The 234350-nt window shown below is 42.8% G+C and overlaps 4 protein-coding genes across 15 annotated transcripts; 2 read left to right on the forward strand and 2 right to left on the reverse strand.

Moving 5' to 3' along the window:
- Nucleotides 1-12848: 12848 nt before the first annotated feature.
- Nucleotides 12849-22222, forward strand: SLC25A29 (solute carrier family 25 member 29). 2 transcript variants are annotated; one of them, XM_083863134.1, is made up of 5 exons: nucleotides 12864-12934; nucleotides 14564-14607; nucleotides 16588-16622; nucleotides 19152-19235; nucleotides 19860-22222. In XM_083863134.1, exon 5 carries the CDS (start codon nucleotides 19893-19895, stop codon nucleotides 20601-20603), a length of 711 nt encoding a protein of 236 aa, XP_083719260.1. In that variant the 5' UTR covers nucleotides 12864-12934; nucleotides 14564-14607; nucleotides 16588-16622; nucleotides 19152-19235; nucleotides 19860-19892; the 3' UTR covers nucleotides 20604-22222. The 2 variants fall into 2 exon arrangements, with proteins under 2 accessions (XP_083719259.1, XP_083719260.1); XM_083863133.1 differs by lacking the exon at nucleotides 16588-16622 and having other exon boundaries at nucleotides 12849-12934.
- A 7424-nt stretch (nucleotides 22223-29646) lies between these two features.
- On the reverse strand, nucleotides 29647-54100 carry YY1 (YY1 transcription factor). The gene is made up of 5 exons (XM_083863686.1): nucleotides 53162-54100; nucleotides 44068-44230; nucleotides 35605-35665; nucleotides 32941-33099; nucleotides 29647-31851 (listed from the first exon to the last, which is right to left on the reverse strand). Exons 1-5 carry the CDS (start codon nucleotides 53856-53858, stop codon nucleotides 31669-31671), a joined length of 1263 nt encoding a protein of 420 aa, XP_083719812.1. The 5' UTR covers nucleotides 53859-54100; the 3' UTR covers nucleotides 29647-31668.
- A 696-nt stretch (nucleotides 54101-54796) lies between these two features.
- Nucleotides 54797-83619, forward strand: DEGS2 (delta 4-desaturase, sphingolipid 2). 7 transcript variants are annotated; one of them, XM_083863710.1, is made up of 4 exons: nucleotides 54797-55430; nucleotides 57785-57929; nucleotides 75001-75743; nucleotides 81338-83619. In XM_083863710.1, the coding sequence occupies exons 3-4, from the start codon at nucleotides 75027-75029 to the stop codon at nucleotides 81479-81481; spliced, it is 861 nt and encodes a 286-aa protein (XP_083719836.1). In that variant the 5' UTR covers nucleotides 54797-55430; nucleotides 57785-57929; nucleotides 75001-75026; the 3' UTR covers nucleotides 81482-83619. The 7 variants fall into 7 exon arrangements, with proteins under 7 accessions (XP_083719836.1, XP_083719837.1, XP_083719838.1 ...); XM_083863711.1 differs by having other exon boundaries at nucleotides 54800-54933; XM_083863712.1 differs by having other exon boundaries at nucleotides 54800-54933; nucleotides 57793-57929.
- Nucleotides 83620-86189: 2570 nt separating this feature from the next.
- On the reverse strand, nucleotides 86190-204087 carry EVL (Enah/Vasp-like). 5 transcript variants are annotated; one of them, XM_083862594.1, is made up of 14 exons: nucleotides 204003-204087; nucleotides 154835-155003; nucleotides 147732-147909; nucleotides 105579-105642; nucleotides 102302-102363; nucleotides 98018-98244; nucleotides 97267-97388; nucleotides 94194-94254; nucleotides 92107-92173; nucleotides 90752-90818; nucleotides 90584-90646; nucleotides 88282-88348; nucleotides 87846-87903; nucleotides 86190-86788 (listed from the first exon to the last, which is right to left on the reverse strand). In XM_083862594.1, the coding sequence occupies exons 2-14, from the start codon at nucleotides 154967-154969 to the stop codon at nucleotides 86751-86753; spliced, it is 1209 nt and encodes a 402-aa protein (XP_083718720.1). In that variant the 5' UTR covers nucleotides 154970-155003; nucleotides 204003-204087; the 3' UTR covers nucleotides 86190-86750. The 5 variants fall into 5 exon arrangements, with proteins under 5 accessions (XP_083718720.1, XP_083718719.1, XP_083718721.1 ...); XM_083862593.1 differs by lacking the exon at nucleotides 204003-204087 and adding an exon at nucleotides 163563-163727; XM_083862595.1 differs by lacking the exons at nucleotides 90584-90646; nucleotides 204003-204087 and adding an exon at nucleotides 163563-163727.
- Between the last annotated feature and the right edge of the window lie 30263 nt (nucleotides 204088-234350).

Below are 234350 nucleotides of genomic sequence, written 5' to 3' on the forward strand. Positions count from 1 at the left end.
TGATCAAGGAGAACCAAGAGCTCAAGGAAATGTCATATTGCCTGGTTTTGCACAACAGTCCCGTTACCAAAGGGTGCCTCATCTGCATGAGGGAGGTTAAGCTTTGCCCAGAGAGACCCTGGAAACTAAAGTCCTGATGCAATGAAGGGCTTGCCAAGCCATGACCTGAACTGTACCCTTCTTGTAGAGGTTTTCCCGGGTGAGAGCCAAGGTACATTGGCAGCAAAGGGAAAAGAAAATTTCACGGCTGCTGCCCCTGGGTTGGCTTTGCAGGGGAGCTGAGGACCTTAGTACACAGTGCTGTTTCCTGTACATTTCTAAGAACCTATTTCTCACTGAAGGATGTGTTTTGGGGCTGCTGTGCCAGTGACATATAGCACAGCTCTGTGCGAGGGCACAGAGCTTCTGGGAATTGAAAATGAAAGGATTTTTATTTAACTTGCTTCCTGTGATTTCTTATGCATCCCTCCCTGAATGCTCTCTGTTCTGAAGAGAACAGATTATTCCAGTTTAACATCATCATGCAAGGACAGCAAAAACTTTAAACCAGAAGTAAAATATTATCTAGGGAGGTAGCAATGAGGCTGCAAAAACAGACTGGGTTATTTAGTAGCTCTTCTGTGTTATATCTGGTGTCAGTGCAGGAGTTATTTATGGTTCATCAACAGTCCATGCAGGGAAATCTGCTGTTTCCTCTTCACCCATCATCCACGTTTGCTGCTGTCTTTGCAGGACCCCTCCAGCAGCAGAACCAGGTGTGGGACCTGTTGTGTCAGGGACACACGAGGACAAGGACACATTCCCTGTGGAGGGGCAGCCTGGAAGCACATAGCAGGAGGAATTTTTCTACACATTGCAGTGATTGGTGCCATATCAGCAAGAAAATATAGGCTGGCTGGCATTTCACACTGGCTGACTAAAGCATCAGGGCTAATTAGTATTTTCCTTAAAATATCAAAAGACCAAGCAAAATTCCTACCTTCTTTAGCTGAGCTGAACAACTCAAAGGGAATCTTCCTCATGAAATCTTAGGAGATTGTAAAAGAAAAAAAAACCCAACCAACCCAACCCCCTTCCTTTTGTGAAAGAAAATTAATCCTTTGTATATTTTTTTAACCTTCATTCACACCAATGCTTCTAGCAAAATGTTACTTGCTTTATATAGCAGCAATCTGACTCCATAACCTTTTGATCATGGTTTTGGTCGCTTCAATGGCGTATACCAGGAGAGGTCAGGTTTTCCATTTGACTGGGATTGCTTTGCAAACAGAGGTCATTCAGAAAGTGTCCATATGAAAGAAGAATATTTTGGGGCTTGAACCGTTTCACCTTGCCCCATGAAGGTATCACTGGGACAGCCAGCTCTGGAGGAATGCACCCACACAGCTACTTCAGGGACATCAGCCTCAGCCAGGGCTTAGCAGAGTAACATGAGCCTCAAGCAAACACAGTCACCACTATAGTACTCTCTGCTCATGGTGCAGCCAGGACTTAGGGAAAAATAGGATCCACTGCCATGCTCAGCCTGGCCACCATGTGATGGCAGCAAGGCACGTGTGATCTGGAAGAGCAGCCCCACATGAGGGTCCAAGTGCTTGCACAAGAACAAGCACTGAGGAGGGTGTAATCCTGCCTGAAGAAAGCCCCATCTGAGGCATGAAGTCTGTGTTACTGCTGGCACACTCCAAACAGCACAGACCAACTCCCTGCTGAAGAGAGGGACCCTCAAGGCAGCAATTCAACTTCCCTTACCAGGAGTCCCCCAGAGACAGAGTCCTTGAAGTCTCACTCTTCTTCATACCTTGCTGAAGGAGCTTCCTCGTCCATCCTCTCTTCCCTAGATTTCAGAGATATCCCAGCCTCATTAATTTACCAGGTCCCCCACTGCTACAGGTCAATAGAGACAGTCCAGAAAATCCATCCCAAATAGATTATCAGGCATTACTCCAAGATGAAATATGAACCATTCCTGTCCCACTTTGGCACAGTGTCCAAGGACTGCAGATCCAGAGATCACTGCTAGTCTGGCTTGCAAATAAACACCATCGTCCACATCTCTGCAAGGAGGAAAGAAAGTGCCTGGTCCTAGCCTAGGTGGTCTTCTCTTCTAGGAAATCACATACAAAACATGTTTTGAGCCTCCAAAATGGTTAGCATACCACGGGAAATATCTCACAACTTCTTTCCTCCAGTAGCAAACTGTTCAAGAGTTATTTGTTCAAAATGAGCCAATTTCACAGGTGGTTTTGGAAAAGCGGAGCATAGGAGATGCTGTCAGATAAAACTACAGATCTGATTATATGAAGAAATCTGCAGGAAATCATGAAACTGAACGATAAAAAGTGAAGAAGGCCCCAATTTTGCCCAGTGTGTGATGGATGAAACACTCCATTTGCTTCACAGGAGGAGGCAGCTCTCTGCCCACCCAGGCAGAGAGAACTGCTCCATGGCAAAATGTCAGAGGATCTAGAGGGCTGGTACAAGTGATGGAGCAAAAGGAAAGGTGGGAAGGGAGCCTTTAGGTAGGCAATCAGTGTTAATAGCATCATGTAGGTGAGACAAAAGAGCGGGGGCCTCCTTTTACCATCTTCTTCCACAGCTCCCTCACAGGATGTTACTAACTCCATCCGTCCTGCAGTCCTCTTTCAGCAGCCACCAACTGCCAGCTCATCCAGCCACATTTGCTGAGAAAATGTTCCTTCCTCATTTCCTGCCATAACATGTTGCATTTTCTATCCCACCTGCACTGTGCAACACCACACTCACATGCACATCTATTAATTCCTGTCCAATTTATTTTGGAAAAATCCTTGACTGGAGAGACTGTTCAAACAGCTTTACCCTGCTACGTCACCGGGCTGTTTGCACATTGCAGAACAGGAAAGAGTGACACCAGCAGTGCTGAGCTGGCAGAGCCTGGCACTTGGCTCCCTGGTGGGGGTGGGATGGGGGGTGGAACCTCCTGGCTCCAGCTGTGGTATGGATTTTCAAATCAAAGCGGCTCGTTGTCCTTTATCTCAGGTACTACAGAAAAAACAATAATTCCAAGGACTCCAGAACTCACAGCAGGAATCTCCCAGCAAAACAAACAGAAGCAGTAAGGAGAGCACTCTGAGTATTGGCAACTGCATCAGGTATAAATGATATGTGATTTCACCTCTGGAAAGCTGAAACAAGGTTGTAATGTTTCTACACACATTCCCAAGGGGAGGAAAAATAGTACATTTCCCAGAAGACTGAAGACGATTGCAGTAATTTAAGAAGAAGTCACAGATTTTCTGGCTTTGGGTAAGTCATTCAATCTCCCTATGACTAATCTTCTCATCAGCATAACTGGTGTGTCCAGTGCCATGAAGACACTGCAAGGAGCCAGACACTTCTCAAAGAGCCCGAAGTCTCTGTTCAGGAGTCATTAATGGGAAAAGGTGGAAGTAACAATATTAGCACCCATCCTACACAAACACCCCTGTGAAATTATGTATGTATTGAAATTTTAAAGTGTTACATATATCTTTCCCCAAAATCATAGAATCACACACAGTCATAGAATGGTTTGAGTTGCAAGGAACTTTAAAGATCACCTGGTTCCAACCCTCCTACTGTGGACACATTACACTAGACCAGGTTGATCAGGGCTCCATCCGGCCTGGCCTTGAACACTTCCAGGGATGGGGCAGCCACAACTGTGGGCAGCCTGTGCCAGTGCCTCACCACTCTCACAGCAAAGAACTTCATCCTAATAACTAATCTAAACCTACTCTCTTTCGTTTTGAATCCAATCCCCTGTGACCTGCCACCACATGTCCTTATAAAAAAATCCCTCTCCCTCTTTCTTGCAGGGTCCTTTCAGCTCCTGGAAGGGCCTGATTACATCACCCTGAGCTGCACAGCAAGAAAAAGGAAGCTTGACAGTGCACCACTGCAACAAGCTCTCAGAAAGGATTTTATGCCAGCCTACCTTGCATTGCAGAACTCCTTGCTGTGATGGAGGGAGGGGATGTCTGGACTGTTATTGACTTTCTGACTGCTTTTTGAGCTGCTTTCCAACCTCTTGCACTTTTCTGCACTTTAATGAACAGAAGATGTAGTCAGTGACTTGGCAGCAGGGTTGGAGAGTCAGGAGCAGAGGGAGGCACTCACCTTCCTGGCCTGCTTTTCCCAACCACTAAGCAATAAAGCACTCTTTTTTTCATGATGATGTTAATGTGCAAACCTCTACCTTTTCAGCAGAGGCACCTCAGGTGTTAGACAGTAAAACACAGTTGTTGTAGTAGGAACAGTGACAAGCTCCAAATCTATTTATTGATGTTGCTGGTGCACTATCAGTGCTCTCTCCAGAGTCTGTGTCCCTGTATCTTTTTCTGCAATATTCCTGAAATGTGTCTCCTTGAGATCTCTGCTTTACACCAGTGAGAAATTCATGAGATGCTACATTATTGACCAGCCAATGGTCTTTTCCCTTTATAACTAGCTGATTTTATATGATTTGACAATCTCAGATCTACTTGGAAGTTAGAAAGAAAACTCAGGTCTAGAACTATAAAGCATTATTGTCTGGGACTTTGAGATCAGCTGCTAAAGTCACATGGGAAAGAGTTACTTAACTGGAAAACCTGGCACCAATGAGTTCAGAAAAGAGAACTTTTTCTAAATGCCAGCATTATTATGAGCTTATGTTGAGAGGGGATATATACAAAGGAATTTTAACTTGCAGAAATAGAAAACAACTGAAACTACAATGAATTAATTAAAGTCTTCAAGCAAAAGCAAAACATGTCCCTTAAAAATACTGCTACAAAGCAAGTTTAATGCTGGAGAAGAACCCCATGTTGTTTTTGGGGGGGAGGAGGCAAAGAGTCTCTGATACCCACCCTAACTTGATCAATACTAATTCAGGGATCTCTGCAATAAATCTTTGCAAGCAGTGTGCACTGTCCTAGTGCAGATATCTACCCATTTCAGCAGCAAGTGTTCAGTCCTATTCCTCCAGCACTAACCTGAGAAAATTTTTCTCTCAGCCTAGAGAAAAACTAAAATCTAAGCCAGAAGTTTCTGTAGCTTTTTCAGGAGCACTCTCAAACTTAACTTAAAGAGTACTCAGATGCCAGTACTAACAGTACCAGACTCTGGGTATCATAGGAAGTGCATAGACTCACTTATCACCTGCCATTTGTTCAGGACCCATAGGAGTGTCCACATCCCAGAGTTCATGGGAAGTTTCTGCACAATGGTCATCCTGCCAAGCCTGTTCTTTTGGTTTACAAGAAATGGGTGCCGTTACTATAAAGCTATTGCAACAACAAACATTCCACATGACAACTGGAAGCCCACAAATGACCCAGCAGGAAGCTGCCTTGAAGATAAGCCAACATATTAAAAACTTGTCCAGACACCAGCCCTAGTGGCTGTCTGTCTACTCTGTTAAATAGCCTAGCATTTAGATTTAGCTGGGCACCTGGTCTCCCAGTCATTGACTTTGCATGTGAATACAACTTGTGCCAGAGGATTTCAAATACATGATGTTGAAAGTATATTTTTATGCCTGTTGGCAGTGAAAAGCCATTAGCCTCACAGAAAGGTTCCTGTAAGAACAGGGTAACTTAAAAACAAAGCCATGAGGCAGGCAAAGGAGGTTGTCCTCCTAGTTCTGCCTCCCATTCCCCTGGGCCAAATCAGTATTACCAGTTGCCTTATCTACAAAATCGGCATAATTGCACCTTTTTACCACACAGAAACAGCCTGAGGCTTAGTTTATATTTTCTGCAAATTCAGATTGGAAGAATGCTATAAAGATTCCAGTTACTGAGCTTTTATCTTCCCTTCCTGAATGAATTCCCAACAGTTTTTGCTCACTGTCACCAATCACAAGTGTATTTGCTGAGTGACGAGTAACGTGCAGAGGGAAAGATGGGTACAGCTGCTGGGCTGATAGATAGGTATTAGCTCAGGTGACTGGACTCAGTGCCAGCACCCTTATCTCAGTGTGGCTCTTCATGGTCCCTGGCATCTTCAAACTGTGATGCTAAATAGCATTTGGGTTCTGCTGGAGACCTGCTCTCAGTATCACTGGTTGCATGTGCTTGCAAAGTCTTCTGGCTTTCTCCAAGTAAGGCCAGCAGCTAGGAAACCTGCTCCACCTGCAACAAATATAAGAGAACATAGTCCTCGTAATACTTCAGGTACTTTGGACTCAGGTCCTTGCCCAAACACACATTAAAAAAGTGATTGTAATTTCTTAGCCATCACAGTATTATCACAGGCCAGAGACAAAGATGGGACCTGTGATAAGAGAAGACAAGACTCAGCATGGGTGTGTGTAGGTCTGCCCTCTCTGAGCCTTCTTGCTGACCAGAAAAATGACAGGAAAGTGACAGAAGACTCAGCAGCTGGGTTAACAAAACCCAAAGTATGTATCATCTTTGAAAACAAAGACATTGCCAAGGAAAAGACTTTGGACTAATGCTTGTGGGCAGCTTTTTCTGATTTTCTGGTCTGTTCATTTCTCATCTGCTTCCAGGGAAGCACCCAGGGGTTTGCTACAGTTTTGTATTTTGAACAAAGCACAAGAACACTGGCTATGCACAGGTGTAGATTCCTCCTCAGAATGAACATAAATGTTGTGGACTGTTTAGTGTGAAGGTTATGCTTCTTTCTCTTCTCCAACACACCAGTAACCCAAACTAATCCACATACACGTGTAGCAGAGGCTGAGACAAACAGCAGAAGGTGCATGTCAGAACTCGGCCACTTCTGCTTAAATTGGAAAAGGGCAGCTTTCCAGAAGGTATGTGTTCCCAGTAATAATGTTTCCATTTTACCAGGATAAAGCATGGAAAGTTGGAGCTAGACCAAACTTTTCAGGGCACCTTACAACTTAGAGCATATTAAGCCACTCCTGTCCCCCAGCACTTCTGTCTCTGCTCCCCACAAGTTCAGCATTTCAGATGTTAGCCAAGACAGTTGTTTGTCTGCCATGATTTCCCTGGGAACAGAAGAGGCCTTACATGCTGGGACCCTGACCAGGACATTTTGGGGATCACAAAACCTCTACCCATCAGCAGATCTGTAAGCAAGGCAGCTCTGTTTCAGCAGCACTCAGCTCTTGTACAACTGCATCAGTAACATTTCATGCTTTGAAACACCAGCCTTATCAAGGGATTTTATCAGGTTGAGAAGTTTCAACACTTGATATACAGTACCTTTGAAGCCAGTGGGAGAATGACGTCAGAGAATACCCTAAAGGTCATGAAGTTAATGGATAATAAAGGCATCTAGTCCCCTGAGAATAATGCCTTAGCTGCTCTATCTTCAAGTACAGCTGCATCCAGAAGATCTGGAGTACCCCACTGACCTGACTCAATAACATAACATTGAGTGGGACAATGCAAACAAGTAGGCCAGCAAACACAAGACTATTTAGGAAAACAAGGAAAATGGACCTGAATCCACAAAAAGGTACCCAGTACATTCAACTGGAGAAGATTATTTTTCAGACAAAGGGGTGCTTCTATACAGCAGCTTGGTGCCTGCTTATTTCTATGTACATTGTGTCCCAATGTTTCTCTCATTTCACCATTTGGATTTATTTGTCACTGCTTCAGATGCCAGCCATTCTGTAAAGCACTCAATCCTCATCAAGCCTGGTTGTGCTGGACTGCAGTTTCTGGGAAATGCAAGGTTTGCCTTGAAACAGTTTGCTGCTATAAATACAATGTTCACATTGCACATGGTTCACATAACACAGGGCACACAGAGAGAGCTGCTGCCCCAAAGAGACTTTGAGGAGTGATTCAGGGAACCAAAGAAGAGGCTAAGAAGGAGCTTAAAATCCAGCCACAGCTTAAATTTCAGCCACAACTCAAAACAGAAAGAGAAACTGATGCATTTTTCTGGGTAACACAGTGAGAGCTGAAGTTGTGATGATGTGGCAGTTAACCTTATAAGTTAAGGAAGGGTCAGAGGGCAGAAGGCTGTATGAAGGGGAATTCCCATGCAGAGTAGTCCCAGAGCTGGCCAAACCTCGGCAAAACTCTAGGGAGTAAAGGGGAAGCTGCCCCATCCACCACCCTCCATCCACGTTGTAGTGGGATCTTTCTACTGGGACATGGCCTATTGTTGATGCCAAATTCACAAGCAAAGAGAAAGATTTTGAAACACCTGAGTTAACAATGTATTTTTTATAGTACGCTATTGCCACCTGAATTTCTATGAGTTTATCACAACCCCACATTTTGTGCCTTTCCTACTTCATTCTGCCCCAGTGCCCTTCTGCCTCATGTTAGACTTTTATTTCTGTCACACTGCTTGCTCTCTGCCTTTTTCTGTTCCATTCCTTAGTCTCCTGATAGGAGTCTAGTCTCATAGGATCCTAGTCTCTAGGATCACTCTCCTGATCCCCTTGTGCAGGTTTCACTTTGGTGTCACCTTCTCACAGATTGGCCCTGTGTGCCATTGAGGACAGCAGCCAGCCAGCAGGGTCACTTCTTGCCTCAGGAGTGAGGAGAAGCTTCCTCTGCTATCTCACCCCTCAGCATCCTCTTGCAAAGCCTCTTCCACCTAAAAGACAAAGGGACAAAGGTAAGAGGCTCTTTGAAGGGTTAGATTAAGTTATAACCTTTTCTCCCAGACACATGGCAGTGCAGCTGCTGTATATGCTGGTAGACTCTGTATGTTTGCCAAGCTGCTCTGGGCTCTTTCTTTTCTGACTTCTTTATTTGAGGGGCCCACATTTTGCCATGCAGTGGGGAAGTTCAGTGGTCCCAAAGAAGAAGAAAGCAGGAAAAGCACAACCCCTCACTCCAGCACTCCAGGGGATGCATCCCAGCAGTTCTTAGTTATGTTTGGAACAGCCTCAGCAGAATGACAAGGAAGGAGGTCACAGCTGAGCTTAATCCATGGAGCCTGAAGGGCACAAGAGTCCCCACAGGCATCTGAGTCACACTCTGAGCCAGAGGCATCACACATCAACAAAGTGGACACAAGATCTGACACAGCTTCTGAAAAATCTAGAAGAACAGCCTGAGTGAAGAGGAGAACCATTAAATCTGGGTGTCCTTCAGTGTCAGGTTAGATGTCTTCTCCAAAATCATATCTATACTGCACACATAAGGCCCTGGATGAATATTCAAAATACTTGATCTAAGAAATACTACCCAAATGTAAGAGCTCTAATACTTCCTTCCATTTATCACACAAATACAAGCATCTATAGTGACTCACTGTCCCACCCAGACACAAGATTAATAAACTATCCACATTCACACAGAGTTGCCTCACAAGTGTAACTTGAACTGAAAACAAAACAAAATCCCAAGCAAGAAAAAATGAACAAAGGACAAACTCCCCAGTGGGACTAAAGCCATGTTCATGCCTTAATGAACCACCCTGGACATCTCAGACTTTATACTAAAGAGCCCTTGATGTTCTTTGCACTAGTACATAAAGTGGCCCCCACCCCTCTAAAGTGCTCCAATGGGGTACAGTAGCATTGAATAAAATATTCTTTAATATTAAATAAAGCTTATTAGGAACAGCTCAAACATACAGGAACAAGACAGGCCTTCGGAGATTGCAGCAACAAGGGAGGGGCTGGACAAACATAAACAGCAGGATTAGAATTCAAGTGATCTTGACAAACTGGAAATACAGTCTAGAAAATGCAATTTAGCAAGAACAGGTAGGAATGACTGCAGGAAAAACATGCGAGGTCAAGGTAGGGAACATTGTGGCACACAGCTGATTTACTGGAAGGGACCTGGAGCACATCACAGGCTGCCCACAAGTGAACAATATCATATAGTGTTATGTTATGTTTGTTATGTGTTATGTGTTGTATGTTGTGTGTTATATATGTTATATGTTATGGCTCTTGTGAATATCTGATCTCACAGTCAGATAGATGAACAAGAGTGTTGTTTGCAAATACCCAGGGTAATCTCCCAGAACTCACACAGCAAGGCCTTAGGGCTTGGTTTAAGGAACTCCACATCAGATTGGATGAAAGAGGGGGTTCAGAAGAAAATTAGTAATATAATTCAGAGAAGAAAAGACTAAGACTGAAACCATCTTCAGATAATTTAGAAATGCCTACAAGGAAAGGGAAAATGTTTTCCCAGAACACTGTGGGCAAACATTAGAATTACAAAACCATTTCTGGTAGAGAAGGTAATTCCTCTGAGTCAGATTGCTTAGGAGATCAGAGGATTTGAATAACAGATTAAAAACATTTTGGGGAGGAACTTTTTAGGTGAAGCTGACCCTTCCAAGGCTTGTGCTACAAGCCAGAGGCATATAACATCGGGATTTTCACCTGCAGAACTCTGCACATGATTGTAGTTTCTCCCATGGATCCAGGGTATACAAGAGTCACAGAAAGTCACTTCCACTTATACTTGCATAAAATGCTTAAGGAAAAACAACTGATCAGGGATTCCTGTCTGATCTAAAGTACTGTCTGTAGATGTGTGAGTTCAGTAAAACCTAAGGATCCTGTTGGGAGGTGGGATAGAGCAGAAGTGGGCAGCTCTCAAAGCCATTGATGCTGTGTCAGAGGGCAGGACCAGCCCATCTATCTGCTCTCTTGTACCAACTGGTCATCCCCAGGTAGGACAAGTATGTGAATGGGGGAACTTAAAGCATCCTAGAGACACCTTGGTGCTTGATTCAATTTGATGGTTTTTAGAGATGAAAAGGAACCCAAATGAGCATTGGATTAGAAAATCTGAGTAATGTCACAGATTCATTGAATGTTTTGCATTTACATCTTGTCTACTTATTAATTGTAATGATGGTCCAAGAGCTGTTAATCTGGGACAGGTTCTCTGTTTTTTTCTCCAGTAATAGTTTCAGATCTCTTTGAAAGCATCCTTGTCTTCGTTCATTTGTTTGTGTGTTTTCTTTGCACATAAGGTGAAAGCTGGACTCATTTTTAATGTGCTTCCACTGCAAGATTGTATTGACCTTTTATGGAGCTGCTACACCTAAAAAACAACTGCCATACCATGAAAAGCAATTATTAAAAAAAAAAAAAAAAAAAAAAAAAAAAAGGAAATAAAAATCCACCCATCTGCTTTTCCATTCTACTTCTGGAATTTACCCTCTAAAAGCAATTTAGACTGCAGGCACTGAAGAAGATCATGTTACTCCAAGCAAAGCTGGAATAGGCTACTTATTGTTCTAGGGCACTGGTGTTCCCCTTTCTCAGACATTGCCTGCAGAAATAACGAGCAGCTTAAACAGGGCTCCCTTTTGCAACTGTCAACAGCTTGAGTTCCCCATTTAAAGGTTCTGGCATCAGGGCACCCTGAAGCCAGGCAATGTTAGCAGGAAAGCAGAATTAATGCAGAACAAGAAAAGCCTGCAGGGAGGGAGAGGCTCCTTGTGCAGGGTGAAGTGCAGCAGTGCTGTGTAAGGCTGCAATCCAGGGCTCTGCAAAGCGCCATGGGCAGCAGGCTATTCATTTGTGGCTTTGACCACCAAAGATAGGGTCTCTTTCCCACATTTTCCATTGTGCCCCAGGGTCAGCATTTAGCACAAAGCCCTTATCTGTTGGTGCAACCCTTCCTCCTCTCTCTGGGACAATATTTTGGGGGAAGAGTCTGGTTACAGTACCACAGAATGGTTTGGGTCAGAAGGGACCTCAAAAACCATCCTTTTCCAACCCCTCTGCCATGGGCACCTCTCACTAGGACTGGTGGCTTGAAGTGCCATTCAATTTGGCCTTTAACATTTCCAGAGATGGTGCATTCACAGTTTCTCTGGCAACATGTTCCTGAGCATTGCCAGCAGGCTGAGGGGTGTGATCCTGCCCCTTTAACTCAGCCCTGATGAGGCACATCTGGAGTGCTGTGTCCTGTTCTGGGCTCCTCAGTACAAGAGGGACATGGAGCTCCTGGAGGGAGTCAGGAGAGGGCTACAAGGTTGATCAAGGAACTGGAGCATGTCTCTTATGAGGAAAGGCTGAGGGAGCTCGGCCTCCTCAGCCTTGAGAAGAAACCAAACCCAGTCAATGTCTATGAGTATCCGAAGGGAGGGTGTCAAGAGGATGGACCCAGGCTCTTATTGGTGGTGCTGAGCAAGAGACAATGGGCAGAAATCAATGCACAGGAAGTTCTACCTGAACATGAAGAACTCCTTTATTGTGCAGTGATTGCAGACTGGAACAGATTTCCCAGAAACAGTCTGGAGTTTTGTTTTGTGATGTGTCCAACAACCATCTGGATGCAATCCTGTGCCGTGTGCTCTGGGATGACCCTGCTTAAGCAGGAAGGTTGGACAAGATGACCCACTGTGGTCCCTTCCAACCCGACTTCTGTAATGCTCTCCCTGGAGCTTTCTCTTCTCCAGGGTGAACAGCCCTGACTCTCTCAGCCTTCCCTCCTAACAGCTCTGACAGGCATTTTACCCCTGTTAAAAGGAAGCACAGTCCTCATGATATCATCTCCCCAGGCTTTCCAACCACAAGCACTCAGGGCTGCCTCTCCCAGGAAGCAAGACCCCCCAGGACAACCTCCCCAAACCACCCAAAACAACCGAGGTGCTATTGATGCTCCACAAGAGGGATGCTCTGCCCCCTCCACCCTCCAACCACCTCCTCCTGATTTATTTTTCATCTTTCCTTCTGTTTCATTACGCCGCTATTGCAGAGCAAGCAGCGCCAGGCCGGAGGCGGGGGGAGAGGCGGGTGCCGGAGCTGCCCAAGGGACACTCCCCGCGCCCGGCAGCCGCATCTCCGCACCGTCCCCGGCCGGGAGCCGCCCCCGCGGGGCCGGCAGCGTGTGGGGGCGGCCCGGGGGGAGTTGTCCCTCGGCCCCCGCCCCGGGGGCGCGGCCGGGCCCGGTGCCGCTAGAAAGGGCCGGGCGCGGGGCAGGGCAGAGCGCGGAGCGGGCCCGGGTTGCCGGCATGGCGCTGGATTTTCTGGCGGGATGCGTCGGCGGTGAGTCTGGGGTCTGCGGGGGGATAAAATAATCGTTGAAAAATGATGGGGAAGGGGGAGAGAATAAGGGAAAGGAAAGAGAGGGAGAAGGAGGTGAAAGGAAAATGATGATAATAATAATAGAGAAAGCAAGCGGAATAAAAAAGCTGATAAAGGAAAAGGGGAGCAAGAGGAGAAATATGAAAAGGTAGGAAATAGAGAAGAGGGGTAGAAGGGGATGTGTTTGAAATGCGGAAGGAAGGCAGGCAGGCAGGTCGGCGGGAGGGCCGGGCGCGGCGCTGTGTTTGGGAGCGGGGGAAGGTGCCGGGGGCGGTGAGGGAGAGCGGCCCCGCTGCGGCAGGGCCCGGCCCGGCCCGGGGACCCTCCCGGGGCTGAGCACAGGCCCCTCCGCTGCTGGGGGCTGCCCCAGGGGGCTGGAAGGAGCGGGGGATGGGGCCGGGGGTCTGGGGGGAGCTCAGGGGCAGTGGCAAGGTGGGAACCCCGACCTGAGCACGGCGGCCCCCGGCAGCTTTCAGATGGAGAGAAGGCGCGTCCTGCGCTCCCCGCGCCTCCGCGGCCGGCCTGCGCCCGCTATGTTTAGCGCTTATTAAATTGTGTCCAGGAGGCTTATTCTCGCGTCTTTTCGGCTTATTTTGCGCTTGCCGTTTTTCTTGCCAACCTGGCAAACGTATTTTAAATTCATTTTTTTCAGCGTCTCTCTGGTTTCACCCCGGCGCTCCTTGCCTTGCCCGGGTTCCCTCAGGGTCAGCCGTGGCTGTGGCCTTGCCCTGCCGAGCACGGGGCCCGCTGCTGCTTTTCTATCTTGGGCTGTGTTGCCGCCGTGCTGGCCTTAAACAACCTGTACTGCGCCATCCTGGGGCTGTGCTGCTGCCACAGCTTTCCTGGGAGAGGGAGGGCAGGGATCCTGCCACAGCTTTCCCGGGAGAGGGAGGGCAGGGATCCTGCCCCAGAGGTGGGAAGGAATGGGCGCTCGGGGCTGTCGCTGTTGTCAGCGGTCACTGAGGATTGCCGGGTCACCCCAGTGCAGGGCCACAGAGAGGGGTCATTGCTTCGGCCTCAGTGTGCAAAGTGCCTGTGTTCACACCGGTGTAGCTAATAGCCCTGCGTGTGACTGCTAAAAGTCCTTTGATGCCAGAATAGAGCAAAGGGGGTTAGTATTGCGTGGTCCCTCTCTGCAGGTGCTGCTGTCATGTCTGGAAAGGCTGTAGGCAGAGAGCAGGAATGTTCTGCTGCCTTTAGAGGTGTTTTCGTGTTTTCTGTGCCTGCACAGAGTGATATGTATATGAAATACTGTGCTTTAGAGGAAACCTGCATTTTCTGCCCGCTGGACTTGCCTCGAGCCGAGGCCAGGAGTCAGGGCTGCACATTCCATATGGTGTGACACAGTCACACAGCCCAACCCCTGCCTGGGGCTCAGAGGCTTCGGGAGAGGCATAAAGGCACCTGGTACTGGCCTGAAGGACTGAACTGTAGATCTCTTATCTCCTGACTTGGTAGGATGCTCTTTAACTGGTGTCCCAGCCATGTTGTGCACTCACACCTCAGGCTGGTGGTCCTGCCTGGGCTGCTGTAGCCCCAGACAGAGGGAGAAACTTCAGAGTAATAACCATGGCATTTGTTTTGTTTCAGGTGCTGCTGGTGTGCTGGTGGGACACCCCTTTGACACTGTTAAGGTGGGTTGATTATGAAATGTATTTGCCTCTAAGTAGAAAACTTAGTTTCTCCAAAGAGTGGGTGAGGAAAAAAAAACATCCCCAGGAGTGTTGGAGTGTAAATCCAACATCCAACACATGTTGTAAATCTGCGTGGGAAAGCCTGGAGCAAGCCTCCACAACTACTGTTTTAGATTCCTCAATCTCCAGCTCTCCAGAAGTGAAAAACTGAGTAACATAAACCTTGGCCTTAAACTGCAAGTTCAGTGCAGTAACAATGTGGTATTTGGAAATACAACTCTGCATTGAACTAAATTTTGTTCTAAGCTTGCTTCTGTGCAGCTGTTCAACACTAACTGCTAAAACTGCCTCTCCCTGCATTTGTAACTCAAGCCCACTTTTTTAGTAGGTTGAAAGATTGGTTTTGTTTTCCCCTCAAGCTCTGCTATTAGTCCTTCATTCGTAGCACTAGGTGGAAGTCAATAAAAATCCACAGTATGGAGCTTGTCCAGGGGCTGTTTCCTCCAAGCGTTATTATATATTTTTATAACTTTCCAAGTTAAAATTGGGTTTCTGATGGTTAGTTGAGTGTGTTAAACATACTTCAGCTACTATAAATACAAGATTTGGGATTTCCTGGGGTGTCCCTCAGCCAGGGCTCTCAGGAGTCCAAGCCCATCTTTCAGAACAGAATGACAATTTGAGTCACCTTTTGGCAGCCTTATCCAAAGTCTTGCACTGAAGAATAGAAGGGATATCAGTGCTAAAGTAATATGTCAGGTCACTTGACTGCAGCAGACAGCATGCCACGTAGTAGATCTATATTTGGAATACCTTTACCTTGCTGAATTTAGATATGCAAAGGCTGTGGGCTGATAGTGTTACTGAGGACCCCACAATATTCTGTATTCCAGCACATGGTTAATTCAATACAGAATTCCCAAGTTAGTGGGTATTGATCCTCCCTGCAAGCTGCTCAAACAGTAAAATCTGTCTTTGTATTGTTCAGAATATGGCAAATTTGACAGTTAAATAATTCAGCTGAATTCTAGAATATATTTTCAGGAATGGCATCAGCCAGACTTGCACAATTTTTTATTATGGTGGTTCAGGGCCAGCTGTCTTTTTCTCTCCCATCCTGCCAAGTTTTACATGCTTAACTGAAGGTGATCAGTCATTTCATTGAATCCAGTAGAAGTGCTAAAATTCTATGCTCAGACTAAAGGTAACCATGTGTAGGTTTTTAAGTTGATTTTTTTTTAAAGTGGTGCAGCTTCTATTGCATGACACTAAACATTTAACTGTAAAAACTGGGGCTCCCATGCTGGTTCCCCCAGATGTATCATTGAAAAATAGATGTATCAGCTTTGGAAAAAAAGCATTTTGCTTTACAATAGAGCAAATAATTTGTTTCTAATTTTTTTATGAAATCCAGTGTAACACATGATATTTTCATATTCTTTAGAAGGTATTGTAGGTGTTTATTTTGTTAGAGCAAATACTAATGTTTGTGTTATTAGCGGGCATAGTCACCACTGTATGTGGAAAAACTAACCACCCTTTAAGGAAAAAAAAAGACATTGCATAACTGGTGTGTGTATATGTGTTAAGAATTAACTTTTTATTGTTCTGCAGTGTTTAAAGGGCTAGTCACCCTGGTGGTCACCTTAGACTGCGTATTTTTATTATAACTGAACAATGGGAAAGCTGCTTAGATAAGCTGAAGTTTTACTTCTGTCTTGGCATACAAGCTCTTCTTTTTTTTTTGGCTGGTGCTCATGTTTCACAGAGTGGGGAGGGGGATGGTGGGCCACACAGGGAGGCTTTGAGCCCCTGAAGTCACCCTGCAAAACCTGCAACTGAGCTGATCTCAAAACTGGCAAAATCTTTATCCCTGGTTTGTTGATGTAATGTATAAAATTGCTTTTTTGCTTTTAACTGCCTTTACTTTCTGAGCTAGGGGCTGTCTTCATTAACAGCAAAAGTGTTACTTTGTTGTAGATGACAGATAAGCCTCATCACGGGAGAGTTACCTAGTAAGTATAGCCCAGGTGAACACTTCTGTTTCTCTCAGTCTTAATTTATTCCCAAATGTATTAGTTCAAGTAAAGAACTGAAAGACTTATGAAGCTTTTTCCCTTTTTAATTTTAAACTGATGTGTCCCTCTTCTACAGCTATGGCATGGAGGGAGCGGGGTTTAAATATCCCTTTTTTTTTTTTTTTTTAATGTAGTTTTATTCTGAACCTTCTTTCTGCTATGCATTTCTGGCTGTAAACACTCCCACACATGGTGCCTCTCAAAATGAATCTCAGGCACACTGCTCTTGACGTCTTATCCACTACATATTCTTGGATGATGTTTTCATTGCTCAAATACTTCTGAAGTCACTTGATTTCCCATGTTATTGAATGCTTGGACTGTTTTGAGGATGTAGTGGTTTAGGTTTTTTATTTAGTCTTGAGTGCCTTTATGCAAGTGTTTAGTGATGTGAAATTACTAGGTGTTATTATTGGACCTAAAACCTTAGTAACAGTGTTTTCCACTAAGAAGGAAGCTAGAATATTAGGCAACGAATGGAACAGGTGGATAAGCTTGGCACAAGATTCATCTTTCCTGTAGTTGTACACACTAAGGAGCTTGTTGAACATGGCAGTAACATGCATGAAAATGCAAGTTTGATGTGCACTCATTGCCATACATGGCAGTTTGCTAATTTGGGTACCCTTATGTGACCAGCACTGTGCTCAAGAGAGAGAGGTTTTTCATTCTTAGACAGTCAGTACTCTAAGTATTCTACCCTACAGCAAGGCTTAATTGGTTAATATTTCACAAATTATTTAGACAAGAATAGAAGGAGCTGTATGCCACTAGGTAATTCAGCCCATAGATATGACTAATTCTAAACTACTAAACACAAGCAGAAAAGATAAAGTAAGAAGGTTTCTAAGCTGCAAGTTCCCCAAAGCCCATACATGTGGAAGTCACAGACAAGGTTTGAAACAGTAACAGTAAATTTTAAATAGAGTAAAACATTTTTTGTGCAATTGTTAAGATTTGCCTTTGTTTGTGGATCTGCTTCTTTAACAGTTTTGACAGTCTGTCTACTCCCCAAAAGTCACTTGAAGTGACAAAGGATTTGTTTTCTTTGAATCCTACTGTAAGCCTGCTTTTAGTGCTGAGATGTTGCAAGGCCCAAGGCGATCTCAGCCTCCCACTATGGCTAGCATACACTAATGTGTATACTAAAATGACACTGAAAACTAAAATTTTGATTTACAAGGCATAAAATAACAAGTTGTAGGAAAAATACTAAAACTGTCAGTTTCTTCTTGCTTTGAAGAAAGCTAACCTTAATATAGGATTCTGACAAACCACCTCCATAAATCGTTTTCTAGACACACACATTACAGATCTTTCATTGCTCTGGTGGTGGTTTTTATTACTTTAGGCAACCATGAAAAAAATAAGTTCAAGAATCTTTCATGTAGATGTAAAGTTTTTTTCTTTTGCTCAGAATAAGAGACTGAAGTTTTTGCCCTGGAGTTGCAGCAGCAGCATTACATGATTGATAAACATCTTTTCTGAAGAACATTGCAGCCCTCCATGTGGGAGATCAAACACAGATTTATAACTTTATCAATCCAGTGAAATCAACTTACTGAGTTCATTGCTGAGTATAGAGCTTTGCTTGAGCTGGGTAGAACTGAGGCTATTTTAAAGTGTGCTAAGGGCAAAAAAGCATGAAAAAAAACAGAATTGGAGTTTTCCATTATAGGTTTAAAAGCATCCAGAAAAGGCATCTCCTAAGACCACCACTTTCAGTGGCATTTATTTCTCCAGCAGAACATACTGTTTCAGTTTTGGAAAAATTAATTGATTGCTAACATTTAAAGGTTTGAAGCAGCTACACCCTCACCAATTGCTTGCATTCAGCAGGCTGAAAAAACCAAAACAGACTAAAATTTAAAAGGACAAATGGCTTTTTTAAAAGATCCTTCCCTTATGCAAAGACAGACCTCTTAAGAGTCATTGCCCAGCTACCCTCTGAGGAAAAAAAAAATCAGATTTCAATGAATGGGCCCAAGTCTGGCATTTAGAAACACTATGGGTTGAAAGTTTGTTGAAAGTTTCCATCCCTTTAAAATTATCCTAATCTCATTCTTGACTTGCAAATATTTTTTTTTATTAAATTGTCTCAGGTTTGCACAGGTATTCCTTAGTGTGAACAGAAGTATTCTTGGCAGCTAAAGAAAGTCCTTATTGTAGCCTGTACTGGAAAGCATCTGTTTGAAATTCTAGATATCAATGTACCCTTCCACTTGCTGGTTTGCTAACAGTCACAAGAAGTTAATGATCCTCTTCCCCTCGTGTTTCCACCCCCAAACTTAATTTAAAACACTTACAAGATTTTTCAAATTGTTGTGCCACATATGGCATTCCAGTGTCCAGCCCATGCTCTTGCATATGCATTGCTGTAGCAAATCTCCACATAGGTACAAGACAGTAGTTACCCTTTAGGCTGTTCCTGATGTGCAAATTGGTATCTCACACAACTTTTTATAGGTTCGTCTGCAAGTTCAAAATGTAGAGAAACCTCTCTACCGTGGGACTTTCCATTGCTTTCAGTCCATCATAAAGCAAGAATCTGTAAGTACAAAATTATTGCTTTGTTTTTTATAAAACTTTGTGTATTTTGGCTCAGGAGTGTGGGAAAACTGTTTAAAAGCTGACAAGTGTTGGAGATCAAGAGATAAGGCATGCTCTGAACCTCGCCTGACTGTAGGACAGATACTGCAGTCAGAATTTCCCAAAAACTTTGTGAAGATCATGAAGTCAGAAGATGGTATTTTGAGGTTAACTTTTTAAATAAAAGAAGTTATTTAAATAACTAGTTTTCTGACCATCTAAACAATGAGTGAAGAGATGAGGTGTTTTTGCTGCTGAAACTCTAGGACCATTGTTAAAAAGTTGGCTTCAGGCTTTAAGTAAGCTATTTAAAAAGAAAAATTACAAAATTTGCCAGAAAACTTTTCTCTGGGTGGAGTAAGATCACTTTCTGGATGTGTTCAGCTATATTTTTGTACCGCTAAATTGCTTAGATGTTTTTGTCCTAGGCAGAAAGGAAATTCTCATTACAAAACAAGGTGTTCCTGATGTGGCCACTGTTAAAAAGCTGGGGTACGAGGGAGAGCCTGAAAGGTTGTGTTCTGCAGTTTGGGGAGGTTATCCACACCACTGTTAAAAAGGGTTTTTCCTCCCTTCTTCCATTAGGCTTTTGGACTCTATAAAGGTATTGGGTCACCAATGATGGGACTCACGTTCATTAACGCGCTGGTGTTCGGTGTGCAAGGAAACACCCTCCGTGCCCTGGGCAAAGACACTCCTCTGAACCAGTTCCTTGCAGGGTCAGCAGCAGGGGCCATCCAGTGTGTCATCTGCTGTCCCATGGAGCTGGCAAAGACAAGGATGCAGCTTCAAGGAACAGGAGAGTATAAACTAAAAACGAGGAACTACAAAAATTCTCTGGACTGTTTGATCAAGATCTATCAAAAGGAAGGGCTGAGGGGTATCAACAGGGGCATGGTCTCTACCTTCATAAGAGAAACTCCAAGCTTTGGCTTTTACTTCCTGACCTATGACTGCATGACTCGGTACCTAGGCTGTGAAGCTGAAGACAGTTACGTTATTCCCAAGCTGCTGTTTTCCGGAGGGATGTCGGGAATTGTGTCGTGGCTCTCCACCTATCCCATGGACGTGATCAAGTCCCGGCTCCAGGCCGATGGAGTGGGAGGTGTCACACAGTACAACGGCATCCTGGACTGCATCCGGAAGAGTTACCACGAGGAGGGCTGGAGGGTGTTCACCAGAGGTCTCACTTCCACACTTCTCCGGGCTTTTCCCGTCAATGCAGCCACCTTTGCTACTGTCACTGTGTTCTTAATGTACATGAAGTCAGAGGACAACCTTCCTGAATGTGAACCAGGTCCAGTAATCCATCAGCCTTCCAGTTTGTGAACCTTCTCTCTTTGTTCTCCTTGTCCAAAGCCCGGCTGGTTGGGTTTTGTGAAAGATGAGCACTTGACCCACACAAGTAGTGTAGATTTATGCTATTGGTATAAAGAATTCCTAAATGAGTCAAGTTAGGATTTCACCTCACTACTTGTATGAACAGCATCTTGCCTTATTCAGGACTCCGTATCTAGTAGTATTCAAGTAAGAAGGGGACCTCCCTTAAGAAAGTTGCTGTTGTGGCTCCAGAAGAAACTCTGGAGAGTGTTCTAGCACCAGAAATTGAGATTTCTTTCACTCAGGTTCTGAATGACTGAGTTGAGTTGAATGCAGAAATGTTCCCATGAAAGAAATACTCATTTTGTATGTGACAGGAGTAAGTGTACTCCTCTAAGGTGAATAAGGGGGAAGAAGTTTCATGGTGGAGGTGTTCTGCAGGTAAACCATGAACTGTAAAGCCATGAACTAGCATTCAGCTAGTCCTGTGTTTTACTTTTCCTTTGCTTTTGTATGTCAATGGTTTTAGAAGCAACTTTGTTCATACAGATTTGTAAAAATAAGAAAAAAAATTTGTACCGAAGTTATTCCCTGACCTTTCAGCTTTGAATAAATATCTTAAGCACAATGTTAGCATCTGCACTTAAATGCACTTGTTCCTTTAAATCTCAAGGCTTGTAAGGATTTAGGGAAACTCAAATCTTGTAGAACTGGTGTTGTTTGCCCTCACCTGTTTCTCCTTTGGTGGGTGCACAGACTGCATTGAGTAGTTGAGCCCAGTGGACTTTGTTCTCTAAAGTTAATACAGCTTTGCACCACTTCTCCCAACATGCCCCATAGCAGCCAGTGATGTACAGAAGTCAAAGTCCTGCCTGTGGTATTGCACAAAATGTTTGTGGGTGCAATGTTAGCTTAGCAGCTTGAAGTATCTTAGAAATACATATTTAGGATTGGAGGTTTCATACCTTTCCAGAAAATAGGGTGTAAGTGTCTGAAATGGTTGCTGTTCAATACACTTGTGTTATGAATTTAAACAATACTGATTTTTATGTATTTAGTTACAGTGCTACTGGAAAGAAGACTGAAAAGGGTTTTAGAGAATTTTCTTGTTACATTAATCTGCTGTAATTTTTTTTTTTTTTTTTACCAGTCTGTTCAGGAAGAATTGAACTCGCCAAAGAGCTACAAAAAGTTATTTAACATTTGAGCGAAAAGCTACACATATTTGGCACAAATAGCCAGGAGGAAGGATTGTATGTGTGTGAGCAATGTTTTAAAACATATCAAACTAGTTCAATAAGTACAACTTGTTACAATTTTGGTTGGGACAAGTGCAATATGTGTTTAATTTATATGGATTTTCTAAAGAAGCGTTACTTCATAGCATTTTGCACTGTAACAAAATATGCTGGAGAAACCTTTAAAATTCGTATGTCTTTTTATACCTTGAAGGTATGGTGGATGTTTTAGTGCCTACTTGCACTGAGATTCAAATTGAATGTTAAATCTGTCTACTAAGCTGCATATGCACAACAAATCACAGCAAAGACCATTTACACCTTTGTACAGGAGTATGTTAAATCTTGTATATATATATAGAGGGAATAAATTTTTTTAAAAAAAATTTGCCTTTGATTCTTTGAAGTGGTTTTTTTTTTTTTTTTTTTAATGTTTTACGCAGATGCTCCTTTGTGTTAAATTGAACTTGGATGAGGATGGGGTTTCTGGTTTTTGCCAGGGGAAACTTGCTCCATACCTGCCCTCTGTGCACCACTGGGAAGGGCAGGGTCCTGCTCTGGCTTAGGGCCCATCAATGGAGCAAAGAAAGGAAGTTGCCTGACCTCAGTTCTTCAAACTGACCTTTCCTCCACTGAAAGAACAATCCTGCTTCTAGAGCCAAAGAGCTACCCCTATGCTTAGATACTTCCTATTCTGCATTTATCTGATTTAATCTGTGCTGATCAGCACCAAGGCTACAAAGACAAGTCTTCGGTCCCTACAGGGTCACAGCAGAATCAATCCATAACCTCTCTGGGCAACGTGTTCCAGCACCTCACTGCCCTCACAGTGTGAGAATTTCTCCCTAATGCCTAATCTTGACCTACTCTCTTTTTTAAAACTGTTGCCCCTTGTAACTCCATGCCCTTGTAAAAAGTCCTTCTCCACATTCCCAGTAAATACCCTTCAGGTACTGGAAGGTGTCCCCAGAGCCTTCTCCAGGATGACCAGCCCAAATTCTCTCAGCCTGTCTTCAAAGGAGTGGTGCTCCAACCCTCTGATCATCTTTGTGTCCCTCCTCTGGACTCCACGAGGTCCATGTCCTCCTCTTCAGAGGTTATTTCAGGCACTAATTCATCTTCTTAAAGGGTACATACACATGGCTGACACAAACCCTGTCAAGCATCAGTTTCCTGGATCAGAAAGCAGCAAGGCCACCACCTCTCCACATGACCAGGGTCAATTCCAGTCAAGTACCTTTTGTGCTCTCAGCAGGAACAACACCTATGTTCAACATTGAACTATGGAACGGAAACAAATAACTGGAATAAGCAAATAGTGTCTCCTTAGAAGACTAATATCATTAAAACAGAAAAGGGCTATACAATGTTTTACTTGCAGTGCTTACTGAAGCATTCTGTCCAGAAATTCATCCATCTGGAACTTAAATAATCAGTAGCAGAGACTGGATGTTACTCAACAAGGCTGCGAAGAGGCTAAAGCCAGCTTTCAGCCTAGTCTGATGTCATTTGCTTGAAATCCTTGTGAGTTCTAACTAATAAATCAAGTTAGACAATAGCCTCAGCCTATTAAATCATGATACAGTTCTTTCCTGATAGATTTTTGAGATGTGAGCCAATTCCAACAGAACTATGTCCTGCCTTCCCAGGTCCTCGTTTCCACACCATTAGCAAGAGATTCCCAAATAACAAGGAATGAAGAAGGTAAAAATCATTGAAACTATCAAGTCCCTCTGTCCTATTTTTTGTTAAACTAGATGAGTCACATCTGTTTTAAAAGTTACAGCCACAAATTAGGACAAGAGGGGGGGAAAAAGGTACCCATGTATATTACATCTTGACTAAGTTACTATAGTAGAACAACTAGTGTGGAATTCATTTGTCAGGTCTGTAACATGAAAAGTTTTCTGTCTTCTCTGCCTTGTCTTTCTCTGCATATCTGCAGTGACAGGACAAGGGGTAATGGCCTTTAGAAAGAGGACAGGTTGAGATTGGATATTAGGAAGAAATTCTTCACTTTGAGGGTGCTGAGGCACAGGTTGCCCAGAAAAGCTGTGGGTGCCCCACCCCTGGGAGTGTCCAAGGCCAGGCAGGATGGGGCTCTGAATAACCTGGCCTAGTGAAAAATGTCCCTGACTGTGACAGGGGATGTTGTAATTAAATGATCCCTAAAGCTCCTTCCAACCCAAACCAATCTAGGATTCTGAGATAAAGCTTTTTACACGGTTCAGGTAAAAGGGTAGGACATTCAAGGGATGAAAAGCTGTCAATTGTAGGTGCAGCACTGACAGCATACTGGGAAAAAGATACAAAATATAAACGTTGACCTTGCACAGAAAAGAGGTGTTTGTTCTTTGAAATTAAATATATTTATTATGATGATGGAAAACAAGTATTAACAGTTTCATTAATGTTAGCTGCTGTTAGCCCAAATTTTAATCCGTGGATAGTTAAAGAACCATTTAAAACACAGTAGAGTGCCATACAGCATTAGATGAGCAGAATGTGCAGTTAAGCCCCTCTTCTGCCAGAAAAACAGGCAGAGAAAATAGAAGCTTACCCAAGCCAACATGCCCTATCAAACACTACAGCCACGGAGACAAATGAAGCATCTGAGGGAGTCTGTGACTCTGGGAGGCACAACAAGAGATCAGGGAAGCAGAGAACTTGGTGGGCCAAACCTAAGGGAGACAGCCTTTGATACCAAAAGAAAGCAAACTGTTGCTTTCCATGTTCAGGAATTTATGTGTGTCCATGGGCAGTAGGGGAGACAAGCAGAGGAAAATAAGCCATTTTCATCTTCCCCGTGCAATTGTTTTGCAAATTTTGTATTAGTGTTGTCCTCACTAATTGCGAAAGTGGCTATCACCAACAGAAAAAAAGTGATATAATATGAACAATAATACTTAGGATATACAGTAAAAGCTTTTCTACTTATAGTTTATTACTAGTTTTAACTGAGTTGACCTAGAAAGTGATTTTGAGCCATACAGGTTCATCAATAAATAAACTGAAATCAAGGCAAGGTCTGCAGTGAACACTAATGCTCTATAGATTAATATAAATGGAAGAATATCAAGTTCTTATGTTCACAAAATATTCTTAGGGTCTCTAAAATGCAACAACTAACACAGTCAAATTGCTTAGTTATCATTCACTATTATAATTTATTATGACTTTTTCTTACTGAAAGAAGCACACTGCATTTTTTATTGACAGTAAAATAGACTTGTACCGTTTTAGCCACATCTGTGTGTAAATCAATAAAATACAAAAATCATAATGGAGCCTGACCTCAATGGTCTGCACTGTTTCCTATAGATATCAGAATAGAAAGAAATGTTGCTCAAGTCATTTGACTTGGCCAGATTAAAGTTGGTGTGAAGTAAAATGAATATTCTTTTTCTAGCATCTGATCTATTCTCTTAAGCAGAGATTTATTGTAGACCAGGAATACTTCAGGGTTGCAATCAGCCAGGCCATACACCTTTTTCCTTGTGCACTGAGGTATTTTCACTTAGGAAGAATCTGTAAGAGGTGCTTTTCAAACAGGCCAGTAATAAAGTTCAAACTTTTTAACTGCAGTTAAAGGAGGTAAATGTAAAAATTACTTCTACCTTTAAATTAATCCAGGCAGTTACCTGCTTCCCTGCCAGTTCGTAACTGAGAAACTGGACACATTTTCATTTCACACTCTGGAAAAAATTGAGATGAAATCCCCGGTCCCTAACCTGTGCAGGAGGAAAAAATAAAAACACGCAAACCAACCAACCTCACAAGAGGAAAACCTAAAGACCTCCCATAAGTATTATTCTTTACAATCCGTTTTCAAACCATAAACATTTGTATGCCCCTTTGAAGCTATAGGAGTCACTGGGTTCATATAAATCCACTGGAGGTTCAGTCAAAGCATCAGTTAAGTCTGAAAAGTGCAGGGTTCTATATCAAAAGGCCAAATTTTCTGTTTTGCTGAGAATTAAGTCAAAGCATAAACTGCATGATGCCCCATGTGTGAGGCAGTCAAAATCTTTGTAAGCCAAAACTGGCACTGACAAGGTCAGTGAGGTCCTTGGCAAGTCCATCCTGGGGCTCTGAAGGACACTTGACTTTGTGAGCCCTTAAATCAAAATACTAACCAACAAGGCAGTTTTCCACAGATTTGTCTTGCAACCAGTTCCTGGGATGAACTTTAGGACATTAGGACCTATCTGGTCACCAAGATCTTTTGTGTATGGATTTTCCACTATTTAACAAGCAGTACATACTATGCCACAGTCTTCGCATGCTTTATCATTTATCTCAATGTATTTGTTATTCACATACACCTTTTCTGTGGGCCTGCTCCAGGGAGGAAATCAGGTTGCTTGAGATCTCTGACCCCCTAAAGAGCAGCAATGCAGGACTCCGACGCAACATCTGTCCTGTTCTGCAGGATCTGTGACAGCCTTGCACACATTATGAGCAGCAACAGACTGAAGCAAAGACCCTAATTGCCTCAGAAGAGCTTGGACTTCTTAGACACCACTGCTGGAGAGAAACAGTGGTGTTTTACAGGTCCAGCAGTTAACCAAAATAGCCACTCACAGCTGGAGGCACATCCATTAACACCACTGATCACTGGATTTCCATATTACTCTCTATTTAAAATTAATATTTGATGGCTGTATATATATATATGACCCATGTCACACTCAACAATTTTTATTAACATTCTTTTATTTTCATTGCCTTGCTGGTGCTTTTAATGAATGCACAAGTACACTCAGGACTCTCAGAAATCAGCATACAATTGTACTTCTGATTCTTCTGAGCGGTGTGTGGGCAATTTGCTCTTTGACACTGGTATGCTCAAAGTCTGTCAAGGTCCACTGAACGCCTCAGGCCACCCTGCACACACTTGACCTTACAGGGGCACCCTGACACTGCCATTCTGTCTGCTGGTCACACTGTGCAAACAGGTCATTCACTGCCATCTCCTGGCAAACTGCGACCCCAGAGTTTCTGAACTGACTGAAACAAAGCACTGATAAAGATGCCACCTGACACCAGACTGATAAGAGAAGAATCATACTTAAACCTACAACATCACTTAAAAAGTGATGGCAAAAGCAGCACTCCTAAGTCTTGCAAGGATGCCACAGACTCTCCATCCCTTTTTCCCTCTCCCAAAATTCACCAACATTTGGACAGAACTTCAGGCTTTCTCCTGAGGAGAGCCGCCAGCAGACACAGGAACTTGGTGAGAACAGCAGCTCACAAGAGGGTATCATGTCCACACCATAACACACAACAGAAGCTGTGGCACCCAACCAGCACCCAGGCTTAGAGCTTTTCTCTTAGAAAAAGTAACAGAAGACCTGGAAAATCCTAAAACGGGAGTTGTCTAAAACCCAGTTGCTATAAGGAATCTTATTCATTTACCTACAACAAAACAGTGTTTTCCTGCTACTTTACACGAAGCCAGGACCTGAAAAATTCACATTAACTTTTATACAGAATTTGATGTTCTTGTCCCAAAGGAAATTCAATACTTTCCAGACAATTTCCAGAGAAAAGGACTGAAAAAAATTCTAAGCTAAAATGCCTTAATAATATAGGAACATTGAGAGTACACATGAAAGCTGGTTTGCTTTAGGCAAAGAGAATGAAGTTGAAAAAATGACCACTGATTCAATTACATTACAAAATTAAACCAGTAGCCATCCAGGTGGCATTTAAGCATTGCTGTAAATGCCATCACCACGGTCTTGCAGCTTGACACTAGACCAATTCATATTATCAAAGTGAATATTGTAATACAAGCAGATACAATCCTGCTCTGCTTCATGCCTACCTTTACAGATCACTGTGCAGATGTTTCTGCTCCTTGTGTTCAGCAGCAGGGTTGCACTCCCTCTGCTCTACTTCCCCATTCTTCTGCCCTGGGACTGTTCCCAAGGAAATGCTACTTTTTTAAAGTATTCCATTTACACAGCCAGGAACAAAAATACTGAACTCCAACTCTTATTTATATTCCTGCCTGCAAAATTCACACCCAATATTCGGTTTTGAAATCCACCCCAAGCTCCCCTTAGTAGCTTTAAGTGCGCCAGGAAGATTAGTGCAGCTAAATGCTCAATGCTGACACAGACATGTTTTACTCCTCTCCTCACAGCACCATTACATAGCAGAGGGTGCTGTACAGATGAAAGACTTCTTAAACTTATTCCGAAGTGCCATCATTATAGATGGCACATTATAGACAGACATTATAGACCAACCAATGCCAGTAGCAGCTTGGACTGATTAAGACTTCCCAGACAGATTTGTCTAGCAGCCCTGATGAAAATTCCAGTTTTTCTCAATTTCTTCAAGGTATTGATGAAAATTCGTTTTTCTCAATTTCTTCAAGGTATTAAGGCAACACTTAGAAGAATGATATTCAGCAGAAACTGTCCTCAAGTTTATGCATCTTAATTGAGTAGAAAAATCAACCAGCCCCAGTTTTTCCAAGGCATACTGACAAAATATCCTGTGAGCTACATGATCAGCATGTGGAAACAACTGTTATTACCACTGCCATGCCTCTTTATCTAGCACTTTGAAAGGATTCACTTTCTTCAAACATTTTAAAGCCTCAATACTTTCACCATTTCTGGTAATTGTTGCATCTTCTCCTTTTTACCTACTGTGGAATTAGCAGAGAGAAACGATCTCCTCCTACCCTTAAAACTACATTATTGCTGACAAGGTGTTGTCAGGATGTGTTTAGTATTTGGCTTTGTTGATTGACAACTTGCAGCCATTACAGGGGGAAGTCAAAATGCACTACCTCAATTCCACAGTGAGACTCTTCGAACAGAAGATAACTAAAATTCAGTGCAGGTTCAGCTGAGGTCCTGGCATTCTGTTTCACTAAGGATTTATTCTCTTAGCATTTCAAATCTCAACCTGCAGTCCTCCAACAACCTTTTCAAGAAACACTCTCCACAAGTAATTAGTATTTAAGTTTAGTTTGTTTTGCATTTACTGACAGACCATAGAGAGAAGTTTAGTCAGTTCTACCTTTAAAGTTGGTCTGAGTTTGCCTCCTTTCATTTTGACAGCAGAACCAAACAAGGTATATGTAAGATCAAATGAGCAGTAGAATGTGTAATGAGCAAGCATGGAAATTTTGTGCCAGTTTTAAACCCACATTTCTACCACCCCTCAGATTCTCCTCCCCTTACCTGAACTTGCTCACAAATTGGTGGTGTAATGCAGGAACTCGACAGCATGCTAGGAATGGTGGTTTCAAAGTCAACTCTGTTGCTATTCTCAAATCCTGTAACTTCTTCACTGAAAAACCTTGAGGAAAACTCTGGAATCAATTAAGCAGGATGTTTTAAGAGCAAGGTGTGCCAATTATACTTTAAAAGCTTAAACAAGTTACAGCAGCTGCTCAGTGCTAGTATTTATTCATACTCAATATGAAATTAAGTACTTACAAAGCAAGACCTTTCAAGCTACTGAGTATTGCTACTTACACTCAGGAGTATATTGAGTGCTACTGATTTGAGGCCTAGATGGAAATGACTCTCCATAATCAGATGCAAAATAACCAGAGGCAATAACAGTTACAGTTCCCAGTTGGTCCTCAAATCAATATTTAACATAGCTTAGTCTCAAATGTATGTTCAAGGTAACATAGTTCAGTCCCTAATGTATGTTCAAGGATGAAATACTGACACCTTGAAATTCAATAAATGACTTTATGACACGGGAAAGCAAACTTCTGTGTAAGCCTAACAACAACACAGATACTGCTTAAGAAAAAATATAAGGTCAATTAGAACTAGACTGAATTAATTTTATTTCCTTCCAAAAAGAATAGACACTAATTTAACTGTATACAGAATTTAATTTAACTATAACTATACAAGTTTCAGTATATTGTCCTGTTCAAAAACTGCTTATATATAAAAGAAAAAATACTGCCAAAATTCTAACGCTTACTTTACAATTAAATGTCCCAACTTTCTTTCTACCCCTAATAACCTCAGACTAGAATTGCAGTGTTCAGATTAACTTATGTATGGATGAAAATTCCCTTGGTCTTAAGTGCAGTTTCTTTATTACCCATGTTTTTGCCACTACCACCAACACTGGACTCAAAATAAAGTTTTACAGTATTAGCAATGAAAACTTTGATGAACCTTTTAAGAACAGAATTCAGAAAAAGATTAACAACACTTTTTACTGCATTAAAATATGTTACATGCCTCTAAAAAATAACTTATGCATTTCTCTGCATTTTCTTCTGTTTATTAATCTGTCACATTTTACTATAGTATTTGCTAAGTTTTCTTTGAACACTTGAACAAATGAGAAGTAACCACTCTCAGTTAGACCATCAAAACTCAACTCCATCGAGTTCTCTTAGAACTTCAAGTTCTTGTTTTGAAACATAAGGTGTCCAATAAGGTTCCAAGAATTTTTATCATTACACTCAAACAAGTTAGCCAACAGAAGAAACAGGTTTTTTTTTTTCCTGGTATGATCACCCAAACCCTACACCATTCCTCCACTTTCTACTGTTACTGCATTTAAACCGCCAACATGCCTTACCTTGACTAAGCAAAGGTTTCCATTTAGTTATTTCCTGTACTGTTTTACCTAGTTGCTGTCCAGGCACACAGAACACTCCCCACTACACTGCCAAGTCTCCAAATCCAGCGTTTCAGTTAATGGAATTCTAGGTCACTCAAAACCAGAATTACAGTCAGCAATTCTGTTTAGATACACCACCTGATGTGGCATTAACTGCATCACAAATCACTGTAATTGAATACAAAGTAAAGGAAACTTGAGTTTATTTAGCTTCCAATTTCTGGGAGGTCAAGAGGAACTAGAACTGCTCTGGACAACAAAAGAAAATTGACTGCGCTTACAGATCATTTTCTGCCAGATTCTTTCTTTAGGACCACTGTTTTATTGTTGTCCTTTCTATTACATGGGGGATGTACATATTATCAGGTGTTAATAAACGGTCAGTGCCTGTACAATACATTCTACAACTGAGCACCACTTTCCGTAACTGAACAGGCAAAGAAATTACACTGAACATCAGCATCTGGCAGTATTTCTCCAAAAAAAGTGACTAAAATGGGTTTAAATTGATTAACACTATTAAATCACATCTAATATTTGATACTACATGATTTCATTACAGCTATACGATACAATTATACAAAATGTGTTAACATCAAAGAATACAACCAAAATTAAGATAGCAAACAAAACCTATATAACTTTTTTTATCTTTACAGGAAAATACTTTTGAAGTATGCATGTAACTGCCCATTCTTTTAAAGAAAATCTACCGCAAGCAAGTTATCAACCTCCAGAAAATCACACATAGCATTACTACGCATATCCCCAAAAAGTGTACAATATGCACACTTGGAATACAAAATTAAAAAAAATTGTAAGCAACAGGTGAGCTTCATATTTATAAGAATGTGAAAAGAAGTCCAATTTTAGCACTGTTGTATAAAGAATTGTCTTTTCTGATGCAAGTTCAGATGAGCTGACCCGTCCGGTTGGGGCCACACTTTACAAAACACCGTGTTCTTGAAACAGGGTTACAGACCAAGGTGGAGCATCTGAACAATGTCAGCTTAAAGTTTTCTGTTGCGGTTGGTTGCTTTTTTTTTTTTTGCTTTTTATTCACTACTTATCAAAACACGTCCTTTAGGTTTGTAGGGTTCTTTTTTTAAAATTCTTTCCTAGAAACAATATACAAAGGGGAGGCGTATTTCTTTCCAATTGATTTTCCTGTAAGATGCTTTTGAGTTCAAGAACGTTCTCCTCAACCTTCACTGGTTGTTTTTGGCCTTAGCGTGTGTTAAGATGTGAGATTTCAGGTTGGTTGATTGCGCAAACTTCTTATTGCAGCCGTCAAACGGGCAAACGTAGGGCCGGTCGCCAGTGTGAATTCGCACGTGTGTGCGTAAATTGAAGTCCAGTGAAAAACGCTTTCCACATCCTTCAAACGTACACTGTGGGAAGGAAAAGAAACACTCTGTCAGCCAGTGGAACTCGCCTCCATCACTGATCAGAAAAACAGTCTTCTTTAAGTCACTAGACTGCATGAACATGAAGCCAGAGGCTGAAGATTGTTATGGGTGAAGATGGGGGATCCCCTGTGAACTGCACTGAAAACTGCAATACTTCAGTATACAGTATATATACAATACTGTATCTATTTTCAAAGAGGGAAATAAATGATCTCCACTTACACCAAAAACAGCTTCTCTGCATGTGAAACAGTACCTACACTGTATGACAAAACACAAACAGGATTTCACATCAGAACTTCCCCCTTTGGGCAATGATTTGCAAAGATTTTCTCATTTTACCTGCTTTACTTTTAAGATATAAAAGGCTTGATATAAAAAGGGCAGCACATTTAGTGTTCAATACTTATATTTACTACACAGAATGTTCAGTGTATGCATCCAAGAGAATGCATACTGCAAATCAAGTTTCTGAAATAATTTATTTTAGATAATAATCAACAACAAAACCCCTACATATCTTAAGTGTGTTCTGGGCAACACATATATGCTCAAGACTAAGAATAACTTTCAAGATTTATAGGGAGTATCACATGAAGAGGGCAGGGGACCTCTGGTGGCAGAAGCCCATGTGACTCCATATAAATGGAAGGAGATTCAGTGACACCATCATTTTATTGAAAACTGATTAATAACCCCTACTGAAAATTAGCACCCTGAGGTATCTGAGCAAACAGCCCCAAGTCTCAGTTGTCCACAAGTGCTAAGCTGAAAAGATGCTGAGGAGAAAGAGACATTTTCTTACTTCTCAAGTAACTGCAGGCTTCATTTTTGAAGAGGGCAACTTTACATCATATTTTGATATCTCTCATGAACATCCAATTTGCCAATTTCTAAGAGAAGTCCATGTAAGTAATTAAATGATAGCCTAATTAACTTAAGGGGACTCCCAGTTTTTCAGGTGCCTCGTCTGATTTTAGAAAAGCCCTAGTATGCCCCAGTCCTGTGGAAGGCAGGTTACAGCTACAGTGTCCAGTGTTCCCAGACTCAGTGGTGGCAGGTGAGCAGTACCTGAAAGGGTTTCTCTCCGGTGTGAACCAGCTGATGCCGCTTTAGCTTTGAGCTCTCCACAAAGGCCTTGCCACACTCTGCACACACGTGTACTCGAGGGCCGTGGGTGTGCAGATGCTTCCTCATGGCAGAGTTGTCCCTGAACATCTTTGTGCAGCCCTTTAAAAGAACAGTGAAGCTCAATTAGTAGATAAGCTAGTTCTCATAAAGAGGGTTTTATCTGCTACAGTGCAAGCATTTAAAATGCTTTTATATGCTGAATAGTTTCTTAAAGAGTTGGCCCTGAAAAGAACATCCCTTACATTTATCTTTAAAAAAGCAATAGAAGAAAACTAATATTTTGAAAAGCTGACAAAAAAAAAAAAAGGCAAAAGAACAAACCCTAAACCGAATCCCAAACAAAAAAATCCCAAACCCTTTCCTCACTCAGTATTAGGAGCCATGTGCAGTCAAATGAATAATAGGACAGTCTCATGGAGAAGATGCAGCTCTGACAGAAGCAAATGAATGAACCAAACAAAAGCACTTAGCAGGTTTCAGAGGAAAAAACAAACAAAAAACAAAAATCCAACCAAAAAAACAGAAGACAGATGGAGAGCTCATGGATACCTATGGTATACTCTTCAAAGTGCTATATTCTGAGAACTACAGTACTACAGTATACTGTATAATCTCTAATATACAGATTATTCCCTAATATGCACAACTGATATGTGCACCATCGCCCAATGTTCTGTCCTCTTCCTTCTGTCCTCCTGATTTCTGACAACAAATGGGGCAAGAGGGTTTCCAGCACGTAACAACTTACAGGAACTACCTTGTCCCACTTGGCAGCAGCAGACTGATCACTACCACCTTGAGACAGAGAGTGCCACTGCTGCTGCAGTTAAAACTACAGAGTGATACTGAGCAGTGGAATAAGATGGGACTACCGCCTGAGTTAGTTCCAACTCAATCCAAAAGCAGAAGATAAATTAACTCAAGTACAGCATCTAAAGTCTTAACCTAGGGGTCAACCCTGCATTGACAGAAGAATACCACTTTTGAATCCAGAGTATGCTTAAGCCAGCAGTGACCCGGGACTCTATGCACCTATCTTTCTACATTTTTTTCACTTCTTAGTGACAATCAGTGGATATCTATCATCTGTTTTATAAATGTCTTCCTTAAGGTTCAAAATCCCTCATAAAATTCTATCAATAATCATAAATCCTGTTTGTCCCACAAGTGATGCTGTTTAAATTTATATAAAACTAGTCTGCCAACATCATAGTGTTATGAGGCATGAAATTTAACAACAGGACCTAAAGGACCATTAAATCTTAAATTCTGCAGCCTTTTTTTTTTTTTTTTTTTCCTAAACAAATACATTTAAATAAGCTTTCTTTCTTACAAAAAGGGTGAAATGTCACTCTCAGGAGTTCTCTCTTCAGACACTAGAACCTCTTTGAGTACTTTTGAAGTATTGTGCCACGATTCATATTGGCTACATGTGAAGTATTGTGGCACATAGCAGAACTGGGTGGGGCAAAGCAGCGCCAAAGTAAATAGACCATCAACTTTTTTTTTGCATATTTTTCAAAGTCCCTTCTTGCCTCTGAGAGCAGCAGGTACAGCTACAGTATTTTTGTTAAACTGAATTCCTAAATGCAAAAAGCCTATAAACACTACAAGATAGAAAATGGAAGGATAGAATGTTCTTTCCCGTCCCCCCATTTAGATGAAGTTGAGGCTATGAAAAAGTAAATCAAAGAAATGGAGGTAACATTCCTTGGTACAGTAAAAAGTAACTGTTCCTGTATCTCTGCATACTGTATTACAAAAAAATGACACTTTTAGATGTGGAGAATTGGAAATCAATATAAGCACAAAGAGGAATTCAAAAAATTCCTTACACCATGGCTGTCAGAAAGTAGCCTTCTATTCATGCTCTCTAATAGATAACTCTAATCTGCCCTGATTATTTGCTTATGCTCACACTTATCTAGACCAGAAGTCAGCAAGATTGTTTTTGTCTTTTTTTGTTACAGACTAAGTCAGCTAAAAGAAGTACTACAAAAGCTGGATAATGCAGTAAAGCCACAGGCTACCAATCCAGGTGACTGGCAACATTTATTGAAAACAGAAGCTTCCTTACTACCAAAGGATCAGAATCATATCTCCAAGATGCCTGCCTCTGTCTTGCATGATGATGCACTTTCCAGCTCTGTGGAATGTAATTCAGAGTCTTCCAATAAAGCTGACTTTGGCATCTGCACCATAAATTGCTGATTCCTGATCTAGACTCCAAATCTGTCATAGTTTCCAAGCAGAGGATATATAGATCTTAGGAACGTACTTTGAACAGCTTTCAGAACATTCTTTCAAGTATGTATTCTTGGGTGTCGGGAAATCACAACAGTAAAACCAGCATGTTAGGGACTGTGCATCATGGTTACCAGAAGATTAGGGATGCACTAACCTTAAGACAAGGAATGGGAATAATATATTATTCAGTGAAAGGTTTTAAAGGAAGCCTCTAGAGAATGACAACTAAAATACATTTAACTGAGTGTTCTCTATTAACAGTAAGGTATTTTAGTTGTTTATTCTCAAGAGAAAACATCAATACAAAATTCTGATCTACAAATTACTATCTACTCAGACGCTGAGCACTTCACTTACTTTGTGAGGACAAGCTATCGTTCGTGGAGCATCATCTTCTTTAATTTTTCTTGGTTTCATTCTTGAAGATAAAAAAATACAACAAAATATTAGTAGAAACACATTAGTAGACAGCTCTTCTCCCCTAAGTGCCTACATAATGAGCACATTTTATCCCTCAATATTACATGTGTCAGTGGTACTCACTTTAACATTTTCAAAACCTTCATAAAAATATTAACAGTATAAATTTAGCATTTGGAATGCTCTGCTTTTCCAGAAGGACCTCTCAAATACAGAAGAAGACATTTAATACTATATTCTTAATCCTCTGAATATGTGGAAATTGAGATAATTTTTTTCCCCCTGACATATGCTAATTGTAATTAGGAGGTTTTGTTTGAGAACTCCATTTTTGTTGTGCCAGTACCCATGTGGCCTATTTAGCTTCACTTCCTCTCCATCCATGCAGCAGGACATGAAGGAGTATAGGTTCAATCATTCTGCAGTATTTTCATCACACAAGAGTTCTAAAGAAAACTCTACAGAAGTAGGGAAAGCAAAAACAGGCAAGTTGTGGAATCTACACAGACAATACAGACGTCCATTTCAACCACAGCAAACATTTGCAAACGGAGTCCAGACTTCTCTGGTACTGTCACACTCCTATGGCTGAAATCTGCTTTCACCTGTTTCCTTCACATGGACTTCTGAGAGAAGAGGGTGAATTAAGGCAAGAGCAGTGAAAAAGCTACCTCTGAAGTCCTGAAGAGCCAGGAAAATCATCTTACAACTGCCAGTGGAGTGATATGTGATGGACAAGTCTCCTATGGCTGTCAGCTATCACTGGTCCCTCACTCTGAGTCCTTTCACTAGTGCAGGTGTAGCACAGTTCAAGCAATCTACAAGTATCTATCAAGTATCTACAGACTAAAGCACTTGACAGCCACTTCACAGACAACACTAAACCCCAAGGATTTAGAAGTTGCTTTTCTTCTTTTCTCTGAGTGGGCATTTGGAAAACTCCTGCTTGCCTCAGCATCTCCAGACTACACTTAGGTACAGAGCTAACCTGAAGAACACTTGAGTCTCCTGTAGGGTTACAAAGACACTTACAGATATTAACAGTGACTTGGGAATGGTGTAAAGTATTTGAGCAGTTGAGTAAACTCCTCTTGTGCATCACAACCAAGATTTCATCGACTTAAGGGCAGAAACATTCTGAACACAGCAAACATCTTTTCCTGTACAGAAATGTCCTCATTATCTTAATTTTCACTGCAGCTATTTTTTTTCAAGACTGCAGACCAACTCAGTTGACTTTATTGATTAGACTTAATTTATATAATCCAATTGGATACAGAATGGTTGTGCTGTTTTTAGTTTACATAACCTCTTTGAGTAAAGTATTAAAATACCTGGCCCCAAACGGGTGATTGGCATTAAATGACTGCACTCTCCAGTGAGGTACCAGACTCATTAGTACTACAGGTACTGAGGCTGTAGGAAAACACACACACACACACACACACACAAATTGTATTTACAGTACCCCTACAGAAAGCTTTCAATTACCTTTAGCATGAGATACTCTTTGTTATATCTATGTGATTTTAAAAAACAGGAAAAGGGACAGAAATGAGCATCTGTAATTGTTAAAATGGTCACAGAAGAATGACTTGACAAGATGGGACATGAGAGAATAGAGTGTTGTGATTTAATTCCATTGGAGAACAAACATCCTTAGGAGACAAAGCTGGTGCCAAAAACACCTCCTTCTAATTCAATCAACCTGTTCAATGTTGGCTGAGTCATCCTCCCAGCCTCAAAAAAATAAGCAAAAAAATTTTCCTAGGTCTGATATCTGTGTCCCTGACATGATCAGATGAGTAAAAACCACTATTGTTCCAAAGTCTTAATTGGCCACCTGTAAATGGAGTGACTAGACCAAGAGAACTGCTAACAAGAGATGTGACAAGTAGCTTTAGTGGTCGGTTGTCTGCATTTTCAGCTTTGTGTAAAATCCTCTTCCTGACTCTTGTATCTCACTTTTGGTATTAAATCACTCTTTGAGAAAGAAATGCAACAGTGTCATCTCCAACAGGCTGTTGAGGTAGAGAAGGAAAACGCTCTGGGCCAGTGCAGTAAGGGAACCTGAGGAACCAATTGCAGGTGAACTGGATGGTCGGACATGGGACAGGCTGCAGCATCAACATACAGCTTACATTTTTCAGTGCAGTGTCTGATCAGGCACAGAATATGAATGTCCATCCAGGACTTTTTAATGTTCAGGCTTTGTTTCTAAATTAAGCAGCATCAGCCCAGTACTACACTTGAACATTTGGACACAAATGACAAAAAAGTTCCGTTAAAAAATGAGCAATTTTACGTCTTTTCGTTTTTCATGGAAGCACAGCAAGTTAAGCCTAAAATGTGGAACAAGACTGTGCTTATGCACAGGGTTCCACAGATAACCAGGCTTATCAACAAAACAGCTGCAGAAATGCAAAAGAAGAGATGGCAAATGGTGTCCAGGTTGTATCTCAGTGCCACAGGCAGGAGGAAGCTGCTGGGCCCTTTGTACACCTGGATTAAAGTCATGAGGGCATGAACACCACAGGCACAGCTACAGGACCACTGTGTCAAAAAATGTCATCTTGCTCACAAATCTGCAGAAGCCATATGGACAATCCCTCGAAGGAGAATTTAAAGACTTACATATTCAATGCATTAGAAAAAAAGATTTTGGTCTTACTTTAAAATTAACTTTCTGCAAAAGGAGACCAGACTAGAATCTGTGCTGTTGATCTTAATTACACAGGTGCAGGTAGCTCTTGCTGGTGGTGGTTAGACTTTTGGCTCCCACCCAGTAGAGCATCTCTACCAGCTCCATCCAAGTTTTCTTAGCCTGAAACATTAATCAAAAACAGAACTCTAACAAATATATATCACTATTTAGCACAGCTACAGACACATGCATTAATACTGGGATGGAACCTCAGTTGCCTTTGCAGAAAGTCAATTAAATGGCAAGACCAAAGTTTTCACTTCTGCAGTAAGTTTACATGCAGTTCCACCTAGCAGAGGCAACTGCAAACCAATTAACTGTGCAAATCAGGAAGAGTACCTTTGGATCAAGTCACTGGGACACTGCAATTAAAGGCCACGTCTTAACTTGCACAGGGGGAGTGGTGGGAGGGAATGGGTGACAGCAGAGGAAGGAGGAATGTGTGCAACCCAATAGCTTTACAGAGTGAGCTGCATATAAGCAAGCTCCCTTACCCATGCATAAGGAAGACTGAGGGAAATCACAGCTATTAAACCACTCAGTTTCTCAAAGTAAAGAAAGCAATATTGTCACTGTGTGGTACTGAAAGTTAAATCTAACTACCTCCTTTCATCTACACAGCTGAACTGAGAGTACTTCAACCTAAGAGAACCTTAATCCCCCCCCTCAAATGCCTGTCAAACTCCACAACCTACAGACTTGTAAATTGATCCAATTTTAACAGCCATAGAAACCATATTAAAGCTGGGAAGAAAGGAAATAGAATTCAAATAACAGTATAGCATTTCCCCCTTGCTCCACAATCTCCCCTTTTTTTGCCAGTGCTAAAGAGTTCTGTATTCTCAGCTCCTTTCTGCTCCCTCTGTACAAAAAGTTAACCTTAACAGCTTTACTCTCTCTCTCAGGCAGCTCCTTTAACACACCCTAGAGGTCTCTGATGACCAGCAATGACATTCACCTGTGCTGATGGCCATCCCCCTCTGCCTCCCCAGGAACACTCAGAGGTAGAAGAAATTATTCTCTCTGTTCAGTGTTATTGGCACTGCTGGTGTGTTCCCCCCATTCTGCCATTCTCCTTGCACTGCCCTGCTGAGCAGAACCAACTTGAGCATCACTACTGCAGGAGTTTATTCATGCTGAACAACTCCTGGAACTGGCTAGACTGGCTTTTGGATAAACAAGATGAAAGGGGAGTGGCACAAGGTGTCCTAGGAATCTATCTACATAAAACCCAAGAACAGCCAGTGTCTGACCTGCTTCAGTCACAGTTAGGAACAAAAGTGACATAAGAAGTTCTTTCACTCCACAATCCTGGCAAAAATTATGACTATGTTTGTTCCAGTGATGAGGAATATGCTATGTGTAAACAGGGACAGTGACCTGTGCAGTGTGGCACAGAGCAGATCTCCCTCCTCGAGAAGAATACTGGGCAAAGCAATTGTCACTTTATTGCCCTTTAAGCTTCTCTGTAACAAGAACAAAACCAATACAAAAGCAAACACCTTATAAAGAGGCCTAAGTCATAAATCTGGATGACCAGAAGGCTTTGTCACTTTTAAGAAGGGTGTCCAATTTCAAACTCTAATGCAGTTTCCTCTCCTTTGTTTCCTATAGGTTTGGGAAGTGGGTAGAAAGGAAGGCCAGTCCTCACAATGGCTCTCCTTCAGAAAAGATACCAAGATCGGCAGAAAATAAAACCACAAAGAATAAAGTTTTTACCACCAGGACCCATTACTGTGCCAATTTCCCAGCTACAGGATATTCCCTTTTATTTGTTTTACCAATGTCTGTGTTCTGCTGTCCTCAGCCAGTTCAGTCATGCATTTGGAGGACAAGAGGAAGGGAAGGAGTAACCAGAGATATCCTTTTTAGTGCTTGCTTTGAGGGAATTTGCCATATACATGTCCTAGAAATATCCCTACTACCTTCCTAAGTTTTCACTATCAAGCAGCTATGATTTCTTCATAGCTAAACTACTGAGCTGTCATCAATTTAGATTTGGATGCAGCATTTTACTTCATTTGAAGGGATTTCCAGTTTTCCAGTCAAAGGTATCAAATGAAAACATGGTAATTTATTAGGCTTTGTCCTTCTGAGCAGATCATTCACAATTAACATCTCACATTCTGATACAATTGCCCAAGAGAATTCCACCCTTTTCTTTTTTATTGCATTTTTAAAGCATGCTAGAGAAAATTCAAGATTCCTGAAAAAGAATAAAGTAATCTGTAAAAAGTGATAAATTGCCAGGCAGGTGTAACTTATGGTCATTTGTTTATGCATTACTGAACATGTCCATGTTCTGACACAGCCTATTTATTCACAATGTTTTCAATGGAATCATAGAATGCATAAAAGCTTTTCCAGGAAAAACTGTCAGAGTTCCAGTTAAAGGATTCAGATTCCTGCTACATGACTCAATGACATATGCTCCAAACCAGGCAGTGAAAGACAACTGTATCACAAGACACCACAACCACTCACTCTGTGAAAGCTGCCGAGCTCTGAGCACTGGTGGTCACTGCAGATGCTCAATTACTACAGTTGTGAATAATTTTTTTAAGGGCTACAGAGCTACAAATAACTTCAAACATCAGGTTTGTCCCTGCATTACTTTTCACTAACTAGATCATGATCAGAATACCAGAATCCTGCTCAAAATCTACTACCACTAGAATTCAAGCTTTGTCTGTTAAGCTTAACCTCAGAAATTTGTTCCTAGTAATCAATCCAAGTATTTCAAATCAATTTATTCTTAATCCAAATAAGCTGTATATGTTATAAACACTGCATCTAGCCTGATTCAGAGGAGGTAATTTCTACAAATGTATGGTAAGATTCCTTCCTACTTTAATGAAAACCAAATAGCAACTCTACATAACTTTCTTTCAACTACACACAATACACTTAGCATACAATTTTACTAACCAGTTCACACTTCCTTGTATGTGGACTGTCACAATTCTTTTTTTAAATAATCTAAATACAAATTTGTAATTCAAAACCCTACAGCACGTGAAGCTCCTTAAGTTTAGAAGCAATATTCAACTTCATGTGCTGCTAAAAGTCTTCAAAATTCAGCTACTGAGAATTTTGACCTTCTGAATTTTAAAGCAATGACCAATGTTTGACAATTTCAGAGAACTTTATACTAAACAAACATTCTTCTAGCATGAAAAAACTGCTCCTTGGACCTCCAAAGCCAATTCCAGCCATGTAAACCCATTTTTTCTTCCGGCTTGCCATGCAAAGTTCCTAGGGATACTGCACACAGCAAAGTCAACAAGACAATTGAACAGCAGCCTGCAGATAACAGTACTTGAATCTGTCTTATTAGCTAAGGAGTCCCTTCAACACACTTCACTGCAAGAGGACAAGACCTTAACAAGAAATATTCAAATTCTAACACACTCATACTCTTCAATCTCCGAATAATCAAACACAATAATTTAAGACATAACATACAACTGTAAGGTGAGAGTAAAAGTTTGACAGCCATCAATTCTGACCAAGAAATCAAATAACCTTTCTTAGAAAATGCATTAAATTTTTATGTATCTACAATTAAGATGTGAGAACAGTTTTTCCCAGGTTTTGAGCAACTTGGGGATATTACTAAAGATGATATCCACACAAGGTGCTTCCTCTACCATCATGCATTCATCTTCTGACTGAAAGAGATTACATTCTATCTGCTGTAAAAAAAAAGAGAAGAGAAAAAAGGCTGCACACATAAAACTGAATCTTTCCACTATTGCTACAAATTCCAGCTCTGGAACTTCCTAGAACATTCTACTATAAATATATGAAAGTAATAATTCTAAAATACTGCCAGCAGCCACTATTTTCTCAATAGAAACCTAACTAAAACATTTTACAATATTCAGAAATATGCAGACACATCAGAAGCAGCCTGGTCATTTCAAGAAGCCCAAATCCTGAAAACCATTTCAACTATTCAACTCAATCTGAAGAAAAAAACAAAATCAGTATTTGCATGGAGAATACCTTGTGAGAAACTATTTCTGCTTCCTAACAAAAGACAGCTATTCAGTACTTCAGTGTCTAATAGAACCAGAGGGTTTAGCATGTTTTAAAGTAATGGAGATCACCACTCTTAACACACAATGAATAGAAAGAAATATAAAAGTAACCGTTTAGAATTGGAACACTATGTACACTCAAGGGTATCACTTAAACATTTGCTTTCACAAAAAATTGTATGAATTCCTCAGCAAATCCCAGAGAAAATTACAGTAACTTTGATAAATGATAGCAAAACACAAAAGAAGATTATCAATAGCTAGAAACACCCATCACTTCAGTCAGAACCCTTTTTCAGATGTTTGTGATGTGCTTTTAGATGTTTCCAGGTAAGACAGACTGAAGCATGAAGCAAATCCTGCAGAACTATTTTACTAGAAGTCTTCAAAATTCACAGTTCGATGGCTTTAGTGAAAGTAACTGTGGGATGAGGCTGTGCTGTTATTCTTCCTGCATAAACACACTACAGAGTAACAGGACAAAACTTGTAAAAAGCAACAAGATCAAAAAGGTGAAACAAGGGTGAATGCAAAAATTGAAGACCAAGATCCAGCTAACCAAGAAGCCAGACCAGAACTGGTGTCAACAGTCCCTGCCATCTAGTAACAACCTGGAAAAAGGTACACACACTCTCTACTAGGTAGTAAGGATAACAACATCTGAGTGTCAGAACTGTGCACCTGAGCCCTGAAGAATAGCCAGCTGCTAAAAAAATAAAAATGAATGTGGCTTTTCCCATGTTTTGCTTTCGGGTTGGGAAAATCTGGCAGCAGCAGGCAGAGCGAGCCATCAGCTGTGCCCTGGAGACACTGCACTCAGCACTCAGGCTGTCCCTGAGGAAGGGGACAAGGGGACAAGGGGCGGCACCTCGGCGCTCCCGGGCCGGCCTCGCGGTTGCCCTCTGGCGGCCACGGGCTGCCCGAGCACCGGGCCGGGCCCAGCGGACACTTTCACTGCCCCCGCCCCGCCCCGAGCCACTCCGCCAACCCTGAAAGCAAAAGTCACCTTGTCACTCAGGTCAGCCCATTGATATGTAAACGAGCGACAGTTCTGACTCACCAGAGAAAACCCAGGCCGTATAGTTACCAACTGTGAAACTGCAATTATCGGCGCACTTGAAAGCGCAGGACACATGATTTAAGATCTTGAGCTTAAGAAGAAGCAGGTGAAAAAGAACGGGAAGTGGTGTTGCCAACCAAATCCTGTAGCTTTGCTATTTTGTACTGAACAACCTGAACGCAGCATTTCACTTACTGGATCCTTTGGCTCCCAGGAATTTAAGGCTACTCATATCAAAGAAATATTCTGTCATGTAAAATCACAGAGTTGTTTGGCTCGGAAGGGACCTCTAGAGACCATCTAGTCCAACCCCAAGGCAGGGCTACCTAGAGCAATGCAGTCTATATCAATGTATTTAGGTCCTGTCTAACCTAATAAAACTAAAGACTGAATGCACTGAAGAATTCACTGCTGAATATAAAATCTTGTTATTTTAGTTCAGAATAGAGTAGCTGATGCTGTGTTAAGTCCCTTGTTTTAGAAGGTAATTAAATGGAATAATAAGCCATACTAAATATACCATTTTGCCTGACAGTTTCATAATTAAACCAGTGAAAAAAAAGTATTTCTGAAGTTCCTTTTTTCCTACTTACCTAGCAAATTCAGCCAGTTGCTTGGGGTCTGAGAGGTCAATGCCAGGTATTCCACCAGGAGGAAGTTTCTTCCCTGTCATGTACTCTGAGTAATCTGGAGGAGAATTCTCTCCAATGATCTGCTCTTCCACCACTGTTTCATGGTCAATATCCTTTTTATCATCTGAAATACACAAAATACCGCGTTCAATACATATTAAAGATCAAAAACAGCATACAACTTATTAGACTACATCTTAATACAAATTCACTATTGCTGTACATTTAAAAGAATACACTACACTTCCACATTTCCACACTAATTGTGAAAAGACACCCGTATAGTTACAGCCTGAAGAACACAAAAAGAATACAGTGAGTGAGGAAAAAAAAGCAGAAATTGCATATCTACTACTTTAAACACAAACAAATACAGAAATCAGTAGAACAATTCTATGAATATTGGCTGCACTTGAAAGATAATGTACTTTTCCTGAAACAATGCCTAAATATTTAATTCCCTTAACATTTTCAGGACTAATCTTCACTATATCCGTGCTGACACTCAGCAGCAGCCCCTAACTTTGCAGGCCTATCAGAAGAGCAGCACACACTTACCCTATGATGTCAGGACTACTGAGCTACACTTCACAGTCTTCAGACTTCCCTGACCTCCAAGAGAAGTGTCACAGAGACAAGAAATTTAAAAATAACCGCTGATGGGCTTCAGCACCTGCCTGTAAAATTGAGTTTTTCTAACACTTGCAGACAGATCTCAAAGAAAGCAAGTAACTCAATCGTGCATCTCTCTCCCAAGGGGGCTTCTTCCTTCTGTGGCAAAGGCCAGCCTAAGCTCTTTCCCACTCCACTATGTCAACAGCAGACTGGGATTATTCAAAGCTTTGATCTGCAAGCCAGTTAAGATACTCTTCTCTGCTCTAGAGCTCCTCCTATGAATTTGTGCTCAAGGACTGCAGTGAAATCAGGTGGAAGACCTGCTGTTGCTGTCTACTCACATTCATACCTTAGAAAACATTGTACCATGCATTCTATCTCCTCATGCTATTTTATAACAGAAACTGAGAGACACAAAAAGGAGAGAGAACAGAAACATCCATCTATGTTCCTCACTATGGTGTTCACAGCAGCAGAAAGGAAGACACAGCAGCTACCCTGTTTTCCACCCCCAAATACACCTGGGACAACAGATGTATATATGGCTGTAACTACTCAACTCAATGTAATAGAGCATGACAGTACTTCTCCTACTATGTGTATGGGGAGCAGACTCTGGAAATTGTTTTATACACAAGAGGCTGTACAAAAATAACAGGAAGTTTTATTTTACAGATATTGTTTAAACAGTGGAAACGCAAGGTGGCAGGACAGAAATAGTCTTTCCCCAATTAAAAAAAGATAGGAAAGCATAACGTAGAAAAAAATGTTCTGGGGTTTTTCCCCTAAACAGAAAAACAGGAAATAACATTAGTCATTACTTAGGCTAGGAAAGAGAGAACAAGACAAGCAAATAAAAGAAATTTGTGTGTGGTATATTTCTATTCAATTTGTAATGCCTGCTTTTAATGTTTGCCACTGAGCTATTTCTAGAAATGTTACTGCTAGTTTGAGGTTTAATCTGATCTACCAGATCAAATAGCAGTTCATGTATATTCCATGGTGAAAGAGGAAAACAGACTCCAATGCTGCAAAGACAGAAGTGTAAATAAGAAAATACTATCTGCAGCACTAAACTCAAAATAAACTACAAAACTTACTATTGACCTTTTTAGTTGTCCACTCACCACACTACCCTTTCAGTCTCTACCAGTGCTTTCAAAAAGTAACTGGATTTACCTTAACTGAGGATTACACCTTAAGTTTTACAGCAGCTGAAGGGGTTACAAATTCAAGTCAGTAAGCCTCTAGTTTGGCAACAATTTGTTCTTTCTAACAGAAGCTTGAAAAAGGATTAGGTAGGGGAGAAAAGACTCGGAGCTCAGAATGGCACTGAATTTCTGCAAAGCTAAAAGTGACACCTTCCCTGTGCTGTAGACTAGAATGAGATCAGCTGCCCTCCACGTGACCGTTTCAGCAGCTGCCCAGAACGTGCAGTTTGACTGTTTGATGACATTCGTAACACTGACAAGTTTTCATTTCCTGCCTCACATCAGGTGCGTGAGTCAACTGGGAAGTTCTGTATGTGTTCTTAAAGATCTTCTTTTCTTCCCTAGTGTCAAGGTTTGCTAGTCTACATTGCTTGAGGACCAAACTGAAAGCGAGCCTTCAGTGGCTTTACTTCCCAAAAGCCTGCCAACAGAAGTTAATTGCACAGCTATTTAATTCCACAGACTACTGGACAAAACCACAAAATATTATAAACATATTGCTTGGGTAGAGTAAAACATAAGAGAAATGATTGTTTAGTATATTACATTTATATGAAAATAAAAAACCACCACATTTCCCTGTAACAAACAACTGCATCTCTACAGTTCCTCCACTTCTAAAAACAAATTTAAAGCAAATCAACAAAATACAAAACAGTTACCTTGAAGTGTTAGATTAGGCTAATATTTCTGGAAAAGTAGCAGCAGACTTCAGTAGCTCTTTAGTATTGTGACTATCCTGTAACATTATCAGGACATTGGGAAAACAAAACAAAAATACAGAAAAAAACACCCCACTCTTTTTGAGGAAGTTTAGAAATGGAAAAACTTTATCAATGTCCTCTATGCACAAATTTAGTTTATTTGTGATGGCCTACCAACCTGGACTAGGCAGCTCAAAGTCTGGAGGGTAAAGTGCAAGCAAACTTTTACTCAGGCTGAACTGATCATTCTTGCTGCAAACTGGGCAAGTTAACTCTTTGCTGGTTTTTTGCCTTTAAGCAAGTCCTAATGCCCATTATAGGCAAATTACTTCCCCCTTTTCCTCTCATGAAGCATCAGAGAATCAAACACACTGCATCCAAAGCAAAACACAGACACAACCCTGAAATTACCCTGACACCTCTGGATGCCACTCCCTGCAAGTTAAATATGGACAACAGAACCATGGAGCCGTCAGGAAAAGGAAATTAACTACTACATATACTGTCTGATCTACTTTGTTTTGTCCCTTAAAACCTCCTAAGAGTATAGCAGACTCAAATATAAGGCATTCGGCTGAAGAACTATTCTTATAGATCCAATGCAGCTTTCTCTAATGAACTTGGAACACAATTTTCATGGCCTCCCCCTACATCCTTCTATGCCAACTTATATTAAGGTAGATACTTTGTCTAAACTGTGTTGTTCTATGCACCTTTCTAGGACATACCCGAACACATCTTCATGTTCAATATCCTTCCAGCTGCATGTCTCTCACTGCCCCCTAAATAGGGGCAATACACATATTGAACTGGATCTACTTAGGCCCTTCAAAGCAAGTATGTCAAACATTCTTCTACTAAGATAAGTGAAAGTTCGGTGTTTTAGACAGTTGTGTCTTTTGACTACCAGTGAAACAACATGAAGTTTTAAGAGAGCCAAGCCCAAGCACTGAAGTAGGAGGAAGCAAAATAAAGGGGATAAAACTAGTAACTCCATGCAACAAATCAATAACAAAACATGGTAGAATCTGCTTCTCAAGACTTTATTAATCACATTTTGCTCCTATTACACTTTCTCCATCTATTACAGACCCCTCTGTTACATTGAAAAATCCATCTCTTGCCCCAGAATCCCATTATTTTGTGCATTTCTTGAGTAGCAGCTGACAACTCTGGAACTCACCAGCTTACTAAGATGATCCTCTTAACTCTCAACCCTAGAAGCTCTGTCATCATTTTTTCCTCAGTTATTCTTGATTTTATTGTATCCCACTTTAATTTTTTTTTAATCTCTGAGCCATCCTCCTCCTTTATTATTGAGCAAGGAGAAGACATTGTTGTTCAATCAGTTTTCATCTGAGCAAAACAGCGTGCAAAATGGAACTCAAGAGATACACCTGGTAGCAAAGCAATGACACCTGATCCTACAGCTTCCACCTCAAGGCACCAAATTAAAAGACGTTCTACTTAGCCACTAAAAGGATGAACAACATTTAAGCTTAAAATATGATCACACGGTTAAACACATTTGCTTTTAGGAACAGCTGAAAAGCAATTACAGGATAAAGGATGTATTCGGCAGCTGTGCACTACCAAGGCGCTGTGGTAACAGCTTGGTTATTGCTACCACATTGCAATCTCCTCAGGCAAATTAGTTCATTGGTCATGTTTGGAAGCAAAGAACTGTAATTAGCTTGTTAAATAATACAGTTATTTAGCAGACACTTCTGAATGTTAAAATTCCATTTTGCACAGTATGTCATTTTTTAACCTAAACGGCTGCTAGGTTACTTTCCCTCTGACGTGCCTTGCACACAGATGGAGAAGAGGTTCTTCTTTCCCTGTGTCACCCATCTCTTATTTCACACCACTGAGACATGAACTGACAAAACCAGTGCATATATCAATAGTCATCATCTGACTTCAGCGTTTACGAGACTGTGCCGAAGCACTGTGACCTTCTGAATGGTCAGCATAGGAGAGACTTGAGCGCCCAGGGAAGGATCCAACAGCAAGTTAGAGGATTGTAGTCTGAAGGTGGGCTAAGAAGCAAATTAACTGAGTTATTTTAGATGATGAACCACAATAATGTATTTCACCTTCAAAACTGAAAATATATTTTAAATAAATGCAGAGAAGTCTACCTTATCACTGAAAAAAATGTCTGGGCAGATTCAATACTCAGAGCAGAAGCCTGTATCATTGCTGTAATCGGAGTCAGAAATGGATTGTCATCTTGGTATTTTAAACCAGAGAACCACTTTCTGCCTCCACTATAACAAACTTTATAAGAAGATCGTTACCTAGCTGTCATTACAAAGCATTTTGGCCATCCTTGATATAGGCCCACAAGTGAACTAAGTGACTCATCTATCATTTATACTACAGAAGACAACTGGTCAGACAGCAGATGGTTATTTTCCTCACCCCTACAACCTGATGAAGTAAACTGAAAACCCTTCTATTTTTTGAGACATTGAAAGTTTAAGAAAATTTGAAGAACCTTCTAGAAACCAAACATGAACTCCCCAAGCTTCCAAATAAGGTTCTGCAGCACAGGCTTCCTGTATTATCAAAAATAATTTCCAAACCATACATGTAACTTCTGCATCTTTGTCCTTTCCCATCTAGGGATGGGACACTTGAGCAGTTTAACATCTGTGGGCAATGTCTGGTTGTGCTCCTTCAGCCCTTAGCTTGCAGATTATGCTAACAGTAACAGTTTAAGCCAACACCTATTTCAGGTTTAAAAGCCTGACAGTCATTATCTAAAAGGAGATGCAGTTACATCCATTTTTTTTGCCTTCGAACTTAAGCCCCAATTGCCTGAAATTTCCAGCATTTGGTGCAACCAGCATTTAAGCACCACCTTCCCAAATGTTCCTGCATGCAAGAATCAGTTTTGCAAGCACCATCTGACAAAGTGATTTCTCATGATTCTTCCCCTCCCCCTTCACTATTGTGCGTCCAACCTGGAAAAATTCACTAAAGACAATGATTCAAGCTGAATGCAGAAAAGGTACAAATAAATTCCACTTGATAAGAACAATTGTTCTAGTACAAACTGGAGTATCTCACTTGGAGAGCTCCATTAACTATATGCAATTTTCTGATATATACATTTTATATAAAGTAAACACACTATAGGAACATGATTGAACTATTCACCATATACCCTCTTCAACTCTTTCAGAAATACACCTTCATTCATGAATACATGAAGAAAGACAAATAATTGTATTCTCAAGAACTGAAAAGGTGATCTGAACTAGAACAAGGCACTCCTGCTTCAAACTAAACACTTTAATCATGGGTCACAAGTTTGATATCACCATAGATTCCAAGGTGATAAGAAGTTATGGTAAGTCTAAATTGTTGCCAACAACAGTACTGCAATTTCTAAGTAACCACATAACAAGACAAGGATTAAGTAGTCCCCTTTAGTCACATTGCTATATATTTCACAGATTATTTCTACACACTTCAAGAGGTGCTACAAGACATATTATACTCATTTATGGAAAAAGATTTATGATTGGTTAAATTTGGTACCACCCCTGTACAAGCCAGTATAGTAGCACCATCAAACAGTAACAAAGAATTAATTCATGTTGTCTTCCCACACTGTGGTGAGCAAAGTGTCCTTCTTCCCAATTCAAAATCCTATGCACAGCAATATAGGGCCCATTGTTTTATCTTGATGCATGGCCTTATTTGTGACTTGTCTTTTGATTAACTTTTCATTTAGCTTTTAAAACAGTCAATTGAATCAGTGTGCAAGCAAATCTTCAATTATGTCAAAATACAGATTCAAACCTACCATATTTCTTCAAAAGAAAGTAGTTTGATTCTTTAGGTAAACTTTACAAATACCCTTTTGCAAGCCAGTGATTCTGGATTTTCTTGGTGTTGATTTAGTTTGAGGGTTTTTTGGGGGGTTTTTTGGGGTTTGGGTGTCTGCCTCAAGTTTTGCTTCTTTCTCAATTTCTCTGGCAACAATTCAGTCTCTTAAGTCTCAGGGAAAAAAATTAAAAAAAAAAAAAAAAAAAAAAAAAAAAAAAAAAAAAAAAGGAAAAAAAAATTCCCCGCATTTGACCACATCAGACCACTTCCATAACATTAAATATACTGCATACGAGGTGTAAGACCCTGTCCAATATTCTCAGTAAAACTTCACAACACTCTCAACTGAGCAGGTTATTACCAAGGCTCTTTTAAGCTGGGGGGTGCTGTCTGCATGTGCAAAGGGAGGGGAGATCAAACTTTTTCCCTATGTCTTTGATTTTGCTTTTGGAAGTGCGTTTTTTGGCAAGCCAGACTAGGTATTCTTTCTTCTTCTGCATCATGGATATAATTGAGTTAAATGTAGCAATGCAATTCAATATTCTGTAAATTATAAGTGGGTATCATTCCTACTGAGCTTGCATGGTCATGCTCCTAAACAAGAAAACCACCAAAATCAATAAGGCTACCCCTGATATAAAAGCTGTGTATGTGGAAAGAGAAGCAAATTTATTGATTATATACATGCTTCACTTGGGCCAAGTAATAATCAGCATGCAGTCCTAAGGAAGCATCCTATCAGGCACTCAGAATTTCCAAGTGCAAATGCATGCTAGAAATTGTCAATTGATCTCAGCGAGGTCCTGCATCCTGCCAGCTCATGAGTCATACAGCCACTTGCATTCAGCTACCTCCAGCAGCTTCCACAAGCCAGTAGACTGTATCAGTTTCTATTATCTTTTATCTTTCTTGGATGGTCAGGTCTAAGAAAACTACTAGCAAGGGAATTTATTCCGTTTCATACAGTGATACAGAAGCACAAAGAACACCATACTACTAAATAGTATTTAGGAAACTCTTCATCACGAAATAAAGAACTTCAATCAAATTCATTGGGCTGTCAACTCACACGCCAATAGTGCCAGATACTCTGTGAAACTTGCTAAAGTAGGCATCTGTATTTAGAAAGAGAGTAAAAATCCATACCACTGTGTTTTCCATCTTTTCTGGCAGGATAACTCAGTTGTCCAATATACCTTCCCTTCTACACTGCCCTTTCTAATAACTTCTGGTCATTTGCAAACACAATAGAGTGCAAACATTTTCGACTACATCAAAAGCTTCAAGAGTCTCTATCTTAGACCCTTTCTAAAATATTCGAAAGAGCACAGAAATTATGATATGCGACACCGATTACCAACTTACTATTCAAAAAGCACCCACCAATTTCAATGTTACATGAACTGTACTATTTGACCTCTTTTTTTCCACATTTACGTAACTTATGGACAGAACTCTGATTACAGAGCAATGCTGCCGGCAAGACATTTTTGTAAAAAAATATTTAAAACTAAAGTGGGTAGGGCAGATGTACATCAGCTTTACTCCAAGTCCCACATACTAAACACCTTCACAAGATTTTATTGCCTTTAAAAGACACTCCCACACACACACCCAAAAAAAAAAAAAAAATTTAAAAAAAAAAATCTTTAAGAAACAAAATCTCCCACGACACGGTCTCCCTGTGCTTACTTAAAACGCTTATTTAAAGCTTCAGACCGAGTCGAGGAAAAGCCCGACGGTTTCCGAGCGCCAGGCAGGAATCGCCCCTTTCCTCCCCGCGGCTCGCAGGGCCGGAGGTCAGCGCCGGAGCCGCCCCTCCCGGCCGTCACCCCCGGCGCCCCCCGGGCTCCGCAGGGCCGGTGGTTTGCGGCCGCCCCTCCGAGCCGGCGGGAGGCGCGGGCAGCCCCGCGGGGGCGAAGAGCCGCTTCCCCTCGCCGGCACCGCGGGCTCCGGGCGGGGACGCCCCACCCACCGCAGCGGGCCGGGGCTGGGGCCGGGGCCGGGCGGCACCCGGGCGAGCCGTACACGGTATTTCGGGGTTCGCCGTCCCCGGGCCGGGGAGCCGCGGGGTCGGGGCGGGCGGGTCTCCGCCCGCACATCGCGGTCGCGGCCCGGCGCACACGCCTCACTGGCGGCCGCGGGCGGGACGGACGGGAGAGGAACGGCAGGCAGGCAGCCGGGGAGGGGCGGCGGGACGGGACACGGGGGAGAAGGAGGACAGAGGGCGGCGGCGGCGGCAGCCGGGGGAGGGGAAGGCGGGCGAGGGGCAGGCGCGGAGCGGGCCCCGCGGGGAGCGGCGGCGGGGCGGGGACGGGGGGAGCGCGGGGAGGTTCGCCCCGCACCCCGCCTCCCCCTGCTGCAGAAACTACGCCATTGCGGCCTGGCCCGGGAGCCGGCGGCGCTGCCGCCCGCCCGCGCACCCCCCGCCGCCGCCATCTTGGCGGCTGCCGCCATGTTTGCCTCCTTCCCCCCGCCGCGGCCGGGCAGGAGCGGCGGCGGCAGCGCAGACCCCGCCATCTTTTCGGGGAGCCGCCATACTTGCCCTGGCGATGAACATGGCGGCGCCCATCGCACACATCAAAACATGGCCTCCCTTCAAAACAAAACTGTCCCGGCCGCACCGCGCGGCCGCCGGCGGGGCCCGCGGCCCAGGGAGGGAGGGGTCCGGCGTGCACTTACCCGAGGCCCACATGGTGACCGAGAACTCCCCCTCCAGGGTCTTGATCTGCACCTGCTTCTGCTCCCATTTCCTGCCGCCGCCGCCCTCGGCCCCGCCGCCGCCTCCCCCGCTCAGGTAACTCTTCTTGCTGCTCTTCTTGCCGCTGCCGCCCTTCTTAACGCGGCCTCCTCCACCGGCCGAGGAGGAGCCGCCGCCTCCGCTCTTGCTGCCAGCGGCGGCCACAGTGACCAGGGTCTGCTCGATGTACTCGTCCTCCCCGGCGGGGGCCGGCACCGGGATGAGGATCTGGTCCTCGAACCCGTCGTCGGCCCGCAGTCCGTCCGAGTCGTCTCCCCCCACCACCTCCTCGCGGGTCTGCACCAGGATCACCTCCTGGTGGTGGTGGTGCAGGTGGAGCTGCCCCCCGCCGCCGCCGGCCGCGCCGCCGCCCGCTCCGCTGGGGTCCCCGTCCGACACCAGCGGCTGCAGCGCGATCATGGGCTGGTGGTGGTGGTAGTGATGGGGCGGGTGGTGCGGGCCGCACTCCTCGCAGCACTCGTCCTCCTCCTCCTCTTCCTCGTCCTCCTCGCCGCCCACCACGGTGGTCTCGATGGTCTCCACCGGGATGGTCTCCACCTCGATCTCGTGCAGCTCCACGATCTCGGCCGGCATCTCCGAGCCGTCCGTGGCGATGTACAGGGTGTCTCCCGAGGCCATGGCGGGGCGAGGGGGGGAACGGAGAGCTCCGGGGGCGGCGAGGGGGCTCCGGTCCGCTCCCCTCGACGGATGGTGGGGCTCGGGCTCCTTTCGCCTGCCCTCCTTCTCCTCCTCCTCCCCCTTCCACACAAACACCAGCGCCTCGCAGCCAGCGACAGGCAGGGAGGGAGGAGGGAGGGAGGGAGGCAGCACCGCCAAATCCCGGCCGCGCTCCCTCGCGAGACTTCCGCCGCTGCCGCCGAGACGGACCCCAGCCCCGGAGGCCGCTGCCGCCGGACTCGCCCCCCCGCCGCCGGGCGGCCAATGGCAGCGCCCGCCGCGCCCAGGCGAGAGAAGCGGCCAACGGGGGCGCGCCGTGCCGCAACGCCCCGCCCCCTCTGGCCCTCGTCGTCCTATCACGGAACGCTGCGAGCGCGGGGCGCACCTCCCGGCGCGGAGCAGCCAATTGGCTCGCGGCGCCGTCTCTGCCCCGCCCCTCCCGCACGGAAGCGCCGCGCGGGCCCCGCCGCTCCGTGCGCGCTCGGCGGGGGCGGGCGGGTGCGCGCCGCCAGGGGGCGCTGTGGCCGCGCGGCCGTTAACGGGCGGGGCGCGGCTCCGCCGGCGGGCGCGCGCCGAGTCCCGGGGAGGAACCCGCGGGAGCGCGCGCCGGCAGCCGCCATGGCGGGGCCCGCGGCCGAGGACCGAGCTGCCGGCCCGGGGTCCTGCCTGCGGGACGGACGGACGGGCGAGCGCCGGGACGTGGGCAAGGTCGGCGCGTTTGAGTTTTACAGTTGAGCTGTTATTGGCACGTGGGAATTTCTCTCTCTCCTCCCTTTATTCCTTTTCTTTCCCTTTGGAGGGCGGTGTGTTCCCCAGGGCCCGTGGCGCGGCGCTTTCCCGCAGCCTGCCCTGGAGACGCGCCCGGTCACGGCGGGGGCTCTCTCTGGGCCTGAAGGCTCGGCCGGCGGGCGAGCGGCGGCCCAGAGCATGGACCAGCCCACCCAGATACAGCGTTTGGAATAAATGAAGCCTTGCAGTTCAATCACTGCACAAAGTTCCAGTACATGAAGTGATCTCCTCTTTTAGACTATCAAGCGTAGGTATTTGCCTTAATTATTAACACACCTCTCTGTCCCTGCCCTCCGTTGCTCCCCAGAACCTTTCCAACAGCAGCACAACAGTTCGTGCCTTGCAAATGCAGCAGCTCCGCGCTCCAGTCACACTCCACTTCCTTCCCCTTCTGCCAACTGCTGCAGGACATCCCTTCCTTTCCCATCACGGAAACTACCGTCTCCGTTGGTTATTAGCTTTGTAAGGGATCAGGCCTGTAGGCCTATAAATCAGGAGCAGAATTTGCAAAGGAGCAGCTGCCTGTCTTGATGTGAACAAGCAGATGCAGAAGAGTTATCAGTAGGAGATGTGGAGCCATGGACTGAGTAATTGTAAATTGTTCTCTACAGGCAGCCAGAAATCCTTCAAAAGGACTGTGTTATCATCAGTCAGACATTATTCTGCTGGTGGCTCTACAAGTATGAACGTCTTAAAAAAAAAAGGAAGTCTTGAATTATACAAAGTAAATCAGTACCACCAAAGGTGAGGACTTTAAAACAAGTCTCACAGGCCTTCTGTACTCAGGGCAAGATCATCTCCTCTTCCTCACTCCTTATTTTTTCCAGCCATTACATCACCTTTCCTTCTCCTTTTGTGTTAACTACAAGTGCAGATTTGCCTCGTAAGTATTTCCAAGGCTGCTTCAAGTATACATTCCATTTTAACCTTCACTTCTTAGTACACCATTGCTTTGTTTGCTCATATCTCAAATTGCCACGATATAAAAACTAATAAAAGGTTCCTGCTAATAAATACTTCCTTCTACCTCATCATCAAGTCTTCTCCAAGTTAGTCTAGTCCAAGTCTCAAGACACCAGTACTGAGCTTTGCCCTAATGATGAGATTAGGAAATATTTTCCTATGAGCTATTAGAAATAGCAACAAATTTACTTGTGGAGATCTGGAATTTCCTTCTCTCCAGTCATACTCAGCACTCCCATTTTTAACAAACTACAAGATGTAGTTTATCATGGCAAAATTCTCACAAACTGAAAGGCTGTTTTTAGATCCTGTAAAGAGATTTCCGGAACTCTACGCATAAATTTTGCCCCTCTGTTTATAGCTGGAAGGACAAGTGTACCAACGTGGGAAAAATGCTTCTGTAGCTTCTAAGAACAAGATTTCAAAATTAGAATGAAGTCTCCCTAGTCCCTCACTAAAAGTTACATGTAATAAAAAAAAATGGTGAGTCATTATGGTGTACTTCTTTTTTTTTTTTTTTTCAGGAGAAATACGCCACTCAGTTGTACTTCATATTCTGAGCTTGCATAGAGAAAATATTAATGTCACCTACACGTTAGACACACACTCAGTCCTGCTCTTGAATTCCCATCAGAGCTGACATTGCCATCAGAGCAAGTGGCACTGTGCCTGAGTGGATTATTTTGAGTGAAGGGGGTTTTTTTAGTGTTAGTTTGTCAAATACAAGAACAAAGTCACAAGTCTCTTGTTTATTGAGATAAAATTTTTGGCTCAGGTCAGTGATAATAGTTAAATAATCTTGCACAATCTTGTTTCATTTTTGTGGTTTTCTTATTTTTTATTTTTTTTTTTACTGCAAGCAATTATATAATTTCAGACAGAAAGACACTTTCAAGTTTGTAAGTATCACAATCACCTAATTTTCAATTGTGTTCTCTTTATCCTGAATGAGATGATTTGCTTAACTTACATTATTTTCCGTTAACAGCTTGACAAAAAAATACAAGGAAAAATAAAGACGTGAAAGCTGCCCAGTGGAAAGGTGTTTAAAAGAAAACTTTGTCCCCTATCCAAATAATCTATTATCTTCTTGCCCTATGCACCCCATTTTGCTCCCCATGCTCAGAACTCCAATTTGTTTCTTAGACACATTTAAAAAGCAAGGAGTAAAAAGGTTTAATTAAAAAAATAGAAACCATCCGTTGGAAATAAAAGTTATTTTTAAGTATCTTTTACAAGTGTTTAGGAATATATAGTCTCTGTAAACTCTAGATGCCTCAGATTTAGCTGTTTTATTGGGAGGGGGGAGAGGGTGGAGGTGTTCTTCCCTGGTTTCTTAAAATCTGCTGCAGGAAATTGTAGTCCACCATCAGTCTACAGAAACCAGATTTCTACTTTTCACATGCACACACCCACCAGCATTGTTTTATCTCCACTCTCCGTTCTTGCCACTGCAAAATTCCTGGTAGTAGTTTCAGGTGCCAAGCACACCTGACTGAAAGAACAAAATGTCATGGGTTTTCTCCTGACAAAACCAGCTTCTGCTGTCCTCAAAGCCTTCCCTTCTTTTGGATTGAACTGACTCACATATCTGCTTTTCTTAGCACTGGAATGTGCAGGGAAAACCTCAGGATTCAAAGAGATGGCAACTTCAAAGCCAGCACAAACAGTGTAGTAGTTCTGTACAGAAATCATTTGGACAGGTTAGAAAGCTACAGTTACTGAGAACTCACCTCTTTTCTTTTTGGTGTGTAGTGTTCTAAAAAAGCTAGTGCTATTCACATTTACCTGAGCCCCCAGTACCATGCACAGGAGAAGGAAGGCAGGAAAATAAAGGAGAGGAAGGAAAAAGAAGATAAGATGCATGCTCTAAAAGACATTTCTTATGCTTCTGAATTTCCTTTGGCTTTTAGCTTTTACATATACTTGGCGTGAAGTACTACAGAGGAAGGTACATGCTGGGTTCTTGTTTTAGGGTGAAGAGATACATAAGTATAAATAGCAGAAAGTTCTGCAGGCAGGTTACTGCCACCATGTGCATTGATGGCGTACAAAGAGAATTTGAAAAATCATGTTTTGTTTCAATTAATCTAATACTAAATACTAAACTGAATGAGAGACATTGACCTTCTCAGTTTCACAGTATCACAGAGGAGCAGAGCCGAGATTGCAAGGGATCTCTAGATAAATTCCAGTTCAAGCCCCAGCTCAAAAGTGGGGTCAGATAAAGCAAATTGTTTTGGGTTGTGTTCAACCAAGCTTCGAGTATCTTCAGTAGTGGTGAGTCCACAGCCTTTCTGGGCAACTTGTTCCCGTGAAAGAAGTTCTTCCCTTATGTTGAATGAGAACTTTGTGTATTTCAAGTTGTGCCTGTAGCCTTGTGTCCTTTCACTGGCACTGCTAGAAGAACATGGCTATATTTTAAAAAAAAAAAAAAAAAAAAAAAAAAAAAAAAAAAAAAAAAAAGTGATTTTATTTTGCAGTTCCTGGAATACTTAAAGCATTTGTTAAGTGCAGGCTACCTGCAGAGAAATCTTCAGTGCTACTCATAGCACAAGAAGATAAAGGGTGCTTGAGGCACTGGAGTATCCTGGTTTGGGAAAACTCTTACAACCTATCTCTCAGATATGCTCAATATAAATTATCTCCATACATATATTTATATATACCCACATATATGTGTATGTATGTATTATACAGCATATATGTGATCACCAGATAATGATCAGTACTCAACATCATTATCCACATAATCAATATTATGCTTTTATTGTGCATTTTTTTTTCTAGTTGTGAACTAGAAGTTCACAGCTTCCAGAACCACAGTTTTGTCACTGTTGTACTAGTCCAACGTTGTATATAGTATCTGGCAGTGTGATATTCATGTGAAGAGCTGTTTCTTGTTTCATAGTACAGAACTAATTGTCCTGACCCTTATCTCAGCTGCACCTAGTGCATACTAGGTAGTGCTGTTCTTCTGGAAATAATTACTTGGCAAATACAAAGTCTGATGTATTTTAAGAAAAGAAAAGCCACACAAAACAGGGTAATATTTCACAAAGTACCAGTGAATTAACAAAATAATCAATATTGGGGTGATTTTTTTAAAAAGTCTTATTCCTGCCTTCTTCATTTTACATCAAAACAAAGGGAAGATATTTGAAGTGTGAAACTTGTGAGATAAGTGAGATTTTCACAGCCAGCATCTACAGCCTTCTCTCTTGCCTCTAGCAGGGTTAACACACCCTTTTCCTGGTTTGTTTCACCCAGCCTTTCAAATTCACTGTTTTGGAAAATCCTGATACCCTATTTTTCCTTACCTTTCTCACACAAACTACTCGTCTAATGTTTAAGAAAGAAAGATTAACCTTCCCATTGTAAACCAACATCGATCAGTAAATAGATAATACTTACATTTCTAGTTAAATATGAGACACGGATAGCTCTTAAGATATTTTTTGCTCTGGTATAAAAAAGACCAGATAGAAAGTCACTTACTGGAGGAAACGAAAATCAATAATTAACGACAAAGGGTACTCTTGTTAACAGCAGTTAATGACTTATCTAGGACTAATGAATAAGTTCTGCCAAATCAAGATAGCAGGTTTTCTTTGTTATCTTCATCTAGAATGGCCTATTAATCAATTAAAAAGGAGAAGTTTTGAAGAGGAAAAACAAAAAACAACCAAAACTTAGCTCGGGAAGAAATTTAAACTGGGATTTACAATGCCATTAAAGTAATTCACTAAGTAAAATGTTAATTAGCTATACCATCTTCCCAGAGTCCTTGTCCTAGCTCTTTGCAGCTCTGCAGGAAATGTGATTTTAACTTTACCTTTACAGTCCTTCATAATTTAGCCTCCTTCATAATTTAGCTTCTTCATCTCCAGCTGATCTAATATACCTGCCACCATGCCTGGCTTTATGGCCCACTACATTCTGCTACAAATGTCGCTGTCCTCTCTCCTCAGATTGCTAATTAAACATGAGGGAAGTCCCTGATCCCAATTTGTGTATGGACTCCTACATAACGCATTTGAAGCTTCATTATAAGCATAAGGTTCTGCTTGCTGCCCTGACTGGAAACAAACAGTGAACTCTGTGTATGCCTCTTTTCTGTTTCCCTTTCTGATACTTTTAATAACCATTGTTTTCCTTGCTGTTTCACATCCTAGTAGAGATTCTGCTCTTAGTAGCAAGCCAAGCAGCTAACAAAGTTACACTAATTAGTTTACTGAGATTTATAGTGCTCTCCTACATTTGTCATCTTGTGTTTTTGAGGCTGAGCACGGTGAGGAAGGATTTTCTCTCATCAGTCATCTTGCAAAGTGACGGAGAGAGAGGGTTTGGAATGCCACCAGTCCAAACTAATTTCTAAGTTATGGTCATTAATCACCCGTTTCATTAACAGGTTTTTTGTTGTAAGGATAAGATCATATAATTAGTTTTTCTTACCATATGAAAGGATACATGAATCAGTGGGACTAATCCTCACTCCAGAAACGTTTAGCCCTTTAATTATGAATGGAAAATACAAATAATTATTATTGAGTTTTAAACCTGATGATCATAAATGAAGTCTTTGTTCTCCATTCCTGCTTTTATGGCTGAGAGTATGAAACTACCCTTCCAAAAAGCCTCAGTCTTCATGAAGGAGTCATATTACACCAACACAGGACGTGTGTGGACATTTGAATAGTCCGTATCTTGCAAATTGTATACAACACAAAAAGCAGAAATTTCTGGGGAGATAATACCTATTAGTTGAGCCAGCATGGTACGATTTCACACCTGCCAGCACACGCAATGTATGTGAATGCGTGTCCTAACTGCTCCCACTGCTCCCTGGGGCCAGGGAGCAAATCTGCAGCTCCTATTCATGCTGATTGTCCTGCAAATAGCTGGGCTTCCTTATCTCTTCTCCCGCATATGCATTCCCTTGGGTTACAGACCTGATGCTGGAAAGTGCTCAGCTCTCGGCTTCTATTGAAGTCATCAGATAGATCCCAGTAGCATTAAGGAAGATGTAGTCCTAGAGTTAATAATTCATTTTAAACGAAAAATAGATTGATATGAACAATGCTAAATAAAAATGAATAAATAAGGTATAAAATGCTGCAATATCAAGGGAAGCCCAAGAGCAGTTGTGTTTGGTGGGTTTTTTATTATTATTATTATTTTAATTAAACCAACTTAGCTAGGTTTCCATGAAGAAATAGATATTGTGACTCCACCGACAGTTTGCTGAACTATGAGCAAAACCTTATACTCTTTAGATATGGGCAAAGCTGATCAATGGGTTTTCTACTGTGCTTATACTAGAAGGATTTGTAACTCATCAGAAGAAGGACTGTAATTTCACTTCGTGAATTTATAGTCAAGCCCTAGTCCATCTTGGAGGGTCTATATATGTTGCCACGATATAAATACTAACTAAAAATATTTCTTAAAAATAAAAATAGACTGTATGACATAATCTTTGGAATTCAGTACAGTTTGTTATCAAAGTTGTTCTCCCACTGTTTCCTGCAGAAGCAATTCTTCCTACACATCCACACTACATCCACACACAGCGAGACATTTTCAAGTGGCTTTTTTCTTCCTCTACTCAAAGTTTAGTCTCTGACTTCAAGAGGCTGAACAAGTACCCCTCTTAACCCCGTGTCACTCCTATTGTCAGAAGTGAGCTCAGCAGAGCTCAAATGAAAGGTTTTAAGTGCATCGGGTTGAAACCTGAGTATCGGGAAATATGTTTGGGAAAGCAGATCAGCGAGGGTGAGCTGCAGTCCGGAGGGCACTGCCACACAGAGCAGCGGTGTACAGTAGGGACGTACAGTACACTCTTCAGCTTTCAGAGAAGAGTGGCATCGATGGCTAGAGGGAAAGAAGAGAAGTTTTCTTCACCGGACCCACGTTCTCTCATAATTCTGATAATTCGTTCACAGTGACCCCCTTAGGTTCTCGTATTTGGATAGGAGGTGACAAACGTTATTGCTACTTCTTGTGTTTTAAATTTTCGCTGTGGAATAGAAGTCTAGTTCTCACGCTCCACTCAGGAGTTTGTTTTAGGATGCTAGTAAAGCTTCCTGGCATGCCCAGAAATGCAGGGATGGTGGCATAAGCTGTCCATGGGGGAAGTACTTATGGTAACAGCAAATATGTCTTGTGAGAGAAAGCAATTGCAAATCCTCTGGACAACATAAACCACTCCGTGGAATAAATTACTTTATAGAAAGATTGTGATTCTTTAGAAAAGAAAATAAATGTGTCACGAGGAACAAAAATATTTATCTAGAAGAGGAAATTGTTTCCATGTGAATTCTGCAGGAGCGATCTGTCTAAATACATTATGCGTTGGATCACAGTGGTATCGTTAGTTACAGCAGCCCCGCATTTGCCAGCCTCCAGACAAAACATTTTTAAATTCCTTAAGGACGTATTTCTGTAGGAAGCGAGACCCACTAAACCAACTCCGTCGTCCTCGCGAAGTGAGCCCTTCCTCAGGCACCCTTCGGTGGTCGCCGTTCCCTTCGGGGGGCGGGGGACCTTTGGGATGACAGAAATGGTGTGTCTGTCTGGGGGCACAGCGGGGACGGGGCGGGGCGCGGTGGCGGCGCGGCGGCGGCAGGGGGCGCGCTGTGCCCGCCGGGGCGGCCGAGGAACGGGGCACCGGGGTTATCCCGGCTCCGATCCCGGCTCCGCTCCCGGCTCCGCTCCCAGCCCGCATGAGCGGCCGGCACGGCGCGGGACGGGCCAGCCCAGCCCCGGCTGCAGCGGAGCTCTTCTGGGAGCCCTTCGGCCGCCCCCAGCCCCGGCCCCTGCGGCATCCGCGCCCCTCTCCGTGCGAGTGCCGGTGCAGCCCGCGCTGCCTCCCGTGCGCTTCCCGCTGCTCCCGGGCTGCGACAGGAGCGTCCCCACGGCTGGAGCTCTGCGCAGGGCCGGCTGCGGAAGGCGGGGGGTGATGCGGCCCCGCGCCGGTCGGGTGCCGGGAGACTGGGCAGGGGAGGAGCGCTGAACGTGGGCAGCAGCAGCGAGCCCGTTCTCCTGGAGAGCTGTGTGCTCCTCGGATCCTCGCGTCTCCTTTGGGCAGCGCTCCGGCGGGGACACCGTGACCGGGCAGCATCCCCCAGGGGTCCCGAGTGCTGGGCACACGGGGCTCTTGGGAACCGCTCACACATAATACAGCCGAGTGTATCCAACAGTGTAACAGCGCCAAAAGGAACACGCCTTTCTCCTCCTCGCGCTCCTGCACCAGCTCCTCAGCACCTTTGTTTGGTCAGTTCCACTCACAGCTCTAGCACAGAACTAACCCAGTGGAAAGAGAAATCCAGGATGACCGCGGGAAGGGTCAGCGCAGGTGAGAGGAGAAAACAAACGAGCTCCTCTTGGCAATTTGTTTCTCCTGAGCTTACTTCGGTGTGGGTGTGTCTTGACATGGTTCATCTACAAACTATGCTGTCTGTGAAAATCTGACCTTTTTCAATAAAGTACCTCACGTGGCAAATGTTGGCAGTAGTTGCATCAAGTCAGAGAGTGATACCCAATTTAAAACGACAGCAAAATCTTCAATAGAAAAGCAAATATTATAGCTATTTTCTTCTGGTAATGAAAGAAGGTCCAGTTTATACAGACAGAGAAGAAAGTAGGTAATGCAGTAACTGAAAATACAAGTCTATCATGGGATGTGGAGCTCTTCCTTTAGAGGAAAAACATTTTATCAAGAGATAAAATTCCTAGACAACTTTATTTTAGTTCCAGAACAACAACTTTAACAAAGATTAGTTGTTGGCAACCACAAGAAGAGGAGTTAAGACCTGCACACCAGGGCAGAATTAATACACCTCAAACTCCCAAGGCTGGCAGTAGGCACTAGGAGACGTGTGCAGGTGTTCCTGCTGTATTTACTCTGTCACCTGTCCTTTCCATGAACAGAAAAAAAGAAGTAACTGGGTTCTGTAGCAGAAATACGCTCATGCTGGGAAGCCAGCTGATGGATAAGCACCTTTGGGTGAGGAAGGGTGAGTCTGTCTGGTTGTATGGAAGTGTGGACCAGTATGTCTTGCTTCAGAGCTGTATATTATAGGCCACGTCCTCAGTGGAGAAAAGGATTTTTTGTCTATTTTTCCCTAGGATGCTGGAGATTAGTGTGATGTGTACTTAAAACTATGTAAATGAGATATTTTGATGGTACCTTGCACAGAGTCAGCAGCTGTGCTCTTCCTCCTGAGTGTGCTAGGAATTTCCCTCAGCTAGGCTTCCCAATAGTTCCCAGAAATCCCAAACAACTATGGGAAATTAAATAAGAACGGGAGGCTACTGTTGAGACAACCTGACCATTTGAAGCACATTTGAACTGTGTAAAGTGTAGTGACTTTGTGAATCTGTAGAGTTCACAGTCATTACAGTATTCATTAAAAGGGCTATTATTCCTAGATGCCATTAACACCCCTCCTTCCCTTTTCCATTGTGAATGATTTTACTAGGATGCTGTAAAACTAAGGATGCCAAATAGTCAGAACTGGGTAATACTTTTGCTAATCCTAGAAGACGATGTAAAGCTGGTGTTTCTTGTTTGTCTGGCATTCACAATTACTCTTGAATTAGTATTATTTGTTTGGCTTATTACAGAAATATAAAGCATGAAATTCTGTTCTCAAAACCAGATGCCAACTCACTGGAGACAGAAAAGTTTTCTGTTCTTCTTATGTGGTCAGGTTGAGTCTCGAGTAATGAGCTACATGAAGGAGATGCTGTTTGCCTACAAAGGAGATACTTAAGTTTCCATGTGCAGCTTACCACATGTAATAGCACTGTCCTATTGGACGAGCTTTGGGGTGAAGTCATATTTGTTTTCTTTGTAACTGCACGGACTGCCCCACTAATTTCTTCTTTAGTCACCTTCAGCACACCTGAGCAGGAAGTGACTGAAGGATGTCATCACATTTAGTGTCTTAGGTTTCTCCACCAATACTGTCAACACACCAAAACGTTTGAGCTAATTAAGGGTTTAGGCTGAGATACTGATGGATCTGCTCTCTGAACAATCCATTTCTTCTAGAAACACATAATAACTTTAACTTGGATTAACAGTCCCTTGTCTGGGTTGGACACTGCAATTTCATGGGCAAACACCAACCTTGTGCTGGAGCAATAGTGAAAAAACTATTGTACTCCAGAGAGAGCTGAGCTGTAACAGCAAAGTGGTTAAACTCCTGCTCCTGCTGTGGGCAAAACTGTTTCCCTTTACACCATATTCCTTCCACTCTACCTGCTTTGCACCATTCATCATTCAAGGGTTTACATTTTAAGCTAGAAGAGAGCATCCAAAGGAGGGCAACAAAGATGGTGAAGGGCCCTGAGGGGAAGCTGTATGAGGAGCAGCTGAGGTCACTTGGTCTGTTCAGCCTGGAGGAGACTGAGGGGAGACCTCACTGCGGTTACAACTTCCTCATAAGGGAAAGAGGAGGGGCAGGCACTGGTCTCTTCTCTGCAGTGACCAGTGACAGGACTCAAGGGAATGACCTGAAGTTGTGTCAGGGAAGGTTTAGGTTGGATATTAGAAAAAGGTTCTTCACCCAGAGTGTGGTTGGGCTGGAACAGGCTCCCCAGGGAAGTGGTCAAAGCACCAGCCTGATAGAGTTCAAGAAGTGTTTGGACAATACTCCTAAGTGCATTGTTTGTGGATGGTCCTGTGTAAGGCCAGGAGTTGGACTCCTTGTGCATCCCTTCCAACTCAGCTGATTCTATGATTTAGACAGGGAAAAATCTCCAACTCTTAAAAAAGTCTTCTAAATCTTTCTAGCAGTCAAGCATCAGGGTTTTGGGTTTGTGGGTTGTTTCATTGTTGTTTTTTAGCCCTTAGTGTAACTGTTCTACCAAGAGATCTTAAATAGTTCCACTAGGGTAATATAAGAGGTGATAGTGTTGTCAGTGTTTGTAGGCAAAAATTCTTGCTGAAAAATATTCACATCTCATATTTTCAAGGTTGCTTTTTTTTTGTCCCTTTTAACTTCCATCCCTAATAGGCATTTTTTAGGGTAGGGCAGAAGTAAGGGTGCTAGAGAATTTCGTACTGAAACAGAATTAAATAAATTTGGAGTTGATCCACATGTGATGAAGTCGTTGGAAGGACTAATGATAGGGATAATGAGTGAAGATGGACAGGAGGTCAGGTATGGGCTTGCAAAAGAATGTAGTGGGAACAAGGACAGCACTTTAATTTTGGGTAATGTGTGTAGAAACATCACAGTGTAACTGTGAATCAGAGAGGCTAGAGAGGTACATGAGGTTACCCTAGTTTTAAGGTTAGCAAATCCCTTGCCTGGTTTTGTTACCAAGGTAGCAGTGTGATTTCCTGCTGCTCCAGCGGGGACAGTACTGGGAAATGGGCCGCAGACTACCTGGAGTGGAGTGTGACGCAGCCAAGGGCAGCTCGCGAAGGTTGTCGGAGCGCCAAGGAAATGTATGTCAGCAGTTGGTTGCCTTTGTACTGTTCTAGGTCTTCCACCCCTGGGAGGAGCTCACACAACTGGGCTTTGCCCTGATCTACGGTTCTGTTAGGGCTTTGTCTCTGGATTTATGGCGTTTGGATTACTGTGTCTGGGAAGTGCCCGGGCACCTGCAGCGCTGGAGTTCCCTTTGTGCTCTGGAGCCGCCCCAGGCGGGGATGGATGTGGCGCTGGTGCTGGCAGAGCACGGCGGGGATCCATTTATAACAATCCCTACTGACTGCCCTGCAGACACACCCACCTCACACACCCCACACACCTCACACACCTCTCCCTGCTGTCTCAGAGCTCCCTACAGCACAGCGAGCCTCGGCCGCCGGTTCCTTGTCCCCTGAAGTCTTCCCCGGGGCACCCTCATCCCGCTGGACGGCCCCTGACATCCCGGAGGGGTTCTGCCGGCTCCTGCCACCCGGAGCTGTCCCGGGGCCCGCCCGCGGCGGCCGGGGCGGGGGCGGGCGGAGGAGCCGCCCCTCCGCGGGCGCGGAGCTATAAGGGCAGCGCGGCGCGGCGCGGGGCGCAGCCGGAGCCATGGGGAACCGTGTCACCCGCGACGACTTCCAGTGGGTCTACACGGAGCAGCCCCACACGCAGCGCAGGAAGGAGATCCTGGGTACGACGGGGAGCCCGGGAGCGGCCGCGGCGGCTCGGGCAGCCGGGCTGGGCTGCGCTACGGGACGGGACGGGACGGGCGGGGGGTCCCCGCCGGGACCGCCGGTGTCGGGGCGGCTCGGGCCGGTCCAGGCTGCGGAGGGCGAGTGCCGCAGCCCGGTGGGCTGGTGGGTGTTTCCCCCTAGGAGCGTAGCGCTCCCGACTCTCTGCCTTCTGGCGGCAGCGGCAGGGATGCTGTGGGCGCCCAGTCGGGTCACCGGGTGGCAGCGGGGTGACACGGGCCGTGCCCAGCGCCCGCCCGTCCGCACCGCGCCCCGGGAGCGGCCGCGGCCGTCGGGGGGTCCTGGCCGGGTGTGCCCCGGGCACGGGCTGGAGCCCTCCCGCGGGCACGTGTTCCGGGGCCTCGGCAGGGCAGGAGAGAACGGGCGGGCGGCTCGGGGCTGCCCGAGAGCAACAGCGAGTCCCCGCTCCTGTCGGGGACAAGGTACACTCACTCCTGGATTGTGTTGTACTCACAGCGCTAAACTGCGCACAGGAGTGCGGAGTGAGGAGGGTTATTTTGGCGGGAGACGGGGGTTTGGGCTATTCTGAAGATTGTTTTTGAGAATAACTGATAATTCAGAGTTCTCACATAGTATTGCTGTGTATCTCCTGAAGATACATTTTCAACTTCTTATTAATAAAAAAGATTTTTATTTCCTCCCCTCTTTTTATTTCAGTGGGTTGGCCGTTTTGTTTTCTTCTCTCTAAAGATTTGGATAAAGTTTCTTAAGAACTTATATAAAAAAGGCGGTGGAGCTTCTGAATGAGTTGCTGCACAAGGTATATGCTAATTAGGTGCAGTTCTTTAACTCCCCCACAATCTTACAGATTAATCCAGGATTAATCTAAATTACAAAAACATTTCCGGTGTAGTTGCAGTGGTGGAATATCCACGTCCAGGTTTGAATTACATCCAGGAGAATAATAATTATTTTACTATGTAATCATGATAGTCAAATTACATTAGTATAGCAAGTGATGCTTCTTGGTGTTGTGCTCCTCATCCCTTCAGCCAAGGGGAGTACATTTTGGTGAGCCAGGGATAGGAGAGTGGGGTCTGCCTTTGCTGCTCTCTTGCCTTTGGGTTGTGCTGTAGAATGGGGCGTGCAAACCACAATGAGGCTGCTGGGAGGTGCTTTGACTCCCTTGTTCCAGCAAACTCTTCTCAGGACTCTTCAGTGGCACACTTGCAGACCGTTTGCCCAGCCCCTCTTTAAGAACAAGCAGTTGGAATCAAGGTCCATCTCCTTCTTTACAGCTTCCCTGCCCCAGCTGTGGGAGTAGAAGGAAGGGCACAGAGAAATACAACGTGGAAAGCGACACATGAATGATCTGTGTCTGATAACGCAGAATGGATTATAAAACTAATGTCACAAATACCAAAACGTTACCAAAAGTTACTGAAACTATCATAGTATCCCACATAATGTTTGTATAATGATCCTCACTCCATTATTCAGAGCCTAGAGGTCACCTAGTATTCAGACTATGTAGTTACCAAAGTGTTTAGTGTCTACTAAGCTGGAGTACACAGTAAGAATCTTAAATACATAGAAACAAATATCTATAAAAATCCATGTATTTTACATTTTCACGTACAGCAATGCCTTGGGGACAGCATTCCATGCTGGTAAAGGAAGTATTTCCTTCCCAATGGGTTAATGATTTAGTTGCTAAGCACTGAAACTTGATTGTTCTCTGGGCTGCAGCTTTTTAAAATGTTGGTCTCTCTCAGGCATGGCTACTTGGATTTAAATACAAATGGAAATTATTTGTTAGGGGAAAAAAAATGGGCAAACTGACAACCACATAAGGCAGTTTTTTTCTACATAAGTGGTGTTTCCTGGGCTGTTGCTCTAATCTGTTCCTGTAGAGCATCTGACAGGTAAAAAACGTCCATCACAAAGTTGTTTGTCCTGGCTTAAGAGTTAATAGCCCAGGTGTCTGTAAGACTTTTGTAGTCGGTGACTGTGTCTGAATGAGAACTCCCTGAATCCAGTCTCCCTACCTTGGGCAGGGACATCCTTTGTTAGCTCAGGTTGCTCAGAGCCCCATCCAACCTGCCCTTGAATGTTTCCAGGGATGGGCCATCCACAGTTTCTCTGAGCAATCGGTTCCAGTTGAGCTGCAGAGCTATGAGCAGTGTTTATCAACTGGGCTGGCTGGAAATTGGCTTTGTGGCAGGACAGTGTTTCACTAGATGAGAGTTGTGATTTATAAAGGCTATAATTATTCCAGCAAATAGACCAACATTTTGCCCAAGAGAGAGGAGCTACTTCCTCTCTTATCACTTTGTAGTATCTAGGTATTAAAATGTAGCTTTGTGCTTTAGTACTGTCTGGGTGCAACTGCTTCTGACTTAGAGTGGAGATCTCTTGCCAAGCTGGCACTTCGACCCCGATCACGTTATACATGTTTCTGAACACGTTATTCACGCTTTTCAGTTTATGGAATGGAATTGTTTCATTGCTATTCTCTCCCTGTCTTGTTTATGAAAAGCCTGTTACTGCCTTGTGTCAGGGCTGGGATTTGTGTAATGCTGCAGTAAGCTCTGTTAGGGAAAGATCTGGTTAAACCTTCCTGATGGAAAAGTTTTTTATCTAGATCTCTTAGCCTTTCTGTACAGTTACAAAAATGCTATTAGGAGGAAATAAAACATCTACATAGAGGGCATCTAGTAGAAATAGGATTTCTACTTTTTGTCAGTAAGGATTTCTTGGACCAAAAGACTTGGAGAAACTATGCTCTTGCTCAGTGGGAAGTGCTGATGGCTTTTCACTCTTGAGAGATGAAAAATATCATTGCTTAAATGCAGGTAACACCATAATCATACAATATATGGTCATTTCACCTCCAAACAATTTCCCAAATGCAAGCAATGAGCAGTATGTTGTGACATGGGAAGAGTGAGGTCATATTTGTGCCATGGGCTGAATCTAACTTTATAAAATTACTGTAAGTTGGTCAGAAAATGTCTTGCTTCACAGGATCCTTAGGCAAGCACTTGTTTGCTGCTGAGGATGAGAGTGGAATCTGTTGCTCAGGATAGACCAGGAACATCTGAATATGATCTAACATCCAAGAATGCTTAATAGTTGTGTAATTAGTTCTTTAGCAAGTTATTTTGGAGTGGAGATGGTGCAAGTGTTTTATATGTACTTTACCCTGTAGGAAGTCTGAGATGTTAGCCCATGGGGAGGGGTAGAACAAAAAAATCCCAAAAAACAGACAAACAACAACAACAAAAAGCGCCAAAATTAATTTTATTTTAGCATTTAGCTAATCTGAGTATAGCTTCCAGCCCTGCTCTCTTATTTAGAGATTAATCTGCTATTTCTTCTGGCTGTCTCTTTTGTTGCCTTTTTAACCCTCCCATTTATGAAAATTCTGATAAGTTGTATCTACTTGAAATATGCAATATGTTATATCCTTAGCTTAAATCAAAGCTCTGAACTACATGTGCTTCTGGTGACGAAACTGTTTGCCCTTTATGCTGCAGTGTGTGGGCACAGTGCTACCCCTGATTGTGCACATCCTCTGATGAGTGCACCCAGAAGAGCTGCTGTCCCAGTGCTCGTGCCAATTTCCTGTGGGCATCACCTTTGAAATAAATCACATGGGCAGAAAGTGATTTAGGCATTTGTGGTCTTCTGTGGGAAATGTATTAAGTGCAACCCAAGGCTTCAGCCTAGTCTGTATTGCAGATTTTTGTTTCAGAAGGAGCTGGAAGCCCTCTTTCTAGTATTTCTGCATCCCTTTACTCTGAACTAGCTAATAAACAAATGTAAGCAAACAGGTGCTGACATAGTGATGTGCTGACATCATCCACCTCTGTTGACACCGGCAGAGTGGCACCACTGTGGTACTTTCCCTCTGGTGGCCACTTCTGGGTGACCCACTGCTCTTGGACCAGCTAGCATTAAGCTGTTTAGAAGCTTGTGGGTGACAAATACAGGATTAAGACACTTGTCCTTGCATGTTGGACATATAAAACTTCAGTGTAATTAGCTGGGCCAAAAACGTTTCTTATTATTTTGCGTACTGGAGGGGCTTTTTCACAGGAGGCTGTGAAAAACCAGAAGGTGTTGTCATGCATACTGTCTTCTGTGTATCCTATCTGTGTCTTGACATTGCTTGAATTAATCCTAGAATTAATCATAGAATCATAGGATAGTTTGAGTACCAAGTTGTTCAGAACCTCAACCAACCTGTCCTTGAATGTTTCTAGGGATGGGGTGTCTACAGCCTCTCTGGGTGACCTGTGATAGTGTTTCACCACCTTAATTGTAAAAAAATTCTTCCTTATGTCTAAATTAATTGTCTCCTCTTTTAGCCTGGAACCATTACCCCTTGGACCTATCACAACAAGCCTTACTAAACAGTCAGTCCCCATCATTCCTATAAACCTCTTTTAGATGTTGAAAGGCAATAAGGCCTTCCTAAAGACTTTTCCTCTCCAGGCTGAACAGCCTCCATTCTCAACTCTCTCAGCCTTTCCCTATTGGAGAGATGCTTGAGCCCTCTGACAATTTTCATAGCCTTCCTCTGGACTTGCTCCAACTTGTCCATGTTGTTCACTGAGGACTTGGGTGTGCTGTGCTTTTATAAGCATGTTTTTGAGCTGAGCTGCTACAAGGCAAAACACTATAATGTTAGTAAACTGTCTTCTTCTGGTTTTTTTAAAAATTTATTTGGTACAAATACCAGCTCCAGCATAGGACATGGAGTAGTAAAGCTTATATCCTGTGCCTGGTGTCTCTTTTATCTGTTTTGGCAGGGACTCATAATCAATGGAATGTAGTCCAGGACAGCAGTATCACATATTTTTTTTCTTCCTTACCTTTAACGAACCTTCAAAATGACTTGTACTGAGGAGTGTGTCCACTTTGACTGTATCAGTATGCTGCACTTGGGGTGAAAAGAAAGAAAAATTAGGAAATAAGTTTCTTCTCTTTACTGCTAGTTTCTCATGAGTGTGGACAAGGCTGCTGCTCCTTTAAACCTCTATCACCACTGTCTCTATGGACAGGTCCTGCTCTTGCTCCCTTTCAAATCTCATGTGTACCAAAATGTGCAAGTGTGAAGTATCTGGTGTCACATAAATGAGAAATTGTGTCTGGTGCCATCACTGGGACTTGCCTGAGTTATCTCAGGGACAGGGTCAGTAGGACAGAGGATGTGTGAGAGCTCAGAACAAGGCATTTTCTGTCCCCTGAGGGAGCTGGAACAGCAGGACATGGCAACCAATGGCCTGTCCAGGAGCAATTGCTCCAGCCCTAACTGAGGATCACTGTAGGGCTATGGTGAGTGCTCTTGGATTTCCAGAGTGACACATCAACAGAACAAAATACAGTCAGACTAATTTGTCAGTTTAGGCACTTGGGTGAGTGGGACCTGCCTCTCGAATAGAACAGCAGAGTGGTCTCTGTGAGAAGTTAATTCAGTAAATTAATTCAATTTTTTTTCAGAATTGTGAACCCTTCTGAAAATATACTTGCAGCATTTGTTCTCTCTTGACTTGTGAGAGTGGGGAATGCTGTCTGTTATCATCGTGGAGCAGAGAGACTGTGGAGCTGTCTGGGCAGAGTTGGTGACTATATTTGCCTACTGTACTAAAGTGCCTGTGCTGCTTTGGCAGTGTCCTGATCTTGGAGACAGAAAAGTCATCCTCGTGCACTGTTGCACATCTACACCAGCACCAGCACCACCCCCCTGCCCAAGCCATGGTTTCTCCATGAGAAGAAACCTGAAATTTTTCCATGCCATGGAAACAGGATGGCTTTATCAGTATTAATGATAAACAGCCACAGTATTGTGGTTTGACTAGTATGCAAAAATTTACTGTTGGAGTTAATCATGTATTGAATTTAATATTAAACCCTGGCAAGTTACTTAATAGCTGTCACCTGTGATAAGTGCAACCCGCCTGCATTGCTGCTTGCACACACTGTTGCTGCCATTTGGCAGCAACTGCTCTGGAACATTTTAAATGGAATCTACAGTCCTTGTTGGCTGCCACAGAAAGAAATAAGTCAAAAACTTCCATTATTTCCAAATGACAGTATGAAGCATTTATAAGCAATTTTCCCATCCCATTAAAATTTTTTTTTTTTTTTTTTTTTTTTTTTTTTTTTTTTGGGGGGGGGAGGGGGGGAAGGGTCAATGTGGCCTCAATTTGACCAGGCTGAGGAACAGATTTGGTTGTTTTACATTTCGTCTCTTCTGGTGACTGCAGTAACTTATCTCTACCAGCAGCATGATGTGACAACATTTGGGGTGGCTTGACTTATTAAAGAGTTTTCTGGCTTTTGGACAGATGCCCCTAAGGAAGAGATTAAGCTACATTAAACTGCATGTCTGTAACAGTCTTTCTGACCAGGTCATTATATTGTTATACTTTAGAGTGAGCTTTGCATAAGCAGGACTTTGTGTAAAATTTTAGTACCTATTCAGGTACTAGAGAACAACTTTTTGGCACGTTAACTTTATTGGTGTGAAAAATATAATTTCAAGAATGGTGAAAACAGCTACAGAAAAGCAAAACATCAAAACAAAAAAAAAAAACCCACTGGATTTTCTGCAGATTTTTGTCATGATAATTTGACTGACTTTAGAAAGATGTGAACTTTCACTACAGCTTTCCCAGCACTTAGAAAATCTCTCTCTTGCCTGAATACACATCTTGGCCTCCTTGTCCTCACAAGATTTGAGTATATCTCCTTTGTCTTCATCTTCCACAGCACTTTTCTAATCTTTGTAATCTCTAATTTCTGTCAAGATGGGCTGAAGTTGGCCAAGAGGCTTAAGGGTTGTTGGAATGGTTGCAGAGCATGACCACATTCACTTGCTTCTTTAAGTAGCACTTCATGTCTTTGAATTTCTGTAAACTTCTCAGGGTTCACTTCTACAAAAACCTTCTCTGCATCCAGCACTGAGTATCTGCCACTGCTTTCAAGGTCATATAAATTACATGTATGATCTCCAGCCTTTGTTTATAGTAGACACAGCTGCATAGATGCAGATCGTTGTAACCTGATTTTATTGTATAGGTATTATACTGTGACAGTCAGATGATGTTTACTTTTCTATTCATAAAATGGGCCCATGAAACTCACAGGGACACTGTGTAACCTCAGGGTTCAGAATGAATGACTTCTCTATGCACTTATCTGTGTAAGCTGCAATTACTGAGAAATGCAAAGTATTAGTTAAAGGAGGGAGGTCAGTATATGGGTAAAAGCCATAAGGCAGCAGAAAGAATCATTGCAAGTTAATACTGGAAGTGAGAAGTGTGGATTTGCAAAGAGGAGATGTAAATCAGTGAACAGCACCTAGAGGATGGGTTGTACTCTGTATTTTATTTTCTTTTTAAAGGTCAAATGAATGTCTGGTGGGATTGCAGATCAGTAAGCTGGTCCTGGGCTGACATGAGTCAGACTTGGAAACCTAGCCCATGTCTCTCTGACACTGTACTGCAGTATTTGTGAGGCCTCATGAAGCTGTTGTATGATAATCTATGTGGCTTTTATGCCTGCTTTTGGTATGTGACATGGGAACAGAAAAATTTTCCATGCCTTACAAAATCCTAATAATATTACTGACTTTATTGTGCTGTTACCATGTGTGAAGAGTTGTACCTGTTGTGAACACTGGTAAACACTCAAGTAATTAGGAATTTTTTTTTTAAATGATGTGTTTGTCATCTAACCACAAAGCAAAACCTGGTGAGCCTGTTGCTCAGCTCTCTCCTCTGCTTGTGTGTTTGAAACAACAGTCTGAAAAGGGCTACAAAGAATGAAGTAGTATCCCTTTAGTGGAAAATAACATCTGAACAAAATACAAAAGGACATTAAAAACTTAAAAACATGACAGAAGGTGTTTCTTAGAGCTTAAATCCTGTGGGATTTGGCATACTTCTACTCATCATTGTGAAGCAGTATGTGGGGAAGGCACATGATGCCACAGAGAGACCATCAGGGTATTTTTTTATATGTCTATATATATGTCAATACCAATCACAATTGGACATGATGCTGGAGTTAATAAAACTTTCACCATAGTGGCAACCCTACTTTGGAATTAGCCTTTTTTAAAACCAGGGCCTCAAAAGTGTGATGAAAACAGAGTCACAGTGGTGATTGTGTTTACCTAATTATGATCTAAGCAAGTTTTTCTCTGCATTTTCCCTTTAGCAAAGTATCCAGAGATCAAGGCTCTGATGGGACCAGATCCACATTTAAAGTGGATTGTATCTGGAATGGTTTTCACGCAGCTGCTGGCATGCTACCTGGTGAAAGACTTATCTTGGAAATGGATTTTCTTCTGGGCTTATGCATTTGGGGGTTGCATCAACCATTCCCTGACCCTCGCCATCCATGATATTTCCCACAACGTGGCCTTTGGGAACAAGCAGGCCAAGTGGAACCGGTGGTTTGCAGTCTTTGCCAACTTGCCCATTGGCATCCCCTATTCTGCCTCCTTCAAGAAGTACCACATTGACCATCACCGGTACCTGGGAGGGGACGGCTTGGACGTGGACATTCCCACAGACTTTGAGGGCTGGTTTTTCTGCACTCCGCTTCGGAAACTGCTTTGGCTGATCCTCCAACCTCTGTTCTACAGCCTGAGACCACTGTATGTGAACCCCAAAGCAATTACACAGATGGAAATCCTTAATGCTCTCGTCCAGTTTTCTATAGACCTCATCATTTACTACCTCTGGGGGCTCAAACCTGTTATTTACTTAATAGCAGGTACAATTCTTTGCTTGGGTTTTCATCCCATTTCTGGGCACTTTATAGCAGAACACTACATGTTCCTAAAAGGGTATGAGACATACTCTTATTACGGACCTCTGAACTGGCTCACCTTCAATGTAGGCTACCACATGGAGCATCATGACTTCCCCAGCATCCCTGGATGCAGATTGCCCATGGTAAGTGCAGGAGCAGGAGTGAGTTGGATTTTTATGAAAGCTTCTAAACTGTCTCAAAGCAAAAACTCCAAACCATAGCAATTGATGAATTTATGGGGAAAAAAAAGGGGAAAAGAAGAGAACAGCTTTTTGGATTTGTTTCTAATTAATTTTAAGCCAGAGATTGAGAGAAATGGCTGTCAGACTGCTGTAATACTTAGTTTGTTTGATGCAAACTAGAACATCCCATCTCAGGAGGGCTTGAGGAATACCTTTTCCATGATGAAATTCGCCAACAAGGCTTTGAATGTCTCGATTTACATCCCTCAGCCACTAAGTTTCAACTCTTTAAAAGCTTGAAGACCCATCTAAAGGGAGGCAGGTGGCAATTGCTACTTGAAATTTGTCTGATGATCAATCTGCTAATTATATTGCCTGATTAACATCAAAGAAAAGTTTTCTGTTTTTGAGATGACATAATTTTGGGGGCATGTTCCAGCCTGACACAGATAGCACTGGAAAATAAAGCTGCACTCTCTGTGGCTCCTTTTAGCTCTCCTCCCCCACCCACAGAAACTGAGGAGGCCTGGTCCGTTGTTGGGAAAGCAGTGTGGCTTTCCTCCTTTGAAAGGCAAACCCCTTTTTGTTTATGTTTTATCAGTTGTGGGAATCAAATTTGCAAAGCCCAGGTGTCTAGGAATGGTTTTCAATCTCCCTCCAGGTGTTTTAATACAAGGGTTCCCCAGCAGGTGCTCCCAGTGTTAGAGGTACGTGACTTCGAAGGATTAACTCCTACATACAAGTTCTCTGACGTAACAGGAAGGAAACATCATTCTGTGGGCTGAAGCAAAGTTGGGAACTGCTACTGCAATATCCATATGAAATGGAGGTAGGGCTGAGGAGCCTGAGTGACATCCCCACTGCTGATACCACGTGCAACTTCCGTGATGGTGTACCCGGGCAAACCCTGCTCTGGGTTCGTGTTCTCCATCACAGAAACACTCCCTGAGAGGAGACTCAAATCAAGGGGAGATCTTGTGTAGAAGAGTGTGGGAAGCCTCTATACAGCCTGCAGATGTGTTTCATTCACTCCTTTGCTGCTGGAGGTGTGTCCTGGAGACCCTGCCTGTTCCTGGTGAGGCCCAGAGGAGCTGGTACAGCAGCCCACACTCGGATGTGAAGTTCTCCTGTGAGGCACTGCCATCACTGATACACCTGATAGCTCAGCAGGGAAGTGCATGTGCTTAGCTTTAGTTTCAAATGTTCAAACATGTTACACGGGCTTAGTTACTTAGATTAGCCAAATAAAAATAGGAGAGAAGGAGGTTAGCTCAGTATCCTGCACAGGGGAGGTAAGTGACTAATTGAACTTGCTGGGACTGTTGCTCCAGCCCTGACTGAGACCTCAAAAGCTCTTCTCCACCCACACCACAAATAGTTCAGCCTAGTTCCTTGAGGCAGTGCAGCAGCTGGAAGTGTCTGCCCTCCTGTGTAAAGAGGATGGAGCTATTAGCTGAATTTCATGGGCTTGTGTTCATGTCTGTTTTGCTCTTTGGCAACTGAGACTTGCCCTGCTGGTGTTGGAGAGAGAAGGCTTGTCCATCACTCTTGCCTGACAGAACTATATGGAAGACTTGGAGTCTGACAAGTGATCAATTACAAGTAAAAATTCTGTTAAAAAGAATTCTATTTAAACAATTCCTATTTTCTTTGGCAAAACAGTTCCTGTAGAAAATCCGTTGACCATTAAAATGAGTTGGTTATTCTTTTCTGCAAAATGAGAAAAAAATCTCTGCCCCTCTAATGGAAAGAGATAAGAAAACAGATCCTCTCTAATTAACTTTAAATCTTGAACTTCATAGCAGCCAAGAAACCTCACTTGCTCTACTTAGCTTAACCTCCTAGCAAATTCTTCACTCAGCAAAGATGGTTTTTTTTTCAGATTTAGTCTCTTAGACACTTAACGTCTAATAGTTGCATTGTGTAATATAGATGACCTCTCAGTAAGACTATTTTTATTTTTAATTATTGGCAAGTAGAAAGTGGAATAAAGATCTCTATTTTTAAAGATCTATCCTGCATAATTGCAATCAGGGGAGAAATAGGATTTGAGAAAACTGGATCTTAATCTTGGAAAGTAACTTTTCAGCTTGCTTATCAGGAAAGTAAATTCAGCTTTTTCCTTTGTTACAGGTGTGTCATTCAGAATGTTCTGAGTAATGTGTTTGCTACTGGAAAGACCTTTACCCTAGGACTGTGACAGATTTGAAAGAGGAAGAATTAGGTTGTGCTCATAAGCTTATGGATATTAAAGATGAGTGACATGGGTGTGCAGTAAGAACTTGCCCCAGTAGTATAATGAGAGATTACACAAGAGACCATAAAATTTAACATTGCAATAAAGGACCTGCTCTAAGAAAAACCCCTGTAGATTTAAGACTGGATTAGTCGTTGAGTGTAGTCTTATAACTATAAAATATTGCACTGTTTATCAAATGAGTAAAGAGATCCATTCTTCATTGTCTGAAGGGCTGACTATACTTATGGAAAGAGGAGATTGGAGAAGGAGGAACTCTACTCCCAGAAGCTGCAATAAAAGCAGCAGTGTTACCAGAGGCAAACTAGTTACTCATTAAGCCTGTGGGAAAAGGAAAAGACATGGTATGAAACCAGATTTATTAGACAGACAAGACTGGAAAACATGGTAGATGTGCTGGTTTTGAATTGCAGATTTCATTAACCCTATGATGGCCAGAAGGGCTAGCTTGAGTGCTCAGCATCCTGTGGTAGGGATGTAGGACTATAGAGGGAACTTCTTGTAATACGCCTTTGAGCATTCTAAATGTAATTTTGCAGCTTTGTGTTTCTGTATAGCCCCGGGACAAAGAGTGTGTAACAGCCATGCTGAAATACTAGGCTGCATTTAACTTCTGTGCCTATCAGATATGAAGAGTAGGAGTACAGTCCTGTCACTGCTCTACAAGCACAGAACCAGAACAAAAGTTTCAGTCCAGGATGTGATTTCTTGCCCTGCCACCTTGACCTACTTGAGGAAAAGCCTCAATATTCCAGGTGCCAAGTAATTGTACTGCAGACTTTGCAATCTCTTGTTATCCTTCCATGATAACAGAATCACAGAATGGGTGAGGTTCAGCTTCCCTGCTCAAACAGGGCCATCCTAGAGCACATGGCACAGGATTGTGTCCAGATGGTTCTTGAATATCCTCACTGAGGGAGATTCTGCACCTTCGCTGGGCAATCTCTTTGTGTGCTTGGTGACTGCACAGTAAAGAAGTTCTTCCTCATGTTCAGGTGGAACTTTCTGGGCCCATTGTATCTTGTCCTATTACTTGGCACCACTGAGAAGAGCCTGGATCCATTCTCTTGACACCATCCTCCAGATACTTATAGATATTCATGAGGTTCTCTCTCATTTGTCTTTTCTTGAGACTGAAGAGGTCCACCTCCATCAGCCTTTTCTCATAAGAGAGATGCTCCAGTCCCTCAATCAACTTTGTCACTCTTCACTAGAGTTGCTCCAGGAGCTCCATGTCCCTCTTGTACTGAAGAGCCCAGAACTGGACACAGCACTACAGATGTGCCTCACCAGGGCTGAGTAGAGGGTTAGGGTCACCTCCCTTCACGTGCTTGCAATGCTCTCCCTAAAGTACCCCAGGATTCCATTGTCCTTGGCCCGAAGGGCACACTGCAGGTTCATGGACAGCTTGTTGTCCACCAGGACCCCCAGGTCCTTCTCCTCAGAGCACCAGGTTGCCCCCAGCCTGTGCTGGTGCTTGGGGTTATTCCTGCCCGGGTGCAGGAGGTTGGAAGGAAAGTCAAAGCAACTGTGTGCTAGGTAATGACCATGTCAGAGCTAGAGTGAAGCTTTCAAAGCTGAGTATCTTAGCCTCCCTTTGTGTTTGCATCAGGCCTCATGAATAGCCTTCATTTAAGGGAGCTTACTGTTGAAATAGCTCTCCCTCTCATCCTCTGGCTATTTCAATTACCCCGCTGGGAAAAGGGAGGATACAATACCCAGATTAAATTATTTCTGACCAGGGTTACAGAAGGAGTATGGAGAACTAAATCTGCACCTCCAGAGATCTTGGAAACCTGGAAATCACCTCTCTTCCAGTCATTAACAAATTTCTCTTAGGATAAATTCTGATGTTGTCTGAATCCCATTGAAAATTATCTAATTTGAAGTATAGACCAATGCTTTAAAGCAGGATAGAGAAAATTATTATGAAGTTGGAGGTATTCAGTGAAAGACAGAATACAGCCAGATCTGAACTGAATCTTCCATATCCAGCACACCACTACCACGCCAGGAGCACATGGAGTGTGTAAGGGACAGAGGTACAGAGGTAAAAGATCTTAATGACTCTTGTACATTATCCAAACTTACTTCACAGAGAAGTGTCTGCTAGGAAGCTGAATTAATGAGGTAATTACCAGGGAGCCATACTAGCTTATAATTTAACTTTCACTGGAATTCTTGCCTTTTCACAAACAGTCAAATGCTGTGTTAAGGTTCCACCATTATACCTTGGGTGGTGATGAGACCCTCTTCCTGCATGACGATTTCTCTCTTCACTGCACTGTGCTCAGTGTAGCTGGCTTTAAAATTCTGCAGGGTTTTTAAAGAGAGAAGTCAAGCTGTCCAGCAAGACAAACTACTCTATTCTAGAGCTTTGTTTGTCTAGGAGGTGGAGCTGCAATAAAACCATACTCAAGCAGTTATGTGGAAGTGTACTATAGTTAACAGATTCTGCTGCTTCATAAATGTGTTCAGAAAGCAAGGCATTCTTATTGCAGCAGGAATAATAACTGATAAAATTCCTAGTTGGAGCAGGAATTATAACTGATAACTTGGGAATCCTCACAGTCCCCTGAACCTGCTGGCTTTGAAACCTTTGCCCTCTGGTTCTGGCCTAACTTCCACTACAAGCACCACCCCAAGGATGCCTCTCTGATGGCAACAGTCTTAAGACTTGGGGAATTATAGCAAGGATAAAATTTTATTAGACTTGTGACCTAATAATGAGTCTTACAGTATTTTTAATATCAGACTGAGGAGAACAGACCACCCCTGCAATTTTCTTTGTCTGCTGGAGGAACTCATCTCTTGGATTTGCATCATGGTAGTAGAATGCAGGGTAAAAAAAAAAAAAAAAAAAAGTGTGTAGTCAAGGCTGTCTGTCACTTTCTCAGTTGTTAATGATCTCTTACGCAGGACCCTCAACAGAAGACTATTACAAGGGGCAAACAGGGCTTTAAATATAGGGTGCTAGAGTCTTGGCAATTGATAAGGGGAATAATGTACTTCATTGTGGAGATCCCATCACCTCTGAAATGAGACAAAATAGTTCTGACTGAAGGCAGCAATCCATTGTCTGTCAAATTATGTCACTGTGAGACAACACTTACATCAAAAATCTGCTAAGAAGTATCTAAATGCATTGAAGTACATCTCATTTGGCTGAGCTTCAGAAGCTCACAAGCAATAACAAGTAATTTCAGGTAATGGCTGTGCTATCAGATCTGCCTGTGAAGGTTGAAACACCCCTGACTCTGTGCAGCCAAACAGCTCATTCTCTCTCTTCTTCTTCCAGGTGAAGAAGATTGCAGCAGAATACTATGATAACCTCCCACATCACCAGTCCTGGATTCGAGTTCTGTGGGACTTTGTTTTTGATGACACTCTTGGTCCGTACTCAAGGGTTAAGAGACTGTGCAAGCTGGCAAAGGAAAGCTAACAGGGTAGCTCTGCCTGCTGCAGTGGTGTGTGTTTGTTCATTCCCATGACTTCAGTTTTCTGTGGAAATAGAAGGATCTTTGTGTGTGCTGAATTAAAGGTTGTGCATGCTGCTTATGCCAAGAGGATGGGTGTGAAAATGAAGCAATTTTTGACAACTGATACCTTTTATCAAAGGATATTTGTATATGAAACCCTCAGAACCTAGATTAGAGTGAAATATGATGAGGTGAACATTTGGTTTAGGCTTAGAATTAACTTCCTGGGACACAGATGCCTAAGCCTAAGTTTTAGCTTTGTCTGTGGGGGAGAATGTTTGCTGTGTGTTACGTGTGAGTGTGTGTGTGTAGTTCAGGACTCGTTTCTCTTGATGCCAGATTGGAAGTGGATACTCTGTGTGCACAGGACTGTGGAAGCAGGGAAGACTGGCATGCAGAAGTAAATGATACTCCCTGGAGAACACAAGGGTGCTTTTAGCTCAATGTCTTGTCTAATCTAGTATCTTCTGATAATTGCTAATAGCAGAAATTTTATATATGCAATGGAATATGTTTATATTTTTGTATGTCTGTAACATCATTTCAGTAGCTGCTGTTTGATCTTTATTGCAGGGCTTTGTCTAAACCTTTTCTGAATGAATTTCCATTCTTAGGATCTAATACTATTGCTAACTGACAGATCTGAACTGTGGCAAGGAAAAATCCTTTCTTTAGTCTTCCACCTACTTCCTGATCAGCAGCATAAACATGCCTCTGGAGGGACTGGGTGGTCCTCTCTCATTCATCTTTTCAACACTATTCATAACTTCATGTATCTCACCCTTTTCCCTACTGTGAGTCCTCCTGGGAAAGGAGAGGTTCTAGTTTTAACTTTTTCTTGCCAAGACTATTAACATTCCTGGTCACCTTTCTTGGTCTCCTCTATATTACACCATTTCTGCACATGGGAGTTAGGAGTATGTGTTAGTAAAGACATGGAGATGTCTTCATCTTCATGGTGGTATTTGTTCCTAACTACTTTCAGAATAATGGCAATTTTTTCCCTCTGTCATTCAAGGGACATGACATTTGGGAAGCACATGATACTCCAGCTGTATAAAATTGCTGCTGGTGGTGTTAAGGGGATGTACCTGGAACATGGAGATGGTATCATTTCTCTCTATCTCTTACTTCGTGCTATTGACATTAACCTTCATCTCTCATTTCCACCCACTGGCATACTAAAATTTTCCTGCCTGTCCTCTCCAATTATAAACTTCTGGCTACCTTCAATAATTCTCTATCATCAAAAACCTTAATCAACACAACCTTTTTCCAAGCCGAACAGTATCTTGGGAGTCAGGAATTCAGATGTCATCTAATAAATTCCGTCTACCATAGAAAGCTAGCAAAATATTTCTTACAAAGTGGTTAAAAGAGAGAAATTACATATATATATATATATATATATATATATATATTTGCCTTGTAACCCTCCAACAGTTTGGGGTTTTTCTTCTGGAAATACATGGCTGTAGCAGAGAAGAAGATTGTTGTGCAGCCTCATTGGTCCCTTAGAGTATGTGATTAGACCTGGGAAGCCTGATTCCCTCACTAAACACAATTTTGTTCCTTCCTTCAGCAGCACTGGATCCAGTGAGCCAGTCTGTCTGTTCACTAGGCAGCTGAGATAACCTTCATTTCTCATTCCTTCCTTCATTTCTCCATTTTTCTCACCCATGTGATTTTGGGAGTTGGGTAAATAAATACCCAGGCTTGCTCTGTAGATCAAGATCATTTGTAATACAGGGGCTGAACACCAGTTTATTCACCAATACTGTTTTGTGCTTTTGGAGAAGAAGAGCAAGAATGGGGCTTCCTCCAGCACTTCAGCCTTTTCTGGTTCTTCAGTGATGAACATACTTAAGACATTATATCTTAATTATTAAAGCTACTTTTCTCCCAAAAGAAGAGGCGCTGGTGTAGGAACTTCCATTACCTTTGCATCAGTGCTCATGTCAGGGAATTTCAGTTTTTTATTAATTTACTTCAGATTTGCTGGCACTCTGATCATGTATTCAACTTCCCATATCTTTAGCAGCTGCTCCTCAACTCTCTTGACTAACTTAGTAAGTTAATATAAAAACCACAATAAAGATTATGCTATCTTCCTCGATTTGACTGTTGTCCTTATCCTCTTTGATGAGTGCCTTTATGCTGTAGTTCCCTTACTCAGCTGTTTCATGATCCAGTCCCCCATCTGCTGTGGACTACTAACCTAACCTGACACAGAGGCTCTGGTGTGAATGAGCCAACCAAAATTGTCAGCTGCTCCTTCATCTGCCTCCCATCAGTATTTCCATCCTGGTCCCAACTTGCTCAGCCTGGGCAGCCCCACAGCCCTCCTGTTCAGCACTGTCTACCTCAGCAGGAACTGGACGTGGGTGGGAGCCTGCAGTGCCTGCAGGTGGGCAATGTGAGCTGAGTTCCAGTGAGTGGGGTGCTGCAGGGGAAGGCTGTGCTGCTGTTCTCTCCATGGGCACTTGTCTTTGCTGCTACCAGTAATGTTGGCAGGAGGGGTTTTTCATAACCACAGGGCACGTGGGTCTGGCTTAAAAATGTGTAGAGCTATGTATAGTTTTATTCCCTTCACTTAAAAATTGATTCAGACCTCCTTCATTGTTTGGGCACACTAAGGCTCTGGCAAATAGCTGTATGATAGGAAGGATTAGAGAGTGATGTCCCCTTAGATTTCTGCTATGTAAGATGCCTGTGGCCTGCCCTGTTGCAGTGGCTCAACAAGCCCAGTATGAAAGGACAGAGGCAGCTGACAAACTGAATTACTGTGTGGGAGGAGAGAATCTTCTGGTAGTGCCACTGCTGGAAATAAGCCACTTTGCATATCCCTGTCACTGGAGCCAAAGACTGGGAACTGGCACAGTGCTGTTGATACCAGGACTGCCCTCCTGCCCCTGTTAGCCAAGCTGCACCTTCCACCCCACACCCTTTGCTCCCACTGTTAAGTGGGGCTGTGCAAACTTCAGCTTACTATGTCGTAATTATATGAGGCCTGCAAAGGTAATTGAAGAAAGTAAGAAAACCCCATTTACAGCAGCTGGCTGTTGTTAACACAGGACCACACCATATCCAGGCTGTATAACATGCTTATTACTGACCTTAGGCAGAATGCCACATTCCAAGGGAAAACGTGAACCACACCAAGCACCAACTTCCAGAACCTTAATTAGGATTATGGGAGAGTTTCACAAAACAGATGTGATCGTGAGCAGCAGCAGTTTTGAAGTGAACTTGCCATTACCAGGTATGCCATTAAATGGGTTTATAATTAGGAAATGCATGAGCTACTGCAAGAGATTTACTCAAGAGAACATTCTAATCTCTGCTGTTACTGAAGCTTGTCTGGGTTGTTCATATTGGGATGGCTGCTTCTTGTGGTCCTGGGGTTGTGGCAATGTGGTGCACATCAGTGTCTGCCTGCTTTAGTTCCCATGTGGAAATCTTTATCCTGCTCTTTAACCTCTTTCTTGCCTTCTGTTTGCATTAAACAGCTAACAAACATCAGTATCAGTCCGGAGCTCACGGTTGCATTAAACTCAGATTTCTCCCATATTTAATCTACAGTAAAACCAGACTGTGAAAGAGACTCATTATTAAAAGACAATTGGGTTGCTTTGAAGATGCTGAGGAACACCCCAAAACCAAACAGGTAACATTTTACAGCTGACTGCCTAGTAGGACCTATCCTGCCTCCTCTCTGGAGTCTCCTGTAGCAGGCTGGCTGTCCCTCCTGCCTGCTGCCTGCTCCAAGAGCAAGGGGACAGTCACAGGCTCTCCTGGGCTACTGCATCAGCCTCTGCTCCCAAAACCAATCCTCAGGGCCTGGCTTTTAAAAGAAAATCTTTATGGAAGCCTGAAGAATCAGTTTGCACACACAGAAGATCAGTTTGAAGATCAGAAATGAAGGGAGCTTGGAAAATAATTGGCAGATTTCAATAGTTGAACTCCAATCCTTTTTGCACGAGATTACCAGAAGATGGTATCTAGATGACTGCCACGCTAAGCTTGCACCAGACTAAGTCAAGTGGAAATTCCCAAGATTGCTCTGGTGGAAAGAATGGCTGTAAAGGAGACAACTGCATAGCTTGGATGATATGACTGGCTATTCACTGTTAAGTGTTCAGTGTCCTGTATCAGTAAAGTTCAAGAACTGAACACCATTAAAAAATTACTCCCCTTAAGTCCCTAGTCAGCAGTGCTGTGCCTGGGATTTCAGTTTGCATCCACCTAATACTTTGGTAGCCTTGTTCTACATAAACACCTGCCTTTAATTACTGCAAATCTGCAGGAGTGCAGATGATGGGACCTGTGTTTTTATCAGTGACAGCAGGAGATGTGGTGGGACCGAGAAGAGCCTTAAGCCACTGTCCTTCAGTTGCTTTGGTAAAAAGCTCCTGAGGTTGTGGCAGCCTGTGCAGGACATGGTGCTCAGCCAGACATGTGAGAGAGCTGGCAGGTGAGGGCCACACCTGCCTGAGAGAAGGCAGGGCTGCTGCCATTGCACCACTCAGGCTCTTCCCTCGTGCTCTGCAGTGCAGGAGGCAGAGCTGCCACTCCATAGTGAGCGAGTCACCTTCCTCTTACCACCAAGTGACACAGAAGTACAGGAGCTCAAGGGACAAATGAAACAAAGAAAGGCAGGGCCGTGTGGACAATAAACAGTTTATTACCATTATGAACACAGATACTGTGATGCACTGACGTACCATTTTTTTAATATTGTGATAACTCTGAGACAAAGAACTTGTTGGCTGACAACTAAACATGTCTCTTTCTTCTGGTGATGCCTCAATACATTTCTGTTGGCAAAGGATCTTCATTTACATTGCAGACTACTAGTAAAATTACTTTGAAGTCATCTATCAAAAGCAAATGGTTCACGTGTGTTCTTATCTACTACTAAAAAGAAAGGTAATACATTTAAATAAGCAAATACAAAATACAAAAAAGGCTGACAAATCCAATGTGCAGTGTCATATGAGATCTAAAAAATCCAGAAATTTAAAATTTAATAATCTTTAGATTAAGACTTGTAAAATGAAGCGAATCCAAGGCAGCAGCAAGCTTCAAAGTGGGTTGAGTCTGCTAATAAAAAGGGTGTAAGAACAAAGACAGTGCCGGCGTCCTCTCTCACCATCTTGCATGACCTTGGTACACTTAGAAATGATCCAATCTTCCTAGCATTCTTAGTACCGTCCCAATGCTTTGCAATCATTATGTTGTACTGATTCTACTCAACTCCTGCCGTATGGCTAGAAAACCAAACCAGAAAGTTAGTGCATAAAGGTATATCCAGTGTGATGGAAAAGGCTAAGTACAGAGGCTGCAGAAAAGTACACGCTGGTAAAAGGATGAGTGGAGGGTAAAAGGATGAGTAAGGGTAAGCAGTCAGCTGCTGGCTTGCAAACTGCAGTACTACTGTAAGAAGTTGCATCTGTGGTGTATGTGAATGCCTTATTTTGCACTGGAATGAACTAGGGAGGCTCTGAGGGCCAAGCTGCTGGGACAGTAGCATATGGACAAGGGTGTCTCCAACTGCAAACTGCCTCGAGGTTTTGTGAGCACACAGATCTAGGGCAAGGGCACAGGGAATGGATTTTAGCTGTTTTACAGTCTCCTCTTTTTCCCCTTCCCTGTGAATCTAAGGTGGGGAGCGCAGGGTGTGGACACACATCTTTGTATGCCCTAATATGGCCTTCAAGTGGGAATTTTGCTGTGCATTTTAATAATGGCCCTGAAAAATACCTTCAGTTGTAAACTGCAGAGCAATTTATTAAAAAGTACTGATACGTTTTGTACAGCTGCTGTACTTTTCAATGAATTAGAAAAATATGTGGCTATTTGGAAAGCTGTAATCGAGTGAAGGTCTGAAATAACTCTTCAAGCATAGGAAACCTACAGAAGATTTTTGGGAAGGATTTTCAGTTAGCTTCCTTTGTCCCCTCCTCATCCCGGACCTGTGTGGCCGGCAAGTTACAAGTGATTTCACGCTTGCTGATTGTGATAAATTGATGTGCCATGGGCTACAGGCAGGCCCTTTCTCACCCTCCCACCTGTGAGAAACACCAGCCAGTGAATTTCTCATAGGCTGGTGGTAAAAATGCTCATCAACAGCATAATAAAGGATGTAAATGCAGTGTTATGGTCAGAGCTCAGATAAGGTAGATGCTTGTTCTTCAAATGTGTGTATACAGCAGAGCTGTTCAGAGAAGTCTGAAAACACCAGGGAACTCTCTGCAGTTCCTATCATCTTATCTATGGAAAATTAGTCATAAAGATGAGAAAAATAATAATTTTTCTCTTTCTTACCATCAATTATCTCCTCTTTCACTTTGTGTAACTCTCTTACAACTTCCTCCAATATTTCCTGATGAGACAAAACACAAGTCAGCTGCTCAGAATTTCCTTCTAACTGGTGGAAGAAAATGCAAGTTTAACACGGTTGTGCTTGTCCCCCACCTCCACTGCTGGTCAGAGCCTAGCACCACTAACAGCTAAGTCTGCACTCCCAGGCACGGATGCAGAAGATGCTGGCATATTTACTTGCACATTTCTGTGCAGACATAATGATGAAATAGCAGTGAGATTGTGCTCTCTTGCTGCTCACCAGCTAGCCCTTTCTCTAGGCACCTAGTTGCAGAGGAAATCAGAAGACTGAACAGCCGTTTTGCTTGTACAGCGCATGCATGGGGGAAAATGGGTAGCTTGCCAAATCTCCAAAAGTGCTGATGACACTTTCACTCACCTGTTTCATTCGATCAAAATCTAAGGCATCCATAGCCACATCGTTGCTGCTGCTCACTGGCTTCATCCTTGAGAAATGGAAGAAAAGCATAAAAAAGCCAGTCAGTTCCCTGCAATGTGTGCTGAGCTGCACCCACCTGATGGTGTGGATGAAATCCACCCCAGAGTGGGAGCACCTGTGTTCAAGTGCTGGACAGGAGGCTCCCTATTGGGCTGCTCAGGAATATTTGGCAGCCAGAGAGCAGCACTGCTCCTGTATGCAGTACCTGACCCTCAAAGATGCTGTGAGCTTTTGTTTTTCTTTAATTTTTGTGTGTGTGTGTATGTGTGTTGGGAATCTCAACGATTTCAGATTAGAAAATGCTGAGGGGATAAAGCCTGTTAAACACTGTGTTTTGTTACAGCATTTGCAATTTGCAAACTACATATCTGGTTTTCTCTCGCAATCCCTTTTCTGTACAGCAGCCCTGCTCTGACAACCTAGGCTTTTACTGGGTGCTAAAGTAATAGTAGATTACAGCTTAGAAAAATATTATTGGGAAAATAATAACCCACTAATCCTCTCCTTGGAAGACTTGAATGAGTCAAGTGTGGCTTGTTGATAGTGTTATGTATCACAGTCATTTTTTATTGACTCAGAAACAAAACCTGTCTGGCCTTAATGGCTAGTGCACCTGAATGTTATCAGTCTTTCTGCACAGTATTAGTCAGTGGGCTGAACCTTGATGACATCTGATAAAATAAATTAAGGAACCAGAAATTATTTGCCTTTCTCTTTTAATCAGTAACTCTAAAACATTTAAAAAAACTGCTATACATTTAACCATGCTATACAAAGGCTTCAAATAACTTTGCCATTGTCTTTGAGCCCTAACTGGGGGCTGGTGGAGATGCTGCTGCCTCAGGAGGGTTGCTTGGTCTTGCAAGCCTTCCTTGGGAAATCCTCACACTTGTCCTACCATCCCACAGCTAATGGAGTTAAGAAAGATCCAAATGCCATCAAACTGATCAGGAATGGAAATGGTTCATCACTGAGAGCTTTAGAAACCTGCCCTGCTTCCCTCACAGAAGTCTTTCAAACATGCACTACTACTACTGAGCACTACTCCAGATGCTAAACTAGGAAAGCATTTTTTCCCCACTGAACTCCTCCTCCCAGGATGCAATGCCATTATAAAAGATAGCTACTGAAATGTGATGGCTGCTTTAAATAGCCCATGTTTCATTCCCATTTGAAAGGAGGAAGAATGTTCTTCCTTCTATTTGAAGCTCATGTATTTCCTTGAACCAACATGTTTCACTGGTTTTAGGAGAGCTGGCAAAACTATATTTTGCTATAGTAACACTGATGCATCTCTCTGAATGTTTGGGCAGAACATGTTACAGCATTTTTAACAAAGCAGCAAGTATGTGCAGATAGTTGCCATTGGCAACTTCTCTCTCTCCATACTATCAGCACTGTCATATACCTAAAAATGTAAAATAAGGGGCATCTCTTTGCAGTAAATACTAAGCATTTGTAAGCCTGTGTTCTACCTCCTTATTCAGCTTATCCATCCATCTTAGTGTCCAGTAACACCGGGTGGTCCTGGACCAGCATGGGAAGCAAACCTCTCTAGCTGTCCAACATCAAACTTTATCTAAATCTCTGCGTTTGAAAACATGGGTGCTGATCCTGAAGCTTGGCTATTCTGACTGACATGACTTCTGGAGTCCTACTTTAGGTTTCTTGGCTTTTGACACCTGCTAGTTTTTGTTCCCCATGTGTCTGAAAGATCTGTCTGAAATGGGTCCTTTTTACATCTTGATTTTATTACCAAGTTTCACTCTCCTTTCTTATGCACCCACTGCAGTTGCATGGGTAGAAGAATAACTTCCCTTATCCCAGCTGCAAGCTCTTCAGATGATTTCTGCTTTTGCTTTTTAATTTCTGCCGAGGTTAGGCAATGAAAGCTTCACCTGTTGGCAGTGTCACCATGAACCTGCTGTAGAAAGATGGTCCAAAACATGATTTCCACATGGTACAGCACTGCCAGATCCATGTCTCTGACTCACACACACACACAGATGGTTTAAGTGCTGGTTCCAGCATGATTAACATCTGTAATGCCCAAGTGAGCAGGGGACTGTTTCCATGGAACAAACCTCTGACACGACACCTTCACACTTTGTGCAGCGACAGACAAAGCAGATTGCAAGAGAATGAGTAAAAGACGCGGCAGGAGACGAACACTAGTGCTGAATGATGGGATGAGCCAAAGGACAAGCCAAGACAGTTAAGAAGCCAGGCAGTTAGCCAGTACCTAGAAGACACGTGGGATTGTGTGGGGCTCTTAGCTTCACAGCTCTTCACCACGGATGGATTTCTACAGCAATGGAATGAAACGAGACATGAGTCGTGCGCGTGCCACAGGGACAGCCATGACCATCCCGCCTGCTGGCCAGCCGCAGGGACACCCCGTGCAGCTCACCTAGAAAGTAATGAAGATACAGGCTTTTCAACAGAATTGCTCCTTTCCCATGGCTTCTTCCCAGAGTCTGAAAAACAAACATGAAGAGTTACTTTATTATTTTTGCTCTAAAAATAAAAATATTCCGACGTTGATTGTCTTTTACAGCTGCTTTCATTCAGTGAGGATGAGTGACTTAGGAAAAGAACCAGGAAAATGAGATTGCTGAATGAGTGCATTTGCCTACATTATTGGGAAAGCATTGGCAGAATTCTGCTTAGTGATCCCTTTAATTAGGGACCACACAATTAAACAATTTCTAAAAAGAAACTAAACTGGAACAGCAGGAAGAAAAGCATAAATAATTTCTATTAGGAAATACAGGCTAATTGCTACAAGGCTTACTTTATTAAGTACAGTATTTATTTCTATTTTAAGTTAAATAGTCTTAGGTTTTTTGTCTGCATACTTGGCAGAAAGTGTGGGTGTATGAAAAAAAGGGCAGTGAGACCCCACTATGCAAATCTCCACAGCGAATTTATTTAATGTTGTTTACATCTAACTCATAGAACATTCCCAAAAACTATACTACATAACTCTTGTTGCTGAAAGTGCTTCCTATCATCCTAGTCTCCTCCTAAAATTAACTCTTGCAGAGATTTGACAACTTTATATACAAGGATTTGCTCCTCCGTGAGGTCCCAAAAAGCCTTTTAAAATAATTACAGGCACTCCCAGGAAATCTCTAGATCTCATTTACATACAACTTTCTCCTGGCTTTCTCCCCTTCCCTTGCAAAGCCCACAAGTCATGGCTTTATTCCAAAAGGAAATGGTTAAATAATCATTCCCTTGGGAGAGATTTCTCTCAGCATGCGTGAAAGTCGACTGATGCAGGGATGAATGTGAGTGCTTGCAGCTCATCTGATCAGATAGAGTTATTTCAATTACTTGTAGGAAAAAGAATTTCATCTAGGAACTCAGGATCAGTCTTATTGCAACAGACTATTAGATTAAGGAAGAATAGCAGTTTGATATCTGAACCCCAACTGTATAGCTCAGGACAGCTACATTACAAAAAGTAAAATAATACAGCTTTTTTCTCTTAAAAGATTTAGGTGTGTAATGTTGAAGACACAGATTCTCAGCTACATGTTTAACTGAACCATCTGTCTTGCAATTTTCTTGACTGTGAAGCATATAAAAGTCATATTTTCTTGCTGAGTACAGTTTTTAAAACAAAGGTATTTGGGAATTTTTCTGTTAGTTACTGCTGCTGCACTCAGAAGTAGGACAATGAATCCAGAGTCTATAGGTGGTGGAGAAGACTAGATTAAGAAGACAACTACCATGCCGGCAGTTCAACTTAATTAATACCTGATGAATTTTGCTGCTGCTGGGCAGAGCCTCGCGTACTGGTTGAAGGAGAGGTGCTAGCATCATCCTATAAAGAGAAAAACAGGACATTACTGAGTTTGGGGATGAAGTGCAGAGTCTTCTACTCTGGAGACAGCTGCAGCACATGTGCTACAAAAGCAAGTTTCCTCCCTGTCTAACAGGCACTGCTGCCAAAGTATGGGCTCAAGGCCATTTAAACTTTAACTTTTCTCACAAAAAATGGATGGCAAAATACATCCTTTTTATTTAGTTAATGTGGACACCTTTTCATGGTTACACTCAATCACTTTTATCTCTATATACCAAATCAGGTGAAGACCACTCTAAAGTGCTGTCTGCTGTTGCCTAAATACAAACCATCCATTTCCCAAATTTAGAAACTGTCTGAGATATGGAAACCAAGCCACCTAAAGGAACAGTTGCTCATGTCCCAGTCTTTCACCCCAGGACAGCCACCAGTACCAGAGAGAGGAGTTCAGGTAGTAGCAGAATGTAACTAAATCAATCAGGACTCCTCTTTAGTAGAAGACTAAATACTTCATCAGAGATTTGGACTCTTTTATCTCAGATGTATGTGTGACAGATCATAAACCCTTCATCCATGTATTTGCCATGACAATATTATCTAGCTACCTTCAAAACATAGTCAGGCAAAGCATCAGCTCTTCATTATCAAATGGAATTGCACCCAGTTTGAAAGAAGATACTCTGAACATGAAAGGTACTCAAGACACAAATTAAACAGATGCTCTCTAAAAGACTTCTCTAAAAAGATTGGTGCTATTGAAAAGTTTGATTTGGGATATATATTAATGTAGAGTTTTAAGGAGAGAGAATAAGGGACAGAAAGCAGAGGCTGGCAAGTTAGAAGCTAAATGGTGCCTTTCATCTCCAAGTGTATGGTTCAAAACCAGTTTTGGGCAAAGATTAAGAGCAATGGTTGCATAGCGGGTTCAACAGGCAAATTCCACACTTGAAGCATGCCTCAGGGGACATGCAAAAAATAGCTGCTTTTCTCCCTAAACAGTGAAAAGTGCTTATTCCTGCTCTTCCTACAAACCTTTTTTGCTTGGGGCAAGACCTAGATTGTTTTAATGGATTTCCTACTGAACAGATTTGTCTTTGGAAACAACATCTCTACGCAAGCAATACGAGGCACACCAGATGCTTTATGACCTTGCAGCTGTGGCAGAAAGCCTTCATGAGAGCACTGGTTAGCGACAGGAAAATTGAATGAGCAGCAGCCTGGAAAAGCACCACACTGGGAAGGACACAGTGCAAATCCTGTCCTCTCCTAAAACAGGGAAGATCTTCCACCCTCTATCAGTTTAACAGGTAAAAAAGTGTTCTTGTCTGCAGGTTGAACTCAAAATTGTTGCATCAAGTTCAGTCTACAGACTGAGTCAAATAAAACCACTTGTGTAATTGCTTTTGTGGAAGAGAAATTAATCAAAGTTCCCCAAAGCTGTCCAAATTCTAGCTCACTTTAGCATAGCTACTGTGGTCACATATTTTGACTTCTGCATGATCTAATGGCTAATACACTGTTTTTCCTTCTTCCACCAGGCACGATCTCTGTCCACTCTGGGGTCTGAAGTGAGCAGATTCTTGCTTTGCATGGAATAATCCAAAGTTACACTGTAGGGCTGATAGTCCACTTCAGCTTAGCTCAAGCCTCAAATACAAAATAAGAAACATGAACTTCATCTCAAGTTAACTTGCCAGAAAGTTCAATGCACCTTCTTACAAGGCAAGAATCCCCTGTTTCCTACAACACTGGGATTAGACCATGAAATAGAACTCATTAACCCCTGGTTTAGACAATAAAGCAGCTATGAATAAAGCAGATGTTCTTGTTTATAGGGTGCTGTTCCCAGGAAAGGTGGGAGCAGTTACATTCGACTTTGGATGGAATGTGCACATCTATTCCTGGATCAGCACTGCTTGCCAGACACAGTGCTTGCCACTTATTGCCTGCCAGACACAGTGAATGAGCACAGGACTTTGACTTACAAGGAATCTGCAAGAGCAAAACGTGAGGACACAGGGAGGAGTGTTTCACTTACGTTTTGGCTTTCCTCTTCCTTTTTGTCAGCCGGCTTGTCTGACTGCGACGCTGCTTTCCTCCTTTGCAAAGGAACAGGAGATAGGACACAGTCAACTCTCTAGAAACAATCCTCATGGGAAGACTGATTCAGGCTTTGGTGGGAGTTAATATTTATTTAGCTCATCCCAGAGAATGTAACAGTGGCTGGATGTGTTTGGTTGTGTAGGACTGGGGTGGAGGTGAAGAATCCAGATCCCAGTGACACAACTCAGGGAAAGAGACAATATTATGAGGTGGTGTTTAACAGAGGAAGGCAGAGTGCAGAGCATGAGGAAATGTGATGGAATAGAGAGAGGAAGCAGAGCTGGGTTTGAAACTAGGTGAAAAAAGGATGGCTTCTCTCCAGGGTTCAGGAAGTCCTGACTCCTGGGTCCTACACAGGAGGAACAACTCACCCCCCATCAGGGGTTTCTGAGGACCAACCCTGCCCATAGCAGGTGGCTCAGGTGGGCACTGCAGTGATGACACTGCTCTCAGCCAGCTCCAGTGTCAGTTGGTCACCTGTCCTGTATCCCACATCCCAGATCCTGCACAGAGAAAAGGTTGTAGCAGTGCTCCCAACATGATGGGAAAATTGTCAAAAAGCCCTTCAAGGCAGGTCCACCCTCACTGGGAGAGACTGGGCACCATTTCTGCTCAGCCAAGACCCCTTCTTTGCTCCAGGGTGGGAGAGCTCTGTCTGGAGACCAGGAATCAGAAGACCAGCCACCTGCCCGGTTTTCAGGTGTCCTTGGTGAACAACAGGGGATTATTTTGTCTCAAAACCACTTCAAAGGCAGCAGAGCTCCTGAGCCCTGTAGTCCCAGGAGCAGCAGTGTTGGTGCTGTCCACTGAAGCTGAGTGAAGACCTGAGACCCACACTCATTTCTGCTTCCCAAGGAGAGGCAAAACTCTCGGAGAAGCAGCAAAGAGCTGCAATCCATCCATTGGGGCAAGTGGACTTGGCAGTAAACAAAGCTGTTGGTTGCTTATTTTTGAAAAGTGCATGGTAAAACTTCTTGGGCATTAGCCAAACTGGATGATTAAAAGAAAATAAAATTCTTGATTTTTAAGATCTATTTAGGTTCTAAGAAGTACTCCAGTGGTCCAGGTGCTGAGGCTTTAGAAATCCAATTTCCCATTTTAGACCACTAGGAGAACTGCAACTCAAGTCTCCATGTGGACTTTGGTTGTGCTGAACTTTACCCTTATCCACCTGTCAACATTACCCTTTGCAGATGTTATTTAAAACACCAATATAACAGGTTTTTCATTTAGTCTTGGTTCTGAAGTGAACAAAATTCAGCTCACAAAAAAAAAAAAAAAAAAAAAAAAAAAAAAAAAAAAAAAAAAAGCCAGGAAGCACCAAGAAAGGCTTCTGAGAAAAGCCTGGATACACAACTTGGAGGATTTGATGAAAATTTGAGAAAAAACCAAACAAACTGAGAAGTATGTGTCTGTAAGACACAGTACTCTGTGGAAATTATTTTCAGATATTCAACTGCATTAATAATTTTACTAGATCAGTAATAATTTTTTGGTCTTTCTCTAAAATTTACTTGATTCTTCTAACAAAAAGAAGTTGTAATTATTACAAATTGAAGTGAGGGAAATATTTGACAGGGTGAGAGAGCAGTGTTAGACTTATGTCCTGCAACAAACTTAACTGGGTTGAGAATTACAGTGGTCTGTGGGTTCATTATTCTGTTTGCACTTTAGTCCCGAGGCGAAGGGCTGCTCTCACAGGGCTCACTGAATCTAGAGAGTGGTATTTTATAGCATCTGAGCACTCAGAAATGTTTTCTTCCATTACTTACCAAGCATTAGACATATTCTCTGTTTCTGAGCATGGGATTTACTGCTCAGAAAAGGGCCCCTGAGATCTCATGCTCATAACTCTGATTTCTGTATTGAACATGCTCAATCTAAAATCAAACCAATATTTTTAAACCTCCTGGTAATAGCAGGCAAGTAAGGCAGGTAAGTACAACCTGAAACACAGTGCCAAGTTCTTCCTTTCCCTATGTCATCACATATAAAAAGGAATTTGCAGTCAAAAGAAATCTTCTCAGTATCAGCTTAGCAGCACATGCCCAGACTGTGCCCCTAAACTGCACTTCTGTATTTCCAGGTACTTCCATGGCTTTGGGAAGAAAAAATTAGTGGACAATTCTGTTGCTATCAGCTCCCTGGGAAAGGATTTGGAGCTCATTTATTTTCACAGTAGAGGCAGCACAATGCTCAGGGCAGTGCAAGTGCTTTATGTGCAGTTAAGGTAGCGGGAGAAATTGACCCTAAATACCTCAAGACACAAGATCCTACTGCCAAAAGCCATACTGGAGTACACTTTAGACTAGAAACACACAAGTGTGCAGAACTTCTATGTCCACACATATGAGATGTCCATTCAGCTTGCTTGCTTGAACAGAGATAGTTATCCCAGCATCTAGTTACAAAACCTTACTTTGCTTTAGACAACTTCCAGTTGGGGAAGGTCATTCTTGATATAGAGCAGGCCAAGAACCAGTAAAAAACTATTAAGAGTTGTCAAGCTATTTTAATTCTGAAAGAAAATTACCTATTTGCTATTTTACACTGCTGGGAACTTTTTAGAGTGTTGTGTATTTATTTAATACTTTTCAAAGGATTACATCCACAGTCCCCGTAAAATGAAGAGGACATGGAGGAAAGTGGAAATCAGATCTTTTGAGCTGAGAACTGTCTTTATACTAAGACAACATTATTTAAAAACTCCATCTCCGTGCACCCTACAACTGCACCTACCCTTCATTATTTTATTCATCCTTTTCTTTCACTATTTGTAAGTTTAAAGAATTTAGATCTAAAAATAGAGCATCTTACACTAGGAAAAGGCAGATGATTTTTCCAATGCAACACTTCACATTAAAAGCTGGGCAACACTAGTGACCAACATCTATGCAGGACCTGTCAATTAGCAAGGAAACACCTACTGCTAACCACAAAAATGACAGCGCCTTGTTCCACAATTTGCTGCACATCTCATGGGGCTTACTTGAGGTGTAAGTACAAACCTTTTTGCCAGTAATTTATTCATTTCTTCCATTAGTCCTCCTCCGCCTCCTCCACTACTTGTTCGATTGGCATCGCTCTTAGAGACCCCACTGGGGCTGGACCCTCCTGAACCATCTTCTGGCTTAAGAAAGAAATCAAGACTGGAATTAATGAAAGGTTTGCTTTACAACCACGCCCTTAATGAGTAGTTTTCCCAAGTGTTAGGAACAGTGATCACAATCACAGCCTGAAACCAGAGATAGGATGTGTTCTGCCTTGGGAAGAAGACTCACAGGAATATTACTAAAACCAAGACAGATCTGGGTGATGCAAATATGCAGGCAAATGATTAAAAAACCCACAGCACTGCTTGTTCATAATTATGGTTAAGCAACCCTTACCTAAGTGGACAGCTACTGATGAGGCCTCAACAGTCTACACTGTTCTTTTGTAAGTATTAAAACAAGTGGAAACACTAACACATAGTACAGTGGTGAACTGTGTAGAAGTAATGAAATCCTGGCAATATGAGAAGTCACAGCCATTTGCTAACTCATATGTTCTGAAGAGTGTAAACTCTACCCAACATTTCCTGCTCAGCTTCATTTGCACTGCAAAACCACAATTAAAAGTTCACCCAATGGTCAGCCAAAGCGTGTTGCATCATGTGTCACTCTGGGTTTGCTGACCATTACACCAAGCTGTGCCAGGCTTTCCCACAGCAGAGAAGAGCCCACTGGGAGGTGGGCCCAGTGGCACCTCCTTCCTTACCCGTTGAACTCTCCTTAGTTTGGCACCAGCCAGAGCTGCTGCGAGCCCTGACACTGACCCATCTTCAGCACCAGCCCCTTGGCCGGCGCCGGCGGGCAGCGGGGGCGGAGGGGGCGGCGCGGCTCCCATGGGTGGTGGAGGGACTGGGGGGGGTGGCGGAGGTGGGGGCCCCCCAGATGAAGCAGGGATCACAGCACCACTGGGGTGGCCAGGTGGAAGTGATGGGCCTGAAACGCAGAGAATAGGAGTTAGATGTGAGGCACGATCTCCTCCAGCCCACAGACAAGATCACGCTCCCGCTCCCAAAGTCGTGGCCTGACAAGTGCTCAGTGCAAGGAAGCACCATGCATGTGAAGAATGAGAAGAACTGCTTGTATCAATGGTCAGTCAACTGCACTTGTGTCCTCCTGAGAGACCTGGTCACTGACAGTCTTCTCCCTCCTCCCTGGCTGGGCTAGTGTTTCATTCTGTGTCAGAATCAGAACACGGACAATGCTTCCCAATTCATAAGTGGCATATTCTTCTGCTTCTCCCACAACTTTCTATATGGAGATAATAAACTCCACAGACTTTTGTTGACATCAGCTTTTCAGAAGAAATGTGGGCTACAGCAACACATCATCCTTTCTGTCATGCAGAAGGTGTGTGGCCTCAGCCAGTTTTACAGAATAACCTGGGAACACTCCAGCTTCAAGTACCCCAACGTTCTACAAACCTCCTCTCAGCAGCAGTCTGTTGGAAGGGCAGATGGTGGTAATTCATTGCAGTGTTTTACCTGTCTGTAACAGGTCAGTTGAACCTCCCCAAGGCATTTCCCCGTGTACACTCTGAATGAGCTGCTCTTGGTATGTATTCACAGCTTCAGTTGTTCAGTAAGTGTTACTTTGAAAGACAGGGTTTTGACTGAGAAATATTTGGAAACCGTATTTAACATTAACAGCTTGTTTTTCTTCTTATCTAGGTTTTCTTATAATACTGCCTTATTTCTGTGGTTACTTTTGCCATTATTTCACACTCCCAATTCCATTCTTGAAATGAACCATAGCTGCTATTAGAAATACTTTAAACATTTCAAGCCCTCTTTCGTTCATGAGCATAATAGCTAGTAATTCATTGTGGGTACATTTAATTGTAATTGCAAAACTACACCCACCTAATTAGAGGGCAGCCTCAGGCAAAAATTGAACTAAGTCAAAATAATGGAGTGATGTGAGTTTAAAATAACTTTATTGAACTAAGTGGATTTCAAGGACTTACATCAGCTGAAGGACTGAGCCTCCAGTGATTACAGTGATACTTTTAGCAGAAAGTAAAAGGAAATGTCTTAGTTTTCTTCCTTTTCTAGGCACACCACTTTAGCATTATATGTGGTTATAAACCTGAATAGATCCAAGTCACAAAACAAACGCTCTAAATTGCAAATAAGCATTTCTTGCAAATTGTTCTCACTCCACAGGCTTTAGATAGGCACGAGAAATCAAGACCATATACAAAGTGGCCAGATCCAAGCCCTTGATCTGCCTTCAATGAGAAAGGTTTGCTGGAATAGTTACAGTGACAAGCCCACAACTATAAATGCAGTGAATACCAGGAAGAAAGTATCTTGAATTAAATAAATTGCACAACCACAGGGGATTCTGGGTATCTTAAACAAAATCCATGTTCTATGTTTCACTGGTAACAGAAGTACCACTTAATAAAAAAAGTAAAAAAGTAAAAATCACAACCTCTACCAATATTCCTACACAGACAAGAAACCTACTGCAGACAAGAAGCCTCCAGCTTCAGAAGAGCCCATCTGCTGTTTGGACCAGCTGAAAATAGGTTATATATGAAGGTCTTTGAAACAATTTGACTCTGCTGAATGACAAAAATCTAAGTCTGGGACAATACAGTAGGAACATGGATTGCAACAACCCAGCTACAGGGTCCTGCTTCTGTATTTCTTACTTTTTGCCTGGTCCCTGGACTAGTCTGGAGTGATTTTGATATTTTTCCACTCCAGTTTCAGAAATCACAAACGGCAGGAGTAGCTTTGCGTCCTTCAGCCCTTCTTCTATTGGTCAGGGGCAGTGCCAACCAGGCTTTTTGAACAGGTGACAGCTGAGGCTTTACACAGGTCGCAACTCATTCAAAATCAGTACTTACTCAAGTGGGCAATGGCTGATGATGTGATGTGAGGAGGGGTCCTCCTGGGCATAGCCACCTCAGACACAGCAGCGTGAGGGGGAGGGAATGGAAGATAGTGTGACATGGGCTGACACCACTGCTGTGCAGGAGAAGGTGACAAATGGGAGGATGGGGAGGGAGCCTGGTCAGAGGAGCTGGGGGGGCTGGTGATGGTGGGCAGCAGGGAGCAGGGTGCAGCTCCTAGGTGTGGAAAGAAAGACCCATCCACACTTTTCACCTGAGTTCCAGGGGGGCCTAAAGCAATTTGTTCTTCAGAATGGCCATTCAGGGGTACATTTGCTGAGGTCTCCCACCCTGCTTTATCTGTGGGTGCCTTGACCCTGTCAGGTGGGACAGGAATCACAGGCAGGATGGTGGGACCACGTGGCTGCAGGACATCACCCCTCTGCAGAGATGGTGCATTTGTGGCAGAGGGAGACAAAGACTGAGGAGAGCAGGGAAGAGAAGAGCCCCTGAGGGGCTGGTGAGAGGGAAAGGGAGCATGGGAAGGATGGAGAGGCGGTGGAGACAGTGAGGTTCGCCTGATGCCCGGCATGACAGTTCTGCCATTTGGGCAGGCTGGAGGGGAGGAACCTGGGGCTGTTGGCAGCTCAGAGGCCGAGTGCCTGTGCAGGAATTGTGAGGGCTCTCTGGCTCTCCGCTGGGATAGGAAAGGGGATTGACTCGTGGGCTCAGGGACAACGGGTGCTGAAGAAACAGCGCTGGCTGGAGGTAGTGGGGGGAGCACAACACCAGAGGCAGGAGCACCACTGTTACTAGAGGCAGGAGGAGGAGACTGGGGCTGAGAGGGGGGAGAGCACATGCTTGGTTGAAGGGTGGAAACTAAAAGAACGGAAAAGACAAATGAAAAGAGTAAGGTGGATACGCAGGAAGGAATGAAACCAAGGCCAGGTGGAACGGAGGAAAAGGAACCGTGAAGTAAACGCAAACAGAAACTCAAACAAAGCAGAGAGGAGATGGTGCAGGCACCAGCTTGGGGATTTCCAGCCCTCAGCAGAACTGGAGGGCTGTGCAGAGCAGAGCCCTGGCAGCACGGGATGGGCTGCATGCTCTGGTGCCAGTGAGGCTCCTCCAAACCCCACGTGAATCTGAGTCAGGATCACAAGCATCACCTTTGCACCAGGGACAGGTGCAATGGACAGGCTGAACACAGAGGTGGCCACCTTGTAGGCAGAGAGGGAACAGCCAGCAGCCCCTAGGAGCCATGTCCCATTCCTTTTGGATGCCAAGGCAGGATTTTGGCTAAGTTCCCTATACAGAACAGCACACTAACCTCTGCTGAAACAAGAGTCCAACTCTTTCTGTCACCAAAGGTATGTATGTGTGCCTGAGCTGGTTTCTAGTCAAAAGATTTAACAGCTGAGGAAAAACATTTCACTTATGTGGCCAGATTAACTGAAAAAACTTGCCCAAAACTAAAGCCCAAACACAAGATGGCCATATCAGCTTGCTTGCTCTTCCTCCTTTCAGAGAGGCAAAGACATACTGTGTAGCTATAAACAATTCCTGCATCTCTTCTCTCAGTTTAATGCAACTTAATATTCTATATAAGATTTTTGTAAGCTCATTAAATATATATATATATTTTCCATTAAGTTCACAGAAGACTTTATGATCACAAAATCCCCAATGAGGAGCATCTAGAGCTGTATCTTCCTCTGTGCTGTAGTTTGTTTTGTGCTGCAGAGCAATGGGAAGCGCCTGAGCACATCCAGCACATCAACCCCTTCATGCTGACATCCCCTGGAAACAGAGTCACTCTTGTGGTGGCTGTGCTACCTGCTCTCCTCAAGGGTGTGGAAGAAGCATGGTCAGGCTCCCTTGGTACACCTAAGATGTCCCTCAGCTGTACAAGTTTTGCCAAGTGCTAAACCTGCCTAGCTCAACCTGCATGCCTCAGACCTGAGCCTCTGCAAAACAACACAACCATGCCCAAATGCGTGTAAGTCTCTAGCTGAAAATCTGATCTTTAAAATGTAATTGCAACTATAACCACTTTTAGCAGTCTAGCTTTTGTACAGCACCCCACAAACTCCAATAACAGCAAGAGGAGACAGTCAGGGAGAGACTGTATCTGCTTGATTTGATACATGCCTGTGGTAGAGGTTCTTCTTTCCAGAGATTCCTGGCGCTGTTGCTGTTGCTCCATCACTTGTCTAAAACAGCAATGAAAAAACCCTTGGTCATTAGGTATTCCTTATAATTTTGAGCAAAAGCTTTATACCCTGAGAAGCACTGAGTGTCTGGGGAGAGAGCTGATCCCATGAGATGGAGGTGGGTCTGATTTCACTTGCCCTGGCCACAGCAGTGCCAGTTCACACGTTGGGAAGCTTAACCAGGACATAGCCCTGCATGCATCAGACACTGCAGGGGTTGGTTGATCCATTTAACAGAACTCCTCAGTGGCTCTGCACACGAAAAAGGCAGTGCCCAATGCCCAGGAGAGCACAGCAAACATGCATGGTGTTAACCTGAAGTGTATGAGCATTGCAAGGAAAGAGTAAGTGGCTTCTCACATAAAATCACAGAATCATGCATTGGGTAAGGTTGGAAGGGAGCACTGGAGGGCATCTAGTTGAACCTCCCTATTCAAGCAGGATCTCCTGGAGGACACAATCCCCAGGATTCTGTCCAGACAGTTTTTTATTATCTCCAGGGAAGGAAATATTCAAAATGACACAGTCCAGAATCTTTTATGGATCAGGAGCTCGAAGCACTTGTAGAATATTAGTGTATTAGAATGAAAATATAGCAAAGCTTCATTCTGTGTTTTGGTGCTGACTGTACAAAGCCTCTGTTGTCCAGGTGCACATCCAAGCCCTTTTTGGCACTGGCCAGTCGAGCTGACAGCCCCAGCACCTCCAGCACTGCCGCGCTTCCTCTGCAAACAGCGATCTCAGCTCTGCACTGCTGCTCCTTGGGCACCTTCCCCCAGGAGCTGCCAGCTCCTCCCTGCTGCCTGGGCCTGTTGTCCGGCAGGGAGAGCCTCGGGACAGTCTGCAGGGATGTGCAGTTCCAAGGGCCCATCAGCAGAGGTCTGCTCCTGCACACTGGACTGCTCCTGCAGGAAGGGATGTCCCTGACCCCTGCCACAAACCCACCCTCACTTGGCTCCTCTTAAAAAAAACCCTGGTTAAAAACCAGATTGCTTGCTAGGCTTCTTGGCAAGTGCACAGATATGGAGTAAAGATTTCAACAATATTAAAACACAACTCTGAATTTGCCTTGCTGAAGCACTTGGTAATAAAGTTTATTACCATTTTCTTCCACAGTTTCTAGGTCAAATTTGCCCTAATTAGTTTCATTTATCTTTAGACCAGTCTTCACTGCACAGTTTTCTCTTTTCTCAACAGCTTTACTTCATGGTCTGTACAGTAAAGCAGGCTCAACTCTAAGCAACATTTCTATTTTGACTCCTTGCACAGTATTTTAAGACACCTCCCTGTTACATTTTTACTTGTACTTTCCAGAGTCTGCAATGCTCAGCAATTCTATCTTATTTATATGCCAAGAGAAGCTTTTAAAATAAAAAGTAGTCCATAAAAATGAAGTTATATTATGTGGAAAAGAAAGACTATTTTAATTTGCAAAACAAATTTTCCATGTTTCATATCTAGTTCAATATATAGGAAAGGAAAATATATGATTTTGCTGTGGAGGGATCAATCCTAAAGTGGTTTTATGTTCAGGACATGGAATCCATGCCATTTCTAGAAAAATGCAGGTTTCTGAGAAAATTATCATATGTGCAAAGGTGAATCACTTTTGAGAAAGTCTTAGTTGGTTGATTCAACTGGTGCCATTTAAGCTATGACACATTAAACCAAATAAATATAAATCTTTACTTCAACACATACCCTAGCTCTTTCTTGATTGTTATGGATGCAACATCATCAATTGCATCGTCATCAACTGCACTGCTAAAATATCAATTGTTAACACGTGTACTAAGAATTTCCTGAGTATACTGTCCCCTATCTTAGCTTGGCATTTATTAGCAAAATTTGATAACGAAGAACAACTTGATACATACATTTTCCTGATTAAACCTGGGGTAAATTCTAGGTTTATCTAGAGAACCAACCCAGAAAATTTCAGTCTGACAGAACAGGAAAGAAATACAGGTAAAACACTCTGAAATCATTAGAGCTGCTGCAGAACAGACTGAGGTGCAGGGTGCAAAAATCCAAAAGAGGAGTTAGCCACTGCCACTTGAAGTCACTGGGGCTCATACCAGCCCTTTCTGCACTTGGTCAGAAGCATTTTGTATGTGCCAAATGCACCCTCCCACGCATGCTAAAAGGAGAAGTTCTTAAACTCTTAGGAAGTCAAATTTATTCCAGTCGAACTAAATAAAGCTTGGGATTGGCACAAAGCTACTTAAGGAGTATGTAAGGAGTAAAGTACAAGAGAGGACAAATTACACTCTCACTTAAAAAGATATTCTTTAAACATTTGTGTAAAGATCTCTAAAAAATCTTTTAAACAGACAAATTTTCAGGGTTGATGCCACAACTTAATTTCCCTCCTGCTTATAAGATGTACAAAAAACCCCCCTAGGCTTAAAACTGGGTCTGCTCTATGCTTAAAGAGTGCATCAGCATAATTAAAGCTGAAAGTCCTCTAGTGCAGATGCAGTAATATCTAACTGCATCTAGTGACATGTCTTATTCCACTCCAGTGGAGCAAAAGAAGCTTTCCTAGGGCCATTTGCCCTGTAGCAGTCAAATAATACCTACCCAAAGGGCTTTTACTGTCTTTAAACCAAACAGAATTTTTAAAAAAATATATATTTGAACACAGTTAAGCTGCTCACATTTTAAATGTACAGAATAGACACCCAAAGTAGAGACCTGAATTACATATGGTCTGCAGAATCAGTGACTTCCACAGGTTAAAGGATGAGCTGGACCAGGTTTTTCAGGAAGGCAGTGGGAGAGGCAATATTGCTTACCTTGGCATGAGCAGGGGCTTTCTGACCTTTATGATAACTCTGCTATCCCAAAGTAAATCTCAGGTGAAATATCATCACTGCTCACCCATTTAACTGTCATGGGTAAATCCCTACTAAATCTTAGGTCCTTCACAGTTATTCATTAAAAATGCAGGAAACTAATTTCCCTACTTTTCTTATAGCTTTTGGAGGCAGGAAGACTCCTGACTACCTACCAAGCAAAGAGTTTACCTAGAGTGTGAACTTTGGCTCACTTCACTCTTTAACAGTCATTACAGAATCATTAGCAATAATCAGAAAACATTCATAACCAACTTAAAATACATACAAGTAAAAAGAGCAGTGCTTACAGGTGAACAAGGACTGCATGTTCATCCAAGTTACAAACTAGAGCTCTGTCACAGCTGATTAACTCACCTTCTCTGTGCTTCCATCTCATCTGGAGATGGACCATTCTGGATCTGGCGCTGGGCAGCTGGACCTACAGAAAAAAACAAGAGGATGCTATTAAGAAAGCAAATGTGTCTGACTTTAAAAAAAACAGTGCTTCTCAGATTGCTTCTTCACCTTACCATGACAGATAAACGTCAAGCATTATTGTCTTCTCTTTGCTTTATTATTATTTTTAGCCCTGTTTTTTTTCCTATTAGACAAATTATTGCCTCCACTTTTAGTCCCATTGGGAGAATCCAAGGGCTAAATGTGGGAGCAGATTTGTCCAGAAACTTGGCACCACGGTTGCTGTAGATTACATACTAATCCCTTGGTGATGTGAAGACCTGCAGCATTGCAAAAGCTGTCCTGTACAAGGACAGCCCATTGCACTGGGATGCAGTTTTAGCTTTGACATGATTCAGCTCCATCCTTCAAGTATTATTCTGTGCTTGCACAGAAATTCAACTGCCTTGCTGAGTCTGGGAGCACATACTGTGCTAATTTGTGCTGCTCTGATGCTGAACTGGCATCAAAAGATGCCTGATGGAAGGTGCCAAGAGATGCAAAATTAAACAAGACTTTCACAAAGGTGGCTTTTCTTTTTGCAATGCTGTGGTCTTCTGCTTCTGGGAGCTCTACATCAAGCTGAGCTTTCACTGGCATCCACCAACTAAAGCTGACTATGCATGTGACCATTTATGTCACATCTCCTCTCTTGATTGCTCATTTAATCTCTGTTCTCAGACATTTATCTAAGGACACTGACACTACACGCAATTTTCAGAAAGAAACAGTTATTCTGGAAAAAAAAAAAAAAAAAAACTATTGGTAACATAAGTGGTCTTGCATTTATTATGAGGGTTGTTTCATTCATTTGAGGAGGTGGAGTTCAACCAGGATTAAACAGATAAGACTTCTATTAAATCCAACAGCAATTTTCCTGATAAACTGGGAAGGAGATCAGTTATGTGCAGGAAATTATTATGTCTCCCTTATTTTTTCATTTTCAAATGTAAAACTTCACCCTGTAAAAAATTATCCAACAAGAGCAAATCAGAATTAAACACTTACAAACCTAAATATGTCACTCTCAAATTGTTAAGCATATTTATCTCTATATTCTTTATGCATTACTGCCAGGCTGAATGTTATCTGAAAACCAATTAAGGACGTATGAAAAAGGGAAAGATGGCAAAAGTGCATGGTAGTCAGAAATTCCAGAGCATTGACTGATCCTGAGGAAATTGTGCATATTTTTGAAATGTGTTTAAGGACTAACATTTAAAGTAAGGGTACACAGAACTTTCTGAAAACCAGGCTGGTTTATTCTAATTTTGGGTCTCCCAAAAAATGAAGCCAGTGACAACCACTAAGCCAAAAGCTCTGACATTTAAAAATATCCTATGATTTGGCATGAAGAAGACAGTTCACTTTTTTAATGACTCATGACTGACAGCTTAGTGTTGTTTATCACAGGTCTTTGGCAAACTATTTAGACAGAAATGCCACATTTTGTAAAGATCACACAAAACAATGAACGTGGGGGAGTGGGTGATTGCTTCGGGAAGCAAAGCCTCAGGAAAAAACTTAGCAAGTATTTGGGAACCCTGCAGCAGCTCTCATGAAAGGAGTTTAAGGTGCAGCAAGGTCCTCAGAAATTACACAGCTTTGAGCCTGCTCAGCCACAGCTGTCCTGGGTTGTAGTGTAGGATGTACACAAAGTATTTATTCTATCACCATCTTCATGAACTGTTAAACCAGGAGGGGCAGTGTTCTTCCCAGGCCCCCTGCCTTTGGGGTGTCTTCTGTTAAAGGCCCATTAACGCCTGGCCCATGAGTCACAGGTAACTCCCCCCAGGGGTTATCTCTGTTTAATGGGCCATCAAGGACCCACTTCACAACTCATCATCCCATTGTGAGATGCTCCACCCAGGGGGAGGAGCCAAGCATTCTGACCTGGATATAATCTGGGATTTGGGACAGTACAAGCAGCCCTTACCTACTGGATTCCCAGAGGACCAGACCTTTCTACAGGATCATTGCTTCAGGAAGACCATCTCATCTGGACTGCTTCCACCATCCTGCTCAGGTTGTATTCTGACTCTGTCAGTGGCCCTTTGTGTCATTGCATTTATTTTATTTTATTGTTACCTTTTTACCTTTCTTCTTATTAAATTGTATTTCTGACTTGGAGCCTCTCACTCGTTTTGCTTTCAAACCACGGCAACAGCTCACGGACACGGACGGCAGGGATTAATTTCATGCTCGATTCTGTACATGCATGCTCTGCTGGGCACGTACAGCAGGCAGCTGTGAGGCGGAGAGGGTTTCAATCCAACTGGATTTCTAGGCTTAATTCCCCTCCACATTTTTAGGTATTTCTCAAGGCAGAAGCAGACATGAACAGTGAGTGCTCTTGGTGGCGCCATCCTTATCTGAAGATGCTTCGCTGGTTGCCCTGTGAGCTCCCCCTAACCCTGCCAGCACTGGGAACAGCCTCACAGAGAAGAGCACTTTTATCAGCACAATGACCAGGAGAAACAGTTTTGCTGCTGACCCGTTCGCAGCCTCACAGCTGCTGTGAGCCACATTTTTAGCAACCAATTAACGCAGGAGATACTCTGCGAATGTCTGTGTTTCCTCGCTTCGCTGCTTTGCAATAATTACCACGCTTTTATATAAGCATCTTGTGATCCAGCTGAAGGCAGATCTTGGGAGCACACAGATGTTTTCCGTGTTTATTTTTTCCCCTCCTACTCAACCGCCCCAGCGCCCACTCCGCCCTTGCCCAGCTGTCCCCACAGGCAGCAAGGGGGAACTCCTGGCACAGGGTACTGCTTTGTGCTGGCCCTGGAGGTTTCCATGTGCCGGGGGCTGCTCCTGCATCTCTAGGCAGAGATGTCCACGCCTGGAACAGCGGCCAGCCAAAACACAGGAACAAAGCTGTCCCTGATGGAAAAGCCATGCTCCAGCTTCCACTCGTGCCAGGAAGGCACGAGCAAACAGGAACAATGCCATCGAGCAAACAGGAACAATGCCATCCTTTCTCTCCTGCTGGAGAAGCTCCAAGCCATGTTTCTTTTCCCTCTTTTGCTTTGGCTACAACTACAAGCAACGCTGACTGCATACACTTAGAAAAGTATCAAACCCATTTATTTCTCTGAGCAACCAGGATTTTGTGCTTTTTCAGTACAGCAGGTCGAATCTAACACACGTTCATTCATTTATTCAGAATGGAAGCAGCCCCTGGTTGGGGGCCTCCATGGTGCTTATGGACCAGTGTAGTGGGCTAAGGAAAGGGTCCAGAGTCAGAGCTGAATTAGAAATACATATGGGCTTTAAATTCATGATATTGAAAATTTTGGTTTTTCATATGAGACAAACATGATGATTTCCTGAAAAAAATACAAAACCCTCAAACCACAAACAAACACACACACACAACCCCCCAGCAGATTATGTGAGGAAAAGAAGTGTCAGAGAGACAGACAGCTCTCCCTCATTGTTTGATGATTCCAGCACACACTTGGATTGTGGGAGACTCTGGTTCAGCTGTCAGGTCTGACTTGTCATCGTTTATATTCTGGCAATGTGACATAAACTCTTGCCTATCCTGACAAGAACAGAAGAAATCTTTCCAGATTACAAGTTTTTGCAAAGCTTCTCTTTCCAACAGCAATATCTTTCAAATAAATTGGCATTTTCTGTCATAAAACCCCATTATATCAGTTGCTGAAAGCATTTCTGACTGATGCTAATCCCATCGTCCCTGTTCGGGTGCAGCCTGGGCCAATTTGCAAACCCAAGCTGGGACTCAGCTGGGCAGGGTGTTTTGCTGGATTCACCATAACCCCTCCTCTTTCTCCCTGTGCACTTGGGGCTCTTTGCTCCGGGCAGTGCTGCTGCCCAGCTGCCAGCAGGCCATCCCCACAGTGAGGTGTGACATCCAGTGCGTGCTGTCCTCACTTCAGCCATGGATGTCCCCATCTGCCACCACTTCCCCATTCACAGCCTGCCTGTAATTTTAGCTGTCCGGCTGCTGTTGGGCAATCACGCAGCTGCTGCTGCAGAGCCTCTGGCAGCACTTTAACACCTGCCTGTATCTCGAGGATCTCATCCTGCTTGCTCCTGGTGGGGACTGCATATGCTGGAGATGTCCTGGCACAGCCACTCGCCACCATAAAGCACCTGGAGGAGTGGGCGCTGGAATGGGAACAGTGCTGGTGACTAGCTGTGCTAGTGACACTCCCTTAAACTCATTACTAGAGACAATTATCCTGGACAAAGCACTGATCTAATTAGCCTAGATAAAGCCTGCAGATAAAGCAGGGTGCCTACACTATTTCTCGGGCCGAGCGGGTACAGCCAGAGTTGGATGACACGGCAGGTCAGGCAGACCTAACTTTCCATGGCGAGTTGAAGGACTGAGAAAAGAGATCACTGCTGACTGCACTGCCCCTGCCAGTGCTGCCACACTGCCATGGTACTCCTGTGACAGGGGCTGGGACTCCAAATGTCCTGCTCCTGCCTTGCTTGGTTTGACATGCAACAGCACCCGGGCAGAGAGAGGGAGCACACCCCACTGAGGGATCACAGTGACACAAAGCCTGTTTTTGGGCAGTTTGCCTCGCTCCTATTAAACATTAACTCGAAATAGAAAGAGTTTCCAAGAGTGTTATTCACAGGCTGGGTGTGCCTCAGTAGCGTTTTAACAGAATGCATTAAATACCCTCTGTAACATCATTTACACATGCACCAAACTTCTCCTCTGAGAACTGCAAAGAACTTTATCAGCCTTAATTAAGCTTCACCAATGCTATGAGGCAGAAGTGTCTCTATTACACCCAGGCCTTTTCTGCACAAATAAAATTTGGTTGCATCAATTTACCTACAGGTGAGATTTGCTACTGACACAGTCAAAACTATGTAAAAGGTCACCTAAGGCATTCTTATTCTGATGCAGACCAAATTTGGTTTGACCTGAGGCAAGTAGAGTGCAGGGAAAGGAGCATTTCCAACTGTGCGCCAGAAAACTTTCTCTACTTCCTTTCCTTGTTCCTTGGTGACCAACAGTGCTCTAAGTCTGTGGCAGAGTAAAACACATCCTCTTAAAATCATCCCCAGCAATGCTTTATATAACCTGAGTTTACCTTATACCACACTGGACAAGGAGCAGTGTCTGTTAAGTACCAACTCGCAGCTGAATTCTAGAAATTCCCATCTTAGAAGCTGTTAAAAGCACCATTCCCAAGATCGCTATGGCTTTGCTTTTATCTTTTACCTTTTAGCTCTAGATTACTTTAATCTAACATGAAACAGGCCCTGCTTGAAGTGAAATAAGGGTGTGAGCTCAGGGGGTCTGTATGAAGTTTGTTCATTTGAACTAAAAACTGATTTAGCATTCACTGCTGAAACTTTCTGATGCAGATAAGATTTAAGGACAGTGACAGAGCTGGAAAAACAAGCCTTGTATTTAACATGGGAGTGCCCTACCCTCACATTAGTTCACACCTCCTGCAAGGACTGATGTACAGGTGCATATGCTCTGCACAGTCCTTTTCGTCCTGTTTTTTTTTTTTTTTTTGAAAAATCAACAGATGGAATTGCAAAGCTCCCTACATGCAGAACCACACAGGTGTGCACTGAGCAGGATGGAAAACATGAGGTCCAGAGGGGAGTTACCAAACAAAAAGTCTGTGCAAAGATCCAGTTCTGAAAGATGATTAGAAAGAAACCATCTTCAATTCACCAGAAGCACTACTGAGTGCACCAACATGAAAACACTGCCTTTGACTCAAATGCTAAAGCTGGTAATTCCATTATTTTGCATAAAATGAGATGGCACTTGTTTGATCCTGACTGTTTATTCATCGTGGCACTGGCACAGCATTTGGTAACTTTTCATGCTTGTGTCTTGGTTGAGCTGGTGGAGAAAAACTCATTTTCTTGCTCCTGAATGCAATACAGACGAGACAGTGCTAAAGCAGCTCCTACAGCAAGCAACACACTCTGACAGCTGGGGTCACAGTAAATATGTTAAGGACATGGCTTGGCTGCATTTATCTCAGCAGCAGTGCCTCAGCTCAGCAGCACAGCTTGGGTTACCGCTCGCATAAGAAACAGCACAATCAGCTTTAAAAAAGATTTAAAAATACTCATAGGTGACTGTGCAAACAGGAAACCTTTCACAGTGAGGTGGCTCCTGGGCTATTGGGGTCAGCATTTCCCCCAAAATGCAGTCTGGAGCAGTGGGAATGCATCCCCATATTTAGGGCAAGTAACAGGGATGGGAGCCCATGTGTTCTGGTATGGGACTCCCTGTATTTTATCTGGTGACTGATTAACATGAAATATAAGAACTGTGTAAGAACTGGAAATTATTTCCTCTCAGCAGCTCAACTCTTATAGGAAGAACAAAACACACACTGATCTAGAATAGCACAAGCTTTTTGGGGTGGGGGAAGGTGAGCAAGGAAAGCTGCAGTTCTGCCTGGCAGGGGAAGTAGCTGAGCCCTGGTTCCCCACTTCCCGAGGAAGTGCTTTGAGCACCAGACGTTGAGGATGGCAGCCCAAGGGAAGGTGGCAGCTGCACATCCAACTGGATCAGGGCCCAGTGCCACGTGCAGTGCTGCCTCTCCAAGAAACAGAGAGAAGAAACTCTGGCATGACACATGCAGGAAACCTCCATGCAGGACAGAAAAAGATGGAACTTGATCATCCCAGGGGGATTCTGTTCACTGTGCTGAGCTCTGAGCAAAGGAGAACTAATTCAGTGATGGCTCAATTAGGGGTTGATGAAATCGAGGTAGGTAAGGCAGCCACCTGCCAGGCAGCTCCAGGTGGGGGGACTGCCAGCACCTTCCTCCTGGACAGGGCTGCTGCAGGGGCCCTGATGCATTGAGAAAAGCAGCCTTGTTTCCACAGGCAGTTTCATGACAAGTAGGCATCCAACTTAGCTGCTCACCAATTGCTTTTGTTAGGGGAGCTGTCTCTGGCTCAGAGAAAAATGTTATGTGCATAGAAAAGTGTAGGAAGAGTAATTATACTTTTTTTTTTATTATTACCAAGAGAAAAAAAAAAATCAAAGGGCATAATTGAATTTCTTAGGGTGTAATTCCAATATTGATAGCTTTATAAACATGCTCTGGGTAGATGATGGGAGAAGATGTCAATCGATGCCGGAAGTAAAAAAGTAATCTATAAAATTCAGGACTATGAGATTAGCTTAAAAAAAAAAAAAAAAAAGAAATTAAATTAACCTCACAATTACTAGTAACAAGTAAACAAGCCCCCAAGCACTTCTGTTCCCTCCTTTTCTTGATTGTTTTTCAGAATGTCCATCAAACCTATTTTCCTGAATATCCAGGATTGAAACTTTTCAATAAACTTCATCAATAAAGGCAAAGATTAGCTCATAATCTTGTGCCTCTAGGCAGTAATGGAGCTTTAAGAAAAACACCAAATACCATCAAAATCTCATTAAAATTGAGAGGAGGGGCCATCCTGAGAGCTGGCAGCTCCCCACCACTGCATGGGGGTCCAGTTAATGCCAGAGCCCAGGCAGTGGATGCTCCAAAGAAGCTGAGAGTGGAAATCAAAACACACCGTCTAAAGACAGAGTTTATATTGCACAGATATTTTCCTGAATTTGGTTTTATTGAGGACATGAATTGTTTCACTGTCACTCCAGTGTCAGTTTGCTAAGTGCTGTCCCAACAGAGACAGAGACACTGCAATGCTGGCCCTGTGCTCTGCATGCTGAGCTCAGAAAGACTTTCCCTTGCATGTCTCAAGCCCCACACACCTGTTCCGTGAAATATAAACTATCTGCTTTCAGCTAAGTGTGACTGTGTTTCTGCACCCTAGTAAGTGCATATACCTGTTTATACCCACTTCACACTTAAACTTCTTTACATCAAATAAAAAGCAGGGATTTGATTTTTTTTTTTTTTTTTGACAAATTGAATTTCTGAAAATTTCTGAAGTCACGAGGAAGAACCCAGCCACTGGCATGGACAGCAATTCAATCAGCTGATATTTACACATGCAGGTGGTCAAACATCATCTCTAGTTTTGCTTAACTATAGAAATTATGACACATTAGATCAGAAATGTATATATAAACCCACTGTAGCCTGGTGCAGCACCTAAGGCACCAGGAGCAGCATGGTCTATTCTTGGCCCATCTCCACATAAAATCTTGCAAGGCTCTCTATTTTCAAGTGTCTCCTTCCTGTTTCCCTACTGGTAGGACAGTAATCCCCCCAGGGAGGTCTTTTCCACCATGTGGAGAACGGCAGGGCCCACACATGCATTGGAGCACACATAGAAAACACCATATTATAAACACACAGTTGGCATCTAGTTAATGATTAACATCCAGACAATATCTATTTTACCAAGATTTAAATTCCAACTATGATGGGTTCCTGTACCTGGGTATGAGTACTGGACAGAAGAGGACTTTTCTACAAAACACAGCTAAATGGAGATATATGTCAGGATTTATGAAAAAAAACCCCAAAAAAACCAACACAACAAACCACATGAAAAAATATCATTAGAAATAGGCCTTGATAATTAAGTTGCAGTCTTAAATAAATTCAACAGATAAACAAAATATTCAAATACAGCACCTGATTCCATTCACACTTACACCCAAAGCCAAGCTATCTGCTTAAGGGAAGAAAAAGTCCCACTAATTGTGAAGGGCCAGAGTAAACCCACTCATCTCTGCAAATCCTCACTTCCAGAAGAGCTAAGAGGAATTGACTGTCACAGACAGGTCGTTATGGAGAAAAAAATAAGCAAAAAAAATACCATTAACTATAGCAACTATAAAATGCTGCCCTTTATAACTGTTTTTTAAATCTATTCCATGAGTGCAGATGCTATTCACTAGCAATCCAACACATTGATTGAGAAGTCCACATCCCACATTCTTGCTGTAATGACCTCTCCTGATTTAACGGCCCTGACTAATACCTAATGGGTCATTTCTCTCAAATATTACCTCAGCCTCCTGTTGCCCCGCCTGTCTGAATTAAAAGCAAATTAAAGACCAACAATCCATCAATGAGCCAGAACTGTAAGTGGTTTCCCAGCACAACAGGATGGAGGCACAGACCATCTCCACACAAAAACGCCCTGGCACCAGCATCCCTTCCCCATTCCCAGGAGGGCTCCCGCAGGAGGGCAGCATGCAAGGGATGGGAGGTTTCCATCACCTACAGGACATTCGGCACAGGACGATGCAGTCACAGTGGCAGAGGCAGAAGCAGTGCCAGATCCATTCCCTGCTGACCATAGTACGGCCGCAGCCGCCCCGGCGCGCTCCCCGCGGCGCCCTCGGCATGCCCGGCACAGACCAGGTTTCACCTGCTGTAATCAATCCCCTGCTGCACCAGCACAGTGGGCCCGGCCACCTAAATATTTAATTGGACCCTTTTCCTCACCTATCACAACACTTGTGGTGTCTGAAGCCAGACATCGTTGTCTGGGCTTTCACATAATGCTGTGAAAGTAGGAAAGAAATTGTGTTTTCTGCCTCTTGCCCCAGTCAGACCTCCCTGTGTTCACCCACATGCAAGCAATTAGAGTAAAAGCAAAGTGTGAATAAACAGAAAGTTCAGTTGTCTTGGGGGAAAAATGGCTGCTATTGAACATGCAGGATCAAGTTCACTGGTGGCTTCTGAAGTCAAAGGGGTTCAGTGATAAATGTTGAGCGCTAGTCTTAAAATGTGTGAACAAGATGGTTTCAGAAATATGTATATGTGGCTTAAAATCTCCATCTACTATTAAATTTTCTCTTCATCATACCATCATACCTCCTCTGATCTCAACATTTCACCCTTTTTACTTTGCCTGCTAACCACTTTCCTCTTCTACATTTAAGTGTGACAGGTCTTCCAGAGGCAATCCAGTTGAAGTTAATGGAGAGTTTGTATGAGGAGGCTAAATAGAATATTTATTTGCTCTCCAGCTCTGCCTTATCATCTTTGATCCATTTCTTTCCCTTCTCCTTGCCTTTGCATTATTCTGTCTGCTGGGGAGTTCACACAGCCTAATGCTCTACTCTTCAAGCAAATTCATAGCTGGTTTAGGGGATGTATCTCCACAGCTTCAGTGACACTACTCTGATGTAGATCAATTAGTATTTTGATCCAATAAACTCAGCAGCTAAATATTTTATCTAATATCTGATTTTTAGAATATGCTGAATAAAAATTCTAAGTTTTTATGTTACCTATGGTTACACCAGGTGAAACCCAGGTTCACCTGGGTTCACAATTAGCAATATATCAGAGCCATCCCTATCCTTCTGAGGCAATACTTATTTAGCATAACTGAGCTCACTTTCTGTACCTGCCTCCCACAACATTCTCAGAATGACTGATATGTAGATATTCTAATAGCAAAGCTGCTTATCATATATTTTCTAATGCTTGCTGCAATTAATTATTTATGTCCCATTTTAAGTCTACAATATCAATACCTTTCAGGTATTCCCCACTATCAGATGGAGCAAAACAAGCATTAACCAATCAATATCTGAGACAGCAAAAACTCTGTTAATAGCAAACTGTCTTTTTCACTATGGCACACAGATGATCTAAACTCTACCTGTATATGCTCATTGTTTTCTGCTTGCTGGCTTATAAAGCCATTAGAGGCACACCAGAAATAGGAATATTAAATTTAAACCTGAGTGTAAATTCAGGGTCTCACAGCCATAAATGCCAATGATTTTATGTAATTACATTCTGAGGATTTAAGAAGATTCAGGAATATATCCAAATGAATAAAAGCGGCATTAAAATTGTAAAATTGTGGGGCATGTTTTATATTCAGGACTCCAGTTTTCCTAGAGAACACAGTATCATCAAACCATTGCACTCTTAGTTTTGAGGGCCCTTCAAATCCTTTTTGTTCTCCTGTGCTTTCTTCCTGTATCTCACATTGAAGGACCAAAAGGAAGCGTCTGGCTGATGTAAAACATCAGCTAAGCTCTCCAAAATGCTCACTTATCCTGCAATACTATTGGAACCCCCTGCTCTTTCAAAAGAAAACACTATTACACAAATATAGGCAATTTAAAACACTGTATCAAACTAATAACAGAATCTGTAAACCCAGAGATGTACAACTTAATCCTGTCCTAAGAATGCATGTAACTCCTTCAGCAACTTCTTTGGCCAAGACTATGTTACCCCATATTTTCTTTATTATTTTCTTACACACTTGTCTCTTACACAGTGAGTTTGTGGTTTCTACAGGGTTATATATGGTCATGACTAATAAGCTAAAAAACATCCTTCAAGGCCAAACAGCATCTCAGAGAGTATCAAACTGATCTAACAGAGATTAACAAATTCCTACAGATCCTTCGGCAGACTTACCACCTGCACAGCAAACTCTCTGCCAACAGTCTGCCATGGAGCCAGAAAACCAGTGTGTGGGTGTGATAACTCCTGCCTCCACCCCAGCTCCACCCTCCTCCCTAAAATTGACATAATATTTTTAAATGGCTCATTCAAACACAATGTGGGGCAGCACAGCCAGGGCCACCATGTCACTGAGTAAAAGGCAGAGCAGGAGAGCTCATATGGATTGGGAACTAGTTCTCTCAGAGACTTCACCATCACTTCTGATTCTGAAATAAAGATTGGTATCAACAATCCCACCAGAAAGAGAATGACCCCTTTTAAGTGGAAATAGTAGTATGGCCCACAGGAGAAATAATTAAAGAACCTGAGAATGCAGTTGCCCCAGACAGTATGATGTGAGCCACCACCTCTGCTTCTACTTTGGATAAACAAAGTTATGACTTGCTGGACACTATCAGTGTTGGTCCAAGTTTGGGGGAAAAAAAATCTGGTATGGCCAAAAACATTGTGAAAATACTTTTATAACACCTGTGCTGGGATTACTAAACTGTGGTACATGTGCCACCAGTTACCTGCAAGTCATTTAAAACGGATGCTCTATTGTGCAGTACTGGGAATAACCTCCCCTCAGAAATCTTATAATTTCTTATTAGCATTACTTGATCCTCACAAAGGTTACAGCCCAGCTTGCCTGTGGCAGCACAGATGATTCTTGAACAAGGAGCACTTGCAGATGTTGTGCACTTAAAGAGATTTTAAGTAACAATTCAATTGACCACCTCTTACTCCCGTATATAAAAACCCCTTGACCTCATTTTTAGCATGAAGCAATAGGAGCTGGCTGGCAGGCAAGCACTCCCCCAACTAACTGCTCCTGTAAGCCCTGCAACAGGAAATCAATGGTGAAAATTGCATTTTGACAAATATAAATCATTACTGACAAAAAGGCTGACAAATCCATCTTGATGCCCGGCACTTACCTGGTGCAGCAGCCCGCTAGAAGGAGATGTGCTAGAAAAATGCTTCTTTTTATAAACAGATATTGGAAAACACTATTCCACAATCTGCAGCAGTGAAAATAAAGGACAGCTCTGATCCTGCAAGTGGTAACAGGCAGGCAGGTGACTCTCCTACGTGAAGCCTTTTGCAGGAAGGCTGTAATTATCTGGTTGAGCACCTACTGATTGTATCTGGAGACTGTGTGCATAAGAGCCAATATGGAGCTGATACAACTCATGTCATTTCACTTTCTGTACATTTTGTTCTTAATTGAAAAGGCTGCTTTCCTTTTCTATTCCTAATATCTATTATCCATGCTTGAGAAGGCACTTAACAGCACATTAGACAGCCAAGAACCCAGAGGCCGTGCCAAAACTGAAGTAACACTATGAAATGAATCAAGTGCTTGGTTTCATTTTAGTAGTGTCTTTATCAACTGGCACTCTGAGAAGGTTTGTACTTTAGAGGACTCTGGGAAAACACTCAAGAAGGAGAACAATGAACTTCTAAGTTCCTCAGCCAGACAAAATATACTAAAAAAGCCATTCTCGTGCTATTGACCAGATCTTTCTAGTTCTTAAGATGGAAACTCATTTCTGTTATTAAGGGTCAGGGTCAGATGTTTTGTTATACCTGTGGAAACTGTTTATACTGAACTAGACTTAGTTTTTTATATTGTCTTTCTCCACTCTCAACTTCCATTTCCACCGTCAGTTCCAAAGGACTCCTGGGTACTGTGCCAAGGAGAGCTGAATTGTTTCCCAGTAGTACAGGATGCTTTCTGGATGACTGCTATCCCACAGACAATGCACCCACATACCTTAGCAATTAGGCTGGGGTACAACTGTATGGAGCAGACTTAAGACCTGGGAGAAATCAGCCTGTTCATCTCCACATTTTCTCTCTTTGGAACTGCTTCCTGCACAGAGGCTTGGCTGAGTCCATGCCAAGCCAGGACACTTAAGTGGATGGATCCTCTCCTGAATTTCAATACCTGCAGTACGGGCACAACTGAGTGAGACCAACCCAGGAATACAGAATGTAACCTTCAGCTCTTGCATGGACAGCTCAGATTCAGGTGCCTGAATTAAGACTCACCCATAGGAGTGAGAAGACTCACCTGGCACAGCATCTATTTCAGAACTAGCTCCTAACACATATTTCCAGTTACAAACCATTTTAAATGGGATGCAAGACTGGAAGTTTCTGCCAAGAAATAGAGAGCAAGGAGGATTCCAGGCAAATGCAAGTCTCACAGACTAAGCTGAGAAAAACCCTGTCAACTCAAGTGAAAATTACTGTTACCAGAAAATTATCTGCATTGGAGCATCTTGTACTGATGCCATTCCCTAGTAATATGCTCCGATTAAATCACCTCAGTGTTTGTGGTACTAAATTAAACAATATTTAAAAGACATGCTTACACTTTGCATATCTTTTCTTTGCAGGGCACTGCTAAGAGCAAAATAGCTGCACAGATGAAGGAAAGATGAAGGCTGGTAAGTCAGCAATTTCTCATGGCAGTTGCCCCACTTACAAGTTATTTAAGCTGCTGTCTGCCAGTAGCCTGTAGTATGGCAATAAATACTACTAGTAACATACGTATATTACAGTATATTGCTTTCTAAATTGCCTTCTACAAAAAAAATTCCATCAATTTAACTGATGTGGAAATTCAAAGTCTTCTACACTGCTGTTAGCATCATTTGGTATAAAGGAAGTGCAGGCATGCATTTGATACTTCTCAGAGGGCTTGACTTTAATTAATTTAAAGTTTCAAATTGATTATGATTCACTTGAAAATGCATTCTGTTCCCTGAGAGTATGAACAGGCACTTCTTGGGAAAGCATAATGAACTTCTCCTATGATGCAGAATGCCTGAGACCCAAGAAGAAGCCCCAAACTGCTGTAGAGAGGCTAGCAAGCACAATTCAAAGTACAATTCAGCTTTGCACACTTCTAGTTGCATCACCACCCTCCTTAGTTATCGGTGCCAATCTAAGAAGGGATGAATCCTCCCTGGCTGTCTGTCTCCGCTGATTACAGGAGAAGCCTGGGTGAGACTCAGTCCTATAAATATAACTGGGACGAGTCCAATCCTAAGAGACTAAGCCATAAACTCTACCAAATTACCCACAGATTCTGGGAGGGTTTGGAAAATGGAATACCACACTGCATCTTGGCTCAGCACTTTGCTCACCGCTGTGACTCATGTTGGGTGTGCCAGAAAAAGCCTTGCAGGGGGCACAGTGGGCAAACATTCCTTGCAGTGAGTAACATGCCTGCTGGGCTCTGCCTGACCTTCCATAATGGGACCTCTCCTGATAAATCAAACAGGCTTTTCCCCCTCCCTGTTCATCCCTCAGAATGAGGAGTGGAGGTTTATTCATCACTGAGCTTGGGTGACCAGCTTTCTGTCCTATTATCTGTCTCATTATTGAAAGGAGGCTGGCGAGGTAAGTGGTTGTGAGACAACTGTGACACAGAGCACGTATCTTTTCTCCCAGCATAGAGAAAAAGGACTTCCCAGAATGAGAGTTAAAAATAGCTGATTTGCCTTAAAGGGTGTATTCACTTTGAAACACAGAAAACAAGTCTAAGCTGCCACATCTAATATGACGGTCACCTTTAGCAGCCTGCTTTCTGTCAAAATACCTAAGCCCCTGGTCTTTCTTCTCCTTAAATTTTTTTACCATTTCAAATTGTAGATTCTTTTCAGCATGTTATGAGAAGCTTTGGGGGGGAGAGAGGGCAGATACAACCTCCTGAGTTACATTAAAACCAGTCTTTTTTTCAGACCAAAAAGTTTCTTCAAGATTATTTCTTGAAATCTATTGCAGTCTTGCCTTTATTCCCACATTTCTTACACCAGTGGTGTTTCAGCTCCCCAGCATCCTCTTTCAGCCCTGCTCAGTGCCTGTCTCCCAGGTGGAGGGCAGGCTGGCCACACTGCACCCAGTGCTGAGATAACTGGACAGTCTGGTTTGGGTATCAGAATCAGCAAGACAGCTTGATGCTTTCAGAGCAAGATGTATCCTTTCAAACACAGTATTTTATTTACCAGTGATGGTAATGAGCCAGTTGGGCAAAGTTATCTGGGGCAGGGGTAGATTCTCTCTCACATGAAGTTATTACATTAAGGCAGTGTCTTTCTAAAGTACACCTTCACTTGGTAAAGAGTTTGTGGTCAGAATACCAAAGGTTTGAACACACAGGTTACAGTGGATGGCTTTAATGATTTCTACTGACTCCAATATTCTAGGAATCAAACAACTCATTGCTTATGGGTGTCTTTACACCAAAGATCTGTTCGACTCCTCTGGGAATACATTAAACCTTAAAAGCTCGCCAAGCTGAGAAAACAACCGTAATATTTCCAGCTGCTTTCCCCAGAATGTTACATTAATCCTTCCCCAGCCCTGAGCAAGCCTTGCCACTTTTCTTTTGAGCAGCCTGACAAAGCAGCATGGTTGGACTGCTCCTCTCTATGCCTCTCAAAGGGCTCTCCCCTCCCCATAATTTGGTCTCAGGTATTGCCAAGCCACCAAAGGATTTGGGAAGCTTTCCTTGCTGTTCCCCGACATGGGTATAAGCATTTATTTGTAAGTCTGGAAACCAGACCCACAATTCACATTGATGACCAAGCAGACCCTCCAGCAGATTTAAGTGATAGCCTAAATAAGAACCACTCGGAATTGCCATTCATCACGAAGCTGAACAACTAGCAATGTCCCACACTCCTCCTGCATGCTGAAGTGACAAACAGGAGACAGGGCTTGCTGTCCAGCTGCCAAGGAACGACCCCTCTCCACCCCCAGAACAAGCCCACCCAGGCAGACGAGAAATATGAGCAATTCTGCACCGTGCTGATGGAGTTACTCATCTACATGTCACCCAAGCTGAACTGCAAAGCACGGCTGCCTGCCCTAGTTATCAAATGACCTGAAATTCAGCACGATCATCTGCCATAACAGCTGGTTCACTGACGATGAGAGAAGCTCCTGCCTGGCTGCTGAACCAGGGCCAGCAGCAGGAGCCCAGGACCCAGCACACACAGCCTCCCACACCGAGCTGCTGCTCCCATCCCCCTGCATGGCACGGCCTCAAAACGTCTTGTGTTCTTCCAATTCCGCACGCTGACTCCTTCCTCTGCCTATTTATTTTTCATCTGTATCATTAAAAAGAGATTTTAGAGACCTGGCACTTCAAAGAGGGGGAAAATAATGAAACATCCTTCCCAAGGAATTAAAATGAAGGTAAGGTTTGGATCTTGTCGGTTTTCTTTCTTTCTACTTAGGGTGCTGCATAAATAATACAGAGCACCAGCAAATTTACTTTTTTTTTACAGGAGCAACCTATATAGGAACATAGTACCAAACATGAAAATGATTGTATGAGTAAGACTTAAGTGCTCAACACAGGTGAAGTTAGGGAGCTAAATAACTTTGACAGCTGTTATAAAGAATTTTTTAGAAATAACTTATGCTCAAACACACATACTTTTTTAAAGTTATTTCGATGTACACCAAAATATATTTTTCTATTCCACTGACAAAAAAAAATTCCTAATAATATATTTTAAAAATTTTAGTTTCATTAATGTGAAAGTTAATATTAGTGATATTTACTACTCCTTAATAATGAAATAAGCAGAATTAAATGTTTGTAGTATATCTTAAGATAGTTGCTTTTGCAACCTCTTCCCCAATTAGAAATGAAGAGTGAAAGCTGTTATTGAAGACCAGCTCCTCAGCTGGAACCCCAATGTTACTCCATTGAACCCGAAGGACATAATTTCCTGCTAAATTGGATCTAGGAGATGATGTTTTCTGTGTGGATATGTCCTCCTGGCTAAATACATTTTCTCATTCTCTAGCTGAGATGGGAAACGTGGACTGCACATGTTTGTAGTGTTCTGTGTCTCAGTCCTAGAAAGTCCAACAGGTTCACACTGTGAATGTTGTGCCTAAGAAGCATCTGCCTGATTTTCACACATGTAACTGGTTGTAGCTGTTGCTAGAGCTCATATGTGCATGAGCAAGAACAAAGTTTGGACTGAACATATGCTTTATTCCCTGTGTTTACTTCAAGGTAGGCTTCAGAATCCTTTCTGGAAGTGTGAATACAACCATGAATATTTGATTAGGGACACACGGAAAGAATCTGAAATCATATGGCACCAAGGCTTTAGCTAAACTATGCCTAAACAAGAAAAGTAGCTAATTTTATATGTATGCTTGTATTTTTCTTGTTCTGCAGCCTTGCCTGCACATCAATGTGAATTAAGCAAATTGAACCCCCACAATGAGCACCATCAGATCTAATTGCAGTGGAAAATGTTTCCCTAATGAATTTCAGTTTTCATATTTTCTCCCACAAGTAGTATTATCATGCTATGGAATAAAAGCAATTTTATTACTAATATATATTAATATATATGTGGGTATATAGGGCTAATTAATATTAATCCAGTTATTTTGGCTAATTTATAGGAAAAGACTATGAAAAAAACCCATTTTTTATCTGTACTAATTTTACTTGTGGGTTACTGTCAGTAATGCCTTGATTTTATTTTTTGATGCTGTTTGCCAGGTGCTGACAAATGCATGAATGGAGTTACTCCCTGCTGTGGACAGATCATAATCTAGGCAAGCAAGTCTTGATCTCCTAATGATGGGAGTCCCTTGGTGAGGCAGGGACACCCTCCAGCCCTGCTCCATTAGCCCAGATCTCCCATCAGCTAGATGGGGAGGAAGAAGAGCGCTGCTAACCCTGAGCCTTGCAGTGTCCTGGGCCGTATCTGTGAGACAGACACATAAAATACACCAAGGATGGCTCACTGAAAATGAAAACCAGGAGTTTTCCCACTAGGACTGGCTGCGTGCTTTTGCAACCAGAGCAGAATTCCCGTCTCTATCACAATACTGGCTTTTATCCTCCTTCATGGCAGAAGGCAGTGGTTAACACACCTTATTTAATAGTCATGTGGTTGCCTGATTTGGGATGATAGGCTTCTAGTGGCAGGTGGACCCAATTCCGCAAAGTGCTGAGCTCTGCAGTAGAGATGCCAGCTCGATGCCTTTCCTGGCATTACAAAGAGCCAAGAGCACATTCCTGAGGTGTGTTGAAGTCAGCACCTCCTGTATCAGTTCCACCACATGTCCTCCTTGCCATTCAGCTTAATTCTACCTGGAATTTTCCTAATACCTGGAGGATGCTCCTCAAGAGCCTTTTCTTAAGCCCCTCTTTTGTTCATTAGCTGTACCAGAGCAGGGACAGGACAATTGATATTGGACAATTTAAAGTATCCTGAAGGTTTATATTACATTTGCACTTTCTTGGGCCATTTTCTAGACCCTTTCTTTCATAGATGAAGCCAATTCAGCATAATTTTGCCTTAGGAACTGTTTAAAAAGGTGCATTTTTAGGCTGGCAATAATAATATAAGTAAGTTTATTATAAAGCTTCCTGCAGCAAAATCTTATTCACATGCAATCTTTAAAGTGTAGCTCTGAGAACTACAGACTTCTTGGGAAATGCCAGAGGAGGTGTTTGGCTTTCAGCTGTAATGCAACAGACAGCTAATTAAATGCTTTGCTAATAATAGTATCCTGTGTATGAGGAGATAAGCTCAATTACTTACTGAATTTAAATGGAGTTTTGCAGACATGTTGGCATATTCCTGGTAGCTAAACCAACTTTTTTTAGCAATACAATTCACTCCCCTTTGTATTTCTCTAGTTCAGATGTATCATTAATTAACATAAAATGTCACTGATGGAAAGAAATAAACAAATCTGACATTTCTTAGCTAAAGACCCATTACTACATCAAAAAATAACCATCAACTCCGAACAATAATGGCAGACACTCATCACAAAAAAAAAAAAAAACTCCAAGAGAAGTCAATGGAAATCCTCCTACTGACTTAAGGTGAAACTAGACAAAATCTAGGATTGCTGTCATCAAAGTATGTTTGGAGTCTGCATGTAATCCATAGCCTACACAATGCTGTGAAATTCAGTACTTTCAGCACATAATCATCAACACTTTGACAGAGAGCAGGGAAAATGGAACTCTCTTTGCTTCCCAAATTCTTTGGGAAATACAGTTTTCCAAGTGTCACAACTCTTCTTAGATTAAGATACAGGACTTTTTACTCTTCACACTCCATACTCTCAGACAGCACAGCAGTGATTTGGAGCTAGAACCTAAATTGAAAGAAAAATTACTGTTCACGGAGCAATAATGCCATTTGTTTCATCTCCTTAGGCATGCCTACCCAATTCAGCAGGGCCCTGCAAGAAAACCACTGACACAGTGCCATGATCAAGGGAGGGGATTCTTCCCTCTACTCTGCCCCTGTGAGATTTCACCTGGAGTACTGTGTCCAGCCCAGGAGCCCTCAGCACATGGAAAACGAGGACCTGTTGGAGCGAGCCCCAAAGATGATCAGAGGGCTGGAGCACCTGTCCAAGAAAGTCTGAGAGAGTTGGGAGTTGTTTAGCCTGGAGAAGAGAAGGCTCTGGGGAGACTTTATAGCACCTTTTAGTTTCTAAAATGAGCCTACAAGAAAGAGGGACTTTTTACAAGGGCATGTAGTGATAGGACAAGGGGAAGGGCTTTAAGATGAAGGAGGATAGGTTTAGATTAGATATTAGGAGGACATTCTTTATGTCACCAGGTGGTGAGGCTCTGGCACAGGTTGCCCAGACAAGCTGTAGATGCCCCATTCCTGGAAGTGTTCAAGGCCAGGCTGGATGGGGTTCCAAGCCACCTGGTCTAGTGGGGTGTCCCTGCCCATGACAGGAGGGTTGGAACTAGGTGATCTTTAAAGTCTGCTTCAACCCAAACCATTCTATGATTCTATGATTCTGAGATCCACTGGAGGGTGATGAAGATGACTGGAGTAAATGGCACATGATGAAGGGGCCAGGGAAGTAACCTTGTTTGGCTCAGAGAAAGGAAGGCTGAGGACCAATCTCACTGTGGTGCCAACATCCAACTGATTGATGATGGGAAAGGCACAGCCCTGGAACAAGGGTCTGGTCACATGGGGAAGTTTCCATCCTTGGTGATTCTCAAAACTCACTGGATCAAGGCACTGAGCAACCTGACCAAACTTTGAATTTAGCCTTGCTTTAAATAGGTGCTTGGACTAGATGTTGTCCAGAGATGCCTAAATAACTCTGCCTGAAGACACTAAGGAAATTAAGGAAGCAGGTATCACTAGTGTCCACAGCATATAGAGATCAAATAAAGGAACTTCATCTGACCCTGGTTTTTATTGCAAAATGACTTCTCTGTTAATGACCTGGGGTCCACTAAGCAGCTTTGAGATATTAATTAAGGTGGTTATTTCAAAGATAATTCACATTTAATACCTAAGTATACTTAATAATCTCCTAAACGCTTGCCTGAATTTGAGCTCTGCTGTAACAGATGACATTGTATGAAACAAGGAACCAAAAAGCAGAAGGATGCTGACTTAGTATTAAAATTCCCCACAGCACCCATCCTCTAAAAGATACAATGCTATTCTACACACTACAGCAAAATAGTCCAAGCCAAAACATTTATGTTCATTAAATAATAAATAATTTTATGAGATTGTGAGAACTCAGGAACTTTGGCCTTGAACACTGCAGGCTTCAAAATTTCCATGTGAAGTTAAGTGACCTAAATGATGACAACTCCTCCAGTGCTACTCTACTCATTCCCTGTCAAGGACGAGTTGTTCTAAGTTATGATTTCTCTTGTAATTAAAAGGGGGGGTTGGTACAGATAAGGGCCTGTGTTTCAAAAACAGCACTTGTATTTGGATAGGAAAAGAAAACTGCAGAGCTAAAATGGATGGTGGTAAGAAAAGGAAAAGACTGAAAAACCAAAGCAGCCAGTGGCTTAATGGAACTTGACTTTGAGCTGCATAAATAAACACAGCTACAGCTTTTTGCAGAATTTAGGAAAATGCCCTGAGCACATGAAACGTGGTGGTTACCATAGCAATTTACATACAGTCATACATTAGACAAATCCTGAAACTGTTTTCCAGTTTAAACTTCCAATTGAAAACACAGGATCAGGCACGAAGAACAAACCCCTTGTCCACTCTGGTTGAGACATTATTCACACCATTCTACAAGGGTCAGCTCATACCCTGTGGTGAGTGACCACCCTCCACAGAGCAGGGCTTTACACTCTGGGAGCAGCTGGTTGCTCTACATCTCTGTATCGCCTTTTAAAATGTATGTGTGTATAGGAGTAGCACAGAGCAAAGCTCCTTCCTCTGAGGGATGTGACTGAATAGAACACAGAGCTGCTCCTTCTACCCACCCCTGCCACTTCTTTGCATGGCATCCTGTTCCGTGGTGATGCACGGCAGCTCCTGTGAACCTGTGTGCTGCACTGCCATCTCCAGGAGCCAGCACTGCTCACTGCAGCAGCCACCTGGCACGGGAAGATCAGCTGCTGGTGCTTTGTGCCTGCCTGGATGCCCAGAGTGCCCAGCCTTGCCCGAGCCCTGCCTTGTCTGGGGCCAGGTGTGATCAGCCTTGAGCACCTCTGCACAAACAGGAGTGTATCAGGTCTGACTGGGATGGGGCTGATTTTCTTTATGGCACCTCAATGAGGTGCCACACTTGGAGTTTGTGTCTAAAACAGTGATACTTAAGACACCAAAGTGTGTTACACTCCTTTCCAATTCCCCAAATTAGGAAAGATTAGGGAAAACTAGGAATATTAGAAAAGGGCAAAGCTGAGGAGCAGCTGCCAGGCTGAAATGGCAGAGGGACCTTCTTGCCCTGCACCACTCCCCTTGTATGTCCTCCCAGCTGACTGTGGCTAACATTGCTGCCTGTTTGGAGGTGAACTGAGGATGAGGTAAGCACGTTCCTGCTCATGGAAGGGACACAGGCTCTAGGGCCGAGAATGGTGACAGCCAAAGGAGCAGGCATCCACCACCTCCATTAGCAGGTGATGGTGCTCCACTGATTTGGGTTGTCTGGGAGGCTGCCTGGATGTGTTGCTGGCATGGCTGGAGTCCAGACAGCTCAGCCCTGAATACCCCAAGCAGCCCTGCAAGAGCTCAGAGAGGCTGCGTGTGAGAGACTCTGACTCAGGGACAACAAAAGAAGAAAGAGTCAATACACCTGGACACGCTCTGAAAGGATGAAAAAGAAAAAAAAAAAAAAAAAAAAAAAAAAAAAAAAAAAAAAAAAAAAAAAAATGTTGTTTTCAGGTCTGTGGCCAGAGGGAAAGTAAGGAGCAAAATGGTGAATGAGTCATGGCTCTCAGCTGCCAGAGCCATTAATAGAGGGAGACAACAGGATGGGTGAGGGGTTGCACTGGAGAGAACGCCTGGGTGCCGCAGATGGGAACTGTGGCTGCACTCTGCTCTCTCTCAAGGGCATCCTTCCTGGAGGTCTTCCTTCCTGGTGGATAAACACACTGCACAGAGCTGTCAGGCTGGAGCTTGACATCCTGAAGAATAAACAAAGGTGCGTTTGACTGGAGATGGGAATGACAAGAAATACTGAACGTCAAGGAGAGGCAGAATCACAACTTCCCTTGATGATAAAGGTCCCTCCCTGTCAGAGACCACACTCTCCTCAGCAACACCCACAACTGCTGAGGCTACAATTTCACTTCCAATAAAACACTTCCAGAAACTACTTCTGTGGTAATGCAACCAAATGAATGGCACAGCCCATGTGCTGTACAGACCTGCTGGAGACAAGGCTTGTCTCCTTCCTGCCCTGGGGGTTTGGGAAATTTGGGACAGAAACTGGCAGCTCAGTGAGTCCTCTCCAGCCTCCTGATGCCAACACTGTTCTTCTGCACTGCAGTACTGCAATGCCACTTGAGATCCTGCCTGGACAAGGAGGCAAGCACATGCCAAACATCAACCTCTGAGCCAGCACTTTCGGCAGCTGGACTGGTCATGGCCAAGCACCATCAGCTGCAGGCTGACCCTGGGCTGCAGGGAACAGACAGAACTGATGCATTGTCACAGCAGATCTGGAGGAATCATTATATTGTGTTCCCACTGTAATAGTTGAAAATAATTAATTTTCAGAATATGGATATGTGAAAGACTTTATGCTGTTTCTGTGCCAATGCACAAGGTGTTCTGTCAGACTTTCTCCACCTGCCATCTCTTAGTGTCCTAAAAAATGATGAAATGAAAACAGGGTGGGTTTTTTTTTCCCATCAAGCTCTTTACAGTTCACAAGGAATCTTCCAGTATCACTTAGCAAATGAAATTATACTTCCTTTCCCCCCAAACCCTCCTCCAAGTGTGAATTTTAATTCAAATAAATCTTGGCAGAATAATAAATCTATTTAAATGCTGTATTTTTTTCTGAAATATCTAGTGTTTCATGCAGTGCTTTTAGGATGATTGAACTGAAAGACTGGAGAACAAAGCCTATCCTTTCCTCATTCAAAAGGTTTGATTTGGACCAGCTGCATGTATTTCTGGTTCTTGACTAGCGGATGTACTTTGCTTATGTTTTCCCTAACAAATGAAAAAAAATAAAAATCAACTGCAACAACGAGAAATCAGGACAATTCACAGGGCAGGCACTTTGGTTTCTCTTCTGAGACCAACAGAGACAGATTTTTGGATGTACACTCTGGACCAGCCAGGGGCAGACAGGTTTTGAAGGACATAGAACACTTTTCACTCCCTGAGGCAGCACAAAGTGCTGAAACCTCAAATGGCTGCACAGCCATCACTTGCTCACTACTGCACTGGACTTCTGTCCAACTGGGATAAGAACAAGGAAACAAAGGACAAAAAAAGCAAGGAAAGTGCCCCATCCTCCTGCTAGTCCCCTCAGCAGCTCATCACTCCATCCCATAAGAAAACCTGACACACACTTAACCAATGCTCTACACATACACAACCAAGCTTGCTTTACATGGTACCACACACTAAAGATCCTCAGAAAGCACCAGGAGACAAAAAGCTGCTGCTGGAGCCCATAGCAGGTCTGCTGCCTGCTTGCTACAAGAGTATCCTAATATACCAGTTATTAAATCCAACTTGTCTCTTTAAACTTGCAATATGTACTTGTTCTCAGATGGCACAACAAACCACCACCAAGCCGCTCTGCTCAAATCTCTTGTGTCTGGACCTTCTCAGGAAAAAAAAAGAAAAAAAAAGATAAATAAACATAAATACCACAGTTTGCATCTGGAAAATAAAACAAAATACAGGTGTAATTGCTGATCTGCCTTCTTTTATGCTGAATTCATTTTCTAATGGCTTTGTGAAATATCTCTTCACATAGTTCAACTGCAAGAGGAAGGTGGAGGTGACCAGATAGGTCAGCTGAGTTAGCAAGCAGAGAAAGCCTCTCATGCAAGAAGCTTTAACACAGGTCATTCAGAGGGAAAACATGCACGCTATGATCATCTCACATCCCACTCTCACTCTTCAAAAGGAATATATTGCATTTTATAAACGTCTCAACAGACTGGGCTTCAACCAAATGTGTAAATCAGAGGTGACTGCACAAAGTCAGTGCATTGTGCAAAGTCTGCATTGTGCCAAGGCCATGTAAGAGAAGCAGACCTGTAGGAGTTATAATAATCAGCAACTGAGATTCACACATTAAAAAAAATTGCAATTTTATTTCTGGCTACAGTGTAACTACTCAGAATTAACAATAGCTGACTTCTTCTGGATCTACAAATATTTTATCCCACTGTGGTCTCTTCCAAACTTATCCATTCTGTGGTTCTGTCACTCTGTGATTCCCTCTTTCAATCCACCCAGAGAAAGTATTGACATCAGCTTTAGCAACCATGTATGTGTCTAATTAATAGTTATCATTACTATATTTAAAAAAATATTAGTTTAAAGATATAGGCAGGGGAGGCCTACATGCAGTTATTTTTATTTTGAAAAAGTGGCACTGAAAAACCCAGACCAGCTGTCCAAGGTGAGTTTTGGTAGCATTGAGGGCTTTGTAAGTACCATTATTCACATGATTGTTTCACTTCCCGTGAGTACTTTGGCTGACGGCAGCCCAAATCAGACCTTCCAGAAGATGCAGCCAGATTGATATTTTATAAAAAGCTTCCTAAGGGGAATGTGAAGAGAGACATTGACTTAAGCAGTCAGACATAGTGTCCAAAAGAGATGCTGGGGAAAACTGGCATCTAAACATAGACCCAGTGAATCCCAGTGTGACCAGGGACATCCTGTGGGATAAAGAACGTTCTGGGCTCTCACCTCAAATCTGTCACAAAACTTCGCATCTCCTGAGGCTGGTTTGCATCTCTGCTCACACAGAAACAATGCACCCAAGCTCCCCTAGACCACAAATCCTGGGATCAGGCAGATCAATGCCTGAGGCTGGAGATGGCTTTACCCACAGCCCATGTCACCCATCTGCCTGGCACCACAGTGTGAATCACACCTGTCTGCTAACAAAGATCTGCTAAGCAGAGCTTGAAATACCAATGTGACACATAAAACTTCTCAGTTTCAATGTTAAATACCACTTTGCAAGGGGTAATACCTCTTGGAAGTTAGAGAAGTGCTCATCCCAGAGGGGGAGTGGGCATAGGAGTATGGCAAAGAGCATGGGGTTCCACAGGAGAAGCCACACCAAAAACAGAACACAGACGCTTTTTTGAACCTCTTGCTCAGGTCAGATGTCCTTTGCAGCAATACTTACTTAGCTGGTGAGATGTGAAGGGTTTATTAACTCTTCACCCATTTTAGCAAAGCAGTTCTGAGATCCAAGTGTGGAGATGTCCCTGAACAGCAGGATGGGCTGCTGGTGACACTCCCTCACCACTGACACCAGCTGGGCAAGTATTTACTTTTTACCATTTAGGCCAAAGTAATACACATTCACATCATAAACAGGAAATTGTAGTAACAATAAAATAATTATTAAATATTAATTTTAAAAATGGAATAAAACTCTCTTAAACCTAGGGACACCAGAGGCACCAAATATTCACATCTTCTTTAGTAACATGACACATTATTAAAACACATTATTAGAGGCAAGCACTACTTTGTATTTAATAACTAGTTTGCCCTTTTTACCATATTCTAACACATAAATACAAAGGCACCTGCTGAACAGCTTTTGTCAAAACTTGTTTGCTTTTGGAGGTGGTCCCTTAAAAGAAATTTTAAAAATGAATCATCTTTTGCAATCTTGGCATGAGCAATTCTGTAGAATTTTTAAAAAATATATATATAATTCCAAATATATGCTGGGCTACACTGGAAGAGAATAAATATGATAAGGTTTTTTCTCTGTATGTTCAGGCTTACCAGCTCAATGTTACTTTTCCTCAATATTTGGTGAAGACTCCTCTGCTACATCCCTCTCACAAATACTCGTGGTAGCAGCTCACCTCCTCCCAGGATCAAATATATACAGCAATGATCAGGCAAGATCAATTCAGTGGAAGAATTGAGCCATGGAATACCTTTAAGACAGTTGTTCTATTTTTAATCAATCATCTTAACTGAGATTAAAAATTGTGAAAGCAGCCATGAATAACACCTCAAGGAAATTTGGGGGAACAGACTCACGATATCATGAAAAAGTGATACACTGACAATTTAAACAGAGATGTTGTGAAGTAGCAGGGTCACAGCAGTCTCTTACTATCATCAATCAGAACCAAAACAGCCCTGACCGTGTTCATAAATCCTACAGTAACTCACATTTGAGGATATGGGAGTATTTTATCTCCTTTTCTAACTAGCACACTTTACTGGTGAGAGCTAACCTCTCACTGAAATACCATGAAGCCCATTCCATACCATCAGCACATCCCATTACCCTCTGGCTGAACATTCACATTTTAATAATTCTTCTCGATGTGAAGTCCAACAGGTGAAAATCCACTTCCTTCACAGAAATTCTCTTTCCTTACCGAAGTATTGCAGGAAACAGCTTTTCCCTCAAAACACTTTCTCAGAAAATATTCCTGCAAAAGAGGAGGCTGAACTGGGGATAGAGCAGGAGAGGGTCTCAATCCTACAAAGCAGCACCTGTACCTGGCACTGAGCACCCAGTGCTCTCAGTTAACACTGGGATAGGCTGCCTGAAGGGGCTGTGGGTGCCCCATCATGGGAAGTGCTCAAGGTCAGGGAAAGGTCACAGAATCACAGAACCATTTGGGTTGGAAAAGACCCTGTTGTGGCTTCAGCCGGGATAATTTTCTTCCTAGTAGCTGGTGCAGAGATGTGTTTTAGGTTTAGTATGAGAATAATGTGGATAACACAGATGTTTTGGCTGTTGCTGAGCAGAGCTTACCCTAAGTCAAGGACTTTCCAGTTCCCTGTGCTCTGCCAGTGAGGAGATACACAAGAAGCCAGGAGGGAGCACAGCCAGGACAGCTGATCCAAACTGGCCAGAGATATTCCACAGCACAGAGTGTTGTGATCAGTACATAAACTGGGGGAGTTGGACTGGGAGGAGCTGATTGCTGCTGGAGGATGGTTTCCCAAAGCCCCTTAATACCCACACTGTGATTCTACAAATAAAATTAGTGTATGTTTGTATATTGTGTTGGTGTTCTGCAGATTTTTAGGAAGAAATACACCAACGTTTTTTTGGACTCCTGGTGTGGGTGATCACTTTGCAGAAGGCTGGTGTGCTGGTTCCAGCTGCAGTAGAGTTAATTTTCTTCATAGTAGTTAGTATGGGGCTATATTTCAGATTTGTGCTGGAAATTATGTTGATAATACAAGAATGTTTGAGTTGTTGCTGAGTAGTGCTTACACAAAGCCTCTCACCCCACCCCACACAGGGGGCTGGGAGGGGACACACCTGGGACAGCTGACCCCAGCTGGCCCAAGGGGTGTTCCACACCATGTGGTGTCCTGCTCACCAACAAAACTAGGGGGAAGGTTGGCCAGGAGCTGCTGCTGGAGGACTGGCCAGGCATCACCCCATTGGTGAGGAATTGTTTTAATTTGTATCACTCCTTCTTGTGTTTTATTTCTCTCTCTGTGTCCACTTCCCCTTCATCACCTATTTTTTTTTGCTCTGATCGTGACTGCAGTGATGGAGTGTGGCACAGGAAGCTGGATCCACACTGCCTGAGACAGGGGAGATGGGAGTACCATTCCCTGAGGGGACCAGTGACATTAAAGGATAGGCAGCTCTTTGTTTTACCAATGATAAACTTTATTCCCTATGGAGTCAGAATGACCTTTAATTTCTTTGGAATAAAAATCTGTGCAAATATGGGGAGTAATTTGCATATACAATGTGATATCTATTTTTATATCCATTCCAAATACAAAAGGATATTAATGTATTGAAGTGGGCACTTCCATCTGATACTATAAAATTTCATTGCAATTCAGCATAGAAATCCATCAGAAAATCTCATAACTCTCAAAACTGCTATCAGTGTTTTTAATTCACACAGGGCATGGCATAAAACCTTAATCTGACATGCAAATGAACATAAATCCCTGCATAATACTCTCTCTACACAATCATCATTGTAAATGTGCTCTCATCTTTAGTACTCCGAAATAAAGATCTATTCTGACAGGACAAAGCCCTGCTGATAACTTCTGAAAGTCAGTTCATAAAAGACTTTAATGAAAGTCAGGGCCATGACAAAGGGCTTCTTTCCCTCTGCAAGGCATTTCAAGCCCACAAGGTGAAGCTGTTAGCTCTCTTCTAGAGACAGTTTCATGCCAAGGATTCCTGGCTATTGGATTGGCCATAGTCCTCTGATTTGGGGGATTTAATTCTTATCCCATGTCCTGTGCACCCTGTACACGGAGCCCTGTAAATCACCACCTGATTGATTCCCAAAGCATCTCCTTTCAGAACTGTATCTCCCATGAAAATTTACCATCCCAAAACAGCTGGTTTTGGGGGGTAGAAGCTGGTTGTTGCTGGTGATGGTTTGGTTCAGTTTTTGTTTGTTTGGTTTGGTTGTTTTTCTGTTTTGGTTTGGGGTTATTTTGTGCTGTGCACAAAGAAACCAGCACAGACACTACACTTCACCCTATCAGCAGGTCAGATATTTGGGTTTGCTCTTTTTTGAATATAAGTCCTTGATAAGATGACCAGCACACTTAAGTAAAAGCACTGAAAGACCATCCACTACTGACAGGGACTAACAGAGATTGATTTAAATTTGCTGCAGCCAACCACCTCTGTTGATAAACCCATTGCAGAGGACAAACCCTGAACAACTTGGGCCATGGAGGAAGGAACCCAAGAGACTACTGGAGTTCATCCTTGGATGTTCTCATATTAACAGGAACTTGCATGAGGGGAAAACATGCCTCAGCTGGAAAAATGAATGAAACTAAAATTTAACTGTAACTTCTGTAGGCACTGAGCTCAGTGAGAAAAGTGAAACGTGGAAATGAAAGCCCAATGAAAAACATTTCAAAATCTCCAAGCAATATTAAACTAGAAGAAATAAACCCACCTAATTTTAAAGCACAGATGTACGGAAGTCACCATCACTTTCTCAGTGTTGCAGACAGTTAAAATGAAACCCCAAAATCAGCTGATTAGCACAAAAGATACTTTCAGATTAATCATATGATAAGATAAAACCCCCAAACATCCTACTGTATCTATTTCTCATGTAATATGAGAAAATACCAGTTTAATTTATGTAGTGTGAAAGCTGACAATATGTTCTGCAGTTTTGCTTAAATAGCTAACGTTCTCACATTAGGTGTAAATGAGTTTTGACACTAAAAATAAATGTAATAAAAATAATTTGAAATCCAATAATTCAAGCTGCTGCTGACCAGGACTCATTGCTGCCTTACTGTTTCTAGTGCAGCCATGAAAAATGAACCTTTGGTAGAATTTTGGGGTTTAATTAAAAAATTTAGTTTAAAAATGATGTGTGAATTTACACAGAAATGCATGGAGGTTTGATTCTCATTAAAAGATATTCTTTTTCTTTAAAAATATCATGTTTTCTCTCATCTTTAAAAATAAAACATGTATTTTTACAGTTTTGTAATTTGCCATGAATTTGAGTTTCAAAGTGGAAACATAATGAACGTTTAGCTTGAATTTCTCTTTATTTTGAACCAGAAAGCTCGGACTTTGTCATTGCCTTCATGATAACCAAATATGAAAATTAACATGATGTGCATTTGAAAACAAGAAGTGAAGCAAAATGTAATTTCAGAATGAAAGATACATACTTCATCTTCTCAGGAAGGTTGAAAGTTCAACTTTGATTTTAGTAAAATAAAAACTACAATCAAATGTAACACATTTCTAGGGAAAAAAAAATTGGTTTCCATTAAAAGAACCTTGAAAACCCTTGGTGTGGACCTCTCAGTGAGCTCCCCAGGCTTGAGGCATTTTGAGTGCTCCAGAAGAAAAGCCCAGTTTGTGTGTCTGATTCGTAATTTAACTTCAGAAGCTGCAGAGACCCTACAGTGAATGTAAGCCATGGCAGTGACAGTGAAATGTGTGAGAAAACACATTTCAAACAGTGAAATGTACCTGCAGAGCAGAGCTGGTGCAGCTCCTGCACCCTCAGCCCCACTGATGCACTCAACACCCTGACCTTTACAGCATGACCAAGGACACAGCTCTGTACACTGAGGTTTCTGCAATGGTTTCTCACTGTATTACTGCAAAAATAGTTTCCCTGTGTGTTACAGCTTGCTGACCAAAGCTCCTGCCCCCAACTCAACAGCTCAGTTTGGTGGCTGTCTGCCTCTACAATGTTCTGCACCATTTGCAGTGTCAGGGAAAACATTATTTAAAAATACAGCAGTGTTGAAAGATCTGACTGCAATATAATGTGATGTAAGACAAGAAGTATATACAGCATGACCCTTGTTGGGAAATTTCTGGACACACCAGTAAACTCTGATAAGCAGAGAGAGGTGATTTGGGGGTGCACTCACAGGCTGATGAGATAATGTAAAGCCACCCAGGGGCAATCTTGTCTTTAAGAAAATCATTGCAATAACAGTAAAAAAAACCCAAACCACAGTATACTCTGTGCTGACAGGAATGTTACAGCACAGACTAAAAAAAAGGAATCAAATGCCAGGTCATCTGAAGAGCCAAATATCTATTTTCAAACTTTAGCTCTGAAGTTTAAATACCACAGAGTAATCAGAAAGGTCAGAGAGATGAGAAATAAAATAATCAGCAGGAAGCATAAGGCACACTTCCCTTCGGATCCTCACCTTTGTTACACTTTTCAAATCCCTCTTCCTTCCACAAACTAGGGATAACTTAACTCATTTATTTGAGTCAGGACTTTTCCTGCTGACTCTGCCAGAACCAAGCTTTCTCTTGGTGCCTTCTGCCTCCACTGCAGATCCAGAAACTTGTCCACACACTTGGGCCATGCATCTCCAGAGCCTTTGGCTCCCTGCATCCCTCCACCTCTCCATCCCTGATTGAGGATGCCCCTTCTGCTGCACTGTGCCTGGCAACTCTTGCCAGCTTTTGCATTAGATGTGCCACCCTTGTTAGTCATCACCAGCACTTAGTGCTTTGGCAGGCTCCAGAGGACACTGAAAAACTCTTTCTTGTTGTCCAGGTTCAGTTAGCCCTGCTGTTTTGCTGACTCAAAGTGTTTTCTTTTGCATTTAGCAAGGATCCTGTAAGATCTGCTGGCAAAGCATGTTGAGAAGTGAAACTGCAGTGTATGTATTTGTAAATGGTGCAGGGGAACCTGGGGACCCAGATTCGAATGTGCAGAGTCATTTCTTTAGTGGATGCCAATGGTAAGCCAAAAAAAAGAAAAAGCAAATACTCCATAATCTAAAACGCCTTATAAGGGATATCCATCAAATTTCAGGACAATCCATATTCAAATGATTTTCTGACAACATCCAACCTTCTGAATGTCCTCCTGCTCCTGTCTGCAAAGCACCAGAGCAGCACACATGTACCTGCAGTCGTGCACGAGCAATGCACACTTAGCGTTGACAAGTTTAAACAGTCAAAAGAGGTGATAACCTTAACTTTGACCCCAAGTTTATTTTTGAAGGTGTGAAAAACCCAGGATGCTATTCAGCTCACCTCTCCCAGCGTGCTGTATGGCACAGCTGATGTTCACTCAGCCCCCTAACCACCAGAGGGAGTCCCTGAAAACCAGCACGGGAGGAAGAGGAATTAAAATTCATATTTTCCACAGAGATCTCCAGAATGCTAATCAAGACCAACAGATAAAGCAATCCATGCAAATCTGATTGACGGTGACTGCTTGGCAGGGTTGGGCTTTTTTGTCAGTAGAGGTGGAGCAGAATTTCAAACACACCACCAGGACCTGGATCACTCTGTCCTCCCTCCCCAGCCGTGCAGCTGAGCACGTGCAAGGGCAAAGGCTGGAGGCTGCAGAGCTAAAATCACCTTTTAGGAGATTATTTCCTTCCTGAACTGCAGAACGGCCCCACGCTGCTCCGCTCTGTCACACAGTTTTTGCTCCCTGCTGTGTGGCAGGGACTGTGCAGCTTGCTGGGCCACCAGCCAGCAGCCCAGGACTACAGCCACTCACCTCCAGGTGAGCCCTCCTCGCCTCTTGGAGAGGAAAGGAAAATGCACAATTATTGTAAGCTAGATGCCTAGCATTTAAATGGCCGAAATTCAGTTAAACGAATCCCATTTTCAGCTGTACTGATTCATTAGAATTAACTGGAGAAAACACGAGTCATCGCCACGAGGGTCTGAGACTCTGCTTGCAGAAGGCAACACAGCCCAGAGCTTTCCAGTCCCCGATTTGGTGAAAAATAAGATGCTGGATGGCCACAGAGAGTCACCTAAGAAGGCCATTAATAGACTTTGTGTGAGCTCCCCAGGGATTACCAGCCAGCAGGAGAAGCTGCCTTACATGCTTTGCTGGCAGCAGCATATGGCAGTTCACTCAGTGGCTGGAATTAAGCAGACTTTCCCCTCAGCTGAGCCTGCTGCTGGAGAGGGTTCCAGAGCTCTGCCCTACCTCCCCAGCTGCACCTCTGGCTGTCCTTGCACAGTCTCCTGGTCCTAAACTCTGTGCTTTGACCAGGAACAACTTTTTACTGAGTGCTGTTTGCACAATGAACAATGGCACATAGTGACAGCATAGTTAAAAAAAAAAAATAAATTAAAATACTATCAATTTTATCAGTGAAAAATCATCTTAGCCCAGCAATGTATTCCTGACTTCAATCTATATATGTGTGAATATCTTCCTAAATTCATTTCTGGTGTAAAATCAAAAAAATTGCATGCAAAAAGCCCATCTGTTTGCAGAGCTCAGGCAGTCAGAGAAGTGATAATCTGATGTGCACTGCTCATGTGAACACATATATGGACATGCACAACACACACGCGTTCCTGGGAGTTCTCATTAACTGTCCCAAGGAAATCCATGGAGCATCACTAAAAATACACCTTATACACATCAGTTTCCATGTCCTTGATTTATTATTCTTAAACTAGGGGTTCACTTATAATTGTAGTTAGTAATTAATTACATCATAATTAGAAATCATTAATTCATTCATTAGAAAGTTTGGAAGAAGATAATAGTAAAATTGTCAGGGACCAAAGAAGGATGCCTAGCATCAATCCTTTAGTCACTGATGAAAAAGAGAGGAAAAATAGGATGAATTTTGCCTTTAGGGACACCTAATACATAACTTACTGTACCAAAAGCATCTATTGCTGTTCTTTGACCACACAGACACCCCAGCTCAGGTATGAAACCCAGTGCTACAGATGCTTATTGTTTTACTCCCATTAACAGGAAGATCATGGTCACACAATTACTAGTTACTAGGTATTGCTAGGAAAAGCAAGGGGAGTAGATAAGTTAGGGTGCAGAGATAAACTGTTACAGAGTCTGGCTCTTAGCTTAGAATACAGAATTTCTATTAAATAAAAAGAAGCAACCAAGGCTAGGCTGGATGGGGCTTTGAGCAGTGGAAATTGTCCCTGCCTACGGCAGGGGATTGGAACTAGGTGATCTTTAAGGTCTCTTCCAACCCAAACCATTCTGTAAATGGTCTCCAAATGAACACTGGCCAAAATCTGGCCTATACTGCTTGCCCATAAATTATTGGACCTGATAAATTTTGATAATTAATTCTTTTCCTAAGCTAATATATTCTCCTGCCACTGACTACACTCTAATAAAAAGCCACAGTGAATCTTCTATCATTGAGCTCTGGCAACTTCTCCAGTTTCCACCACACTCAGAAAAACATGGGTTTGAAGGCAATGGTGCAAGGGAATCTTGCTATCACAAGTCAGTGTGTGCAAGTTTCTCTTAAATATCTCAACAAATTTTTTCCCACACACATTTCCCTCCTGAAGTGGTTTTGGCTTAGGGCAGAAGAGTCCAGCACAGCAAAAAAGCATCAGCAAGAGTTTCAAGAGCCTTTAGGTTTATAATGCTCTTCAAAGAACAGAGGCACCTTTTGTTGTTCCAGACATTGGACAGCTACTGTGGTGCTGCTGGTGGTCTGAGCAGGGATCCAGTGGAGTCCTGCAGGAAAGTGGCTGAGATGCACACAAGCAACATGTCATGGGGTTTTATTTGCATAACACTGAGAGAGAACTCCAGTGCCCTGGAAAACTCTCTGCTCTGGATCCCTACCACCTGGGGCAGTGAAAAACTGAATGGAAAAAATGCCTACTTCTATAGAGCAGAATAATTAAATAAGGGTTTGATACTTCCTGACAGATGAATAATAGCAATGATATTTACAGTTCTAGCACTGAAAGGAGTCTGTAATCCCAGTTTATCTATTCACAAATGAATCAATTCAACTCCTGTGCTCCAGTCAGCTGGAGCCAAAATAATACAGAAGATTAACCAGTTTTACTCACTGCTTCTCCTATCTGGGCCAACTTCTTCCAGTTCTGGTTTTAAATATGTTTCTCTTAATGTGAAGCATACCCAGGTTCCTAAAAGTTGGTTAGAGCCTAATGCTAATGATGCCAGGGATATGGGTTCAATCCCTGTATGGGCCATTCACTTCAGAGAGGGACTTGATGATCCTTGTGAGTCCTTTCCAGCTCAGAATATTCTTTGATTCTGTGAAATGCCATATATCCAGTTAGGAAGCCCAGGTTAACCTAAGAAGAGGGCACCTGAGCAGTTTGGCAGGCAGGGGAAGCCTACAGGGAAGTGCCTATTATTCCAGGAGAAGTCTGGTTATTTTGGAAAGATGGGCAGAGGGCTCGCACAAGGACTGTCATCCCCCTCAGCACAGGGAGATGTTTTGGGAACTAAACACAGTGAGTGGTCCTGTGGCTGAGCTGATGCTTTACAGCTCATTTTTATTCACATGGGACTCTTACCCTCAAAGGGTTGGGCAGAGACCTGTTGAACACACAGTGAGGCACTGCCTGGGGTGTGCCTTTCACTGGTTGCTTCGGGAAAATAAATTCCTACCTAGTTTGCTGGGTAACAGCTCATCCCTGTCCAACTGGCAAAGGAAGAAATTTATTTCTACAGTAAGCAATATATTGAAAGATTCTGTATGTCACGTGGACTTTTCTGGAACAGTTTCAGTGATAAAGCAATGCAGCAGATGAAAGGAAAAAGCTCATCATCTTCTTTGAATTTTCCCTCCCTCTTCATTGACTTACAAAGCACAGCAATTTAGATCAGAAACCCCCCTATCTGCACAACATTTCTGAGTGACTAAAGCTGATACTGAAACTGGTGTAGGCATGAGTCTGGAAACATTGTGAAATTTATTTCTCTAAACCTTTCTCTGGTGTTTTTGAAAGATGTCGGTCAGAAAATGCTTATTCCCCTGGGAAAACTTCTGGTTTTTAAAGAAGCAGAATTTCTTTTGTATTTTTCACATGCACCCAATTAACCATTGCCTGCAGGCTGGTATTGTGGCCCTAGGTCTAGCCTACCCTGATCACACGGATCATATTTACACTAGTGAGTCCAAAAGTTTGTTGTTTACAAGTTCTGTGTGTCTGGATTATAAATAGGAACGTCTGGAATTACTTGGTTCAAAGACCTGCAGCAGAATGCATGCTTATGGTTCTGCAATACCTATCCCGTCTGAAGTTAGACACATCTTTACATGTTATTAGCACTCTGCAAAGTAAAATGTGCACAGAATACACTGTCTTAGGGCTTTATAATCTGCACCAACACTCCTGATAATGTGGGAAATGAGTCCACAGTGCAGCATGTGAAGCACCTTGCATGGATCTCTTTACCCCAGCACAGTTTCGGAACCAGCTGGCTGCAAGTGGGCATTGTGTTCTGTGGTGGGTCCCTTCCATTATTGATGAGCTATTTTATGTATTATGCAGTGCTGTAATGAAGATGAAGTCTTTTGTCTTCCCACACTGTGTCCTCTGTGGTGCTGAGAAGTCTTGGGGCAACATTATCAAATAAAACAGGCACTGCTTTGTAGAAGATGAATTCAGATGACTGAATCTCCCAGAAGTTACACTTTACTGCCACTGCAAAAAATGAGGGATGCAGGACTAGTTGGCAAAATGTTAATGAAAAAAACGAACTGAATATAATATTAGGGAAAAAAAGACCCAAAACCCCGTGTACACTTTTTTCTGAAATCCATTGCACCATAATCTTCACACACATCCTTCACTGACAGAAACCTTGCAAATACTTAGGGGATCTAACTAGGAGAGAGAATGTATGGTAATTCTGCCAGTTTATCTACTATTTGGTGAATCAAAGCTTTATTCTTTTATTTCTCCAAAGTATTTTTTAAGGAACTTCCTCCCAGCAATACAGACATGTTGTCACTTCTGAAAAAGGATAAGAGCAGAATGACTGAAGGAAAGGAGAAAGATCTCAAACTCCCAAGAACTTAATAAACTCCAGCGTATGGGAAAAGAGAAATACATGTCAAACAATCCACAGTGGTGGAAAAGGCAGCAGATCTTCTAACCAGAGGAAGAGGAGTGAGGAGCAATCCTTCTGACTATCAAAACATCCTCCTTGCAGAGGTAAGGCTGGATTTGTGAGGCTGAAGGCACAGGGCTGAACTCTGCACCCTCCACAACCTATGTCTGTACCGTGTGGTCTGTAAGACACTTAGAAGAAGAAAATGGCTTTCTTACAAGGAATAAATAAAGAAATAAATCATCATTAATTTTCTTCAAAACTCTCTCCTATTTCAAGCTTTCCTCCAATTTCTCCCTTCTCAGCCAGATAAGGCAGCTGACCTCTAACTGTGATTAACTCTGCAAGGAGCCCTCTGCATCAGGCTTTTCAGCATGTGGTGTTTACATTTAGAAATGGAATTTTCATACATTGTAAGTCAACAATAACTACCTCAGTCCCCAGGGCACAGACATCAAAAGAAAAGCAAAAGTTCACAATATGCTATGTGCACTATGTCACAGGCAGCATTTACCAGCAGCACAGATCTTAATTCTTCTCCAAGAGGTACCAAGTCTTTAAGCCATGGAAGCCCAAGATGCCCCCAGAGCTGGTCATGCCAAAGCTGAACCACTGTTCCCTTATGCAACAAGGGAACATGCAGGTGCTGCCAGCAACCTGCTGGGACTCAAGGTCTGAAGAGAGCAAATAAGGAAGGAAAAAGATGAAGAATTCCTTTGCCTGTCCCCAGAAAATTGGGGAACAAGAAAGGAGAGAAAATAGTCTCATTCCCCCTCTCCCTGAAGTGTAACCACTCACTGGGACAAGCACTGAGTGCACAGGCTCCATTAAACCCTGCAGAAAGTTACCTTCATTACAGGCACCACTGGCTTTCCTACAAAATTATGGCAGGGAAGAACTTGCCCATTTTAGCTAACTAATGTTCTTACATTATCTCCTGCTCCAATAACCATGCTGCCCTGACACCTGTCATTGCATCTGGTAAATCTAAGAGGATGTAAGCCCTGAAAAGCATGACACATCAAACAGCCTGTGGGCAGGATCCGTGCAAAATTCTTCCACAGTCTCCTAGGGCAGGAAGGGGTGATGTTCTGCCCCAGTGAAAGGTGGCTGCAGATCACAAAGTAAGCTGGTGACACCCTGCCTTGTACCAGGTAACTTATGCCAGTGAAAGGTCTGACTTCTCAAAGTGGACACCCGTGAAAGAAAAACAATTAAATGGGAAGTTGTTTGTCATATTAATGGTCTTACTAAATGACACCATTAAAGCACTGTAAGCAAGAGATTGGTAATGAGCAAGTCAGTGTTATCATTTGCTCTCATTTTGCAGGCTGGCTCAGGACCAACATTTCTCCTTTTGCTTGTAAGGGAGAGCAGATTAAAGAGATGTAGAAGGAAATCAAAGTAATTAGGCACGTAAACAAGCTGTCAGGTGAACAATTGTGATTCAGTGAGGCAACTGTCAACCTCTAAAGGAAGGATGGTACATATTTGTAGTATTATTTCAGTTTTAGTCCCATTTTATCTGATTTTGGATTACTCCTGATCTAACCATTAGCATCCTTACAAAGCAGAAGAATGAGCCAGATCTGCGTTCACCTCTTTCAAGGCTTGCTTTAGCCCACCCTGGGGACTCTCCCCACCTGGGAGAGGCTCCCAGCACAGCACTGAGAACATGGACACCTGTAAGGTGGCCAGCTGTCCCCATGGGTAAGAGTATGAGTACATCCACTGCAGAAACACCATCAGCCAGAGAGTTTAGGCTATGGCTTTTCTCCCAACTTCTGCAAACTCTGGGATGTCACTCTCCTAGGAAGGCACCTGCCCCAGCACTGATCTTGACATGTAGACTGGGTAAACAGAGTCTGGCTGTAGCATCTGGTTCAACCCATTTAACCTTTGGCATTTAACAAAGCACTTGGTTTGGTTTTCACTCATGCCCCATGCAGTCAGAACAGAGAGATCAGTGATTGTGGTGGTTCTGAGGCATTGTAGTTTTTCTCATGAAGGAAAGGGACAGTACAGTAATTCCCATCACTAGCTCACAACTGTGTGTTCATTTGAAGTGACCCAGTCATTTCAAAGTCAGCACCACCTAAGAATTTTTTCCAACTCCCCAAAACCGCTACTCCACAGACTGCTACCATTTTTTCAAACTAATTCAGCTTAATGCACCATTCAAACCCCCACACCATTACTTTGCGACTAGTTATTTTCCCAAATGTAACAGTACCCTGACTCCAGCTCTGCTGAAGATATGATGCAGCCTCACATCTTCTGCTGTAGTCTACCATGATTAATTTTAGTTTATGGAAGTGGGTGGTAGAATGAAGGGAGAAGCAGCCATGGAAGCCAGAATCTGTTAAACTATGGAAGGATCAGCAGTATTCAAATGTAATAATGTCTCAGTGGGGAATATAGGAGAAAACTAAACATTAGAAATAGCACATGCCAAGCAGTGCACACAGATAGGGTTTGCTGCCCTGTGAATGTGGCAGAGGGAGCCTCTCTTTCACCCTGTGGTTTTGGTTGAGCTTTTTATGAGTTGTATGAGCAGTTCTCGGCAGACAAATACACCCTTAAAGCTTCCATCCATCTGCATAAGCACATGGATGCATAGATATAATAAATACAGGGTTTTTTCCTAATGATTTTTCCATATGAAAAAAGCAGACCCTAATGCATCATGCAGGCAGCAGAATGGGTGGGGTACACAGGCAGTGCCTGAAAAGATAGATGGATATGTGTGTTTGTATGAATCCCTATTCACATTAATTCATGCCCACAAAAGCTTAAGGGCTATAGCAGCCTGGAAGACCAGATAGGAAAATACATTTTATAACTTATATCCATTATGTGCATTTGCTGTCAATTTGCATGCTGACATCACTGCAGTAATGGGAAAACTTATGATGATATAAAAAGCTTCATTCTAATCCATTTTCAATGTCTAGCAAATATTAAAGAGAAACACTTCTGCAAATAAATTTCTTAATAAAAGAAGAAAAGAAAAGTGAGGGGTTTTTTAATTTCTTTCATAGAATCAGAGGGTTAAAAAAATGCTGAAATTCTCTTTATTCAAAATTTCAGTTTTCGACAAGTTCAGCTGTAAACAATGGGACAACTGGCAATCTTTGAAACTTATAACACTTTATGTATGAGACAAAATGGGTTGCTGAAGACTGAATGTTTACCAGACCATTCTTTTTTGTCCAGAAAAGAAAGTTTTTTATCTGTGACCCAATTCATGTCTTTGAATGTGACAACTTCAAACTCTAAATACAGCTTTTCAGCATGGACTGAATTTTAAACCTGTAAAGCATCTAAAGCACACTTTTTGTGTGCTAAGGAAATGAACTAAAAAATGCCCCACAAAAGGCAAAATGCAAATTATTGCTGGCTGTATATGCATAAACTTCTCAGAAATTTAATAGGCTTTCCAAGTGCTCAAAAATACTTTCTTTAAAATACCTGCTGTTCAGTGCTGGTTTAGCTAACATAATTTAAGGCAGTTTCTTGTATTTTAGCGTATGAGCAATAAATTCTTATCCTGAGACTTGTGTTTCCACAAGGCACCTCCCTGAAGCAAACTCAAAATCCTGCAAAAACCTCATTCCCGTTGACGGGAAGAGACAGATGGGAAAAAAACCCAACCCAAATTTAAGGGCTTTTGGAAGGAAGACGGACTCATCACAGACATCAAACCAATCACTACACCCAGACCATGGTCAAAGTATCCAGATTTGGAGGTCTAAAAGGGCTTGGCACATCTGAGCAGACAAAGAGCTCTGTACTCTTCAGACTTTCATGAGTGTAGGACTGGTGAATCTTGGCCAGATTTCCTCATGAAATCTCCTGCTGTGGCACAACTACAGCTGAAAATATTCAAGACGAAGAAAGCAGAATTAAGTCCCCAGTAGTTCTAAATATAGCTAAGAATTTGAAACACGTCTTGATTTTTGATGAGTTTTGCATTTGCCAGCTTAAGAGAACAGAAATAGCAAAATAAAAAATCTGAACTCTTATATTACAAGTACACCTTTTAGTAAGACATATCTGTGTATAGAAGGTTGTCAGGAAACAATCTCTAAAGAACTGCTGTCCACCACCAGTGAGCACTCCAGTGAAACTTGGATGGCAGCAAGTGATGCAGACTTTGACTCACCATTTTTGCAAAAGGAAAATAGGGCTGTGTGTGTGCTTTTGCAGGAGAAAAAAAAAAAAAAAAAAACAGACACCACACAAGGACTGCTCTGTTCCCAGCCCAGGAGCTGCAGAGAGGTCATAGGCATGTAACTGAGGGCAGTGCTTCATCCAGATACCACAAACCAGAAACTGGTTTCCATGGAGCAGCCAGGACTTTACTTTGGGCCCAGTTCAAGGTAATGCAATGACAAATTCACAGAACAGCAAAACTCTTCACAAACTTCTACAGTCAATAGAGTATTCAATAATCAAGGTGCCACACACTCCTGTCTTGGAAAGCTGACCCACAAGAGCTAACGGCCGAAGCTGGCCCAACACACTGGAAATACCAGCTCTGAGTCCTATCCTGGAAGATTTTGCTAATTTTACTCTAGCTTCTGTTTACTTAAAGTTTTATTCTGCCATCTCCTATGTAAAACAACACATATACAGATCCACATAAATCAGTGGGGCTACCTGCCTGCTGAGGCATTCCCAAACAGCTATTGATTTCCTATGGTGAGTTAAGGCACCATGAAAAATGAGTAGAAGGGCAAATAAAATCTGAAAACATGTGCAATTCATACCACAGCAAATGATGATCTAAAGGCTAAGGTTTTTTATTATAATGTGTTTTATAACGGCATAATATCCAATACAACTCCACTAGGTGATCAGTAACAAGCATTTTAAAATGTCACAGACTAAGAGAGATTAACTTACCTCCATCTTGTGAGTTCATGATATTCAGAGCAAACAGCATTGCATTGGAGAACGTGGTAGCCTCTTCTTTGCTTGCAAAGTTCAAGCCATAGACCTGCCGTGCGTCGCGCCATTGATGAAAGGTGGGTGTTGCTTGATTGTACTTCAGTCCTTTCACAATTGAGTAATTAATCACTACCTGTGATTTGAAACAAGAGGGGTAAGGATCAACAACAGCTGTGTTTTCAGTGGGAAAAACCCTTGTGTGAAGGTTACCTAAATGGGTTGAGGCAGTCCCTACAAGGCTGCACAGTCGAGCAGTGTTTGTTTCAGAGACAGAAGACCCACATCTGGGGGTGAGATTCACAATAATTCAGTTCAGCCTCGGGGACTTGCAAGCCAGTTTTGCAAAATCTATTACCTGCTTGTGTTTTCTACAGCACCTTCACAGGATGCAGCTGTGCAGATGCTGCAAACAGCTGTCAGGAGCCAGGGCCAGCAGCTGTTTCCATCTTTTTGGAGGATGATCATGCACAATTGTTAGAAAAAGAGCCAGACAGAGCTCTTGGCACTAACCTTGCCCTATAGCACATGAATGACACATTGCATGAGTTTTGCTTTCCTCCTCCCATGTGTCTGACCACCACCAGCTTCTCATGCTTAGACTTTTTCTTTAGAATCTGGCAATGACAAACCCAGACAACCACTCCCCTCCCACGTTCTCCCCTGCTGTGAAAACACGTGTGGTGTTTTCCAGGTAAGGGGTGACTGCAGCAGAAGGCTGTTGTTTTTGAAATTTAATCTGCTAAAGACAATGCCTTGTTTATCCTTGGGCAGGGCACTGGGAGGCCCAGCTACACATTACAGCTGGGATCCAGAGAGAAACCTCCAAAGCTAAAAGTATAAGCTGCTCCAGCTAAGGGTGGAGAGGCAGGAGTGTCCACTGTGCCACTGTACCCCTTTGTACAGAGAATTTATGTTAGAGGTGGATCCCACATACCAGAAAACCTACCAATGCTTTTTTTTTTTTTTTTTTTTTTTTTTTTTTTTTTTTTTTTTTTTCAGTCTGACCAGCATTTTGGGAAGTTTTCTGTTAACACCATGATTGCAACTAAAAAGCTTCAGTGTATTTAATTAGTCCAACAATATTTTTGGTAGATGACTGACAGTTCTTAATTATAGAGGGTAGACTTTTAAAACTAATTTCAAAGATTAAGAACTCCTAGCTCTGAGTTTTGAATTTTCAGTGAATTGCCAGTTTAAACTAGCAGAGAAACATTAGATGAGCACCTAATAAGGAACAAATTGTTTTATATACATTAGTATTTTTGAAGGATAACACTGTCTCATTGATATAGTTAAGAGATGTCTTGTAACTTTACTATATTAATATACAAAAAATATGGAGACCAGCAAAGAAGCCACTAGTCCCCTAGATGATTATAGATATAATCTTATTTCTAGGATGCATTTACTTAAAGAGCCAGCATTAGAGAATGATGAAGAAGATAATCTTTGAATACTTGGTCTAGCTTTAGGCACAAATATGAGGGTGCATCTGTTGCACACAAACCAATATCATTATTAAGCCCCCATAAAAATGTATTGAGAAGCAATCAGACCCACACTGCTTTTTTTGACACATTTCATTGCAAAATTCCTGACCTGTGAGCCAAAGGAAGATGCAGCCCTATATTGGGTGTGAGGGCTTCCAAGAATTAGTCCCATTAGTCCCCTGGAAATGAGAACTTTATCACCAACATGCTGTGGGAAGACACCCTCACTAACCAGGAGGAAGTGGAAACTGGTCACAGCAAAGGCATTGAACTTCCTCTTGTATTTAACAGCTTGGATAGTCTTTTCTCCTTGAAAAATTGTGACATCATCCCCATTCTTCTAGAGACCATTGGGAGAGCCTGTACCAATGTTGTTCACACTCAAAGAGCATCAAGTAGATTCATGCCTGGATTTCTAATCCAACAGTTTTAACATGGACCAACTTTTAAGTCTTCCAACCATTTCTGAGTAGACTAACCAAAGGAAGGCATAGGCAGTATCTTTGAAGAAAAGGTTAGAAACATTGTGAGCTTCTATCAGGCTTTCAAAGTGAGTCTTTCTCACCTACTAACAGAAGCCTCTGTTTCAAAGGACACCACTATCAAAGCCCAAAGAGCACCAGAGAGTGCAGTGCAGCTGTATAATGAAAGGCAGAAATCATAAAAACCTATGCCAAAAATTGTTTAATGGAAGTCAGGTAAACTGTTCAAAACCTGCTTCCAAGGAACTCCAAGGATCTGCTTTGTTCTAAGGGTTAGACTCCTTTAATTGAATAAAGACAGAATTTGAATGTTGACCTCCAGTAATCATCAGGATGCCCACACATGCACTACCTTGCCTTCAAACTCAAACCAGAGAGTTTATTGAGAAATGAATCACTGGTAAATGAAACTTAAAATAGCCAGACTTTCATTTTTATCTCCTTTGGCTTGTGTTTATAGAAAATGGAAAAAAAAAGAGGGGATCTCCTGCTGTTGTTAAGAATGAGTGCACAAAGGTGTCTTGTACAGATGGTGCAGAGACTCTGCAAGGCACATGATGATAATGAAGTGCTTCAGAGCAGTAATTAAAATAAAGGTCTCCCTGTTTGAAGCATGGGGTTTTTTTTACAGGTGCTTCTAAGGGATCTTTACTCTAAAGCTTCATATGTCTGTAAGACAGCACATCTGCCAGGCTGAGCAGACCAAGAGTTCATCTTTTAATCTTTAGTTGCAGTCTACAATAGGTGAACTGGAGAAGCTTGCATTGGAAATCCTAAAGAAATAAATCATGGATTTGTCCATGGCAAACAGTTCTTCCTATAACTCTTCCCCTAGAATTTGACTTAAAAGCTGAAACATGACATTTTATATGCCACTTTTTTTCTTTTCAACCCTCTTTTAGAATTTTATATCCTCAACCAATGTAGTCTTACTGCCATATCTTACTGATATAAATGTCTGTGTTGTTTTGAAGCCTGCTAAATTCTGTATTTCAATGATCTCTTATGGCAAGGAGTTTCACAGACCAGTCACGTATAGCATTATGTTGACACATTTCAACGTTCCCATCACTATAATGTTAAAAAAAAAGAGATTTGCTTCACTTCTACCCAGTGCTCTCCTTCACGCTTTCACCTCAGTTTCAGGTGTGGGCTCCCTGGGACCGACAGGAAACTTTAGAATCTATACAAAGGCTCAAAACCAAGAAGCCCTTCCTTCTGACTGCAGAGCTGTGAGCTGTCAGCAGTGATGCCAGTGGTGGCTGATGGGGCTAGAAGGGACAGAGTGGGCTTCAGGGCAACACCTGAGGTGCAAACACAGCCAGGATCATGGGAAGAGTTCCCACACAAACCTCATCACCAATACTCTTTCTTATTGAACCAGGACAAGACAATTGCTTGTTTCTGCAGCGCACGAAATGGTTCAGCAGCTTGGGCCCTGCCATGCTGCCAGCACTCAGGCTCATCTCTCAGTGAGCAGCCGTGACTGCTAAAACAGCAAAGATATAAAAACTGCTACAGCTGAAGCCAGATTTTTTACTTCTGTAGGCAGGCCCAAACTTGATGAACTTCTAATAAGCTACAGCAGCAATTAATTGGCTCGTTCTTTTCAAAAATTGTGGTTAGTTTATATCGCAAGAATCCCATCCCTGTTTCAGTTTTGGCTTGGCTCCACATGTAAAATGTCTCACCTTTCCCAAGGCCCTGCTTCTACATTCACTTCTCAGCCACATTCACACCAGCCCCTCAGGAGACGTGATTCACTTTTGAGTTGCACCTTCCTCCCTGCCTGTTTGTTCAGCAAATGCCTTTGGGTGATAAGATCATGCTGAACTGACATCACTTGGTGTAAAGTCCTAATTTTAAACCTTAAAATTTGATCAGGACTCCAGAATGGGGAGGTACTGCTTTTTAGCTTTGTGAACTTTTTGCATGGTGACTGAAGTTCACACATGCCACCTTTACAACAGGCCAGGTAACAACAGCTGGCAGGTTGCAGCATGGGTGTAAAAGATGGGATTGCAACTGTTGGCTTCAAGAATCACAGAATCATAGAATTGTTAAGGTTGGAAAAGACCTCAATGAACACCAATGCCAAAATGAGGGCCCCAAGGAAACATCAAAGCTCGTGACATTAAGCGACTGTAACACTGATCTGGCCTTAGCTTCAAACCAGTTCTGGCCTCTGTGGCGAGTTCAAAGCTTCGAGATTGTACCTGTGATTTTCTGAAGGTTGCTCTCAGACCAGCATGAGCCTGTGCAAGGCTGCACCTTGTGCAGAGCAGAAAGGGGAACTCAGGTAGGCTGGTCTGTGATGCGGCACTGCAACACACACGGTGAGCCTCTCACCAGACACACAAAGGAAACCAGACCTGGCAGCCACTTCCTGGGGGGGACAACCCAACCATGCTCCACTTCTGCTGCTCTACAAACCATATTTGTCTGTGGGAAACTTTTCAGACACTGTCAGCTAGAGAAGGAGATAAGGTGGTAAGGAGATAAGGCAAGCAGAAAGAGAATGCAGTGTTGTAAGCTCATGCACCAAAAAAGGGATAGAAAAGAGAAAGGCAGCTAGACAGAGACAAGACAAGGAGCCTGCAGAAGAAGATATGTGGAAAATTAAAAAGAGGATGAAAATTAAAGAGAGATGTTATTAGAGGTGTACTATAAACCAACAAAACTAAGAAGGAAATAAAGTCAGGCAAGGATGAAGCCACTAAGATTATTCTAGTCTGTGCCTTGACAAACAGTACGTAAGAAAAGTTTAAATTGTTCCTCCATGGTATTGTTGTATTACATATTTTAAGCTAGTTTCTCAACTCTTCAAAAATCTGTGTAGCTTCATTAGCCTCATCATATGCCAAGTCACACTTTAGCTGAAGATTGGTCGTTTTCAGATAAATATGTCTCTTCTGGCAAACCAACAGCTTTACTAAAGCCTCAGTTTCAGTGAGATTTAACAGAATCTGAGAGCACTCATGCAATGGCTTGAACAGAGAATTATTTTAACTGAAATTAATTTCTAGTCTCTTTAAATACAAATACTTAGCAAACCTAGCAAACTTATGATTCCATGTGAGACTCATATAAAATATATTAAATTCTGAATCTTGAGACTTTCAGAGAGTTCCTTTGAATACTACTATGCTGTACTGCCTTAACTTTATTCATAATACTGGATTTTTGCAATCATATTTAAGGGAAACACTTTGTTTCAGGCAGTTTTAGGTGACTAAGGTGACTATATTTCTGTTTATTTGAAAGAGGATTTTTAGTCTTTAAACTCTAGAGAAATATATTATTCTACCCATTTCCTTTTGAATTGAGATGCTTTTTAGATAGCATGCAGCATCTTCATAAATTGGAATATTTGAAAGCAAATAAAATACTACAGTTTACACTAGGCATTTTCAAAATGCAGCTTAGGATTTAACTTTTTACTATGTCCTACTCTTTAAACTGCCTACTCTGATTAAGACAGATCTCTGGTACTTAGTCTCCCTTACATATATACATATTGACTTTATGACTTCTGCTTCTTTTACACCAGCTATTCACTCCCATCCTAGATTGCAGTCACATGAAAATCATTTACATTCACCTGCTGGCTATGTATAATAAAAAACTAGCATGGCCTGAGACAAAGCAGTATTAGTTTTCATAACTGACTAAGAAGACATGGTATTTCATTTATTTTTTAAAATATTTTCTTTTTCTGAATGGAACTGCTTTCATATATTGCCTCTGCTCCACAAAGAAGGATAAAAGCAGTCACAAAAATTTTGGCAGATGTTTCAAAAGCTCACTGCAAGGAGCTCAAACCAATATTTGAGCAAAATATTTTTTGCTCAAAACCCACCTATTTTTGTTCTGCATTTCATTTTTCAGAATGACTCTGTATATGCACGCTGTAGCAAAGTCATTACCACCTCCAGTAAGCAACCTGAGTAACTTTGCTAGTTGGAAAAGATGCTTAACCCAAGCATCTTTACAGTTGTCAGCTGAGGGTCATCAGCATTTCCACAAGCAGATCAATCCATCCAACATTTGGGGCAGCTGGGAGGTGGTGGCACCCTGGCTCCCGCTCTCTGGGCTGGCCTGACCTGGCTCAGCTGGGCTGGATTTGCCCTGCCCCTGCCAATCTCACACCAGCAGCAGTGCTTGCTTCACCTTCCCAGGACCAACACCACCCCTGAACCTACAGGCAACCACTGCCCACTTTTTCTTGATCCTTGTTCCATCCAGAGGGCTCGAGGTGAGCACAAGAGATGGGCAGGCTGGGCTGCCACTGCCAACCAGCCTCATACCAGCATATGGGGGGGAGCCCTCAACTCTGAAATTCCTGCTCTAAAATGCAGGTACTGCACCACTACTCTTCTCAAGTAAACTTTTGTTTGGGGTGTAATTGTGACACTCAGTTGGGGAGCTCTGATGGCACGTGCTGCCCAGCACACCACAAAACAGGCTGCCAGGGCCACGCTGTGGCAGCCCTGGGCTGAGCATCATGTTTTGGTGGCCAAAGGGGGGTCTGATCCCAATTCTGATAATCTAAATCCCATATTATTCCTTTAATACCCAAGGAGGTCCTAAAAATTAGTCCGCTGTAAATCAGATCACAGTGTGCACCTAGGATTTTAAAGTGCATTACAATGAACTGATTGCTTATCACAGCAATGTAACAACCACACTTTGTGGGACAGCAGTGCAGAACAATTGATTTTTATTTCTATTTTTAATATAATACTAAAACCAAGTAGAAAGTAATTTGGCGGGAGCTGAGAGCAAAATCTACAGAGAGAATAAGACTCGTTTCACAAGAAAAGGTTCAGGGAGGGCGGGGGGACACTGAATGTTAAATTAAAAAACACTTAAATCTCTTTGGCATCTACCAAACTTTTTTCAAATAAGCAGTAATAATTTGTGATACACTCTGTGTGCAAAAAAATATACAGAACCTGAATCACTGGAGTATAAACAGACTAGCAGGCACCTTGCAAGGAGCAGGAAATGTTGCATTAGGTATAGAACTGAGGTTACCAAATGAGATCAAAGGTTAATTCACAGGAAACTTGATACAGTTACTCACTTGTTGATCCTGCAGTTTAACTCCAACTACCCTGAAGGTATTTGTGGCCGTGTTGTGGTATATGTTGATTCTGCTGAATCCCTGCTGTCCAGGTTTGATTGGCACCCATTTCTTACTGGTATCGTCATAGACCATAACTGAAGCTCGGGCTTGGCAAATACTCTGTTCACTGGGGAGAAAAACAAAAAAATCAGGAAAGAAAACAGTGATTTTGCTGCTTATTGCTTATTACTTAAAACTTCTAAAGAGAAAAAAAAAAAAAACAAACAAAAAACCAACAGAAACTACCAGTACTACTTTGAACATATGTTTTATAAGAGACCTGCTAATCCTTTGAATGTGATCTGTTAAATTAAAGCTGACATGTCATGTGTTCACAGACTTAAAAAACCTCCTGTACGCTTCTGTTTTGAACCAATAATCTATTTTATATAAAACACTACACCCTGAGAAATAACCTGCATCACATAAACATTATGAAAACTGTCCAACAGTATGAATGCTCTATTTGTTTTATGTATCTACTGGCAAGCAAAGCCTTTTACATTTGCACGAAAACCTACCAATATTTTATAGCTTGCTGACAAAACAAACGTGACACTCACAGCTGAGTTATACATTCAAAACTGGAAGCAAGCAGACCTTGAACCAAAAGCCATGTTAGGTAAACTGAAGAAATCAATTAAGTTAATCCAGCTGACGCCTAATACCCAGACCCACTGACGCACTTAGAAGTCCCAGAAAACACGGTGCAAAACACACAGGAACGCTTTTCTCCTTCATCCTAGCAGCAAAGAAAGTGGGGAAGGGGAATCCATGAGCGTGGATGCATGCCAGTATTAAAGTACATAACTACTATTTTGTATAGTGTAAATAACTATTTTCATCCTTTAGAGTCCCAGAAATTCCTTAATACATTACCTCTTGTTTATTAGTCATATCCGGACTAATATGCATATAGAGAGTCATAATAAAACACACCCTTCAAGGGCAATAAATGCCACTGGCAAATACTGTGACATGTCAATACAAGTCAGAATTTCTGTTCCTCTCTCCTGACTTCTCAGACACTTTTCTTATACCAGAGGAGTACAAGTTGAAGAAAAAAATGAATCTTGCAAATTTTGGAGATTTGAGATCTTTAAATGTAACAGGGAATTTCAACAAGAAAATAGTGCACCTTATGATGCATTTATGATTCAGTTCGTGCATTTAAATGAAACCGTTGAGATCTACGTCCTGCAGAAACTTTAAGTTCATGACTGTCCTGTTAACTTTAGATCTATTTATAGGTATATACACCTCCTTTCTTGAGCCCAAGCTATATTTAATAATTTTCGACAATGCAACAGCAAGTGCTTAATCCGCTTTGCACACAAATCCTTTTCCTCCCTCTTTGTTTGGGTTTGCCTTCCTAGCACGCACACACGCGCACACACACACACACACACAGAAATAAAGGAGAAGCTCCTGAGTGATGCCAAACCATGTTGCTGCACTGCCATTGTGCCAAATTACACCACTTGTAAATTATACCAACTGCTGCACACCCAAACCTGCCTGACCCCATCACTGTCATCATTTTAATGAAAGGGAGCACGTTGCTTCAAGTATTAAGAGGATCTGGGTTGATTACAGCAGCAATTTTCATTCATTTCTGATTTGTGGGTCTCAAAAAGATTTCCAAGGCAGATGTATCCCCCATGGTACACTAAAGCCTACTGACTCTGGCTTGTTTTGTCAATCACTCTGCACAGCCTCCAGGTAGCCCACAGACCTCCTCCAGGCTGTGGGTAAGAGCCTGGAAAGTCTTCAGAGGATTTATAGAGGGAGCACTGATGCTAGTAGACATCTCTATAAAGAACAAGGTAGGAAAATTCAGAATAAATTGTATTTTTATTACATATCATAGAAACAGCTAAATTCTGTTACCAGAGCAATATATTTAGATCAGAAGGACTAAACATTATTTTATTTATATTGTTCAGAATTCATAATATCCAGCTCATCCACCAGTTGCTTTGTGAGATACCTGAGAACAGCTCTGCCTCTGCTGATATACTTACCCAGCAAACACCTCTCCCTTCTGTTTCTTAAGGTACTCTAATGTCTTGTGGCAGCTCCTCCATATCTGACACGAGCAGCTGAGGGATTTGAGCTCCTTCCAGCCTGCCTAATCCTCCAACTGCTGCAAAAGCTGCAGCCTGGCAGCAGTGGCAGCATTGCCTGCATCCTCCAGACCTGCTGGGGGACATCCTCAGTCTCCCTTGGATTCACAGATGGGGAGAATGGGAGAGAAATATACCAGCAAAACGGCAGGTACACTGGATTGCCTTTGTCATGTGGAAGTGGAAAGACTAAAAATAATCCCCAGTCGTGTGGATGGATGGTGGCCTCCTGCCCTTGCTACCAAGGTGTTTTGTGCTACTTCCAGCTCCAGAGGTGGGGGGAGCATCACCTGCCCAGGGCACAGCAATCCCCTGCCCCCTGAGCTGGGAGCTCCAGCAAAAAAATTGTTCCTGGGAGAGTCACACTCAGCCAGTGTGACACCACGTCCTCCTCCTCAAGCCTTGCCAAGCACTACAAGTCCTGCTGAACACTAAAATAAGTGAGAGCACATCACTGGCTTCACCAGAGCAAGCCTGAAACCCAATACTCTCTCCATTTCAGATGAATTTTGGAATCCATGATTACCACGAGGTGCTAAATTAGTCAAAATTAATTAAATTATCCTTACAACAAAAAGACTACACCTAACCATCAGGACCTGAGGGCCTTAACACAGCATTACTCACAATGCCACACCCAGATACAGCAACTCTGCCTTCAGGCTTTGCTGCCACCAAAATCAGCAGCAAAGGACCTGACACTGTCCTGTGGCTGAAACACAGACCTCAGGAGCAGGGTTTGATGCATGACAACCAATTGCTACTGTGACATAAAGCAACAACACATCAGGCTGGATCGCTGCTCTCCCGCAGTCAATGGAAGTTTTTCATCATTCATTCAAATGGAAACAGGATTGAGCCTGTTATCTGGCCTCCAGTAAAATAACAGAAAGGAACATAAAACACGAGGGGAATCCTTTCCTGCAAAGCACTTCATCAGTCTTTCAACATCCAAAATGCCTCCAGGGACCCATTGCTAGCTTGCTGTCTCACCCTAAATGGAGGTGTAACTCTTTATCCTGCAGACTTTCTACTCTTCCTATGCATAAAAGGCACAACCATCCCACTGCTGCTTCAAGAGGCTTCTCTGGAAACAGCCCAGAAAATGATCCCTTTATAAAGCTCACTGAGAATCTCTGTATTACTCCCTGTACATTATTTTAAACACCAATCAAGCAGCAGTGGTTTCACAAATGTCCAGAAAAATTTTTGTTATTTTTAGGACCATACATCACTGATACTTATGTCAACTACATGTGACAGGTTATAAATGTGGGGCTTAGTAACACAATTTTGAGTAGCCACATTCCTTCTCCATGGTAAGAGTCTGTTATATATTAGTATTTATATGAAAAATAATGCTTGCACACTTCTAGAACTTGCTTTATTTTCCTAATATGGTGAAGTTACTGAAAATTTGGTATTTGATGGAGGCCCATCAAATTTCACACACATCAAATATTAGGAATTCTCCTACTGATATTTTATTTTACATTAACATGCAGTCAGACTCATCCACCTGAGTTCCCATCATAGGTATGTATAAAAATATGTAAAAATTGAATAGTAGAGAGGTCTTAATTATAAAATTGTTCAGGTTTGTGCACAACATCTACTCCAATTTGCTACACTTTATTATGGGGCAGATTAAAGACATCTTATTCAAATGGAGATGGGAGGGGGACCCCAAATCCTAATATTCACCCCTTTTTATTCTACATCTGTGGGATAGCAAACCTCTGCACTAGTACCATTTGTTTGCATGAAGTTAAAGAGAGTCTGCTTAGTTTTGTTCACAGGTGATACCTAAAATCGAGTGTTCATAGTTGAGATTTACAGAATATTGTTTCAATACTAAACAACTGTAAATTAAGAAAAAAAGCTTGGGGATAAATATTATTTGTTTCATTCTGTGTGACACATTTTGACCCACTCTCATCCATCTCTTCTGTGTGTTTAATCTTCAAAAATCAGCAGATTGGTTAAGCTGGATTTAACCCTTGTTGAAAGGGTCAGCATTGACCTTTCTTGCCCAGCCCTGGTGAGAGTGTGCAGCCACTTTTGAGACAGAGCTGCAGGGAAGATGCCTTTGTCCTGGAATAACCCTCCTCTCCTCTTCCACCTGTTCAGAACCTGAAAAACACAGTCCTTGCCTCCTGGCTTTTAGTAAGCATATGATTACCGAGATCTACAGCCACAAAAGAGCCACAAGTGAATATGAAATAGATAACACCAGTAATCTTGGGAAAATAAATACCTGTATTTTTTGTGGATTATCACATGACACTTAATGCGGTGGCTTGACATGATCTGACTGACTGCAAGTAATTAAATAGGAGGAAGAAATATAGGAGGTGAGGGGTAACCAAATGACAGAAATTACCATGGAGGTTGGTAGTGGAGGAGCCATGGTTCAAATAGAGAAAAGCCCTCCTGCTTCACTCTGCCTAGCCCAGTGGGTTATCCAAATATACAAGCAAGAAGCTCAGGCTGGAACGGCAAAAGACCTGTCATAGAGAATAAACAGGAAAAAAGAGAGCAAACCATAACATTTGGAGGAGTGTCTGGATCTGAACGGTCTCTAAGGCTTTTCCCTCTTGTTCCAGACTGAGGAAAAGTTGAGCGGCCAAGCTGCACTGTGCTCCTTCCCTGACCTGTTTTCTCTACTTACACGGTTATCCTCTTAGGAATAAAACTTTTGCAGAGCTTGGTACTGAATGACTGAGCCCCCTCTGACCAGCAGCACTGTGCAGAACCTGCCATGGTGCAGGGTTACCCCAGTCCTACCCTGGACCCCTGTCCATCACCAAACCACCCAGAGGTCACACCTCTGGGGCAATGGGAGAGGTTTAAAATACTTTCTCCTAGAGCCAGGACAAGGTCATACAACTTTTGGAGGGTCACCAAATCATGCTCACAAAAGGTGTAACAAATATGCACAACCAGCTAACTTTGGGACCAAACACCTAATTCTGTGGGCTTTACTCCAGCAATGCCAGGTGGACCTGGACACTTCCACTGTCCTTCATATTTACACACACCACTATGTCCTTGGGACAGACATTCCCTTAGAATAAACTCTGAAAGCTCCTTGATAGAAATCAAGATCTCATGCTTTGAACCTATTAGGGATCTACCTTGTTTCAAGTTGCTCATGATTCTTTCATTTTCAAAGATGCTATTTTCTGGTATTCATAGAAAAGGTAAACAGCTGTTTATACATTTACCCTATTTTTCATTCCAGCTCCCATACATCCTCCCTCAATATTTATATTATTCATAATTATAAGTTATTTTAGACTGATCTAATCACTCTTATTGGTGTGAGAAATTGTAGATACTACTTAGCACCAGCCTTGCCTTACGAAACCGCAGCCCAGAGAATATGGGAGAAAACGTACAAGTCATTTAGCACATCTTACTCTACCTGTCCACTGAGTTTGCTCACAGAAGCCACACTTGCGTGGTTGAAAATGACATGCAAGAAATTGCTGATGCTGATTTAAGAAGATGACAGAATACTCTCAGTGTCAGCTTAAACAGCTAATGTACATCCAAAATCATGTATATAGAGATGTGTGATCTGTGCAGATCTGTGTTAACCTCAGAATTAGCAAGCTACACGTCATGTTCCTGCAGCATTTTAAAGTGTACTTCAAACACTAATATACTAATTTGCTAAACATTTTAATAGCCTTCACTTTGATAAATATAATAATGATGGGATGCAGGGAAAGTGTTTCAGTAGTAACCTGAAACAATGGACATTTCTCTCTGACCACTGGATTTAGAGAACAAAAAGCCTGAGAGACCCTCTGAACACAAGACAGGTCATTTGGGCTTACATGGAGACCACAGCTGAGATCTGAGCTCGTTACAGATAAAGCTGCTGTAGTGCAGTGGCTCTCCAGCCTTCCCACCAGAGATTCACCACCAGCTCTGCTCACGATCTCACTTCTCCTTGGGAGCCTCATTTCTCCAGCTCAATGTCAGTTGTACTTCTGACTCTTTCTGGGACCCCCTGTTTCAAAGTCTACTTCCCTCTACAACCAAAATTGCAGCACAGCCAGTGTCACCATCGTTCACCTTTCTCCCACAGCCCTGAGAAACTTCCTCAAGCAATGCAGCAAGACCTCATAGCGAAAATACAGAATTTAGCCACTTGATCACACCAAAGAGCAGCCCCAAGGGGGCTTTATATCCAGAATAGCACTTTTAATCCTCAATGACACACAGATGCTTGACTATTTTATAGCAGACATTTAAATAGTAGAAGTCACACTCTCATATGTAATATGAAGGTGGCACAATGACTACCTTCAGTTGTTTTCTGAGTTCCATTTCCTGAAAAACCAACCCATGGACCCAGTGGTCAGAAGTTCTCAATTTCCACTTGCTCCTGGTTGCCTGCCTGTGCAGAGAGACCTACCCAACAGTGTTGCCCTTGCTCCAAAGAGCCTGAAGTGAAGCCCAGATCCCAGAGAAGCTGCTATTTTTTGGTCTCCTGCTCAGGCTTGCACATCCACATTGCAGATGTTTTGGTGCTGGAGTTTGTCTGCACTGCCAGAAGGAGATGAGCCTTTTGCACTGAGCATCTGCTGAAGGTGCCTGCCCATCACCTTTCTCCACTGTTAAACTCTAGCATCTAACTGTTAAACTCTAGCATCTAAACAGTTTAATATTAAATAGTTACAAGAAAATAGTAAAAATATGAAGCCTCCTTCATAAGCAGCTCTCAAAAGGACTGACACTGTTCAATAAAGTCATGACACACCTGAAAGACAAATACATATTTTACAGAGCAGGAAATGGAAATATTGGTACATAAAGTGCTATCAAAAGTAAGATAAACACCAGTTCACCTCCATAAAGAAGAATATTCAAAAGTTACTTTCTGTTAGGAATAAGACATTAATTTTGAATTCTCCCTTACTACATTGGCATACAAAGTGGGAACTGCCTTGTCCAGTATCTGCTGCAGATACCCACAATAGATATTATCAGCTGGAAACCAGAGAAGAGAGTTTATGAAGCACCCAGGTTGCACACTAAGCCAGGTCTTTGGCAGATGAGTAGCTAAATTTGTGAACAGGCACACAATCCTGGCATGACCGGAGAAACTTGCATAACCTTCTGTCACCTCTCAATGCTCTTGCGCATGGGAAAAGTGAGTAGAAATACAAAAAATTATACAGTATGCAAAACAAGACTGCAGCAGAACAGATATTTCACCTGGGCCTGACTGTCAGTCTGGAACAGCTCAGCCCTCAGCACTGCCAGCCAAAGTCTGTGATGGGTCCTGACCTCTTGGTGCCCGCCACGGCACTTAAATAGCACATCTGCCAATCAGGGGAGATTTGGGGCCAGCAGAGAGGCCACAGATTGATGCCCTTGTAAGCCAGCACATCTGCTTAGTTTATGTTGCTGAGATTTTTAAACCATGCCGTGTTGTTAATTTTAACCCATCTCTCTTCTGGTAGGTTTTGCACACTGAAGCGTAAGAATTCAAATGACTCTAAGGGGAACTCCAGTTATCAGCATCTCAGCCTAGCAGGTTAAGAAATGCTTAAAGAGATCTGCTTTGCAAAAGGCACTTCACTGACGAAGTGGTAAGATTAAGAGAAGTGCCACTGCTGCTGGGCATTGCTGCCAGGCCATGCTCCAGGAAACTTTTCCTTCCAAGTTCTAACATCTGACTGCTAATGGAGTCTCCTAATGGAGGAACTTCACTGCTTCATTAATGCTTTGAATCATACAAAATTTCCTTCTGTGGAGTGGGGTTCACTGTCAGACTTTACCACCTTGAAAATACACTTTGGGAGTTCCTAAAAGTAAATATCAAGTAAATACTTAGAAGTTCCTAAAAATAAGTCAAGTAAATGGCCTGGAGAAACACCAGAAACTCAATTAGACAAAAACAGTAAAAAAGCAACTGGACTGGATCAGGTTGCTATTAATATAAACTACTTCCCTTCCCCCTTAAATTACAGAAATAAAAAAGAAGAAGTACCTAATAGTGTAAAATACGAATTATGAAAAACCCAAAACCGAACTGTCAAGTGAAAATACATGACTGAGAGCTCTCACTCATGGGCCAACCATATCTGTATTTCAGGAGAATGATTCCTCAAATCAAGGCTTTGAAAGATCATAATCATAACTAATGACCAGGAAAGGCAGACTCGTAAGTGAATAGAGGAAATCAACATAAAGATCTTTCATTAAAGCTGACATCACTTTGCCTTGGTTACCCTTAAGTCCCAGAAGAAATGTAAATAAACCTGTGACAATTCCCCTCGAGCTGATGCAGGCAGATCAGGAATGAAGAAACGCTCGTTTCATCAAGTCAGCTTCTCCCTCACTGCCAGGGGATGCATATTAATGTAGCATTGCCATAAAAGCTTAATTACCATTTTATACAATTATAAATTATCCTACCAGGCTATAACCAAAACACAAACCTTCTGTGTTTATCACAATACATGCTCTCCTTCACATCCAGTCACATTAATTCTGGTCAACAAATTCCCTGCCAACAGGCACAGTCCCCAGATACTTACGTGCCTGCCATGGAGGAGGACCTGGTCAGGCAGTCCCACAGAGGGATATGCTCAAAGCCGGCACGTGTGCTCAAATCCAAATATTCTATTTCACCTGAGCAGAAGACAAATTTGGCAGGGAGACAAACCAAGAGCCTCTATGAAAGCTGGTTATCAAGCAAAACAGGAAAGGGAAGCGCTATAGAGAAAGCAGGAGGGCAGGAAATAACATTTACATAGCAGGGGCGTGGAAGGGACTTTAAAGAAGAAACGTAATAATTTCTTATAGCCGCTTTACTGAGAAAAAGGGCAAACAATATAGATTAAGATTAGATGTGCCATTGTCGCCTCATTGGAGGCATGGATATCAAAAACTTCTCACGCATTTTCTCAAGGCACGGGTTCACTGTCCAAGAAAAAGCAAAAGCAAATAAAGCTCAGACCCAGAAGAAAGAAATTGCTGTTATTCATTTATGGCACAGGCGTTTACACAACGCAGAACCAAACCCAGGGGCCCCGGTGGTACTGAGGGCCCTGCACAGCCTGGCAGCCAACCTGGCATCCTGCTGAGGTCCAGCTCCAGCCCAAAACTTCAACTGGCACAGCAAGGTGCAAATTTTACCTCTCTCACCTACTTAGATGCCTTTTGCACATCTGCACAACTTGACCTGGAGCAGAGGACACAGAATGCAGACACCAGGTAACTTCCCAACGCACCCCACAAACTGCAGAGCTTCTCAGCTCTTGAAGAACTGCTGGAAACACAGTCAGGAGCCATGATTTTACCATGAGGCACACAGACTTTCTCTGGGAGTCAGCACTAGAGGCTCTGAAGTCTCCACTAATGAGAGCAAAACCTGCAGAGCCCTGGGGAGACCAGCCAAGGAGATCACACAATTCCTGACGTCCTTGCAGTACTTTCAGAGTGCAACATACATTTGTAAAACCTTAGATCCCTGTTTAATATAGCAAAAAGAGAGATGTGTAAGAAATGGGCTGAATTTGGCAAGGTACACCAGTTACATAAACCCTTCAGTGCAGTTTCTGCTGGGGAGCAAGGACTGCAAATGCTGCTCCACCTAAGCAGAGGAGCAGAGCACTTTTCATCTTCACTGTTCTCCTGTTGGAAGGGATTACTTTCATGGTCCAACTGAAAGACCTACAGAAACTGCTGCTGAAATGGCATCTAGTGAAAACATGGGCATCAAAATCTGGCTGCTCTCACAGTTGGTAGTACATTGCCTGTTCAGCTGCTACTTCTGGTTCCTCTGCAGAAAATCTCTATATGACTGAAGAGTTTCAGTTTTCTGATGAGGGAGTTTAAAAGCCAACAAGAATTAAAGTTCTCACTGACATTTAAACACAGCTTTTTCTGTAGTGCCTTCTTTTTTTTATCTTTTTATTTCTTTCTGTTTAATGAAGCATTTTATTATCACTTTCTTGGGATTTCAATTTGCCTGCATTTTCCTACTACATCTTTCTGCTTTGAGATCTGTGTGGATGTTGGGCACTACCTTGTTTCATTCAGAAAATCCTGCTTTTCATGAACTTAAAATTTGACGTTACTTGGGGTCAAGTGGCAGTTCCTCTGTATAGCTCACACACTGCTTGGACTATAATTGTAGAGTTATTCAGTGCAAACAGTACTTTACTGCATGTATTAGAAAAGGACATCACCTGAAAAATGCATCTCCAAGTAAGTACAGACACAAATAACTAATGGCCCAGATTAGCCATGCTGGCTCCACTGTTCTAGGCAGAAGATACAGGAAGATGGACTAAACAAAGATCTGTGGAGCCTTTTTATTTGTCTGTTGTCATGTGTCTGAGATAGATATGGTTTTGGGGGGAAGGAGACAGCACTTATGAGATAGAATAATTTCCCTGTTAAATCAAGCACGCATTACTCTCCTTACACACAAGTATCAACTGCAATAATATCAGCTAGAAAACCCTGGTTTTAAAGATTTGGTTCTCCTGAACAAACACCTTTGAGCACACCTGGAAACTCCCAGCCTCCCCCCTCCTGCTAGCACCATGCATGCTGAAAGCACAGCAAAGAGCAGGTCACTACTGACACGTCCAATGTCACCCTAGGAAATAGTGACAGTGAGTAGGACAAAGCCCAGGGCTGCCTTCCCATGCCCTTGTCATAAGCCAAATTAATTTCATTAAGCACCACAGCATACATTCCAGCAGAAGTGCCTCTAATCACCTCTTTGCATTGCTAAAATGCCTCCATGGCCCTGCACTAGAAAGGGAGCACTTAGAAGGACACAGCACTCTGTGACAAATGACACATAAGACCGAGTAGCTGACTTCCATCCAGTCCTCACAAAGAACCATATGTTGGATAAACAGATTATTTCAGTCATGTGCTGAGATCTGTGTGAGCAGATCAGGATTCCTAAACACAGAAGCGAGGCTTTAGTTGCAATTAAGGGAATATTCCCATAGGTTTCCAAGCAGCACGTCTGCTGGCCATGAACTTGGCTTTCATGTCCCAAAGACTCCCAAGTGTTGTATTTGCTTTCTTTTGGAGAGTTTCATTACCACATGATTTGTGATTTGTACAAGACAATAATGTCATATATTTTCAATCCTTAGAGCTATAGGCTGAGCCAGAAAGGTGAGTGCCTCAGCCTCAAAATGACTCATCTCCAAACACAAAACCCAGACTGTTTTTAAGAATGAAATGAAGCACTGTAGAATATGTTGCTTATACTATTTAAAAAATAAGAATCACAATTATAATATAAAACTGTACCCACCTCAGGTAGACATGAAAATATAGAAAATATTTTTTTCTTAATAAGCACGTTTCTGACCTTCCAAGTAACTATTTATACTTACATATCTGCTTGGTTTAGTTCTCTGATATCCTCAAAAGGCATCATGTTATATTGCACAAATTTCAAAATTTGCATATGGCAAGTCTTTCATTTAACGATTTCATGATTAAGAAATCTGCAAGCTCCCACTGAAACAGTGCACTCAGATTTCATAAACTACAAGACAGTTTCATGAATATATGCACAAATGATATGCAACAGCATATAAAATATGCAGTTATATATTCAGATTTGTAAATCTAATTTCACAGCTGTTAATAGTCTTTGAATGTAAGACATTTCCTCATACACTGAGATTTGCAACTGTTAAACATGCTGATGAGGCAGAAATAAATTCCTTGTCCTCAGAAAGTTTAACCCTATATGTTAATATATGCTCTTGCTCTCCCAAATCTATTTTTTCCATGCTCCCCACTCATTTGAAAGGTGCAAGAGAGAAACCAGACAGGAGACTAAAATGTACTTATTTACTATTAGAAGAGTTAAAAATGTGCAGTGAGGTGAGGTGCCAGCTGTCACTTTGACAGCAAAACAATTCATTCTGCACTGAGCATATTTTAAAAATGAGTCTTTTTGGGGATATTAATTTAGGATGCAACCCCATCAACTGCTGAGGTCCAAGGAAGTCTTTCCATGGATTTCAGAGGGACTAGATTTAGCCCTTTGTTTAGACCCATTCAAGTAGTGATAAATAAACATATGTCAGGAAAAGAAAACTTGTGAAGGCCATGAGTTATGCAGGATTTGGGAAGCCCTGTCTTTCCCTTCTGGGAAGCCCCTGGCTCTCAAGTCATGCCATGCCCTTTGCTAAGATGATTTCATCTCACCCTCACTCCACAGAGGGAGCAGCCAGGACTCACCTGCTTCCAAGGGGATGTTTTGGCTGATGCAAACAGCTTAGGTATTGCCTCAAGGAAATAACTGTATTGCAAAGAATTAACTCCGTGGCTGCCTTCAATTTTCCTCTCTATAAACTGTGATGAGCAGCGGGCAGCAAGCCCAGACCCCACGGTAAGCAGCATGGAACAAGTTATAGACCATATGGAGAGAAATAAACTGCCACTTCATACACAGGGTATCTATAATGCTTTTTTTGCTTGAGTCAGCTAATTGTACATCCGCAAATCAGCACATTTATAACAAATGGAGCATTGTGATATCATGGGAAATCTATTTAATATGATCAAAGTCTGCCAGGAAAAGTTCCCCCGAAATTATGAAAGTACTTAAGAGTCCTGAGTGCTGGGGACATTTTACAGTCCTTATTAAACAAACATTTTCACATTGTTTCATGGCAGCTGGTGGTACCAAGGGCTGTGTCTTCTGAGGCTCCATGTCAGCAGTCTCACTGCAGCCACCAGCATGGGCATGTCCCTGCTGCAGAAGGTGCAGAAGGCACCTCTGTACCTATAGTTAGAACCAGCCACACCACCCACACCTGCTCCAGCAGCAGGCAAAGAGCAGCTACTGTTCCCACCAGCACCTCAGCTGAGGCATACCATTTCCTTTCTTTTCAAGAAGCTGAGATTCACAGTGTTGCAAACTCTCTTCTGCGCTGCAGACTTGAAGGGGTGTAGTTAGCTTTTCCACATAACATTTTTTTTATGTTAAAGCTTAGCAATGCCCTTGATCTAAAGAGCCATTAGACATGGTCTGAGTGTAAATATAAACTTACTTGGGGAATCAGCTGAAAAACATTCTCATATTTATGTCACCTAACATATGCTACCCCCCAACATTGCTCCACAGCTTCCACAGCTGATGTATTTTCACCTTCAGCTTGCATTTTTCCTTAAACTTTAGTAAACATGAGGAATGGTTTTAGCAGCTGTAGGCAGTGGCCCTTTCAACTGCCTACATAACTTTTTTGTAGCTCTTGATTTATGGGGTGCTCATGTAAATTTCTGGGGTTTGTATTTTAAACAAGAAATACCAACTTCACAACAGTCATAAAGCAAGGCTAGCAGCTTCTCACTCAAAACTAGCACTGCCTCAATTCTTAGCTATTTAATGCTATCCACCTTTAAGAAATGCAATCTAAGCATCATGTTTTACTGCACAAATAAGGTACTTGTATAATGAGACAGCTCTATCCCATGTTATGGGCACCATAACCCCATGGAAGGGTTTCTATCACAAGCCTTTCAGAGGCACAGGGGTGGGTGAGGTACAGCCCAGCAGGTGTGAAGATAAGGGGAGGATTTCTGATGTAAGGGATGCTGGAGTAAAGAGAAGGCACATGAATACAGCTTAAGGGACTGGAGGGGAAGCAGCTGACCAAAAACCAATCACACATAACTGTATTTTTATCACTTGAAGTTCTCTAAAGGCACGTGCCTGTCTGATGTTCAGATCATAGCATTTATCAGGATACTGAGGTAGTTCTGCATGAATCAATACCTTCATTATTCTTACTGAAGTTGATGGCAAAATTTCTATTAGCAATTAGCCATTCCAGCTGCAGCAGAAACTTATCTTTTATATCACCTGTGCTGTCAGTTAGGCAGTAGAACAAGGTAAATTATATGGTCTGTTGAAGCCTCATCTTAAATCCACTGTTTGCAGTGATGGACAATGAATGTTGCCCTGATATTTGCAGATACACTTTCGTTGGGAAGAATAACAAATTATTGCTGGGCCCAAACAACAAGCTGCACAACTGAGCCATAGTGTTGATTTAGATTAACTATCTTCATTCTGATAAAATTTGAATATTGCAGATCTGAGTGTTTGTAGTGTTCCATTACAGAAAAGGTGAAACTCTCTTCAAGGTGGGCACCAAATGTCAATTAAGTCTGCTCAAAAATCTGTATTAATTGTGGAAATCAGTGTGGGAGGATGTCTCCTAAATTTCACAAGAAGAATAATTTTCAGATTATTTTAGTAAAACTAAACACAAGGACAGCTAGCAAATGGAGATGTGTAGTATGCAAATCCTTTGTCCAAAACTACCAACAGTACTTATTAAAACAAAAATTATCCTGGCAGTCCCTTTTTTCCCCCTTTCCCTCCTTCGATTATTTATTGGCAAAGATTTTTCCCATTGCCTGGCAGATAAAAAGATTTTATGAGAACAAGATTCTTCAGCACATTTGTGCACCAGACTTGTTTCTGCACAATGTTTGTCAAATAATGGCAGAAGTATTCTTGCTTTACCATGATTTTTATCCTTTTTCTCCTAGCAACCTTCTCTCCTTATCTCTTCCAAAATGATTTTCTTGACCGTGTTATGTCCTCTGTGACTTTCCCACCACCATGCAGGGACACCATAAAATGCCTCTTTGCAGGAGTTGGGCATCTACTAAACACGTGCAAGCTGGCAGTAAATTGCTGCTCAGCCTGACTGTGCCCTGCCTTTGCCTCACAAAGAACACCAGATTGAATCACCCTTCTCTCCATCCACTTGGTGAGTGTCATAAACCAGTGACTTTCATTCCTCTGTCAAACTAGGCAAACACTCCTGAATCTCCTGGTCAGTTACTGGGAGAGTGGTAGAGAGAAGGAAGAGGACGGGCAGACCAAGAGGTGAAGCAACCACATAAACCTTATTTTCTTAGGAGAGCAAGCTAAAGACAGGTTGGTAGGGAGGGTCTCCCAAAGAATCGCTGCTCACCTCCACTGGTACCCTCACCAGTTTGTCCATCTGATGACCACCAAACCCTCCACAATGGCATTCACAGTTCCTTTCAAAATCAGCATCAGAATTACATACCTTTTCCAAAAGTGCAACTTTCTAGTTGTCTGGCTTTTTTTTCCACTGTCTAAAACATGTAGGGGTATTGTCAGCACTTCAGACTTGTCAAAAGATAACCCTTAACACAAAGCTTAACACAAATATTTAGCCCTTGAGCCATTACACAGACTGGGAATGTTCAACAGCCTCTACCTGTGTCAAGACGTGCTTTTCATAATAATACCCTATAGTATTTATAACAGGCCTGAAATCTTTAAAACTGTCCTTTTGCATTACTGATACAATGTTTTGGGGGACAAATTAAAAAGAGAAATTAAAACCACTCACAAGTCAAATCACAAATTACAGGAAGCACAGGTAAGGGAAAGGATACAGAGGATGGGGAAAGTTTCAGTAGTAACTCAGTTCACTGTTCCTTCTAATGGCTTTCTGAACCTTCTACAGCTCCAGCATCTCCCAGGATCACAAATTCAGGACTGAGGCAAGGTCATGGAGGATTTCTAGGGAATAAGATAACACCTGCAGTGCATCTTCTATAGGGCCAGTGTTAAGGCAGCCCATCCTCTACAGTAATGCTAACAACCACAGCCATGTGGGATCAAAAGGCAAATTCCTCCTTCAAGTGCATTAACCATTATTTTTCAACACCATTTTCCTTAGAACTGACTGCATTTTTTGCCATGAACCTTTCTTCTTCAATATTTCTGTTTTCATTGCCTGTCTCATCTCTTTCTGCTTAGGCTAACTGGCTTGTAACACCAAGACCACAGTCCTTACTCGCTTGATAATACAACCACAACTGGAAATCAGATCTTGGATTTGGGGAACTCTCCCCTGAAATACATGATAAGTGAAAACAGAGCTTCTCTGCCTCACTCTGTGGCCTACACAGGGAATGGTTTCCAGCTCCCAGCTTGGTATTACATAGCTAGTAGACTCTATCATTTACCTGGTTTTCCATCCCTCCCCATACCTTTTCTGGATAGAGGTGTTTTGCTGTTCAGTACTTGTCCCACCTGTCCCAGAATAAGAGAAAAGGGAAAACAGAATAAAGCAAAAGCTATGAATTGGTATGCCAGCACAGCCAGATGCCTCATTCTTCTTGGTCTTTCACTTCCACTGCCACTTAAGAGTTAGGTTCACACCATTTTAAAAATTAGAATGAGACTAAAACATGCTGATAAAGATGTTTTTTATATCTTGCTTTCTATGCAAGCTCTCTTGGTCTGTGCCATGCCTGAGGCACTGTGCACACTGTTGCCATGCTCAGTGCCCAGCTCTGATTTTGGAGTCTCAAAGCACTGCAGTTTTTAATAGAACCCCTTCAGAAAACAGGCAGAATACTTCTCACTCAGCAGGATGCACATCCAAACTCATCCAGCCGGCCCTGGGTCCCAACACTCCCTGCTACATCAGTATCACACTTGCTTTGTTAGCTGACACTTGGTCAACTAAAAGTCTCTGGATGAGCATAAGGTTCAGAAAAGATAGGAGCTTGTTGCAAATTCCATTTAATGGTGCTATTTAATTCTATTCTATTCTATTCTATTCTATTCTATTCTATTCTATTCACACCCATTCAAGACAGTTTTGGGGATCTGTCTTTTCAAACTTAGCATCACCACAGGTGATCTCAGTCAGATGCCAAAAAGGAGACTCATGCTTTCCATGTGTCTGTTTGTCTTAGGCCACGGACATTATGGACATGGAGTTCAGTGGACTTCTTTGCCCTCTACAGCAGCAGAAACCATGGGCAGAGCTCTGCCCATGGCTGGAAGCAGTGTGGTTCCTTCCTTGCCACAGCAGCACTTGCAGGTCCAAAGAGGGGAGGCAGACCATGGTTTTATCAAGAGCAATTAATAGTGGCCTCTTGATTTAGTTGGTTGCATGAATGTACAAAGGAAAAGGGAGTGTGATGAAAACCCTTGGAGGTCTCTCAGGAGTCTCCTCTGCTGGAATGGAAGTTTTCTGAAACCAGAGGATGAAGGCAGAGTCTTTCTGTACAGCCATCACACCAAAGAGCCAGGAAGCCAAGGCTGAATGACTGGAGAGAATGAGAGGGGGTTTGTAGACTTAGATTTTCCTTCACTTCTTCATGCGTACATTTTACAAACACTTGCAATTCTATCATCCACTTCAGTTGCTACAAATAAGTACCTTCACTTACATTTTGACATAACCCAGCTTGAGACAAGGTTAGTTTCCAGGTGCCACACTAATATTACAGTGTTCCTCAAGCTAAATTAGGGCTCTGTTTATAACTGTGAAGCTTTAATGAGCACCCAGCTCATTATAATAAAGGATAACACAGCGTGCAATGAAGTGTGCCTTCAGAGGATGCATGGAGCTGTGTGAGAGCCAGCACTGCAGGGTGAGGAGAGAGAGGAATGCTTCCTGCTGAGCAGGGTTACCAGCAAATACCAGGGTACAGCCAGTGTGGCCAGCACCATATCTTCAGTGGGAAACCTGTGGAGATTCAGGTTTCCAAAACAGCAGAGCTCCCCAGCTCATTCCTAAAGCTACTGGCATACTTGGGAGCCATCCATGACCCTCTCTGTTCAGAGGAACAGAGAACATCAATTTGACCAAGAGTCAGAATAAGCCCTCAGGAAACAGTTGTACCAAATCAATAGAAGCCAAACTATTATGCAAACTAAGAAACTTATATTTATGTATGATGGTCTCCATATTAAACTTGTTTTATGCACACACAACAGTCACAACTATTTCATGCTTTTCATCTGCAATGTTACAGTGCACACATAAGGACATCCTTATTCAGGAGAAGAAAAGAAGAAATAGTATGCCTCAGCCTTTCAGTTTAAATTCAATGCGAAGAGGAAAACCTAATTGAAAGTCATTAATTCGTAGGTCTGTGCTGCAGTGATGAAAACAAATTAAGCCCAAGTCCGTTATTTCAGTTTCATTTGGTTTTCAGCAGTAAGATTGGGATTTCTAAATATATGTTAGGTAACACTCTAAAATCCAACAGAGACTTGGCACCTGGTATCTTGTATCTGAGCTTCATTAGAGAGCAGTGTTTATGTTGGATGTGTGTTGGATGGTTTAATTCCAGCCTACTGAAGAGCAGCCTCCAGGTCATAGATCTGCTGCAGCTAATTTGGCAGAAGCAGCACTGTCTCTTCAGAGAAGGGCAACATAAATCTGCAAATACAGCTTCTGTCTGGGGTAATGAAGAGCTTTAATTTTCTGCAGAATGACAGTCACTGAGCAAATGTAAAAAAACCCAAACCAAACAAACAAACAAAAAAAAAAAAAACCCCAAAGAGCCACGGCAGTAAAGCACAGATCCTCCAACACACTGAAAATGTCCAGAGCTTCAACTCCCCTGAGATGTCAGCACTGTGCTGGAGGCACAGCAAAAAGAGAGAAGAGACTTTTTCTCTGCAACACTGCAAGCACTTTCAGCCATTTCAGGTTTCCACCTACCAATTCAGTGTGATGAACCTTCCCCCCTCTAGTTAAAAGCATGTTTCAGCACCTTGCAGGGGTGTTCAGGAGGTGGTTTCCTTTCCCAGATAACCCTGGGAAAGGTAAAGCATTTGAGGAGTACTTTTGGCAGGCAGCAGTGGGAAGGCAGCAGGCAGAGTCCTCCACACCATTATCTTGTGGAGGAAGCAGAATATCCCAGCCCATACCCCAGGGACCAATTACAGGCAATTCTTTGGACAAAGGCTACCCCAGACAAGTAAGACATGCCCACCAGTGCCCACCAGTGCCACAAGGCTTTGGGCATACTGTGTGCTCAGGGTGGATTAGAGCAGGGATGATGGAATACTGTCCTTTATGCGCTCCACGTGCGCCAGGTTTGCCGGAGGGTAGAGGCAAATGAATATTTCATCTGTAAGGAGTCACCACACTGATCTGTGATCCCTACATGGCATTGTAGGGACATGGGCAGGAGAAAGGAAGCACAAGTGGCTATGCCAAATGCTAATGAGAACAAAATACAGAGAAACAATACCCAAAGCATTTACTGTCCATCTTTGCATATTGGCACTGTTCTTCAACGTGCTTGCCTCTGAGGAGGAAAGATTGCTGTGATCTCTCCTCTACTACTGGCACTCTCCTTCCAGAGAAACAACTAGCTGAATTAAAGCATATACAGTAGCTCATGCCAGTGTTAGCTTATTTGACTATTAATTACTCTAAGGAAAAATTGTGCTGTTCTGAAATCTGAGCACTTCCACAGGAGACTCACCAACTACTTATCCACTAAAACCCAAGATGACAAAGACAAAAAATTTATACAAAAAATCAGTTTATTAAAATATATATTTAAATAAAATTTAAAATATTTTTAAATTAAAATAAAAATGCTAAACCCATAGTCTATTTTAAAATAATTTTCTATGTATTTCTATAAAACAATTTCAGTTTTGTGAGATGCATATTGCATTGGAAGAGATGCAATCAAAGACATCAGAAAAACAAATGGGATGATCTGTAAATGCAATCATATTTTTCAGATATTCAAGACAGACAACATTATTTTCTTGATCTTAAATGGAAGATTTATCATTATGGAAATTATGCTAAATCCTACTTAAAAACAAATCAGAAAAGGCAAAACCAAACTGGTGCCTCCAGCAGAGAACCAAAACAAGGACGATGGCAATTTTTCTTTGTATCATTTTTAAGGGATAACGCTACATTTCTCTACTTTGATAACCTTCTACAACTTCCAGTACTGTTATAATTTAAACGCTCTGGAAACCTACATTTCTTGTGTTTGAATAAAACCGAAGCAATGCACTCTCTCACACAGGCCAGACCTGCACTGAGCTGGGACTGCTGGGGGAGGTTTGCTTTGCAGCTCAGGCAGACTGAATCAGTGGAGGGACAATCTCTTCGGTGTATTTCCCTTTCTGCAGTCAGCAAAAAAGCCCCACTCCAAAAACAGCATTTGTAGGTTGCCACAGGATAAAACAAACCTCAGAAACATAAATCAGGCTTAACAAAGGAGCTTCTTCTTAACATGGCTAACGGCTCGGGTTCCTCCACAGACAAAGACACTGTTTGACCTACTGCTCTAATTAGAGGAGTAGTGATGTTGACATTTGTGTTGTATAAAGCAGACATGTTAACAGCCAGAGGGAAAGCTGTCAGTGCTTCTAAAGATCACAGCATCCATGGCAATGCACAATTCAGCCTTTAAATATTCAAATAATCAATTCAATGCCTAATTTCTTTTACTGATAATAAGAAACAACCCCTAAATCAGAAAAAAACCCAAACTCCACCCAAAACCAACTCCAACTTCAATCAGTGTTAATGTTGAAAGATTAACAGGCAATACATCAATAAGTTTTATTCTGCCAAGTATTGTGTTTCCTTTCAGGTTTATATAATCCAGTTTTGTCACGAAGAAACACAAGCAACTTATACTCTCTGGGCTTTTCACTCACTATTAAAATAATACCAGCCACCAGAGACTGAGGTTTGTAAATTCATATGTGTCAGGTTCACCAAAGCAGGAAAACGGATACCACTGCTCATTTATAAATACATGAAATGTGTTTTAATTTAACTCTGATCTATTGCATCCCATTCCCTTGACATGAGATGCACCATTGCAACAGACAGGCAGTTCATGTCTTACAGATCAGAATCCCTGCAGTGAATCCTCTCTGTGAGCACTCAAACACCCCAGAATGACAGCGAGCCCTTAGTGCTGCAGCTCAATTAGCTCCAAACCCCTCCCAGATTTTTTTTTTCCACAAGATGTTGTTGATGCTCCCAAGTCCACTTTTACTCGAGGTGAAGCTGAACACCAAGTACAACAGACTGACAGAAGGTTTTGTACTGCAGTCCAAGACCAAACTTTTCCACTGTCAGCATCTCTATCCCAAAGAAAGGAGTCAGGCACAGAGATGGAGAGAGGCTCAGCATCATTCATCACATCCCACATATGATGTTGGCTTGACAGAACCCATCCTTGACACTTTTAGAGCCTGTTTTTTAATTAATTTCTGTAAGTGGATAATTGACTCATTAAGCTGAATTAGAGTGATATGATAATGCACAAACCAAAAATGTAACTATTATTTATCTCACTGTTCAGTTCAGCATTCAAAGCCACTTCAATACAATTGCTACAGCCAATGACTTCTGAAGGAAACAATTTAACATGGCAGGCATCGTGCTGTCCAAGCTTTAAAAAAGATAAAAGACATTTACGATGGTATACATTTTGTTTATACATGGATTGCACAAAATGCTTCCCATTCCTTTCTTAATGCTTTTAATTTTTTTCCCCCAGCTTTTAAAGACTGTTCCACTTTCCTTTGCATGACATCCCATGTGGCCAGCATTGGTCTAAGGGAAGGCACATGAAGATCATCCCTTTTTCCCATACAGCTCCAAACACAGCACAAGGACATTTATATATTTGTGTGTGTGTGTGTGTGTGAAAGGTAACAAGATGAACTTAAAATGCTGAAGGGATATGTGAGCCTCCAAATGTGCTTCGATGGTAGATTATGAGGAGACACACCTCTGAACAGCAGCAATGTTTTGGGTTGCTTCAGTACAGTAAAATCTATAACTTCTTTTTTGATAGTCAAGAAAAATCAAGCTTGAAATTACTCTTGTATAAAGAAGATAAGGAAACAGGGCCACAGTACACTATCCATCCCAGCAGGGGAGGGAAAGTTAACTTCATGTCATTCACTCTTCACTGCACAACTGCTGCTATTCCCTATTGATCTGCACAGTAATTGTAAGTAGCCACAGAAAGCCATTTCCAGTGCCAGGACAGTACTTACCAGAAACAGTTTTGCTGTTTACAACACTTTAGGGAAAAAGATGGAGGCATGCAGAGGAAGGAAAGAGATTCTTCCCCCTCAAATTTGTTTTATGCTGACAGAATTCCATTGACTTTGTAGGAGGTTTTTTTCCTCATTTGCAAGGACAAATTCCACTCCATTCCATGAAATTCCCTGCTCCAAAAATCAGACTACTTAAGCATAATTTTGGGGCTCTAGAGGGAGATACAACAAACACCAGGGCATAGGGTAGACATAAACATGACAGCAACAAGACATGAGGCCACAGCAGAGGGTTTGTATCTGGCTGGGCAAGAAAACAGAGCCAAGGTGGGTCACAACAGCAGGTCACTCAAGTGACCCAAATGAGTGAGGCCAGAAACTAAAAACTCCTGCTGTCCATGGAGTGACTCTTCTGCTCTCAGAGGAAGGTCTCCTAAAACACAGAGCTGAGAGAGGGATAAAAGTAACAATCTGAGAAGGGGATAAAAGTAACAATCACTTTGGGGCCAACAGAGAGAATATTTGGGAGAAAAGCTGTAGATGAACACTGCAGTAGAGAATCTAAGTATGATGTTAACACCTTGCCTGAACATTTTCAGGAATCAGCCTGTGAAAGGACAGAATCAGCCCACACAATGCTCCCAAGCACAGCTCAGTTAGGGTATTTAGATAACGTTACGGTGGTGTCCAAGACCCACTTGCACACATCACTAGTCAGATCTCTTATAGCCACAGCAGGCTCAGCACTAGCAAGGAAAGAAACAAGCCATGGTTATCCCAGAACATTTGCAGCTTCTGATGGAACTAGAACACACTATGGTGAAAAGAAATAAACACTATTCTGGTACTGCAGTTAGCACTTGCACTATCATAACACTAAGTGTTATAATAAAACACCTGATGAGATAGTGTCCCTGAAGGGACAAACCACCACCTGGAAGAATACAGGGAGTAATCAGCCCCTTTTTCAATAGGACTTCCAACAGAATGATATCTCAGTGAGAAAGCTTTGGAAATTCATTGAACAAATCTGTACTCTGCTGTTTATCTGTTTAGCATGTGACTAGCACACAATTTCCGGGCATTACTTTAAAGCAATTAATTTCTCTAGACAATAAGAGAGAGCAGTAGGTTTCTCCAGAGCCAATACCGCTCCTGCTTCTAGGCTTGGCTAAATACAACCCATGCAGACTGTGGCAGCTGGCAGGCTCAGCCACAGACCCTGCTGTGAATTACTGCTAAAAAACACATTTGGGGTTATTAAGCCTTTCTTTCTCCTCCAAGTGTTATAGTCATGGTTCTGGAGTAATCACAGGCATTGTTCAGAAGCATTTGGGGAATGAGTGTTTGAAAAGCCCTTGCAAGGTTCAGCTCAGAGCTATTCAGCTTAGGGATCTACCAGCTGCACCAGAGATGTACCTGCAGCCTGTGGGGTCTGATGCTTCAGGAGGGATTAGCCTCAACTCCACGGTTCCCAGCTGCTTCCTCCAGGGTGTCTCCTTTCCCTGTCAGGATCCCCACCCATCCTCTCTACCCTGGCCAAGGTCTTCCCTGACAGAAATAGATGTCCAAGTTCAGATTAAAGTGCAGCAGCTCACATTGTGTGTGCTTGCAGACCAGCTCAGCTATGAAATGGGGACCACATATGAATGGAGACCCTGAGCCTGCAGCCAAGTGGAAAGAAGGTGGGGAAATACACAGGAAGAGTCACAAGAAAGGAGGAGAGACCAGTGCTGCTGGATGGGGTGCAGGATAACAGCAACAAGACTGTGAGCCTGCTGCTCTACAAATTGATCTGCTGCTTTGATTATTCTGAAATTTCAGGCTTGGTTCACACCGTATTTAATTAAGGTTTGAAATTTCTCTTTTTTCCCAAAAACCAGTGTTGAACAATAATGCCTCTGATTAGCCAGCAAAAGAGAAGACTGTGCTATTGGATTGAAAGCCATAAGGCATATGTAAAGTCTCAAAAGGTACCAATATGGGTACCAATCTGACATGGTAAAGGAAAAGATGTAATTTCAGGCTTATATATTATAGAGCCAAAGCAAATTACCCGCTGCTGATGTCTTTTTATAGCATTGATGGTAGGGGTGTAGTAATGGCTGCCAAATGAAAACCTGCTCAGCTTTGGGAATCAACTGATGTTCCTAAAGCCAGAAACCACGTTGTTGATGCTCACAGCAGATGGAAATTGATGACTGTAATCTCCACGAGAATGGTGGCTGCACTAAGACACCCCTGCTCCCCACCCCATGTGGCACGGCCATCAATCTGATGTGTGTTGTTAGCACAATGCAAGGTTGCAGACCATTGCTGGAGAAAGAAATAAAAACTCCACAATGGGAAATTGCTGAGGGAGGCAGAGAGAGAGGTTGGCAATTTTTGTCAGTTCAGTTCACTGGATGGAGATATGACCCTTGAGCAGTTCTGAAGTTAACACCTGGCTATTAGAGGGACACAAGGAGGTTTCTGTTCTATAGCTACACGGTGTGGTTGTGTGTGTCTGCCCCAGCCCCAGTGCAGCTGCTTTCACAATGCTGGCTCACAGAAAGGGGGAACAGGAACAGCAGAGATGACCATAAGTGTAGCAGCTAAAGAATATTTTGAATTGCTGAGTTTCCACTCAGACCCAGCTCAGGTGACTGCAGGATGGGCTCTGTGAGACACTGACACTGTGAAGGGTGCTGGCTGGTGCTGGGCAGGGGTGCTCCGTGCCATTTCCAGCTGCAGGAGCACAGGGAGCACATACACCCATGGGCCCCGTGGTCAGCACTGCTGGCTCAGGGGAGTCAGGGCTGTCTCTGCTCCTCTGACTTCCTGGAAAAGACAGAATCAGGCCAACCAACTTTTCACCATGTGCTGTATTTGCTGCCAGCAGATTTTCTAGCACGTGCACAGCAGCAGCCAGCTTTTGCCCATCCTCCCCTTACTCCCATATTTCCCATGGATAAATAACATAGTATACATCAAGATAAATTTATCTTGGGTCTAACCTCTGTAATGTCACTGTGGTAAAAACAGAATTATGTGGGCCATAGAACAGATGAATCCATGTCACTGGAGAAAATAATTTCAGATGCATTTCTCTCATAATTAATAGCCACTAACTTTTTCAGAGGGAAGAAATGCTGAGAAGATTTTGCTAAATGCAAGCTTAAGAGAAAATAGCACATTGATTGTAGAGAATAATTTTCAAATGCTTGTAATGATATATGATGTTCTTCTGATACGTAGTTCACAAAACAACCCCAGGCCAGAGTAGGTGGAGACTAACATATTGATTTCATTGAAACAGACACAGCATACATCCCTTTGAAAACTGGCCTTACCCTTTCACTTTTTTCAGTCAGCAGCAGAATGGCATAATAAGAAAGAATTTTTAAAAATATCCACTGTGGCTGATACAGCTGAAAATATGTTCTGAAACAGCTCTTATGACACAGAGAGTGATACAAACACTCACAAGCCCAAAATAAGACACACAGATAGGTTGTGTTCTTTCATGTTGCTGTTGGTAGACACTGCTGCACTGTTAATCTTTATCGTAAGAGGATGGTTTCTCTTTTCTTCCAAGCCTGGCAGCAGTGGCACATTTTGCTTTCAACAAATGGTCCTGAAAGGCTACTTTGCTCTTGCAAGAGAATATGAAGGGACTGGAGAAGACCAAATCAGCTTGTTCTGAGCACCGTTTTGTAGTGAAAATTTGCTCAATTTCATTGAGATGCTGTGGTTGAACCTTTTCCAGTGTCATCCTCCACACAGGGGTCCCACTGCCAGGGCTGACTGATCTTGCTTTCCATGTCCAGAGCCAGGTGCACCATCAAACCCAATGCATTATTCAGCTCCCAGGTTTCACTGCAGATCTGGCAGTTTGCTAAGGTACAAAGGTTATTCAGCACACATTATTGCCTAGGGATCATTTGCCTATTCATAGCATGCCATTTACATTTTCTGCAGTTTTTTAGCAAGGTTGTTCTGCAGATAGTAGATATTGTAATAAAACATTCAATACCTATCAAAAAGTCATCAGCTCTTGTTTTATTCTTGCAGACTGGAGAGTACATTTCAGGACAGCATGAGGCAGATGTGTAATTTTTATGCCTTGTAGTGGTCTCAATCAAAGAGTGAATGACCATTCCTTAAATCTAATGGCAACTATCCAGCAACAGACATCTCCTGCACTGGAGGCACTTTTGGGGATGTTTCAAGATATCCCCATCTATGCTTTTTTTAATACCCAGATCTTCTCCTCAGAGATCCTTTTGCCCATCTCATACATTCATTTTGCATCCACCTCACACATACACACCAAGTTCAGTGTCTGAACTTGCAGTTACTCTGCAGTCAACAGAAAGGCTCTCAAACCAAGGTTGATTGATATTTTCATCAAGCTAGATTTAAGTGGAAATTTTTGATATAAAGCCACAAATAAGAAGTCCAGAAAGAAAATCACAGCGGCATAGCATCATTGTGAGGTCTACAGACTAGCCCTAAACAGCAAAAAACTGTTGTACAGGTCATGAGTCCCTTTTTACAGAGCAGAAAGTTTCCACAATCCTACAAAAAATCCAGTTCTTCCTGTGAAATCTTAAGTTTTTAAATGTATGTCCTCTCTCTTTTTTATGCTGTCCTCTCTGTGTGGACTCCTCTGCCTCTGTGTATGGGTTTATCACTGCCTCAAATGCACCAGAGCATCCCATGTTTCCAATGGAGCAGAAACTCTACCACCAGCAACTTTTCAAGGTGTGAGACCTGCCCAAGTGCCTGATGGCCTTCTGGAGTTTTTCCTTTGGGGCCAGCTAGAGTGAAAAACCACTCCTGCCACACACAGCCTCAGTTTTTCAATTTTGCTGAAATTAATCTGGGACCAGCCCACAACACTCCATAGCATCTTCCACAAACAGGGAAAGGAACAGAGAAGAGAATCCTTCCCCCTCTCTAAATGCAGGACCATCCATCAAACAGGACTCCTCACTGTTGACACCTCTCAGAGACACAGTTTGGGAATGTTTTTAATTATTTGCCTCTTGGCTGATGTGCCACAGTATTTGCTTGGGAAGAGCAGGTAAAGAAGCATGGGAGAAAATGTGGTTTGTGGCAGTTCTTGGCACGGTGGTTTTAGTGTGGGTTGTTTTGGTTTTTTGTTTTGTTTTGCTTTAATGAGCCTCTTCTGTCTAGCTGTCAGCTCTGAAGCAAGCCTTCCTGTACCAAAACCCTAAATTTTCCATTGCACAGAGACATGAGACTCCACCACCCAAGACTAAATGCTATGTGTGGTTATTTCCAGCTGGTGATGTTGGGAAACTCACCCAAAGCCACTGCATGGGCCAGAGTCAGACAGGAGCTCCAGACCAGGTTACAGCACGGCTCCTCCTCTGCTCACCCTTTTCAGTCAAACCATTTATGTCTATGTCTCACCCCAAGCCCCAGACAGCTACATATGGCAGAAGGAGAAGGGGAAAAGAGAAATATAAGTTGTAACAGGCAACAACTACAATGTCTGAACTTTTACTGTCTGCATGCTGTAATTCCTAACAAGGCTTCTCCATAAAAAGAAAAGCCTTTTTAACGATGCTGAGGATTAAACTCCAGTGAAACCTGACAAAGAAAAGCTTATTCAGAAACTCTGATTTACTTCTTGGGGATTAATGACACTTGAAAGCAGAACAAACCATCATACCACAATAAACAAGCATAAAGAGAAATCAGCACATAATGGTGATTTATTTCTCTGTACAGAAAACAGAAAAAATTGAACTATTACAGATGAATCAAATGAAAACCATCGTTTTTGGCTGTAAAAACCCTTTTATTTCAAATTAATGTAGCAACTAAGCGTTGTGTTTCAATTTGGGATACTTTAAAACCTTTCTAATAAAAGCCAAAGCAAGTTTCACAGGGGGACTGCAGAGTGTGATTTCACAACCACTGCGGAAGCTGCCTTGGGTCTGTCTGCAGATCTCTGTCCTGGCCAACTCTCTTCTCTGGAAGTGAGGAAGCCATGCAGAGGTGCAGTGAGCTGGGCTGGGTGCTGCAGCCTGGGGTACCACCTCCCTGCCCACTGCCCCGGCTCCTTCCGAGCCCACCTTCATTTCCAAGTGGGCCCATAAGTTGTTCTTGCAAAAGTTGTAAGTATTAATTATGGTGTGAATCAGTAAAATAATTAAAACAGAGTGTCCTGCACTATTGCCATTTTGGTTTGCATTTGTGCTTTTTTGAGATGTTTTCCCAAAGGAAACTTTTACTGATTGGAAGAAGCTTGGCGCATCCTTAGGTGATCAGCAGAATACATTATTCAGTATTAAAACTCAATAAGCAATTGCTCAGGTTAACTATACTTGTATTCAGAATTTTTAATTTTTTACATTAACTTAGGCAAAAATGAATGACATAGAATTTGCATTTCATAGGGGATTTTCTTCTGGTTTTGATTTGTCACACTGTGTAGCAATAGAAATTTGAAATTTAATTCACAGCACACAAGGAAAAAGTTACATAACTCCCTAAGATCCATGTAAAAATTAACTTTAAAAATATTACAAAATAAATATAAAATATCATCTGCCATAACACTGAGCTGACAGACTTTAAGCTTGGTGTCCTCCACAGCTTTAACACTATGAGGTTACATTTTTATTCACAATTCTATTCATAATTACAACATGGAGGAGGAGAAAAAACAACCCCCAAAACTTTATGTTCATTCTATTCAGTCTGCAATTTTTGAATTCACATTATTCAGCCAATGCAGGAGAACTAGCAGGAGTTAATGCAGTCCTCTGAAAACATCTGCAGGAAGAGGCTATGGTGGTTCAACACTTAAACTACTTTCTAACCTCCTACTCTTCTGTAAGTAGACATTCTTTTTAACCTCAGAAGTCAGCATGGAGAACTTACTAAAATATTCTTAATTGAAGGCAGATTTCAACAGATTTTATCTTTTTTTAAAATATAAAACTAGCAGAGAAAAACCTTCATCCATAATTCACAATTAATGAAGATACTGATTTCTGATTCCATCCACGATTTTCCACCTGATGATGATTCTAATCAAGTAAAACTTTCTCCCAGTCTCTGAAGGCTGCTCAGCCATACATTAACATGTAGCTATAGAAGTATCTCAACATCTGTAGCAAGACTTCAAGGAGAAACCTCTCACATCTCCCACCTTTTCCAAGCAATGCTCAGAATAACGATCAGGTAATCAGATCCACTGAAGGCAGAAAATAGTCTAATAATGACTTTCTTGGTCTCAAATTTCTCCAACATCTGTTTTTCCTGCTGTGTTTCATATTTCAAACTCCTTTTTAAATAAAAAGTCCTCGTTTAAGCCACGCCTTCCGAGCAAATCATTAATAATTTCCCACTAATAGAGACACCAGGATAAAAGCAAATAGTTTAATACAGACTATTCCAGATCAATTTTTAATCTCGTTAACTCCATTACTTTTTGTGTTTCCTATTTAAATATCATCTTTAACTGTCTACTCTTTTTTTTTTAATCCAATCACAATAAATCCTGAAAATAAAGATTTTTCTTTGTATTTCTTAACTCAGTCAATGCTAGACAGGTGATACCCTCCCATCTAAGCAGACTCATGCAGCAATACACTTGATGGATGTGCAAGAGTGTTCAGTCCCCTCTAGGAATAACCACCTGGAATAACTCTAACAGGTCCTTCAGTAGGACTTGAAGATGGAATTTTACCACTAAAAGGCAACTTCCCAGCCAGTACATGCAGTCCAGGAGTGAGACCTGACCATATGCTGCAGCAGGGTCCTGTGCTTCTCAAGCTCTTCTCAGTGTCACATGCTGGAAGATCCAGCATCACAGGCTTCACAGTGCTATCCCAACACCTCTACAGAACTCACTGGTGCCAGCACAGAGCTGCTATACCTGTGTGCCACAGGAGTTCACCTGCCTCTTGCAAGTTCTCTACCAGTCTTTTGCAAAACCAAAGGCAACATTTGTTTCCTGGACTATCTAAGTGGCAAGAAGGCAAAATTTTTCTGGGGTTACTCCAGACTAGCAAATGGAGCGTTTGTACTTCTGATCCTTGTTGGCAGGAGGAAGAAAGGAAAAGATCAGAAAAAGAGAGTTGGGGAAAGATGAAGGGACAGATTGCTGAGAGACAGAAGAGAAGAGGACATTGCTGGTTAGAAAGAAAACAAGTGGTGTTTTTTGGTGTTGTCCTGGGTCAAATCCAGTGGAGGCTGGCCAGCTGTCATTAGCTAAACAGCCAGCCCACTGCATGTTCCACTTGGGGATTGTTGCCTCATTTCTAGAGGCATTCAAGACACCTGCTAGGGCTCTCTGCTACCATGGCCAAGCATTGCATACAACTGAAAATATGCTTTGTTTATTTAAATGCAGCTTCAACAGACTGAGGAGCTTGTGGATCGCTGTCAACAGCAGTGGATCTGTTTACCCAGAAAACAGGTGCAATGGAAGCAAGGGCTCTGCCCTCCCTCAGCACAGAGCAGGACACCAGCAGCAGAAGGAAAGGGAAAAACCCACAGGATAAGAGAAGTCTGAAGGATCAATAAGGCCAAAATGGAGATATTTCTATCTCCCCTCCCCAACCCCTTTTTATCCCAGTGGATAAGATCCACATTCACTTGTGACTGTGAGATAACATAATGCTCTTTGGCATTAAGATCTTGCTAAATGATACAATTTTAGGACATTTTCTGGTGCAGTAGTCTCCTTCTGGACCACATCCTAGTATTTTTCATACTCCACAGCCCCATGTTCCAGCCATGCTGGATGACTGGTCACACATCAGCTGCAACTGTGGGATCCCAAGCTGTGAGAAGCCTGTAACACACTGACCAAAGCATGAGTCACTTGCTCCCCAGGCAGGCTGCACACAAGGGTACAGACCAGCCTTCCTTCTTCTCTTTAACCACTGCATTCACTCAGTTTGGAGTTAGCCACCTCTTCCACACGCAGGTAGGCAGCACACCTCTCTCTGAGATAATCCCCTGCTGGCAGACAGATGATGTGCTTGGCAGGAGAGGAAAGGTGCAAGAAATCTCATCTTGCAAAGAAGATTTTGTGACTTAAGTTCATTCCTCCAACATAAGCATTTGGAGAGAAACACAGGTCCAGAGGCTCCACGTCTGGTTCTCTTTAGACAAAAAGCCAAAGAGATCCTAGGAGCAAAGTGCCATGGCTGGCAAATCAGAGCAAAAGTTCCAGGAAGAAAGAAGAGTGGCTTCTTGTGTGTCCCCACAATTCCAAATATAATACCCACAGGACTCTAAAATGCTAGAGCAAGAGTATGAACGGATGTTTAAATAGACTGTTGTCATCTAGTACATCTAACAAATCTAATCAGAAGTAACAAATGCTGCTAAAAGCCTGTTGCAATGGCATCAGATGTAGCATTTAAGAGTCAATTTGCAAACGCTATCAGTTTCTTTCTTCCTTTTCGGATGTGTTTTGTTGATATTTTGTATCAGGTCCTGCTCCTTTCCCAATCCACATTGACTTCAGTTTGTGACCATAAAAACATCTGTCACATCCCCTGCCTCCCAAGGGGAAAAGGGTAAGATTCACTGGTAAGAGGTGCTCAAACACAAATCTAATGGATACAGTGTGAAATATCAAAAATTAACAGTAAACAGGACAATTTCCTGGCAAGTCAAGAAATCTTTATTTGAACTGCTGCTGTGCCTCAGGAGGGCACTTGCAGGCAGAACATTTTAGTGGTAACGATCACTTTTAAGCATGAAGAGGCACAGGAAATGTCAGGCACACATTTGGATGAGTGTACAGTTAAGGATGCAACACAAAGATTGCTGAAGCCAGTATGTCTGAGAGCAATCTTAGAAACCACAATTTAGGTACTTTGTAGGAAAAAAAGGGGGGGAAAAAATGGATGTATTTGTGATCCATGACTGAATACAGCTAAATAGAGCTAAAGAGGATGGCTTTTCCTAATTATATTTTGCAGGAGAATCTTTTTGATTTAAACGGTTGCATAGCTGTAACAATGTTATCTAATTTTGGCAGAGTGGAATGGAGTAGACTGACTAAAATTAGGTTTGCAAACATGCACTAAGAGACACAAGGCTTCACATGACTCATCTACATCTCTACTAACAGCCTCCCTGGTAGATTAATGGAGGGCTCCTCAACAAGGGATCCTCAGCAAGGATGATGATTTTCTCAATAAAGGCAGAAGATTTAAAGAAACCATGTTACAAGCAATAAGAAGATACTGCATTTTCCCTGAGGCAGCACATTCATTTTCAGGATGTTTAGCAAAAGAAAACATCTTATGTGGAGAAGGTACTTCTAAATATTTTCCTGAAAAAGTAGTTAAATCTGTATGAATCTGTTAAAGTCTGTATATCCACGCCTCCTGCCACAGATGGGCTTTGATGGGAAGTCACATTATAAAACAGTGTGACATGGAAATATAGATATAACTTTGTCCAGGAGGGGTCATTCAAAAGAAAAACACCTGAGTAGAAGCTGTTTCCAAAAGAAGAGTGTTGCAACCTTAGTAGGTTTATACTCCAGGAGTCTACCTATCTCCATTTTTTAGAAAGTGAGTCTTTTTGCCCAAGAGACCCAGTGTTAGCATAAACCTAGGAAGAAACCCAGATCTTCCCAGGCCCTGCTCCCAATCCATCCATCACATCCCACCACCTCCTTTCTGAAGTCCATCCTGCCTGTGGGTCTCTATAACAGTGGTGGGAATAAGAATAAATCTGACAGTGTTCTGCACTGAAATGGTGAAGTTGCTGAGCTCGATACTTTCTACCTTCATCCTTCCAGCTGAGGGAAGAGTTCCTACATGCCATACATGCCTCATGCCCTCTAAAGGCTGGGAAGACACAACACTGCTAGAACAAGGCTCTTCTTATCAGTGCCTCCAAGACCAGGCAAGCAGGCAGCAGGGTTAACAACACTCTGAGACACAAGGGGTCCCTGTGATGATGAATTCTGGAAAATATAAGCAGTTAATCTAAACAACACTGGGTGACGCACATGGGTACAGAAAAGACAAATTGTTTCACTGACAAGGATGGCAGAAGGACAAACACTGTGCCTCTCCTGCAAACAAGAAGTGCAACTGCAAGTTCTGTGCATGCAACTCAGTCAAAATTATCATGGCACTAATAAACTGGGATCATGCCAGCACAGACAGAGAGTTCAGCTGAGTTGAGTGCTATCTGTCCAGATGAGCTTCACAGTCTCTGCACCACCCTTGATGCCAGGAAGTATCAGACAACAGCCTACTGATACAAAGGCAATCACTGACAGCTGCAGAAGGTCTGACTAACACTTTAAGTCAATGATAGATAGCTGAAGGGCAGGGAGGGTAGGCAGAAATTACAACCCTGGGGCTAAAACTGCTGAACTGGGAGGTAGAGTGGCTCAGGGAAGGATATAAAATGATCTGCACCACGGGAGGAAGCCTTGGAAACTATGGAAAAGGGCAGAGTGGTTTGTACTTTCAGTCATAGACTAAACTTTTGATACCACTTACCTACCTTCCTTCTATTCCTGGCTAGACTCCTGCAGCTTTGTTCCAGTAATGGCTTCAAATTGGGCACCCAGGAGAGGAAATAAGAAAATACCCACAATTTCTTGTTTTACAAGAACTCCCATACATTCAACTACTCTGGTCCTCCTTCTCCCCTCAGGCTCTTGAGTGTCTTGTGTGAGGAGCTCCCACCTTGGAAACCAGGGAATACAAAACTGCCCCGGTCTTTGCATGGCCAGGGTGGGCTAGGAAGAGCTTCTGATGCTGGAGGCTGCACTAGAGAACAGGCCTGTGTAAAGCAGAGGCCTTGTGACAATGAGGAAAGTTACTATTTAACCGATTTAATTTGTGTAATTGAAGGCACCACGCCTCATTTTATTGCAGGAAAATGAAATAGTCACATCTCATTCTCTCTCCCACCTTACACCCAGAAATATAATGGCACCAAGATTTGACTGACTGGGAATAACTCCATTTTCTCTGCAAGCAAAAAGTCAAGGAACTTTGTATTTTTTAAATGAAAACTGAGATTAGACCTGACATTTAGAAGCTTCCAAAACCGGCAGGCCCTAGGGCCAGGGACTTTGCAGTCCCTAGAGGGCAGCTGTGCAAATTCAAAGAAATGAACTGCAAGGAAATTGCATAAGTTGACCTCCTCTTCTGCAGCGGGGAGAGAAAGCCCAACACTTCCATGCTTCACTGGGCAGGCATTCATGAAGATGAGTAAAATATTATGATCAAAAGCTGTCTCCAGAAGGAAACTCACTGAGGCAGCTGGTCCCCATCTCTAGTTAAAAATTCAACTCTGCTGGTCCCCGTAGAGGAGCAGGACCCTGACACAAGCACGTTACCTTCGGCTTTCTTATATGACTTCACAACACTGAACTCTGCAGATGAATGAAGCCTCTTTGCACAGCCACTGTCATTCCACTTGCAGACTCAGGCAGCAAACTCACAGAGCGGAATTGAGTCCAGCAAGCCAGTGAATGCATCTTTTCTGTCTTAAGAAACTGCAACACAGCATTTTCTGCCAGAAAGAAGGTTCAGTTGTTCAGCACCTTTTGAACACACGCTTCCAGATGAAAAATATCTGCCACTATAATTAAGGGTAGGGTGCTTAACTAAATATTTCTTTTGTCAGCCATTCATTTTAAAATGTGAGTTTGTTGCCACATTATGCCATTTCAATATTGTATTGCCCTCAACCAGAACATCTGTGTACTTCAGCAGCTGCTTTAAACAACTGCTTTCTTTAAAACTAAGTGAAAGAGATTATGTGTTTTATTATAGTCAGATTTCACTGTGAAGTTCATTGTCTCATGTGCCACAGTTGGCAACAAGAGAATTAACAATTCACTTCCAAATTAAACAAAAAATGAAAACTCAAACCACTCTTACTGAAGGGACAGCAACTGCCACCTTATAATTGTGATAAAGATGTGATCACAGAAAGATTTAACATTATTTACATATTCATCTGCTTAATATTTACTAAGATATTTAGAAGCACACACCAGGAAACACACAGGCTGAGTCACTCTGTAGCTGGCAATACCAGGGAATAAGAGATCAGCTCCTGGGACATATAAGTAATTGCAGCTTTTAGTTCAACATAGGCTTGGTTGGAATAACTATTGGCTCAGGATATTCACGTGCACTTTTAGTGCACAGCAGGATCTCTCAGAGTAGTGAGATGCAAAAGCTTAGTCAGGTGTAAGGAGGGATATGGGATTTCTTGTCCCAGAGTTCAGCTTTTAAAACAAAAAGTTATCAGTTATCCTTGTGACAAAGAATTTAAAACGTAGACTGGATACAATGGGCACATCTGCCCAAGAGAGCATGAACCATATTTAAGGTTCATCTTTATTCCTCATTATTTCAATGGTTAATGAATTATAAAGTAGTACTGCATGGAGAACATCCCCAGCTACTCTACAAAAAGCACAATAGTTTGAGACTTTGACAAGATCATGTCAACAGGAGCACAGGGATTATTTCTTGAAGGGAATTTCCTTTTTAGTGTTTGCAAACTACTGCACCAGTGAAGCCATGCTGGTCTAGGATGACATTTAAAACAAAGCACCTCATAAAAACAAGTGGTTTCAGGCAAATGTCAGCCATCCCAGCTTCATTAACTAATTGATTCAAAGCATAAATATAATAACACCCAAATGAAATGACACCCAAAAGTTACATGTTATCAGTGTAAGTCACAGGCCAGGAGAAGCTCAGATACACTTTGACATATCCATTTTCATGTTTCAGGTGTTTAACCACGAGGAACCCTTTGAAATCCCCTGCAATTCTCTCCACAACTTCTCCAGCATCCCAAAGGGCAGATAGGTAGAACATGAAGGAAGCTATTTTCAGTTTTCCTCATCTGGATGGGTTTTGCTATCCAGGAACAGGGTAGCTCTTTTGACTTTTAAATACATTTTTCCCTTGGAAAGCTTCATGACAGCACAGAATTTCAGTGGTTTGGATGCTATTACATGTACATAATCGAGCCAAAGCACAACAAGATCACAAGGCACATCATACCACTTAACACAGAGATGGGATTTTATAAACAGCCTGTATGGATACACAGGAGCACATTACCCAAGAATACTGATGCAGCAGTGCTTTGAGTACTCCTGTAGAAGTGATCTTCAGATAGCTGTGTAAGCATCACAGACACTGCATTCCAAATATATTTCAAGGAGAATTTAAAGTAAACTGAAAGAAAAAGACCATCCCAGGGGATGTGGTAAGAATCAGGATAACAATGAACAGAACCCCTGAAATGCTCCCTGTAAGAGGGCAATAGGTGATCTTGTTGGAAGAGGTGCTTGTACCCCAATCAGAAGTCAAGTTCTGTCTTGACTAACATCTTGTTTTACAAGGGAGTTTATTTGCTCCATTTCCTGCAATGAAGAGAAGCATTCAAGCAATAAACTGCATTCAAAGCTGTGGTCTCACCCAAGTCAATGAGACAGCACCTGGGTCATTCCCATGTTCGTGCTCTGAAACTGTGGTTAAATCTAACGGACATTAAAACACAGGCCAGAAGCTGAAGTAAAGAAGATAAAATGAAAAGTGACACATGCAAAACTTCAGTTTAGAAAAGGTAAGCTCCTGTAAGCCACAGTTTGAGCCAGACAAAATATTGGAGCTGCTTACACTCTTCTGAGTTCTCCTTTACCTTGTCCAGTCCAGACAACCTCTAAGTGTCAGTTCCTCATTTGGACCCCCTTAAAATCAGAAGAAACAGAAGTGTTTCTAGAGCATGCTTCATCTACTCCTAAAGTAGGTGGCTAAAACAGGTCAGATGAATCACGTTAGCAGCAGTTTTTTCTCTCCATTGATTACACAAGGAGCCTACAGGGACCAGGACGGATGTAGACATTCAGAGTGAGGAGAAATGAAGCTCATCCCAGACATCTGCACAACTGCATCCACAGCACTACTAATCTTCTCATGGCTGAAATTGGAACTAATTTCCACTGCAGAAAAAAGACAAAAGTAGACTACAACCAGCTTTCTGAAGAGCTATCTCAAATGTGAATTCTCAACATGGCAAGGTCTTTCCATTTCAAATATTTGAATTAACTCCACGGGTTGAAAGAGTCTGAGCCTGTTCCCTATTCCCAGCACTACATCTAATCTGGAATCTGACCTTTGGCATTTTATTTAACCTTACTTTTTCTACTAACAGCAAAGTTGGGATAATTTTAACAACTCTGCCAGAACACTGAGTTACTTGATGAACATCTTTAAAGTGTTCTGGGATTTCTGTGCTCCTCATCAAAACAGTGATACTATTAACTATTATATGAACACTGTTATGATTACCATTACAAAGACAGCATTTTTTTGATATTTACCTTTAAAATAGCTGATATTAATTTTCATGTGCTTTCTTTGAGTCCTTCTCAGTCATATTCCCATGCCTACTTCTCTGGGATTTGTATCTTCTGATCTGTCACTTTGCAGGTTTATCACCAAATTCCCTTTTCCTGTTGTGTGTTAAAATCACGTACTAATGGAAAAAAATCATTCTTTGTTTTCTGCCTAAATGTGTCTACATATAAATAGATCTCTCCATATATATAAAAGCCCACGCATTCTGTCATTAAGTGCAGCTGACAAATAGATTTGAATTGCAGTAGTGTAAATAAACATGCAGCCTTTTCCCAAATCTAATGGACAGATATAAATAAGTCCTGTCTAGAAGCCACACTTGAACCACTGTACACAGTAACTTGGGCTAGAAATTAAAACAAAGTGTCATTGTCTCCATCCTCTATTCTCACAACCCCAGCAGGGAAAGCTCAAGGAAAGTGCTCACATAATGCAAACTTTCTTTTACAGAATAATCTAGAAACACACATACAAAAATATTTATGTATATATACACACATACAGTCACATCTCAGAGGGAAGGCATCCTTGGACAAGGGAGACCCACAGAGCAGGGCTTGGATCTCACTCATCAGTGCCACTCCCAGGATTTAGGGCACTCTGTACCTCAATTTCTCTGCCTTTAACAACTGGTCTGGGGACAGCCCCCCACATCCATGGGCACACAGGGACCACGTCTGGCAGCACCTGCACTAAATCCCAGCATTAAAGACAAATCCTCAGCTCTATGGCACAACTGCCACTGTCAGATTTAATCCCCCTTGAATTTACAGTGATTTTGGACTTCAGACTAGAGCCTGTATGCTGGACACCAACTAAGGAAACCCAGATGACTCCTCCAGCCCAGGTTCCTGATGGATGGCTTCCCCTGACACACATTTCTGGGGAGTGCAGTGAGAGGAGCAATTCCAGCTAACTCAGTGCACCTGCACGGCCTCGCCTGCCCACCAGCTCTGTCCTTGCTTGCCTCAGCCTGCTTGAACATCAAAGTAAAACTCAAACTGACAAGCAACACCTGTCTCCACAGCTATTTTCCACACCCAACTACATCTAATCCTTGCTTCACTGCCTTCTTTAAAGTTTAATAAAGGTTTCAGTGAGCAGTCTTAGTCAAGTTTCTGACTCTTTTTCTTAATGCTTCCATGACTGAGCTCTGACATCTGAAGGAATCTGAGTTTTAGTAAGCTGCTCACAAAGAAAGCCCTGGAAATATGCTTTCTGCTCGTCATCACCTTAAACCACAAGTGCAAATTTGCAGTATGGTGCATTTTTCCTATGTAGCAACACGATGGCATGGTTTTGCTTCCCTTGCATTAGATTTTCTGAACAGCTCCTCTCCCAGATGGACTCAATATAAACCAGGATATATATCTCAAAATTAATTCTTAAAATTCAACTTCCTGTTCATGGTACCCACCAAAAGGCTTGGTATCATCATTTTGGAGCACAGAGAAACAACTAAAAGATACAGCAGAGTTTATAGATTAGTTGTTTTAATTTAAACATGTGTGATTTACAAGCATGAAATCTAACTATAAAGATTTGAAAACCTCAGAAATTCTGAGAAAGCACCAGAAATGTCAATTTGGTGAAGCATGACCAGCTGAGTGCTGTACTTGGCTCACAACACATACTGGGGAAGGTCATGGGGTAAAGCCCCAAGAAATAAGATTGTAGCAGGCTCTGAGAGTTTGGTGGGACCCCAAAGGTGTCAATGTCTGTGTGTGACACCAAGGCAGAGCTGAGGTTCTCGGAGTTTGGTGGGACCCCAAAGGTGTCAATGCCTGTGTGTGGCACCAAGGCAGAGCTGAGGCTCTCATCCTCAGCCTTGCCAGGCCAGACAGACCAACCTCAGATACTTCAGACAGAATAAACCAAAAAAGCAAACGAAAACACATTCCAGACCTCAGGAGCCAAATCCTGCATCTACAGGGAAAACCAGTCCATGTCTGACCCTTTGCTTTCCCCTCACCCACACACACAAGAGCAGCCAGCTGAAATCCCCAGTATTTGGCAGTTGAGGTTGTCCTGATGCAGGCCCAGAGCACTCAAGTGTGGCTGCAGCTAAGGAGGAATGTGGGAAGCTGCAGGGACTGGGCTCAAACCCACACCCAATGCTTGTGCACTTGCAGGCACAGATGTGACCCTTTCTGGGGAGAGAAACTTGTATCTGAAAGGAGCAGAACTGCAGTGGGAGCTGAGGTGATGCCAAGTGCACCGTGTCCCCTCTGAACAAACCCCTTCACTTCCTAAGTCTTGATCCTAGGAAATCACATGGTATCTCAGGATTGATTTTTCTCTTATTTCAACCTTCAAAACTAGGATATTGTTACATCTTGGTCAGCAATGTCAGGATTTTCTGCAATAAATCAGACATTATTTTAATGTCAAATTACTGAGATACCTTACATGGGCTGTTCCCTGTGGCTACTTCATTTTCACCTTCTTCTTTAATAACCTGCTTTCTTTCTTCTCCTTTTCACACTGAACTTTATAAATAGTTTAAATAAATGCCTATCTTTGTTTAATGAGCTTGTGCTGTCTGAATGAGCTTTGAAAATACATTGGTTATATGGAGTAGTTAAAAATTACCATGGGGAGCTACTGACATGAGTGCATTGCCTCTTATTAGTACTAATAATCTTGCCTAACAATCCAGTACAGTCTTTGAAGTGTCATTCTCAAGCTTTGAGATTGATCCTTTCCCAAAAGTGGTGGTAGGGTTTTCCCCATCCTTTATATTACTAGTACCTAGGACTCCTAAATCCTTTGCTGTTTCTCTTCCAACAAAATTGTCCTGGTACCATAACAGGACCAGTCCAGCTGCACCACACAGAACAGTGTTAGGGCCAAAATGCCTGCTCTCCCCATTCTGCAATACACACAGACAAGCTTAGAATCACATTTTCCACACTCTTCATCACTGGAAAACAAACAGAAACTTTCAGATAATTCAAATACTCCACATCTATGTGAGCCTGTAAAGACAAAGGCCAATTTTCTACATAAATAGCATCCAGCTGGTCCTCCTCCCTGGAATAATCAGAGCTGATACATGCTCTTGTGAAAATCTGATCCGTGTAAAATGAATTTTTCTTCATTTTTGAAATATGGTTCTTGGATTTCCATTCCCCAATTAAAACAAGAAAGTGACTTTGATCTCAAATAATTTGCAATGCATGTCAAAAAGAGTCTTATCTGTTACTTCCATTTTAATGTCACTTTATAAGAAACAGCCCCTTGCCAAACAGCAGCTAAGCTCTGATGGCTGGGTAGAACAGTGTTAACTACATGAAATGGCATCAAAAAGTGCTGTCTCATGAAGCAAAGACAATCTGTGGAGCCAAAGCTGGCAGGAATACTTCTTTTATTATAACAATTCTTAGAGTCAGAAGAAAGAACAAGCTTTTTGATATAAAACTCTCCTTCAGTCTGAAAAAAAAAAGTTTCAATCATCTCTTTCCTAAATTTGTACCTGTCTTTTTCTCCTTTTATTTCTTTTCAGCCTGGCTTCTTTTCCTGCTTCTCCTTCCCTCCTATGGACAAATTTAATGGGAAGTTATCTGAGGCTTTACACCACAAGGATTAAAATGGATGATAGGAGGAAGCCTGCATATCCTGTATCTACCTTATGAATAGCAGAAATAACAAGACCAGCAATTTTATCCATTTGGCCTTGTTGCACAAGAAAAGGCAAGAGAGAATTCAGACATCCACACCGTCCTGTAGCTGAAAATATGGACAGGGACAGAGATAATGAACATCTTTGGGAGACACCAGGATACTGAAACTGAGCATCCACCCCTCCCAAGCAGGCACTGCAGGCAGGGAGCAGTGGACAGCAGCTGTTTTCCATGAAAGGTCAGCTGAAATGCTTCAAATCTTTATAGACTTCATACTAAGGATTAGAAAATAGGACTGAGGATGACTTGCTCTAATGGATGCCCATAGGTGGATTTTAAAATTATCATAAATTCTGTTATTTAAAGAAGCCATCTGTACTTGGGTTTGTTTTCATTTTAAAGATTGACATCGATTTCCATGTGTCTTGAGAACTACCTTCAGCTTTGAAAAGTGTGTCTGGATCCTTACTAAACAACAGCAGACACTTCTTGTTTGTAAATATTACCACAAGGTGGGTTAAAAAAAAGGAGGGGGGGCTAAATATGTTGTGGAGGTGAGAAAGAGGGTTTAAAAAAAAGAGAAAGGGATAAACATGTTTTGGAGATGAGAGAGAGAAAGGGAATAAACATGTTTTGGAAATGAGAGAGACAAGATAAAAACGCAAAAAACAGGTTATCATGCCTAGAAGGCAAAGGGAACAGAGAGGAAATTCCTTGGGCTTGGAAATGAATTACACTGCAGATCTCAGGTAGGTGAACTCAGCCCTTGGCACCAGTGAGACTCTGGTGCCCTGTAGGGTTTAGAGTTCAACAGGGGAAAAGAAAGGAATGCTCTTCCACAGACAGTCCCCTGTTTTAGGCACTAAATACACACACCAGAGGCAACTGACACTGATTTAACTATGACTGGAAATTACCTCCTAACATAGACAGTGGAGCTCCTCCAATCCAGTGAATATCCTGGGAAAAATCTCCTTTCATATTTATATTTCGAATAAAGTTATATGCCCAAGCATCAGAATCTTTCCCTCTTAAAATCTGGCCAAACCTGATTCCACCACTTCTAACAAAGAATCTCTATCTATTTTCCTCTTCAGTAGAAATATTTCAGCATCACCACTATGAGAATAGTATGTGCTTATCTTCATTTCCAGCAACAGCATTCTCACATTACTTTCTTAGAAGCATTTCTCTCCTTCTCTTCAAATTTCTCTGTGCTAAACCACTGAAATATGTGGCAACTGCAGTGTCAGTTGTCACAGGGAAAAATATGTCAGCAAAAACATTTGATTCAATCTGCTGTTGAAGGAAGCAACATTTCCTCAGGGTGTATGCCTTGTGTGGATAAATAACAACTGTCCAAATTCCAATTGTCGAAAATCAATTTCCAATATCAAAAAGCAGATTTGAGACAATCACTTCCAGCAAAAGAAAAATGCAAAACTAGTTCCTTTTCCTCCTTTTTTTTTATTTAGTGCAAGTTTGTTTTGGAAAAAAAAATTGTAAAATTTAGTCTCTCAGTTACAAATTGAAGGGTGAATTATTATTCAAAGGGTATTATAGATCTTATTGGGACCACAATTTGCCCCCCCAGGCTTGTGCATTTTCTCTGATGGGATGCATCATATGGAATATTCACATTTACATATTGAACAACTAGACTTGCCAATTCCTGCAGATAATAACAAACTTCTGTCTCAACAATGTGTTTTAATCAAGTTTTGCGTTCAGCTCTGAAGGACATCAGCCTCTTGGAGAGAGTCCAGAGGAGGCCATGAAGATCTCCTGCAAAGACAGGCTGAGAGAATTGGGGTTGCTCAGCCGGTAGAAGAGAAGGCTCTGGGGAGACCTTCCAGTACTTAAAGGGACAACAAGCAACATGGAGAGGGTCTTTTTACAGGGGCATGGAGTGATAGGACAAGGGGGAAGAGCTTCAGACTGAAAGAGGGGACGCTTAGATTAGGTACCATGAAGAAATTCTTTACTGTGAGGGTGGTGAGGCTCTGGCACAGAGGAGCTGTGGATGCCCCATCCCTGAAAGTGTTCAAGGAAAGACTGGATGTTGTCTTGAGTAACCTGGGCTAGTGGGAAGTGTCCCTCCCCATGGCTGGGGGGTGGGAACTAGATGGTCTGTAAGGTCCGTCCCACGCCAAACCACTCCATGACTCTGTGAATTTGTGTGTATCCATGTAAGGACAAAAGGGAGGAACATAAGCATCTGGTTCAGTGGTGGACACTCTATTGCAGAGCTCTCAGGTTCACATATTTGTGGTTATTTCTTAAGCACCTACAGGATATTTTGAACAATATACAACTGGAGAGTTCAGCTATGCGGGTCAGAAGATCCTGCAACTAATTATGGTCTGCCAAGATACCATCCTTGAATTTTCTCCTTTTTAAACCTGCTTTCTGCCTTTCATTTTAGCACCTTTGAACTCAGAAACAATTACTCCTCAAATTTTTTCCCCTCTTGTCAGAAAAGGCTAACTACACCATTTGGTGCGTTTTTCACTAGCTGCTCCATTTAACCTGGAAGGTCAGAGTCACCAACTTGGAACAACAATTTGATCCACTTCTCTGTAGTGCTGCAATCTCATTACACCTCTACACAGGAGTTGAAGTCCTGTAGCAACTTGAAATAGTCTTTTGGGAACTCTCCTGATGCTTCTAACTCATCAATATGATCATATTTCTTCCAGCAAGGAACAGAAATCCTTTTCTATTGTCACAGAGTCATAGAATGGTTTCAGTTGTACAAAGGACCTAAAGACCATCTAGTTCCAACCTCCCTGCCATGTTCTTGGGGTTGCCCTGAATCAGGTGCAGGACCTTGCATTTGGCCTTGCTGACCTTCATGAGGATCACATGGACCCACCTCTCAAGTCTGTCAAGGTCCCATCCTTGCAGTGTGCTGACTGCACCACACAGCTTGGTGTCACTGGCAAACCTGCTGAGGGTGTGCTCAGTCCCACTGTCCATGTGGCCAACGAATATGTGAACAGTGCCAGTTCCAGCACTGTCCCCTGAGAGTGCCACACATCACTCAGCACTGCCATCCACTCTCACACCAAGCTGTTGACCACAGCTCCTTCAGTGTGACCATCCAGCCAATTTCTCATCCCTCAAGCTGTCCATCTGTCAAATCCATGCCTCTCCAGTTTAGAGTCAAGGGTGTTGTGCAGGACAGGGTCAAACACTTGGCACAAATCCAGGCAGGTGATGACAGTCACTCTTCCCTTATCCACCAACACTGTAACCTCACTGCAGAAGGCTCCCATATTTGTCAGGGATGTTTCACCCTTAGTGAAGCCACGCTGGCTGTAACCTCACCTACAGCTTCTTAAAGCTGCCTGGCTATTCAAACTGCAGTGTCACTTCTGAAAATTAGGATTATTTTAAAAGGCCCCCTTCTTAGGAATTTTCAGCAGGAAAAGCTTCTGGAGACAGGCCTGCATCCCTTTGTAGCACCAGCCTTTTATCCCTTTGATAAACCATCTTAACGTTTGTTGGGGAAAGGGGAAGGAAAAGTCAGGTGTCTTTTACTGTAATATCTGTCTTTACAAAATGATCATGCTTGTCCTTTATATAGTTCTGTAATAAACATGTCAGGTACCCTGGAGATACCTAAACTGCCAGCAGTGAAATTACAGAGTCACAGAATATCTCATATTAAAAGGGAACCATAAGCATCACCAAGTCCAATTTTCTGCTCCTCACAGGACTACCAAAAACTAAACCGTATGACTAAGAGCATTGTCCAGGCACTCCTTGAACTCTAACAGGTTTGGTGCTGTGGCCATTTCCCTGGGGAACTGTTCCAGTAACCCACCACCCTCTCAGTGAAGAATGTTTTCCTAAAGTCCAATACAAACTTCCCCTGATGCCGCTTCATTCCATTTCATTGTTTCCTTTTGTTGGTCACCAGAGAGAGGGGAATGCTGCACTCAAAGTCAGAGCAGGCATTTGATGGGAACCTGCCACCAGAATTTGTTTTGGAGAATCATGTTGAAACCAAAATTCTTTACTAATTTGGCTTATTCTGGGTTTTTTTTTCTGCTTGGCAGCAACCAAATGAACTTAAACATCAGAATTCCTGTGTGCTGATCCAATTGTACAGCTAAATGCAGCCATGAAATGCTTATAAGTACAATAAACTCAATGCCTCCATCTGCCCAAAGACACGAGGGATCACCTGCTCCCAGAGGACATCTTTTAATGCTGCTGCTGCTTTGGGGATCAGCAGGTGAGAGGCTCTCCATGCACCATGGCACCCAAATGCTCTCCGTTCATTCTGAGCTTTGCTTTCTATTCATGGGATGGGTTTCAGTTCCTCTGCTCAGAGCCAGCTCCCTTTGAGAGACTCATCTTCCTTCCTGTAGCATTCTCAGCTTTGCTCGTTGGAGGAGGGAATAGGAGATGTAGTTAAAAATACTGCGATGCTGTGGTGGGCGATGTAGCAGAAATAGACAGACACCAGCTCGCTGCGAAGAATACCAAGTAATATCCCAGAAAGATAAAGGCATAGCAACAAAAGAAAAGAGAATGCATTTGTGCTCTGCCACTAGAGAGCTGAATCTGGGCGGAAGATACCAAATGAGGAGAACTGCTTGTGGCCAAGTGCACCATCCTCCTGACGGCTTCACGTGCAAAGTCACCTAACAGCAGTGTGGTCAGCAGCAGATCACAAAAGCACAGCTAATGAACAATCCTACCTCAAATTACAACCCAAATGTATGTGATCTTTGGGGTTTTATGAAGATAGTGCAGGAATCAGCAATAAAATGGGCCCAACCCATAGCACACAAAAACCAGAAGCCCATATGGACTGAGAAGGGGCTTAGCTCCATTAACCCCTGCTTTAAAAGCAAAGTTTTTCAGGGGATATTAGGTTATTTCCAAGAGGAAGATAAACCAAGCTTGGCTGATACAAGAAGCTGTGAGATTATTCCATGGATTTACTCCCTATTTTTTCAGAGGCTTAAGTCTCTCTTCATCCAGCCAGTAACCACACAGGAAAGATTCCATCCCAAAGGGCTTTACAGATAAGTTTTTCACAAACAGCACACTAGAGTCACTTACAGTCTTCAAGGCACTTCTTCAGAGAGGTCCAACAGCTGCTTAACACTTCACAAAAATAACCTGGCACCATTTCCCCAGGGAAGTGAAGATGGCTGCATCAAAATGAAATCAGTGGGGGAACTTGGGTGGCCTGATTGTAGGGATGCCTCTTGGCACAGGCTCAGGGTGCCACAGCCCGCACCCATCTGGGGACTCCTGCAGGTCTTAAAGGCCCAGTGTGAAGACAGAAAAAAGAGGAGAGTAACATATAGAGATGTAATGGGTCTGCATGAGCAGGCACCACTGGGCTCCCACTTCTGGGGACACTTGGGTACTCAAAGGCCTGTGGGTGCACCAGGATGGAAACAGCCCTGCTGCTGCAACACACACATGAGCATCCACCTCAGCTTAAAGCCAAGGTGGGAGATGACTGCAAACCTGTGTTTTGTGCACATGGAAGACAGGAACCTTTAAAAGAGAGTGGGGCAGCCCTGGAGCCTGGCCTTAGGCCAGGGAAGAGTGCCCTCTGCTGCTACAGCCACCTTGCTTCCAGGAGCCCATGGCAGCGAGGCTTCCACCCCACTGCTCAACTAGACCTCTTTTTCATCTTTATCTTGCAAGATATGTTTTGATGCCATCAAAATCTAAAACAGCCACAGGCACAAGAATAATCATACCATTAAAAAAACTCCCATCAACATGCAGATGCAACCTCAACAAAACACCATGGAAATTCCTAACAAAATAAATGCTGCTGTACAGAAACACCAGCCCTACCAGGGCAGAAAATTTAAAAGAAAATGTCTAGAAGTCTGCACATCAAATGTTAATATTATTTTCAAATCAAGTCTAAGAGAAGATGACACGTAATTTAATAAGCCTAATGGGTGTGTAATCAGCATTTGACCATTCCTGCCAGAAAAGTAGGTGTCTTTCTGGCCCAAGATGTCTAGGAAAGCCATCAAATGACAGCTAAGGCTTTTAGAGCAGAATTTTAAAAACATCCTTTTTTTTTTCCTGATTGTAGATTTATTGAGAATTTCACTCAATTAAGAATAGGACTCAACCAACTGGCAGAAATACAAACAGCTCTGTGGGCACAGTAAGTGTCACAGTAAGTTTGGGGCCCATTTGCACCTTAATTTACTGCCAACAATAAGCAATGTCAAGATTCCAAGCATCTCCTGACAGCCCTGACAACAGCAGTTACACAGCATTATCTGGTCTTCCAGTAAAATCTTTCCCCTCAGACAACATTTGTGCTGCATTTCACAACAGGAGGAATATAACAGTCAGCTTGGATCTCCCCAGCCCTTGCAGCTGGAATCAGAATATTTTGGGGAGTGGGGGTGTCCTGTACCTGCTTTTGCCACCACTCACACACAGAACTGAGCAGCAAGTCACAAAATAATGGAAATTGCCAATATATTTGTCTAACAAAGGGCAGAAATAATGTTAAAAATATCTTCTCTGAAGGTAGAAAGTTTAATTTTAAGATATTTGATAAAGAATGCTCATTGTGTATAGAAAGAGAATCCATCATCTCCTCTAGTTACATACTTGGTCAAACAATCCTTTTTTTTTTAATCAAAAAGAAAGGTATGTATAAGATACATTATAGTAACAATATACAGACAAATGTATCATAAGGTGATGCCTAGTGCTGTTACAACATTGTCACCATTTTATCTGGACAATTTTATAACACAAGTTACAAGAACTGAACACATTAAGCAAAAAAAATTTTTTACAAAAAGTGAGACACTCCCTACCCCACAACTACTGACCAGAATTTTTTCAAGTCCCAGACTGCTTAGGAAAATAATTGTCTGTTAGTGAGGGTAGAAATTTTGTTTCATGTCTTCAAATATCTGTTGAGGTTTTAATAGACCTCAATACTTGCATAAGGATGGAGTTATACTGGGGATGGGGATGGAGGAGAGGAGGGGGCAGAGGAAACACTGAGCAGAACCGACATCAAATAAAAAGTGCTAATTTTATATTCTAACAATCACAGTTGCTCAAATGTTGGCAAACTACAAACCGACCCCAACAAACTCAACAATATTCTTATTTTAAATGCAATTCATAAGGAATTCTGCAGCTACAAGGTTATGAAAAAGACATGTATACTCAGCAGCAGCATAAAATATAATCCTATGTACAATCCAAGCATCAATTTTCTGTTCTCTATCACCATCAGTATTTTATCTTGAAGGAGCATCTGTCAGATTCTCCAGAACTAAAAATAGCAAAGACCCTTTTAAAGAGAACAGTTTCTGGTTTATATTTATAACTACCCTGCACTGGCTGTTTCTGGCTGCATGGCTATAAAATTCGTGCAAGATACAATCAATTACCCAGCTTTGCACTTCATCATGCAGTTAAGCTACCGTTACCTGCAACGAACCCTTCAAGCACTTCTCCCCATGCACAGGGTAGAGATTCTAAAACGCAATAAATATCTGCACATTGAAGAACTAACTGTAGAGCTGACTGACATTACACAGCAAAAACCTTGTGAGAACAAAAACCAAGCACACTGATGTATAAAACAGAGAGCCTACCTGAATTCTTCAAATGCATACATGGCCTAGCAACTACACAAATGCTCTGAAATTTAAAATAATCTTCTTAACGTGCAGAGGACCATTTAGTTTGTCAAACTGCAGCAAAATGCATAATGACGAGACAGTATATTTGGAATATTCTGAGGAGAAAAGGGTATGCAGATACTGGCCTGCAGCCTACAGCTCAGCCAGCTGCTGACAAGCAGCAGCTAACAGGAAAAGGCGATAGAGTACCATGTGATCATTCCTGCAAGTCTGATTAATGCAGTATACTCCGAGAATACAGGCTGATATCTTTATTATTCAAGCCAAATAAGTCAAATACGGTACGCGACAGGCTCCACAGCTGAATTATCATTCACATGCCACACCAAAATCGGCAAGCGCAAGCAGAGGATAATTAAAAAACTAAAAATATATTGTAACCAAAGAGATTAATTAGGCCCATTCAGGCTGATTTTCTTACCTTGTAGTGATATTTTAGTCAGTTTTTATTCATCTAAACCATCAGGGATGGAACAAAAGACTGCATCCACAAACCTGCCCTTCCATGAAAGCTAGAACATTTAAAGTAGTTTATCTGCTAGAAATCATTTCCTCTGTAGTCTATTCCCAACCACTTTAACTCCTTCAGCCCTGAACTCATTGCCATAAACCCTATTTGCAGTGCCATGCGGGCTTTTTAGGGCTTACAGGGTTAACACCAAGAAATCGCAGCAGTGCAACTGAATGAAGTGGGATAAGAGCCAAAGGAGTCATATCTGCGAGATCACAGAAGGGAGATGGGAATGAGGAAAGTTGAGCATTTCGTGGCATTGCAGTGTGCAGGCAAGGATGCTTCAGCTGCCTAGCAACAGCGCACGCAATCTCCATGGCAACAGCGCAGCCAGCGCAGGGGGCAGCGCATCCGCTGCGCGCCCCAGGGGCGACACACGGGGACAACCTTGGCGGCACGGCCACACCACCGTGTGCTGGCCAGACCACCCCGTGCCCGCCACATCACCCCGTGCCGGCCACACCGCCTTGTGCCGGCCACAGCACCCCGTGCCGGCCACATCACCCTTGGCAATGGACGGCACGTTTCTGCTCCTCTGAAATAACACGGCCCGGCAGCGAGGCGTGCGGAGGTTGAGTAAACACTGCTCAACACACCCCAAACGTCAGGAGACAGAGCTCACCGTCCTCACAGCAATCCCCTGGAAATTTTGGGATCACAGGCTGGATGACTCCCATCACCAGTTAGCTTAGGGATGGTCTGGGTGTTCGCTGTGGGACTGGGGACACTTTGCCCAGGCAGCCAAACTCAGCAGTGGGATGGGGAGAGCCAGGGGGAGGTTTAGCCCTGAGGCTGTGCCTGCTGCATCAGCATCAGCCACCACAGTGGAGCCACCAGGGCTGCCAGCATGGCCAGAGCAGGGACAGGCTCTGCCAGGCACCTGCTGGCCAGAGAGGAGGTGAAAGATGAGGACTGATGGAAATGAGGGAGATTCAAATCCCGGGAAATCAACCCCAGCCCTGGGAAGGAGAGAGAATGGGGCAGTGGGAGAACATGCTGTCTGGGAAAGTCACAGGGAGACAGCAAATTCAAAGTTGCCTCTGGGGCTGCTCCCCACCTCGACTTGCCTCTTTTACTGCCAGAGCTGGTTTCTGGCACAAGGAAACACACGGAGGATTTTAGCTGGAGTCTGAAATATCCAAACTACAGCTCCTGAGGTTCACTGTGCTCTAGGGTAATGGCTGTCCCTTTGAGCTGTGGGATTTGAAGGCTGGAAAAGCATCCAAAGTGTACAGACTGCCACATCTCCCAGACACAGTGACTGGGGACAGGCCATGGTAACTGTGACATCTGTTCTCATGGCTCTGAAAGGGCAGAATTAGGCAGAAAGGGCTGGAATGAAAGGAAAAGGCACTCATGGCAAAAAAAAAAAAAAAAAAAATCACCATTGAAAACAAAAAAACTTCCACATTTACTTGAGACATGGTGGTTTTAATGCAGTAATGACCTTGGGTTTCATTTTATTTCCTTCAAGCAAATGTGATAGTTTTAAGTGACAATAAAGGCACACTGTAGGAACACTAAAACACATGCAGTCACACCATCTGACAGAAATTAATTCTTCCACAAGCATCTAGCAAGAGAAGGACTGCAAGGTAGGTGATTCTGGCTACAGCCTAATAAAAGATTTAAAACTGGCAGAGAGGAGAACAATGCAACCATGAAGAGAAGCTGCCTTCCATATTTAGGCTGAACTTCACTACAAGTATGCTCACTGTATACAGCTCCCAAGCAGCTGGGCACAGGAGAAGCACCCCTTGCAAGGAACTCTTCTGCTACTGACTTTGTAGGAAATAGTTTTATACCTTCAGAGCTAGCCAAGGGCCCTCGTGGGAGAAGGATGGAATTCTGAAGTTCTGTTTTCTTGCTCACCACAATCTTCCAATAACTTGAATCAAATGGAAGAGGGCTGGTTTTCACTTGAAATGTGTTTCTTTTTCATGCTGTTTATCTAAAACAAAACCTTTCTAGAGAATTAAGAGCAAACATACAGCCTCCCCTAAACATTCTTCTTGAAACAAAGTTGCCAAAATCACTATCTGGTCTTCCAATTTCTGCAGTTTCTCAACAGCCATAATGCAAATAAATAGTCAGCTGTTCAAGTCAAGGCTTCTGTCATCAATGAGTTCACTGTGAAGGACTAGAAAAGCAAACATCCTCCACAATGTTTTCATATACAGTAGAGGTCAGCTGTTGAAAGGTTTCATTAGGATAACATTTTTACTTTTTTTTTTTTTTTTTTTTTTTTTTTTTTTTTTTTTTTTTTTTTTTTTTCCTTGGCCAGCACTTTCACAACAGCTGATAGCATTACAGACAGAAACAGCAGGACTTCTATCTTGTGAGACAACCAAAAGTCTCAATTCTGGTTAATTAATTGCTAGGATTCCCATATTCAACAGTAAGATCTGAGACCATCATGTCCTACTGTAGACATGAATGAGGCTCAGCAGGAAATTTTACCAAACAGAACTCTCAGGGGCTTCAGAAAGCCACATGAACACATGCAATGGCCAAATACATAAATAAATGCAAGGCTATAATACTTCCTTGTAACTTTTTTGCAAAGACTGTAACTTCCTGTGCCCTGAGCCAGACTGAAAGTCTTGAGAAACAGACAGAAATTATGACAGAAACCACAATCAGCAATGAAATTTTTTACAGGAAGTTATTTATTCCCTTCCTGGCAGTATAACCAGCCCAGACATTTGATGACAAATGTCCCTCACTTTACCAAAAATTGAAATTACATCACATGAAAGAAAAACTTACTAAACATTGGGTGGGACAATTAATGTAATGGGAACTGTGGGACCCAGACCCCACCTTCTGATCAGAGGCCAAAAAGATGTGACATTGAGTGTCCTTCCCACTGAAGACAAGCAGTAGCTTTTGGGAAACAATTTGCAATTTTAATGGTGAGCTCTAACAAACAAGTGAGACTGTAATAGAAGTGGTTATCCTTGATGAAAGCTTGTCAAAAAAGCAAAGGATGCAAAAAAAAAAAAAAAAAAAAAAAAAAAAAAAAAAAAAAAAAAAAAAAGCCTGGAAATACAACAAACGAGAACAAGGCAGAGGATACTGGTGAAATTTCTGGCTTTATCTAGTATTTCACTGCCATCCAAGGGCCTCATGCTGATACTCTGCTAAGAGCCTGGTTTCCTCAAGTGTAACATCTTGCATTATTGTTATTTACTATATCAGTGTATCAGTATTTGTCCTCCTGACCTGAGATTCCACCAAAGCCTTTGCCAGATGCTTGGTGACATGATCCGATCACAAACAGACTGAAATGTTTTAATGAAGTAACTGCTTATTCCCTTGCTCAAGAAAGGAAGAAAGCCACTAACACAGTGGACTTCTGTCATTAAGCCTGCATTATCATCATGCTGAAGTGATATTCAGACCACTCTAAAAAAAACCTCTGCAACTGTGCTGAAAAATTCAGCATTCACTTCAATTCATGAGGAAGAAAACAGAAAGGAGAAGGGAAATGAGCCAACAAGAGCATATCTAATGAGTGTTCATTCACTGCAGTTCCAAAATTTCTGCACAGTGGAGAATGTGGCAATCACAGGCAGCATCCCAGAATATGCTGAAAAATCTCCTTTTGACAGGATTGTCTCTGAGTTCAAAAGTCTTTCTTGGAATTAAGAACATAGGACTTAAAATGTTTATTTAAAATTATTAAAACAAAATAGAAAAGGAGTGGCTACCTTAGTTTGTTCAGGTACTGGGGAAATTGTGAAAATAACTGCAGTGCCCTTAAGTTTATAGAGCAAGGGTGTATTCAGTATTGGAGTATTGACTCAAAGCTTCAGCTTTAGCTTCAATTGTTAAAGGAAAGGATGGGTGGGGCAAAAATGAGCATTTTTCCCTCCTTTTATCAGTGGGATTTCTATTAGGTGTTGCCTTAAAATATAATGTGAATTTTGATGCACAAGAATAATCTAACATATTTCAGGCTTCTCCTTTCAGTCTCAGTTTCTCAGGTTGACCATGAAAGTTTGATTTCCCAATGTCAACCTTCACAAAAAAAAAAAAAAAAAAAAAAAAATCCTACCTCATTTATATATCTTGGAATTATCACAGCCCATGAATATTTGCACAGAAAAAAAATCAATTTTTTCCTGCTCAACTTTGGCCCAAGTATGCTTCATGCTTTGCAAATCTGAGGATTTGAAATTCCTGATCACAGGATGGCTGTGATCCCATGTTCTGCTCCCACAGCTTTACTCTTATCATACTGGGAGTATCACACACCATTTTCATGAACACATACCCTGTACCAGGTGCAGATGAGTGCACAGCAACTCACAGGGCTGGAAGGGGATGTTTTTCCAAATACAGCCTCATTTGCCTTACCCTAGTGCTTTAGGGAAGATGCACTGGAGTGAACCAGAGAGAATGGGGTTCTTACTGATTTTCCATCAGCCCTTGGGGATAGCACCAAGTCACAACTAGCAATCCAACAGAACTGAGCCAGTCAGGGTGAAAACTAAAAGCTCCATACGGATTATTAAGTTATCGATCACTGCAACAGTGCCTGAAATATCCAGTCAAGTGTAGGACTGCATGGTGCTGACCACCACAGAAAACTGAAAATGGAAAAGCAGTTTACATAAACAATGGACAAGGATACATGAGATAAATTCAAATTAGTAAAAGAAGAAATATGGTCAAGCTACCAAACATCTAAAAATTAAGATTCAGTCTGTATAGGTTGCAAATGTTAGTTGATACGACCAGGATTTGGGTATTGCTTCCTGTTTATGAGAAATTATTTAAAATCATACAAAATATAGTGACAGAACAAGGGACAACTGCTTCAAAATGAAAGGTCAGTTAAGAACAGATATTAGGAAGAAATTCTTTCCTGTGAGGGTAGCAAGGTACTGGAGCAGGTTGCTCAGAGAAGCTGTGGACACCCCATCCCTGGAAGTGTTCCAGGCCAGGCTGGATGAAGCTCTGAGCAACCTGGTCTGGTGGAAGGTGTCCCTGACCATGGCAGGGGGGTGGGAAATAGATGGTCTGTAAGGTCCCTTCCAACCCAAACCATTCTGTGACTCTATTGTTTAAAAGACAAAAATCCCTTCCAAGGAGAGGGACAAGGCTATACAAATTTGAAGTGCAAGGTAGTAACATATTATGTTTCCTAGATAAGCAATTATCAACCTTTTCAGTTCAACACAGATAAATTTGAATCATGCTGCAGACAGAAGTCTGCTTTGTAATAATAAATTACACTGCCTCAATATTCAACTGACAGCCACAGCATCTCACAGCAGCTACATCTTTTCTGTTCAGTATCTGTACAAACACAGAGCAGAACACAGAAAACACTATTAGAGAAAATAAAAGGAAATGCATGTTGAAAACTTCCTTAAAGCTAGCTAAAATTAGTCAATTTGACTTTTTCCAAGTTGTGAGGGATTAAGTGGGAGGGGGAAAAGGGAAGTTAGAGGCTAAAATTCAACCAGCATTATCACCACTATCAAACAAAATGTCAGTGGAACTGGAAATAGTGTGTGAAGAAACCATGGTCACCCACTAAAGGGCAATTCACAACAAAACATTTGGACACTTATGTGGGCTGTACACCTCACATCTCAACAAACACACACCTGTGTGCTTCAGACATGAACAGAAATACACCTACCACCACAAACACCCTGGCTTCTTGTCATCTCCAAGCAAGCCAGTGGCCTAGACCTTGTAAGTGTTTGAACCGTACAGTGGCATGCTGGCAGTCAAAAGTAGCAGCCATCATGAACCAAGGAACTCCCCTCACAGAAACAGGCACATTATTGCTTGAATCTGAGACTCATTATCAAGTACACTGGCTGCACAGAAGTTATTCTGCATGGAAAATATCAGTGTCTACTAGACATCTTCTCTGGTAAACATTAGAAGAGTATTCCTAGTAACAGCTGGGTCTTCTCATTGTGAGAGACTGAAACGGTTAGTGGAATAAACATTTCTAAAAACCATAGAAGGGCTTTTGCCCACTGGAGCAAACTACAAAGAAGCAGGTGTCCATCTGCAGCCATGCCCAAAGCCCACAACTCCCCAGATATCCCTATCAACTGGAATTTGGACTGTGAGAGGAACATAAGATAGTGGGGATACTATTATTCAGTCATCCTAGGTCTGGGTAGAGGAATGTATCCACAGTGGGTACTGGAAAAGAGGGTGGAATGCTGATGGCACAGACATCAAGGGAAGGACAGAGGCGAACCCTGCCAGGCCAGGCGGGTCCTGTCCCCTGGTCCTCATTGCACTGAGCCCAGTGTGACAACTCCCCTGCCAGACACTACCAGGACATTCACCTGTGGTATGAACGCTTTCATCTCTGCTGATGGGCCATAATGGACCCGACTGCATTGATGTGCAGGCAGGTGTAAAATCTTAGAAGGTGCCAAAGGCTCCTGCAGTGTCCCCCGATCGACCTGGCCTAAATCCATCACCTGGCCTAAAGTCCTCGCCCCAAGAGAGCTATCCGGGCATTCCTACCTGAGCCTGACAATATAAACCCAGTAGATGGGATGGTCTGGGCATTTTCCTCCACTCCCTCTTTAGGATTACCACCACCACCTCCTCATGGAATCGGTCTGCAACCATCACCAACAAACATCAAAAATAAAACAACCAAGCCTCAGTGTAAGGCCCATGGGTGGTGAGATTCTTCTACTCTTATCCTTTCTCTTACACATTTCCTGAAGTGATATTTTAATGCTTGTCATATTGCTCACAATTGTCATATTGCTGTAGATTACAACCAAAATGGGTATGTATCTGTTTTCCTGTGCAACCAAATTGTTCTACAATGAACCCTACATGTGAATATTTACAGACACTGAGCATTCAGCATTGTTTCCCTCTATTCTGCTCCAAGGGATCTATTAACAAAACCTGGGTCATCCTTGTTGATAAAACTCTATGGCTAAACTACCTGTCGAGCAAGCTCTCTGCAGCACAAGATCACAGCACCCAGGTCACAGGAGCCATTGGATCATGGGGGTTTTACATACACATAATGTGAAAGCTCAGACCGGATCAAGGCCCAGAATTCCACCAGGAACACAGAATTAAAGAATGGTTTGGGTTGGAAGGGACCTTAAATAACATCTCATTCCAACCCATGCTATAGACCAGGCTGTTCCAACCTGGCCTTGAACATTTCCAGGGATGGGGCAGCCACAGCCACTCTGGGCAACCTGTGCCAGCGCCTCACCACCCTCACAGTAAAGAATTTCTTCCTGATACCTAATTTAAACATCCTCTCTTTCAATTTGAAGCCATTCCCCCTTGGCCTATCATTATAAGCCCTTATAAGAAGTCCTCCTCCAGCTCTCCTTTAGGTCCTGGAAGGCTGCAACATGTGGGGGTTATTCAGCGTAAGGTGCTGTTGACAGAGAATCTGCCAAAACTGAGCTGCATTGCTATCACATTAGCATGTATTCTCCCCCTTCTTCCTAAAAAAAAACCTGGAAAAAACCCCACAAATTTTTCTTTCCCTTGCATCTGATGCAAAAGACATTAGAATAAATATTTGCAGGAATTATTCACACACACTGTGGAATTCTTTGTTCAAAAACAGCTTCTGATAGCAGCACCAGACCTAAGCTGTGGCAATTTCAGAACATTTCCTCACTCCCATGAGAACTCACAAAGTTCTGATTCCTCCAAGGCTTCATTACACCCTAGCACTGATCAGCACTTTTACACACCAGCCCAATGACCTCACTGGCAGGAGAGAATTCCCAGTGTGTGGTCCCACTGCAGGAAGGTGACACCATTGTCACCCTGGCCAGGTTCTGGCCTACTCTGCAAGAACAAGTCTTGCCTCCAGTAAGGCTTTTGACATCACATCATTATAGACACATTCACCACTGTGTAAAAATACACAATGGGGAAGTAAAGAAGACAGTCAGACCTTTCTCAGAGGTGACAGAACAAGAGGCAATAGGTACAAATTTTGAAATACAGGAAATTCAATTCAGAAATGAGAAGAAACTTCTCTACCATGTGTGCTCAGACACTGGCACAGGTCACTTAGAAAAGTTGGCATCAGTGTCTTGGGAGATATTCAAAACTCATTAGGACAAGGCCCTGAGCAAGGGTTGAACTCGAAGATCTCCAGATGTCCTTGCCAACCTCCACAACTCTGGTTCTTTGAGCAGGACCCTCCCATCCCTTGGGCACAGAACAGTTTGCTCCCTAAGTGTGTCTGGCTGCTGCAGCAGATGTTCCACCAGCAGCATCAGGTCATTCCCACAACCTCTCCCCTTTGTGATATTGCATGTGAAATTTACTTATTGACAACACCCGCTCCCTAAGGAAAGCACGCACTGGGGAGGAAGATTATACATCATCTTTAACGAGAACCACTGGCACAGATAGACCACAATGTGGAGACTTCATGCTGCCTTCTTCCCTTCAGGCTGGAGGAAAGTTAGCGGTGGCCACAAGTATATCCTACAAGCCAGGAGAACCTCAGGGGGCCTTTCTCTGAAATGCACGTGGCTTGGCCATGCTGACCTCTGCAGAGGGCCAATGGATACGTGCCAGCTTTACCAATCTCTTTGCAGAGCACCAGTAAGACAGAATATTTTTGAGACAGACCTAGCAAGGAGAAATGTTTTAGGATATTCTATGGCAAATCAAAACCAAAGCAGGAAGCTTACGTTGCAAAGTACTGTTTTGAATATCACGTTTCTATCCCTGACTTGTTCTTCACATAAAGAAAAACTGAAGCTTGAAAAACTGGGGGTTTGGGTTGTTTTTGTTTAAGAAGCTGAGAAATATCACAGCTCCTGTTTTCTTCTGCTTCTGCTGGACTCATTGGATAGGGTCCACTGGCTTTTTCAATGAAACAGTATTAGGTCTGACACTTTAATTAAAGGATGTGTCAAAATGAATACAAAAATACCTTTTTAACATAAGCTGCATGTTACCCTTTGGAGTCAAATGCATGAAAATTACAAAAACTGCATCACATCAAAAGCTTTTTTACAATCCATGAACCTAGGCAGCATTTAGGACCCCACATCATCTGAACATCATCAGTTCTCCAGTTTCCAGTGGTAGTAGGGATGAAATTCAATTTCTTAACAAAAGAACAGGCATAAAAATTCATAAAAGCAAAACACCAACAGAGATCCCATGTCAGGGGGAGTTTGTTTTGTGTTCTATAACCAGAATTTTCCATGCATCTCCTACTCTTCCTGTATCTTCTCTAATAAGAACAGGATTTCTGAAGTGGTGGCTGGAATAGTGAGTAAAACCTCAGTCTTTGCTTCAGGACTGTGTAGCAAAGTTACTGATGAAGTCTGAATTTTCATTTTGGCTCTGCCAGCCCCCAGACCTCTGCTCTATGCACAGTCTGAACCAGTCTTCAACAAATCAAACCATTACTGTGACCTGTCCCAGCAGCCCTAAGCCCTGGCCATCCACCATTTCTCAAACTGGGTTCAAGACCCAGCCAGAAGAAGCCAGGACAGCTCGAGAGGAGACAGAGCAGGAGGTCACACATACACACTACTTGTCTAGCTATAATTGCATGGCTTATCATTTCTCAACTGAATGATCCCCTTTTCTCACTCTGCCTTTAAAAAACCTGCCTACTTAGCCTATGCAACCATGATCAACTACCTATGGTAGAGCTAGCAGCATTTTCATAGCCAAGTAAGGATCAGTAGTACAAATTGCCTTACACTACCATTAATCAAGCTTAGTACAACACAAATTGCCTCCCTGCCTGTGCTGAGGGGGCCCTTTTCATCATTTAGGTTAGACTAAGAGGCAAGCCACACAGAACACATCCAGTCTGTCCCACAATCAGGTCACAACCTTGGGAAAAGCAATGGGATACACTTTTGTCCATCCCAAAACCACACAAAGGAGGTATCCAGGACCAGGAAAGGACAGAAGGGGAAATCAGGAGTGAGTTTGCAATCACAGCCATCTGGCTCTAGTTGCACTGAGTCATATTTGTACACCAAACCCCACAGCAAACTGCAGCAAGCAAAAGCTTTTCCCTCCCTGCAGTGCTCACAGCTGAAACACTGCATGTTCACACTGCCATCCTGCCTAGCATTGCTTGGGGTTCAAATCCAGGGATCCAAGCATGTGTTCAGTGTCTGGAATCCAGCTGGACTCTGGTCATGGCCATCAGCCACACATCCAGCACTTGGATACTCCAGGTCATTTGAAATGGAACTGGGCACCAATTCAGTTCAGACAACTGACTCGTATCTTCAAGTATTAAGCACTTGTTCATGAGTCAAATCCTACTTCCCCCATCTTTGGAGGGAAAGAGAGGTGAGCACAACGTGTCCTTTAATATGAAATACATCTGTCTTTTCAAGTGTGAATGACTTCCTGAAGCAAATGGTTCAGGTCATCACAGATAAACATCACAGTCAAATCCCAGCTTAGCTAATTTCTAATGAATGAAGCTACAGAGTAACCAGTGCATCCCAACGACCTTGAAAGGGAAGACAGAAATAGCAAGGCTCTGGAAATTAATTCACAAGACTAATAAAATGAGAAATCATCACAAACTGTCAAATACTATCCAAAAATTATTCCCCTTGCTTCCAAAATTCCTTCTAAGTTTCCAGCCACAGACAAGAATTCCTACTCCTCAACATTTTTAACTCAGAGCACATTTCTCTCTCAGAGCACTGCACATCAGCCTGACACTGCTCCTTCCAGCCTCACATTCCTAGATGCATTCCCCACATTGGCTGCAAACAGCTTGAGCTCTCCCAAGTTTCACAAATTCTCCTTTTCCATCCACTGCCATGGGCACTGCCCATTTTGCTACCTCAGGCTGGTATAAGATGCACAATATTAAGTGACATTAGTACTATGCTAGACCCTTGGGTTGCCTCTGCTCCAGGCACTCTACCCTCTCCCCCTGCCCCTTCTCCAAAGACACACCAGCACCAGCCAAATATTGCAGTCCTGTGCAGCTGCCTCCCCCCCTCCTCAGGAACAGAAAGGCAGAGCAGAAAAGAGCTGAAATGTGTGTTGGGCCACTACGAGCACAGGAATGGCTTGAACAGGTCAAGGGAAAGCCAGCAAGGATGCTGGAGGAGAGGATTCAATATCCTGAAGAGAAGGGTATTTTGTAGGGAGCAAAATCCAAATGATTGGTACTAATCCCACAACCAGACTATGCAGACCTCACCCTCTTCCCCCAACTTCTCAACTTCCCCAAAACTGTAATTATTTAAGAGTATTGTTGATGCCTGAGGGTGTCCTTTCTGCTATCCATGTTGTGACAGATCCATATGGCATTGCCCATCATTGTGCCCCAGGTCTCCAACATCAGTATGGCCTGAAGGCCCTTCTTCCTTCAGAATTCACTAAATTGTGCAGCTTAAGTCCCTGAAGTAATTTTTACATTCCACCTCTATATCACATAGACAGGGGATCCAGAAACAGCCACAATGATTTTTAGGTTATCATCACACCTTTCTTCTCTAATTCCCCTTTCTCCTTCAACTACCTCCTCTGAAACCCTTTCAAAATGCTGCTGAGATAATCTCTCTCTTCTCTCTTCCTCCCTCCTCCAAGCCTAAAATGCTTCTGCCTCTGACACTCTCCCTTCAGTTTATTATTTATCTTTATCATGCAAGCTCTTTTATCCCACCACAGTTCCCAAGGTGTTAGGGACATAAAAGAAATGTTCCCAAGGAGTGTAAGGATCAAAAGTGTGATGTCAGACCAGATTATTTCTAACAATCCCACACTTACATAAACAGAAGGCAGCACTCAACAAACAAGTAGTCAGAAGTAAAAAAGGTACAGAAAAGTAATTATGATAAAAACATGGGAGTTTTCTCAGGAATACTGAAATACCAGGAATTTTTCATTTTATCTTTGAAAACCTGCCTTTTACATACATTGGACAAAGAGAGGTCAATAGGGGTCTTTGGCCTCTTTTGACCTACATATTGGTTTCTCCTCAAGCAAATATTCCTGGGAAGGGATAAAAAAGACACAACACTTGCAAGCTATCACTGCACAAACCCTGGAGTTACCTCTGAAGAACCATATAAAAGAAAACTGTCATGGAGCCAAAATATTCTCTTGTGACAGCCAAGCTTCTTGCAAGTTCCCAAATAAGGCCCTGACTTTAAAGAGTATGTCTTTTCAAAGCCTCATTGATTTTCAGTGCCTCTTGAAGAAGCACATTGTTTACATGTCTGGGCGTGCTGATATTCAAACAGGATGAGATGGGCACAGCTCGGTGGTTTCAAAGCCTGCTTTCCAGAAAGGATGAACCAAATAATCACAGAAACCTTCTAAAGGCTGACAGCACTGCTTTGGCCACTATTTGGGCATGATTCCTGGTGCAAACTCAAACTAGAAGGTGTGAGGATGCTAGCAGGAACAGCCAGCATTTTCTAGTACTCTGGGAATAGACCTCAAGTGAATTTTGAAGCACAGTGTTATATTCCACCTCACTTTCCAAAGTTCAGAGGCTTTTGAATCAAAGTTAGGGTTCTTGTTAAAGTTCAGGACATGTAATGGAAAATTTCCCTATTCTTCAAGTACCTTCAAATACCAGCTTATTCCTATTCAGAGAAATAAAAATAAAAATAAAAAAAATAATAAAAAAAAAATAAACAAACAAACAAACAAACAAACAAACAAACAAACAACCCAACCCAAGATATGGAATTATATAATCTTCGCTGTATCTAGTTCATATTTACCATCCACCCCTCTCCTCAAGTCTCTCCAGTATTTTCAACTTGGCAAATTGTTGAAAATGGTCAGATGCTTCAGTTCAAATTTTATACTTGAATCACAGCAGTGTTTGGCACAATTCTTTGAAAACAAAGTCCATCCTTACAAAACACCCTATACAAAGACTTGCAGGTCTCGGCAACTCCAGCTCTCCCACCTTCACAGTTATGGTGTGTCCCTTCCCTTAACAATCATACAGCAGAAAATATACCCACAGAACTTCAAGGCCACCAACAGAAAAGGAAGAAAAGCAGTCAGAAAATGGGTCAGTAGAGCTGGAGTGTATTGAGGGCAGGAGCTACTCAGGTGATGCTGCTCAGAACCACATGCTCTGTAGTACTACTGAGGCACAGAGCAGACAAAAAGCCAGAGGAAAAGAGTACAAGCCAAAGCCAAGCAATATATCACAGTTGTACCTAAACACCCAGAAAATCAAAATTGGTGGTATGTGACTTGAAGCAACTCCAGCAAAGCTCAATTCTTCTGTCCATGTAACCCAACAGAGTGTGGGTGTAAGCAGGGTGTCTCTTGCACAAAGGTCGACCTGAAGTGAGTTCCCACCCTCTCCACTGTGATCACACATTCACACTCCCATCCTCACCCTGTGGAGCACCACAAATCAGGTGAAAAGGTGACTTAGCCAACAGAAAACTGATGAATTTCCTTTGCCTGGATTAACAAATTAACAAAATATCCCATAACAAAATGCTCATGAGCTGCCACAAGAGGAGAGCAGTGAGAAGGTCCTTCAACAGCCAAGGGGGAATAAACACACAATTACACCAGTTTAGGCCTAACTAATAACCTGTCCTGTAAGGTTTATTTACATGAGAAAACTCCAGAAAGGTAATCTGAATTAACATTTCTGTAATGAATCAAACCACATTAGATCCCTGCAGACTCACTCATTATTAATTAAATCAACCCTATTTCATATTTAGTATCATTTACTTTGATGTGAATTAAGCTTAATCAAATTAAGGTCACTTGAATGCTGAATCAGATAATATATACAATGGTTTAATTTAGTTTACCTAATTTACTTCACATTCGCATTTTTGGTGATTTGGATTAGTCTTCCTTCAAATCCTTGTTCAGACAGTTTTAGAATAGAGAGAGAGAGAGCAAAAACCTGGGGAGATGCTGCAAAAATTCCCCCCATAATCAACAGTTCTGAGCTGCCAATGAATTCACTCCCCAGGAAAGGGGTACTCAAAGCTGTGCATCCCACTGAGGACACACTGTCAGGGCTGCTGCATGCTCAATTTCCATGGAGGCTCTCCCATCTCTGTCCTCACTAAAGTTCCTCTGGTGCCTGGAGGCTGGAGAGAAAAAATCAGACCCTGGAAATCTTCACTTCATCCTCCTGCATTGCAAGAGCTGAACAGATGTTGACGGGCCATGAGAAATGCATGTCCTGGAGGAAAATGCAACAATCCTCAAGGAAGCTGAAGCATTTGATGTGGTTATTTTTTAAATAGCAGGTCACGAAAATATTTGACATGTTTTTTACTGTTGGGAAAACACAGCAGTTATCAAAGTTCTTGTTTGTAATAAAATAACAAAAAATCATAAGAGCCTGCTTCTTTAGGCAGACATGTTAAATTGAGTTGCCATGTTTATTCACAGTTTTAAGGTCTTCTCATTTTGCTTATCCTGCTCCAACACTTAAAAAGTCACCACTGAGTCTTCTAGCAAACTCCCTTCACATTCCTCTTACGTGACTATGCTTTTTACCATTAAAGAGATTTTTCTGTATACACAGATGTGTAGACAAATGCACTCTGTCGTATTTAGGGCACTAGTCATCTAATATTTTCTGTGATGCAGGTACCATCTGTGAAACTGAACTGCAGTTCAGGCCTATCATACTGAGATGGGTGTTGGGGAATCAGAGATAGAAATTGATATTAGATTATAATCCCACTGCATTCAAATAGAAAACAAGGGCTCTAGCAAGGTCAGGCTTAACCTTTAATACCCAGGAATACCTTTAAATATTTTTTAAGGGAACCTTTAGTTGTGTTGTTTGTTTTGCAGTGTCCACTCAGGATTATCATCTTTTAAGGGTCACAAAAGGTGTCCAAACCTCTGAAGCAAAAGGATGATGAAGAGGCCCTGATAGCAACAACAGATGACAGCTGGCATCAGGGTGCAACTGAGGTTGCAGCGACAGACTTTGACCAAAGTGACAAAGAGATCAGAGACTGGAGACCAAAGAAAGCAGGAGGGTAAAAGGAAAAAGGAATATGCTTTTAGCAATCTAGCATGGAAGTCCTTAGCAAACCACTGGGTTAATCAGACCATGCAGTGATCTAAATGTGAGCTCTTGCAAGGATGAAATCAGCACTGTGGGGAGGGTCAGACACGGAGCATCACTTCCACTTGGGCTGACCTGCTGCGTCGTGGGGCATCACAGCCTTCCCTGCCACTCCCACTGCTGGGGTGCTGACACATTTACACAGCTCCTTGGGGAAACTGGGAGAACTGACTAAACCAGACCTGCACCAGCACTCAGGACAGCAGTAACACCTAAATGCACATGCAAGGCATTCACCTCGCACACCTCTGAACACACTTCATAGCTTGAGAAATGTCTTTGTGTGCCTTTACTGCTCTTACAAACCTGTTTCCACATTCCCTAGCTTGCTGGCTCAGTGTCCCCTCTGCTATTTCTGTAACACTCTCATATTTAATACCATGAAATTTTAAAATAGTATGCTGGCTCAGGTTTTTTTAGCTTCTGCAAAGGGTTGCAGTCATGCAGTTCCAGCACTATTTTTGTTTAGCAAGCCAGGACAGAAGAGACAAGCAGACCCTTGCAGCTCACCCTTGGGTCACATCTTCAGAAATGCAGAATGAGGAGGCATTCCCAGGGGTCAACACAACAAGCACTGGGGGCCCCCAATAAGGCACACACACTCCTCAGCTACACTAAACACACTGATCATCTTTCTGTTTCCTTTTTATTTCCATTTTTGCTTGTGAACCCCTGAAAAGGAAAGACCCACCTCACCTGCCTCACTAGGATGGCTCTAGCTGCCCCAGCCCTCCACACTGTTTCCCAGCAAACCTGCTCCTTGTATCACCTGCACACCTCCTCTGCTCCCCCAAGGGCTGGGGTTGTTTTTGATTTACTGACAGGTCTTTGGGTAATAATTGTTCATTGGGGGTGGAGAGAATATTTTAAACAAGATGCTTATATTCCTATTTATATATATTAAAGGCAAGGACATCTATACAGAGGACAGGAATAACTTTTGTCTCCCCTCCAAAAAGCTAAAAATTTCCCCTCCTGAGTTCTGCCCTCAGATGAAGAAGAGAGCCTTCACTGCTCCATCAGACTCAAACCCCTTCAATACTTTCAATACATATACTTAAATTTATTACGGTCAGTGGACTCATCACAACAGCCATTAGGTTCACAAACACCAAGGATGCTGTTCCCAGTAATAAGGTCAGGAATGTGTATAAGTCCTTTCAAGATTAGGCCCTTAATGCTGTAGCATCAGCTGGCTTTCTCCCTGCCTCCAGCATTAGCTGTGGGCAGCTGGAACCCCCAAGGAGGGAGGCTGATGGCTCCAGGCTGACTCACAGGTAACAGCAAAGTGCCTCTGGACTGCTCCTGGGTGTGTGATGAACCAGACACCCCTGGGCATCACCACTCCCCACGGTGGCCCAGGAGACAGCTGTGTTTGATTCTGTGTGCTGTGAACTAACGTTTGACAGCTCAGCACCAATTAAAACAAATAAATACAAAGCCAGGGGGCAGCAGGTCAGGCTCTGAGAGGATCCACTACAACACTGGGCTGGCTACCAGTGGAATCCAAGCTGGTGTTGTGAGTTGTGGGTCACGTTGGTGACAACTGACAAAGCAGCACCTCCAGAGGACAATACTGCACGGTCAAAGTGCGGTGAAGAGATGTAACTCCTTGTTCCATCTACTCAAAGATGGTTCTTATTACCAGACAAGCAAAACAACAGACAGGGACAGATAAAGGACATTTTATTAAGCACACAGGTAAAATGAACATGTAAGTCCATATTTTCTCTCTTCTACTTACTGAATAGTCAAAAAAATTAGTTGCCTGAGAAGGCTGCTTTATTTGGATGATATAACCCTTACTTCTCAACATAACAGCTGTGGGATCAAAAACTGACTTACATTCACCTAGGTGATGTATTTAGTTAATTAAAAGAAAGATTAGCATACAAATGTGTTCAGCACTCAACACTAATTCATTACGAAGTCAATCTTAAAGTTACCTCATTCTGTCAAAATATACTCGTCCAGTATTTCTCTTATTTTAAATCACAAATCCTTTTCAAAAAGAAATTCACAGATTATCTCAAATCCCACAACTGTTTGGCAGGTGGCAACTAGAATGACAGACAAAATAGAGCCACGTAATAAAATGATTGTAGTATCAAAATATTTTAAGTGGGTAATAAGAACAGTAAGAAGCTAACAGAAATAGGTACACACATACAAACTGCATGAAATCTGTGCATATGGGGATGATTTTAAACTGACTTGTTTCTGCTTTTTAAAATTTTTGTAGGCATTTTTTGGTCTCTCTTTTGATGTCCTCTGGACCATGAAGCACAAATTGAGCAGTGCTAGTCTGTTCAGTGCTGAAGAAAGATTCCTACTCATCCAGCACACACATTTAACAGACATTTCCAATTACAGCTCTTACACATGAATTTACTTATTTAAGCTATCCTTTCAGCATGAGCATTCAGCAGCCCTGGGTGTGTTTAGCTATTCCCGTTGCAGGCAAACACACACCCTTAGAACTTGACTGCAGCCAAGCTCCTGCACCGTGGACAGCTGTGGAAAAAAAAGCATTCAGCACGCAATTAAACGGATTATAGTGGCCACGGCCCTGCCTCTTGTTAATGCCATTTCACTGTGTTTTCTAGATCTCCTCATTACTGAGGGAGTGGCTTACTGACAAGGGATAAAGGAAGGAAGCTACACACATTCAGGCTAAGAAGCAGCGAATGATGGGAATGGGAAAGGGAGAAAGGGGAGGAAGGAATGAATGGATGGCAATACACAATGAATTTGCTGTAATGCTTTGCATTTACTATAAAGATGGTTGTCATCCTTGGAAATGCTGTTTGAACAGGAGACTCCAATCTAGCAAAGCACGGACTTCAACAGGACCAAACTTAAGCCTTAAATCCTGTGCTAGACTGAGACCCAGCTACTTAATCATCTTAATTCCCTCTCAGGTAAGAATTGTCATCCTCCAGCAGCTAAAGCAATGATGCCAAAAAAGGTTAAGAGACTTAGCAGCTGCAGACCAGCTAAGGAAGTACAGCATGCCTGCACCATGAAGCTCACCCCAAACAAGGACTGGGCCTGATCAGAAACACAAACTGCTGGAGCATCTCCCTGTGTCTGCACCCGTGGCACAGTATGAGTCACAATACTACACAGCTTGCTTTTTTTCCCCCTCTCTCTTTTACTCTCTTTTCAGGGAAAAAGATGTCTATTCATCCTGGCACCTATGTGATGCTGAAGAAAGACAGAAATACAACTGTGAGATCTCAAGTTGCAGGAATGACACCTACTGCCTGGGAAATGAACTGCTCACCTAAATGAGATCGAACTCAGCGGTGAGGAGCTTCCACAGAACAAACCAGGACATGGACAGGAGCCAGCAATGTGTGCTCACAGCCCAGAAAGCCAACTAAATCCTGGGCTGCATCAAGAAAGGGTTGGCCAGCAGGTAGAGGGGGGTGATTTTGCCTCTCTACTTCATTCTGGTGAGACCCCACCTGCAGTGCTGCGTCCAGCTCTGGGGTCCCAGCACAGGAAAGACAGGGACGTATTGGAGTGATTTTTAAAGTCCCTCCCAACCCAAACCATTCAGTGATTCTACAAAACAGGGCCAGCCCCAGTGCTGACTGTGAGGGTGATCACATGAAAGCCCACAGGAAATTCAGCCAGGGAGGGAGGCTCAGTGATTTAAGAAAGGTGTTTAATTCCTGATAAACAGTATATATAACTCAGGCCAGGTAAAAATACCTCCATCATGAACTCGGGTGAAAAATACCATTTTTGGACAGGGAACATGGTTAGTAGTTAGAAAATGCTCATCCATACCAACAGCTAGGCTACACAGTTTGTACCTCAGAGCACTTGGGAGCCTGCAGTGGAAGGGTCTATAGAGCATAAGAGGAAAAGCAGGAGCAGCATCTCAGTAAAAGAAATATTTTAATTTGTAGTAATAGCATTCCCTGAAGAAATGGTCTCTTGAGCATTGCTGGTGTCAGGGAGCACTGTCACCACCTACCTTACATATAAACCCTTTGCATATGAAAAGTGAAATTTCTTTTCTTCCATCTTTCTATGTAAAGACTTCATGACCCAGCTCATCCAACCCAAACCGTAAGTGGCTAAATCGGCACAGCTGAGGGGAACAAGAATGGGAACTCAGGAGAAATATATAAACTGAAACTGAACTTGAAACAAATGTAAGGCTTGGATGCCTGCATCAGAAAGGAAAGTCAAAAGTTTCTGGTGGCCACATGTCTCTACAACTTTAGGACTGTGAAATACCAAGTGAAATGTAATGCTTCACTGGTTGTGGTATTACAGAATGGCACTCTGGATAGTCAGAAATATGAAGGTTTCCAGGCTCAAATCTTTGGTCAGGACTTGCCCACTCTGTCTCCTCTGACTAATATATATAGATATCCTTAACACTTCTACAGCTCTCAAATGATGAATAGTTTTGGAAAGACTGTGAGTAATATTCCAAGCATTTGCTCAATGCAAAAAAGCAAAGTCTCACAGGAAGAAGCATTCTGCAGAGCTAAATACACCAGAGGTGGGGGGGACAAAAATAATTGAGTTGTTTTCAGTTTCACAGGGTCACAACCTGGACTGAAACACACTTTGAGTGTTACTGGGTGATGTGCACACACACCCATGAACCCAGAGCTGTCACAGGAAAAACTGTGATGCTGGATGCTGGATGAACCATGAGGTTCCTACGGTGCAGGGCAGAGCTCTCCCCAGCAGCCCAGTGACTGGGAAACAGCCTGCCCTTACCCTGCAAAGCTTCCCATGGGCTAATTAGGAACAAAGATTAACCCAAGCAGGGTTATGTGCTGCCATGACTGGCAGCCTGTCTGAAGGTCTGGTGTCTTCTCCCTGGGCTGCACTGTGACAGGGACAAGGGCTTCACGGGTGTGCCCATCAAGTGTGCCCTGCTGGTTTTCAGTCATTTCCCCTCATTATGGCACATTAGATCAAAAAGCAGATGAAATGGAAGTCTTGGGTAGATGACTGCAGACTAAATCTGCCTGAGGGCAAACAAGAGGCCCAGATGAAAGAATGGTGGCACAGTTATTCCACCTCTCCTCCCTGCTCTTGAGAAACTGAGTCCAGGCCACAAGGCTGAGAAAAAAGAAAAAGCAGGGGAAGCACTGTAGATCCCTAGAGTTCTGCAATGACTAGGAAGAAAACAAAAAGTATGTGTGGGGGGCAATACCAGTGTACAGCCAGGGCAGTTTTTGCTGCTCACCTACTGCAGTGAAGGACAACACCAAAACATCAGCGAGATTTTCCTGAATGTAAATAAAGTGTGGATGACATGATCATATGGTTCTGATTCCACAAAGAACCCTGAAATATTTATAACTACCTTCTCAAAAAAAGAAAACCTGCAGCTCATTCAACTTATTTTATTTCAACTTATTTTATTTCATTTCTGTAATTATTAGGAATTAAAAATTGTTATAATTCATTTTGGCAGCAGTTTTAGAAATGTTCTCCAAAGAGGTTCCATACTGCTCCTTACACAGCGCTCAGAAATGAGCAAAACTGTAACATAGCAAGAAAAAGGAAAAAAATCTCAGAACTTGCAAGATACAGGAAATTATTTGAAACTGAATTGTGTCTGCACTTTGGAAAGACTTTTATGATTTCTCACAAGAAATACAAATATTTAAAGTAAAATACTTCAAAAGAGAGAAGCAGTGTACTGCCCAAAGAAGTAGCCAGCCAAGTGCAGACAGACCATGCAGACACCTTTAATTGTAACACACTTTAATGGAGCTGTTCTGCACTAGTGTATCTGTTGTTTAACATGGTCAGAGTGACCCAGGACAGACAGAAGGGACACACAAACCCACAGCACTGAGTTAAACAGACCTGTGCACATTTGAAAGACTATCTTCAGCCTCAGTTACACCACCACAAAATACAAGCCAAAATACCCAAAAAATGAGGGAATGCACAAAAAGATGTCCAGGATCTATGCTTTATTTCAGAGAGGGGGAAAAACATTGAAAGTATACAGAATGACAGTATGAAAGAGGCAGAGCTGGCCTGCCTGTTCCACAGCCTGACAGTCGGGGTATGCTGATGGAAAACCAGCACTGCCTGTTCCCAATGGAACACACTGCTGCCTTTGCATGGCCACAGCCAGCGAGGTACAACCTTCAGGGGAGGCCCAAAATCTCCTGACAACGAGTTTGTCTGCAGCTAGAGCTTACCTAGCCCTCTGAAGATCAAGGCTGAGCTAACAGAAGCAATTTTCTGTCAGCAGAATAGTACCCACACGTGGCTTTTTGCTGACCAAACCATGCCAGGCAAAGGGCTGGGTGTTTTCCTATCAAGAGACACCAGCAGAACTGCATGGCACAGGTTGAGCTTGAAAGGCTGCAAACCTAAACACATCCAAAGGGAGGGCTGTGGGGGTGGTCTGACAGCTCCCAGCTGACCATAGGAACCACAATGCCACAGCACACAGCAGGAGTCAGAACACTGCAGGACAGAGCCTTCAAATTAAACAAAAATTAGCTAAGTTACAGGCATATTGCTCCAACTCAGAAATCAATTACTAAGTGACAAGGTTAAATGATATTTTATAGCCAGCTTGATTTTATTATCCATCTCAGGGTGTGCTCCTGCTTTTCTACTGGAAACACTGAGCTACAAAGTCCACCAGTCCAGTCCAGTGAGGCTGGTAACCCCAATTTTCATTACATCATAAATAAAAACATCATGTTCTCTCATTTTTTATGGATGCAAACAGAAATAAAAGGTAAAGAGAGAAAAGTTAGAAAACAACACTGCATACATAAAACTGCAGTTACCCTCCACGCAAACTGAAAGAATTGGCAAGACTAGAGTTATCTCATGAACTGCTTAATGAACAGAAAATGGGGAGGACACTGAAATGCTCAATACATTGTGTTTATCAGTCTAAATGTAAATACTTTGCTTGCTTGTCTGAAAACATAAGGGTTAAGAAGTATAATGTACATATCTTGCTGTTACCATTATATACCTGTTATTAAAACAGGTTTGTACTACGAATATTCAGTCCTTTTTTTTTCAGCATGTTGATCCATCCATTTAAATTAGAGCTAAATAAAACATCTTTTTCAGATTTTCAACTGACAGCAATACAAAGACCTCAGAAAAAAAGGCTGACTTTTGCTAAACTTTAAAGTGTTCAGTGACACTGTTTCCCCCCATAATTTCTGTGCTGAACTCATTTCTTTAGCTTGGATTAAAGCATGTGCTACCACAAAAAAGTAAAGAGGTATAGTTTTAATCTGAATAATCCTGTTTAGAGGCTGGTTCCATCTCCAGATATTAACTGTATGTTCTGTTTAGAAAAAAACTAAGTGCTTAAAGTGGGAGGCTTCCCCCCACCATCGTTGCCTCAGGAGCACAGCACAGAGAGCAAATGTACACTCACTACAGCCATGGCAAAAAGAGAGATGGATTTTTTCAGGGATACACCCAAAATGCTTTTTATGGCTTTTATTTTTAAGCATAGGGATCACTGAAGCACAGATGCCTTATAAACTACAGGTATGACTAAGAAATTACAGGTTACATATCTGTTTACAGAATGTTAAAATTTTATTTTCACCTACAGCGATATTTATAGACATTTTCCCAAACATGAGCTAATTCTGTTACTTCTAAGAATAAATGAATATCTGCTGTCAAATAACCGTTACATTTGTTGTACTAAAGCAGTATTTTTGTGTACTAAAAAATAATAATTCCTCTGCACTTTAACATTTTCCACACAGAGATCCTAATCCATTTTTGAGGCAGAACATCTATTGTAATCTGTTTTATTACTAAGGTGTCTGGTACACCCACTATTCACACACTTCATACCTTTGAAGTGAAGACATAAAGAATTATCAAAAAAATGGAAACGATCACGTAAATGCAAAAGTACAAAGAATAGCACTGCAATCTATTCACCACAAAAAGCGATACAAATAAAACACACATGGCTAAGCAAATGTTTCAAGGAGGTTTTTATTAAATTATTATATAGCCTGCCAGGGTATTTTGGAATTATACAGCCTGTATTTATTAAATAAGAATTGTTATTGGAAAATGTTTTAGGTGATTTACAGGCATATATTTATTGACAAGTACAACCTACTCAGTAATGTCTGTATATGTAATGGAAAAAAAAAATCTGTAATAGAAGCCTTTAAAAACAGGAATCCATAAAAAAAATCCAACAAAATAATAATGTACAATAAGTATGAAAGTGGTATCTATAACAAAAGCCTACTTTAAGTGTGATCCACCTGCAGATGCCAAGTGTCACGTGGGGAAAGCAGGAAAGGGCAGCTGCACAAGGACATGCCCAGCAGCACACACAGAGCAGCTCTGGCTGCCTCACGTGGAGCAGAGCCAGCCTGGGGGTGCAACCTAGAGAAGCACCCCCTCCATCATCATCTGAAGTGAAGTTATGGGGAGGTTCTGGAGCCTCTCCTGGAATTAAGCTGCTTTTTCCTTCCAAGACATCTTGTGGCTGACCTCCTCTGAGAGTACCCTAGCTCTCCCGGTGGGGATTACTTTGGGTACATTATGATGCCCTAATTCACTGTCTGTCTTGGGACGGGCCTCTCTCCCCTATTCCCTCTTCCAGCAAAAAGGGCAACCACCAAATGTGGAAGTTCACGTGGAGCAGAACATCTTCAAGGGGAAAAACCCAACATCATCGCAACCTTCCAATCTGCCCATGGTGCCTCCTTGGGGTGAAAGATGGGCTTATGAGTCAGTAAGTCAACTTTCCATCTTCCCAGGGAAAGAACTCTAGCAACCCTCCTTCATGGGGCAAGAGTTCTCCCAACTGGGCTGCTAAGTGAGCAGGAGGGAGCAAGGGAAAACTTCCCTACCATCTGTTGTGTGTGGTGACTTCTCCCCAGAGGTCTCTTACTCGCATGCTGATCAGACCAGGTGAGGCTGATGTGACAGACACACCTTCAGTGTGGAGACCAGACACATCCCCTCCAGACACATGACACAGCAACACACACTTGTGTGCTTTTGGCCCTGCCCAAGAATGCAATTTTAAGCAAGTGAGGAAAAACTAATGGTAATGCAAATGGCAAAAAAAAAAAAAAAAAAAAAAAATCGATGCAGCTCCAAGTCTTCAACACACATGATAGTGCCAGGACTAAATGTAACTGCAATTGCAGGCAAAGGCTTTTCTGGACTCCCACTGCACTTGCCAGGAGCAATGCCAACCCTGCAATTCAGGAATCAGGCACCACAGAAAGAGATCTGGCTTCAAACTGATATTTCCATTTTTAAGGTTCCCCAAAACAAATTTACTTTGCTAAAGATAATAATTAAGTGGAAAAATTCACCAGTATTACAGATGAATCAGGGGGCTGGGTTGCTCCGAGATACCGACAGCTCAAGCAAACTCGAATAAATGAGGAAAGAGATGTTTGGACGAGCATAAACCAAACCAAATAACGTTTCCCCTCCATCCTCCCACCAGGAAATTGGGCTGGTGGGGCTTTTTTGCCCTTCCTGTTGACAACTGACAAACTGACCTCGGGAAAACTACGAGCTGTGGCCCCGCTGCCTGGGGAGAGGGAGCCGGGAGATCCGGCACGGCCCATGCCGGGGGCTCTTATCCCATCTGCGCTTCTCGCTGAACTCCCCGCTCCCTTCCTCGCACACCGACCTCCCCGGCCGGGAGTCCTTCGCCCGACAAAGCTCCCACCGTCCCCCCGGGCTGCGGGGCCCGGCATCACCGGGCACATCCCGGGGCAGGGCCCGGCATCACCGGGCACATCCCGGGGCAGGGCACGGCATCACCGGGCACATCCCGGGGCAGGGCACGGCATCACCGGGCACATCCCGGGGCAGGGCACGGCAGCAGAGGGGAAATCCCGGCCGCACACCGGCGCAGTTTCACAGGCGCTTACAGCCTTTTGTAAGCGCCAGATAATCTGTCAGATGGACTTAGGCACTGACAGTCAAACATGCCAAAAACGTCACCACCCACTCGTGCTATCCATCCGGTGAAGGACTAGGAAGCGCCGCATTGCTTAACCTCTCCTCCGCCTTCCCCTCGCACAGGAAATCCCCACCCCCCGGCGTGACACCCCCGCGGGGCGCCCCAGGTCCCCCCAGCCCTCGGCGGGGGCTCCGTGCCCGCCCTGCCCTGCGCATCCCGCCCGCACTCACCTCATCTTCCCGGCGGGGCGCGGCGGCCGGGCCGGGATCGGGATCGGGGCCGGGACCGGGCGGTGGCGGCGGCGGGACGGGGACGGGGCGGGGGCGGGGGGGCTCCGGCGGCGGCAGCGCCGGGCCCTGTTGGCTAGCCGGGCAGCGCGGCGCCGGGCAGCCCCTCCGCCGGCCCGGCCATGTTGCCGGCTCCCGCCCGGCTGCGCTGCCTGTCTCTGTCTCTGTGTCTGTGTGTGTGTGTGGGCAGGACAAAGCGCCGCCGCCGCCGCCGCCCGCCCCGCTCAGCTCCGCTCCCACGCGCGGCGGGGCCGCCCCGCACCGCACCGCCCCGCCCAGCCCAGCCCAGCCCGGCCCAGCCCAGCCCGGCCCAGCCCCGCCCGGCCCCGCCCGGCCTTGCCCGGGGCCCCGCACGGCGCGGGTGGGCCGGGGAGAGGGGCCGGGGGCTCGGCCGTGCCCGGCTGGAGCGGGGCAGTGCCGGGGTTGGAGATCTCTCCTCTGCACGGTGCTGTCCTGGGCAGGGACAGAGCCGGGGCTTTTGTGGGGCAAAGCAGGAGCAGAAATGGCTTTTCCAGCTAACGCCGGAGGGCAGCTGTGGCTCCTGCTCCGTCACCTTTCCCACTCGTGTCCCTGCGAGTTCTCTTGCCGTGCTTCCAGCCTTGTCCTTTCTCCATACCCACCTTCCCACCACCCACCCTGGGAACCCTGGGATGCTTCCAAGTCCTGTGTTTCTCCCATCCAACTCTCCTCACTCCACATGCCAGTCCCGTCCCTGACCTGCTGCCCTTCTCCTTCCAGTCACCTCCTGCCAGCTCCTTTGTGCAACCCAGACCACAGGGTGATGCTATTCACGAGATCCAGAGCCTGGAACTTCCCTTGCCCCTCTCCATGTCTCTATCTCTTCCCATGCACCCTCAGAAGAAAAAAGATTATGTTGAAATTGATATCACTTGAATATCCTCAAGGATCTGCCATAATACAGGACAAAATTATGCACTTGTTTCTCAGGTCTTCCATACACAGGTCACCATAATTTGTTTGCCATTTCTCAAGAGTAAAGGCTCTTCACTCTGACTCTCTGTGGATCAGCTCTCACTGATATCTCCCAGTTCTGCATCACCCAGTTTAGGCACAACCCCCCCAAAACAACCATGTAATCCCACAGCAAGCAGTGGGTTTTCAGGCAGCTGGCACATGTGTGTGCATGTGGTGTCTGGAACAGTAAAGGCTTCTGGCCCTCTCCCTCTGCATGTCTGTGTCCCAATTAACACCACCCCATCATTCCCTGAGTAAGGACAGGGCTGGCTTCTGCCACTCCCCACTCTGTGCCAGCACTGCCTCCTGAGCACAGGTACTCTCTGGCCCTGGGCAAGCTACAACACCTCATGGATATAAATTTGTGCAGCATCTACCCTTGCAAAGGGTTGGGAGGCTAAATTGCCCATGAGGTGGTTGAGAAGTGATGCAGAAATGCAGTGAGGTTACTAGACTTGACAATTATATTTGCTTTTTTATTTATTCTTACAGAAGGAAGAAAGAGAGGAAAGACAGATGCCAATCTTGCTGGCCACTAATGGCAGAAAAATAGAACAGCATTAAAAATCTTTCTTGTATCAGAATCCATGAGGCTTCCTTATAAACATTCATTAGTTGACCACCAGATCACTATGTTGACAGAAAGATGTGACTGGACCATGTAATAATTGTTTGGCTGGGACAAATCTGACATTGGATTGCAATCAGAACTGTATGTCTTCTAAGTGACTTAAAGCTGGTAATTTGTATTGAGAGATGTATAATCTTTGACTGTAGTCTTGTTAATTCATCTGCTCTTTGCCCAAGGGGAAATCCTGACCCACCAGGGTGGTCTCCACCCTGCTGGGCTCATTGTTCTTCCCTCTTCCCATTGCATCTCTCCTTAACTACCAGTTCTCCTGCAGAGCCCAGCAAAAACCTGCACAAGAGAAGTGCTGTCCCTACGGCTGCATCTTTCCCAGCTGAGACCTCCTGCAAGGCAAACCCTGATGAATCTGCTGCCAGGCCTCCGGGTCCTGTTGCAAAAACTGCCCTGGGGCCTGCTCTGTTTGTTGCTTCAGAGATTTCCTGTAAGGAGGGAAGGAGGAGGAAAAGGATGCCCTCCTTATGCAGTCACACAGCCTGGGGCAACATCCTCTGTAAAAATCCTCCTATCAGGAGCTCAAGGTCAGCCAACTGTTTTTCTCAGAGACTCCATGCCATGTCCAGGCTGGTGCAGCAAGAGTCTTGTGCCATTTTTTCCCACTGAATTTGTCCAGCTCAGAGTTTCTCTTGAAACTCTGGCACTTACCTGTGGACTTGTCCACAACACTACCTATTTTCAAGGAAAATGAGTGTTTGCTTCACAATAGTTTGTTTTACATACTTATTATTGGAAGGCTTTCCCTAAGCAAGGAGGATTTAGCCTTTTGAAAGTGACCCTTGAGAGGAATTCATTATATCAATTCATTCTATCACATCCAGTAATATATGTATGCTTTTATTTCTAAAAGGAATTGCTCCTCAGAGAGCAACATGACTCAGAACTTTTGCCAAAGATGAAATTGTACAATTTCACAGAGACCTTGAAGAGGCAGAAAGAACATGATTACCAAATTCAGGTGCAAAGCAAGATTCAAAGATTCCCAGAATTCAGAGAGGTTCAGTCCTGGATTTTGGGTTTTCACCCATCACCACATCCCTACTATCTTTGGCACCAATGGGCAAAGGCTCCATCTCAGGTTTGTTGTGGCAGCCCAAAGCAGCCATGGTGAGGTCACTCACTGTCTGCACCTGGATTTCCTTAGCAATGCTTCATCCAGTTCTGGGATGAATAGGAAAGAATGAGAAAAGTCTGAACAAAGAATCAAGTAGCAGAAGAGTATAGCAGGTGCTAAAGGGGACAGGGAAATTGAGACTACAGAAAAATGAAGGATTTACATAAGTTTGGAATTTTTATTTTTACAAGAAAAGGAGAGAAAAGAAAATAACATGAAAAGGGAAAAAATGAGGAAATAATGAAGAAGGAAAGAAGTAATATAGGAAAGGGCAGAAGATAAGTAGGAAAAATAGACTATTGATATACTTTAAATCTATTTTATTACGCTTTCTCCAGTGAAGATGGGAGTCCATCTCCCATTTCAGGGAGATAGTCAGTGCCTCCTCTTGGAAAGGGAGGAGCTCACTGGCACTTTTATTTTTCCTGTTATGCCTTCTGAGAGCAGGGTTTACAATCACTAGGGAAGCTGAAGCAGGAAGCCGCAGCCTTCCAGGCAGCAGGGAGGAGCTCTGCCTTGCAGGCAGACCCTGGGGACCTGTTCAAGGCCAAAGGTGACTTTCCCTCTCACCCAACACTAGTCTGGAGGGAGCTGGCACAGAGGTGATGCTGTGCTCCCGAAGTCAGAGGCAGCCAGGGCTCTCCAGGCTGCCACACTGTGTGTGGCCACATTTTCTGCTGAGCAGGAGCTGCACATACGGGAAATGCCACAGGGCTTTTCACTTGGGCTGAGCCTCCTGTCAGCTCACTCTCCAACTGTTCTAGCTGCAGACAGAGACTCTCAGACAGAGCTCAGCTTCTGCTCTTTTTAGGTGCTGTAAAAAGGCCAAAACACTTGAACCTCTGTTATAATAACTTTCCCTGTGGTTATAGACTGATGTCATAAATTTGATATTATAATGTCAGTGAAAGCTGATGAAAAGGAGAAGCAGGGCAGAGAGGAAGGAACCCTAAAATGTTGACATTTATCTCAATGAGAAACTGAATCCAGAAGGAACAGCCAGGCAATTGATTTTGTAGAGAGGAGTTCTCTTCAGGCTCGTGCAGACTGTTCCCCCTTCAGCACATCTCTGCAGTGCAAGGGCAAAGCAAGGCAATGGCAAATTACAATAATCTAACGTGGCTGCAGAACTCACCCAGGCTTTTTAATTTTTTCTTTGTAACCATAATGACTGAACAGCCTGAAGGAGATTTCTTTATCCTACAACCTGGAATTTGGAGCAACTGTAGCTCGTGTTGCACTGACAGAATCCACGGAGCAGATGAATTTGCTTCCCTCTGGCTACATGCTTATTCTAGGTAATTCCAAAGGGCAGATTTAAAAACTGTTCATCTCTTACAAGCTCATGCTAAAAACCCATTCAGTTGCATGGAGACTCAGAAAGCAGGTCACCATTCCTATGGTTCTGAGCTCAGCACCTCAGACTAGACCCAAAGAGGCAGCCTTTAAGGACAGATGTGTCCACTACAAACAAACAGAAATATCTAAATTCCTTTGGTGTAGCCTGTAGTCAGCTGAAATATATTAGAGCCAAACCTCTGTGAAGCTGGTGGGGAGGAACCACTTGAGTCCAAGACATCCAGCTTTCTTAACAAGACAGACAAAATATGAGGTCCAAAGGAGAGCCTACAGCCTCAGGTGACACTGACAGGCCCTGTTCAAAGAAGGCCCCTTCTTACACTTACACATTTGCAGGAAATGGGAGGATCCACAGTGCTGTGAACCATAAAGATGGACAAAGGTCTCCAAAGTGGCTTTTGAAGATGAGCCCATTGCTATCACTGCTGACTCAAATAAGGTCTGTCGAACTCAGAGCTTGATGGCAGCTTTGGCTGCACTGCCATTCATACCTCCATGCAAATTATCACTTGGTCTTCTGCAATTATTTAATGAATTCAGGGGGCAAAGTAGTTCCATTAAGAAAAATGAAATTGCCGCAGAAGTTCATGACTAAGGAGAAACATAAATCTCTCCCAGCGAGAGCATGAATTGCTAATGTCCTCACTCAGCCAACAGCCAGCAGCCAGCAACCTCCACCCTCAAGCAAACAAACATCTGGGAGCAGTTCCGTCTTTCCCCCCAGGAGTCGGCTCCTCATCTCCCATCTTCTGGCTGAGGATGTGTGCTGGATTGGGGCAGGCTGCTGCAGCTGGAGCTGCATGGCAGTGACCAGACTGCCCCAGCGCAGCTGTGAATCCTGGCCAGCAATGGGAG

Source organism: Zosterops lateralis (assembly GCF_965231275.1).
Source record: "Zosterops lateralis genome assembly, chromosome: 6".
In the NCBI taxonomy this organism is placed as follows: domain Eukaryota; kingdom Metazoa; phylum Chordata; class Aves; order Passeriformes; family Zosteropidae; genus Zosterops; species Zosterops lateralis.

What these genes read in the sequence shown, in the direction of transcription:
- SLC25A29 (XM_083863133.1), top strand. Translation starts at nt 12,901, where the DNA reads ATGGCGCTGGATTTTCTGGCGGGATGCGTCGGCG. An exon ending in TCTGGCGGGATGCGTCGGCG is followed by an intron (nt 12,935 to 14,563) that starts GTGAGTCTGGGG and finishes GTTTTGTTTCAG; the next exon opens with GTGCTGCTGGTGTGCTGGTG. An exon ending in CCATCATAAAGCAAGAATCT is followed by an intron (nt 19,236 to 19,859) that starts GTAAGTACAAAA and finishes TTCTTCCATTAG; the next exon opens with GCTTTTGGACTCTATAAAGG.
- YY1 (XM_083863686.1), bottom strand. Translation starts at nt 53,858, where the DNA reads ATGGCCTCGGGAGACACCCTGTACATCGCCACGGACGGCTCGGAGATG. An exon ending in GGTCACCATGTGGGCCTCGG is followed by an intron (nt 44,231 to 53,161) that starts GTAAGTGCACGC and finishes TGTGTATTTCAG; the next exon opens with ATGATAAAAAGGATATTGAC. An exon ending in CGATAGCTTGTCCTCACAAA is followed by an intron (nt 33,100 to 35,604) that starts GTAAGTGAAGTG and finishes GTTCTTTTAAAG; the next exon opens with GGCTGCACAAAGATGTTCAG.
- DEGS2 (XM_083863707.1), top strand. Translation starts at nt 66,686, where the DNA reads ATGGGGAACCGTGTCACCCGCGACGACTTCCAGTGGGTCTACACGGAG. An exon ending in GCGCAGGAAGGAGATCCTGG is followed by an intron (nt 66,768 to 75,000) that starts GTACGACGGGGA and finishes TTTTCCCTTTAG; the next exon opens with CAAAGTATCCAGAGATCAAG. An exon ending in CTGGATGCAGATTGCCCATG is followed by an intron (nt 75,744 to 81,337) that starts GTAAGTGCAGGA and finishes TTCTTCTTCCAG; the next exon opens with GTGAAGAAGATTGCAGCAGA.
- EVL (XM_083862593.1), bottom strand. An exon ending in TTAAACTGCAGGATCAACAA is followed by an intron (nt 147,910 to 154,834) that starts GTGAGTAACTGT and finishes TTCAAATCACAG; the next exon opens with GTAGTGATTAATTACTCAAT. An exon ending in CATGAACTCACAAGATGGAG is followed by an intron (nt 105,643 to 147,731) that starts GTAAGTTAATCT and finishes TTTTTTCTGTAG; the next exon opens with GTCCAGCTGCCCAGCGCCAG.